Source organism: Pan paniscus, chromosome 18 (assembly GCF_029289425.2).
Source record: "Pan paniscus chromosome 18, NHGRI_mPanPan1-v2.0_pri, whole genome shotgun sequence".
In the NCBI taxonomy this organism is placed as follows: domain Eukaryota; kingdom Metazoa; phylum Chordata; class Mammalia; order Primates; family Hominidae; genus Pan; species Pan paniscus.
In genome coordinates, this window is record NC_073267.2 from 65,193,100 (window position 1) to 65,481,457 (window position 288,358).

Consider the following 288,358-nt stretch of genomic DNA (forward strand, 5'->3'; position numbering starts at 1 on the left):
GTGGCTCTAAAATTTTTAAACTTTTTCTGAGGACCTTAGACCAAAGTCTCCCTTTGCCTAAAAGGATCTGCCTGCTGGTGCAGGCCTTGGGGGGCCTTCACAGTGCACTGAGGTTAGAGTCCTGCAAGGGAGAAACCCTTATGCAACAAGTAGTTGGGCGAGTTTATTAGCTCTCTGTAATTTGAGAGTATAGACCAGACTGCTTTGATGAAACACGCCAAGAGGCTTTTATTGTGGCTTCCAAGGATAGAAGAGGAAAAGCAGGGCAGGCAGGCTGAGACCTGGCGAGTTGGGACTGTGGGTAGGCGTCGCCCAGGGAGATCTGGAGAAAGGGAGGGCTTTTCTGATCTCTCCCAATTAGAGGATTAGGCAATTGGCGGCGCAGGGCGGTAGCTCAGGGCGGGGCTGAGCTCCCAGCTGGACAGCGCAGTCCCTCTGAGATGCAAAAAGACCTTGCAGGCCCTGAGAGCTGTCGTCTTTCCAAGATGTGGCTCCGTGCTCTTGTCCTGGGCACTGTCGCCGCATCCACGGCTTGGGGTGAGTCCTTCCGAAATCAAATATGCGGGGCACTTTTTGAAATCCTTGTTCTGGGCCGAGGTGGGCGCAGATGCGTAGAAAGGCAAAGACACAACAGGTCCGGCTCCGCGGCGGTGCGCGCCCTCCCTACTTGCACTCGGACTTGGAGCAGCTGAGCCCGGCCAGCCTGGCCCGCGCGGAGACGCAGGGAGGGTGAACATCCTGAGACCGCCCTGCCCTGCTCGCCCCGATGCAGGCCGGCAGCCGGCCCACCTCACGCCGCACACACGAGAAATTTAGGCAGCTCAGTTTATTGTCCCATAATTCTTCCCGTTATGGCTGGATCACGGAGAGCGGCTCAGGAGAATATTAAGAGCATCGACTCTGGAGCCAGAGTGCCTGGGTTTGAGTTCCCGCTGGGCGCTTCCTCGCTGCGTGTCCTTAGGCAAGGGACTGCGCTATTCCGTGCTTGGGTTACCCCCTCTCTGAAATAGAGGTGGCACTGCTGCCTACCTCACTGGGCTTTGGTGAGGAGGAAATGGGTCGTTGTTTCTAAAGCACTCTTGGCAGCGCCTGGTATGTAGAAAGCACGAAAAAGGAGTGGATAAATAAAGGCGTTGTTTAAAAACGTAGTGTATGAGTAGAAAATTTGAGCTGTGGTCAGGCCACTATATCAGGACTTCTTGCCATTAAAAAGACAGTTTCTTACTCATGTTCTCAACAGGAAGGGGACACCAGTGCGCGGGGCACAAGGGGAAGTAGCAGAGCCTGGGGAGGGGACAGGGCGGATCTGAGGCCAAGGGGCTTTTACTGTGGCTTCCAAGGATAGAAGAGGAAAGGCAGGGCAGGCAGGCTGAGGACTGGCGAGTTGGGATACTTCAGGGGGCTCTGGGGCAGAGGGGCTGTTCCCAGTTGTCTGGTACCCAGACCTGGCATAATTAGGGCAGGTGGGTAGTGGCCAGGGCATGGCAACCTGATCAAAGACGCAGTTGGGGTGTGGGCTCCGGGTTGGCTGGACCCTGGGAGGGACAGTTTCTCCGATGTCAGCAAAGCCTCAGATGCCAGAGCATCAGAATACAGAAAGCGAAACAGATGGTACATAGAGGGGTGCAGCGAGAGGCCTTGAAATACCCCCGTGCCATTTTATAGACAGAGAAACTGAGACTCACACAGGGAAATGTACTTGCCCAAGGTCAACCCGAAAATCATGCCTAGGTCTGTCTCTGGGTCCTGAATCCTGACATCCCAGCCCCGTCTGCATCCTGTCTTCCTTCTGGCAGCCTGACACTGTGAGAGCTCTGGAACTGTGGGGAAGGGCAGAGGAAGAGAGGAAGCTTATTTGGAACTGAATGTTCCTTTACCTCTGGTTACTCCTGGCAATGCCATCCATTTCCTTCCTTAGGAAGACCATACAGGCTGCCTCCACTTCCTCAATTTCCTCTTCTGTAAATTGGGCATGTTGATGCCTACCCAGCAAGGCTTATTTGAAGATGAATTTAAACAAACTGGAATGCATGCCTGGCACATAGTAGGTGCCCACCATGTTCATGCTTCATATAACATCAGCGGCAACTGCTCTTTTTCCCATTCTTCTTTCTGCTTTCCCCCATTCACTCACTTTTTCACCCTTGGCAATCTGGCTGCCATCCACCTCATCCTGTTGAAGTGAATCCCTGAGCTGAAACGGACCAGCCCAGTGGTTTCTTCTCTGCCTTGACCCTCCTCCACCTCCCTGAAGTTCTCAGCAATCTTAGCCCGCATCTTGTCCTCTTCTCCCTGGGCTTCCAGGATGCTGGGACATTCTCTCCTTCCCACTCTGATGGATCTTCGATCTTGGCTGTAGTGGTCTCTGTGTTTGATCTTTGTTTTTTCCCTTCCCTCTCACACTGGCATCTTCAATGAAGCCATACACAACCATGGTATGTACCCTCACTGTCTAGAAGATTCTGCCCTGCTCCCCCACCAGGCTTCCTTCCAGTCTTGAAGTGCGCTCGTCCTGTGGCACCATCTTGCCAGGATATCCCACTGACATCTCCACTGAGCCTATGTAAACAGGGACCCAGCATCACAAGCCAGCTCTTTGGTCTTCTTTATCTTCCATGTCCCCAAAACTGGTCAGGGACCACATTTGTCTTTCTTTTCTTTTCTTTCTTTCTTTCTTTTTTTTTTTTTTTTTTTTTTTTGAGATAGAGTCTTACTCTGTCACCTAGGCTGGAGTGCAGTGGTGCAATCTCAGCTTACTCCAACCCCCGCCTCCTGGACTGAAGCGATTCTCCTGCCTCACCCTCCCAAATAGCCAAGATTACAGGCACACGCCATGACGCCTGGCTAATTTTTGTATTTTTAGTAGAGATGGGGTTTCGTCATGTTGGCCAGGCTGATTTCGAACTCCTGACCTCAAGTGATCTGCCCTCCTCAGCCTCCCAAAGTGCTGGGATTACAGATGTGAGCCCCTGTGCCCAGTCTCCAAGTCTTACAAAATACCTTTTAGACATCATCATATTTCTTCATAAATATTTTCTTTTTTATTTAAAATTTTAAAATAACGTGGGGGTGAGAAGGATTTCAGGTGAAGACTAGAAATCCCATACAGTGCAGAAAACATGGAAATCACCAAGAAAACAGGCCACCTGTAATGCCACCACCCATTGCTATGTTGATAAACATGCTTTCAAGGAAATTCATCTCAATGTTATTTGTAATTAGCAACAACAACAGAAGAAGTCAAGTTAAATATTCTCAGTATGGGGTTGGCTGTTGTTGAGACATGGATGCTGTTGTGTAACTGGGCTTTGCATAGGGAGTTTCCATTGCGATTGGATATTCCCCTGTAAGATCAAATCTGAATTGTTCTGTTCTGCTGTGGCCCCACATTGAGGGAGGTATTGACTTCTTCTCTGTATCCAAAGCAGAGCAGCTGGGAGGACAAGAGGCTGGAAATCATTTCCCAGGAGGGAAGCTCAGACAAATTGAGGTGACTGGAGCCAGACAGGACCTCAGGGTTGGGCGGCAAGATCAAGTGTCTGAAAGGCCACAGGCCACAGATCAGATCAGGCCAGTGTGGTCCCATGGCAGGTACTACCAAGGCTTATGCGGAGGCTGCGGGAAATGAATTTCAGCTCAGTGAGGAAGCATTATCTGTGCTGCAGGAATGGAGCAGACCTGCCCAGGGCCACCAGAAGAAATGTACCTCGACCTGATCATTTCCCTTAACTGGAACGGTTCCTGCTGCTTATTTGTCCATTAAAGAAAACTCAAGCGCTTAGCCTGGCATTCTAGGCCCTTCCTGACATGCGCTGTCTCATTCCAGGAATATTTTCCACTCCCCCCAGACTCCACCTGGTACATGTGGGCCATGTCCACATTCTGCATTCTGCTCTGCATTCTGCTGCTCGGAGCCTCAGCAAATTCCCTTCTCACTGCTGTGTACCGCTCCCTGCTTCTCATCTCCCCTCATTCAATCCTCCCCTACTGCAAGTCCCAGCTCCTCCATGATGCCTGCAATCAGAAGGCCTTGCCCCCTCTTCTAATTCCCGGACTGCCTTATGGGTACCTCTGCCAGGACATGGCCACTTCTTTCTCGGCTATAGCCCCAGGTGTATATGTGACCCTTCCCTACTAGGGTCAGTGCTTGTGAGAATACGGGGCACCTCTTGTTCATCCTCTCATCCAGTGTGCGGCTCAGTGCCAGGATTCTAATGGATAAATGTTTCCAGAGGCTTCTAAGGGGGAAGCTAAATGTCTTGTTCTTTCCTAGTAGCTGTCCTTCTTGCATTTATTTTTAGCTGGATGTTTTTATGCCTCCAATTCTAATTTGCTCCTTAAACCAGCTCAATGGGTTAGGAAGGACATTGATCCTCATCCCTATTGTACATCAAGAGAAACTGAGGCCTAGAGGGTTTAGGTGACTTATTTAAGGTCACTCACTTAGAAAGTGGCAAACTCCACCTGGAATCTGGGTCCAGTCTTTTGCCTCTGATTCATCCTGATTTCTTCTCCATGTCCAGCAGGGCATCCGTCCTCGCCACCTGTGGTGGACACCGTGCATGGCAAAGTGCTGGGGAAGTTCGTCAGCTTAGAAGGATTTGCACAGCCTGTGGCCGTTTTCCTGGGAATCCCTTTTGCCAAGCCCCCTCTTGGACCCCTGAGGTTTACTCCACCGCAGCCTGCAGAACCGTGGAGCTTTGTGAAGAATGCCACCTCGTACCCTCCTATGTAAGCTGTGGCGTGTGTCCTTGGGGATGTTCACCTCAAAGTGATGCAGGAAGGAATCAAGGCAGTCCCCTGATGGGCTGATCCTTTGCTCTGGAATCCTTAAGATCATTGTAGATCCTTAAAAACATTCCAGAACTCTCACAGCATTCTGGAGTCCATTATTTAACACATGTTTTTTGAGCACCTACTGCGTGCCAGGCGTGTTCTGGGTTCTTGGGATCCATTAGTGAAAAAGCAAAGATCCCTAGGTTCATGGAGCGTGCATTCTAGCAGGGGGAGACAGATAAGAACAATATGCAAATTACTCCGTGGATTATGTGATATGATAGAACAGGAAAAGTGCCTTGGAAACAAAGAAGCAGTTAAGCAGGTGAGGGAGATCAGAAGGAAGGATCCCATGAATTCCGCTGTCTTGAATTTTGACATAGTAGGGGAGAGGAGTGGGCCAGGAGGTGTGTGAGTGGCAAGTGTACTGAGGTGTCCACTCGGCAAGTGCTCAACTCTCAGGTGTGCCCACCTCCCTATTTCTGAGGAGAGCAATGGCAGGTTTGTCCATTCACCCTGGCCAAGCTGGGAAGAAAAGCCCAAAGTTTCTAATTGGCCTCACCACCTCTCCCCAGGGTACAAAGGACCCTACAGGCATCAGAGAAGACCCCATTCATCTCGGCAGCCAGGCATTTGGAGGGTTTCCAGCAGCCCACCTCTGGCTGCCTTCTTTTCTTTCCTTTTCTAAAAAATAATATTTACTGTTTTTATTTTCTGAGTGCAAATGTTATATATACTTATTACAGAAAATTTAGGAAACTCAGAGAAGGAAAAGTAAGAAAATTAAGATCACATACAATATTCCACCACTCAGAGCAGCTGTCAATATTTTAGATGGTGAAGTATTATGATCTAATATTTCGTTTGTATTCCAGTATTTTTGCCTGTTGCTATACTTTCTTCCTTTAAAATGGAGTGCTATGTTCAGATAACTTGGATGCTTGCTTTGCTCTTTAAGTATTTCTTGACCATCATTCTATGCCATTAAATAGCACAGCCTGATATTAGCAGCTGCATTACATTTGGTATTGCATCATAATTAATTTCCCCAAGCTTTTATTTGGTGTCATTAGGTTACATATGAAGTTTTTGATAATATAGAGAGCACTGTGATGAATATTTTGTAGTGAAACCTTTATGCCCATTCATGAATATTCTAGGATAAGTTCCCAGAAATGACATTTCTGAGTCAAAAAGTATATGTTTTGTTACAATTCCCTGCCAAAGTATTCCACCTACACTTCTCCCATTGATGGATGAAAATCTCCATTCATCAGATTTTTTACAGTGCTTGGGGTTATTAAAATTGTTTTTGGTTATTGGGTAGGCAAAGTGATAATAATAATAGCAATATTATTTTCCTCTTTAGTTTGCATTTATCCGAAGACCAGTGAGGTTGAGTTCTTTTTCCCTTTCTTCACATTGGAATGTATTTTTATTATGATGATGATTATTATTATTGTTATGCCACTTGTACTTCGTGATCTGTAGGAAAACCTCTCAGGATGGAATCAAGAAGTCATCTTTGCTGGCTCTGATTCTGTCACTTGACAGCTGTGTCATCCCAGACCCTGAGTGCCTCAGTTTCCTCATGTACCTAGTGGGGGCAGTGATGCCTGCCTTCGGGTACTTTGAGATCTGGGACTGTTGCTTATAATATACTTGTGTATAAGCACCACGTGGCTTGGATCTACCTGGCTATGTAACCTTGGGCAGGTTCTCTAACCTCTCTGGGTTTCAGTTTTCTCATTTGTAAAATGGAGATAATAGAACCTACCTAATGGGACTAGTCTGAGGCTTAAATGAATTAATACATAAAGTGTATTTAAAATAGTGCCTGGAACACTGGGAGGACTCAATATCTATTACCAATGTTCATCTATGTTGTATCCTTGAGATCTTTCATCAGGGCAACCAACAGCACTTGCCTGGGATAGGCGGATGGTAGATAATCTTGGCATGTCAGGGCTGCAAGACTCATGTAGAAATCAATCCTCTCACATAGACCTGGCAGATTGGGACCCAGAATGTGAAAGGAATTCACCCAAGGTCACCCCATAAATGCGTGGGAGAGACAAAACTAGAGCACGGTTCTCTTGATGTCGTCCCACAAAGATTTTACCCCTAAGATATTGCGAGAAATGTCACCTCCAAGGGAGGATCAGTGTATTGGTGCTCTCCCCTCCTTGATGCTGGGAGTTCCAAAGGCTCCGGGAAGGGAAGAGGTGTGAAGCCCTTCTCACTCTGCTTGGTCTTAGGAGACCTTAGTGAGTCCCAGCGCCCCTACCTGAAGCCCCTGATAGCCTCCTACCCACTACAATGACGTGAGTCTGTAAATATCAAGTCCATTTTCAGGCTTAAACCTCCCAGTCCAAGGCGCTGCCCTAGAAGACACCTCACTTAGATCTGGCTGAACTTCAGGGATTCTTCTTTCCCCCTCCCCAGGTGCACCCAAGATCCCAAGGCAGGGCAGTTTCTCTCAGAGCTATTGACTAACAGAAAGGAGAACATTCCTCTCAAGCTTTCTGAAGACTGTCTTTACCTCAATATTTACACTCCTGCTGACTTGACCAAGAAAAACAGGCTGCCGGTAAGCCGTGGGATCCCCTGGTCAAGGCGTGTCAGCGCCAGTACCCCGGATCTTCTGGGGCAGAATGGAAGGGGATGAAGGCAGCTTGAGGAGGGAGCTGCACAGGCCAGGATTGTTTCAGGACCCCAGGGCCTCCACAGGAAACACTGGTTTTCCACACGTCAGTTTCCCCTCATGACATAGGGACTCTGGGGGAGTTTGCTGTGCCTCTTTAATGAATATCTTAATGGTTCCAAGTTCCCTCATGATAATAGAAGGATGAGAATGATTACTTTTAGTTACTAGATTAAAAATCTGATACCCAGAGTGGGTAAGACATGATTTTCAGTAATGTTAGCAATGGAAAGAACTTAGAGAAAAGCCAACACCCCAACTCTTCCTTTTCAGATAGAGAAACCGAGGCCCAGACAGGGAAGGAGAGGTCACCCAGTAGGGTAGTTTTGGCTCAAGTCTTCTGATCTTCAAACCAGTGCTTTTGACAGAAAGTAGGGCATTGAGCTTGTATGTGGCCTTTCTCCAGCACAGCAACATTCATCTGGGGTAACTTTCACTGTCCAGGTACGGGTGTTGGGGGTGGAGCCTGGGACAATCCCAGAAGCTCTTCCTTTTGCCTTTGGCCAAATATCTGGGATTTTTTTGTACCTGATATCCCTCCCTAATTGTATTGGCAAAGACTGATGACCCAATGTGTCAGCATTTCCCAAATAAACAAAGGGCAGGAGATGGGGCTGGCTGCCAGCTGCAGGGTGGGGAGGGTCTCCTGGCAAGGAAGGCCACCCCAGGGTGGACGAGGAAGGGGTGCCACATCCAGCCAGTCTCGCAGGAGCACCATGGCATGGTGCCCAGGAGTTGGGGAGCAGATCTGTGAACATGGGACTAGAAGTTGGCCCTACATGTGCTTCGTGAGACACAGGAAGTGGGAGAAATGTTTACTCATTCATTCATTCATTCATTCATTCATTCTTCTATTGTGTACTCAGTGCCCCATATACACCATTAGACCTGGGGCTTCAGGGAAAGGAGGAACATGAACCCACTCCACACAGCCCCTGCCTTCAAGGATCTTGCCTTCTGGGCTGTAGAGACATACCCTCCCTTCAGCACATTACTGCAGGTCAGCCCTCGGGCTCAGCCTTCAAACAAATATGAATGCACACTCAGTCCGTCCACAGGAGGCAGGCAGGGATTAGCAGTTTGGGAGAAACAGGAGCTCTGGGAACCTGGAGGCAGGAGAACCACCAGGAATGGCCACAGGTTCTAGAACTACACGTGCTTAGAAAAGCACTTTGTACATAGTTTATATTATGAGTTCTTTTATATTTCATGAATAATATTATTACAATATTATTATTTTAGCCACTCTCACTTCTTCCCCACTATGTGGACTTTTAAAATGCAAGAACCTTGCGTTAGGAATTGTACCTACTCTCATCCTCGGGTATTAGCAGAGTCCCTGTCACATAGTAAGTTCTCAGACAGTGTTAGTCCATTGATTGAAGGCATCCTGAAGAGGGTGGGTTTTAGGCTGGGCTCTACAGGATGGATAGGATCTGGGGATGCAGAGGCATAAAGGAGGCATTTGAGGAAGAGACACCATCACAGGCATGTGTGCTTCTCAAGACAATCATTCATGCACAGAGAAGTTTACTTCACCATGAGAGAGTTAACTGATTTTAAGCTGAGATACAAGGGCTGCCCCATAGGTACACGGAGTGCATGAACTGTCCAGGCTTGAGGGTGATGGGAGTGAGGGGGAGAACATGACATCCTTAGCCTTTGCTGTGTCCATGATGAGGTTCTCAGCATGAAGAGCCTTGCAGGCAGGAGGCACTGGAGGCTGGGTGGAAAGGAAGGGGCAGCCAGGGTATGTGCAGTGGGGTGGTGGCTTGGGCCCCAGTTGGGAGAATTATGGAGGAAAGAGACTGCCTTTTGCAACCTTGCTGGGCACTTGTGAACTTTGGGTAACATCGTCCTTCAGTTGTGACCAACATGTAGGTCACCAAACAAGATGCCCTCTGAGTGCTCCCTGGCTCTGCGTCCTGTAACTGGTATGTTGCTTCCCCCTGCCCAGGTGATGGTGTGGATCTATGGAGGGGGGCTGATGGTGGGCGCAGCATCAACCTATGATGGGCGGGTCCTCGCTGCCCAAGAAAACGTGGTGGTGGTGACCATTCAGCACCGCCTGGGCATCTGGGGATTCTTCAGGTAAGAAATTGGACTCTCCTCACTGCACCTTTGGCCCCCAACATGAGGCTGCTAGGACCAGCTCCGGTCATGTCAGCCCTCAGGAGACCTTAGCTAGGTTCCTCATTGTAGCATGCAAGCACCTTCATAACTGGACACTACCTACCCTCTCACTCCCCAGCCACACTCATCCACTTGCCTCTGAGCTTTTGTATGTGGTGTTCCCTCTGCCTGGAATGCTTAGTCTACCTAAAGAACTCCTCTTCATCCTGCAAGACCCAGCCCCCAGTTACTTCCACTGAAAGACTCATCTCCTTTTCATCTGTGCTGCTCCCACACATTGCATTTCTCTGTCATGGTAGCTAGCAGGCAGCCCAGCTGTTGAAGGCTGACGCATCTGACTTCTCGTGGAAAGGAGGGAAGGGGCAGAGTCATAGAGGGAGCTCAGGGCATGTTGTGGGTGAAGGAATGGGAGCTGCAGATGGTGGGGTGTGGGAGCATCTGACCCCTTCCAGGAGGAGTGTTGGGGCCCACTCACCCCATTTTCTGCTTGAAATCTGGCAAGTGCGGGAAGTAAGGATGGAGTCCTCCTCATCAGGTCTCCATGGGGACAGGAGTCAGATCTCCTTCAAGGTGTAATTACTATAAGCCATGTCTTAGTGTGGCCATCCCAGCACCCCAATCCCGAGTGAGTGATGCGAGGGCTGTGGGAGGGATTCCACTCACTCATGAGACGGCCTAGGGAGATGGAAGATGGGTTCTGGTCTACCCATCAACAAGGCATCCCAGGCCAGTCTTGGCTGTATCACCTTCATCCCTTTCAGCCACAGCCTGTGACTCTGCTCCCCATTACAATAAAGCTGCCTCATGATCTCTCTCCACTTCCTCTCCTCCGTGTGTCTCCTCTACTCATGACAGCAGGTTTCTTCCTGAACACGCCACTCAGCTGGTCTTATCACGGCCATCAATGACCTCTCCCTGCTCTCCACCGAACCTCTCAGGACCTCCCAGCAGCAGCCAATGGCCGCTCAGCTTCTGTGACATGCTTCCTTCCCAGCCCCTTTCCTGGTCCCCCCTCTTCCCTGTCCACAGGCCTCTCTTGTCTCCCTCTCCCTCCCTAATTCCCAGTGATCCCAAGGAGCAGCCCAGAGCCCCTGTTTCCAGCCCACCTCACCTTTGAAGCCCACAGGCATCACTCACTACCTTCTCCCTGCCCCTGGCTGTCTAAAGGGTACCCTGCTCTTCCCAGGGACAAGCTGAATCCTTGACTCCTACTGCCCCTCCCCAACAGAGACCCCCTCCTCCTCACCATACCTCCACTCAGCTGCTGCTGCCACATCCTCCCGTGGGATCAGGAGAAGGCCTTGTGGGCAGCCTGGACTCTCTTTTCTCACAACCCTCTTGGCTCCACCTTCAGAATCCACTACTTCGCACCTTCTCCCTGGTTCCTACCCCAGCCAAAGCTCTCTGTCTCTCACCTTGATTATGATCTTAACACTTTCAGATCTCTGCCGCTTTTATACTGAGGCTGAGTCACACAGTACCGAGAGTGATCACTTAACACATGCATTGAATCATGTGATGCCTCTGCACAAAACCCTGCGGGGGCTTCCCATGCTCCTTAACATGACAGCCGAAGTTCTTGCCAGGCCCCAGGGCTCTCTCTAGCTGCACATCCTGACACATTTTCTTTCATTGGGCCCCAGGGCCTTCGCACTTGCTTTTTCTTCTGCCTGGAATTCCTTTCTTTGGGTATTTGCAAGGCTCACATGCTCGTTGTGCTTGTTTTATGAAGATCTTTACCTCCAAGACTTCAAATGCCACTGCCTCCAAAAGGCCTTCCCTGGTTGCAATCTGAAATGGCACCCCCTGTCCCACCCCTGTTTTTTCCTTACTCCATTTTATTTTCCTCAATGCACTTTCACTACCTGACATCATTATATTCTCTTTATATATCTGTTTATCTGCTTGTGATCTGTAGTGGGAGCTCAGTGTCGTCACAGGTTTTGCCCTTTTTGCTCTCAGATGTGCTGTAGCTCATAGGACAGTGTCAGGCATACAGTAGATGCTCAGTAAACAGTTGCCAGTTGAATGAATGCAGAACCATACATTACAACTGTAGCAAGGCAAGGCAGGGTCTCAGAGATGCTGAAGCCCAGCCTTATTCTGTTTTTTTTTTTATTATTATTCTTTAAGTTCTAAGGTACATGTGCACAACGTGCAGCTTCATTACATAGGTATACATGTGTCATATTGGTGTGCTGCAGCCGATAGCTGGGCATTTACATTAGGTATATCTCCTAATGCTATCCCTCCCCGCTTCCCCACCCCACGACAGGCCCCAGTGTGTAATGTTCCCCACCCTGTGTCCAAGTGTTCTCATTGTTCAATTCCCACCTATAAGCGAGAACATGTGGTGTTTGGTTTTCTGTCCTTGCAATAGTTTGCTCAGAATGATGGTTTCCAGCTTCATCCATGTTCCCACAAAGGACAAGAACTCATCCTTTTTTATGGGTGCATAGTATTCCATGGTGTATATGTGCCACACTTTCTTAATCCAGTCTATCATTGATGGACATTTGGGTTGGTTCCAAGTCTTTGACATTGTGAATAGTGCCACAATAAACATATGTGTGCATGTGTCTTTATAGCAGCATATTTTATAATCCTTTGGGTATATACCAAGTAATGGAAAGAAGCCCAGCCTTATTCTGTTTTTTGTTTGTTTGTTTTTTTTTTGAGATGGAGTCTTGCTCTGTCACCCAGGCTGGAGTGCAGTGGCACCATCTTGCCTCACTGCAAGCTCTGCCTCCCAGGTTCATGCCATTCTCCTGCCTCAGCCTCCCAAGTAGCTGAGACTACAGGCACCCGCCACCACGCCCGGCTAATTTTTTGTATTTTTAGTAGAGACGGGGTTTCACTGTGTTAGCCAGGATGGTCTCGATCTCCTGACCTCATGATCCACCCACCTTGGCGCTTGTTGAGAGCCGCCAGCCGCATCTGTTGTCCTGAAGGTCCTGCCATGACATCTCTGCTCCCCACTCTCAACCTGTTCTCTTCCTCACAGCACAGGGGATGAACACAGCCGGGGGAACTGGGGTCACCTGGACCAGCTGGCTGCCCTGCACTGGGTCCAGGACAACATTGCCAGCTTCGGAGGAAACCCAGGCTCTGTGACCATCTTTGGAGAGTCATCGGGAGCAGAAAGTGTCTCTGTTCTTGTGAGTCTTCCTTGCACCGGGCCCAACCCCACTGTTGATGTGATGCTGATGAGACCTCTTGGACACCTGTCAATCCAGCTATGCACACCTCTGCTTACAATGCCTGGATTCAGGACTGACCCTACTCACTGTCCAGCATCAGGAAAGCTAAAGACCAAGCTCTTCTTGGCCCCCAGGAAGCTCAGGGCTCAGCTTAGCGTCCCGAATCTCCAGTTGCAGCCTGCAATGGTGGCATTCCCCTCTTCTAGCTTGGTTGAGCTCTCTCTGTCTCTCTCTCTCTCCCACTCATTTTAATATGAAGATTCACTTCCCTTCTCTTGGAAAGTAGGGATAGGCATAAATTATGAGTAAGGGCAGGCAAAGACAAGAGGTGGGTGGAGGTATTGTTTGGCTCAAATCCAGATCTACATGTGGAGGGGACATGGACACTGAGCATGCTGGGGATTCCTCTGGGGTGGTCTGATGGCTGGTTCATGCCCAAGAAGGAGGCAACAGCCTCTGCGACTGAGAGGCCAGCTGAGCTAGGGCAGGCAGGTGAGAGGAAGGAGGGATGGACCCGGGGATAAGGAGGGATGGGGCAGGGGTTGTGGGACACAGACACAACCTGGGGGTGTGAGGAGTCCTGCTAGGGTGGGGGATTGGGTGCAGGAGACACTGGGGGAGCTGGGATCAAAAACCAGATGAGAAGTGCCAGGAGCTGTAGGAAGCCTTCCGCCTGCCTGGAGGTGGGCAGAGGGTCAGCCCCCTACTGGAGTCTTCAATCCTGTGTTGGTTTTGTAGTTGAATACGCAGAGGAAAACATTTTTATACTTTTTAAAGCAGAGAAAAAGGAAAAATACAGATAAGCCCAAGAAAAACAAAAGCCATCTACAATCCCACAACCCAGGGATAGACACTGTGCTCAGTTTGACATGGATTTTTCTAGTCTTCTTTTCCATGACTTTATAGCTATCTGTCCATCCATCTATCCATCCATCTACCTATCAATAGATCTATCATCTATTATCAATCTTTGTCTTTTTTATTTACGAAAGTACTTTCCTGAATATTATAATACAAAATGAATACTTTACTAAATATTAAATGTTTTCCCTAATAGTACATTTTAGAGTTGCACAGTATTCCACGATAAGAATGAAAAATCATTTATTTGCCCAATCTCATAATATTGGACCCTTGGTTTTATGTCCAGTGTGTACCACTGTAAACAGCAGAGGCATCCTTAGAAATCTTTGTGTGCCTCCAGGATCATTTTTTTGGATAAGCCCTGAGTAACAGAGATGCTGTATCGGAAGTTGTGGCTAGGAGATGCTAAGCTGCCTTTCCAATACCTTTGTTGGTTAGGCTGGGCTGCCACACACCTCCTGTTATATCCCTGCCCTGTGCCCTGTCCGGATCCCACTTAGGTTCTCTTGGGTGGGAGGTTCTCTTGGGTGGGAGGTGAGCCTGGCAAGCAGGCCAAGTGAGTTTAGTGGCCATTGTGTCTACTGAGCCCAGGATCTCAGGGGAATGGGCCAGGGCAGAGCTGAGGTGGATGTAGTCCGGAACAGCGAGGGAGTAACTGACCCCACCTCTGAACATGAACTCTCCTCCCCTCCATTCTGCTGCCAGATTTTCTCTCCATTGTCCAAGAATCTCTTCCACCGGGCCATTTCTGAGAGTGGTGTGGCCCTCACTCCTGCTCTGGTGAACGAGGGTGACATCAAGCCCCTGGCTGAGGTAAGTCTCCCCCTCGACGCCCCCACCCCTCGACTCTGTGCTTCTGAATCCTCAGGGGTCGCTCTTGCCGTGGGTTCTAGCTGATGTTCTCCTAGAACCACTGAAGCCCTACCAGTAGCTGAGCAGGAAGTGCGAGGAGACACCCAACCTCTCAGTTGCACAGCCGGGCAAACTGACACAGGGCTTGGAAGGGATTTTCCAAGGGCAGCAGGTGATCAGGTCAGAGCTGAGACTCCAGCTCATGGGCCTAGACAGCCAGTACAGTGCCCTGTCTGTGACCATACTCCTCCTATGTGCCAGGACCTGGTGCCATGTTGGGCAGTGATGGTGTCTTATGTCTCTCAGGGTCTGAGTTCTGTGGACCCACTTGTGGGCTGTAGGCCTGAAGCGGTTCCACACTGAGCACCTGATAACCAGGGGTGGTTCCTGGAGAATTCACTCACTGATTCATTTGTTCACACAACAAAACTAGGTGAGTAAGCGAAGGCAAAAAGAAGAGGTGTGCAGAGGTCATTTTTGGCTCAAAGCCAGATGTCCGTGTGGAGGGGACATGGACGCTACATGGCCCTATGTGGCTCTGCATTCTAGCCAGACACCTAACACCCTCCCCAAGCTTCTGCTATAATGTAGGGAATAGATGAATAGTTACAGAATCACACAACTAGAAAGTGTCACCTATGACAAGAGCAGTGAAGGTGAGGTACTTGCTGCCACAGCAGAATCTAAAGAAAGCATTGAGTCCTGGGGCAGGAAGAGGTTACCAGGGAAGGCTTGCTGGAAAAGTGACTAATGAGTCAGGAGCAAGGAACGTCCAGGGAGTAGGAGCAGCATGTGCACGTGTCCTGTGGCAGGAGGACGCATCCCAATCACGAGGGAGAGACAGAGACAGGGCCGACGTGGCCAGAGCAGGGAGAGCAGGGGGAGCGTGGTGAGTACTGAGAGCAGGGACATTGGGAGGGGCCACCCTGCACAGGACCCTGGCAAGGATTTTGTCATCATCTGGAGAGTGGTTGGAAGCCAAAGGAAGAGGTGATCGATAGGAATCCAGACCTAGGCTGAGGATCGCCCACTGGAGCCAGTGGCGTGGAGGAATTTGGTGGCTTTGAGAGCTTGTTTGGGGAAAGCATTCAAACTTAAAGGGCTGGTACATTGGAGGAGAGAAAATGGGGATGCCAAGAATTTTTAGAATTTTTGAGAATATTTTTAGAATTCATTGGTTATAAGGAACAGTTGCCCATTGACCAGACTTAAGTCAAGAAGGAGGATTGGCTAGATGTGGTGGCTCATGCCTGTAATTTCTGAGAGTGATGTGGCCCTCATTCCTGCTCTGGTGGAGAAGGGTGACGTCAAGCCCCTGGCTGAGGTACGTCTCCCGCTGGATGCCCCCAACCCCTTGGCTCTGTACTTCTGAATTCTCAGGGGTCATTCTTGCCATGGGTTCTAGCTGATGTTCTCCTAGAATCACTGAAGCGATTGGGAGTTAGGGGCGGAAGGCTTGCTTGAGCCCAGGAGTTAGAGACCAGCCAGGGCAACAAAGTGAGACCCTGTCTCTACAAAAAGCAAAAAACTAAGCTGGGCATGGTGGTGCAAGACTGTGGGCCCATCTACATGGGAGGCTGAAGTGGGAGGATCACCTGAGCCCAGGAGGTCTACGCTGCAGTGAGCTGTGTTTGCACCACTGCACTCCAGCCTGGGCAACAAAGCAAGACCTTGTCCCAAAATCTTCTTTTTAAAAGGAGAATTTATTTTTTCAAGGAAATAGAGATCTGGGAGGATGGGCTTTGTGCAAAAACAGGAAGCAGAAATTACAAAATGATAGGAATCCTAGACTCTGTTACTCTTGTTCTCTCTCTCTCTCTTTCTCTCTGTCTATCTTTCTCTCTCTCTCTCACCCTCTACTTCTCCCTGTCCCTGTTTATTTATTCGAGAAACACCCTGGGCATTGATTCTGTCCGAGATCCTGCACGGGGCTCTGGGGGCATGTGCACTTGCCCTGACTCCCCGACCGTGGAGCCTGCCTGCTCTCCCTCTGTGCCCTTCTTTCTGGCTGCACTTTGATTCCAGTCTGCATGAGCACCCTATCTGCCCCTGAGCTTAAGGACTCTCCATTGGTTCCAGAAAGTAGTCAGGCTGTCTTTTCTGTTGTGAAAAATGAGTGTTTTTTACATTAGCAGCTCTCCACCCCGATTCCAGTTCACTTAGGAGAGAGGCTCACTGTCCCGTCTTTGCTTCGATGTCCCTAACTCTTAGAAAAGTAGGAAACCACAGTATGCTGGGCAGACTGACCCCAATGCCTAGGTCAGGCAGAAGGGAGCCCCTACCTCGGGAGGGCTTTTTAAATTTTTATATTTTTTACATTTTTTTAAAGATGAAAAGAGGTTCTTGGTGTATTAATTATTGTTACTCTGTGGCTTGACTTAGGACAAAGGTGCAGAGACAATCGCCCATGGCCAAATCTGGATCTATGCCTGCATGGCCCTTGAGCTAAGGATGACTTTTTTTAATCATATGAAATTCAAATTTCATTGTCCATAAAGGAAGTTTTCCTCGAACACAGTGACACCCTTTCATTTACCTTGTGTCTCTGGCTGCGTTTCATGCCAACAGCAGTCTTGAAGTTGCAGCAGAGACCACGTGGTCCGCAAAGCCTCAAATATTTACTATTTGGCCTTTGGTGGGCACATTGCTGACCTGTGGCCTAAAGAGTCATGTTTGATTACTGCTTGGGACTCTAGTACACAAATGTGCAGGTGGAAACTCCTGGCTGTGCCACAGATGCCTCACTCAGCTGAGAAACCCTATCTATGTCTTGCAAGGGACAAGACCCTGTTTTTCTTTAGAACTCATCTTTAAAGCACATTCGCTACTCTCTGAAGCGCCTCTGTGTGAATCATCTTATCTAGGCCTCCTGCAATTCTGCACATGTTTATTGCATGGGAGACATGGCACTCTCCCACAAGTATTAACTCATGAGGTAGGTGCAGTCATTATTCCCATCCATGGGTGGAGAAACCAAGGCCCAAAGAAATCAGGTGGACTGCCTGTGGCCTAATGCCTGGTAAGTGGAACAGACAGGATTTGAAAGCAGACAAGGAAATTCAGGATTCCATGCTCTCTACCCCCGCTCCACTTCGCCTTTCTTGACACATTCAGCTTGAGATGATTATGTCCATTTCAATGGAGATAAGGTAGCAGAGATGAGAGATTACATAATTGACCCATGTTACAATTGAGATTAGCAACAGAGGCAATGCTCCTTGGGACCTGGAACCCACACTTGTGGGTCTACGGTATCTTCTGCTGCCCCCTGCCGCTAGTACAAGTTGGGCTTGGGATAGAATGCCACTTTCCATGTTGATGGAAGGAAGGGACTTTGCTCTTGAACTCTGTTGTTGCTTGTGATCTTTGCAGCAAATTGCTAACACTGCTGGGTGTGAAACCACCAACTCAGCTGTGATGGTTCACTGCCTGCGACAGAAGACGGAAGAGGAGCTCTTGGAGACGACACTGAAAATGGTAGGTTGCCTGTTCCCGTAGCCCAAACCCTGTAAACTTGGTCCCAGACTTCTTCATTTCAGCGGTCCTCTTGCCCTGGGACAGTTACCTGGGACAATTTCTCAAGTCTCAGGAGTCTCAGTATCTGAATGGGCAATCTAATTTGTCCTTTTTTATTGAAAAATGACACAAATGTAAAAAAAAAAGTCCAAAAATAACACGATAAAAAACTGACCAAATTTACTATTTGACCAAAATTTAATATTTTGCCATTCTTGTTTTCAGATGTGTTTTTGAGGAACTAAACATTACACATTCCCAGGGGACACCATCATCCTGAATTTGGGGGATGGAAATATTAAGCTTAAAGATTTTCAGAAAGATGTCACAAGTTATCTTGGTTGACTTAGAAACTGTCTGTATTAGACCTAGTGGTGGTCCAGTTTTCTAGATTTTCTGAGACTCTGACTCAGTTGTCATCCTAGGATAGTCATCCATCCACTCAATCATTAATCCATCTACAATGAACTTCTTATCCATCTACGTGTTCACTAATTCATCCAATTCACTGATATCTTTTTGTCAGTCTAATATCAATCTGTTCATAACTTTTTATTTACCTATTTTCAATCAATCCACCACTCATGCACCATCCAGCCACCATATATCTTAACTCTGTCACCCATTCCTCTAAAACCAACAATCCAATTATCACCTATCTGTTAGTTTTCACCCATCTATTCATGTATCCATCCAATTCAACTGTACTCCAGCTATTGGCGAAGCCATCCATCCCTCCATTTATCCACCCATCCATCCATGCTAAGTATGTAGGGGTGTGTGTTAGAGGTAGTGAAACAGGCATGAAGTGGACATAGTCCCTGCTCACAAGGAACTATCCAAAGAGAAACACATTCACATACTTCGCAGGTTGACTATAGTGGCAGCACAGAGGGGAAGCATTCATTGTAGTCATGAGGGATGCTTCACAGAGAAGGTGGAGGAGCCAAATTTGAGACCAGACAGTGGACTTTGGGAGTTCATGCCCTTAACCCTGACTCCACCTTATCTTTCCTGAGAAATTCAGCTTTCAGATCATTGTGCCCATTTTAATAGAGGTAACAGAGACAGAGAAATTTTGTAATTGGCTCATGTCACAATTCCAATTAGTTAGAAGCAACACTGTGGGACCCAGAACCCACACTTGTGGGTCTAGAATATCTTCTGCCATTCCTGCTGTCCTCACAAACTAGGACTTGGGGACCTTTAGAATTGGTAGACAGCCGTGGCAGTCTCTCATCACAGGGAAGCCCAGCAGGACAAACATCCAGATGACACAGCACCCAGGGCCATTGGGAACTATTGCCTTTGAGGGAGAAGGGTGTGAATTCCAAGCTCGGGAGTAGCCTGATCCCTGGACTCTCTCCTTGGACCCGAGGCTACTCCTGGATCCCAGGGTCGGCCTCTACCACTGGACTCTGCTTGTGTTTCCATGGGTTGAGTCCAATGTGGTCTTGGGGCTTAGGTCTTGGTTTAGGCTCTAAGTGACCAAAGTATTCAAGGAATTAAAACACAACTGTTTTCTAATGCCTAGAAGGAGGCAAATATTCCAGCAATTCTGCATGTGGCATCAGAGGACCCAGCTTAAAAGGAAAAAGTTGGTGACTTTGGGAAAATCCAGCCCTAAGATCCTGGGACATCCTTCTGAGATTTTCTGAAATCTTGTGGAAGCGCCTCCATGATTACGCACTGCCTCCAGTACACACACATACAGACACACAGAGAAACACACACACATAGACACACACACAGAAACACACAGAGACACACACAAACACACACAACAAACACACAGAGAAGCACACAGAGACACAGACACACAGAGACACACACACACACCCAGACACACACACAAAAAAAACCACACACACACACACACTCCTGGCTAGTGGGACTACAATCCTTAATGGAGAGAACTGCACTAATTACTTCTTGTGAACAGGTCAGACATGTGAGCTACACTGCAACGCTACAATCACTGCAATCTTCGTGAACACACACCAAAGAGAAGCATGGGGTAGGATGAGTTTCAGTGAGTTGTATGAGTCAGAGCTGTGTAATGGGAGATGCGAAAACTCCCCCAAGGTGCCTTGAACGGAAAAAGGAATGCGTGGGAATAGCATCCTCGTGTTAAGTGAAAAACTCAGGAATTGAGGGCTTCAGGCATGGCTGGATCCAGATGCCTATGGGATGTTATTGAGAATCTACCATTCTCTATCCTTCAGCTTTGCACAACTCTGTGTTGACTTCACTCTTAGGCAGATATGTCTCCTGGGAAGGTTAAAGACAACAACGCTCTAGAGTTACATCCTATCTGCTTCGAAACCCTCTTTCTAAACAATTTCTGCAAAAGCTCTGGGGAAACTCTATTGGATTGACATGGGTGTATGCCCATCCCTGAACTAATATCCCCAATCAGGGAGAGGGAGCACCCACGGTCACATATAGATGCCTGAATTCATGAAGTGATAGGGGAAGAAAGAGTTCCCTGAAAAAGAATGGGGGTGTTCTTCCCTGGGGAACAGAAAGGGGAGAGGGATGGGGGACAGGGCAGGCTCCAAAAGCAGGTGTTCTATCCAGAGCTCTACCAACCCTGGCTAAGAGTCCCCAGCCCATCCTTCCCATACCAGTGCCCACTCCTCCATTATATGCCTTCACCCTGTGCTCAGGCCCAGCAGAGCCAGAGTCCTGCCCACTTCCTCTGGGCCCAGCCAGCTCGGCACCAGGAGGGAGAACCTGACACCTCTGTTGCCCGCTCACCCATCTCAGTGTTCTCCTGGGAAGCCTCTCACCCACATCCTCTGCCTTTGTCTTCACAGAATTTCTTAACTCTGGACTTACATGGAGACCCCAGAGAGGTAAGGACATTTTGTTTCTCGATTGTGGGTTTTGAGTCTTAGCACCTTTAAGCTCCAATTAACTATGAGTGAAAGAATCCTCTCTCGGGTAATTATAGGAACTCCTGTGTGCTTGATGCTGAGGCCCAGAGAGGGGCAGTGACTCACCTGGGTAACACAGCCAGGAAGACTAGTGGCTGGCCTGGCTAACTAGTGGAAAATGGAAAACCCATTTTCCTGACTCCCAGTCCAGTGCTCCCAGGCATCACCTCTGTGTGCCCTGGGCTCTGCCCACTACCCTGCTTTTTTACATTTTCTGCTCCCCAAAATGGCACTATAGGAGGAGGCTGAACCAGAACCTTCCACTCTCAGGAGGCAGAGATAACAGCGATGATTAGCCACGGAGGGAGGAAGCCTAAATCTCAGTCCAAGGACACTCGTCTCCTCCCAGCACACAGGAAACTCCAACCGTATCCTCCCGATCTCCTCACCCCCACCCCCACCTCCCAATGGGTTGACAGTTCCTGATGACATCACCTCTGCAGCATCTTACAATCCTGTCCTCTCTGCTGCCTTCCTGGAGGTCACAGCACTCTCCTAAATGGTCATGGGCAGAGTACATGAGATTCATTCAGCAAAGACTTAATAAGCACTTCCTATGTGCCAGGACTTGTTTAGGAGCTGGTGATATAGGAGTAAAACAAGAAAGACTCCCTGCCCTCGTGGGACCTTCCATTACAGTGCAGGGGGAGTGCAATAACAAAGCAAATCAAGTATGTATTCCATTTGATGGTGTGCAGCATTAGGGGATAGAGTTTGCGGGTGGTTTCAATTTAAGTAGCAGGATCAGGGAATGGCTCAATGAGAAGGTGGCATTTGAGCCAAGCTCTAGAGGAGGCAGGAAGCCAGCTGTCAGGAAACCTGGGGAATCCTATTCCAGGCAGAGGGAACAGCCACTGCAAAGACCCTGACGGATGTGGCAGGTCGAGCTGGAGAAGACCAAGTGTAGGGAAAGACTGGCATGAGGCTAAAAAGGTAATGGGAAGTGGGAGAGGGATCATTTAAAGTAGTTGAATTTGGACTCAGAGCAAGAGGGGAAGCTTTTGGAGGTTTTGAACAGAGGAGTCACATGATCTTAGATTTCACAAAGGTCTCTGCCCCTGGTGTTCAAATAGACTGTAGGAAACAGGCAAAGTGGATGCAGCTGACCAGCTGGGGGGCCGCTGCATTGCCATAATCCAGGCAAGGGCTCCTGACTGCTTAGGGCTGTAGTAGTGGGGATGGGAGGAATGGTTGCAGTCTGGATGTCTTTGAAGGAATAGCTGAGAGGATTCGCTGATGGATAGGATGCAAGGGGTAGGAAAGGGGGAAGAATGGAGGATGCCCTGAGTTTTCTGACACAAGCCTGGTCATGCCCACACAGGACAGCTACTTGAAACCTCTGAGTGAACAGCAATCACTTGTCATTGTTGCTGATGGCAGTCTTCCCACTTTGCCGCCACTGAACTAGGGCAATCCTGTCTCTCTCCTCAACTTTGATCCTTTTCTACTTCACATCCTCTCCCCAATTCCATGTCTCATGGTACAGCTAGACTGGCCTTCCTTAACAGAGTTAGAGCACGTCACCCCCACTTCTTAAAAGCCTGACCTTCCTTATGAGACAAATCCCCTTCCCTCCATGGAGTTAGTCCTTCAAAACACACCTGCGTGCGCACTATGTGCCAGACTGTACAGAAAGTAGGCTCTGCACCTGTCCCTCTCTCTAGAACCTGCCCCATGGCATTTTTCCAAGCCCAGAACTCTTGGGTGTTTCTGGAATTTACCCTGCATAGTGACATCTGTGTCCTTTTGCTAATGTGGTTCCCACTCTTTAGAAATTCTCACTCCTTTCCTCACGTGTCAATACCATTCGCTGCCCAGAGCCCACTGCAGGCGGGCAGCACCTCCTCCACGTAGTCTGCCCTGCATCTTCCTTCCAGAGGGGCTGCTTCTCTTGCTGGCCTCCCACGGCAGCCCTGCCTGAACTGCACAGCCTCTCAAGGCACCCAGACTTGCACCCCAATCCTGTTCCGTATTGTCAGCCGTATTGGATTAGGATCTGCGCCTTGTCCAGCTGGGTCTGGTCTACTTTTCAGAACATCTCCCACAGGCAGCCCAAACTAGCTTGTCATTCACTGGCTTTTGTAGAGCAGATCAAAGGTCCCAGAAGCCATAGGGTCTCAAAAAGGCTAGGAATTTTCCAGTTCCATCTGACATCCAGGAGGGAAATACGGCCCATAGGGCATGGAGCTGGGAAGATGGCACAGAGGACTGGTGTCTATGAGAGGGACCCACAGCAACCTTGCTAACAAGTAATACCTAACAGTTATTCAGCCCTTCCAGACACCAAGTGCTGCGCTAAGTATTTTGCATGTATTCGGCCATTTAATCCTCACAGTAACTCACCTCTTAGATGAGAAAACTGAGGCCCAAACAGGTGAAACTCGCAGCCAGTAAGTAGCAGAGCCAGGCTTCAGATCCAATTAATCCGGTTTCAAAGTCCATGCTCTGTTTTGAACACCACTGTGACTAAATATGAAATATAACCACACCAAGAACCAGCTGCCCTGATGACAACACGTGAGTCGGGCTCTCTCTAATCTGTGACCATATAAAAAATTATTCATCAAAGGTAAAACCTAAAATTAGGACATGGATCAATATACTGTGAGTTCATCACTGATTCTTTTATTCATGATTTTCTCTCTAATAGGGAATCAAGTCCTAGTATAGGCTCCTTGAGTGATGAGGGTTCAGTACTTCCTCAAAGCCACCAATGGATCAACAACAGCTCTTGTTTAAATGCAGATAGATAGCGTAATCTCTTCCTCATTAATCATGGATTCTGTGTTTATAAATTCACCTGCTTCCTAAAATGTCCTTATAACCCACAAATCGATACTGGTGGCACTTTCGTGGTCACACACAGGCAGGCACAGAGAAGCGGAAGCTGGATTTGCATGATGGGCATGTTCCATCTGAGATCCGGCGAGGCAACCTTATCTTCTTGTTTCATCTCTCATGCTAACAAGTGTCCTCTTCGTGGTCTATTTGGTGCCAAGTGTTCTGCATTTTTGTGCTTTTGTGGTGATGTCACTGTTTAGAGTGCCCCCAAGAGTAGTACTGCAGTCTGGCATTCCTCAGCTAAGCAGGCTGTGCTGTGCCTTACCGGGAAGGCGCCTGTGTGAGACAAGCTTGGGTAGTACCACTGGTCATGCATTTGCTGTTGAGAAATCCACAAAACTGCACATCCAGGAAAAGGAGGAGGAAATTGGCCAATTCATACATGAGGCTGTGATGGGAAGTGCTAAAGTAACACCTACTGTGTGATGCAGCTGTGGAAAGATGGAAAAGCAACTACATTGGGAGATTCATGAGATGATGAAGGAATTTTTAAAAAGCAGGATGGACAGCACTGTTGTGAGGTTGAAAACTAAGGACATTTGCAGTCATGTTCCCCATGGTCACAAAAATGGGAAGGCCTTTCCAGCTGGTGTTTTATTAAAAATAATCCTACTTATAATTAATTCTTTGTAAGACTTATGTACTATATAAAGTGTCTTTCAACAGAAACCCACACATAAAAGAAGGTTGATGAAAATGTTGTGGCCAGAGGTTTGCAAGGACCTAACCCAGTGTTTCCCCTTTGAGTGATGACTCTGTATTCTCTAATTCAGCACTCGTGGGAGCTTTATCGGAAGCAACTGCTGGAACTACCAAAAATCAACTGTGGACAGAGAGAGGGAAATGCATGCACTTCAAATTTAAATATATAGACATGCAATTTTATATAGATAATACATGTATTTCAATCTGAGTGAAGATTTCATCCTCTCCTCGTCACCTGACCAGTGTCAGCCTCTGCCTGAAGTTCTGCCCCTGAGTCACACATCTATCCTCCTTAGTTAGGACCCTGTGTGTGCACAGCCATGGCCCAAAGTCATGCCGGTCTAGGGTGCTGGTCTCACCCTCAGACAGGCAGAGTTGGGGACATGGTTGTGACTTAGGGTGGGAATCACAGGCGCTGTGCTGTTCTCTCCCCCAGAATTACCCCCACACACCTACGGTGATTGATGGAGTGGTGCTGCCAAAAACACCCGAGGAGCTTCAAGCTGAAAGGAAGTTCCACACTGTCCCCTACATCGTCGGATTTAACAGGAAGGAATTTGGCTGGTTGCTTCCAACGGTGAGAAGGCACAGGCCTCTTGGAGGGACTCACCCACCCCCATCAGCCCTCCCATCTCTGGTCCCAAGAGTGCTTCCCTCTCCAAGCACCGCTCTGAGTCCTGGGCAGCTGTTCCCTTCAGCAGGAGTTAACATTTCCATGGAAACCTTCTCCAGGAGGGCACAGTTGTCACCGGGATATCAGGGCCCTGGGATCCCCTCTCCCCAGACTCTCTGATTGTCTTCTTATTGAAGAATCCTGAAGTGTCTGTGTTGGGAGGGCCAGTAGAGAAAATAACTGTGCAGATGGGAAAACTGAGGGGGCCTAGGAGGGGAAAGGAGTTGAGGAGTCCGCAGAGGCAGTCGGGGGCTTCCTGGCTACCCACTTTGGGCTGGGTATGTGTAGTTCCCCCATAAATCACTCATGCTCTTCATCACCTCATTGAAAAGATCCAAAAAAAGTGGCTTCTTTTGATTTCCCATTGACTTCTAGGGAACAGTAGACACCAGGGTCTACTTGAGGGATGACGGTCAGAGGAGGGTGAGGATGGACAAGTTACCTAATCGGGTGCTATGCTCAATACCTGGTGACAAAATAATCCATACAGCAAACTCCAGAGACACAATTTACCCATGTAACAAACCTGCACATTTACCCCCAACCTAAAACAAAAGCTGGGAAGAAAAAAGGGGAAGAAAAAAAGATTGACTTCTGAAAGTGAAAAAGTGTTCTCCTTCCAGTCGAGGACACACAAAGCTGACCATTATTAAAGCAGTAGGACAGAATTTATTCAGTAACACAACTGGACTGAGGAAAGAAGAGTCCAGTATGGATTGGACTCAAATCCCCGAAACTAACGCCTAGTGTTGTTTCAAAGGCTGAGCGTGCAAGGGGAAAGGAACTGTGGGCTGTGGAGAGGGGCTTGGTCCATGTGGCTAGACCACCTGGATGTCTTCATCCTGGCTTACCTGGGGCAGAAACAAACTCCTCTTATCTTCAGGATTGGAAGCCATGCGTTAGACTGCAGGAAGAACACACTGAACTTAGGCTCTACTCTCCACAGGGACTGGGAAGATCAGGAGTGAGCTCCCTAAATGTTTGCATTGCAAAGAGAAGTCTCTCAGGTCCTCAAGGAAATGGGGTTGGGTGGTAGATTCACATCCCAAAGGGCAGAGAAAGTGTTTATCATTGCAGGCTTCTAAAGTAACTTCTCTAGTTGGGTTCAGGGGCCTGTCTGCTTCTCTCTAGGTTTTGGCTGGAGCAGAGTAAATTGTCCTGGTAAGGTTGAGCCTTCCCAGGCAGGTATGTTAAGGATACTGGGGTCATTCTAGGGACACAGCCTTAAGCTGCTAGAAGCGATGCTAGAGTTTGGTCGAGTCTCTGAGTGCAGAGGTTTGGGCAGAGTTGTTTTGTGAGAAGAGATATGAAGTTCGCCCCTCAGAAGGATTTCAGAGGTTATACCAAAGACCAAAGCCATGAAGGCAGGCTCTAAGGCTTTCAGTGTCATCTGTGACAGGTGGGGGTACTAGGGAGGTCTACATCCTCTTCCCCAGAGCCCTCTATTCCACACTGGCCTGGCAGACACCTTCCCTCGCCATGTCACTGACCACTGTAGGGATCCCAGCCTGACACACACACAAAACACACACACACACACACACACACACACTGCAAAACACTGCCACAGCTTCTCCACATTTTTTTTTTTTTTTGTAATCTTTGCAATGCTTGAGTTTCTGGATATAAGCCCATTTGATTCATTGATTTTGCCCATTTCAGTAAAAACCCATGCCCTTAAAAGCCCAAAATATTGGAGGACTTTCAGTCTGCATTGGTTTGGTTGGTTCGTCAGTTTGTTTCTTCTCGTTAATTCTCAATGATTCATAAATGCTTAACTTTTTTTTTTTAACAGTTGATGAGCTATCCACTCTCCGAAGGGAAACTGGACCAGAAGACAGCCATGTCACTCTTGTGGAAGTCCTATCCCTTTGTTGTAAGGGTCTAGGAATCATGGGAATTGGCTAGGACCCACAGAGGGACAAGGATTGCCCAAATTATAGAGCAATTAAATGGCAGAATGAAGACTGGGGCCTCAGGGTTTCTCCCATCTTTCCACCTTTCCCACTTCACTTTCCACCCTAGCAGGGAGTTGCACATGGCTTTTGAGGTTCACCATTGAGGCAGCCCTTCCTGGTGGGCTGGAGAAGCTACATCGCTCACCAGGGGGTGGTTGTCACTTTATTGATCTATTTTAGCGCATTCCTAAGGAATTGATTCCAGAAGCCATTGAGGAGTACTTAGGAGGAACAGACGACCCTGTCAAAAAGAAAGACCTGTTCCTGGACTTAATGGGGGACGTGCTGTTCGGTGTCCCATCTGTGACTGTGGCCCGGAACCACAGAGGTGAGTCCTAGAGTTCGAAAAGGTGAGGGATATGGACCCCAACAGCTTCTGTATCTGACTCACCTACCTCCCAGCATAGACAGATGTGGAAACAGCCGAGAGTCAGGCCTCAAAAGCTGATTCCATATGGCGTAGAGTGAGATGCTGTCTTATTTTGGCTTATGCCAGTAGCAGACTGTGAGAAAAAACATCCAGAGGCAAGTGGTTTTTTAAGGTGATGATCCCAGATAACAGCAGTAGGGAGGTGGGGAAGTGAGAGAGGAAAGAGATGGAATCCAATCCATGATGTGTTGCCAAGGGAGTATCCTCTGTGGACAACTGGAGCTGGGAAACTCATGGAAACACGGAGAATAAAACACTCATGGGCATCCCATCTGAGTGGCAAGCAGCCGGGTATATATCCACCAGCTTCCACTGGTCATTGTTTGAAGGTTCTTGCAAGGAGTTGTTTATTCCCTGTGACTTTGTCCTGCTGCACACAAGGGCAGAGTACTCTCTTGTGAACAGACAAAGGCCTCAGGCTGGGAGCTGCAGATGCTGGAGGTGGAAGTCAGGCTGGCATGCCCAGGAAGAGGGGATATAGGTGAGACACTGACAGCATCTGCTTCAAGGGCTCCATGCCTGGAGTTATCATGGGACATAGGGCTGCTGTAGGACAAATGTTGAAAGATGAGTCTTGGAAGGTTTTTAAGGTCCAAGTTGGCTGCAAACAAGTTTGCTAAGTGTTGGAGCTGGGAAAAGAATGGGAGCACTGCACAGGATCCAGAGGATTGTCCAGGACCAAGAAGGCCAAAAGTAAGAGCTTTGTTGGGTGTGGGGGAGGTGATCTGGAGAATGGCAAGGTCTGAGGCTGGCTTTTGTCTATCTCGGTGTGTGCAGGAACATGCGAGCACAGGGCAAGGATAGGGTCTATGCAGGACCTTCTACCACTGACCCAAGGCTGTGTGGGTGGGGTGTGAGGTTAGGGATGCGTGGGCTTACCTCTAGAGGAGTGTCCTTTCCTGGGTGCCAACTAGGGGAGGCTCACAGGACTCCTCTTTTTCTTCCAGCTCTCATTCGCCTAGTCTGCAAGCCAGGAAATGTCCTCTCTCTAACCATGCTGGAAGAATTTTTATATTTAGAATTTCATAAGCATGATAAAAACTAGCTAAAGCTGATCTAGCAGGTGCCCAGACACTCCTTTGCACAGGAAGGGGCAGGTGCTCATAACTCTCACTTCTTCACAGGCTTCTGATGAAACCCTATAACCAGGACCACTGGAGTTGGATCAGTTCTGTCTTAAACTTGGCTTTGCCCCATGCATTGCATCTGATCTATATATAGTATTTCCATCTCCATCTTCTGATGGTTTGAGCAATGCTGAACCTCTGTTTTTCATCTAATTTCCCATGACTTTGAGGTCAGGGTTGTGTTTTGTTTTTGCTTTTGTTTTTTCGTTTTTTTGTTTTTTTGCCAGGACTACACAGATCTTATCAACTTTCACTTATTATTGTGTCTCATTCTTTTTGATAAAAACACATTTCTGAATATAAAGTTAATATGTTAAAGTTAATATGCAAAAGTTTCAAAAATATGGAAACACGTAAAGAAACTACATATCACTCCTAATTCCCCTACCTGGAAGCAAGTGGTATAAATTTTTTTGTGCTTTCTTCTAAAGATTTTTCATGTCGTATAGTTTGAAGTCAGGTAGCGTGATGCCTCCAGCTTTGTTCTTTTGGCTTAGGATTGACTTGGCGATGCGGGCTCTTTTTTGGTTCCATATGAACTTTAAAGTAGTTTTTTCCAATTCTGTGAAGAAAGTCATTGGTAGCTTGATGGGGATGGCATTGAATCTGTAAATTACCTTGGGCAGTATGGCCATTTTCACTATATTGATTCTTCCTACCCATGAGCATGGAATGTTCTTCCATTTGTTTGTATCCTCTTTTATTTCATTGAGCAGTGGTTTGTAGTTCTTCTTGAAGAGGTCCTTCACATCGCTTATAAGTTGGATTCCAAAGTATTTTATTCTCTTTGAAGCAATTGTGAATGGGAGTTCACTCGTGATTTGGCTCTCTGTTTGTCTGTTATTGGTGTATAAGAATGCTTGTGATTTTTGTACATTGATTTTGTATCCTGAGACTTTGCTGAAGTTGCTTATGAGCTTAAGGAGATTTTGGGCTGAGACAATGGGGTTTTCTAGATATACAATCATGTCATCTGCAAACAGGGACAATTTGACTTCCTCTTTTCCTAATTGAATACCCTTTATTTCCTTCTCCTGCCTAATTGCCCTGGCCAGAACTTCCAACACTATGTTGAATAGGAGTGGTGAGAGAGGGCATCCCTGTCTTGTGCCAGTTTTCGAAGAGAATGCTTCTAGTTTTTGCCCATTCAGTATGATATTGGCTGTGGGTTTGTCATAGATAGCTCTTACTATTTTGAGATACGTCCCATCAATACCTAATTTATTGAGAGTTTTTTAGCATGAAGTGTTGTTGAATGTTGTCAAAGGCCTTTTCTGCATCTATTGGGAGGCATCACGCTACCTGACTTCAAACTATACTACAAGGCTACGGTAAACAATACAGCATGGTACTTGTACGAAAACAGAGATATAGATCAATGGAGCAGAACAGAGCCCTCAGAAATAACGCCGCATATCTACAACTATCTGATCTTTGACAAACCTGAGAAAAACAAGCAATGGGGAAAGGATTCCCTATTTAATAAATGGTGCTGGGAAAACTGGCTAGCCATATGTAGAAAGCTGAAACTGGATCCCTTCCTTACACCTTATACAAAAATTAATTCAAGATGGATTAAAGACTTAATCGTTAGACCTAAAACCATAAAAACCCTAGAAGAAAACCTAGGCATTACCATTCAGGACATAGGCATGGGCAAGGACTTCATGTCTGAAACACCAAAAGCAATGGCAACCAAAGCCAAAATTGACAAATGGGATCTAATTAAACTAAAGAGCTTCTGCACAGCAAAAGAAACTACCATCAGAGTGAACAGGCAACCTACAAAATGGGAGAAAATTTTCACAACCTACTCATCTGACAAAGGGCTAATATCCAGAATCTACAATGAACTCAAACAAATTTACAAGACAAAAACAAACAACCCCATCAAAAACTGGGTGAAGGATATGAACAGACACTTCTCAAAAGAAGACATTTATGCAGACAAAAGACACGTGAAAAAATGCTCATCATCACTGGCCATCAGAGAAATGCAAATCAAAACCACAATGAGATACCATCTCACACCAGTTAGAATGGCAGTCATTAAAAAGTCAGGAAACAACAGGTGCTGGAGAGGATGTGGAGAAATAGGAACACTTTTATACTGTTGGTGGGACTGTAAACTAGTTCAACCATTGTGGAAGTCAGTGTGGCGATTCCTCAGGGATCTAGAACTAGAAATACCATTTGACCCAGCCATTCCCATTACTGGGTATATACCCAAAGGACTATAAATCATGCTGCTGTAAAGACACATGCACATGTATGTTTATTGTGGCACTATTCACAATATCAAAGACTTGGAACCAACCCAAATGTCCAACAAGGATAGACTGGATTAAGAAAATGTGGCACATGTACACCATGAAATACTATGCAGCCATAAAAAATGATGAGTTCATGTCCTTTGTAGGGACATGGATGAAATTGGAAACCAGCATTCTCAGTAAACTGTCGCAGGGACAAAAAACCAAACGCCACATGTTCTCACTCACAGATGGGAATTGAACAATGAGAACACATGGACACAGGAAGGGGAACATCACACCCTGGGGACTGTTGTGGGATGGGGGGAAGGGGGAGGGATAGCATTAGGAGATAAACCTAATGCTAAATGACGAGTTAATGGGTGCAGCACACCAGCATGGCACATGTATACATATGTAACTAACCTGCACATTATGCACATGTACCGTAAAACTTAAAGTATAATAATAATAATAATAACAGAAAAAAAATTTTTTCATGTCCTATATACTTTAAAAATCAATTTCATATTTTGTTTTTGTTCACAGAACACTATGTTGTGAAGGTTTTCTGAATGTTGATACAAACTCATCAAAGCATTCCTTATGCCATGAAATGGCTTCATTAAATAGGCTTTAATATTCCTATCCTATTAGACATTTAGCCTGGCTGCTCATATTCTGATGCTACAATAACACTGAGCTCAGCCTAATGTTTATAAGTCTCTAACCACATGTCTAATAATTTTCTTAGGATTCTTTTTAGAAGTGAATAACTAGGTTGGACCATAGAAATATTTTTGAACTCTTGGCAAATAATGCAAATTTGCATTCCAGTGCATAAGAATGTGGATTTCTTAATTCCCTTTCTCATTTGGGATATTAAGATTAAAAGTTAATGTGCCAATTTGCCCCACCAGAAAGAAGCACATCACCCTGTTTTCATTTGCATGTCTTTCATGACATGTCTTTCGTTGTCTCTGCTTCTCTTCTTGTGCCCATTTGTCATTGCCCAAACCTGTGCCCTAATTTCCTCTGAAGACTTGTGTTGTGACTGTAGGAATTGTATAAATATCAATGGCTTTAGCCAAAAAGATTTTACAAAGTACATTTTGGGCAGCATGCTGCCTATTATTAGTTCTCTCATTCACAGAAGCTCTTTCTGCTATAGTTGGCTCTGAGTTCCTCTGTTCGAATGGCAAAGGCAAGGTCAAACCCTCCTTTTAGCAAGTTTTGCCTGACCTTGAAGCAGCCATTTAACAGGTGGATTACAGAGCCACAGAAGGATGGCATCTTCCCAAGCACGCTTCCTGCTGAGCCGAGGGTGCAGTGCAGGAGGCTGACAAAGATGAGTGAATAGATCATTCTTCATTCTGACATTGAAATGACATGTGCGGGTGCAGCATGAGGTTAGGGATGCGGGAGCTCCCGTTGTTAAATCCTTTTGTGGGTGAATATTTAAGGATGTTAAGAAATGATGGCTGGAGGTGGTGGCTCATACTTACACCCTCAGCATTTTGGGAGACTGAAGTGGGAGGATTGTGAGAGCCTAGGATTTCAAGATCAGCCTGGGCAACATAGTGAGATCCTGTCTCTACAAAAAAATCATTTTTATAAAGTGATGATAGTATATTACAAAATAACATATATAATATCATCCCAAGTTTATATACATAAAAGAGATATGCTAAAATAAAAAACAAGCATTCTCTGTGGTAGAGTTATGAGTGATGTTTTAAATTTGATTTTTTAAATGGAATTTCAAAATGATTTTTAAATTATATAGGAGGTGGAAAATTCAAAGTGCTGAGGCACAGGACCAGGCGGCCCACAAGGTAGCCCAGAAGGGGCAGTGATTTGTGCTTCCAATGAGCCAATCATTGGGAAACTGGCATCTTCTTGGGGCTGGGACAGGAGAGCTTTGTTGATGGGAGAGGAGGGCAGAGCAGAAGGAGAGAGGGCAAGGAAGAGGCAAGGTCACCCTTGCTCAGCGCCTTCTTTTCTCTGCCAGGACTTTACTGGCTTAACACCCTAACACTCCCAGGCCAGGCAGGTAGCAAGACACATGGAGACAGTGAGATATAAAGCAGTGAGTGCCGCAGATTCCTGAGACACAAGAGGCAGATTGTTCCCTCTCTGCATATGTTTGTATTTAAGTAGCCTCATGTTCAGACAAGCAACTTGGATTTGCTTCAGTCTTCTCAGGATGGGTGAGAAAAACACTGGAAATGCTCAAAACGAGGCAGAACAGAAGACACCTGTCAGGGTGGAGATGGGGTCCAAGTGAATGAAGTCTGTTATCAATGAATTACATCCGGTGTAACTAGATGTAGAGAGATTGTCTTGTGTGAGAATGTACCAGCAGGCAAAGGGGTTTACGAGGCAGAGTCAGTGTCCCTGCACCGGCAGTCATTTTAAATGAATTGACCCAGGGTTTCCACATTCATTCATTAAACATTTGTTCATTGAACAAATATCTGGCTCTAATTCCAGTTCCACCTCAACCACCTATGCAGCCCGGAGCATGTCGCTGAGCTTTCCTGTGACTCTGTTTCTCTACTGTGCTGACAGCCAGAGGTTTCCTGCAGAGCTGGAGACCTTGGTAGCCTCCAGGTGTGTGTCTGGCAACATGAACTGTGCATGAATCCTTGTCTTCTCAGATGCTGGAGCACCCACCTACATGTATGAGTTTCAGTACCGTCCAAGCTTCTCATCAGACATGAAACCCAAGACGGTGATAGGAGACCACGGGGATGAGCTCTTCTCTGTCTTTGGGGCCCCATTTTTAAAAGGTAATGGCTCCTTGCTCTCCATGAGCTTGGAGTTAGGAGATCTGGGTTTCAGTCTTGGTGTGGTGGCTTTCAGCAAGTTTCTTCTCTCCTGGTCTTAGTTTACTGATTCTCTATAACAGGGTTGAATGTCATTGGGTTGTCCCCCAGCTTCCTCCCACTCTAACACATGTGAGGTGGGATGTGTATTCATGTGCCCTCTGCACAGCCACTCAGAATCCTGCTCTGTGACATCAACAAGACGGGTGTGTGTGGGGGTCTCCTGCAGGATTCACTATACAGGGTTGAATGTCATTGGGTTGTCCCCCAGCTTCCTCTTCCTCCTGCTCTAATACACATGACAGGGGATGTGTATCCATGTACCCTCTGCACAGAAACTCAGAATCCTGGCCTGTGACATCAACAAGACAGGTGGGGGGGGGTGTCTCCTGCAGGATTCAGTATGACAGAGTTGAATGTTATCGGGTTGTCCCCCCGCCTCCTCCCGCTCTAACATACCTGAGGGAGGATGTGTATTCGTGTGCCCTCTGCACAGGTATTCAGAATCCTGTTCTGTGACATCAACAAGACAGGTGGTTGGGGGGTCTCCTGCACGATACACTATGACAGGGTTGAATGTCATTGGCTTGTCCCCCAGTTTCCTCCGGCTCTAACACACATGAGGGAGGATGTGTGTCCATGTACCCTCTGCCACAGACACTCAGAATCCTGGGCTACGTCATCAACAAGACAGGTGGTGGGACACATGCAGGGGTGCTCTAGGTTGAGAAGCCACCAATCAATTTCCCTCTCCCAGGAGCACTGAGAATGTGAGTGAGGGTGAGATTAGAGTTGGTGTTAACCCTGAGTCAGGTCTAATGTGTGTCAGTTTGTCTTTCTGTCTGTCTCTAACAAAAACTCATAAACCTTTACATTTAATATATTTAATAATTGTTAGTTTAGAAATCACGGGATTATGAATTTGGAATAGGAGAAGAGACTTTATTTTTGATATGGTTTATAGTCAGCAGGATTCACTGTGACAGGATTGAATGTCATTGGCTTGTCCCCCAGTTTCCTCCTGCTCTAACACACATGAGGGAGGATGTATATCATGTGCCCTCTGCCACCGACACTCAGAATCCTGGGCTGTGTCATCAACAAGATAGGCGGAGGGACACATGCAGGGCCCTGCTCTAGGTTGAGAAACCACCAATCAATTTCCTTCTCCCAGAAGTGCTGAGAATGTGAGTGAGGGTGAGATTAGAATTGGTGTTAACCCTGAGTCAGGTCTAATGTGTGTCGGTTTGTGTTTCTGCCTTTATGTCTCTAACAAAACCTCATAAACCTTTAAATTTAATATAATTAATAATTGTTAATTTAGAAATCACAGGATGTATGAATTTGGAATGGGAGAGGAGACTTTATTTTTGATACGGTTTATAGTCAGCAAAGTTGCTATCCCTCAAGCTGGGAAGGTGCCTCTGGCCAAGCCCAGAAACAGACTCATCGAACGAGGAGGGGTTGGATAGAAGCCTTATATGAACACATTGGCTAAACATACATGTTCAACACGTTACAGGGAGAGCAATGGATATTCATGAAGACAGTCCTGACACATGTGTATTATACAAACATGCATGTAACATTGCCCATGTTCACCTGGTGGTGGAGACCTAATATTTAAATGTATTACAATTAGGGCTTATAAATCCAAAGGTCTTCTCCGGACACAAAGCCCAGTAAGTGAGCAGCCTCTGTACACCGGCCAGGTCCAGTCCATGGCTGGTGATGTTCTTATCTGGAGAAAATAACTGAAATCAGTCTCTTATGCAATCAAAGCCGTAGTTAAGGCTGGTGGGCAGGATTCTGTTCTTCCGAGTCTCCAAGCTGCAGCCATTTTAATTGTTTTCATTTTGCTTAACTCCAGGCCAGTACTGCTTTAGCTGCTAGAGAAAAAGAAGCACCTTGCAGCAGGGAGAACAGAGTGGATTCTTTAAGGGTAGAGATGCAGGCCTGAACCCTTGCCTGGCATGGCCTTCTATCTTTTTTTAATTTGGTGTCTTATTGCCACAAGGGGTGTGTTCTGTCAGAATGATCACCTTTATTTTATTGCTGATACTGGTCCGGTGGTGTCTAAACCACAAAAAGGGGGGAGTATTATGAGGCGTGTCTGACTTCCTGTCTGTTTCCAGGCAGGAACTCAGTTTAGGGTTTTTCTGGGGTCCCCTTAGCCCAGAGAGGATCTGTTCAGTGAGTTGGGGGTGTTAGGATTTTATTTTTAGTTTACATTATACAATATTTTTAAAAATCCTTTCACGATGTCTTCTAAGCCTTAACTCTCAGCTGTTACAGATCACATGGGACTCACCCCATTGCTGCTTAGGACGCACCATCGCCACTGGGCATGTCCCAATTATGCACCCTTAGGAGGCTTGAGTTCTGTTATATTTCAGAATGTGAATTGTGGGTGTGTACAAGAGACAGAGAAAAGACCCAAGAGAGAGCAACCCTGGGAGGTGGGGCAAGCACAAGGAATGATGCATCCCCATTGCTCAGCCCTAGGTCAGCCATGCTCAAAGGTAGAGTACACACAAATTCACCAGGATCTTCTAAATGTGCAGACCTCAGCTCAGTGGGTGTGGAGCATGCGCCAAGGCTATGTTTCTAGCAGGTTTGCACGTGAAGTTGACAATGCAGGTCCGCAGACCACACTTTGAGTAACAAAGGTTTTTTTTCTTCTTCCCCACAGAGGGTGCCTCAGAAGAGGAGATCAGACTTAGCAAGATGGTGATGAAATTCTGGGCCAACTTTGCTCGCACTGGGTGAGGCTCTTGGCAAAGACACAGCACAGCTGGTGAGGGTGAGGGGCGGGGCATGCCTATTGGGAAGGGGCAGCTTCTAAGGTTCTAGCGATCAAACTTCTGACCCTGTGACCATAGCACTCTGACAATGAGAGCTCTCTACAAATGGAGAGGCCGCCCCTGGAGATAGTGAACTCCCCGTCTCTGGAGATATACAAGCCTCTTGACGGAGATAACTTGGGCGTCCTCACACATCTCTGAAGATTGTTGGGAACACACAGCAGCTTTGGGGCAATTCTATTTGATTTTGTTTCCAGAAACCCCAATGGAGAAGGGCTGCCGCACTGGCCAGAGTACAACCAGGAGGAAGGGTACCTGCAGATTGGTGCTAACACCCAGGCAGCCCAGAAGCTGAAGGACAAGGAAGTAGCTTTCTGGACCAACCTCTTGGCCAAGAAGGCAGTGGAGAAGCCACCCCAGATAGAACACATTGCGCTGTGAACGGAAGAGCCTCGGGAACCTGGAGGAGCAAAGACTGGGGTCTTTTGCCAAAGGGATTGCCGGTTCAGAAGGCATCTTACCATGGCTGGGGAATTGTCTGGTGGTGGGGGGTAGGGGGCAGGGGGCAGGGGGCAGAGGTCATGAAGGAGCAAGTTTTTTATTTGTGACCTCAGCTTTGTCAATAAAAGATCTTTTGAAAGCCAAATCACTGCTTGTGTCTTGTATTAGAGATTAATCCATCCTCCTCAGAGACAGAACGATGATGGAAGAGGCAATGTGAGAAGGAAGCTGGCTTTGCTGGGGATGGCCTGGCCTCAGGACAAGTACAGTCCAGAGGGCTGGGTCATGGACAGTGCTCAGGGGAGCTCTGGGCCTACTGCATGTTTCTGAGCCCCCAAGAATTTCCAACAATAGGATTTAGGATTGCCAGAGTGCAGCATCCCTATCCTCCATTTGGATCTGCCTGTGGAAATGGAAATGACCCAGGCTGAGAATTTGCCTGGATCAGGGAAGAGAGAGAGGTGCCGAGGTGATCCCATGGCACTGTTGGATGGCCTTTATTGACTCTTGCACAGGTCTGCCACACCTTCCTCAGTATGTACACTAGCCTCCTAGACCCCTCCCTGAGGCTGTCTCTTTCAACAGCTGGTCTAAACTCCCTCTGTAACCTGGACCACTTCTGTTGCGGGCACTGACCACCTTAGAGCAAGTCTCCAGAGGGTCATCCTAATACTGTGTCTTTCAGAATCTCAGGGGTGATTTCTGGATTCTGCTAGAATGTGGAAAACTCTAAAGAGTATCACTCCTGCCTTATCAGCAAGAGAAAGCTGGATTGTCCTCAAAATCATAACTTTTCCTGTTGCCCAGGAGAAAGACTGGGGTAGATAGTCAGACTGGAGAGGGCCAGGCATGGTGGCTCATGCCTGTAATCCAGCACTTTGGGAGGCCGAGGCAGGCAGATGATAAGGTGAGAAGATCGAGACCATCATGGCTAACACAATGAAACCCCGTCTCTACTAAAAATACAAAAAATTATCTGGGTGTGGTGGTGGGCGCCTGTAGTCCCAGCTACTCGGGAGGCTGAGGCAAGAGAATTGCATGAACCCGGGAGGCAGAGCTTGCAGTGAGCCGAGATCATGCCACTGCACTCCAGCCTAGGTGACAGAGCAAGACTCCACCTAAAAAAAAAAAAAATTCGCCCTGGGCAGAGCTGCAGGGGAGGGTGGGAAGCTGGCTCAGGCCCTGCACCTGGGTAGCTGCCCCACCTGGTGCTGCCCCAGGTAACGCATGTACAGGATGAGCCTCCCTTCCCCCAGCAGGGACAGATCCCACTCAGTCCTGCCCCGCATGCTCTCGTAAAAGTTTCTATCGAGAATGTGCCTCATTATTCCCTGCGATGGGAAGGGCTGGGGAGAAAAAAACCTATCTTACCACTTGATTGTGTCAAAATACAAAGGAATTCATTGCAAAGAGCTTGCTGTGCTCCATGAACGGGGTGGAGCTCAAGTCTGAAATTAAAGGATGGATAGGAAGGGGGATGGCCAGCCACAACGTGGTGGAAGTGTGACCCTCAGCAGTGGGGGCAAGGGGGCCAGCCCACGGGCAGCAGGGCTGGTGTTGGCAAGGTTGCTGGAGCACACCGTGGGTGCCTGGAGGACAGCTTTTCTACCTTGACATGTAGGAAACAGACTTCTCTCTTTATAGGAAGATAATGCCATGAAATGTCTGTCTACCTATCTGTCTATCTATTATCTATCTACCATCTATCAATTATCTATCTATCATCTATTATCTATCTAATCTATTTATTTCATTAATTACATTTATTTATGTAATTGTATTTCAAGCTCTATTTACCTCCTGAACTTTTCATGTGAGACACTACATTTATTCAATATATGCTTTAGGTAAGTTTCATTTGGATTTCTCTTAGTACATATGACAGAGTCCTGATTAAAATCATTGCTGCATTTGATCATTTATATTCTATCCTGTAACTATAATTTATGTGATCACCAGTAATTTTATCTGTATCAATCTTGTCTCCTGTATTAGATAACAGGTTCTTAAGGTCTGGTACAAACATTTCAGTTTTTTATTGAATATAACATACACATAAGAAATATATAAATATACACATACACACATACACACAAACACACACATGCTATGTATATATTATGACTTGATAACTTCACTAACTGATCACACTGTGTAATTAGGACCCAGATCAAGACACAATATTACCAGCATCCCAGAAGCCACATAGAGCTCAATTCCAGGCCCTGCTCACTTCCCCCTCCTTGCCTATCTACCCAAAATGGTCACCACAGTCCTGACGTCTAGCAGCAATATTTCTTTTTCCAGGTTTTGTGCTTTATATGAACAGAATGACATACTCTTGCATCTGGTTTCTTTCCCTCAATATTATGTTTATGAGATTCACGTGTATTGTTGTATATGGCTGTAGTTTGTCATCATTGCTGTATAGTCATTCATTGTATGGATATGTCATAATTTACTGGTGTAGGGCACTTAGAGAATGTATTAGTCTGCTCGGGCTTCTGTAACAAAATACCACAGACTGGGTGGCTTAATTAACTGAAATTCGCATTTGCATAGTTCTCAAGGCTAGAAGTTCCAGAACAGGACACAGTGAGAAGGCAGCAGTCTGCAAACAAGGAATAGAGCCCTCACCAGGAAATGAGTCAGCTTAATCAACTAAAATTTGTGTTTGCATAGTTCTCTAGGCTATAAGTTCCAGAACAGGACACAGTGAGAAGGCAGCAGTCTGCAAACAAGGAATAGAGCCCTCACCAGGAAATGAGTCAGCTTAATCAACTGAAATTTGCATTTGCAAACAAGGAAGAGAGCCCTCACCGGGAAATGAGTCAGCTTAATCAACTAAAATTTGCGTTTGCATAGTTCTCTAGACTAGAAGTTCCAGACCAGGACACAGTTAGGAGGCAGCAGTCTGCAAACAAGGAAGAGAGCCCTCACCAGGAAATGAGTCAGCTTAATCAACTAAAATTTGCGTTTGCATAGTTCTCTAGGCTATAAGTTCCAGAACAGGACACAGTGAGAAGGCAGCAGTCTGCAAACAAGGAAGAGAGGCCTCACCAGGAAATGAGTCAGCTTAATCAACTGAAATTTGCATTTGCATAGTTCTCTAGGTTAGAAGTTCCAGACCAGGACACAGTGAGGAGGCAGCAGTCTGCAAACAAGGAAGAGAGCCCTCACCAGGAAATGAGTCAGCTTAATCAACTGAAATTCGCATTTGCATAGTTCTCGAGGCTAGAAGTTCCAGACCAGGACACAGTGAGGAGGCAGCAGTCTGCAAACAAGGAAGAGAGCCCCCACCAGGAAATGAGTCAGTTTAATCAACTAAAATTTGCATTTGCATAGTTCTCTAGGCTATAAGTTCCAGACCAGGACACAGTGAGAAAGCAGCAGTCTGCAAACAAGGAAGAGAACCCTCACCAGGAAATGAGTCAGCTGTTCTCATTTAATGTTCTCACTTTAGAAGATCATGCAAGGGACAAAATCTCCAGAATCTTTCCTGGGCTGGGTCACAGCTGGGGTGGGAAAGTTGTAGCCCCTCTGAAACTTCCCGCATAGCTGTCCTTCTATGGAGGCCAGGAGCGCATCGGGGAAAGTACAGTCCACAGTCCCCCTCCATCCCACCAGTCAGGCTCCAAGGGGTCTTCACATCCACAAAATACCATTTTCATAGATCAATAGCACACACACCAAGACGCGCAAATTCAAACCAGATACCCAAATGGCACTCACTTATTGAATTTGCAAGGATTTTTACCACTACTCTTTTGGTGGTAGTGCCTAGTGGCAAGAATATAGAAAACTAGGAAGTATTCAGCACTGATGTGAGAGATCAGTAGCTCCTGGGATTTGGGCAGAATTTTGTGCAGTCCAGCTTTTTGGAGAAGCTTATGTCATTTATGCTTGCTGAGTCCTATGTAAGCCCCAAAGCCAAGCTTTCACAAGCTAGGACTTAGGCAGCTTTGAAAAGGAGAAGTTTATCTTCTACCTTCTCAAAGAGGGTGTAGGAGGTTCCCCTTGAGAGTAACCACTGGTCCCTCCAGATGGCTTGGCTGCTTCTGCCAGGCTCTACTTTCAGAAATGCCCTTCATTGTGCAATTCTCAGAATTAAAGCCTTTCAGTGTCTCCTCATTGTCCAGGGATGAAGTCTGTTCTCCTGGGCTTGGCATTGAAGCTCTCTGTCCTCCATTCCCCCTTCCATTGCAACTGGCCTCCCCAAGAAGCCCCTGAATCTGCCTTGTTCCAATGCTAATTTCTTCTCTGCCTCTCCAAATTTTGCCCATCTCTCAATACCTGGTACCATCAAGAGTCATCACAGTCTTGGGCATTAACATATATGAATATTGATAGTTCTCAGGGCAAGAAAACACACAGAACATGCCTCTCCATGGAGGCCACTCTATTCACCTGGATGCTTATAATGTAATCTGTAGTTTGAGTTTACAGGGCTCTTTCCAGATTATAATTCAATCTTCACTTTTCTGTGTCTAAATTTTTACATTGCTTTCTGAATCATCTTTTTTCCCATTTTATTCTTAACAGGCTAAAGGAAGGCTTAATAGAGTAGCCCTAATGAATAGGATCTGGGTTTATAATCAGGCTTTTGTGATTTGAATCAAAGAAATGCAAAAACTTAGTGTTTATCAGAGTGTGGTGCAATTATTCCTGGAGTTATGCAAGATCATTTTAGATGGCGCACAAACTAGAAACCACTTATAGAATGGTTGTTTATTTATTTTGCTGTGTATTAGGGAAAAAACCCTTACTATCAAGTCCATGGTTTAATGGATATTACCTGTGACAAGGATTGCTGGCAGTCTGTTAAAATCTGTCCCACCTTCCTTGGTACACAGCCAGATTACATTTTCCAGCCTTGGTTGCAATTAGATTGAACATGTGAATAAGTTCTCACCAACGTCCTCTGAGTGGGAGTGGAGAGTGCCACAGCCAGGCCTGGCCCATACAAATGCTCCATGGTCACACTTCTGCTCCTGCCTCTTCCAGGTGACAGGCAATTGACACCTATGGCAACTTTAGAAACCATGAGTGAAGGAAGGCAAAGCCACCATAGCCTAGATGAGGACTGAGTAAACTACAGCCTGAGGGCCAAATCTGGCCTACTATCTTTTTAAAAATAAAGTTTTATTGAAGCACAGTCATGCCCATTGGCGTAGGTATTGTTTATGGGCCGCCTTACTACCACAGCAGTCACCACAGACAGCCCATGGCCTGCAAAGTCCAAAGTCCTTACTCTCTGGCCCTTTATAGAGAAAGTTTGCTGATATCCTAATTTTGATCTCTGAATGACCATATGGACAAGAGCCACCTTGTTGACCTGAACAACGTTCTAGTCCTTTACCTATGCGAAAAATAAGCTATTGAAATTCTGGGCCTATTTGCTACCATAGTTTACCCTACTCTCACTAATATTTCTTGCTCAGCAGTCACAGGGTGATTGACTGATGAATGTACATGGCCCGATTTCCGGTTGTTTGCGCCATTGAGGGTGACTAGTTATGCCCATGGGAGTACAGCTCTCTCCTCTAAGACCCACCACCAGCCCAAAATTTCCTCCAGATGCTCTGACCAGTTAGTCCTAGGAGCTGACTGACCCCAGGTAGTCTGACCCCCTAAGTATAACATAGCATCATGGGCCTGGGAAGGTGTAAACATAATACAATTTCTGCCCATTGAACTGAATGTTAACAGGAAGACATTCCCTGAAGCAGAAGAAAGTGACCTTGGTGATGATGACCCTTGCCAAAGGTAGGTGACCCTTGCCAAAGGTAGTTAACCCTTGCCCTGTCACCTACCTGGTGGTCCTGATGGTGATCAGTTCTTTCATGTAACTAACTGGCCTTCAATGGTTCACTTTTCCCATTGAGTGACTTTTTGCAATTATACGCTTTTGTAAATTAGAAGTGTTTTTACTGGCATTTCTTTACGCACGTTTTTATTTTTACCATCATTTTAATTTAAAAAATGCAGTTACACATTTTCCATGCATACCTCTAATTTATGGCAGGTTATACAGGTCTTGCACTTACGGAAATGGTATAAAGTCTCCTTTTTGAGTGAGCATGTTAAAGTAAAAAGAGTGCTTCATTTAAAGAAAACTGCTCATGGAAGTACAGATGATATGCTGATGAGGTAAAAAACCATGATATTAGTATGAGACTGAGGTTCCAGAAACACTGCATATGCCCAGGCTGCAGTGGAGAATGTCGTAGAATCCTGGATTCATAGAGTGTGGAGCCATGGTGAAGGGTGCATCAGAGAGCCCCTCCCCCAGAGCCACCCCCTGCCTTTCCACAAGGAATTCCCAAATGTCACCCAGTGGATTCTCAGACTTCTGTCTCCCAGTTCAGTGTTCTCCACCACAAAATCTACACCTGATCAATCCCACAGTTCAGAGACAAAGCTGAGTGAGGGGCTCAGCAGGACATGGGCTTGCTGTGCCCAATGCCTGCTCTAATACGAGCTTTCCATATATCTGCTGAGTAAACTGATGGAGGTGGAGAGGTTTGGGGGAGTTCATTTGAAGCCCCCAGATATGCCCCCTCTCCCAAGTCCTACCCCCTGCTTAGAAGTTAAGGCCAGTTCCTCAGATTTTACTTTCCACATCATATAGCTCCACATGGGAAACCAGAGGGATTCCCCAGGGAAAAGCAATGACCCAAATCAACTGCCGCTTAAACAAGAGACGTACTGCTTACAGCTGAAGTGATGCAGGGGAGTTATATGTATTCAGCAAAAATGAGATCTACTGGAAGGCTTGGTAGGCTCCAGCTTCACCCATCACAATCTGCAGAATCATCATGAACCAGAAATGGGCAGTCCCAGGAGTGGCCAAAAAATTCTCTGTTTGCACAATTGGCTGGTGTCACAAGCAGGCGTGTGATTGTGCAGTGGTTCAGGAGAAGAACTAATCCTTACCTCTTGTATTTTGTGAATACAGCACCACAAAATCTTCATAGGCGAAGAGCGAGGGCTGTTTCCCAGGTTGCAAAGGTCAGCTGACTAGGGCAACAGGGCAGGATGGTTAACAGGCACGCGCATGCGTGCACATGTGTGTGCGTGTGTGTGTTGTGCTGAGTGAGTGGGACTAGCCTTGCTTTCTACTTAGGAGGACCACCCAGATTGTCCCTTGTGGATAGAGATAGGGATGCTTTTTATTAGCATGCAGTTTATCAACCAGGTTTCTGTCCTGGATAAAAGTAAGGGAGGAACCCTAAAGCTCAGGTCAACTTTTGTAGAGTCAGTTAGCTCTGGGGACTGATTCTCATGCTGTCAGAGCATCCTCATTCCCATCACAGAATGCCCCTCACCAGCCTGCACGTGGCTAGAATGAGTGCTAATGAGCATGCCTTTTTGAATTTGGGTCTCCAGAAGCTTCATTTCAGATACAACTCACGGCCTTGGGCAAGAATCCATCAGCAGGTCTGGGACTGTCATGTGCTTTATGGCTGCTGGTTGCCCAATCTTTCCTGATGTCAATCGTGGTCTGGACTGGACAAGGGCAGGCTTGCCAAGTGACATTGGGAAAGTAGAACATGGTTCCCCAAGTACCTGGTACCTGGCTCTCATCTTCCTCTCTTTTTCTTTCTTTTCTTTTCTTTCTTTCTTTTTCTTTTTCTTTCTTTCCCTTTCTCCTCTTCCTCGTCCTCCTTCTTAGTCTTCTTCTTCCTTCTTTCTTCTTCTTTCTTCCATCTTTCTTTCTTTCCTCTTCTTCTTCTTTCTTCCTCCTTCTCCTCCTCTTCTTCTTCTTTTTCTTCTTCCTCTTTTTCTTCTTCTCCTTCCTCTTTTTCTTCTTCTTCCTTTCTCCTTATTCTTGTAGAGATAGGGTCTTACTATGTTTCCCAGGTTGGTCTTGAACTCCTCTCTCAAGCAATCCCCCCACCTTGGCCTCCCAAAGTGCTAGGATTACCGAGCGGGAATGGTTGCCACAGTGCCCAGCCTCCCCTGGCTATTTCTATCCCTTCAGCCCTACCATGCTCAGCCTGGGTCAATGAACTGACAAGGCAATTTGCCTTAGGTAAGGCTACCGATTAGAATATCTCCCTGATGTATAAAAGCAAGAGAAATGGCTGCCAGCCACACTGTGCTGGAAGGCAGAAACCTCAAGTACTGGTTCTGACTTTGCCACTGAGTCGCTGTGTGGCCTTAGGCAAACCCTCCCCATCTCTGGGCCTTAGTTCCTTTTGGGAATAAATAACGGAATTGAGTTTAGCCTATGTATTAGTCTACTTACGCTGCCAGAAGAAAATATCACAGACTGGGTGGCTTAAACAACAGAAATCAATTTAAGATTGTGAGACAGCATTAATCTCACGGGGTTATTTTGAGAACTGAGACTGAGTTCCTGCATACAAAACTCTCGGCATAGTGTTTGCCACACAGTAAGCTCTCAGTAAATATTTGTCAATGAATGTACGAAGAAATAAAAGTGGAAAATGCAAATAAGTAAAAACACTGACAAGATTACAGCCAGGAAATGGCTGTTGTAATTCTAATTAGCTATATAGCCTTCCAATATTTTCCCATGCAAATAAAGACATATGTTACTACTAAAACGGGACCATATTATACCTACCTAGATTCTCAAAAATATTTCATTTTATTGAAATATAAGTCACATACCACAAAGTTTACCTTTTTAAAGTGTACAATCTAGTGGTTTTTAGTATATTCCCAAAGTTGCACTAACATCATCACAATTTAATCCCAGGACATTTTTACCACCCCCAAGATAAAATTCATACCCATTAGCAGTTATTCCTCATTCTCATCCCTTTCCCCTTCCCCAGACCCTGTCAAACACTTTCTGTCTCCATGGATTTGACTATTCTGGAAATTACACATAAAAAGCATCATACGACATGTGGCCTTTTGTGGCTGGCTTCTTTCCTTTACCATAATGATTTCCAGCTTCATCCACATTGTAGCATGTTCTTCTTATGGCTGGATGATATGCCTCTGCACGAATACACCACACTTCATTTACACATTCATCAGGTCATGGACATGTGGGTTGTGCCCACTTTTTGACTAGGATGAATGACGCTGCTCTTTGTGTACACGTTTTTTATGGACATGCTTTCAATTCTGTTCGGTAGACACCTAGGAGGGGAATTGCTGGGTCATATGGAAACTCTATGTTGAATTTTTCGAGGAACTGCCTACACCGCGCAACAGTTTATAACCTGTTATTTTTTCCTTTCACGATGCATCCTGTCTTCATTGTTAATAAATAGCTGTGCACATCACTATTTTGAGTGAATACATCGTATTTCCTTAGCCAGCCGTACCACAGTGTGTTTAGTGAATTCCCTATTGTTGGACATTTAATAATCCCGTGAAAGAGGTTTGAGTGACTTCCTTGTGTCCCCAGCAGCTTGTAAAGGACAGCTTTCCAGGTGTGCCCAGAGCACTCTGTATCCCCTTAATTTGGTGATTTCACATGGCCTTGACATCACCCCTACTGCTCCTCCACCATATCTGTGTTGTCTACAATGGTGAGCCCCTTGAGAAGCTGAACCATGTCTTGAATTGGCCTTTGTATCCATTATACATGGCCAGGTGCCAGGCATTTTGGTAAATGTTCACAGAATGGATGGGCACATGAATGTATGGATGATTAAAGCCAGGAGCTATTGAGAGGTAGAATCATTTTTACATTCTGTCCAAAAATTCCTGCTTTGGAAGGTAGTGATTTACCTGAGATTGGAGGTGTGTGACAGAAGGCTTGGCTAGTTGGCAGGATACTGTGAAGCTAATTCAGGCATCAGAAAGTGGACTGGATAAAATTTAGGATCGCTTCCAAGCTTGAAAGCCTGGAACGCTATGAAACACAAGCCCTGGGAGCTGAGATATGTCCTAACTTACCCAGCTGAGCTGTGAGGTGTGAGTGGCTCTAACATTTTCCAGTTTTTTCTGAGGACCGCAGATCAAAGCTTCCCTTTGCCTAAAAGCATCTGCCTACAGGTGCGGGCCTTTGGGGGCCCTCAGAGAGCACTAAGGTTAGAGTCCTGCAAGGGAAAAACCGTTATGCCACAAGCAGTTGGGCGAGTTTACAGTTCTCTGTAATCTGAGAGTAGAATCCAGATTGGTTTGATGAAAGAGGGTAAACTGTGAGTGGGCGTGGCTTGAGGCCCCACTGCAAGCCCAGGGAGATCTGGGGAAAGGGAGGGCTTTTCTGATCTCTCCCAATTAGAGGATTAGGCAATTGGCAGCGCAGGGCGGTAACTGGGGGCCAGGGTGGCGCCGGGGCTGGACAGCACAGTCCCTCTGAGCTGCACGGAGACCTCGCAGGCCCCGGGAACTGTCGCCCTTCCAGGATGTGGCTCCCTGCTCTTGTCCTGGCCACTCTCGCTGCTTCCGCGGCTTGGGGTGAGTCCTTCTGAAGTCAAATATGCGGGGCACTTTTTGAAATCCTTGTTCTGGGCCGAATTGGGCGCAGATGCGTAGAAAGGCAAAGACACAACAGGTCCGGCTCCTTGGCGGTGCGCGACCTCCATACTTGGAATTGTACTTGGAGCAGCTGAGCCCAGCCAGCCTGGCCCGCGCGGAGACGCAGGGAGGGTGAACATCCTGAGACCGCCCTGCATTGCTTGCCCCAAGAAGGCCGGCAGCCGGCCCACCTCACTCCGCACACAAGAGAAATTTAGGCAGCTCAGTTTATTGTCCCATAATTCGTCCCGTTATGGCTCGACAACGGATAGCGGCTCAGGAGAATATTAAGAGCATCGACTCTGGAGCCAGAGTGCGTGGGTTCAAGTCCCCGCTGGGCGCTTCCTCGCTGTGTGTACTTAGGCAAGGGTCTGAGCTATTCCGTGCTTGGGTTACCCCCTCTCTGAAATAGAGGTGGCAGTGCTACCTACCTCACTGGGTTTTGGTGGGGAGGAAATGGGTGGTTGTTTCCAAAGCACTCTTGGCAGCGCCTGGTATGTAGAAAGCATGAAAAAGGGGTGGATAAATTTAAAGGCGCTGTTTAAAAATGTAGCGTATGAATAGAAAATTTGAGCTGTGGTCAGGCCACTATATCAGGACCTCTTGCCATTAAAAAGACAGTTTCTTACTCATGTTCTCAACAGGAGGGGGACACCAGTGCGCGGGGCACAAGGGGAAGCAGCAGAGCCTGGGGAGGGGACAGGGTGGATCTGAGGCCAAGGGGCTTTTACTGTGGCTTCCAAGGATAGAAGAGGAAAGGCAGGGCAGGCAGGCTGAGGACTGGTGAGTTGGGATACTTTAGGGGCTCTGGGGCACAGGGGCTGTTCCTAATTGTTTTGTACCTAGCCCTGGCATGATTAGGGCAGGTGGGTAGTGGCCAGGGCATGGCAACCCGATCAAAGAGGCGGTTGGGGTGTGGGCTCCAGGTTGGCTGGACCCTGGGAGGGAGTTTCTCCAAGGTCAACAAGGCCTCAGATGCCAGAGCATCAGAATACAGAAAACAAAACAGATGGTACATAGAGGGGTGCAGCGAGAGGCCTCGAAATACCCCCGTGCCATTTTATAGACATAGAAACTGAAACTCACACAGGGAAATGTACTTGCCCAAGGTCAACCCGAAAATCATGCCTAGGTCAGTCTCTGGGTCCTGAATCCTGACAGCCCAGCCCCGTCTGCATCCTGTCTTCCTTCAGGCAGCCTGACACTGCGAGAGCTCTGGAACTGTGGGGAAGGGCAGAGGAAGAGAGGAAGCCTATTTGGAACTGAATGTTCCTTTACCTCTGGTTACTCCTGGCAATGCCATCCATTTCCTTCCTTAGGAAGACCGTACAGGCTGCCTCCACTTCCTCAGTTTCCTCCTCTGTAAAATGGGCATGTTGATGCCTACCCAGCAAGGCTTATTTGAAGATGGATTTAAACAAACTGGAATGCATGCCTGGCACATAGTAGATGCCCACCATGTTCATGTTTCATATAACATCAGTGACAACTGCTCTTATTCTCATACTTGTTTCTGCCTCCCCCCATTCACCCACTTTTTCACCCTTGGCAATCTGGCTGCCATCCACCTCATCCTGTTGAAGTGAATCCCTGAGCTGAGAATGACCAGGCCAGTGGTTTCTTCTCTGACTTGACTCTCCTCCACCTCCCTGAAGCCCTCAGCACTCTTAGTTGGTTCCTTGCCCTCTTCCTCCCTGGGCTTCCAGGACGTGGGAACGTTCTCTCCCCGCTACTCTGTTGGATCTTCCGTCTTGGCTGTAGTGGTCCCTGTGTTTGATCTTTTTTTTTTTTCTCATCCCTCTCACACTGGCATCTCCAATGAAGCCATAGAAATCCATGGTGTGTACGCTCACTGTCTAGGAGAACGTTCTGCCCTGCTCCCCCACCAGTCTTCCTTCCAGCCTTGAAGTGAGCTCGTCCTGTGGCGTCATCTTGCCACGATATCCCACTGACATCTCCACCGAGCCTATGTAAACAGGGATCCAGCATCACAAGCCAGGTCTTTGATCTTCTTTCCCTTCCATTTCCCCCCACTTCTAGTCAGGGACAGAGTCTTTTTCTTTTCTTTTCTTTCCCTTCCTCCCTCACTCCTGCTTGCATGCCTGCCTGCCTGCCTGCCTTCCTTCCTTCCTTCCTTCCTTCCTTCTTTCCTTTCCTTCTTTCCTTTCCTTCTTTCCTTCTTCTCTGTCTCCAGAGGAGCCAGGATTACAGGCACATGCTACCACGCCCAGCTAATATTTGTATTTTCAGTAGAGAGGGGTTTTTACCATGTTGGCCAGGCTGGCCTTGAACTCCTAACCTCAAATGATCTGCCTGCCTTGGCCTTCCAAAGTGCTGGGATTAAAGGTGAGCCACTGTGCCTGGTCTCCAAGTCTTTCAAAATACCTTTTAGACATCATCATATTTCTACATATTTTTTTCTGTTTTTATTTAAAATTTTAAAATAGTTAAGATCGGTTGGGAGGATTTCAGGTGAAGACCAGAAATCCCATACAGTGCTGAAAAGGTGGAAATCACCAAGAAAACAGGCCACATGTAATGCCACCACCCATTGCTATGTCGATAAACATGCTTCCAAGGAAGTTCATCACAGTATTGTTTGTAATTAGCAACAACAAAAGAAAAGAAGCTAAATATTGACATTGCAGGGTTGGCTATTAATAAGATGAGACATGGATGCTGTTGTGTAACTGGGCTTTGCATAAGGAGTTTCCATTGTGATTGGATATTCCCCTCTAAGACCAAATCTGAATTGTTCTGTTCTCTTCTGGCCCCACACTTTGAGGGAGGTGTTAACATCTTGTCTTTATCCAAAGCAGAGCAGCTGGGAGGAAAAGAGGCTGGAAATCATTTCCTAGGAGGGAAGCTCAGACAAACTGAGGTGACTGGAGCCAGATAGGACCTGAGGGGTGGGCAGCAAGATCAAGTGTCTGAAAGGCCACAGGCTGCAGATCAGATCAGGCCAGTATAGTCCCATGACAGGTAGAACCAGAATTGATGCGGAGGCTGTGGGAAATGAATTTCAGCTCAGTGAGGAAACATTGTCTGTGCTGCAAGAAAGGAGCAGACCTGCCCAGGGCCACCAGAAGAATCTTCCTTGACCTGATCACATCCTTTATCTGGAACGGTTCCTGCTGCTTATTTGTCTCTTAAGAAAACTCAAGCGATTAGCTTGGCATTCTAAGCCCTCCCTGACATGCGCGGTCTCATTCCAGGAATATTTTCACTCCCCCCAGACTCCACCTGGTGCATGTGGGCCATGCCCCCTTCCCCAGGCAGGTTCTGCATTCTGCTGCTCTGAGCCTCAGCAAATTCCCTTCTCTCTGCTGTGTACCACTCCCTGCTTCTCATTTCCCCTCATTCAATCCTCCCCTACCGCAAGTCCCAGCTCCTCCATGATGCCTGCAATCAGAAGGCCTTGCCCCCTCTTCTAATTCCTAGACTGCGTTATGGGTACCTCTCCCAGGACATGGCCACTTCCTTCCCAGCTGTAGACCCAGGTGTATATGTGACCCTTCCCTATAATGGTCAGTGCTTGTGAGAATATGGGTCACCCCTTGTTCATCCTCTCATCCAGCATGCGGCTCAGTGCCAGGATTCTAATGGATAAATGTTTCCAGAGACTTCTAAGGGGGAAGCTAAATGTCTTGTTCTTTCCTAGTAGCTCTCCTTCTTGCATTTATTTTTGGCTGGATGTTTTTTTGCCTCCAATTCTAATTTGCTCCTTAAACCAGCTTGATGAGTTAGGAAGGACATTGATCCCTCATCCCTATTGTACATCAAGAGAAACTGAGGCCTAGAGGGTTTAGGTGACTTATTTAAGGTCACTCACTTAGAGAGTGGGAAACCCCACCTGGAATCTGGGTCCAGCCTTTTGCCTCTGATGCATCCTGATTTCTTCTCCATGTCCAGCAGGGCATCCGTCCTCGCCACCTGTGGTGGACACCGTGCATGGCAAAGTGCTGGGGAAGTTCATCAGCTTAGAAGGATTTGCACAGCCTGTGGCCATTTTCCTGGGAATCCCTTTTGCCAAGCCGCCTCTTGGACCCCTGAGGTTTACTCCCCCACAGTCTGCAGAGCCATGGAACTTTGTGAAGAATGCCACCTCGTACCCTCCTATGTAAGCCAGGGGTGGCTGTGGCATGTGTCCCTGGGGATGTTCACCTCAAAGTGATGCAGGAAGGAGTCAAGGCAGTCCCCTGATGGGCTGATCCTTTGCTCTGGAATCCTTAAGATCATTGTAGATCCTTAAGAACATTCCAGAACTCTCACAGCATTCTGGAGTCCGTTATTTAACACATGTTTATTGAGCACCTACTGTGTGCCAGGCATGTTCTGGGTTCTTGGGATCCATTAGTGAAAAAGCAAAGATCCCTAGGTTCATGGAGCGTGCATTCTAGCAGCTGGACAGATAAGAACAGCATGCAAATTACTCCATGGATCATGTGATATGTTAGAACGGGATAAGTGCCTTGGAAACAGAGAAGCAGTTGAGCAGGTGAGAGAGTTCAAAAGGAAGGATCCCATGCATTCCGCTGTCTTGAACTTTCACATAGTTGGGGAGAGGGCTGGGCCAGGAAGTACTGAGGGGTCCACTCGGCAAGTGCTCAACTCTCAGGTGTGCCAATTCCTGAGGTGAACAATGGCAGGTGTGCCCATTCACCCTGGCCAATCTGGGAAGAAAAGCCCAAAGGTTCTAATTGGCCTCATCACCACTCCCTAGGGTACCAAGGTCCCTACAGGCATCACAGCAGACCCTGCTCATCTTGGCAGCCAGGTGTTCGGAGGCTTTCCAGCAGCCCGCATCTGGCTGCCTTCTTTTCTTTGCTATTTTTTAAAAAATAATGTTTACTGTTTTTATTTTCTGATTGCAAATGTAATATATACTTATTACAGAAAATTCAGGAAATACAGAGAAGGAAAAGTAAGAAAATTAAAATCACATACAATATCCCACCACCCAAAGAGAACAACTATCAATATTTTAGATAGTAATGTTTTATGATATAATATTTTGTTTGTATTCCAGTTTTTTTGCCTGTTGCTATACTTTCTTCCTTTAAAAGGGAATGCTATATTGAGATAATTTGGATGCCTGCTTTGTTCATTATAAGTAATCATGAGCATCATTCCATGCCATTAAATAGCACAGATTGGCATTAACAGCTGCTTTACATTGTATTGAACCATAATTAATCTCCACAAGCTTTTACTTGGGGTCATTAAGTTACATATGATGTTTTCAATAATATAACATCATGAATGTGAAGCCTTATGCACATATATGAATATTTTAGGATAGCTGCTCAGAAACGACATTTCTGAGTCAAAGAGTATATACCTCTTGTTTGATTTCCCTCCCCAAATATTCCAACTACACTCCTCCCATTGATGTACAAACATCTCCATTTGGCAGACTCTTGGCAATGCTTGGGATTATTAAAAAATGTTTTTCGCTATTGGATAGGCAAAATAATAATAACAATAACAGCAATATTATTTTCCTCTTTAATTTGCATTTATCTGAAGACTAGTGAAGTTGAGTTCTTTTCCCTTTCTTCACATTGGAATGTCTTTTTTTTATTATTATTATTGTTATGCCTCTTGCACTTGGTGATCTGTAGGAAAATTTCCCAGGTTGGAAATCAAGAAGTCATCTTTGCTGGCTCTGATTCTGTCACTTGACAGCTGTGTCATCCCAGAGTCTGAGTGCCTCAGTTTCCTCATGTACCTAGTGGGGGTGGTGATGACTGCCTTTTGGTACATTGAGGTCTGGGACTGTTGCTTATAATATACTTGTGTATAAGCACCACATGGCATGGATCTTCTTGGCTATGTGATGTTGGTCAGGTTCTCTAACCTGTCTAGGCTTCAGTTTTCTCATCTGTAAAATGGAGATAATAGAACCTACCTAATGGGACTGTTCTGAGGCTTAAATGAGTTAATATACAAAAGGTACTTAAAACAGTGCCTGGAACACTGGGAGGACTCAATAACTGTTACCAATGTTCATCTATGTTGTATCCTCAAGATCTTTCATCAGGGCAACCACAGCAGCACTTGCCTGGGATAGGCAAATGGTAGAATCTTGGCATGTCAGGGCTGCAAGACCCATGAAGAAATCACTGCTCTCACTTAGATCTGGCAGATTTGGGACCCAGAATGTGAAAGGAATTCACCCAAGGTCATCCCGTAAATGTATGGGAGAGACAAAACTAGAGCACAGTTCTCCTGATGTTGTCCCAAAAAGATTTTACCCCTAAGACATTGCAAGAAATGTCACCTCCCAGGGAAGATCGTTGTATTGGTTTTCTTCCCTCCTTGATGCTGGGAGTCCCGAAGGCTCCAGGAAGGGAAGAGGTGTGAAGCCCTTCTCACTCTGCTTGGTCTTAGGAGACCTTAGTGAGTCCCGGCACCCCCACCTGAAGCCACTGATAGCCTCCTACCCACTACAATGTCGTGAGTCTGTAAATATCAAGTCCATTTCCAGGCTTAAACCTCCCAGTCTAAGGCACTGCCCTAGAACACACCTCGCTTAGATCTGGCTGAACTTCAGGGGTTCTTCTTTCCCCCTCCCCAGGTGCACCCAAGATCCCAAGGCGGGGCAGTTACTCTCAGAGCTATTTACAAACCGAAAAGAGAACATTCCTCTCAAGCTTTCTGAAGACTGTCTTTACCTCAATATTTACACTCCTGCTGACTTGACCAAGAAAAACAGGCTGCCGGTAAGCCATGGGATCCCCTGGTCAAGGCGTGTCAGCGCCAGTACCCCAGATCTTCTGGGGCAGACCGGAAGGGGGTGAAGGCAGCTTGGGGAGGGAGCTGCACAGGCCAGGATTGTTTCAGAGACCCCAGGGCCTCCACAGGAAACACTGGTTTTCCACACCTCAGTTTCCCCTCATGACACAGGGACTCTGGGGGAGTTTGCTGTGCATCTTTAATGAACATTTTAATTGTTCCAAGTTCCTTCATGCTAATAGAAGGATGATAATGATTACTTTTAGTTACTAGATTAAAAATCTGATATCCACAGTGGGTAAGACATGATTTTCAGTAATGTTAGCAGTGGAAGGAACTTAGAGAAAAGCCAACACACCAACTCTTCTTTTTCAAATAGAGAAACTGAGGCCCAGACAGGGAAGGAGAGGTCACCCAGTAGGGTGGTTTTGGCTCAAGTCTTCTGATCTTCAAATCAGTGATTTCGACAGGGATTAGGGCATTGAGCTTTTATGTGGCCTTCTCCAGCACATCAACATTCATCTGGGGTAACTTTCACTGTCCGGGTACAGGTGTTGAGGGAAGAACATGGGACAATCCCAGAAGCATTTCCTTTTGCCTTTGGCCAAATATCTGGGATTTTTTTTACCTAATTTCCCTCCTTAATTGTCTTGGCAGTGGCTGATGACCCAGTGAGTCAGCATTTCCCAAATAAATGAAGGGCAGGAGATGGGGCAGGCTGCCAGCTGCAGGTTGGAGGGTGGGGAGGGTCTGCTGGCAAAGGAGGCCACTCCAGGGTGTAAAAAGAAGGGGTGTTGTGTCCAGCCAGTCTCCCAGGGGCACCGTGGCATGGTGCCTAGGAGTGGGGGAGCAGGTCTGCAAACATGGGACTAGAAGTTGGCCCTACATGTGCTTTGTAAGACAGAGGAAGTGGGAGAAACGTTTACTCATTCATTCATTCATTCATTCACTCTTCTGTTGTGTACTCAGTGCCCCATATACACAGTTAGACCCAGGGCTTCAGGGAAAGGAGGAACATGAATCCACTCCACACAGCCCCTGCCTTCAAGGATCTTGCCTTCTGGGCTGTAGAGACATATCCTCCCTTCAGCACTTTATTGCAGGCCAGCCTTCAGGCTCAGTCTTCACACAAAGATGAATGCACACTCAATCCCTCCCCAGGAGGCAGGCAGGGATTAGAGTTGTGGGAGAAACAAGGGTTCTGGGAACCTGGAGGCAGGAGAACCTCCAGGAATGGCCACAGGCTCTAGAACTACACGGTCTGGGTTTAAATCCTGGTTCTGCTTTTGACTAGCTGAGAGACTTGGGAGTTTCTTAACTTCTCTAAGCCTCTGTTTCCTCAAAATGGGAATCATCACATATGATCAGTCAAGGGTGATCTCAGTCCCTGGCTAAAAAGGCAGAGGCAGGCTCATACCCCTGCCCTAACAGTGGAGTCATTGCACTGTGGCCGGCGCCTGCAGTGTGCTGGGCAGCTCAACATGTGGACTCTGGAGGCAGACTGCCTGGGTTAAAGTCCTGCTGCTACCACTTTTGAGTTGTAGGACCTTGGGCAGGTTAAGTGCCTCCATTTTCCCACCTGGATAATGGGACATTATTAGTACCTACCCAATGTATAGTTTATTTTACTGTGCTTAGAACAGCACTTGGGACATAGTTTATGTTACAAGTTCTTTTCTATTTCATGAATAATATTATTACAATATTATTATTTTAGCCACTCTCACTTCTTCCCCACTATGTGGACTTTTAAAATGCAAGAATCATGCATGAGGAATTGTATCCACTCTCATCCTCCGGTATTAGCAGAGTCCCTGACACATGCTAAGTTCTCGACAGTGTTAGTCCATTGACTGAAGGCATCCTGAAGTGGGTGGGTTTTAGGCTGGGTTCTGCAGGGTGGATAGGATTTGGGGATGCAGAGGCATAAGGAGGCATTTGAGGAAGAGACACCATCACAGGCACGTGTGCTTCTCGAGACAATCATTTATGCACAGAGAAGTTTACTTCACCATGAGAGAGTTAACTGAGATGAAGCTGAGATACAAGGGCTGCCCCATGGGTACGCTGAGTGCATGAATAGTCCAGGCTTGAGGGTGATGGGAGTGAGGGGGAGAAGAGGACATCCTTAGCCTTTGCTATGCCCATGATGATGTTCTCAGCATCAGGAGCCTTTTGGGGAGGAGGCACTGGAGGCCTGGTAGAAAGGAAGGGACAGCCAGGGTATGTGCAGTAGGGTGGGGGCTTGGGCCCCAGTTGGGAGAATTATGCAGGAGAGAGATTGCCTTTTGCAAAGTGGCTGGGAGCTTGTGAAATTTGGATAGCATCCTCCTTCTGTTGTAACCAACAGGTAGGTCACCAAACAAGACATCTTCTGAGTGCTCCCTGGTTCTGTGTCCTGTAACTGGTATGTTGCTTCCTCTCTGCCCAGGTGATGGTGTGGATCCACGGAGGGGGGCTGATGGTGGGTGCGGCATCAACCTATGATGGGCTGGCCCTTGCTGCCCATGAAAACGTGGTGGTGGTGACCATTCAATATCGCCTGGGCATCTGGGGATTCTTCAGGTAAGAAATTGGACTCTCCTCACTGCACTTTGGCCCCCAGAACAAGGATGCTAGCTAGGACCCAGCTCTGGTCATGCCAGCCCTCAGGGGTGCTTAGCTAGGTTCCACAGTAAGGCATCCAAGCCCCTTCATAATTGGACACTACCTACCCTCTCACTACCCAGCTACTCATCCACTTGCCTCTGAGCTTTTGTATGTGCTGTTCCCTCTGCCTGGAATGCTTATTCTACCCGAAGAACACCTCTTCATCCTGCAAGACCCAGCCCCCAGTTACCTCCACTGAAAGACTCATCTCCTCTTCACCTATGTTTCTCCAGCACATTGCATTTCTCTGTCATGACACTTAGCAGGCAGCCCAGCAGGTGAAGGTTGACACATCTGACTTCTCATAGAAAGGAGGGAAGGGGCAGAGTCACAGAGGGAGCTCAGGGCATGTTGTGGGTGAAGGAATGGGGGCTGCAGATGGTGGGGTGTGGGAGCATCTGACCCCTTCCTGTAGGAGTGTTGGGACCCACTCACCCCGTTTTCTGCTTGAAATTTGGCAAGTGCGGGAAGCAAGGATGGAGTCTTCCCATCAGGTCTCCATGGGGACAGGAGTCAGATCTCCTTCAAGGCGCAACTGCTATGAACCTTTTCTAAGGTTCTCCTCCTTCCATGCCAGTCAGGTTTCTTCCTGAACACGCCACTCGGTTGGTCTCATTGCGATCATCAATGACCTCCCCCTGCTGTCCACCCAACCTCTCAGGACCTCCCAGCAGCAGCAGATGGCCGCTCAGCCTCTGTGACATGCTTCCTTCCCAGCCCCTTTCCTGGTCCCCCCTCTTCCCTGTCCACAGGCCTCTCTTGTCTCCCTCTCCCTCCTTACTAATTCCCAGTGATCCCAGGGAGCAGCCAGAGCCCCTGTTTCCAGCCCACCTCACCTTTGAAGCCCACAGGCATCACTCACTGCCTCCTCCCCACCCCTGGCTGTCTAAAGGGCGCCCCACTCTTCCCAGGGACAAGTTGAATCCTTGACTCCCACTGCCCCTCCCCAACAGAGACCCCCTTCTCCTCCCACCACGCCTCCATTCAGCTGCTGCTGCCACATCCTCCCTTGGGCTCAGGAGAAGGCCTTGTGGGCAGCCCGGACTGTCTCTTTTCTCACAACTCTCTTGGCTCCGCCTTCAGAATCCACTCAGAGTCCACTACTTTGCACCTCCTCCCTGGCTCCTAGCCCAGCCAAAGCTCTCTGTCTGTCACCTTGATTATGATCTTTAACACTTTCAGATCCCTGCCACTTTGATACTGAAGCTGATTTGCACAGTACCGAGAGTGATCACTTAACATGTGCGTTGAATCATGTGATGCCTCTGCACAAAACCCTGCGGGGGCTTCCCATGTTCCTTACCATGACAGCCGAAATTCTTGCCAGGCCCCAGGTCCCTCTCTAGCTGCACCTCCTGACTCACACTTTCTTTCACTGGGCCCCAGGCCCTTTGCACTTGCTTTTTCTTCTGCCTGGAATGCCTTTCTTTGGATATTTACAAGGTTCATGTGCTCATTGTGCTTGTTTTATGAAGGTCTTTGCCTCCAAAACCTCAAATGTCACTGCCTCCAAAAGGCCTTCCCTGATTGGGATCTGAAATGGCACCCCCTGTCCCACTCCTGTTTTTTTCCTTACTCCATTGTATTTACCTCAGTGCACTTTGACTACCTGACATCATTATATTCTCTCTATGTATCTGTTTATCTGCTTGTGATCTGTAGTGGGAATTCAGTGTCATCACAGGTTTTGCCTGTTTTGCTCTCAGATGTGCTCTAGCTCATAAGACAGCGTCAGGCATACAGTAGATGCTCAGTAAATAGTTGCCAGTTGAGTGAATGTAGAACCATACATCACCACAATGCTGTACTAATGAAAGCAGGGTCTCAGAGATGCTGAAGCCCAGCCTTATTCTTAAGGGTTCACTGAGAACCCCTAGCCCCATCTGTGGTCCTGAAGGTCCTGCATGACATCTCTTCTCCCCACCCTCAACCTGTTCTCTTCCTCACAGCACAGGGGATGAACACAGCCCGGGGAACTGGGGTCACCTGGACCAGCTGGCTGCCCTGCGCTGGGTCCAGGACAACATTGCCAGCTTTGGAGGGAACCCAGGCTCTGTGACCATCTTTGGAGAGTCAGCGGGAGGAGAAAGTGTCTCTGTTCTTGTGAGTTTTCCTGGCACCGGGCCCAACCCCACGCTTGATGTGATGCAGATGAGACCTCTTGGACACCTGTCAATCCAGCTATGGATACCTCTGATTGCAATACCTGGATTCAGGACTGGCCCTACTCACAGCCCAGCATCAGGGGGTAGAAAGCTAAAGACCAGCTCTCCTTGGCCCCCAGGAAGCTCAGAGCTCAGCTTAGTGTCCCGGGGCCATACGAATCTCCAGTTGCAGCCTGCAATGGAGGCATTCTCCTCTTCCAGCTTGGTTGAGCTCTTTCTCTCTCTCTCTCTCTTTCTCTCTCTCCTTCCCACTCATTTTAACATAAGGACTCACATCCCTTCTCTTGGGAAGTAGGAATAGGCATAAATTATGAGTAAGGGCAGGCAGAGAGAAGAGGTGGACAGAGGTCATTGTTTGGCTAAACCAGACCTACATGTGGAGGGGACATGGACACTGAGCAGGCTGGGAATTCCTCGGGGGTGGTATGATGGCTGGTCCATGCCCAAGAAGGAGGCAACAGCCTTTGTGACTGTGTGGTCCAGTGGGCTAGGGGAGGCAGGCAGAAGAAGGAGGGATGGAGCCGAGGATAGGGAGGGATGGGGCAGGGGTTGTGGGTCATAGACACAACCTCAGGTGTGAGGGGTCCTGCTGGGATTGGGGATTGGGTCCAGGAGACACTGGGGGATCTGGGATGCAAACCCAGATGAGAGGTTCTGGGAGCTGTAGGAAGACTTCCGCCTGCCTGGAGGTGGGCAGAGGGTCAGCCCACTACTGGATTCCTCAGTCCTGTGTTGGTTTTATAGTGGAGTAGATCTAGCCTGGAAGAGCGAGTGAGTCACTGACCCCACTCCTGAGCATGAACTCTCCTCCCCTCCACTCTGCTGTCAGGTTTTGTCTCCATTGGCCAAGAACCTCTTCCACCGGGCCATTTCTGAGAGTGGCATGGCCCTCACTTCTGTTCTGGTGAAGAAAGGTGATGTCAAGCCCTTGGCTAAGGTAGGTCTCCGGCTGGTACGTCTCCGGCTGGACACCCGCACCCCCTTGGTTCTATGCTCCTGAATCCTCAGGGGTCTCTCTTGCGGTCGGTTGTAGCTAATGTTCTCCTAGAATCACTGAGGCACCAATGGCTGAGCAGGAAGGGCAAGGAGACACCTTGATCAGCATCCCAGTTTCACAGCCCAGCAAACCAACACAGGGCTTGGAAGGGATTTGCCAAGGGCAGCAGGTGATCAGGGCAGAGCTGGGACTCCAGCTCATGGCCCTAGCAGCCAGTACAGTGCCCTGTCAGTGACCACACTCCTCCTATGTACCAGGGCCTGGTGCCTTGTTGGGCAGTGATGGTGTCTTGTGTCTCTCAGGGTCTGCCTAATGGCTGGTAAGTGGAACAACCAGGATTTGAAAGCAGAAAAGGAAATTCAGGATTCCATGTTCTCTATCCCAGCTCCACCTCACGTTTCTTGACACATTCAGCTTGAGATGATTATGTCCATTTCAATGGAGATAAGGTAGCAGAGATGAGAGATTACATAATTGACCCATGTTACAATTGAGATTAGTAACAGAGGCAACGCTCCATGGAACCTGGAACCCACACCCGCGGGTCTACAGTATCTTCTGCTGCTCCCTGCCGCTAGTACAAGTTGGGCTTGGTACAGAATGCCACTTTCCTCTTTGATGGAGGGAAGGGATGTCGCTCTTGAACTCTGTTGTTGCCTGTGATCTTTGAAGAAAATTGCTATCACTGCTGGGTGCAAAACCACCACCTCAGCTGTCATGGTTCACTGCCTGCGACAGAAGACGGAAGAGGAGCTCTTGGAGACGACATTGAAAATGGTAGTTTGACTGTTCCCATAGCCCAAACCCTGTAAGCTTGGTCCCAGACTTCTTCATTTCAGCTGTCCTCTTGCCCAGGGACAGTTACCTGGGACAATGTCTCAACTCTCAGGAGTCTCAGTATCTGAATAGGGAATCTGATTTGTCCTTTCTTATTGTAAAATGCCACAAATGTAAAAAAAGAAAGTCAAAAAATAACATGATAAGAAATTGTGTAACAATCCCCAATCCTGACCAAAATTTAATATTTTGCCATTCTTGTTTTCAGATGTATTTTTAAGAAATGAAATGTTACATATTCCCAGGGGACACCATCATCCTGAATTTGGAGGATGGAGATATTAAGCTCAAAGATTTTCAGAAAGATGTCACAATTTATCTTGGTTGACTTAGGAACTGTCTGTATTAGACCTAGTGGGTGGTCTAGTTTTCTAGATTTTCTGAGACTCTGACTCAATTGTCATCCTAGGATAGTCATCCATCCACCCATTCGTTAATCCGTCTATGATTGTCTTATCCATCTATCTGTTCACTAATTCATCCAATTCACTCATATCTTTTTATCAATGTAATGTCAACCTATTCATAACTTTGTATTTATCTATTTTCAATCCATCCACCATTCATGGATCATCCAGCCACCTTATATCTCAACTCCATCACCGATTCCTCCAAAATCAACAATCCAGTTATCGCCTGTCTGCTAGTTTTCACCCATCTATTCACGTATCCATTCAATTCAACTGTACTCCATGTATTGACCAACTCCATCCATCCCTCCATTGATCCATCCATCCATCCATGCTAAATATGTAGGGGTGGGTGTTAGAGGTAGCAAAACAGACATGAAGTGGACATAGTCCCTGCTCTCAAGGAACTATCCAAAGAGAAACACATTCATATACTTCGCAGGTTGAGTATGGTGGCAGCACAGAGGGGAAGCATTCATTGTAGTCATTAGGAATGCTTCACAGAGAAGGTGGAGGAGCCAGATTTGAGACCAGACAGTGGAATTCAGGAGTTCATGCCCTTAACCCTGACTCCACCTTATCTTTCTTGAGAAATTCAGCTTTGAGATCATTGTGCCCGTTTTAACAGAGGTAACAGAGACAGAGAAATTTTGTAATTGGCCCATGTTACAGTTCAAATTAGTCACAGAGGCAACACTGTGGGACACAGAACTGACACCTGCGGGTCTAGAGTATCTTCTGCCATCCCTGCTCCCTGCCATCCTCACATATTAGGACTTGGGGACCTTTAGGATTGTTGGATGGCCATGGCAGTCTCTCATCACAGGGAAGCCCAGGAGGACAAACACCCAGATGACACAGCACCCAGGGCCATTGGGAACTATTCCCTTTGAGGGGGAAGAGTGTGAATTCCAAGCTCAGGAGTAGCCTGGACTCTCTCTTTGGACCTGAGGCTACTCCTGGGTCCCAGGGCTGGCCTCTACCACTGGACTCTGCTTGTGTTTCCATGAGTTGAGTCCAATTGGTCTTGGTGCTTAGGTCTTGGCTCAGGCTCTAAGTGACCAAAGTGTTCAAAGAATTAAAACACAACTGTTTTCTAACGCCTGGAAGGAGGCAAATATTCCAGCAATTCTGCATGTGGCATCAGAGGACCCAGCTTAAAAGGGAAGAGTTGAGTCTTTGGGAAAACCCATCCCTAAGATCCTGGAGCATTCTTTTGAGTTTTTCTGAGATCTTGTGGAAGCACCTCCATGATTACGCACTGCCTCCAGTACACACATAGGCAGACACACAGACAAACACACACACACACAGATACACACACAGAGAAACACATACAGACACACACACACAGAGACACACACAGACACCCACACACAAAGAGCCACACACAGACACACTCACACACACACACACACACACACACACTCCTGGCTAGTGGGACTTCAATCCTTAATGGAGGGACCTGCACTGGTTACATCCTGAGCACAGGTCAAATCTGGGAACTACAGTGCAACACTACAGTCACTGCAATCTTGGTGAACACACACCAAAGAGAAGCGTGGGGTAGGATGAGACTCAGTGAGCTTGCATGAGTCAGGGCTTTCTAATGGAGATGAGGAAACTCTCCCAAGTGCCTTGAACAGAAAAAGAAATGTGTTGCAATAGCATCCTCGTGTAAACTGAAAATCTCAGGAGTTGATGGCTTCAGGCATGGCTGGATCCAGATGATCATAGGATATTATTGAGAATCTACCATTCTCTATCCTTCAGCTTTGCACATCTCTGTGTTGGCTTCACTCTTAGGCAGATATATCTCCTGGGAAGGTTAAAGACAACAGCACTCTAGACTTCTGTCCTATCTGCTTAAAAACCCTCTTTCTAAACAATTCCTGCAAAAGTTTTGGGGTAAACTCTATTGGATTGACATGAGTGTATGCCCATCCCTGAACTAATATTCATGTTCAGGGAGATGGAGCACCGCAGGTCGCATATAGATATACGAATTCACGGAGTGATGCGGGAAGAACCTGACACCTCTGTTGCCCCACTCACCCAGCTCAGTGTTCTCCTGGGAAGCCTCTCTCACCCACATCCTCTGCCTTTGTCTTCACAGAAATTCTTATCTCTGGACTTACAGGGAGACCCCAGAGAGGTAAGGACCTTTTGTTTCTGGATTACAGGTTTTGAGTCTTAGCACCTTTAAGCTCCAATTAACTGTGAGTGAAAGAATCATCTCTTGGGTAATTATAGTAACTCCTGTGTGTTTGCTGCTGAGGCCCAGAGAGGGATAGTGACTCACCGGGGTAACACAGCCGGGAAGACTAGTGGCTGGCCTGGAACCCATTTTCCTGACTCCCAGTCCAGTGCTCCCAGGGATCACCTCTGTGTGCCCTGGGCTCTGCCCACTCCCCTGCTTTTTTACATTTTCTGCTCCCCAAAATGGCACTGTAAGAGGAGGCTGAACCAGAACCTTCCACAATCCGGAGGCAGAGGTAACAGCGATGATTAGCCAAGGAGAGGGGAAGCCTAAATCTCAGTCCAAGGACACTCGCCTCCTCCCAGCACACAGGAAACTCCAACAGTATTCTCCCAATCTCCTCAACTCCACCCTCATCCCCACCTCCCAGTGGGTTGACAGTTTCTGGTGACATCACCTCTGCAGAATCTTACAATCCTGTCCTCTCTGCTGCCTCCCTGGAGATCACAGCACTCTCCTAAATGGTCATGGGCGGAGTACATAAGATTCATTCAGCAAAGATAATAAACACTTCCTATGTGCCAGGACTTTTTTAGGAGCTGGGGATATAGCAGTGAAAAAAGAAAGACTCCCTGCCCTCTTGGGACCTTCCATTACAGTACAAGGACAGTGCAATAAAAAAGCAAATCAAGTATGTATTGTTTGATGGTGTGCAGCATTAGGGTGTAGAGTTTGTGGGTGGCTTCAATTTAAGTAGCAGGATCAGGGAATGGTTCAATGAGAAGGTGGCATATGAGCCAAGCTCTGGAGGAGGCAGGAAGCCAGCTGTCAGGAAACTGGAGAAGCCTATTCCAGGTGGAGGGAACAGTCACTGCAAAGACCCTGACGGAAGGGGCCAGTCTGGCTGGAGAGGACTGAGAGTGGTGACAGACTGGCTTGAGGCTACAGAGGTAATGGGCAGTGGGAGAGAGATCAATTAAAGTACTTGGATTTGGATTCAGAGCAAGATGGGAAGCCTTTGGAGGTTTTGAACAGAGGAGTCACATGATGTTAGATCTCACAAAGGTCTCTGTCTCTGGTGTTCAAATAGACTGTAGGAAAGGGGCAGAGTGGATGCAGTTGACCAGCTGGACAGCCACTGCCTTGCCATAATCCAGGCAAGGGCTCCTGGCTGCTTAGACAGGGCTGTGGCAGTGGGGATGGGAGGAGTGGTTGGAGTCTGGATATCTTTGAAGGAATAGCTGACAGGATTTGCTGATGGACAGGATTCAAGGGGTAAGAAAGGGGGAGAAGTGGAGGACGCCCTGAGTTTTCTGACACAACAAGGTTGTGCCCACACAGGGCAGCCACTTGCAAACTCTAAGTGGACAACAATCACTTGTCATTGTTGCTGATGGCAGTCTTCCAGCATGGCTGTCACCCAACTGAGGTGCTCCCGTCTCTTGCCTCAACTTTTATCCTCTTCTACTTCACCTTCTCTCCCCATTTCCATGTCTCATGGTGCAGCCAGACTGGCCTTCCTTAACAGAATTAGAGCACGTCACCCCCACTTTTTAAAAGCCTGACCTTCCTTATGAGACAAATCCCCTTCCCTCCATGGAGTTAGTCCTTCAAAACACACCTGTGTGCACACTGTGTGCCAGACTGTGCAGAAGGTAGGCTCTGCACCTGTCCCTCCCTCTAGACCCTGCCCCACAGCATTTCTCCAAGCCCAGAACTCTTGGTTGTTTCTGGAATTTACCCTGCACAGTGACACCTATGTCCTTTTGCTCATGCAGTTCCCACTGTTTAGAAATTCTCACTCCTTTCCTCACCTGTCAATACCATTCACTGCCCAGAGCCCACCGCAGGCGGGCGGCACCTCCTCCACGTAGTCTGCCCTGTGTCTTCCTTCCAGAGGGGCTGCTCCTCTTGCTGGCCCCTCACGGCAGCCCTGCCGGAACTGCACAGCCTCTCAAGGCACCCAGACTTGCACCCCAATCCTGTTCTGTGTCATCAGCCATATTGGATTAGGATCTGATCTTGTCCAGCTAGGTCTGGTCCACTTTTCAGAACATCTCCCCCAAGGCAGTCCGAACTAGCTTGTAATTCATTGGCTTTTGTAGGCAGACCAAAGGTCCCGGAAGCCATAGGGTCTCAAAGTCTAGGAATTTTCCAGTTCCATCTGATATCCAGGAGGGAAACAGAGCCCTTGGGGCGTGAAACTGGGAAGATGGCACAGAGGACTGGTGTCTGTGAGAGGGACCCACAGCAACCTTGCTAACAAGTAATATCTAACAGTTATTCAGCCTTTCCAGACACCAGGTGCTGTGCTAAGTATTTTACATGTGTTCAGCTATTTAATCCTCACAATAAATCACCTCTTAGATGAGAAAACTGAGGCCCAAACAGGTGAAATTCCCAGCCAGTAAGTAACAGAGCCAGGCTTCAGATCCAGTTAATCTGGTTTCAAAGTCCATGCTCTATCTTAGCAACTACACCATTGTGACTAAATATGAAATATAACTGTACCCAGAACCAGCTGCCGTGATGGCAACGCGTGAGTCAGACTCTATCTAATCTGTGACCACATAAAAATTATTCATTAAAGGTAAAACATAAAATTAAGACATGGATCAATATACTGTGAGTTAATCACTGATTCTTTTACGCTTGATTTTCTCTCTAATAGGGAATCTCGTCCTAGTCTAGGCTCCTTGAGTGACCAGGGTTCGGTACCTCCTCAAAGCCACCCGTGGATCAATAACAGCTCTTGTTTAAATAGATAGATAGCATAATCTCTTCCTCATTAATCATGGATTTTGCGTTTATAAATTCACCTGCTTGCTAAAATGTCCTCATAACCCCAAATCGATACTGGTGGCGCTTTCATGGTCACACAGGCAGGTACAGAGCAGGGGAAGCTGGATTTGCATGATGGGCATGTTCCTCCATCTGAGATCTGGTGAGGCAACCTCTGTCTTCTTGTTTCATCTCTGACGTTTACAAGTGTCCTCTTCGCGGTCTATTTAGTGCCGTGTGTTCTACGTTTTTGTGCTTTTTGTGGTGATGTCACTGTTTAGAGTGGCCCCAAGAGTAGCGCTGCTGTCTGGCGTTCTTGAGCTAAACAGGCTGTGCTGTGCCTTACGGGGAAGGCGCCTGTGTGAGACAAGCTTGGATGAGGCAGGAGCTGCAGTGCTGCTGGCCGTGCATTTGGTGGTGAAAAATCCACATAATAGCATGTTCAGAAAAAGGAGAAGGAAATTGGCCGATTCATACATGAGGCTGTGATGGAAAGGGCTAAAGTAACACCTATTGTGTGGGATGGAGCCGTGGAAGTCTCTTTCAACAGAAACCCACACATAAAAGAAGGTTGATGAAAATGTTGTGGCCAGAGGTTTGCAAGAACCTAACCCAGTATTTCCCCCTTGAGTGATGACCCTGTATTCTCTAATTCAGCACTCATGGGGGCTTTATCGAAAACAACTGCTGGGACTACCGAAAATCAACTGTGGACACACAGAGGGAAATGCATGCACTTCAAATTGAAATATATAGACATGTAATTTTATATAGATAATATATGTATTTCAATCTGAGTGAAGATTTCTTCCTCTCCTCATCATCTGACCAGTGTCAGCCTCTGCCTGAAGTTCTACCCCTGAGTCACAGAGACCTACCCCCTTAAGTTAGGACCCTGAGTATGTGCAGCCGTGGCCCATAGCCATGCCGGTCTGTGGTACTGGTCTCACCCTCAGACAGGAAGAGTTGGGGACATGGGTGTGACTAGGGAGGGAATCACAGGCGCTGCACTTCTCTCTCCCCCAGAGTCACCACTTTTTGGCCACCGTGATTGATGGGGTGGTGCTGCTGAAAACACCTGAAGAGCTTCAAGCTGAAAGGAAGTTCCACACTGTCCCCTACATGGTCGGAATTAACAAGCAGGAGTTTGGCTGGATGCTTCCAATGGTGAGAAGGCACACGTCTCTTGGAGGGACTCACCCACCCCCATCAGCCCTCCTGTCTCTAGTCCCAGAAGTGCTTCCCTCTGCGAGCCACACTCTGAGTCCTGGGCAGCTGTTCCCTTCAGCAGGAGTTACCATTTCCATGGAAATCTTCTCCAGGAGGGCACAGTTGTCACCGGGATATCAGTGCCCTGGGATCCCCTCTCCCCAGACTCTCTGATTATCTTCCTGTTGAAGAATCCTGAAGTGTCTGTGCTGGGAGGACCAGTAGAGAAAATAACTGTGCAGATGGGAAAACTGAGGGGGCCTACATGGGGGAAGGAGTTGAGGAGTCTGGAGAGGCAGTCGGGGGCTTCCCGGCTTCCTACCTCGGGCTGGGTGTGCGTAGTTCCCCTGAAAATCACTCATGCTCTTCATCACCTCATTGAAAATATCCAAAGAAAGTGGCTTCTTCTTGAGTTACCATTGACTTCTAGGGAACAGTAGACATCACGTTCTACTAAGAGAGTGGAGGGTCAGAGGAAGATGAGGATGGAAAAGCTACCTAATCGGGTGCTATGCTCAATACCTGGTAACAAAATAATCTATACAGCAAACTCCAGAGACCCAAATTACCCATGATCAAACCTGCACAGGTACCCCCAAACCTAAAATAAAAGTTGGATACAGATAAATGGAAAAAGTAATTGAGTTCTAGAAGTAAAGAAGTGTTCTCCTTCCAGTTGAAGATAAACAAAACTGACCCTTGTTAAAGCAGTAGGACAGGTTTATTCAGTAATATGATTGCAATAGGGGAAATAGTCCAGCGTGGACTGGACTCACATCCCCAAAACAAAAGCCTGGTGATGTTTCATAAGCCAGGAGCGCCAAGGGAAACACACTGTGGTCTATGGGGAGAGGCTTGGTCCATGTGACTAGACCACCTGGATCTCTTCATCCTGGCTCACCTGGGGCAGAAACAAACTCCTCTTATCTTTAGGACAGGAAGCCATGTGTTAGACTGCAGGAAGAACCCACTGAAGTCAGGCTCTATTCTTTCCACAGGGACTGGGAAGATCAAGAGTGAGCTCCTTGAATGTTTGCACTGCAAAGAGAAGGCTCTCACGTCCCCCAGGAAACAGGGTTGGGTGATAGATTCACATCCCAAACGACAGAGAAAGGGTTTATTATTGCAGGCTTTCTAAAGTAACTGCTCTATTTGGGTCCAGGGGACATCTGCTTTTCTCTAGGTTTTCGCTGGAGCAAGAGTAAATCATCCTGGCAGAGTTGAGCCTTCACAGGCAGGCATGTTAAGGATGCTGCGGTCATTCTAGGGACACAGCCTTAAGCTGCTAGAAGTGAGGCTAGAGTTTGATTGAGTCTGTAAGTGCAGAGGTTCTGGAAGAGTTGTTATGTGCGTAGAGATGTGCAGTTCACCCCTCAGAAGGATTTCAGAGGTTATACCAAAGACCAAAGCCATGAAGGCAGGATCTAAGGCTTTCTGTGTCATCTGTGCCAGGTGGGGGTACATGGGAGGTCTGTGTCCTCTTCCCCAGAGCCCTCTATTCCACACTGGCCTGGCAGAAACTTTCCCTCTGTGTGTCACTGACCACTGTAGGGATCCCAACCACACACACATACACACACACACACACTGCAAAACACTGTCACAGCTTCTCCAATTTTTTTTTGTAATCTTTGTAATGCTTGAATTTCTGGATATAAGCCCGTTTGATTCATTAATTTTGCCCATTTCAGTAAAAACCCATGCCCCTGAAAGCCCAACAAAATTTGAGGACCTTCAGACTGTATTGATTTGGTTGGGTGGTAAGTTTGTTTCTTCTCATTAATTCCCAATCACTCATAAATGCTTAACTTTTTTTTTTAAACAGTTGATCAGCTATCCACTCTCCAAAGGGAAACTGGACCAGAAGACAGCCATGTCACTCTTATTGAAGTCCTATCCCCTTCTTGTAAGAATCTAGGAATCACGGGAATTGGCTGAGACCCAGAGAGGGACAAGGACTTGCCCAAATCATAGAGCAATTAAATTGCAGAATGAAGACTGGGGCCTGAGGGTTTCCCCCATCTTTCCACCTTTCCCACTTCACTTTCCACCCTAGCGGGGAGTTGCACAGGGCTTGTGAGTTTCACCACTGAGGTAGGCCTTCCTGGTGGGCTGGAGAAGCTACATCACTCACCAGGGGGTGGTGGTCACTTTATTGATCTATTTTAGCACATTCCTAAGGAACTGATTCCAGAAGCCATTGCAAAGTACTTAGGAGGAACAGACGACCCTGTCAAAAAGAAAGACCTGTTCCTGGACTTAATGGGGGACGTGCTGTTCGGTGTCCCATCTGTGACTGTGGCCCGGAACCACAGAGGTGAGTCCTAGAGGTCGAACAGGGGAGGGATATGGACCCCACCAGCTTCTGTATCTGACCCACTTACCTCCCAACATAGACAGACATGGAAACAGCCGAGGGTCAGGCCTCAAAAGCTGATTCCATATGGCATGGGATGAGGTGCTGTCTTATTTTGGTTTATGCCAGCAGAAGACTGTGAGAAAAAGAATCCAGAGGCAAGTGGATTTTTAAGGTGATGTTCCCAGATAACAGCAGTAGGGAGGTGGGGAAGTGAGAGAGGAAAGAGATGGAATCCAATCCATGATGTGTTGCCAAGGGAGTATCCTCTGTGGACAACTGGAGCTGGGAAACTCATGGAAACACGGAGAATACAGGGCTCAGGGGCATCCCATCTGAGTGGCAAGGGAGCCGGGTATTTATCCACCAGCTTCCACTGGTCATTGTTTGAAGGTTCTTGCAAGGAGTTGTTTATTCCCTATGACTTTGTCCTGCTGCACACAAGGGCAGAGTAGTCTCTTGTGAACAGACAAAGGCCTCAGGCTGGGAGCTGCAGATGCTGGAGGTGGAAGTCAGGCTGGCATGCCCAGGAAAAGGGGATATAGGTGAGACACTGAAAGCATCTGCTGCAAGGGCTCCATGCCTGGAGTTATCATGGGACATAGGGCTGCTGTAGGACAAATATTGAAAGATGAGTCGTGGAAGGGTTTTAAGGTCTGAGCCGGCTGCAAACAAGTTTGTTAAGTATTGGAGCTGGATAAAAAGTGGGAGCCCTGCATGGGATCCAGAGGATTGTCCAGGACCAAGAAGGCCAGAGAGAGGAGCCAGGGCGGGTGTGGGGGAGGTGGTCTGTAGAATGGCAATGTCTGAGGCTGGCTTTTATGCATCTCAGTGCGTGCAGTAGCATGCAAGCACAGGGCAAGGGCAGGGTCTATACAGGACCTTCTACCACTGACCCAAGGCTGTGTGGGTGGGGCATGACGTTAGGGATGTGTGTGCTCACCTAGAGAGGAGTGTCTGTTCCTGCGTGCCAGCTAGAGGAGGTTCACAGGATTCTTTTTCTTCCAGCTCTCATTCGCCTAGTCTGCAAGCTAGGAAATGTCCTCTCTCTAACCATGCTGGAAGGGTTTTTAAATTTAGAACTTCATAAGCATGATAAAAACTAGCTAACGCTTAACTAGCAGGTGCCCTGACACACCTTTGCACAGGAAGGGGCAGGTGCTCATAACCCTCATTTCTTCACAGGGTCCTGATAAAAACCTTTAACCAAGACCACTGGAGTTGAATCTGTTCTTTCTTAAACTTGCCGTTGCCCTATGCTCTGCGTCTGATCTATATATAGAGTTCCCATCTCCATTTTCTGATGGTTTGAGCAATACTGAACTTATGTTTATCATCTGGTTTCCCATGACTTTAAGTTCAGGGTTTTTTTTTTTTTTTTTTTTTTTGCCAGGACTACACAGATTTTATCTACTTTCACTTATTGTTGTCTCACTCTTTTTGATAAAATAACATTTCTGAATATAAAATTAATATGTTAAATTATAGAAACTTTCAAAAATATGGAAGCACAAAAAGAAGAAACTATGTATCACTCATATTTCCACTACCTGGAGGCAAGTGCTATAAATTTTTTGTGTTTTCGTCTAAAGATTTTCCATGTCCTATATACTTTAAAAATCAATTTTATATTTTACTTTTGTTCATAGAACACTATGTTGTGAGGATTTTCTCAATGTTGACACAAACTCATCAAAGCATTCCTTATTCCATGAAATGGCTGTGTTAAATAGACTTTAATATTCATATCCTATTAGATGTTTAGCCTGGCTACTCACATTCTGATGCTACAATAACATTGAGCTCAGCCTAATGTTCATAAGTCTCTAAACACATGTCTAATAATTTTCTTAGGATTATTTTTAGAAGTAAATAACTAGGTTGGACAATGCAAATGTTTTAGAACTTTGGGCAAATATTGTAAAATTGCATTCCACTGCATAAGAATGTGGATTTCTTAATTCTCTTTCTCATTTGGGATGCTAAGGTTAAAAATTAGCATAACACTTCCAGTTTCATAAGCCTTCCCCACCAACAAGAAGCACATCAGCCTGTTTTAATCTGCATGTCCTCCATGACTAGCCCTCTCATTGTCTCTGCTTCTCTTATTATGTCTAATTGTCATTACCCAAATCTGTGCGCTACTTTCCTCTGAAGACTTGTGTTGTGATTGTAAGAATTGTATAAATATCAATGGCTTTAGCCAAAGAGTTTTACAAAGTATGTTTTCGGCAGCTTGCTGCCTATAATAAGTTCTATCATTCACAAAAGCTCTTTCTTCTATGGTTGGCTCTGAGTTTCTTTGGAAAATGTTTGAGGGGCAAAGGCAAGGTCAAACCCTCCTTTTAGCAAGTTTTGTTTGACCTTGAAGCAGCCATTTAACAGGTGGATTACAGAGCCACAGAAGGATGGCATCTTCCCAGGTGCGCTTCCTGCTGAGCCGAGGGTGCAGTGCAGGAGGCTGACAAAGATGAGTGAATAGATTATTCTTCATTCTCACATTGAAATGACATGTGCGGGTGGGGCATGAGGTTAGGGATGCGTGAGCTTCCATTGTTAAATCCTTTTGTGAACGAATTTTTAATGATGTTAAGAAATGATGGCTGGAGGTGGTGGCTCTTGCCAACACTCTCAGCATTTTGGGAGGCTGAGGTGGGAGGATTATGAGAGCCTAGGATTTCAAGATCAGCCTGGGCAACATAGTGAGACCCTGTCTCTACAAAACAATTTAAAAGGGAAATGATTACAGTGTACTAAAAAATACCATATATAATATCATCCCAAGTTAAATACATAAAAGAGAGATATGCTAAAATAAAAAAGAAGCATTCTCTGAGTGGAAGAGTTATGAGTGATACTTTAAATTTGATTGTTAAAATTGATTTTTAAATTATATAGGATATGGAAAAATTTTAGAAGGAAATACAAAAAATGCATGGCCCTTGCCTCAGGTAGTGGAATTATGAGTGATACCTAGTTTTGCTTTATGCGTTTCCATATTTTTGTTTCTTCTAATTATTCCTAATTGTTTTTATTTTCCAAATTTGTTACTGTACCCAAAGGGGAGGACATTGTAAATTTTCTCCACCAGCCTGGCATTGCCCTGACTCTTTCCGTCTTAGTGTCACTTCTCAGTGGGTATCATGACCAGTGCAAAGTGCTGAGGCACAGGGCCAGGCGGCCCACGAGGTAGCCCTGAAGGGGCAGCGATCTGTGGCTCCAATGAGCCAATCATTGGGAAACTGGCATCTTCTTGGGGCTGGGACAGGAGAGCTTTGTTGGTGGGAGAGGAGGGCAGAGCCGAAGGAGAGAGGGCAGGGGAGAGGCAAGGTCACCCTTGCTCAGCGCCTTCTTTTCTCTGCCAGGGCTTTACTGCCTTAACACCCTAACACTCCCAGGCCAGGCAGGCAGCAAGACACATGGGGACAGTGAGCTATAAAGCAGTGAGTGCCGCAGGTTCCTGAGACACAAGAGGCAGATTGTTCCCTCTCTGCATATGTTTGTATTTAAATAGCCTCATGTTCAGACAAGCAACTTGGATTTGCTTCAGTCTTCTCAGGATGGGTGAGAAAAACACTGGAAATGCTCAAAACGAGGCAGAACAGAAGACACCTGTCATGGTGGAGATGGCATCCAAGTGAATGAACGCGAGTCTGTTATCAATGAATTATATCCGGTGTAACCAGATGTAGAGAGATTGTCTTGTGTGAGAATGCACCAGCAGGCAAAGGGGTTTACGAGGCAGAGTCAGGGTCCCTGCACCGGCAGCTGTTTTAAACGAATTGACCCAGGGTTTCCACATTCATTCATTAAACATTTGTTCATTGAACAAATATTTGGCTCTAATTCCGCTTCCACCTCAGACAGCTATGCAGCCCGGAGCACATCACTGAGCTTTCCTGAGACTCTGTTTCTCTACTGTGCTGACAGCCAGAGGTTTGCTGCAGAGCTGGAGACCTTGGTAGCCTCCAGGTGTGTGTCTGGCAACATGAACTGTGCATGAATCCTTGTCTTCTCAGATGCTGGAGCACCCACCTACATGTATGAGTTTCAGTACCGTCCAAGCTTCTCATCAGACATGAAACCCAAGACGGTGATAGGAGACCATGGGGATGAGCTCTTCTCCGTCTTTGGGGCCCCATTTTTAAAAGGTAATGCTCCTTCCTGTCTGTGAGCTAGGAGTCAGAGACTTGGGTTCCAGTCTTGGTGTGGTGGCCTTCAGCAATTTTGTCCTCTCCTGGTCTTAGTTTCCTGATTCTGTATAACAGGGTTGAATGTCATTGGGTTGTCCGCCGGCTTCCTCCCACTCTAACACATGTGAGGAGGGATGTGTATTCATGTGCCCTCTGCACAGACACTCAGAATCCTGCTGTGTGACATCAAGACAGGTGGTGGTGGGGGTCTCCTGCAGGATTCACTCTGACAGGGTTGAATGTCACTGGGTTGTTCCCCGGCTTCCTCCCGCTCAAACACACCTGAGGGAGGATGTGTATCATGTACCCTCTGCCACAGACACTCAGAATCCTGGGCTGTGTCATCAACAAGATAGGCGGTGGGACACATGCGGGGCCCTGCTCTAGGCTGAGAAGCCACCAATCAATTTCCCTCTCCCAGGAGCGCTGAGACAGTGAGTGAGGGTGAGGTTAGAATTGGTGTTAACCCTAAGTCAGGTCTAATGTGTGCCTGTTTGTCTTTCTGTCTGTCTCTAACAAAAACTCATAAACCTTTACATTTAGTACATTTAATAATTGTTGATTTAGAATTCACAGGATGTATGAATTTGGAACAGGAGAAGAGAATATTTTTTATATGGTTTATAGTCAGCAAGGTGGCCATCCCACAGGCTGGGAAGGTGCCTCCGGCCAAGCCCAGAAACGGGCTCATTGGAGGAGGGGTTGGGTAGGAGCTTTATGTGAACGGATTGGCTAAACATACATGTTCAACAGGTTACAGGGGGAGCAATGGATATTCATGAAGACAGTCCTGACACATGTGTATTAAACAAACATGTATGTAACATGGCCCATGTTCACCTGGTGGTGGAGACCTAATATTTAAATGTATTACAATTAGGGCCTGTAAGTCCAAAGGTCTTCTCAGGACACGAAGCTCAGCAAGTGAGGAGCTTCTGTACACCGGCCAGGTCCAGTCCATGGCTGGTGATGTTCTTATCTGGAGAAAGTTCCTGAAATCAGTCTCTTATGCAATCAAAGCCGTAGTTAAGTCTGGCAAGTCAGGGTTCTGTTTGTCTGCGTATCCCAGGTGCAGCCGTTGTTATTGTTTTCATTTTGCTTAACTCCAGGCCAGTGCTGGTTTAGCTGCTAGAGAAAGAGAAGCACCTCGTGGCAGTGAGAACAAAGTGGATTCTTTAAGGGTAGAGATGCAGGCCTGAACCCTTGCCCGACGTGGCCTTAGGTCTCGTTTTTAATTTGGTGTCTTGTTGCCACAAAGAGTGTGTTCTGTCAGAATGATGACCTTTATTTTATTGCTGATGCTGGTCCGGTGGTGTCTAAATCACAAAAGGGAGGGAGTATTATGAGGCGTGTCTGACCTCCTGTCCGTTCCCAGGCAGGAACAGAGTTGAAGGTTTTTCGAGGCTCCCCTTAGCCCAGAGAGGGTCTGTTCAGTCAGTTGGGGGTGTCAGGATTTTATTTTTAGTTTACATTATACAATAGTTTAAAAAATCCTTTCACAGTGTCTTCTAAGTCTTAACTCTCAGCAGTTACAGATCAGATGGGACTCACCCCATGGCTGCTCAGAACGCACCAGCGCCTCTGGGCATCTCACTGTGCCTGCTTAGGTGCCTTGCGGCTCTGTTGTTTTTCAGAATGTGAATTGTGGGTGTGTGCTGGGGAGGGAGAAAAGACCCAAGAGAGAGCAACCCTGGAAAGTGGGGTTGCTGTAGAGGAAACCCTGGGGTGGGGCATTTCCTGTGACCCTGAGCGGGGAGGAGGCAGGCGAGGGTCACAGGAGACAAAGGCAGCCAGCCAATGGAATGATGCATGCCCATTGCTGAGCCCTAGGTCAGATATGCTGAAAGGTAAAGTACACACAAATCCACCACGATCTTCTAAAAGTGCAGACCTCAGCTCAGTGGGTGTGGGGCATGCGCCAAGACTATGTTTCCAGCAGACTCGCATGTGATGTTGACGCTGCAGGTTCACGGACCACACTTCGAGTAACAAAGGCTTTTTTTCTTCTTCCCCACAGAGGGTGCCTCAGAAGAGGAGATCAGACTTAGCAAGATGGTGATGAAATTCTGGGCCAACTTTGCTCGCAATGGGTGAGGCTGGTGGCAAAGACAGAGCACGGCTGGTGAGGGTGGGGGGCGGGCCATGCCTATTGGGAAGGGGCAGCTTCTAAGGTTCTAGTGATCAAACTTCTGACCCCGTGACCATAGCACTCTGATAATGAGAGCTCTCTGCAAACGGAGAGGCCGCCCCTGGAGATAGTGAGCTCTCCATCTCTGGAGGTATACAAGCCTCTTGACAGAGATAACTTGGGCATCCTCGCACATCTCTGAAGATTGTTGGGAACACACAGCAGCTTTGGGGCAATTCTAATTGATTCTGTTTCCAGAAACCCCAATGGGGAAGGGCTGCCCCACTGGCCAGAGTACAACCAGAAGGAAGGGTATCTGCAGATTGGTGCCAACACCCAGGCGGCCCAGAAGCTGAAGGACAAAGAAGTAGCTTTCTGGACCAACCTCTTTGCCAAGAAGGCAGTGGAGAAGCCACCCCAGACAGAACACATAGAGCTGTGAATGAAGATCCAGCCGGCCTTGGGAGCCTGGAGGAGCAAAGACTGGGGTCTTTTGCGAAAGGGATTGCAGGTTCAGAAGGCATCTTACCATGGCTGGGGAATTGTCTGGTGGTGGGGAGCAGGGGACAGAGGCCATGAAGGAGCAAGTTTTGTATTTGTGACCTCAGCTTTGGGAATAAAGGATCTTTTGAAGGCCAAATTGGTGCTTGTGTCTTGTACTGGAGATTAATACTTTGTCCTCAGAGACAGAACGATGATGAAAGAGGCAATGTGAGAAGGAAGGTGGCTTTGCTGGGGAAGTCCTGGTCTCAGGATGAGCAGAGTCCAGAGGGCTGGGTCATGGACGGTGCTCAGGGGAGCTCTGGGCCTGATGCACCTTTCTGGGTCCCCAACAATTTCCAACAATACGAGTTGGGATGGCCAGAGTGCAGGATCCCTACCCTCTATTTGGAGTTGCCCATGGAAATGGAAGTGGCCCAGGCTGAGAATGAGTCTGGATCAGGGAAGAGGGAGACGTGCTGAGGTGATCCCGTGGCACTGTTGCATGGCACTTACTGACCGTTGCACAGGCCTGCAACACCTTTCTGAGTACGTACACTAGCCTCCCATACCCCTCCATGAGGTTGTCTCTTCCAACAACTGGTCGAAACTCCTTCTGTAGCCTGGACCACTTCTGGTGTGGGCAGTGACCACCTTGGAGGTGGTCCATTCTTCTCCAGAGGGTCATCCTAAACTGTGTCTTTCAGAATCCCATGGGTGATTTCTGGATTCTGTTAGTATGTAGAAAGCTCTAAAGCATGTCATTCCCGCCTTATCAGCAAGAGGAAGCCGGATTGTCCTCAAAATCATAACTTTTCCTGCACCAAAGAGCTGAAGTTGCAAGGCACATGGTTCCCTCGAAATCGAAGGGAAGACAAGCACCTGGGGGAGTGGTGGGATGTGAACACTGGCTTACTTCTCACCTGCAGGCAGGAGACGGCGTGACCATAATGAGCAGAAATACTCTATGAATTTTATTCAGTGCTGAAGGCCAAGGGTGGGCCACTGTGAGAGTATAAAACCTCTGGGAACCATGGACCCATGGGGAGTTGACTCCCATCACAGACTCTACTCCATGGGTATTTATCAGGGCCCATGAGAAAGATTGGGGTAGACAGTGAGACTGGAGAAAGTCTGCCTTCAGGAATGCAGGCATGAGCCCTGCTGACACCCTTCACCCCTGAAGAACAAAATCCTTCAATCATTGCGGAATGGCCAGGAAATCTTGTCCTCCTCAAGGTACTGGTAGAGACATATTGAGGTTGAAGATAAGGAACCTTTTAAAACTCTATACCCCTTGGAGAGGGACAGGGAGTCATCTTGGGCCCAGATTGTCGGTCTTTTACTGCTGGGGATGGTCAGTATCTCTGACAAACCTCCATCTCCAACAGCAAGAAATGAAGGTCCTGCCTAAGGTTGAGGCTGGACCACGACAAGAGCAGGCACTCCTGGCTGCTACCATGGAGTTAGCAAGTCCCAGGTAACAGAAATCTGCTGCTGGGAGAGAGAGCAAAGCATGCAGATCAACCCTCTTGTAAAAGCAGGTGCACAGGACAGGCCTAAAGCTGAGAGTGGAACAAGACATTAGGAAAATCGTTCAGAAAACCGGCCTTTACACAAGCACACCAGAACCAGCACAAGGTAGCACTGGAAGCATTTGAAGCAGATGGTGCATTGATGATAGCCATAGCAACAACAAAACTATTCCCCGATCACCACACTCGAAATACACACACACACACACACACACACACACACACACACGCATGTACACACAAAATCAGTCTAGCAGCAGAAGAAAAGATATGTCCATTTCCTGTCACGGATATTACTTACTTCAGTTTCAACTCACTTACCCATGATGTCAAGTATTGAATTCAAAATTGCAAACCTCATAAAGGAAGCAACACCTATGAACAAGAGACAAAGCAGTTGGGCACAGTGGTGCATGCCTGTAGTCCCAGCTACTTAGGAGGCTGATGCAGGAGGATTGCTTGAACCTGTGAGTTCAAGGCTGTAGTGCACTGTAATTGCACCTATGAATAACCACCTGCACTCTAGTCACGGTATTATGGTGAAATAGCATCACTTAGAGTGAGAGAGAGACAGACAGACAGACAAATCAATCAACAGAACCAGATTCAGAGATAACCTAGGTGTTAGACTAACAGACTGAGAATTTAAAATAACTATATGGAATACTTCCATGAACAGATGGCTAGTTTCAGCAGAGAGGTAGAAACTATGAGAAAGAAGCAAATAGAAATGTTAGAAATGAAAAAAAAATAGTAACAGAAATTAGAAATGCCTCTAATGGATTCATCAGTAGATCTGACACAGCTGACGAATGAATGAGTGTAGCAGAAGACAGGCCAATATAAATTACCCAACTTAAAATGAAGAAAATCAGTGAAAAAAAAAAACAAAACAGGGAATCAAAGAACTGTCAGATAATATCTAATGGTCCAACATATGCATAACTGGAATCCCAGAAAGAGAAGACAAAGCAGGCAGAAGAAAATATTTGAAGAGATAATGGCTGAGAATTTTCCAAAAGTAATGAAAAACATCAAGGCATAGGTCCAAGAGCCTGGAAAACCCCAAGCAGGATTCAACAACAACAGCAACAACAGCAACAACAACATACACATTTAGACACACACTGAGAAAATATTGAAGGCAGCCAGAGGAAAAAGACATTGCATACAAAGAAAGGGATTAGAGCAGATTTTTCACTGGAAACTATGCAAGCCAAAAAATAATGGAGTGACACCTTTAAAGTATTCAAACGAAAAAAATCTTTGCAGAATTCTATATCCAGCAAAAACACTGTTCAAAAAATACAGGGAAAAATGTTTTCAGATGAACAATAGAGAGAATTTATAATTACATACTTGTGCTACCAAAAATGTAAAAGGAAATTCTCTACGCAGAAGGTATATGATACAGGATAAAGACTTTGATATTTATCAAAGAAGTGAAGCTCTACATATAGCTTTAAAATAAAGGTAATGTAGGCTATTTTTCCTATATTTAATTACTGTTTAAAACAAAAATAGCACCAATGAACTGTGGATTTAGAGCATACGTAAGAATAAAATATACAACAAAAATAATATGAAAGATGAGAGACAGGTATTTGAAGCACACTTTTGTAAGATTCTTACACTCTGTGTAATTGGTATTGTCTGAAGGTATAAGGTGATTAATGTATATTGTATGTATATTGTATACCCAGGAAAACCAATAAATAATTTTAAAAGGAGACATGAATAATAACACAATAGAGGAGATAACATGAAATCATAAATACTCGCTACACGAGCAAGCAGACAGAAGAAGAAGAGCAAAGACACAGGAACAAATGAAAAAGTACTGCAGAAGTGACAGATTTTAATCCAACCGTATCAATAATTATACTACACAAAAATGATGTAAACACACCAATTAAAAATGATTTTCAGATTGGATTAAAGAAAACACAAAACGCAACCTAATGCTGCGTGGTAGTTAGTCCAAATTCACGTTTCAGTGTTTGACTCCTGGTGGCTTTTAAGCCTCAGCCTTCCCTTGTCCCCTCTTGCTGACACCTGGAAAGCTGATAAGAAAGCCTGGGTGCTTCCTCCTTTGTTGCTGGAGGAAAATTCAAAGCTTACCGTGAGAAAGCTGACCACGGCCCCAGTGCGGAATCCTCATACCACACCTGGTCGTCCTGTCCAAGACAGCATCCCAGAGCTCCTTGAGCCTCAGCGGGGGGAAGAAACAGCATATTTTTTCCTTCTGGTCCAGAGAGAGGGGAGACGCTACAGAGCAGGGGTCGGTAAGCTGCAGCCCACAGGCCAAACCTGTCAGACCGTGGGATCCTTGGGTCAGGACCAAGGTCAAACTCGTTTTGGGGCTCCCCAAGAAGTGCTGGGCAATGCAACCTGGTGGATGGACTGAGAGCTGCCCAGCAGATGGATCTGTACCCAGGGAGGTGCACATTGGCCTTTGGTGAACAGTCCATGGTACCCTTGAACTCTATAATAATAGCAGTAATAGGCCGGGCGCGGTGACTCGCACCTGTAATCCCAGCACTTTGGGAGGCCGAGGTGGGCGGATCACCTGAGGTTAGGAGTTCGAGACCAGCCTGGCCAACACGGTGAAATCCCACGTCTACAAAAAATACAAAAATTAGCTGGACGTGGTGGCGGGTGCCTGTAATCCCAGCTAGTCGGGAGGCTGAGGCAGGAGAATCGCTTGAACCCGGGAGGTGGAGGTGGCAGTGAGCCAAGATCTTGCTACTGCACTCCAGCCTGGGCAACAAGAGTGAAACCCCATCACAAAAGAAAGAAGAAAGAAAGAAGGAAAGAAGAAAAAGAAAAAGAAAGAAAGAAAGAAGGAAAGAAGGAAGGAAGGAAAGAAAGAAAGAAGGAGGGAAGGAAGGAAGGAAGAAAGAATAATAGCAGTAATAGAAATAAGTAAAACTCACTACATAGTTATTATGTGTTTAATTATAAAATACTCTTCATATTAACTCAGAGAGTCTTCACAGAAACTCTATGAGCAGTTCACTTGGTATCAACCACGTGAACATCACCATGAGGCCCAAGAAAACTGGGCTTTCTCTCTCTTTCTTTCTTTCTTTCCTTCCTTCCTTCTTTCTTTCTTCTTTCTTTTGTGACGGGGTTTCACTCTTGTTGCCCAGGCTGGAGTGCAGTAGCAAGATCTTGGCTCACTGCCACCTCCACCTCCCGGGTTCAAGCGATTCTCCTGCCTCAGCCTCCCGACTAGCTGGGATTACAGGCACCCGCCACCACGTCCAGCTAATTTTTGTATTTTTTGTAGACGTGGGATTTCACCGTGTTGGCCAGGCTGGTCTCGAACTCCTAACCTCAGGTGATCCGCCCACCTCGGCCTCCCAAAGTGCTGGGATTACAGGTGCGAGTCACCGCGCCCGGCCTATTACTGCTATTATTATAGAGTTCAAGGGTACCATGGACTGTTCACCAAAGGCCAATGTGCACCTCCCTGGGTACAGATCCATCTGCTGGGCAGCTCTCAGTCCATCCACCAGGTTGCATTGCCCAGCACTTCTTGGGGAGCCCCAAAACGAGTTTGACCTTGGTCCTGACCCAAGGATCCCACGGTCTGACAGGTTTGGCCTGTGGGCTGCAGCTTACCGACCCCTGCTCTGTAGCGTCTCCCCTCTCTCTGGACCAGAAGGAAAAAATATGCTGTTTCTTCCCCCCGCTGAGGCTCAAGGAGCTCTGGGATGCTGTCTTGGACAGGACGACCAGGTGTGGTATGAGGATTCCGCACTGGGGCCGTGGTCAGCTTTCTCACGGTAAGCTTTGAATTTTCCTCCAGCAACAAAGGAGGAAGCACCCAGGCTTTCTTATCAGCTTTCCAGGTGTCAGCAAGAGGGGACAAGGGAAGGCTGAGGCTTAAAAGCCACCAGGAGTCAAACACTGAAACGTGAATTTGGACTAACTACCACGCAGCATTAGGTTGCGTTTTGTGTTTTCTTTAATCCAATCTGAAAATCATTTCTAATTGGTGTGTTTACATCATTTTTGTGTAGTATAATTATTGATACGGTTGGATTAAAATCTGTCACTTCTGCAGTACTTTTTCATTTGTTCCTGTGTCTTTGCTCTTCTTCTTCTGTCTGCTTGCTCGTGTAGCGAGTATTTATGATTTCATGTTATCTCCTCTATTGTGTTATTATTCATGTCTCCTTTTAAAATTATTTATTGGTTTTCCTGGGTATACAATATACATACAATATACATTAATCACCTTATACCTTCAGACAATACCAATTACACAGAGTGTAAGAATCTTACAAAAGTGTGCTTCAAATACCTGTCTCTCATCTTTCATATTATTTTTGTTGTATATTTTATTCTTACGTATGCTCTAAATCCACAGTTCATTGGTGCTATTTTTGTTTTAAACAGTAATTAAATATAGGAAAAATAGCCTACATTACCTTTATTTTAAAGCTATATGTAGAGCTTCACTTCTTTGATAAATATCAAAGTCTTTATCCTGTATCATATACCTTCTGCGTAGAGAATTTCCTTTTACATTTTTGGTAGCACAAGTATGTAATTATAAATTCTCTCTATTGTTCATCTGAAAACATTTTTCCCTGTATTTTTTGAACAGTGTTTTTGCTGGATATAGAATTCTGCAAAGATTTTTTTCGTTTGAATACTTTAAAGGTGTCACTCCATTATTTTTTGGCTTGCATAGTTTCCAGTGAAAAATCTGCTCTAATCCCTTTCTTTGTATGCAATGTCTTTTTCCTCTGGCTGCCTTCAATATTTTCTCAGTGTGTGTCTAAATGTGTATGTTGTTGTTGCTGTTGTTGCTGTTGTTGTTGAATCCTGCTTGGGGTTTTCCAGGCTCTTGGACCTATGCCTTGATGTTTTTCATTACTTTTGGAAAATTCTCAGCCATTATCTCTTCAAATATTTTCTTCTGCCTGCTTTGTCTTCTCTTTCTGGGATTCCAGTTATGCATATGTTGGACCATTAGATATTATCTGACAGTTCTTTGATTCCCTGTTTTGTTTTTTTTTCACTGATTTTCTTCATTTTAAGTTGGGTAATTTATATTGGCCTGTCTTCTGCTACACTCATTCATTCGTCAGCTGTGTCAGATCTACTGATGAATCCATTAGAGGCATTTCTAATTTCTGTTACTATTTTTTTTTCATTTCTAACATTTCTATTTGCTTCTTTCTCATAGTTTCTACCTCTCTGCTGAAACTAGCCATCTGTTCATGGAAGTATTCCATATAGTTATTTTAAATTCTCAGTCTGTTAGTCTAACACCTAGGTTATCTCTGAATCTGGTTCTGTTGATTGATTTGTCTGTCTGTCTGTCTCTCTCTCTCTCTCACTCTAAGTGATGCTATTTCACCATAATACCGTGACTAGAGTGCAGGTGGTTATTCATAGGTGCAATTACAGTGCACTACAGCCTTGAACTCACAGGTTCAAGCAATCCTCCTGCATCAGCCTCCTAAGTAGCTGGGACTACAGGCATGCACCACTGTGCCCAACTGCTTTGTCTCTTGTTCATAGGTGTTGCTTCCTTTATAAGGTTTGCAATTTTGAATTCAATACTTGACATCATGGGTAAGTGAGTTGAAACTGAAGTAAGTAATATCCGTGACAGGAAATGGACATATCTTTTCTTCTGCTGCTAGACTGATTTTGTGTGTACATGCGTGTGTGTGTGTGTGTGTGTGTGTGTGTGTGTGTGTATTTCGAGTGTGGTGATCGGGGAATAGTTTTGTTGTTGCTATGGCTATCATCAATGCACCATCTGCTTCAAATGCTTCCAGTGCTACCTTGTGCTGGTTCTGGTGTGCTTGTGTAAAGGCCGGTTTTCTGAACGATTTTCCTAATGTCTTGTTCCACTCTCAGCTTTAGGCCTGTCCTGTGCACCTGCTTTTACAAGAGGGTTGATCTGCATGCTTTGCTCTCTCTCCCAGCAGCAGATTTCTGTTACCTGGGACTTGCTAACTCCATGGTAGCAGCCAGGAGTGCCTGCTCTTGTCGTGGTCCAGCCTCAACCTTAGGCAGGACCTTCATTTCTTGCTGTTGGAGATGGAGGTTTGTCAGAGATACTGACCATCCCCAGCAGTAAAAGACCGACAATCTGGGCCCAAGATGACTCCCTGTCCCTCTCCAAGGGGTATAGAGTTTTAAAAGGTTCCTTATCTTCAACCTCAATATGTCTCTACCAGTACCTTGAGGAGGACAAGATTTCCTGGCCATTCCGCAATGATTGAAGGATTTTGTTCTTCAGGGGTGAAGGGTGTCAGCAGGGCTCATGCCTGCATTCCTGAAGGCAGACTTTCTCCAGTCTCACTGTCTACCCCAATCTTTCTCATGGGCCCTGATAAATACCCATGGAGTAGAGTCTGTGATGGGAGTCAACTCCCCATGGGTCCATGGTTCCCAGAGGTTTTATACTCTCACAGTGGCCCACCCTTGGCCTTCAGCACTGAATAAAATTCATAGAGTATTTCTGCTCATTATGGTCACGCCGTCTCCTGCCTGCAGGTGAGAAGTAAGCCAGTGTTCACATCCCACCACTCCCCCAGGTGCTTGTCTTCCCTTCGATTTCGAGGGAACCATGTGCCTTGCAACTTCAGCTCTTTGGTGCAGGAAAAGTTATGATTTTGAGGACAATCCGGCTTCCTCTTGCTGATAAGGCGGGAATGACATGCTTTAGAGCTTTCTACATACTAACAGAATCCAGAAATCACCCATGGGATTCTGAAAGACACAGTTTAGGATGACCCTCTGGAGAAGAATGGACCACCTCCAAGGTGGTCACTGCCCACACCAGAAGTGGTCCAGGCTACAGAAGGAGTTTCGACCAGTTGTTGGAAGAGACAACCTCATGGAGGGGTATGGGAGGCTAGTGTACGTACTCAGAAAGGTGTTGCAGGCCTGTGCAACGGTCAGTAAGTGCCATGCAACAGTGCCACGGGATCACCTCAGCACGTCTCCCTCTTCCCTGATCCAGACTCATTCTCAGCCTGGGCCACTTCCATTTCCATGGGCAACTCCAAATAGAGGGTAGGGATCCTGCACTCTGGCCATCCCAACTCGTATTGTTGGAAATTGTTGGGGACCCAGAAAGGTGCATCAGGCCCAGAGCTCCCCTGAGCACCGTCCATGACCCAGCCCTCTGGACTCTGCTCATCCTGAGACCAGGACTTCCCCAGCAAAGCCACCTTCCTTCTCACATTGCCTCTTTCATCATCGTTCTGTCTCTGAGGACAAAGTATTAATCTCCAGTACAAGACACAAGCACCAATTTGGCCTTCAAAAGATCCTTTATTCCCAAAGCTGAGGTCACAAATACAAAACTTGCTCCTTCATGGCCTCTGTCCCCTGCTCCCCACCACCAGACAATTCCCCAGCCATGGTAAGATGCCTTCTGAACCTGCAATCCCTTTCGCAAAAGACCCCAGTCTTTGCTCCTCCAGGCTCCCAAGGCCGGCTGGATCTTCATTCACAGCTCTATGTGTTCTGTCTGGGGTGGCTTCTCCACTGCCTTCTTGGCAAAGAGGTTGGTCCAGAAAGCTACTTCTTTGTCCTTCAGCTTCTGGGCCGCCTGGGTGTTGGCACCAATCTGCAGATACCCTTCCTTCTGGTTGTACTCTGGCCAGTGGGGCAGCCCTTCCCCATTGGGGTTTCTGGAAACAGAATCAATTAGAATTGCCCCAAAGCTGCTGTGTGTTCCCAACAATCTTCAGAGATGTGCGAGGATGCCCAAGTTATCTCTGTCAAGAGGCTTGTATACCTCCAGAGATGGAGAGCTCACTATCTCCAGGGGCGGCCTCTCCGTTTGCAGAGAGCTCTCATTATCAGAGTGCTATGGTCACGGGGTCAGAAGTTTGATCACTAGAACCTTAGAAGCTGCCCCTTCCCAATAGGCATGGCCCGCCCCCCACCCTCACCAGCCGTGCTCTGTCTTTGCCACCAGCCTCACCCATTGCGAGCAAAGTTGGCCCAGAATTTCATCACCATCTTGCTAAGTCTGATCTCCTCTTCTGAGGCACCCTCTGTGGGGAAGAAGAAAAAAAGCCTTTGTTACTCGAAGTGTGGTCCGTGAACCTGCAGCGTCAACATCACATGCGAGTCTGCTGGAAACATAGTCTTGGCGCATGCCCCACACCCACTGAGCTGAGGTCTGCACTTTTAGAAGATCGTGGTGGATTTGTGTGTACTTTACCTTTCAGCATATCTGACCTAGGGCTCAGCAATGGGCATGCATCATTCCATTGGCTGGCTGCCTTTGTCTCCTGTGACCCTCGCCTGCCTCCTCCCCGCTCAGGGTCACAGGAAATGCCCCACCCCAGGGTTTCCTCTACAGCAACCCCACTTTCCAGGGTTGCTCTCTCTTGGGTCTTTTCTCCCTCCCCAGCACACACCCACAATTCACATTCTGAAAAACAACAGAGCCGCAAGGCACCTAAGCAGGCACAGTGAGATGCCCAGAGGCGCTGGTGCGTTCTGAGCAGCCATGGGGTGAGTCCCATCTGATCTGTAACTGCTGAGAGTTAAGACTTAGAAGACACTGTGAAAGGATTTTTTAAACTATTGTATAATGTAAACTAAAAATAAAATCCTGACACCCCCAACTGACTGAACAGACCCTCTCTGGGCTAAGGGGAGCCTCGAAAAACCTTCAACTCTGTTCCTGCCTGGGAACGGACAGGAGGTCAGACACGCCTCATAATACTCCCTCCCTTTTGTGATTTAGACACCACCGGACCAGCATCAGCAATAAAATAAAGGTCATCATTCTGACAGAACACACTCTTTGTGGCAACAAGACACCAAATTAAAAACGAGACCTAAGGCCACGTCGGGCAAGGGTTCAGGCCTGCATCTCTACCCTTAAAGAATCCACTTTGTTCTCACTGCCACGAGGTGCTTCTCTTTCTCTAGCAGCTAAACCAGCACTGGCCTGGAGTTAAGCAAAATGAAAACAATAACAACGGCTGCACCTGGGATACGCAGACAAACAGAACCCTGACTTGCCAGACTTAACTACGGCTTTGATTGCATAAGAGACTGATTTCAGGAACTTTCTCCAGATAAGAACATCACCAGCCATGGACTGGACCTGGCCGGTGTACAGAAGCTCCTCACTTGCTGAGCTTCGTGTCCTGAGAAGACCTTTGGACTTACAGGCCCTAATTGTAATACATTTAAATATTAGGTCTCCACCACCAGGTGAACATGGGCCATGTTACATACATGTTTGTTTAATACACATGTGTCAGGACTGTCTTCATGAATATCCATTGCTCCCCCTGTAACCTGTTGAACATGTATGTTTAGCCAATCCGTTCACATAAAGCTCCTACCCAACCCCTCCTCCAATGAGCCCGTTTCTGGGCTTGGCCGGAGGCACCTTCCCAGCCTGTGGGATGGCCACCTTGCTGACTATAAACCATATAAAAAATATTCTCTTCTCCTGTTCCAAATTCATACATCCTGTGAATTCTAAATCAACAATTATTAAATGTACTAAATGTAAAGGTTTATGAGTTTTTGTTAGAGACAGACAGAAAGACAAACAGGCACACATTAGACCTGACTTAGGGTTAACACCAATTCTAACCTCACCCTCACTCACTGTCTCAGCGCTCCTGGGAGAGGGAAATTGATTGGTGGCTTCTCAGCCTAGAGCAGGGCCCCGCATGTGTCCCACCGCCTATCTTGTTGATGACACAGCCCAGGATTCTGAGTGTCTGTGGCAGAGGGTACATGATACACATCCTCCCTCAGGTGTGTTTGAGCGGGAGGAAGCCGGGGAACAACCCAGTGACATTCAACCCTGTCAGAGTGAATCCTGCAGGAGACCCCCACCACCACCTGTCTTGATGTCACACAGCAGGATTCTGAGTGTCTGTGCAGAGGGCACATGAATACACATCCCTCCTCACATGTGTTAGAGTGGGAGGAAGCCGGCGGACAACCCAATGACATTCAACCCTGTTATACAGAATCAGGAAACTAAGACCAGGAGAGGACAAAATTGCTGAAGGCCACCACACCAAGACTGGAACCCAAGTCTCTGACTCCTAGCTCACAGACAGGAAGGAGCATTACCTTTTAAAAATGGGGCCCCAAAGACGGAGAAGAGCTCATCCCCATGGTCTCCTATCACCGTCTTGGGTTTCATGTCTGATGAGAAGCTTGGACGGTACTGAAACTCATACATGTAGGTGGGTGCTCCAGCATCTGAGAAGACAAGGATTCATGCACAGTTCATGTTGCCAGACACACACCTGGAGGCTACCAAGGTCTCCAGCTCTGCAGCAAACCTCTGGCTGTCAGCACAGTAGAGAAACAGAGTCTCAGGAAAGCTCAGTGATGTGCTCCGGGCTGCATAGCTGTCTGAGGTGGAAGCGGAATTAGAGCCAAATATTTGTTCAATGAACAAATGTTTAATGAATGAATGTGGAAACCCTGGGTCAATTCGTTTAAAACAGCTGCCGGTGCAGGGACCCTGACTCTGCCTCGTAAACCCCTTTGCCTGCTGGTGCATTCTCACACAAGACAATCTCTCTACATCTGGTTACACCGGATATAATTCATTGATAACAGACTCGCGTTCATTCACTTGGATGCCATCTCCACCATGACAGGTGTCTTCTGTTCTGCCTCGTTTTGAGCATTTCCAGTGTTTTTCTCACCCATCCTGAGAAGACTGAAGCAAATCCAAGTTGCTTGTCTGAACATGAGGCTATTTAAATACAAACATATGCAGAGAGGGAACAATCTGCCTCTTGTGTCTCAGGAACCTGCGGCACTCACTGCTTTATAGCTCACTGTCCCCATGTGTCTTGCTGCCTGCCTGGCCTGGGAGTGTTAGGGTGTTAAGGCAGTAAAGCCCTGGCAGAGAAAAGAAGGCGCTGAGCAAGGGTGACCTTGCCTCTCCCCTGCCCTCTCTCCTTCGGCTCTGCCCTCCTCTCCCACCAACAAAGCTCTCCTGTCCCAGCCCCAAGAAGATGCCAGTTTCCCAATGATTGGCTCATTGGAGCCACAGATCGCTGCCCCTTCAGGGCTACCTCGTGGGCCGCCTGGCCCTGTGCCTCAGCACTTTGCACTGGTCATGATACCCACTGAGAAGTGACACTAAGACGGAAAGAGTCAGGGCAATGCCAGGCTGGTGGAGAAAATTTACAATGTCCTCCCCTTTGGGTACAGTAACAAATTTGGAAAATAAAAACAATTAGGAATAATTAGAAGAAACAAAAATATGGAAACGCATAAAGCAAAACTAGGTATCACTCATAATTCCACTACCTGAGGCAAGGGCCATGCATTTTTTGTATTTCCTTCTAAAATTTTTCCATATCCTATATAATTTAAAAATCAATTTTAACAATCAAATTTAAAGTATCACTCATAACTCTTCCACTCAGAGAATGCTTCTTTTTTATTTTAGCATATCTCTCTTTTATGTATTTAACTTGGGATGATATTATATATGGTATTTTTTAGTACACTGTAATCATTTCCCTTTTAAATTGTTTTGTAGAGACAGGGTCTCACTATGTTGCCCAGGCTGATCTTGAAATCCTAGGCTCTCATAATCCTCCCACCTCAGCCTCCCAAAATGCTGAGAGTGTTGGCAAGAGCCACCACCTCCAGCCATCATTTCTTAACATCATTAAAAATTCGTTCACAAAAGGATTTAACAATGGAAGCTCACGCATCCCTAACCTCATGCCCCACCCGCACATGTCATTTCAATGTGAGAATGAAGAATAATCTATTCACTCATCTTTGTCAGCCTCCTGCACTGCACCCTCGGCTCAGCAGGAAGCGCACCTGGGAAGATGCCATCCTTCTGTGGCTCTGTAATCCACCTGTTAAATGGCTGCTTCAAGGTCAAACAAAACTTGCTAAAAGGAGGGTTTGACCTTGCCTTTGCCCCTCAAACATTTTCCAAAGAAACTCAGAGCCAACCATAGAAGAAAGAGCTTTTGTGAATGATAGAACTTATTATAGGCAGCAAGCTGCCGAAAACATACTTTGTAAAACTCTTTGGCTAAAGCCATTGATATTTATACAATTCTTACAATCACAACACAAGTCTTCAGAGGAAAGTAGCGCACAGATTTGGGTAATGACAATTAGACATAATAAGAGAAGCAGAGACAATGAGAGGGCTAGTCATGGAGGACATGCAGATTAAAACAGGCTGATGTGCTTCTTGTTGGTGGGGAAGGCTTATGAAACTGGAAGTGTTATGCTAATTTTTAACCTTAGCATCCCAAATGAGAAAGAGAATTAAGAAATCCACATTCTTATGCAGTGGAATGCAATTTTACAATATTTGCCCAAAGTTCTAAAACATTTGCATTGTCCAACCTAGTTATTTACTTCTAAAAATAATCCTAAGAAAATTATTAGACATGTGTTTAGAGACTTATGAACATTAGGCTGAGCTCAATGTTATTGTAGCATCAGAATGTGAGTAGCCAGGCTAAACATCTAATAGGATATGAATATTAAAGTCTATTTAACACAGCCATTTCATGGAATAAGGAATGCTTTGATGAGTTTGTGTCAACATTGAGAAAATCCTCACAACATAGTGTTCTATGAACAAAAGTAAAATATAAAATTGATTTTTAAAGTATATAGGACATGGAAAATCTTTAGACGAAAACACAAAAAATTTATAGCACTTGCCTCCAGGTAGTGGAAATATGAGTGATACATAGTTTCTTCTTTTTGTGCTTCCATATTTTTGAAAGTTTCTATAATTTAACATATTAATTTTATATTCAGAAATGTTATTTTATCAAAAAGAGTGAGACAACAATAAGTGAAAGTAGATAAAATCTGTGTAGTCCTGGCAAAAAAAAAAAAAAAAAAAAAAACCCTGAACTTAAAGTCATGGGAAACCAGATGATAAACATAAGTTCAGTATTGCTCAAACCATCAGAAAATGGAGATGGGAACTCTATATATAGATCAGACGCAGAGCATAGGGCAACGGCAAGTTTAAGAAAGAACAGATTCAACTCCAGTGGTCTTGGTTAAAGGTTTTTATCAGGACCCTGTGAAGAAATGAGGGTTATGAGCACCTGCCCCTTCCTGTGCAAAGGTGTGTCAGGGCACCTGCTAGTTAAGCGTTAGCTAGTTTTTATCATGCTTATGAAGTTCTAAATTTAAAAACCCTTCCAGCATGGTTAGAGAGAGGACATTTCCTAGCTTGCAGACTAGGCGAATGAGAGCTGGAAGAAAAAGAATCCTGTGAACCTCCTCTAGCTGGCACGCAGGAACAGACACTCCTCTCTAGGTGAGCACACACATCCCTAACGTCATGCCCCACCCACACAGCCTTGGGTCAGTGGTAGAAGGTCCTGTATAGACCCTGCCCTTGCCCTGTGCTTGCATGCTACTGCACGCACTGAGATGCATAAAAGCCAGCCTCAGACATTGCCATTCTACAGACCACCTCCCCCACACCCGCCCTGGCTCCTCTCTCTGGCCTTCTTGGTCCTGGACAATCCTCTGGATCCCATGCAGGGCTCCCACTTTTTATCCAGCTCCAATACTTAACAAACTTGTTTGCAGCCGGCTCAGACCTTAAAACCCTTCCACGACTCATCTTTCAATATTTGTCCTACAGCAGCCCTATGTCCCATGATAACTCCAGGCATGGAGCCCTTGCAGCAGATGCTGTCAGGATCTCACCTATATCCCCTCTTCCTGGGCATGCCAGCCTGACTTCCACCTCCAGCATCTGCAGCTCCCAGCCTGAGGCCTTTGTCTGGTCACAAGAGACTACTCTGCCCTTGTGTGCAGCAGGTCGAAGTCACAGGGAATAAACAACTCCTTGCAAGAGCCTTCAACCAATGACAAGTAGAAGCTGGTGAATAAATACCCGGCTCCCTTGCCACTCAGATGGGATGCCCCTGAGCCCTGTATTCTCGGTGTTTCCTTGAGTTTCCCCGCTCCAGTTGTCCACAGTGGATACTCCCTTGACAACGCATCTTGGATTGGATTCCATCTCTTTCCTCTCTCACTTCCCCACCTCCCTACTGCTGTTATCTGGGATCATTACCTTAAAAAAACCACTTGCCTCTGGATTTTTTTTTCTCACAGTCTTCTGCTGGCATAAACCAAAATGAGACAGCACCTCATCCCATGCCATATGGAATCAGCCTTTGAGGCCTGACCCTCAGCTGTTTCCATGTCTGTCTATGCTGGGAGGTAGGTGGGTCAGATACAGAAGCTCGTGGGGTTTGTGTCCCTCCCGTTCGACCTCTGGGACTCACCTCTGTGGTTCCGGGCCACAGTCACAGATGGGACACCGAACATTACATCTGCTATCAAGTCCAGGAACAGGTCTTTCTTTTTGACAGGGTCGTCTGTTCCTCCTAAGTATTTCTCAGTGGCTTCTGGAATCAGTTCCTTAGCAATGCACTGAAATAGATCAAAAGGTGACCACCAGCCCCTGGTGAGCGATGCAGCTTCTCCAGCCCACCAGAAAGTCCTGCCTCAATGGTGAACCCCATAAGCCCTGTGCAACTCCCCGCTAGGGTGGAAAGTGAAGTGGGAAAGGTGGAAAGATGGGGGAAACCCTCAGGCCCCAGTCTTCATTCTGCCATTTATTTGCTCTATGATTTGGGCAAGTCCTTGTCCCTCTCTGGGTCTCAGCCAATTCCCATGATTCCTAGACTCTTACAACAAGGGGATAGGACTTCCACAGGAGTGACATGGCTGTCTTCTGGTCCAGTTTCTCTTCGGAGAGTGGATAGCTCATCAACTGCTAAAAAAAAAAAAAAAAAGTTCAGCATTTATGAATCATTGGGAATTAATGATAAGAAACAAACTGACCAACCAACCAAACCAATGCAGTCTGAAAGTCCTCTAATTATGGGGGCTTTTAAGGGCATGGGTCTTTACTGAAATGGGTGAAATCAATGAATCAAATGGGCTTATATCCAGAAAGTCAAGCATTGCAAAGTTTACAAAAAAAAAAAAAAAAAAACAAAATTTCAGAGAAGCTGTGGCAGTGTTTTGCAGTGTGTGTGTGTGCGCGTGTGTGTGTGTGTGTCTGTGGCTGGGATCCCTACAGTGGTCAGTGACATGGAGACGCAAGGTGTCTGCCAGGCCAGTGTGGAATAGAGGGCTCTGGGGAAGAGGATGTAGACCTCCCTAGTACCCCCACCTGTCACAGATGACACTGAAAGCCTTAGATCCTGTCTTCGTGGCTTTGGTCTTTGGTATAACCTCTGAAATCCTTCAGAGGGGCAAACTGCACATCTCTACTCACATAACAACTCTTCCCAAACCTCTGCACTCAGGGACTCGACCAATCTCTAGCATTGCTTCTAGCAGCTTAAGGCTGTGTCCCTAGAATGACCCCAGTATCCTTAACATAACTGCCTGGGAAGGCTCAACCCTGCCAGGACAATTTACTCTGCTCCAGCCAAAACCTGGAGAGAAGCAGCCAGATCCCCGAACCCAACTAGAGCAGTTACTTTAGAAGCCTGCAATGATAAACACTTTCTCTGCCCTTTGGGATGTGAATCTACCACCCAACCCCATTTCCTTGAGGACCTGAGAGCCTTCTCTTTGCAATGCAAACATTCAGGGAGCTCACTCCTGATCTTCCCAGTCCCTGTGGAAAGAGTAGAGCCTGACTTCAGTGGGTTCTTCCTGCGGTCTAATGCATGGCTTCCTGTCCTAAAGATAAGAGGAGTTTGTTTCTGCCCCAGGTGAGCCAAGATGAAGACATCCAGGCGGTCTAGTCACATGAACCAAGCCTCTCCCCATAGACCACAGTGTGTTTACCTTGGCACACCTGGCCTATGAAACATCATCAGGCTTTTGTTTCGGGGATGTGAGTCCAGTCCACGCTGGACTATTTCCCCTATTGCAATCATATTACTGAATAAATCTGTCCTACTGCTTTAACCAGGGTCAGTTTTGTTTATCTTCAACTGGAAGGAGAACACTTCTTTACTTTTAGAACTCGATTACTTTTTCCATTTATCTGTTTCCAACTTTTATTTTAGGTTTGGGGGTACCTGTGCAGGTTTGATCATGGGTAATTTGGGTCTCTGGAGTTTGCTGTATAGATTATTTTGTTACCAGGTATTGAGCATAGCACCCGATTAGGTAGCTTTTCCATCCTCATCTTCCTCTGACCCTCCACTCTCTTAGTAGAACCTGATTTCTGCTGTTCCCTAGAAGTCAATGGTAACTCAAGAAGAAGCCACTTTCTTTGGATATTTTCAATGAGGTGATGAAGAGCATGAGTGATTTTCAAGGGAACTACGCACACCCAGCCTGAGGTGGGAAGCCAGGAAGCCCCCGACTGCTTCTCCGGACTCCTCAACTCCTTCCCCCTTCTAGGCCCCCTCAGTTTTCCCATCTGCACAGTTATTTTCTCTACTGGCCCTCCCAGCACACACACTTCAGGATTCTTCAATAGGAAGACAATAAGAGAGTCTGGGGAGAGGGAATCCCAGGACCCTGATACCCCGGTGAAAACTGTGCCCTCCTGGAGAAGATTTCCGTGGAAATGTTAACTCCTGCTGAAGGGAACAGCTGCCCAGGACTCAGAGTGCAGCTCGGAGAGGGAAGCATTCCTGGGACCAGAGACAGGAGGGCTGATGGTGGTGGTTGAGTCCCTCCAAGAGACGTGTGCCTTCTCACCATTGGAATCAACCAGCCAAACTCCTGCTTGTTAATTCCGACCATGTAGGGGACAGTGTGGAAATTCCTTTCAGCTTGAAGCTCTTCAGGTGTTTTCAGCAGCAGCATCCCATCAATCACAGTGCCCAGAAGGAGTTGACTCTGGGGAGAGAGCAGTGCAGCGCCTGTGATTCCCTCCCTAGTCACACCCATGTCCCCAACTCTGCCTGTCTGAGGGTGAGACCAGTACCATAGACCGGCATGGCCATGGGCCATGGCTGCACATGCTCAGGATCCTAACTTAGGGGGGTAGGTCTCCGTGACTCAGGGGCAGAACTTCAGGCAGAGGCTGACACTGCTCAGGTGATGAGGAGAGGAAGAAATCTTCACTCAGATTGGAATACATGTATTACCTATGTAAAATTACATGTCTATATATTTCAATTTGAAGTGCATGCATTTCCCTCTGTGTGTCCACAGTTGATTTTTGGTAGTCCTGGCAGTTGCTTCTGATAAAGCCCCCATGAGTGCTGAATTAGAGAATACAGGGTCATCACTCAAGGGGGAAATACTGGGTTAGGTTCTTGCAAACCTCTGGCCACAACATTTTCATCAACCTTCTTTTATGTGTGGGTTTCTGTTGAAAGAGACTTCCACGGCTCTATCCCACACAATAGGTGTTACTTTAGCCCTTTCCATCACAGCCTCATGTATGAATCAGCCAATTTCCTTCTCCTTTTTCTGAACATGCTATTATGTGGATTTTTCAACACCAAATGCACGGCCAGCAGCACTGCAGCTCCTGCCTCATCCAAGCTTGTCTCACACAGGCGCCTTCCCCGTAAGGCACAGCACAGCCTGTTTAGCTCAGGAACGCCAGACAGCAGCGCTACTCTTGGGATCGCTCTAAACAGTGACATCACTACAAAAAGCACAAAAATGCAGAACACATGGCACTAAATAGACCACAAAGAGGACACCTGTAAACATCAGAGATGAAACAAGAAGAGAGAGGTTGCCTCGCCGGATCTCAGATGGAACGTGCCCATCATGCAAATCCAGCTTCCCCTGCTCTGTACCTGCCTGTGTGTGACCATGAAAGTGCCACCAGTATTGATTTGGGGTTTATAAGGACATTTTAGCAAGCAGGTGAATTTATAAACACAGAATCCATGATTAATGAGGAAGAGATTATGCTATCTATCTGTATTTAAACAAGAGCTCTTATTGATCCACGGGTGGCTTTGAGGAGGTACCGAACCCTGGTCACTCAAGGAGCCTAGACTAGGACATGATTCCCTACTAGAGACAAAATCATGAGTAAAAGAATCAGTGATTAACTCACAGTATATTGATCCATGTCTTAATTTTAGGTTTTACCTTTGATGAATAATTTTTATATGGTCACAGATTAGAGAGAGCCCGACTCATGTGTTGCCATCAGGGTAGCTGGTTCTGGATACAGTTATATTTCATATTTAGTCACAATGGTGTAGTTGCTAAAATAGAGCGTGGACTTTGAAACCAGATCAACTGCATCTGAAGCCTGGCTCTACTACTTACTGGCTGGGAGTTTCATCTTTTTGGGCCTCAGTTTTCTCATCGAAGAGGTGAGTTATTGTGAGGATTAAATGGCTGAACACATGTCAAATACTTAGCACAGCACCTGGTGTCTGGAAAGGCTGAATAACTGTTAGGTATTACTTGTTAGCAAGGTTGCTGTGGGTCCCTCTCATAGACACCAGTCCTCTGTGGAATCTTCCCAGTTCCATGCCCCATGGGCTATATTTCCCTTCTGGATATCAGATGGAACTGGACAATTCCTAGCCTTTGAGACCCTATGGCTTCTGGACCTTTGGTCTGCCTACAAAAGCCAATGAATGACGAGCTAGTTCGGACTGCCTGGGGGAGATGTTCTGAAAAGTGGACCAGACCCAGCTGGACAAGATCAGATCCTAATCCAATATGGCTGACAATGAAGAACAGGATTGGGGTGCAAGTCCAGCCTCCTTGAGAGGATGTGCAGCTCAGGCAGGGCTGCTGTGGGAGGCCAGCAAGAGGAGCAGCCCCTCTGGAAGGAAGATGCAAGGCAGACTACGTGGAGGAGACGCTGCCTACCTGCGGTGGGCTCTGGGCAGTGAATGGTATTGACAGGTGAGGAAAGGAGTGAGAATTTCTAAACAGTGGGAACTGCATGAGCAAAAGGACATAGGTGTCACTGTGCAGGGTAAATTCCAGAAACAACCAAGAGTTCTGGGCTTGGAGAAATGCTGTGGGGCAGGGTCTAGAGGGAGGGACAGGTGCAGAGCCTACCTTCTGCACAGTCTGGCACACAGTGTGCACGCAGGTGTGTTTTGAAGGACTAACTCCATGGAGGGAAGGGGATTTGTCTCATAAGGAAGGTCAGGCTTTTAAGAAGTGGGGGTGATGTGCTCTAATTCTGTTAAGGAAGGCCAGTCTGGCTGCACCATGAGACATGGAAATGGGGAGAGAAGGTGAAGTAGAAGAGGATAAAAGTTGAGGCAAGAGACGGGAGCACCTCAGTTGGGTGACAGCCATGCTGGAAGACTGCCATCAGCAACAATGACAAGTGATTGTTGTCCACTTAGAGTTTGCAAGTGGCTGCCCTGTGTGGGCACAACCTTGTTGTGTCAGAAAACTCAGGGCGTCCTCCACTCCTCCCCCTTTCTTACCCCTTGCATCCTGTCCATCAGCAAATCCTGTCAGCTATTCCTTCAAAGATATCCAGACTCCGACCACTCCCATCCCCACTGCCACAGCCCTGTCTAAGCAGCCAGGAGCCCTTGCCTGGATTATGGCAATGCAGTGGCTGCCCAGCTGGTCAACTGCATCCACTCTGCCCCTTTCCTACAGTCTATTTGAACACCAGAGACAGAGACCTTTGTGAGATCTAACATCATGTGACTCCTCTGTTCAAAGCCTCCAAAGGCTTCCCATCTTGCTCTGAATTCAAATCCAAGTACTTTAATTAATCTCTCTCCCACTGCCCATTACCTCTTTAGCCTCAAGCCAGTCTGTCCCCACTCTCAGTCCTCTCCAGCCAGACTGGCCCCTTCCGTCAGGGTCTTTGCAGTGACTGTTCCCTCTGCCTGGAATAGGCTTCTCCAGGTTCCCTGACAGCTGGCTTCCTGCCTCCTCCAGAGTTTGGCTCAAATGCCACCTTCTCATTGAACCATTCCCTGATCCTGCTACTTAAATTGAAGCCACCCACAAACTCTACACCCTAATGCTGCACACCATCAAACAGAATACATACTTGATTTGCTTTTTTATTGCACTGTCCTTGCACTGTAATGGAAGGTCCCAAGAGGGCAGGGAGTCTTTCTTTTTTCACTGCTATATCCCCAGCTCCTAAAAAAGTCCTGGCACATAGGAAGTGTTTATTATCTTTGCTGAATGAATCTTATGTACTCCGCCCATGACCATTTAGGAGAGTGCTGTGATCTCCAGGGAGGCAGCAGAGAGGACAGGATTGTAAGATTCTGCAGAGGTGATGTCACCAGAAACTGTCAACCCACTGGGAGGTGGGGGTGAGGAGATTGGGAGAATACCGTTGGAGTTTCCTGTGTGCTGGGAGGAGGCAAGTGTCCTTGGACTGAGATTTAGGCTTCCCCTCTCCTTGGCTAATCATCGCTGTTACCTCTGCCTCCTGATTGTGGAAGGTTCTGGTTCAGCCTCCTCCTACAGTGCCATTTTGGGGAGCAGAAAATGTAAAAAAGCAGGGGAGTGGGCAGAGCCCAGGGCACACAGAGGTGATGCCTGGGAGCACTGGACTGGGAGTCAGGAAAATGGGTTCCAGGCCAGCCACTAGTCTTCCCGGCTGTGTTACCCAGGTGAGTCACTACCCCTCTCTGGGCCTCAGCAACAAACACGCAGGAGTTACTGTAATTACCCAAGAGATGATTCTTTCATTCATAGTTAATTGGAGCTTAAAGGTGCTAAGACTCAAAACCCGTAATCCAGAAACAAAAGGTCCTTACCTCTCTGGGGTCTCCCTGTAAGTCCAGAGATAAGAATTTCTGTGAAGACAAAGGCAGAGGATGTCGGTGAGAGAGGCTTCCCAGGAGAACACTGAGCTGGGTGAGTGGGGCAACAGAGGTGTCAGGTTCTTCCCGCATCACTCCGTGAATTCGTATATCTATATGCGACCTGCGGTGCTCCATCTCCCTGAACATGAATATTAGTTCAGGGATGGGCATACACTCATGTCAATCCAATAGAGTTTACCCCAAAACTTTTGCAGGAATTGTTTAGAAAGAGGGTTTTTAAGCAGATAGGACAGAAGACTAGAGTGCTGTTGTCTTTAACCTTCCCAGGAGATATATCTGCCTAAGAGTGAAGTCAACACAGAGATGTGCAAAGCTGAAGGATAGAGAATGGTAGATTCTCAATAATATCCTATGATCATCTGGATCCAGCCATGCCTGAAGCCATCAACTCCTGAGATTTTCAGTTTACACGAGGATGTTATTGCAACACATTTCTTTTTCTGTTCAAGGCACTTGGGAGAGTTTCCTCATCTCCCATTAGAAAGCCCTGACTCATGCAAGCTCACTGAGTCTCATCCTACCCCACGCTTCTCTTTGGTGTGTGTTCACCAAGATTGCAGTGACTGTAGTGTTGCACTGTAGTTCCCAGACCTGACCTGTGCTCAGGATGTAACCAGTGCAGGTCCCTCCATTAAGGATTGAAGTCCCACTAGCCAGGAGTGTGTGTGTGTGTGTGTGTGTGTGAGTGTGTCTGTGTGTGGCTCTTTGTGTGTGGGTGTCTGTGTGTGTCTCTGTGTGTGTCTGTATGTGTTTCTCTGTGTGTGTATCTGTGTGTGTGTGTGTTTGTCTGTGTGTCTGCATGTGTGTGTACTGGAGGCAGTGCGTAATCATGGAGGTGCTTCCACAAGATCTCAGAAAAACTCAAAAGAATGTTCCAGGATCTTAGGGATGGGTTTTCCCAAAGACTCAACTCTTCCCTTTTAAGCTGGGTCCTCTGATGCCACATGCAGAATTGCTGGAATATTTGCCTCCTTCCAGGCGTTAGATTTTAATTCCTTGAACACTTTGGTCACTTAGAGCCTGAGCCAAGACCTAAGCACCAAGACCACATTGGACTCAACTCATGGAAACACAAGCAGAGTCCAGTGGTAGAGGCCAGCCCTGGGACCCAGGAGTAGCCTCAGGTCCAAAGAGAGAGTCCAGGCTACTCCTGAGCTTGGAATTCACACTCTTCCCCCTCAAAGGGAATAGTTCCCAATGGCCCTGGGTGCTGTGTCATCTGGGTGTTTGTCCTCCTGGGCTTCCCTGTGATGAGAGACTGCCATGGCCATCCAACAATCCTAAAGGTCCCCAAGTCCTAATATGTGAGGATGGCAGGGAGCAGGGACGGCAGAAGATACTCTAGACCCACAGGTGTGGGTTCTGCGTCCCACAGTGTTGCCTCTGTGACTAATTTGAACTGTAACATGGGCCAATTACAAAATTTCTCTGTCTCTGTTACCTCTGTTAAAATGGGCACAATGATCTGAAAGCTGAATTTCTCAAGAAAGATAAGGTGGAGTCAGGGTTAAGTGCATGAACTTCCGAATTCCACTGTCTGGTCTCAAATCTGGCTCCTCCGCCTTCTCTGTGAAGCATCCCTGATGACTACAATGAATGCTTCCCCTCTGTGCTGCCACCATACTCAACCTGCGAAGTATATGAATGTGTTTCTCTTTGGATAGTTCCTTGAGAGCAGGGACTGTGTACATGCCATGTCTGTTTCTCTACCTCTAACACCCACCCCTACATACTTAGCATGGATAGATGGATGGATCAATGGAGGGATGGATGGAGTTGGTCAATACATGGAGTACAGTTGAATTGAATGGATACGTGAATAGATGGGTGAAAACTAGCAGACAGGCGATAACTGGATTGTTGATTTGGAGGAATGGGTGATGGAGTTGAGATATAAGGTGGCTGGATGATCCATGAATGGTGGATGGATTGAAAATAGATAAATACAAAGTTATGAATAGGTTGACATTAGATTGATAAAAAGATATGAGTGAATTGCATGAATTAGCGAACAGATAGATGGATAAGACAATCATAGATAGACGGATTAACGAATGGGTGGATGGATGACTATCCTAGGATGACAACTGAGTCAGAGTCTCAGAAAATCTAGAAAACTGGACCACCACTAGGTCTAATACAGACAGTTTCTAAGTCAACCAAGATAAATTGTGACATCTTTCTGAAAATCTTTGAGCTTAATATCTCCATCCCCCAAATTCAGGATGATGGTGTCCCCTGGGAATATGTAACATTTAATTTCTTAAAAATACATCTGAAAACAAGAATGGCAAAATATTAAATTTTGGTCAGGATTGGGGATTGTTACACAATTTCTTATCATGTAATTTTTTGACTTTCTTTTTTTACATTTGTGGCATTTTACAATAAAAAAGGACAAATCAGATTCCCCATTCAGATACTGAGACTCCTGAGAGTTGAGAAATTGTCCCAGGTAACTGTCCCTGGACAAGAGGACAGCTGAAATGAAGAAGTCTGGGACCAAGTTTACAGGGTTTGGGCTATGGGAACAGTCAAACTACCATTTTCAATGTCGTCTCCAAGAGCTCCTCTTCCGTCTTCTGTCGCAGGCAGTGAACCATGACAGCTGAGGTGGTGGTTTTGCACCCAGCAGTGGTAGCAATTTTCTGCAAAGATCACAGGCAACAACAGAGTTCAAGAGCGACATCCCTTCCCTCCATCAAAGAGGAAAGTGGCATTCTATACCAAGCCCAACTTGTACTAGTGGCAGGGAGCAGCAGAAGATACTGTAGACCCGTGGGTGTGAGTTCCAGGTCCCACGGAGTGTTGCCTCTGTTACTAATCTCAATTGTAACATGGATCAATTATGTAATCTCTTATCTCTGCTACCTTATCTCCATTGAAATGGACATAATCATCTCAAGCTGAATGTGTCAAGAAACGTGAGGTGGAGCTGGGATAGAGAGCATGGAATCCTGAATTTCCTTGTCTGCTTTCAAATCCTGATTGTTCCACTTACCAGCCATTAGGCAGACCCTGAGAGACACAAGACACCATCACTGCCCAACAAGGCACCAGGCCCTGGCACATAGGAGGAGTGTGGTCACTGACAGGGCACTGTACTGGCTGCTAGGGCCATGAGCTGGAGTCCCAGCTCTGCCCTGATCACCTGCTGCCCTTGGCAAATCCCTTCCAAGCCCTGTGTCGGTTTGCCGGGCTGTGAAACTGGGACGCTGATCAAGGTGTCTCCTTGCCCTTCCTGCTCAGCCATTGGTGCCTCAGTGATTCTAGGAGAACATTAGCTACAACCGACCGCAAGAGAGACCCCTGAGGATTCAGGAGCATAGAACCAAGGGGGTGTGGGTGTCCAGCCGGAGAGGTACCAGCCGGAGACCTACCTTAGCCAAGGGCTTGACATCACCTTTCTTCACCAGAACAGAAGTGAGGGCCACGCCACTCTCAGAAATGGCCCGGTGGAAGAGGTTCTTGGCCAATGGAGACAAAACCTGACAGCAGAGTGGAGGGGAGGAGAGTTCATGCTCAGGAGTGGGGTCAGTGACTCACTCGCTCTTCCAGGCTAGATCTACTCCACTATAAAACCAACACAGGACTGAGGAATCCAGTAGTGGGCTGACCCTCTGCCCACCTCCAGGCAGGCGGAAGTCTTCCTACAGCTCCCAGCACCTCTCATCTGGGTTTTCATCCCAGATCCCCCAGTGTCTCCTGGACCCAATCCCCAATCCCGGCAGGACCCCTCACACCCGAGGTTGTGTCTATGACCCACAACCCCTGCCCCATCCCTCCCTATCCTCGGCTCCATCCCTCCTTCCTCTGCTTGCCTCCTCTAGCCCACTGGACCACACAGTCACAAAGACTGTTGCCTCCTTCTTGGGCATGGACCAGCCATCAGACCACCCCAGAGGAATTCCCAGCCTGCTCAGTGTCCATGTCCCCTCCACATGTAGGTCTGGTTTAGCCAAACAATGACCTCTGTCCACCTCTTCTCTCTGCCTGCCCTTACTCATAATTTATGCCTATTCCTACTTCCCAAGAGAAGGGATGTGAGTCCTTATGTTAAAATGAGTGGGAAGGAGGGAGAGAAAGAGAGAGAGAGAGAAAGAGCTCAACCAAGCTGGAAGAGGAGAATGCCTCCATTGCAGGCTTCAACTGGAGATTCGTATGGCCCTGGGACACTAAGCTGAGCTCTGAGCTTCCTGGGGGCCAAGGAGAGCTGGTTTTTAGCTTTCTACCCCCTGATGCTGGGCTGTGAGTAGGGCCAGTCCTGAATCCAGGTATTGTAATCAGAGGTATCCATAGCTGGATTGACAGGTGTCCAAGAGGTCTCATCTGCATCACATCAAGCGTGGGGTTGGGCCCGGTGCCAGGAAAACTCACAAGAACAGAGACACTTTCTCCTCCCGCTGACTCTCCAAAGATGGTCACAGAGCCCGGGTTCCCTCCAAAGCTGGCAATGTTGTCCTGGACCCAGCGCAGGGCAGCCAGCTGGTCCAGGTGACCCCAGTTCCCCGGGCTGTGTTCATCCCCTGTGCTGTGAGGAAGAGAACAGGTTGAGGGTGGGGAGCAGAGATGTCATGCAGGACCTTCAGGACCACAGATGGGGCTAGGGGTTCTCAGTGAACCCTTAAGAATAAGGCTGGGCTTCAGCATCTCTGAGACCCTGCTTTCATTAGTACAGCATTGTGGTGATGTATGGTTCTACATTCACTCAACTGGCAACTATTTACTGAGCATCTACTGTATGCCTGATGCTGTCTTATGAGCTAGAGCACATCTGAGAGCAAAACAGACAAAACCTGTGATGACACTGAATTCCCACTACAGATCACAAGCAGATAAACAGATACATAGAGAGAATATAATGATGTCAGGTAGTCAAAGTGCACTGAGGTAAATACAATGGAGTAAGGAAAAAAACAGGAGTGGGACAGGGGGTGCCATTTCAGATCCCAATCAGGGAAGGCCTTTTGGAGGCAGTGACATTTGAGGTTTTGGAGGCAAAGACCTTCATAAAACAAGCACAATGAGCACATGAACCTTGTAAATATCCAAAGAAAGGCATTCCAGGCAGAAGAAAAAGCAAGTGCAAAGGGCCTGGGGCCCAGTGAAAGAAAGCGTAGGTCAGGAGGAGCAGCTAGAGAGGGCCCTGGGGCCTGGCAAGAACTTCGGCTGTCATGGTAAGGAGCATGGGAAGCCCCCGCAGGGTTTTGTGCAGAGGCATTGCATGATTCAATGCATGTGTTAAGTGATCACTCTCGGTACTGTGCGACTCAGCCTCGTATAATAGTGGCAGAGATCTGAAAGTGTTAAAGATCATAATCAAGGTGACAGACAGAGAGCTTTGGCTGGGCTAGGAGCCAGGGAGGAGGTGCAAAGTAGTGGACTCTGAGTGGATTCTGAAGGCAGAGCCAAGAGAGTTGTGAGAAAAGAGACAGTCCGGGCTGCCCACAAGGCCTTCTCCTGAGCCCAAGGTAGGATGTGGCAGCAGCAGCTGAGTGGAGGCGTGGTGGGAGGAGAAGGGGGTCTCTGTTGGGGAGGGGCAGTGGGAGTCAAGGATTCAACTTGTCCCTGGGAAGAGTGGGGCGCCCTTTAGACAGCCAGGGGTGGGGAGGAGGCAGTGAGTGATGCCTGTGGGCTTCAAAGGTGAGGTGGGCTGGAAACAGGGGCTCTGGCTGCTCCCTGGGATCACTGGGAATTAGTAAGGAGGGAGAGGGAGACAAGAGAGGCCTGTGGACAGGGAAGAGGGGGGACCAGGAAAGGGGCTGGGAAGGAAGCATGTCACAGAGGCTGAGCGGCCATCTGCTGCTGCTGGGAGGTCCTGAGAGGTTGGGTGGACAGCAGGGGGAGGTCATTGATGATCGCAATGAGACTGACTGAGTGGCGTGTTCAGGAAGAAACCTGACTGGCATGGAAGGAGGAGAACCTTAGAAAAGGTTCATAGCAGTTGCGCCTTGAAGGAGATCTGACTCCTGTCCCCATGGAGACCTGATGGGAAGACTCCATCCTTGCTTCCCGCACTTGCCAAATTTCAAGCAGAAAATGGGGTGAGTGGGTCCCAACACTCCTACAGGAAGGGGTCAGATGCTCCCACACCCCACCATCTGCAGCCCCCATTCCTTCACCCACAACATGCCCTGAGCTCCCTCTGTGACTCTACCCCTTCCCTCCTTTCCATGAGAAGTCAGATGTGTCAACCTTCACCTGCTGGGCTGCCTGCTAAGTGTCATGACAGAGAAATGCAATGTGCTGGAGAAACATAGGTGAAGAGGAGATGAGTCTTTCAGTGGAGGTAACTGGGGGCTGGGTCTTGCAGGATGAAGAGGTGTTCTTCGGATAGAATAAGCATTCCAGGCAGAGGGAACAGCACATACAAAAGCTCAGAGGCAAGTGGATGAGTGGCTGGGTAGTGAGAGGGTAGGTAGTGTCCAATTATGAAGGGGCTTGGATGCCTTACTGTGGAACCTAGCTAAGCACCCCTGAGGGCTGGCATGACCAGAGCTGGGTCCTAGCATCCTCGTTCTGGGGGCCAAAGGTGCAGTGAGGAGAGTCCAATTTCTTACCTGAAGAATCCCCAGATGCCCAGGCGATATTGAATGGTCACCACCACCACGTTTTCATGGGCAGCAAGGGCCAGCCCATCATAGGTTGATGCCGCACCCACCATCAGCCCCCCTCCGTGGATCCACACCATCACCTGGGCAGAGAGGAAGCAACATACCAGTTACAGGACACAGAGCCAGGGAGCACTCAGAAGATGTCTTGTTTGGTGACCTACCTGTTGGTTACAGCTGAAGGAGGATGCTATCCAAAGTTCACCAGCTCCCAGCAACTTTGCAAAAGGCAATCTCTCTCCTGCATAATTCTCCCAACTGGGACCCAAGCCACCACCCTACTGCACATACCCTGGCTGTCCCTTCCTTTCTACCCAGCCTCCAGTGCCTCCTCCCCAAAAGGCTCTTGATGCTGAGAACATCATCATGGGCATAGCAAAGGCTAAGGATGTCCTCTTCTCCCCCTCACTCCCATCACCCTCAAGCCTGGACTATTCATGCACTCAGCGTACCCATGGGGCAGCCCTTGTATCTCAGCTTCATCTCAGTTAACTCTCTCATGGTGAAGTAAACTTCTCTGTGAATGAATGATTGTCTCGAGAAGCACATGTGCCTGTGATGGTGTCTCTTCCTCAAATGCCTCCTTATGCCTCTGCATCCCCAAATCCTATCCACCCTGCAGAACCCAGCCTAAAACCCACCCACTTCAGGATGCCTTCAGTCAATGGACTAACACTGTCGAGAACTTAGCATGTGCCAGGGACTCTGCTAATACCGGAGGATGAGAGTGGATACAATTCCTCATGCATGATTCTTGCATTTTAAAAGTCCACATAGTGGGGAAGAAGTGAGAGTGGCTAAAATAATAATATTGTAATAATATTATTCATGAAATATAAAAGAACTCGTAACATAAACTATGTCCCAAGTGCTGTTCTAAGCACAGTAAAATAAACTATACATTGGGTAGGTACTAATAATGTCCCATTATCCAGGTGGGAAAATGGAGGCACTTAACCTGCCCAAGGTCCTACAACTCAAAAGTGGTAGCAGCAGGACTTTAACCCAGGCAGTCTTCCTCCAGAGTCCACATGTTGAGCTGCCCAGCACACTGCAGGCGCCGGCCACAGTGCAATGACTCCACTGTTAGGGCAGGGGTATGAGCCTGCCTCTGCCTTTTTAGCCAGGGACTGAGATCACACTTAGTAGTCACCCTTGACTGATCATATGTGATGATTCCCATTTTGAGGAAACAGAGGCTTAGAGAAGTTAAGAAACTCCCAAGTCTCTCAGCTAGTCAAAAGCAGAACCAGGATTTAAACCCAGACCGTGTAGTTCTAGAGCCTGTGGCCATTCCTGGAGGTTCTCCTGCCTCCAGGTTCCCAGAGCCCTTGTTTCTCCCACAACTCTAATCCCTGCCTGCCTCCTGGGGAGGGATTGAATGTGCATTCATCTTTGTGTGAAGACTGAGCCTGAGGGCTGGCCTGCAATAAAGTGCTGAAGGGAGGATATGTCTCTACAGCCCAGAAGGCAAGATCCTTGAAGGCAGGGGCTGTGTGGAGTGGATTCATGTTCCGCCTTTCCCTGAAGCCCCAGGTCTAACTGTGTATATGGGGCACTGAGTACACAATAGAAGAATGAATGAATGAATGAATGAATGAATGAGTAAACCTTTCTCCCACTTCCTGTGTCTCACAAAGCACATGTAGGGCCAACTTCTAGTCCCACGTTCGCAGACCTGCTCCCCCACTCCTAGGCACCATGCCACGGTGCCCCTGGGAGACTGGCTAGACACAACACCCCTTGTTTTTTCACCCTGGGTGCCTCCTTTGCCAGCAGACCCTCCCCACCCTCCAACCTGCAGCTGGCGGGCTGCCCCATGTCCTGCCCTTCATTTATTTGGGAAATTCTGACTCACTGGGTCATCAGCCTTTGCCAAGACAATTAGGGAGGGAAATTAGGTACAAAAAGAAATCCCAGCTATTTGGCCAAAGGCAAAAGGAAGAGCTTCTGGGATTGTCCAGGCTCCGCCCCCAACATCCGTACCTGGACAGTGAAAGTTACCCCAGATGAATGTTGGTGTGCTGGAGAAAGGCCACATACAAGCTCAATGCCCTACTCCATGTCAAAAGCACTGATGTGAAGATCAGAAGACTTGAGCCAAAACTACCCTACTGGGTGACCTCCCCTTCCCTGTCTGGGCCTCAGTTTCTCTATCTGAAAAGGAAGAGTTGGGGTGTTGGCTTTTCTCTAAGTTCCTTCCACCACTAACATTGAAAATCATGTCTTACCCAATCTTGGTATCAGATTTTTAATCTAGTAACTAAAAGTAATCATTCTCATCCTTCTATTAGCATGAGGGAACTTGGAACAATTAAGATGTTCATTAAACATGCAAAACAAACTCCCCCAGAGTGCCTATGTCACGAGGGTAAACTGATGTGTGGAAAACCAGTGTTTCCTGTGGAGGCCCTGGGGTCTCTGAAACAATCCTGGCCTGTGCAGCTCCCTCCCCAAGCTGCCTTCACCCCCTTCCATTCTGCCCCAGAAGATGCGGGATACTGGCGCTGACACGCCTTGACCAGGGGGTCCCACAACTTACCGGCAGCCTGTTTTTCTTGGTCAAGTCAGCAGGAGTGTAAATATTGAGGTAAAGACAGTCTTCAGAAAGCTTGAGAGGAATGTTCTCCTTTCGGTTTGTAAATAGCTCTGACAGTAACTGCCCCGCCTTGGGATCTTGGGTGCACCTGGGGAGGGGGAAAGAAGAACCCCTGAAGTTCAGCCAGATCTAAGCGAGGTGTGTTCTAGGGCAGTGCCTTAGACTGGGAGGTTTAAGCCTGGAAATGGACTTGATATTTACAGACTCACGACATTGTAGTGGGTAGGAGGCTATCAGGGGCTTCAGGTGGGGGCGCTGGGACTCACTAAGGTCTCCTAAGACCAAGCAGAGTGAGAAGGGCTTCACACCTCTTCCCTTTCCAGAGCCTTTGGAACTCCCAGCATCAAGGAGGGGAGACCACCAATACACTGATCCTCCCTGGGAGGTGACATTTCTCACAATAGCTCAGGGGTGAAATCTTTGTGGGACAACATCAGGAGAATTATGCTCTAGTTTTGTCTCTCCCATGCATTTATGGGGTGACCTTGGGTGAATTCCTTTTACACTCTGGGTCCTAATCTGCCAGGTCTAAGTGAGCAGAGTGATTTCTACGAGTCTTGCAGCCCTGACATGCCAAGATTCTACCATCTGCCTCTCCCAGGCAGTTGCTGTTGTGTTGCCCTGATGAAAGATCTCAAGGATACAACATAGATGAACACTGGTAATAGTTATTTAGTTCTCCCAGTGTTCCAGGCACTGTTTTAAGTACCTTTTGTATATTAACTCATTTAAGCCTCAGACTAGTCCCATTAGGTAGGTTCTATTATCTCCATTTTACAGATGAGAAAACTGAAGCCTAAGCAGGTTAGAGAACCTGACCAAGTTTACATAGCCAGGTAGATCCATGCCATGTGGTGCTTATACACAAGTATATTATAAGCAACAGTCCCAGATCTCAATGTACCAAAAGGCAGTCATCACCGCCCCCACTAGGTACATGAGGAAACTGAGTCACTCAGGCTCTGGGATGACACAGCTCTCAAGTGACAGAATCAGAGCCAGCAAAGATGACTTCTTGATTCCATCCTGGGAGATTTTCCTAAGATCACCAAGTGCAAGAGGAATAACAATAATAATAATAATAATAATAATAATAATAAGACATTCCAATGTGAAGAAAGGAAAAAAGAACTCACTGGTCTTCAGATAAATGCAAATCAAAGAGGAAAATAATATTGCTGGTATTGTTATTATTATTTTGCCTATACAATAGCCAAAAATATTTTTAATAATCCCAAGCATTGCCAAGAGTCTGCCAAATGGAGATGTTCATACATCAATGGGAGGAGTGTAGTTGGAATATTTCGGGAGGGAAATCAAACAAGAGATATATACTCTTTGACTCAGAAATGTCATTTCTGAGAAGTTATCCTAAACTATTCATGAATGTGCATAAATGTTTCACATTCATGATGTTATATTATTAAAAACATCATATATAACTTAATGACCCCAAATAAAAGCTTGGGGAAATTAATTATGGTTCAATACCCAATGTAATGCAGCTTTTTTTTTTTTTTTTTTTTTTGAGACGGAGTCTCGCTCTAATGCAGCTTTTAATACCAGACTGTGCTATTTAATGGCATGGAATTATGCTCATGATATACTTATAAATGAGCAAAGCAGGCATCCAAATTATCTCAATATAGCATTCCCTTTTAAAGAAAGAAAGTATAGCAACAGGCAAAAAAACTGGAATACAAACAATATATTACATCATAATACTTTACCATCTAAAATATTGATAGTTGTTCTCTCTGGGTGGTGGAATATTGTATGTGATCTTAATTTTCTTACTTTTCTTTCTCTGTATTCCCTGAATTTTCTGTAATAAGTATATATTACATTTGCACTCAGAAAATAAAAACAGTAAACATTATTTTTTAAAAAAGGGAAGAAAAGAAGGCGGCCAGTGGTGGGCTGCTGGAAAGCCTCCGAACACCTGGCTGCCGAGATGAGCAGGGTCTGCTCTGATGTCTGTAGGGTCCTTCCTACCCTGGGGAGTGATGGTGAGGCCAATTAGAACCTTTGGGCTCTTCTTCCCAGCTTGGCCAGGGTGAATGTACACACCTTCCATTGTTCTCCTCAGGAATAGGCACACCTGAGAGTTGAGCACTTGCCACCCACACACCTCCTGGCCCACTTCTCTACCCTACTATGTCAAAATTCAAGACAGCAGAATTCATGGGATCCTTCCTTCTGATCTCCCTCACCTGCTTAACTGCTTCTTTGTTTCCAAGGCACTTTTCCTGTTCTATCATATCACATAATCCACGGAGTAATTTGCATATTGTTCTTATCTGTCTCCCCCTGCTAGAATGCACGCTCCATGAACCTAGGGATCTTTGCTTTTTCACTAATGGATCCCAAAAACCCAAAACACGCCTGGCACACAGCAGGTGCTCAATAAACATGTGTTAAATAATGGACTCCAGAATGCTGTGAGAGTTCTGGAATGTTCTTAAGGATCTACAATGATCTTAAGGATTCCAGAGCAAAGGATCAGCCCATCAGGGGACTGCCTTGACTCCTTCCTGCATCACTTTGAGGTGAACATCCCCAAGGACACATGCCGCAGCTTACATAGGAGGGTACGAGGTGGCATTCTTCACAAAGCTCCACGGTTCTGCAGGCTGCGGTGGAGTAAACCTCAGGGGTCCAAGAGGGGGCTTGGCAAAAGGGATTCCCAGGAAAACGGCCACAGGCTGTGCAAATCCTTCTAAGCTGACGAACTTCCCCAGCACTTTGCCATGCACGGTGTCCACCACAGGTGGCGAGGACGGATGCCCTGCTGGACATGGAGAAAAAGTCAGGATGCATCAGAGGCAAAAGGCTGGACCCGGATTCCAGGTGGAGTTTGCCGCTTTCTAAGTGAGTGACCTTAAATAAGTCACCTAAACCCTCTAGGCCTCAGTTTCTCTTGATGTACAATAGGGATGAGGATCAATGTCCTTCCTAACCCATTGAGCTGGTTTAAGGGGCAAATTAGAATTGGAGGCATAAAAACATCCAGCTAAAAATAAATGCAAGAAGGAGAGCTACTAGGAAAGAACAAGACATTTAGCTTCCCCCTTAGAAGCCTCTGGAAACATTTATCCATTAGAATCCTGGCACTGAGCCGCATGCTGGATGAGAGGATGAAAAAGGGGTGTCCCATATTCTCACAAGCACTGACCATTATAGGTAAGGGTCACATATACACCTGGAGCTACAGCTGGGAAGGAAGTGGCCATGTCCTGGGAGAGGTACCCATAACGCAGTCTAGGAATTAGAAGAGGGGGCAAGGCCTTCTGATTGCGGGCATCATGGAGGAGCTGGGACTTCGGCAGGGGAGGATTGAATGAGGGGAGATGAGAAGCAGGGAGTGGTACACAGCAGAGAGAAGGGAATTTGCTGAGGCTCAGAGCAGCAGAATGCAGAACCTGCCTGGGGAAGGGGGCATGGCCCACATGCACCAGGTGGAGTCTGGGGGGAGTGGAAAATATTCCTGGAATGAGACCGCACATGTCAGGGAGGTCTTAGAATGCCAGGCTAAGCGCTTGAGTTTTCTTTAATGGACAAATAAGCAGCAGGAACCGCTCCAGATAAAGGATGTGATCAGGTCAAGGAAGATTCTTCTGGTGGCCCTGGGCAGGTCTGCTCCATTCTTGCAGCACAGACAATGTTTCCTCACTGAGCTGAAATTCATTTCCCACAGCCTCCGCATCAGTTCTGGTTCTACCTGTCATGGGACTATACTGGCCTGATCTGATCTGCAGCCTGTGGCCTTTCAGACACTTGATCTTGCTGCCCACCCCTCAGGTCCTATCTGGCTCCAGTCACCTCAGTTTGTCTGAGCTTCCCTCCTAGGAAATGATTTCCAGCCTCTTTTCCTCCCAGCTGCTCTGCTTTGGATACAGACAAGACGTCAACACCTCCCTCAAAGTGTGGGGCTAGAACAGAACAGAACAATTCAGATTTGGTCTTAAAGGGGAATATCCAATCACAATGGAAACCCGTTATGGAAAGCCCAGTTACACAACAGCATCCATGTCTCATCTTATTAATAGCCAACCCTGCAATGTCAATATTTAGCTTCTTTTCTTTTGTTGTTGTTGCTAATTACAAATAATACTGAGATGAACTTCCTTGGAAGCATGTTTATCGACATAGCAATGGGTGGTGGCATTACATGTGGCCTGTTTTCTTGGTGATTTCCACCTTTTCAGCACTGTATGGGATTTCCGGTCTTCACCTGAAATCCTCCCCCCCATCTTAATTATTTTAAAATTTTAAATAAAAAAAGAAAAAATATGTAGAAACATGATGATGTCTAAAAGGTATTTTGAAAGACTTGGAGACCAGGCACAGTGGCTCACCTGTAATCCCAGCACTTTGGGAGGCCAAGGCAGGCAGATCATTTGAGGTCAGGAGTTCAAGACCAGCCTGGCCAACATGGTGAAACCCCCTCTCTACTGAAAATCCAAAAATTAGCTGGGTGTGGTAGCATGTGCCTGTAATCCTGGCTCCTCCAGAGAGAGAAGAAGGAAAGAAGGAAAGGAAAGATGGAAGGACGGAAGGAAGGAAGGAAGGAAGGAAGGAAGGAAGGAAGGAAGGAAGGCAGGCAGGCAGGCAGGCAGGCAGGCAAGTGGGAGTGAGGGAGGGAGGGAAAGAAAAGAAAGGAAAAGAAAAGACTTGGTCCCTGACCAGAGGTGGGGGAAATGGAAGGGAAAGAAGACCAAAGAGCTGGCTTGTAATGCTGGATCCCTGTTTACACAGGCTCGGTGGAGATGTCAGTGGGATATCCAGGCAAGATGATGCCACAGGATGAGCGCACTTCAAAGCTGGAAGGAAGCCTGGTGAGGGAGCAGGGCAGAATCTTCTCCTGGACTGTGAGGGTACATACGGTGGATGTGTATGGCTTCATTGAAGATGCCAGTGTGAGAGGGAAGAGAAGAAAAACAAAGGTCAAACACAGGGACCACTACGGCCAAGACCAAAGATCCATCAGAGTAGGGGAGAGAGAACGTTCCCAAGTCTTTGAAGCCCAGGGAGCAAGAGGGCGAGGAACCAGCTAAGATTGCTGAGGACTTCAGGGAGGTGGAGGATGGTCGAGGCAGAGAAGAAACCACTAGGCTGGTCATGCTTAGCTCAGGGATTCCCTTCAACAGGATGAGGTGGATGGCAGCCAGATTGCCAAGGGTGAAAAAGTGGGTGAATGGGGGGAGGCAGAAACAAGTGTGAGAACAAGACCAGTTGCTGCTGATGTTATATGAAGCATGAACATGGTGGGCACCTACTATGTGCCAGGCATACATTCCAGTTTTTTAAATTAATCTTCAAATAAGCCTTGCTGGGTAGGCATCAACATGCCCATTTTACAGAGGAGGAAACTGAGGAAGTGGAGGCAGCCTGTACGGTCTTCGTAAGGAAGGAAATGGATGGCATTGCCAGGAGTAACCAGAGGTAAAGGAACATTCAGTTCCAAATAGGCTTCCTCTCTTCCTCTGCCCTTCCCCACAGTTCCAGAGCTCTCGCAGTGTCAGGCTGCCAGAAGGAAGACAGGATGCAGACGGGGCTGGGCTGTCAGGATTCAGGACCCAGAGACAGACCTAGGCATGATTTTCGGGTTGACCCTGAGCAAGTACATTTCCCTGTGTGAGTCTCAGTTTCTCTGTCTATAAAATGGCCCAGGGGTATTTCGAGGCCCCTCGCTGCACCCCTCTATGTACCATCTGTTTTGTTTTCTGTATTCTGATACTCTGGCATCTGAGGCTTTGCTGACCTTGGAGAAACTGTCCCTCCCAGGGTCCAGCCAACCTGGAGCCCACACCCCAACCGCCTCTTTGATCGGGTTGCCATGCCCTGGCCACTACCCACCTGCCCTAATCATGCCAGGGCTAGGTACAAAACAATTAGGAACAGCCCCTGTGCCCCAGAGCCCCTGAAGTATCCCAACTTGCCAGTCCTCAGCCTGCCTGCCCTGCCTTTCCTCTTCTATCCTTGGAAGCCACAGTAAAAGCCCCTTGGCTTCAGATCCGCCCTGTCCCCTCCCCAGGCTCTGCTGCTTCCCCTTGTGCCCCGCGCACTGGTGTCCCCCTCCTGTTAAGAACATGAGTAAGAAACTGTCTTTTTAATGGCAAGAGGTCCTGATACAGTGGCCTGACCACAGCTCAAATTTTCTATTCATACACTACGTTTTTAAACAACGCCTTTATTTATCCACCCCTTTTTCGTGCTTTCTACATACCAGGCGCTGCCAAGAGTGCTTTAGAAACAACCACCCATTTCCTCCTCACCAAAGCCCAGTGAGGTAGGCAGCACTGCCACCTCTGTTTCAGAGAGGGGGTAACCCAAGCACGGAATAGCGCAGTCCCTTGCCTAAGGACACACAGCGAGGAAGCGCCCAGCGGGGACTCGAACCCACGCACTCTGGCTCCAGAGTCGATGCTCTTAATATTATGTTGAGCCGCTCTCCGTGATCCAGCCGTAAGGGGACTAATTAAGGGACAGCAAACTGAGCTGCCTAAATTTCTCGTGTGTGCGGCCTGAGGTGGGCCGGCTGTCGGCCTGCATTTGGGCGAGCAGTACAGGGCGATCTCAGGATGTTCACCCTCCCTGCGTCTCCGCGCAGGCCAGGCTGGCCGAGCTCAGCTGCTCCAAGTCCAAGTCCTAATATGGAAGTCGCGCCCCGCCGCAGAGCCGGACCTGTTGTGTCTTTGCCTTTCTACGCATCTGCGCCCACCTCGGCCCAGTACAGGGATTTCAAAAAGTGCCCCGCATATTTGATTTCAGAAGGACTCACCCCAAGCCGCGGAAGCAGAGAGAGTGGCCAGGATAAAGGCACGGAGCCACATCGTGGAAGGGCGACAGTTCCCGGGGCCTGCGAGGTCTCGGTGCAGCTCAGAGGGACTGTGCTGTCCAGCCCTGGAGCCCAGCCCCGCCCAGAGTTACCGCCCTGCGCTGCCAATTGCCTAATCCTCTAATTGGGAGAGATCAGAAAAGCCCTCCCTTTCCTCAGATCTCCCTGGGCTTCTAGTGGGGCCTCAAGCCACGCCCACCCACAGTTTACCCTCTTTCATCAAACCAGTCTGGACTCTATTCTCAGATGACAGAGAGCTGTAAACTTGCCCAACTACTTGTTACATAAGGGTTCACCCTTGCAGGACTCTAACCTCAGTGCACTGTGACGGCCCCCAAGGGCCCACACCAGCAGGCAGATGCTTTTAGGCAAAGGGAAGCTTTGATCTGAGGTCCTCAGAAACAACTGGAAAATGTTAGAGCCACTCACACCTCACAGCTCAGCTGGGTAAGTTAGGACATATCTCAGCTCCCAGGGCTTGTGTTTTCATAGCTTTCCAGGCTCTCAAGCTTGGAAGCGATCTTAAATTTCATCGAGTCCCCTTTCTGAGGCCTGAATTAGCTTCACAATATCCTGCCAACTGGCCCAGCCTCCTGTCACACACCATCGGTGTCAGAGAACTCACTACTTTCCAAAGCAGGGATTTTTGGACAGAATGTAAAAATGAACTCCGTCCCCCCATAGTCCCTGGCTGTAATCATCCATCCATCCAAGTACCCATCCATTTTGTGAAATTTACCAAAATGCTTGGCACCTGGCCATGTATAATGGATACAAAGTCCAATTCAAGACATGGTTCAGCTTCTCAAGGGGCTCACCATTGTAGACAAGACAGATGGGGTGGAGGAGCAGTAGGGGTGATGTCAAGGCAATGTGAAATCACCAAATTAAGGGGATACAGAGTGCTCTGGGCACACCTGGAAAACTGTCATTTACAAGCTGCTGGGGACACAAGGAAGTCACTCAAAGCCTCTTTCATGGGATTATAAATGTCCAACAATAGGGAATTCACTAAACACACTGTGGTACCGCTGGCTAAGGAAATACGATGTATTCACTCAAAATAGTGATGTGCACAGCTATTTATTAACAATGAAGACAGGATGCATTGTGAAAGGAGAAAATAACAGGTTATAAACTGTTGCGCAGTGTAGGCAGTTCCTCAAAAAGTTCAACACAGAGTTTCCATATGACCCAGCAATTCCCCTCCTAGGTGTCTACCGAAGAGAACTGAAAGCATGTCCACACAAAACTTGTACACAAAGAGCAGTGTCATTCATCCTAGTCAAAAAGTGGGCACAACCCGCATGTCCATGACCTGATGAATGTGTAAATGAAGTGTGGTGTATTCGTGCAGAGGCATATCATCCAGCCATAAGAAGAACATGCTACAACATGGAGGAAGCTGGAAAACATCATGGTAAAGGAAAGAAGCCAGCCACAAAAGGCCATATGTCATATGATGCTTTTTATATGTAATTTCCAAAATAGTCAAATCCATGGAGACAGAAAGTGTTTGACAGGGTCTGGGGAAGGGGAAAGAGACGGGGTTGAGGAGTGACTGCTAATGGGCATGAGTTTTATCTGAGGGGTGGTAAAAATGTCCTGGGATTAAATAGTGATGATGTTAGCACAACTTTGGGAATATACTAAAAACCACTAGATTGTACACTTTAAAAAGGTAAACTTTATGACATGTGACTTATATTTCAATGAAATAATGAAATATTTTTGAAAATCTAGATAGGTATAATATGGTTCCGTTTTGGTAGTAACATATGTCTTTATTTGCATAGGAAAATACTGGAAGTCTATATCTCTAATTAGAATTACAACAGCCATTTCCTGGCTGTAATCTTGTCAGTGTTTTACTTATTTGCATTTTCCACTTTTATTTCTTCATACATTCATTGACAAATATTTACTGAGAGCTTACTGTGTGGCAAACACTATGCCGAGAGTTTTGTATGCAGGATCTCAGTTCTCAAAATAACCCCGTGAGATTAATGCTGTCTCACGATCTTAAATTGATTTCTGTTGTTTAAGCCACCCAGTCTGTGATATTTTCTTCTGGCAGCCTACGTAGACTAATACATAGGCTCAACTCAATTCCGTTATTTATTCCCAAAAGAAACTAAGGCCCAGAGATGGGGAGGGATTGCCTAAGGTCACACAGCGACTGAATGGCAAAGTCAGAACCAGAACTTGAGGCTTCTGCCTTCCAGCCCAGGGTGGCTGGCAGCCATTTCTCTTGCTTTTATACATCAGGAAGATATTCTAATCAGTAGCCTTATCTAAGGCAAATTGCCTTGTCAGCTCATTGACGCAGGCTTAGCATGGTAGGGCTGAAGGGATAGAAATAGCCAGGGGAGGCTGGGCACTGTGGCAACCCTTCCCGCTCGGTAATCCTAGCACTTTGGCAGGCCAAGGTGGGAAGATTGCTTGAGAGAGGAGTTCAAGACCAACCTGGGAAACATAGTAAGACCCTATCTCTACAAGAATAAGGAGAAAGGAAGAAGAAGAAAAAGAGGAAGGAGAAAAAGGAGAAGGAGGGAAGAAAGAAGAAGAGGAAGAAGAAGAAGAAAGAAAGAGAGAGACAAAGAAAGAAAGAGAGAGAGGAAGGAAGGAAGGAAGAAAGGAAGGAAGGGACAAAGATGGGAGCCATGTACCAGGTACCTGGGGAGCTATGTTCTATTTTCCCAATGTCACTTGGCAAGCCTGCCCTTGTCCAGGCCAGACCACTATTGACATCAGGAAAGATTGGGCAACCAGCAGCCATAAATCACATGACAGTCCCAGAGCTGCTGATGGATTCTTGCCCAAGGCCATGAGTTGTAGCTGAAATGAAGCTTCTGGAGACCCAAATTCAAAAAGGCATGCTCATTAGCACTCATTCTAGCCACATGCAGGCTGGTGAGGGGCATTCTGTGATGGGAATGAGGATGCTCTGACAGCATGAGAATCAGTCCCCAGAGCTAACTGACTCTATAAAGGTTGACCTGAGCTTTAGGGTTCCTCCCTTACTTTTATCCAGGACAGAAATCTGGCTGATAAACTGCATGCTAATAAAAAGCATCCCTATCTCTATCCACAAGGGACAATCTGGGTGGTCCTCCTAAGTAGAAAGCAAGGCTAGTCCCACTCACTCAGCACAACACACACACGCACACACATGTGCACGCATGCGCATGCCTGTTAACCATCCTGCCCTGTTGCCCTAGTCAGCTGACCTTTGCAACCTGGGAAACAGCCCTGGTTCTTGGCCTATGAAGATTTTGTGGTGCTGTGTTCACAAAATATAAAAGATAAGGATTAGTTCTTCTCCTGAACCACTGCTCAATCACATGCCCGCTTGTGACACCAGCCAATTGTGCAAACAGAATTTTTTGGCCACTCCTAGGTTTTGCCTGGGTCTGGCTGCAGCCTCTGACACCTTTTTCTGCTTCATGATGACTCTGCAGATTGTGACGGGTGAGGCTGGGGCCTACCAAGCCTTACAATAGATCTAATTTTTGCTTAATACATATAACTCCCCTGCAACACTTCAGCTGTAAGCAATACGTCTCTTGTTTAAGTGGCAGTTGGGTGGTGGGGGGCGGGGGGGGATATTATTGTTTTCCCTGGGGAACACCCTCTGGTTACCCATGTGGAACTATATGATGTGGAAAGTAAAATCAGAGGAACTGGCCTTAACTTCTAAGCAGGGGGTAGGACTTGGGAGAGTGAGCATATCTGGGGGCTTCAAATGAACTCCCCCAAACCTCTCCACCTCCATCAGTTTACTCAGCAGATATATGGAAAGCTCGTATTAGAGCAGGCATTGGGCGCACCAAGCCCATGTCCTGCTGGGCCCCTCACTCAGCTTTGTCTTTGAACCATGGGATTGATCAGGTGCAGATTTTGTGGTGGAGAACACTGAACTGGGAGACACAAGTCTGAGAATCCACTGGTTGACATTTGGGAATTCCTTGTGGAAAGGCAGGGGGTGGCTATGGGGGAGGGGCTCTCTCACGCACCCTTCACCGTGGCTCCACACTCTATGAATCCAGGATTCTACGACATTCTCCACTGCAGCCTGGGCATATGCAGTGTTTCTGGAACCTCACTTATTCTCACACTAATATAATGGTTTTTTGCCTCATCAGCATATCGTCTGTACTTCTATGAACAGTTTTCTTTAAATGAAGCACTCTTTTTACTTTAACATGCTCACTCAAAAAGGAGACTTTATACCATTTCTATAACTGCAAGACCTGTATAACCTGCCATAAATTAGAGGTATTCATGGAAAATGTGTGACTGCATTTTTTAAATTAAAACGACGGTAAAAATAAAAACTTACATAAAGAAAAGCCAGTAAAAACACTTCTAGTTTACAGAAGTGTATAACTGAAAAAAGTCACTCAATGGGAAAAGTGAACCATTGAAGGCCAGTTAGTTACATGAAAGCAGGGCCAGCCTTGATCGCCGTCATAACCACCAGGTAGGTGACAAGGCAAGGGTTACCTACCTTTGGCAAGGATCATCGTCACCAAGGTCATTTTCTTCTGCTTCAGGGAACATCTTCCTGTTAACACATTCGGTTCAATGGGCAGAAATTGTACTATGTTTACACCTTCCCAGGACCACGATGCTGTGTTATACTTAGGGGGTCAGACTCCCTGGGGTCAATCAGATCCTAGGACTAACTGGTCAGAGCATCTGGAAGAAATTTTGGCCTGGTCGTGGGTCATAGAGGAAGGAGCTGTACTCCCATGGGCATAACTAGTCACCCTCAATGGCACAAACAACCGGAAATCGGGCCATGTACATTCATCAGGCAATCACCCTGTGACTGCTGAGCAAGAATTATTAGTGAGAGTAGGGTAAACTATGGTAGCAAATAGGCCCAGAATTTCAACGGCTTATTTTTCAATTAGGTAAAGGACTAGAGTGTTGTTCAGGTCCACAAGGTGGCTGTCCTCCATATGGTCATTCAGAGATCGAAATTAGGGTATTGGCAAACTTTCTCTATAAAGGGCCAGATAGTAAGTACTTTGGGCTTTGCAGGCCATGGGCTGTCTGTGGCAACTGCTGTGGTAGTAAGGCGGCCCATAAACAATACCTATGCAAATGGGCATGGCTGTGCTTCAATAAAACTTTATTTTTAAAAAGACAGTAAGCCAGATTTGGCCCTCAGGCTGTAGTTTACTCAGTCCTCATCTAGGCTATGGTGGCTTTGCCTTCCTTCACTTATGGTTTCTAAAGTTGCCATAGGTGTCAATTGCCTGTCACCTGGAAGAGGCAGGAGCAGAAGTGTGACCATGGAGCATTTGTATGGGCCAGGCCTGGCTGTGGCACTCTCCATCCCCACTCAGAGGACATTGGTGAGAACTTATTCACAAGATCAATCTAATTGCAACCAAGGCTGGAAAATGTAATCTGGCTGTGTACCAAGGAAGGTGGGACAGATTTTAACAGACTGCCAGCAATCCTTGTCACAGGTAATATCCATTAAACCATGGACTTGATAGTAAGGGGTTTTTTTTGCTAATACCAGCAAAATAAATAAACAACCATTCTATAAGTGGTTTCTAGTTTGTGCGCCATCTAAAATGATCTTGCATAACTCCAGGAATAAGTGCACCACACTCTGATAAACACTAAGTTTTTGCATTTCTTTGATTCAAATCACAAAATCCTGATTATAAATCCAGATCCTATTCATTAGGGCTACTCTATTAAGCCTTCCTTTAGCCTGTTAAGAATAAAATGGGAAAAAAGATGATTCAGAAAGCAATGTAAAAATTTAGACACAGAAAAGTGAAGGTTGAATTATAATCTGGAAAGAGCCCTGTAAACTCAAACTATAGATTACATTATAAACATCCAGGTGAATAGAGTGGCCTCCATGGAGAGGCATGTTCTGTGTGTTTTCTTGCCCTGAGAACTATCAATATTCATATATGTTAATGCCCAAAACTGTGATGACTCTTGATGGTAGCGGGTATTGAGAGATGGGCAAAATTTGGGGAGGCAGAGAAGAAACTAGCATTGGAAGAAGGCAGATTCAGGGGCTTCTTGGGGAGGCCAGTTGCAATGGAAGGGGGAATGGAGGACAGAGAGCTTCAATGCCAAGCCAAGGAGAACAGACTTCATCCCTGGACAATGAAGAGACACTGAAAGGCTTTAATTCTGAGAATTACACAATGAAGGGCGTTTCTGAAAGTAGAGCCTGGCAGAAGCAGCCAAGCCATCTGGAGGGACCAGTGGTTACTCTCAAGGGGAACCTCCTACACACTCTTCGGGAAGGTGGAAGATAAAATTCTCCTTTTCAAAGGTGCCTAAGTCCTAGCTTGTGAAAGCTTGGCTTTGGGGCTTACATAGGACTCAGCAAGCATAAATGACATAAGCTTCTCCAAAAAGCTGGACTGCACAAAGGTCTGCCCAAATCTCAGGATCTACTGGTGTTGGCCCTGTGTTCTCACTTTAGAAGGTCATGCAAGGGGTAAAATCTCTAGAATCCTTCGTGGGCTGGGTCACAGCTGAGATGGGAAGGTTGTAGTCCTCTGAAACTTCCCACATAGCTGTACTTCTCTGGAGGCCAGGACCATATCGGGGTGGGTACAGTCCACAATCCCCCTCCATCCCACCAATCAGGTTCCAAGGGGTCTTCACATCCACAAAATACCATTTTCCCAGATGAATAGCACACACACCAAGACATGCAAATTCAAACCAGATACCCAAATGGCACTTATTGAATTTGCAAAGAGTTTTACCACTATTCTTTTGGCGGTAGTGCCTAGTGGCAACAATATAGAAAACAAGGAACTTTCACCACTGATGTGAGAGATCAATTAGTTCAAGCTTTCTTGGGGGCAATTTGGCAAAATCTATCCTAACATTTCAAAAAGGCATCCCTTCTGCCCCAGCTATTTTTTATTAACCATGTTCTTTATTTTCTCCATTCTGACACTTTGACATGCAGGGCTTTGCTCCTAGAGGGACTGCTCCTCCCATGGTTAGCCAATTGCTAGAGATATAAGCCACTTGTCTCTTAGTGTGCCTTCATACATAAACTCACCGATCCAGAGCCCACATCCCCAACCACCTCCTTTATGGGGCTCTCCCACTCTGAACTAATAACCTCGCACCCTAATCACCCCAGAGCTAGGTACCAGATGGAACAGCCCCAATGCTGCAGAGCCCCCTGAAATTGTTCAAACTAACCACTCCTAAACCTGCTCACCCTGCCTCACCTCTTCCTTCCCAGGGAAACCACAGGAACACCTTTTGCCACATCCCCATCACCACCACCTTCTGATGGACTCCAGCGTTGTCTGTGCAGCCTCCTGCTCCCATGGCATGGAGTGCCCCCTTGTCTTGTCTTGGGATCTGTGAGTAACAAGCTACTTATTCTTTCTTTCTTTTCTTTCTTTCTTTCTTTTCTTTTCTTTCTTTTTTTTTTTTTTTTGAGACAGAGTCTCGCTCTGTTGCCCAGCCTGGAGTGCAATGGCACAATCTCGGCTCACTGCAACCTCTGTCTCCCAGGTTCAAGTGATTCTCCTTCCTCAGGCTCCCGAGTAGCTGGGATTATAGGCACCCACCACCAGCTTTTTTTTTTTTTTTTTTTTTTTTTTTTGTATTTTTAGTAGAGACAGGGTTTCACCATGTTGGTCAGGCTGGTCTCGAACTCCTGACCTCAGGTAATCCATCCACCTTGGCCTCCCAAAGTGCTGGGATTATAGATGTGGGCCAGCATGCCCAGCCCAAATTACTTTTTCAATGGCTGACATCTGATCAGTGGGCCTGCCATATCTAAATAATGATAAAACCTTTATTTTAAAGCACTATTCTCTAGGAATAATTCTGAATGAGCTCAAAGATATATGTATCAGGTGGTCACCTCAGTGAAGTTGACAATGGTACAAAATAGGAAATCATTCGAATGGCTAACAATAGTAGACAGTTAAATAATTTATTGAGTATTATACTATGGGATGCAATGTAGCTGTCAGAAAGGTAGAAAAAATTGTTTTTAAATGTTTGTGTAAAGGAAAAACGGTTTACCACTTCCTGTGAAAGAAGAGGGATCCAAAATTTTTTATTTCCCCCCTCCAATTATCCTAAAAAAAACAGTGAAATAAAGTTTTTAAAGCTACAAACCCACATTGACAAACTGTGAAAAGAAATAACAGCATTTTGGACACTGAGAGGCCAACAGAATGACGATAACTAGTTTTAGAATAGAAAAAGGAGACGTTAACTCATGGAGAGAAAGACACCACCATGCACCTATGCAATCAGAATACAGACAGAAAAGACTCTCTGGGTTTAGGGGTATTGGATACCTGTAAAAGTTGGGGTGTAGGTAACCCCCACTTATGCCCATGGGGAGTGCACCTCTCCCCTTTGAGCTCCACCCCAAGGCCAAAGTTTCCTGGAGGCTCTTTGCCTCTGCCACTCCTAGAACTGGGCTGACCCCAGGAACTCCAACCACCTAATTACAACAGAATATCAGAAGGTCCTTGCCAGATGTCAACATAAGATGATTTCTGCCCAGAGATCTGAGTGTCAAAAGGAAGAAGTTTCCCAAAGCTCATGTAATGGCTGCAGTAATGATGACTCTTGATGAAGTCAATGCCTGGCCACCAGACAAGCTCTCATGATGGTGGGCAAGTTTGTCCCTGCCTTCATATTACTAATTGGCCATCAACAGTCCATTTTTCCCATTGAATAACTTATTTTCAGAAATGTGCTTCTATAACTCAATTGTTGCATGCAGTGAAACTAATGGAGGAATTATATAGTGATGAATAAGAATCAAAGTGTACCAATCCTTCTAAAAATACCGAAGGTATCAGCCAGAGTTCTGTTCTCTCACATGGAAAGTTCAGGAGGTAAATAGAGCTTGAAACACAATTACATAAATAAATGTAATAAATGAAATAAATAGATTAGATAGACAATAGATAGATGATAGATAATTGATAGATGATAGATAATAGATAGGTAGGTAGGTAGGTAGATAGGCAGATAGATAGACAGACAGACAGACAGATAGATAGATAGATATTTTATGGCATTATCTTCCTATAAAGAGAGAAGTCTGTTTCCTAAAGGTCAAGGTAGAAAAGCTGTCCTCCAGGCACCCACAGTGTGCTCCAGCAACCTTGCCAACACCAGCCCTGCTGCCCGTGGGCTGGCCCCCCTGCCATCACTGCTCAGGGTCACACTTCCACCATGCTGTGGCTGGCCATCCCCCTTCCTACCCATCCTTTAATTTCAGACTTGAGCTCCACCCCATTCATGGAGCACAGCGAGCTCTTTGCAATGAATTTCCTTGTATTTTGAGACAATCAAGCGGCAAGGTAGGTTTTTTTCTCCCCAGCCCTTCCCGTCCTTGGGAATAATGAGGCACACTCTCGATACAAACTTTTAGCAGAGCATATGGGGCAGGACTGAGTGAGATCTGTCCCTGCTGGGGGAAGGGAGGCTCATCTTGTACATGCATTACCTGGGGCAGCACCAGGTGGGGCAGCTACCCAGGTGCAGGGCCTGAGCCCGCTTCCCACCCTCCCCTGCAGCTCTGCCCTGGGGGAATCTGGACTGAGTTGGTCCAAGGAGAGGAAATCCCTTATGTCCCTCTGAGGTAGGCTCCTGGAGACTTAATGGGAAAGTCCAGGAAGTGGAAAAGTGAAAAACTGCTGGCTCCAACCTCTGTTCTGCTAGTGAGTTTAGTCTTTTCAGTCAGACTTTTCATGGAGTGGATTCTACCTTTTCCTCTTTCCAAATGTTACAGATGGAATGGATAACATTATATTGCATTGGCTTGTATATAATTTAACTATTTGGCATGGTCTTATTGTCAGTCCAAATTCTGCGATGTCACACCACCAGCATCTCAGGAGCCTCAGAATAGAGGGAAGTGTTTTTCCTTTGTGATAATGCTGCCCTCTACTGGACATCAGGAAATTCACAGGTGAAGACCGATGTAGTTTGTCCCTAAAGTTTTGCTTTGATTTAATTTAATGGATAGGGTTCAAGATTGTTTTAAAAAAGGGGGAGAGTGGGGAGGGGGAGGCAGTGGGTCCTGGAAAAGTAAATTGTTTATTTTACAATAAGAAAGTGGTTAAATATTTTATTTTTTTTACAATGGTGGAAAATTAGAAGTGATTGTGAAAATGATGTGTACCTGTCTTGCTGGTGAGTAGGATGTGATTTGGCACTTTAGGAAAGTGAATTTGTAGAACTCAAAAATATTGACTTATAAAGGGCATGGCCGTTGACCCAGTCCATCTTATGCAAATCTGGATGCCATAAATAATATTTAAAAGTAAAAATACTGGGGTGGAGGTTGCAGTGAGCAGAGATCGCGCCACTACACTCCAGCCTGGGTGAAAGAGTGAGACTCTGTCTCAAAACAAACAAAAAAAAGAAGTCATTCCCAATGTTGCTCATCAATTATGACCATAAATATCCAGGATAAGACTAATGGCTAAAGAAACTGTGACACATCAACACCAGGCAGAAAATAAAGCAGATTTTTTTGTTGTTTTGGAGAGCCTCTAGGAACTTGAAAAATACATATGCCACACTCTTAAGACCCAGTGGTTCTTAATCGGGATGTTCATTAAAATGCCAGAAAACTGAAAATACTTCTAGGTCCCATCCAAGGAGATTTTGCTTCCGATTGACTGGCTAGTGGTCTGGCCATTGGTATTTTGGAAAAACCCTCCAAGTGATTATTTTACTTACATTCCAGATAGAAAACTCTAAATTAAAGGGGAAAAAAACAAACACCAAGTGGCATTTAAATAAATGTCAACTTTAACTCCACAAAGCATCTGATTGCATGTGGACAGAAAAAGAAGGAAAGAGGGCCCTATATCTGGATAACTTAGAAATGTGCTCCCCCTAGCAAGATATCTACCGAAATTAGAAACACATTTGAGGATGCTGGCACTGCGAGCAATATATAAATGATGCGTGTAATGTCATTTAATATGATCGTATTTTTAAAAATGAGTTGAGTGGTGTTTTCTAGCTGTTAGTTTTTCCAAATATCAATATAGAAATTAGTCTTCTGCAGCTGCAGAGGCAATTCAGTTTCCAGCTTGCTTTCACGGCCTAGAGCCATAAAGTGGCCCAGAGCATCTCTGATCCACCCCTCCCACAACCACCTAATCCAGAGACAACCGAATGCTTTGGACCATCTGATGAGAGAGGTAGCTGCATGGCAGTAAGAGTCCTGCTCTGAGGTGACAAGAGCCTTAAGGCCTGGTTTTGACTTACTGCTAACTTGCTCACACTGCATACTTGCTGAGTGATCTTGGGTGAATCGTTTCACCTCTCTGAGGTTCACTATGAAATGAGAGGTCAAGGGTCCAAACTTAAACACCTTCAGAGGTTGGGTAATATCAGTGAGTAAAATAGACCAGGCACAGCACAAAGGGGTATGGTGTGGACTGTGGCACGTTGAGAACTTATGCCTCTGTAAAGGGGGCAGCCACCACTCAGTTCCTGCAGATTACTCTATCTTTGCTGAGGACAGTTGCACAGATAGTGCACTGCAGAAGGGTAACACTTTAGAGAAGGTGTCATTTGCATCATAAATGCAGATATTTATCCATGGCAGTTTCCTGGAAGATGTCTGTAGAAGGTTTTGAGGAAGGGGCACCTTGTAATTTGCATAAAAGGTTGTATGGACCGCCAGAAGTGCTGGTTATCATGTGGGAATGCAGCTCTGTAACAGTATCTTCTGGGTTTTCTTGTTATTGTTGTTTCCTGAAGAAGCTGGAAATATGGCATTTAATGTGAAATTTTCCTAATTTAAAATTTGCTGGCAACAAATTCCAAAACATGTTTAACGTTGTGTGGGCCAAACGAAACACTTCAGGGGGTCTGATTCGGGCACTGAGTTGGAGATATCTAACCCAGATGAGTTACTGGCATCTCAGAAACCCTCCTATTGTATGCATCTTATGTAATCTTGAAGCAATCACGAAGAAAAACTAATTACCCTGGTGAATTATATGGATATAATATGGATTATGTGGCTATACAAAGTAAGAGTGCATCCTTTGAATGATGGTATTTAACATTCTCCCTACCCTGTGACTAACTTTGATTTGTCCTTTCTTAATGTGAATGCTATTTCTCCAGAGAGAGCCTCCTAAGACTTTAATCTCACTTAGGTTCCCTCCGTTACACTTTCTTGAAAACACCTTATTCTCCTGAGTAACACCTATCAAAGTTACAGTATGAGATATCCACTGGCGTGAATGTTTGCTTAATGTCTGTTTGCTCACTCTTTGGTAGCAGCCATGTTTTGTTCACTGCTATATCCCTAGTGGGGATACGCCTGGTATATATCAGATGCTCAGTGTAGATTTATTTTTTATGTTTTTATTATTATTATCTTAACTTATTATTTTTTTTCTGAGAAGGATTCTCGCTCTGTCACCCAGTCTGGAGTACAATGGTGTGGCCTCTGCTCCCTGCAACCTCCACCTCCCGGGTTCAAGTGATTCTCCCACCTCAGCCTCCCGAGTAGCTGGGACTACAGGCACACGCCACCAAGACCGGCTAATTTTTGTATTTTTTAAGTAGAGACGGGGTTTCACCATGTTGGCCAAGCTGGTCTTGAACTCCTGACCTTAAGTGATCCACCTGCCTCAGCCTCCCAAACTGCTGGGATTACAGCCATGAGCCACCCTGCCCAGCCAGTGTAGATTTATTGAATGACAGATTCATCTCGACCCCACCAGGGAAGCTTCATTTCTTCTTGGCATTGCTGATCTGACCCTTGATGCCTAGAATTTTACTTCTAGGTTTTTTATTCGGGATGATGGCAGCTTTCCATGGCTGAGGATACCCTGTCACCCACACATCTCTCTGAGCCAGAGAAGAGACCCAGCTCAAACCCGTGACATCCAAGACATCCATACTTGGCTTGCAGCTGAAGCCCCAAAGGGTTGGGGTTAGGGGACTTGCATTTTGGGTAACATACACAGACACCTTCTCTGATAGAAAGTGGGTGCTGGGGGCATGGGGAGTGTTATCAGCACAGAATTAAATTCTGCCCCCTTATACCTATTTTACATTCTGATTTTATTTCATATGAGTTACAAAACCATTATTATGACAACTAATAGGCCAGCCCTCTTCCAAATTTATTGAAGAAATCTTGTTGCCTTCCAAGACAAATTGCACTTTTTGATGTTGAAAAGAATTCTGTAAGGATCATTCCTAAGTCCATAAAATATCAGCGAAAGCAGCTTGTTTTGCAAAGATCCCCATAGAAAGCAGCTGAGCTCAGAAAGAAGCTAATGATTGCGGGAGAAATTATAGGAGGAGAAGGGAAACCAAAATCACAGAAAGATAACTTCTCAAGGAGCACAAGAGAAAAAGAAAGGCTGGAGGAGAGAGAGGAAAGTTAAGGAAGAAAGAGGACTGTGGAGCGTGTCGGAGGCAGACAGGATCAGGGGATGGTTCTGGTCCAAAACTCCACCCGCGGTTCTTTGAGTCTCTGTCCGAGGCTCATGTTCAAGTCCAGCTGCAGGTACTGCTCAGTCAGATTATAAGCTGGCCACAGAGACAGGTCGTTCCCATTAGGATTCCTGGAAGGGAGAGCAGAAACAGGGGTGAGATTTTCCTCCTCACACCCCAGGCCTTGGCATGGGGGAGACCGGGAGGTTTACTTACCCGGTTCGAGCAAAGGTAGCCCAGTATTTCATCATCTTCCGGCTCAGTAACTTGTCCTCCTCCGTGGCTCCTTCTGAAGGAGATAATCACAAAATGCTGCTGCTCTGGGTGAGGCTCGGGAAGCCCCGGGTGCCTTGTATTTGATGAATCCTTTTCACACCCCTCCTCCCACTGGAAACTTACAAGCCTACCAAGTCACTGTACCCATTTTATACATGCAGATACTGAGGCTCAGAGCAACCGGGACCTGTCCAAGGAACTGTGGCTTCCGAATGGTGGAAGCTGAACACACATCTTCCCTGTCCACCCCATGTTCCTGCAGCCAGTCCCATGAGGCTGCAGGTTCCCTGGGGACACAGACCAGCTTGCTCCCATTCCCTGGGGACACAGACCAGCTTGCTCCCTCTCTCTGTCTCTTTCTGTTTTCTCCTCTGTCTCTCTTCCTTCTCTCCATCCTCTCTTCCTTCTCTCTCCCTTCCATCTCTCTTCCCTCTTTTTCTTCTCTCTCTCCCTCTCTCTCCCCTCTCTCTTCCTTCCCTCTCTCTCTTCCTTCTCTCTCCCCTCTCTCTCCCTTCTCTCTTTCTTCCCTCTCTCTGTTCCTTCTCTCCCTGTCTTCCCTCTCTCTTGCTTCTCTCTTTTCCTTCTCTCTCTCCCTCCACACACAATTTTACAATTAATTTTTGTATTTCTTTAATAAAAAGTAGAAAATCCAAAATGCAGAAAGAGATCTAATATCCAATGAAAATGTTTCCCTTTCATCTCTTCCCTGCAGATGCCCAGTGACGAGCCTCAGAGGCACTTTCCCAAAGACAGGCTCTGCAGGTACCAGGGTATAAGCAGACACCTTTCTACACATCTGGCAGGAGACTGGACACATATTCTACATATTGCTCTTTTTATTAAAATTGATCTCATATATAGGACTTGTCACTTATCAAACTGCCATTTGTTGTTCTATAAGCATGTAATATATAAAAACATTTATATGCAATTATATATAAATATATAATGTATATGTCATATTTCCGATCTTTTGCTGGTAAAAGCAATATTTTAGTGTGCATATATACTTTTGCACATGTGGAAGTATAATTACACAAAAACTCTAGAAGTAGAATTGCCAGGCTAAAAACTACATGCGTTTTAATCTATGTTATTTATTTTTATAAAGATGGAGTCTCACTCTGTCACCCAGGCTGGAGTGCAGTGGCACGAGCATAGCTCACAGCAGCTTCCAACTCCTGGGCTCAAGCAATTCTTCCTGCCTCAGCCTCCCAAAGTGATGGCATTGTAGGCATGAGCCACCACACCTGGCTAAGACTACATGCATTTTTTTTTTTATTTTGTAAAAATAAAAACAATTTTTGAGACAGGTGTCTCACTCTGTTGCCCAGACTGGAGTTCAGGGCCATGATCACAGCTCACCGCAGCCTCAAACTCGGGCTCAAGTGATCCTCCCACCTCAGCCTCCTGAGTAGCTGGGACTACAGGTGTGTGCCACCATGCTTGGCTAATTTTGTTTTTTATTATTATTATTATTTTGTAGAGAGGGGGTCTTACTATGTTGCCCAAACTGGTCTGGAACTCCTGGACTCAAGCAATCCTCCCGCCTCAGACTCCCGAAGTGCTGGGATTACAGGTGTGAGCCACCATGCCCGGCCTTACATGCATTTTAAATGTTGATAGACTTCTCTATTAATGTATAAAATTGTTTCTCACACCTGCTTGAATACATTATTTTAAGTGTTTTGTTTTTTTCAACCTTGATTGATGAAAAATAATTCCTTGCTAAGGATGGTCTGCAGTTTTCTTGTTATGAGGGAGGTTGAATGGATGTTCGTATGTTTAGAAGCCACTTGTGTTTTCTTTTCCATGAACTGTCTGTTTCTATCTGTTACCCAGTTTTCAATTAGGTTATTCTTTTCTTATTAATTTTAGGAGCTCTTTAGACATCAAGGAATTTAACCTTTTGATACATATGTTGTTGACTTTTTCCAGTTTAGGGAGTCCATGTGCCATTACATAGTATGGGCTCAGGAATGGTTGCTGAGAAATAACAGTGACGTTTATTAGGTATTCACTCTTACTTTATGGGGCTTATTTTATTTAATCCTTATGACAACCTAGGAGGAAGTTCTTTATTATCTGTGTTGTGAGGATGAAAAACTGAAATAATGAATAAACCACAGTGCACAAATACACTCTATATGGAACGTTCTGTCCTCTTTGTCAAGAGGCCAGTGTGAATAAGTTAAGAGCCTGCATTGTGTAATGTTTCTAACTAAACATTTTAGTGGTAACTCCTGTGTGTAATCTTCCCTGTAATTTTTTTCTATTGATAACCTCATCTGATTGGTTTATTTTAGGCACCAAATATGTCATAAACTTAAGAATAAATGAGCTAACATCACAAGTAACATTTCACAAGCATTTACAAAGCTCTTCTGGGTGCAGACCACTTTGAGCTGGAATTATGAAAAACATGGTCCTTGCCTCTTAAAGCCTCAGGTTGTGGCCTCATGGGATTTCTGGGAAGGGGAGGGAGGGTAAGACCAGTGGTCAAAGAAAAGGAAGAAAATGGTTCTAGTATATTTAAAAATATATATATTTAGATTGCTTGAGTGCCCTGAAGTGGCCAAACCTGTAGGTTTCAGTACAAAGAGAAGCCCTCATCAAGCAACTGTCATGGCACTTTTTCATCCTGGCTTCTAAAAATGGAAGGGAGGGCATTTTCCAGAGAAAGGTTGTGTCCACCTATAAACCACAGAGGTAATTAAATGCCAACCCCGAAGTCCTCCAGGCGCTTGCATCGTCGTGGGGTAAGCAAGGGGCTTCATGTGAACTCTGGGAAGTGACCAGTCCCTTACCGAACATAACAATGTCACCCTTCAGGAAGGCACCACCGAACGCAAAGCGGACTTCATCAGCGTGGTCAGCTTTGACAAAAGCTGGCTTCGTGTCTTCAAAGCACTGAGGCCGGTGCCGAAACTCATAGAAGTAGACAGGTGCACCAGCATCTGACAAAAGGTCAGGGAAGGTCAGGCATGCATGCAGCATGGAGCAGGGGGCTGGCTCTGTGTCCCCACCTATCAAGTCTTGGATGTATAGACCCAGGGGTGGGACAGCTCAGAGACAGCTCACTTCCCCCTTCCTCATTTGAGGCTGGAATTTCCTGCTACAGCAGTGCTCATATCCCTAGTGATGAAGAGCTCATGTCTGAGAAGGCAGTAGTTCTGCTTCTCAAAAGAAGTCCTCTATATTCAACCAAGATCTACTTTGTTGGGACTTTCTCTCAAAGTTCAAGTCTTTTACCCATTATTGGAAAATACTTTCTTTTCATTACTGAACTGTAAGGGTTCTTCTATTCTGGATATGATTATTTTGTCAAATAATTGTACTATGAATATTTTCTTTCAGTCTGTGGTCTGCCTTCTCATTTCCTTAACGATATTTTTAAAGCAAAATGTACATAAGTGAAATCTGCCACTTTAACCATTTTAAAGTATATAATTCAGCGGTTTTTAGTACATTTAGGATGTTGTGCAACTATCACCACTATTTAGGTCCAGAACATTTTCATCACCCCAAACAGAAACCTCAGACCCATTTAGCAGCCACTCCCCATTGGCCCCACTTCTCAGCTTCTGGAAAACACAATTCTACTTTCTGTGTCTATGGCTTTGCCTAATCTGAACATTTCGTATAAATGGGATCATACAACATGTGGCCCTTTGTGCCTGACTTCTTTCACTTAGCAAAATGTTTACAAGGCTCATCTGTGTTGTAGCATCCATCCGTATTTCATTTCTTTTTATGGCAAAATGATAATCCATTGTAAGTATATACTGAATTTTGTTTATGGATTCATCAGTTGATGAACATTTGGGTTTTAACCATTTTGGCCTATAATGAACAAGGGTGCTATGAACATTCATATACAATTTTTGTTTGAACATCAGTTTTCAGTTATCTTGAGTATATCCCTAGGACTGGATTTGCTAGGTTATATGGAAACTCTATGTTTACCTTTTTGAGGAACAGCCACAACTTTTTTCCACAGTGGCTGCACTGTTTTATGTCCCCAGCAGCAGTGTATGAGAGTTTTGGTTTCTCTATATCCTTCACACTTGTTCTTACTCCTTTTCTTTTTAAAAAAAATTATAGCCACCCTAGTATATGACACATGCAAAAGAATAAAGGTAGATTCTTCCCTCATAGTATATAGAAAAACTAACTCAAAATGGATCAAAGACCTAAATGTAAAACTAAAACTGTAAACCTCTTATAAGAAAATATAGTGGTAAATTTCCATACCCTTGAATTTGGCAGTGGATTCTTATATATGACACCAAAACCACAACCAACAAAAAAGTGGATGAATTCTATTTCATCAAAATTAAAAACTACTGTGCAACTTTTGTACATTATCAACAGAGTAAGAAGGCAACCCGGCAACCCACAGAATGGGAGAAAATATTTGCAAGTCATATATCTCATAAGGGATTAATTTCCACAATATATAAGGAACTCTTAAAACTCAGCAACAAAAAACAACTCAATTCAAAAATGGGCAAGGGTCTTAAACGTTTCTCCAAAAACATATATACAAATGTCCAATAAGCACATGAAAAGATGCTCAACATCTCTAATAATTAGGAAAATGGAAATGAAAACCATAATGAGATATTATTTCAAACCCATTAGAATAGTCATTATTTAAAAAACAACAACAACAGAAAATAACAAATGTTGGTCAAGATGTCAAGAAATTGCAACCCTTGTGCATTGCTGGTAGTAATGTGAAATGGTGCAGACACAGTGGAGAACAACATGGCAGTTCTTCAAAGAAATTAAACATAGAATTACAGATGATCCAGAAATTCTACCTCTGGCATATACCTCAAATAACTGAAAACAGGGACTTGAACAGATATTTCTACAACTATGTTCATTGCGGCATTATAGCCAATAGGCAAATGTAGCCAATAGTCAATTGTTCCTTGCACAATAGCTGAATGGTGGAAACAATGCAAATGTCCATTAATGAATAAATGGATAAACAAAATGTGATATATACATACAATGGAACATTAGTCAGCCTTAAGAAAGGAGGAAATTCTGATGTATAGTACAGCATATAGGAATCCTGAGACCTTATGCTATGTGAAATAAGCCAGACAAAAGGACAAATATTGAATGATTCAACTTACATTGAGTAACTAAAGTCACTAAAGTAACTAGAAAGTCAGTCATAGAGACAGAAAGTAGAATGGTGGTTATTAGGGTCTGGGGGAAGGAGGGGTGGGGAGTTATTTTTAATAGGTACTGATTTTCAGTTTGGGATGATAAAAACGTTCTGAAGATGTATAGCAGTGATGGTTGTACAACAATATGAATGTACTTGATACCATTGTACTATACACTTAAAATGGTTAAAATGGTAAATTTTTTATTAAGCATATTTAACTACAATTTTTAAAATGTAAAAAAGAGTATGCCATTTCATTTATAAATATTTGTGAATTTTCCAGATTTCCTTTTGTTATTGATTTCTAATTTCATTCCCTTGTGGTCGAAGAAGATACTCTGCATGATTTCCATCCTTTTACATTTATTGGGATTTGTTTGGTGATCTAACATATGGTTTATTCTGGAAGATGTTGCATGTGCACTTGAGAAGAATGTGGAATCTAATGTTATGGGGTGGAGTATTTGGCTGCATTTAAAATAGTTGATTTAAAGTCTATTACTTTAGGAGTTCCATTACTCCTTATAGCTGTAATGTTTGTTCCATTACTACGTATGGCTAAGATGTTGGGGAAGACATTTCTAGAAAGAAAAAATCCTTGGGGACGGCGCCCAGAAAATTATAGGGAGATGAGAATTTTCTACATGGTCCTGAAGAAGGGGAAGAAACAGAAACAACTGATCAACATCCCCAAACTCTGAAAGGCAGGTGAATGATGCAGGTCCCCATGGCATGTTTCCATCCAGACACACCTGGAAATGCCCTCTCCATGAGGGAACAGAGGCAGAGAAGGCAGCCGGTCAGTAGACAACATGGATTTCCGTGGCCACCAGCCTCACTGGGCTGTGGTCCTGGAGCGGGGTGCTCAGATACTCACCTCTGTGATATCGAGCTGTGATCAGTGCAGGGACCACAAAGAACACATCTCCAAGCAAGTCCAGAAGAGTGTCTCGGATTTCAGTCAGGGAGTGCTTGTCATGGAAGTATTCATCAGCCACAAGGTGCAAATACTGAGGCGGGATGTGCTGTGAAAATATCGTAGTCCTAGGAGATCCAGGTCAACCACAATGGCCAACACGTTAAACACTCACCTGTGCAGGTATGATTCTGAATGCTTTACCCACATTGCTTCATTTAACCCACACAGCAACCCTATGATGCAAGTATCAAAACTAGCCCTGTTTCACAGATTAAGAAACTGAGGCTTAGAGAGGTGAAGTGGTTGGGTCCAACTGGAAGAATCATGATTCTTTCACAAGTCTATTTGCATCCAAATCCCATGCTCCTGACCACAGGCTTCTCTCTCATGTCTCAGAATGAGTCACTTCTGGGCAGAACTGGCTGCATCATCGTGGAGCTCAGTGCAAAGTAAAAACATAAATTGCTTGTTCAAAAAATCATTAAGAATTTCAAAATGGTAACAGCGAAGCACTAAACCATATGTAGGACCCTTCTGAGCAACAAGGTCCTCTGTGACTACACAGGCAGAACATCCATGAAACCAGCCCTGCTCCTGGTACCAGTGCTGCCTCCAGCCCTTAGCTATTATCTTACCTAAGCTAGTTGGTCTCTTGGAGCCTCAGTTTCCTCCTCTGTAGGGATGTGGAGGATTATATGAGATGTGAAGAGAAAAGTATGCTGCTTGGTCCAGAGCAGTTCTTTAGTCCTGTTGTTTCCCTTGGGCCCCATTGCTGAGCGCCTTAATAGGACATTCGATGCTTCTCTGACCTGGCACCAACCTGCCTCCCAGGCTTCTCCCTCTCAACTTTCCCTAGGCACTAATGGCAGAGAGTGCATGGTAAATTCCATGAAGATTCAGGGATCTGGTGCTCTAGGAAATGCTGGAAAGGTGTTGCAGCTCAAACCCCTACCACTAAGACAGCAGCCCTTGATGGGTTTCTTTGGAATTTGGAGGCAAGGAAGTGTACACCACATTGGGGAATGCTGCTCAGACTCGTTTATTGGGTCCTCAGGAGGCTGGTGGTTTTTAATCAGGCCAGAGCAAGGGAGGCCTCTGCAGTAGGTCCAGTCTATTGTATAAGGGCCTGGCCTCTTTGGCCATATAGCCAGCAGACTCCATGGTGCTGGTGATGTCCAAGGTGGTTATAGATGCTGTGTGGAATCTCAGGTGAGTCCCCATAGGACAGTCAGCGTGCAAAATCCTAGGGTTCTGGGGTAAGACTATGACTTCTGCATCAGAGAACTACTTACTGTTTAAAAAGCAGCCCCTAGCATGCTACTGTGCCTAGGAGAAACACATGCCCTTCCATTCCTCTTGCACTTTCCCACACAGCCTACTTCCCACTCTACTTGAAATGTCCTTCTGCTCAGTTGTTCCCCTCCCCTAAGGCTTAGATCAATGAGCATCTTCTCCATGAGGCCATCTCCAATCCACCTGAGAATTCCACTGTATAACTTATATCATCAATATCTCTCAAACCTTAGTCCCAATTCATCATCAGACAGCTGCAACTCGTCAAACATCCCTCCACCAAGGGGGCCTGAGGGATATCTGCCTGTAGTGTTTCTTTCTGTTTTCTTTCTTTTTTTTTTTTTTTTTTTTTTTTTTGAGACAGAGTCTCTCGCTCTGTTGCCCAGGCTAGAGTACAGTGGCGAGATCCTGCAGCTTCAAATTCCCAGGCTCAACAATCCTCCTGCTTGGCCTCCCAAGTAGCTGGCACCACAAATGCACACCACCAGGCCTGGCTAATTTTTTTATTTTTTGTAGAGACAAGGTCTCCCTGTGTTGCCCAGGCTGTTCTTGAACTTCTGAGCTCAAGCAATCCTCCTGTCTTGGCCTCCCAAAGTGCTGGAATTGCAGATGTGAGCCACCATGCCCAGTTTCAGAGGGCTTTTTCTAAAATAGAAATCAAATAATGTCCTTCTTCCTTCTGTTCTCAGTCTTTAGGATGAAGTCTATGTTCATTACATAGCTTACAATAGCTGAAAGCATTCTCTCCTGCTGTAGCCAACCCTCAGCTGATCTCTTCACACCCCTCTGCTCCCAGTTGGTCCTCTTGGTTCTTCCCAGTTTCTCCACCCACCCCTTCCATCACCAGACAAGCTCCATTAATCCTCCAAATCCTTCTCCCCAAGAGAGCCGCCTGTCCCCTCCTGTGGGCACCACAGAGCCTTGGACATCCCTGTGCTTCCTGTGTACTGTATTGAAGTGTCTTGTCATCTCTGTCCACCCCACATTGCACCCCAATGCCCAGGGAAGTGCAGGGGCATGTGGACTCTCACTACACGTGTTCCATGGACAAGTGAACAAAATGAACATCGGCACTGAGTCCATACTGAATAAACGTTTATGGAAAAAGAGGAAGATGGAAAAAGGAGAAAAGAAAGGAAGGAAAACAATCCATCTCTATATCCTAGTGTCTAGAGTAAGATCAGATACTGCTAAGTTTGTGCAGTGAATGAATGAATTAGTGATGGAACAATAAATGAGTGAATGAACGAGTAAATGACTGGTCTTGCAGAACCTGGCCTGATATCTGGCTGGTGTGTAGTGAATACAGATCCCCAGTCCCATGTGTGTTTCAGCATTCAGAGCTTTTCAGACTGTAGGTAGATAATGTAGCACCTATGCTGCGTGTTATGACACAGGCTCAGGGTGGGGGAAACACCCCAACACCCACATTAATGCATCCACAGAGAAACATCTGAATAGTGGGATAAATAAAATGAATAAATGTGTGGGAACAAAAATGACTGATAGCCACAAATCAGTCAAGGTCTGGTTCGGCTGCTGGGTGGGTTACAAAAATTCTCTGGGTTTTTGGAGCTCTTCCAGGTCGGGGATTGTGGATTGGGTTTGTGGGCCTATTGATATAGTTTCGACCTGTGTCCCCCACCAAATCTCATGTTGAATTGTAATCTCTAATGTTGGAGGCAGGGCCTGATGGGAGGTGATTGGATCGTAGGGGCAGTTTCTCATGAATGGTTAGCACCACCCCTTTGGTGCTGTTCTCATGATAGAGTTCTCACGAGATTTGGTTGTTTAAAAGTGTGTGGCACCTCCTCCCTCTCTCTCTTCCTCCTGCTCTGGCCATGTAAGACGTGCCTTCTTCCCCTTCACCTTCCACCATGATTGTAAGTTTCCTGAGACCTCCCGAGAAGCTGAGCAGATGCCAGCATCATGCTTCCTGTACAGCCTGCAGCATCATGAGCCAATTAAGCCCCTTTTCTTTATAAATTACCCAGTCTCAGGTATTTCTTAATAGCAGTGCAAGAGTGGACTAATACACCTATGCTTAGTAAAGGTCTATTGAATGACTGAGTAAGTGAGGAGTGTCTGTGCCCTTGGCTTCTCCTGCTGAGTGTGTCCTAGGGCTATCTGTTAAGTGCATGTGTCTCTGGAGTACTGCAGCCTCCCAAGCTACTCACCAGGATGTTTTGTATCAGATGGAGGGCAAGGGACTTGTTGGAGCCACTGAGGATCTCAGGAGCCTCCTTCTGTGGAGAGAAGTGTGCCCTCTGTAAGCCATCTGGTCATCAGAAGGTAAACCCATCTCCCCAAGGGCCTGGGCAGCTGACTTTCACAGGGGAAGTTGGATAAGGAGCCCTCAAGCCCAAGCAGCCACGTGTGGAAGTGGCCTCAGTGTGCTTGTCAGATAGTTAATTTCTTCTCACTTTTGATAAAAGGCAGCTGTTCCTTGTCATTCCACCTGCAGCCTTGTGGGGCCCAAGTGGCCACCTTGTGGGAAGGCTCCCATTATGGGCTTAATTGTGGCCCCCTCAAAATTTACACGTTGAAGCCTTAACCCCTGCAATTCAGAATGTGACTATTTGGAGTTAGTACTTTTAAAGGGGTGATTATGTTAAAATGTGGCTGTTAGAGTGGGTCCTAATCCAATCTGGCTGATGTCCTTATGAGAAAAGAAAGTTTAGACACACAAAGCAGTATCAGCACCTTGATCTCGGACTTCCAGTCCCTAGAACTGTGAGAACATGAATGTCTGTGGTGTAAGCCTCCCAGTCTATGGTATTTTATTATGGCAGCGCTGACTGCCTGAGAGGCCCCAGCTTGGTTTGACACCAAGTTCAAAGAGAAGCCAGAAAATTTCCAAACTGGTGTTTGTTGTTCTCCTTCTAAAGACCTTTGTGGGTGGAGCCACAAAGAAGAGAAGCCACAGTGGGAGGTCAGGCAGTGGCTGAAAACACAGGCTTCCTGAGCTGCCCTCACCAGCTGAGAACTTGGCAAGGGACTCAACTCTTCCTGCCTCAGGCTCCTCATCTGTAAGATGGAGTTTGCAACAAGTACCTCCCGCGAGGGTGGTGATGAGAACTGAGCGAGTTGATATTTGTAAAGCTCTTACAATGGTACTTGGTATGTAGTAAGCGCTTCATGTGATTATTTGTTAAATTACCACTTTCTGGCAAAATTACCGCTTTAAAATGTGAGGCGGCAGAAACGCTATCCACTTGACAAATGAATTTTCTTGGTATGTTTTCTGCTGAAAATCTTGGGGTAATGATTCACTAGGGCTGATATCTAAATGAATACTAGGGCAGTATCTGCCTCCTGGAATCTCAGGGAATCCTCAGAGTCATTTAAATTATCCACAAGCATATTTTAACTACTAAAAACCTTATCTGTACATTAAGGAGCTGGGATTTGTTTCTTGGGGATTTCCTGTGGCCTCTAACAGCTGGCAAGGGGTTTAACTGCAAATTCACATGGAATTTCAGCACCCACACAGGCTTTTGAACTCTGCAAATTCTGTCACTTGAATAACTCCAATATCTAGCATTTACTGAGCACTGACTATATGCCAGGCTGTTTGATGTATACCTGTGAGGCAGGTGCTAAGATTAGCCTTATTTCACAGATGAAGGAATGGAAGCTCAGAGAGGGTGGGCAACTCCCCTAATATCACACAGCAGGTAAACAGAGAACTCGATATTTAAAGGGAGAGCCTAGGCTGGGTACCAGCCCATGCCTGTAATTCCGGCACTTTGGGAGGCCAAAGCAGGTGGATCACTTGAGGTCAGGAGTTGGAAACCAGCCTGGCCAACATGGTGAAACACTGTCTCCACTAAAAATACAAAAAAAAATTAGCTGGGCATGGTGGTGGGTGCCTGTAATCCCAGCTACTCGATAGGCTGAGCCAGGAGAATCACTTGGACCCAGGAGGTGGAGGTTGCAGTGAGCCAAGATCCACCACTGCACTCCAGCCTCAGCAACAGAGAGAGACTCCAACTCAAAAATTAAATTAGATTAAATTAAATTTAAAAGGCAGAGCCTAAATGCATAAAAATTATACACCCCTGTCTCCTTACTAGCCAGGAGATGTTAGAAAGCCACTTTAGCTGCTCTGAGCCTCAGTTTCTTTAAAACAGGGAAAATCATGCCTGTTTTCAAGTTGTTGCTTGGATGGCCTGTGCTTGGCACTGGAAGGCACTGGGGAACTGGTTACAGTAGTTACAGTGGTGATTGTCATCACTAGCACCTGCCTTCTTCTTTCTAACACACACCCAGAAATCACTGAAAGGCCTTACTTAAGCCATGAACTGTGATTCAGTGGCCTCGTCTGCAACATGAGGACAAAAATCCCTAGTCCCACTTCAAAACATTGCCCTGGAGGTCAAATTAATAATGGCAGAACATGCTTTCACAACTCAATGAACTTGAGACTCTGGTTCTAGACAGCCAACAACTAGCTTTGTAATTTGACAAACCTCTTTATTTCTTAACCCTATTTCCTCCAGCTTAAAATAAGGAGGCCAATCTATATAAATGAGCTTCAACGGTATTAGGAATTTGAAATCTCCACTCCTCTGAGGACAGATGAAAAGTTTATTTCCAATGAAGAGAGTCTTCCTATGCCATGGAATCAAAAAATCATGGGTCTTTCCCAGCACCTGGGCCTCAGCTCAACAATCACTCCCTAGAAGAGCGTTTCCTGACCACCTGTTATCCTCCCTAAAGATACCTTCTCTCCTCACTTGTGTCCTTCATACATCCATCACTCTCTGAAGTCATCTTCTCAATCTCGTGTCTTATCTGTCTCTCCCCACCAGAGTGTAAGCTCCCAGAAAGCTCATATGCTCAGTTTTTATAAGCCTCTAATAAATGCTCAGTACATACTTGTTGAAAAAATAAAATGATTTAACAATTTTGCAGCTTATACAACCTTAGCATTCAGGGATGTCAAAATGCCAGAACCAAGGCTGGATGTGAAAAATTTGAAGGACTGAAGTTTTTCAAACCTATCTGAATGTCAGCTCTGAAGTGGTAACTGCATTTTTTGGAAACAATCATTTATAATACTGTTTGAACAAAGACCAAATGGACCCATCCCCTCTTTCCTTTTTATACAGTTGTTTCTTCCACCCTAAACCTCATTACATGAGAAGCAAGGCAGACACTTGCTGTGACTGTCCCGGTCCTCACTTGCCCTCTTTCAGAGAGAGTAAAGGTGATCACTGTGTGCTTGGCTGGTGGGCTCCAGCACTTACAACACCTGATGTCTTCTGTGGAAATGCCCAGCTGTTGAAGCCAAAGCTGCATCACGGTTTGAGGGAGTGGCAGTATGGACAGCCAGAATTCTTACCATAGGCAGCAGGAAGCCACACTCGTGGTTATTGACTCCGATGATGGAAGGAATTGCTTTAAATGCTTTCTGAGACAATAGATCTAGAGGCTCATTAGGAAAGAAAGCACCATCAACCACTCGAGTGAAAGACTTTGTTTTCTGTAATAAGGAAGAAAAAAAAATCATCAGCTATCATCAGCTATTTCTGTTCACAAAATCTGCTGCCCCAAATCCTGGCCAAGAAAAGCCAACCCAGTCTAGCACTGGCTTAAATGCACTTAAAAAGTAAAAACAAACACTAGGGGCCCAGCTCAATATATCAGTCCCTGGAAGCTCTGCCATGTACTTGGGTGAGGGGGATAAACTTGTCTGTGCCTTATTTTCTCATCTGCTAAATGGGAATAATAATAATATCTACCAAGAAAAACAGTGGCCTGTTATATGGTTTGGCTGTGTCCCCACCCAAATCTCAAATTATAGCTCCCATAATTCCCACATGTTGTGGCAGGGACCTGGTGAGAGGTAATTGAATCATGGGTGCAGGTCTTTCCCATGCTATTTGCATGATAGTGAATAAATCTCATGAGATCTGATGGTTTTATAAAGGGGAGCTCCCCTGAACAAGCTTTTTTTTTGCCCACCACCATGTAAGATGTGCCTTTGCTCTTCCTTCACCCTCTACCATGATTGTGAGACCTCCCCAGCCATGTGGAACTGTGAGTTTATTAAACCTCTTTCCTTTATAAATTACCCAGTCTCAGGTATGTCTTTATTAGCAGCATGAGAAGAGACTAATACAGCCTAGCCCAGAGATTCTCAAAGTGTGGTTCCTAGACCAGCAGCATCAGCATCATCTGGGAACTTGTTATAAATGCACATTCCAGGCCCACTTCAGGCTCCTCAATAAGAAACTCTGGGGTTGGGGTGTAGCCCAGGAACCTTCTTGTAGCTGGTCCTCCAGGTGATCTTGATGCATGTTCAAGTTTGAGAACCACTGGCCAAATGCAAAGGGAAAAATGGTGGTAGATGAAGTGGTCAGGACTGTAGGGGTTGTAGGAGACTGTAGGTGTCTCCCTGAGACACAGTGCCTTGGACATGCCTGGATATTTTTTGGGTCTCAGAAAGCAACACTCAGCCCTAATCATGGTTTCTTTAGGTTTCTGTTTTGAGATTTGGGTAGAAAGGAGCACATGGAAGAGTTCGACACATCAGGTCCAGGACTTATTATCCATTTCACTGAGTCTAGCATGGCTCAGAGTGGACATTCAGTACACACCACATAACTAGCAAATATTGAAATCTGAAAGATAATGATCTTGTCCATTCAAAGACTGTCATCAAAGGCTCTCAAGATTGGAAGGGACATAAAAGATCACCCGGTCCAATTAACTGTCACTGATTGAAAGTTTGTCAGCAGTCAGCTAGATTTTGCTTGAATACCTGGAGAGGTGGGCATCTCACTGCCTTCTAAAGGATCCCAGTCCTTTTCCAGACAACTGAGGTCTTGGAAGGTTTTCAGTTACACAAAACTAAAATGACTTCCTAATAGAACTTCCAGCTCCTGATTTTGACTTCAGCTTCTGGAAGCATGCATAACAAGTGTGGTCCTTCTCTCCAGTGAGATGCTTTCAGGGACTTAGAGACAAGCCTTGTACTTTGCTGAATCTTCTCCAGGCTAAGTTGAACCCCTGCCCCAACAATTTTCTTAAATTACCTACAAGGGTTCTATATCCCTACTTATTTTTTTACAGCTGTTACCAAGTACCTCAATCCTCCTCTTTTCTATGTTCCAAATTCAAATAAATAACAGAGGGGTAGGATTTGTTCATCTGTCCATTTGAAGGGCAAGCCTGCCCCCAAAACTGCCCCCTCTGTCCTCACCTGGCTGAGGGTCAGCAGCTCCTTGGAGGGTTTTGTCCTCAGGCACCTCAGCAGGGCCTCAGAGTCTGACGCATTGTTACCACAGAAATGTGCAACCACCTGCAGCTATTTTGTAGAGAAGGACCGGGTTAGAGCATGATATTGAAAGCATCTAGGAAAATGAAAGCTTGAAAATGCCCTCCAATCAGCCACAGGCTGGCCCTCCATATATGAGTCCATCCTGCTAACACTGCCTAGACCCACGCCCCTATAATTGAAGGTGCACATGGTGGACAGTTTCCCACTGCATCACCCTCAGTCTCTTGCCTGGCTCTCCTTGTCATCTTTAGTAAACACCACAGCTGGAGATGGGAGTTTGTCAGTCTGTGGCTGTGGAATGGAATCAAGATTCCTGGTCACAAAGAGATCAGTCCTGTGAGCTTGGCTGCATTGGTATTTTGCCCCTCTGGAGTCTAGAAGCCCAACCTTGAGGTGCTGAATGAAGACAAACACCAAGAGCGAGGAGCAGCTTTGGAAGCTCCTTCATTGTCAGTACAGGCAGGACTCCAGATCAGATTCTCAGCTTGTCAGCCCTGCCCAAGCCCCAGGCCCACTCACAGCCTGGAATGTCCTACCTGTCTTTTTCCCTGCCTCTATACCAATCCTTTTCATTCTTTAAGGCCCAACTCCTTCCCTCCACGATGTCCTTTCAGGGCATTGCAGCCCCCAGAAACCCCTTCCTCATCCAATCTCCTATAAGCTCGATGTTCCCCACCTTCCATGCCTGGCCCATTGCTGAACATCTGCTTTCCTTGTCACTGAACCTCCATATTTGTAGAACTCACTCCCTGAAAGTGGTGGTTCTTAATCTTCTGGGAGTCATGGATACTCTGAGAATCCAGTCAAAGTTACAGACCCTCTCCCTGGGAAAACGTGCAAGCATGTGGAGTCTGGTACAATTGTGGAACCGCTTCCCAAACCTATCCATGGATTCCAGGATTTAATCCTATCCATGGATAGGTGATAAAAAGATTATATTGCCCTCAAATTTAGGATGTGCTTTCTCCACTGATAAATCCCAAAGTTCTAACAGAGCAGGGAAAATAGTGGGCACTCAGTGATGTGTGTCAAATGAATAAATATATGCCCAAACTGAAAATAGCTTTATGGAGAATGTTACCAAAATCAATATTTCTGTGTATTGAGGGAATTTTTTTAAATTGAATAACTCTATGTTTCTGCTCTTGATATATACTGTTATTTTCTGTAAGATGTTTAAGAAAATTTACCACAAAAATGATTAATACTCAAGAGATGGCTGCACAGCCCAGTGCTTAATTAATATGCATTGAATGAAACAGCTCATTCATTAACTCATTCATCCGGAACATTTATGGCTGCCTGATATATACCAGGTATTATGCTGGGGGCCTGAAGGACAGAGAGATCCTGGTCTCTAGGGCATCACTATCTAGTAGATAATTAAGACAAGAGACAGATGACAAATATCGTGGGATAGATGCCCCTTATAATCCCATGCCAGACAACATGAATCAGTCACAGCATTATTTCCCACTGAGCTGGAAACAGCCTCTGAATCTTTCTTAACATAATGCCCTGGATATTCATTCCCAGTAGAGTAGCATAGGCATAGAAGAACTGTATAGGATACAGGGGACTGACTTATCTATCACAAGCAAAGAATAACGGGTAAGACATAAGAACCATAACGCACATACACACACACTTGTGCACACCAGTGGTGTGGCATTGTGTAGCTAGACCCATTTCCTGTTGAACCAGACCTTTCACGGAGGAACAAGGTTCACCTTGGGCTAGCATGAGGTGCCTTGGGCATGGTCACTAAGGAAAGCCAAACACATGGTGAGAAGGTGCCTGACCACATTCTCTGCTAACTGAGGAGAGGAAGCTGGCAAGGTGTTAACAGTATACGTACGTCCTCACTCTTCTCATAATCATGGGCCTTCAGGTAAGGGATGATGGCCACCCCACTCTCCATGATGGCTTTGTGGAATAAGCCTTTGGCCATGGGAGACAGTATCTGGAGAGAGAACACAGAAGACCCAGGAAAGGTTACTCCCCACCAACACACATACCATTCATCCCTCTTCAAAGAAACCTTCCCAGGAAGCCTCCTTAAAAGCTCTAAGCTGAGAGGGGAAAAAAGCCCTGGTTTAGGGGTTAAAGGACTAGCTGTGAAGGTTTGGGCAAGTTACTCAACCTCTCTGAGCCCCTGGTTCTTCATGGACTTTGATGTCAAATGTTCAGGCATGTGATTTCTAGCTCCTTCACTTTCTACCTAGGTAACCTTGGACAAGTTGTTTAATATTTATTTTTTTTTCTTTTTTTTTTTTTTGAGATGGAGTCTCACTCTGTGGCCAGGCTGGAGTGCAGTGGCGTGATCTCAGCTCACTGCAACCTCCGACTCCCAGGTTCAAGTGATTCTCCTGCCTCAGCCTCCAGAGTAGCTGAGATTACAAGTGCGCACCACCACGCCCAGCTAATTTTTGTATTTTTAGCAGAGACGGGATTTCACCATGTTGGCCAGGATAGTCTCAATCTCCTGACCACTCACCTCGGCCTCCCAAAGTGCTGGGATGACAGGTGTGAGCCACCGCACCCAGCCAAGTTGCTTAATATTTCTAAGTATTGGTTCACTCCCCTGTAAAACTGGAGTAAAAATTGAGCCCGTATCACAAAACTGTTGTGAGGAGCAGGGGAGGTAATAAACATAGAACTCTTCACAGAGGTTCTGGTCAAATTTTGCTCATGAAATAATGGTTGTTATAATATATGAAAAGTTAGGTTAATATAATCCACCTTAGAAGGTAATTTTGAAGATGTAAAAAGACCACATATATTGTCAAGTGCTATTCAGCAGAAGCTCTCTTAACTCACCACCATGTTACTGATTTCTGCAATTAACCTGCCAACTGATGCCAAGGAAATGCTGACCATTCTGAGCCAGTGGACCATTTTCTAACACCTCTGTACATTTCTCTTCTCACCAGTTTCTTGCCAAGAATCAGGTGTGTTTGCTTCCAAACCTGTTTTGTCAATTTCACTTGTTATTGTAATTACATAATCAATGAAATATCATGAGAACAAATGAACTGTATGTGTACAAAGACAATCAAATTATGTCTGGAAAAAAAATTCTTGATAAAGGATGGATAAAAAAATATTGCTGTCAGGCCAGGCATAGTGGCTCACGCCTATAATCCCAGCACTTTGGGAAGCCAAAGCAAGAGGATCACTTGAGCCCAGAAGTTCAAGACCATCCTGGGCAATATAGCTAGACCCCATCTCTAAAAAAATTTAAAAAAATAAAAAAAAAGAATTAGCTGGGCATGGTGGCGCATGCCTGTAGTCCTAGCTCCTTGGGAGGCTGAGGCAGGATGATTGCCTGTGACCAGGAGTTTGGGCTGCAATGAACTATGATCGCCCCACTGCTTGCCAGCCTGGGCAACAGAGTGAGAACTTGTCTCAAAAAAAATATTGCTGTCACCGGACATGGTGGCTCACGCCTGTAATCCCAGCACTTTGGGAACCCAAGGTGGGCGGATCACCTGAAGTCGGGAGTTTGAGACCAGCCTGACCAACATGGCGAAACCCCATCTCTACTAAAAATACAAAATTAGCTGGCCATGGTGGCACATGCCTGTAATCCCAGCTACTCAGGAGGCTGAGGCAAGAGAATTGGTTGAACCCAGGAGGCGGAGGTTCTGGTGAGCCTAGATTGCACCATTGCACTCCAGCCTGGGCAACAAAAGCGAAACTCCATCTCAAAACAAAACAAAACAAAAAAACCATATATGTGTGTGTATGTATATATATAAAATACACTATACAAATATATAGATATAGATATAGATATATAGATAAACATCTCTCTATTTATATTGCTGTCAAATTGTGTGTGGACAAGAAAGAAGTAAAATATTTGCAGGAAAAGTATACAAATCCCAAATGCGCTAAAGTCAGACTGCTTTGCAGGCATCTTTAAGTTTGCGCCCACTGTAAAGAAACTGAAACTGCAATTTGAGGACAGTGAATTTTGCAGGTGGTTTATGCAAGACAATCCATGTTGGAAATCGAGTCAGCAGACCAACTCTGCAAACATAAGGCCCTGTATCAAACTGTTGGTGAGGGAATATACACTTTATGGTTTAAATTAAAATAAAATATTTACATGTATCTTTTAGCATTTCATGTCTTAGCTGAGTTTCCTATTAAACAAGTAATTACCACTCTGGCAATTGAATACTAGGGTTTCTCCTCTACAAATATAAGGGATTTTTCCTCAAATTATTACTCACTATGTGACCTTAGGTGATTTATTTAAACTTTCCCAGTGACAGCTGTCCTGTATGTGAAATGAGACTGAGCCCCTAACTCATAATGTGTTGTGAGGCTTGAAAAAGACAATGTGTATTAAAGGGTTTGTTCAACATGAAGGCACCAATCAAATGTTAGTGACTCATCATCATTTTTGGAACCTCCGGCACTGAGATTCATTCAAACCACAAAGCAGAGAACTCACAAGACTAGAAACACTTATGGCTCCCGCGGACTCGCCAAAGATGGTCACAGAGCTGGGGTCCCCACCGAAGAACTCGATGTTCTTCTGGACCCAGGACAGAGCAGCCACCTGGTCCTTGAAGGCCCAGTTCCCCGGAGCGTGCTGATCCCATGTGCTGAGGACAAGAGGCAGGGTGAGAATTCTTAGTCAGCCGTGGTGTGTTTCCCACAGCCCTGGAAGTTCTCAGCAGAGGCTGTGGGCAGGTGTCAGTGGGGAGGGGACTGAGAGTCAGAGGCCTGGAGGAGCTGGGGAAACCAGACTCAGTTCTCACACTTTGCTGACATTTGGATTTCTTTGAGAATTTGATGAAAGCTATGCACCTAAGAAAAATGCACATTCAATATTGTAGCTGCAATTTCAAGTATTCACAGGTTCCTCAGAATCCATTAATCCCAATCCATGAATCCTGTGTTGCCCAGGCTTGTCTGGAATCCATGAATCCATTCCTGAGAGTTGATCTGTACTAGAAAGCAAGAAGTTTCCTGAGCACAGAATTTTCCATGAAACTAAATTAATAGTAGTCACAATAACAATTAACAGGCCAGGCACGGTGGCTCATGCCTGTAATCCCAGCACTTTGGGAGGCCGAGGCGGGCAGATCATGATGTCAGGAGATTGAGACCATCCTGACTAATATGGTGAAACTCCGTCTCTGCTAAAAAAAAAAAAAAAAAAAAAATACAAAAAAATTAGCTGGACACGGTGGCAGGCACCTGTAGTCCCAGTTATTCGGGAGGCTGAGGCAGGAGAATGGCTTGACCCCAGGAGGCGGAGCTTGCAGTGAGCTGAGATCATGCCACTGCACCCCAGCCTGGGCAATAGAGTGAGGCTCTGTCTCAAAAAAAATAAAAATAAAAAAATAAACAAACAAACAAAAAACAATAACAGCAGCTGCAGCATGTACCAGACACTGTTCTAAGGGCTTTAAGGCTAATACTCCTGCAACCCTCACACCTATGAGGTAGGTGGTGCTGGGTTTTCTCCTTTTGCTTTTTTGGGTCTTCTCCACCCTTCTCTGCTCTGCCCCTCAAAAGCTGACCTCTAGGAATGACATCACCCAGGCCTCAGCTGTGTGCCATGAGGGTGGGCTAGAGAAAGACTGCGATGTTTATCCCCCAACCCCGTGCTCCCTCTCTGCTGGGAAGTGTTTGGGCAGAGGCTGCTTTTCTCCACAGCAGCAGCTCATGCCAGCTCCCTTCCACTAAACCTGTGAGCCTGCTGTCAGGAAACCAACGGATACATCAACTCTTTAATTCAGGCACAGAGAGGTTAAACCCCCTTGCCCAAGAGCTAGAAAGCTGCAGTTTTGGGACCCCACACCCCCATGCTGCTGCCCCTGCACAATTGCATGTTTCCCGGGATGGGATTAATGGGAGAACAAATGAAACAAGTGGAAATGCCATAGAACCAAAGAAATTTCTAGACCGAAAGCATGCATGCAGTGCACGTCACCCTGGGGCACATTCTACTCCCCTCCATTTTCCAGTTCTCCAGACTGCTCCTTCCCCTGGGTCCCCTCCACTGTCTATGACCACTGAGCTGGCTCTCACTCCACCTGCTCTCTCCCAGGCCCCTGCTCAAGAGTCAAGCCCTGCCAATTTTACCTCCATTCTACTGTGGCTCCCACCCTGGTCCCCGTTTCTCCATCTCTGTTTATCCTGAGAAGCATTATACCTTAGTGGTTACTATCTCAGCCTCGGGCACAGGATTCACAGCCTGGCCACTTATTATCTGGGTGAACTTGGGCAAATCACTTAACCTGCTTTGCCTCAATGCTTCTCATGTCTAAAATGGGGATAATGATAGTGCCCATTCCACATGGTTGTGAAGATTGACAGTGCCAGGCAGAAAATAAGCATGTCATATTCATGTTATATACATGTTAGCTATTGCTTTTGTGGTTGAATGACCCCATGGCCTGCATCAAGACAGTGCCTCCCAGTGGGGCTCCCTATCTGCAGCTGGGCACCCCTGGCTCAGCCTCCACTCTGCTCCAGAGTGAGGTTCCTGGTACACTACTCTGTGAAAGGTACTCCTGGTCCTCAATCTGTGTTGGATAAAGCCCAAACTCCATGTATGGCCTGGCATTCAAGGCCTTTCCCTATCAGGCCTGTCCTTGCCTTCCCGCATCCATCTCCTGCTGTAGCTTCGTCTACCTATGATCAAAACCAGATACGATAAGCAATTATTGAAAGCTCTTCTACCCCAGGAATCTTATGCAGAATCCTAATATATAGAGCAGCTAGAAGTGTAATTACCCTGGTCAGGGCACCCCGTCAGCCTCTCCTGCCTGCAAAGCACTCCCAGAGCTACATTCCAGGGCTACAGGCCCAGTGCAGTTTGCAAAAGTATTGCTTCATCCCCATGTGTTGCTACCTCCCTCCCAACTTCCTAGTTTTTGCACAGGTAGCACCCTTTGCCAAGCACATGTTCTCTGAACCCCTTCTCCTCAAACCCAACCACATCCTTCTGGTGCAACTCCAATGCCACCCCTCTCTGAAGCCTCCCTGATCCCTTGCAACTCCCTCCTCTGTTTCCACAGCTCCATGGCCTCTCACTCTTGGAGAATTAACCATGTCCTTCTTGGTAATGTGGATATTTTTGTCCCCGCATTATCTCTCCCATAGTCAGGAGCCTCTGTAAGGCAGGATTCATATTTGAATCATTGCTGCCTTTACCATAGTATGTGACAGTGACCCGCAAGCATAATCCTGGCCCCACCTCTCACTTCTCCTCTTTGTTTACACTGGACCCTCATCAGGACTTCTCCTGCCATGTCTTAGACAGGATAATAGAAGCAGTCAAGAGACCTAGCTCTGTTTTGTGACCCCTGGGAAGTTGTTTGGCCTCTCTGGGCCTCCATTTTCCAGCTGTGAAATGAGAATAACAACAGAGAACCTTCCTTGAAGGATTATTTTGAGGGTGAGTTGAAATAATGCATGGCAAGTGCACAGCCCCATGGCTGGTTCAGTGAAAGCCCAGTACATGTTAGGCGTGATTGGAGGAGGTAAGCCACTGTGATGGAGTGATGATTCTCAGGTGAGCATTCGAGAAGCCCTGGGGTGAGGCTCAGGTAGACACCACCGACTGCTCACACAAACAGTGTCCTGTTCTTCCAGGGCACACAGTGGGGCTACATGGCCCCAGCTCGCTTGCAGCTGGATGTGGCCATGTGACTGAGTTCTGCCAATGGCGAGTGAACAGAAGTGACAAGTGCCACCTGCAGGCTGGGCCAGGAGACCCTCCATTGCATGATCCTCCATGCTGTTTCGGTCCACCCACCAAATGCAGAAGATCGAGGCCCTAAAGAATCCACATCAGAGCTCAAGATGTGAGGAGCCAGATCCCTGGTTGACCATGAGGAAGAATGTCTGTCGATCAGGGATGCTCAATTAAACTTTACCCAAGTGAGAAAGAGATTTTTATTGTTTCAAGCCACCAACATTTTGGGATTTATCTGCTACAGCTGCAAAAATTACCTAAGAAATTAGGGCCAGTTTTGTTCATTGTCCCTGAAGGCTCGCTCCTTCTTAGGTTGCTGGGCACTGTCTATGGCTACTGCACTGCTGCCCTTTGGGGATCTGGGATGTCCATCATTTGGAGAGACTCACGTGAAGAAACCAAATATTCCTAGCCGGTACTGGACGACCACAACCAGCACGTCCTCATAGGCAGCCAGGGCGGACCCATCAAAGATGGAGGCTGAGCCAGTCTTGAAGGCACCTCCTGGGAACCACACCAAGACCTGAGGAGGGGAGAAGAGCGTCCAGTCAGCCCACCAGGCACCACCTCCCCTCCCCATGCAGTTTGAGGCACACGTTCTTAAGGTGAAATATAAATGTCCCACTTGCTAAGCAGGGTGCGAGGTTTTGTCATTTGAAGAAGGCTCAGGGTTAAGCATGTGGGCTCTGGCACCTGAGTGCCTCGATTTGACTCCCAGCTCTGCCACTGACTAGCTGTGTGACCTTGGAAAGATTACTTAGCCTAAGGCTCATTTTTCTCATCTGTAAAATGTGAAGAAGGAAAGTATCTCACTTATGAAGTTATCATGAGGTTTAAACAAAATTCTGCATCTAAAGCTCATAGAACAATGAGCAATAGCACATTTCAAGTTTCAAGTGCTCAGAAATTGTTCACTAAATACCAGTGAGCCTGTGACCCACGGGAAGATGGAAACCATTGTAAGCCATGTATAAGAGCAAAAGCAGCCCAAGGTGTTTCAGAGAAAACCTCTCTACCTTCAGAAAGAAGAGAGGAGGGGAGGGGAGAAAAGAGGAATGGAGGAGGTGAGAGGAGGAGGGGGAAGAAAAAGAGGAGAAGGAGAAGAAGAAAGAGGAAGAGGAAGGGAGAAGGAGGAAGGAGGAAGAGGAGGAGGAGAAAGGATGAAAAATGAAGAAAGAAAGAAGAGAAAGAGGAAGGGTCAGGCACAGTGGCTCACACCTGTAATCCCAACACTTTTGGGAGGTTGACGTGGGTGGATTGCCTGAGCTCAGGAGTTCAAGACCACCCTGGGCAATATGGTGAAAGCCTGTCTCTACTAAACAAAAAATTAGCCAGGTATGGTGGCAGGCACCTGTAATCCCAGCTACTTGGGAGGCTGAGGCACAGGAATCCCTTGAGCCCGGATGGCAAAGGTTGCAGTGAGCCAAGTTTGCACAACTGCACTCCAGCCTGGGCAACAGAGAAAGACTCTGTCCCAAAAAAAAACAGGGAAGAGTAAAATGTTTATTGATTAGAAAAACTGGGATCAGGGAACATAAAACATTCAAATGCCATTATCTCTATTTATATATTTAATAACAAATCCCTTCCATTCTCTTTCTTAAGGTCATATTAGAGATTACAGCCTTTGGGGCAGGTAAAGAGAAGAAAGCCACTGAGGAAAGGGGAGGTGGACAAACCTCTGACTTTGGTGCCAGAATCTAGTGCCTACTGTGTGTACAACATGGAGCAAGTCACTTATGCCCTTCCTGTGCCTCGTCTTCTCCATCTGTGGAATGGGTCCAAATCGTCCTTACCCACTGGGTTAGCATGGGAGTTAAATCAGATCATGTACTGTGCCTGGCACACAGCAAGCATTTAATAGACATTACTGTTATGATACAAGACAGCCAGTTTCCCCTGGCAGAGGCATGAGGAAGAGAAGAGGATGAGAGGGTGTGGCTAAAAAATAGAACATGCCTTTCCCCCACTTACTGACACAGGGATATTTTATATTCTTAAATGAAACACTTAACATGATTACATGACTCTCTTCATTATAAACAGAAAAGTTGGAGGATAAAATTATTCTTTTTGAAAAAAGATACCTCAAATTTAAGAAAAAAGTCAGATTCCTTTTAAGCAGTGTCTTTTCTGAAAGCTTACAGGTCACTAAATACGCAACAGAGGGGAAAACAAAACAAAATAAAAATTAAAAGTTAAGGCACTGCCAATAAAGAATCAATCAGAAAAACTGATCATGTGAATCTATCATTCGAATGATTTTTTAAAATTGTTGATGTGATTACATTTCCCTTTTACCCAACAGGGGATAGTTCCAATTCCAGACATGTAGCTGCACTGCCTGGATCCCAGGCCAAGGTCTTGCTAGCTGGAGCCCGAAGCACACAGCAGGCAGCCTTACGGGGAGCTTGGAGCCTGCATCGGCGTGGGCAGGCGCATAGATGTTCAGATAGAGGCAGTCTTCTGACACGCCGAATTTGGGGTAATGCACCTTGAGCATGTGCTGATCTAAGAGCAGCCACTCTGAGTTCTGGAAGCACCTTGGAGAAGGAGAGGAGAAAACCCTCAGAAAAAGTTATCAGCAAACTTGCCTGGGAAGGGCCAGTTCTTCTGACAGCGGGGAGGCCTGGCCATCTCCTCTGCCTGAGCAGAAGAGGCAGCTACCGGTACAAAGTCCAATCATGCCCAAACCCCCATGGTTTCCAAAACAAACAAGCAAGCAAATTATAATTCTCATTGATCTGGTTACTGGGTAGGAAAGCACATGGTGTAGAATAATTGCACCATTACCCCCACCACCCTCCCATGCCTACACCACCCTCCTATGCCACCACCATAATATAGACACACATAATGACCCAAGCTGGCCCAACAATTCCCCAAACTGTAGAGGGCAGGACATAGTCGAATAACAAGGGCTTTGCCCCTGCGGCTCCCTATTCTGTCCCCAGACGAGCAAAGGAACATTTCCAGGCCTCTCTACCTGGAACCACCCAGGATAGACTGGCAGGGAGACTCCTGCACCCAGGCTTTGCTCAAGCCGGGCCCTTGCCTCGACTGCTCTCTCCCTGTATCTGCGTGCTCACATTCTTCCCTTTGTTTTAGAGTCACTCCAGCTTGCCACCTCCTCCGAGAAGCCTTCTGAGATTTCTCCAGTTCTACCATACCTCTTCTTCGGAAACACCCACCTACTTTGCATTCTTTTCCAGAACTTGTCCTGAGCTTGTGCATGTGCATTATCATCATCCCCAGCTCAACTGTGAGCAGCTAAAAGCCTAAGACTCTATTTTAGTCACCTCTGTACCTCAGAGCACCAGCACAGAGCATGATACACCGTAAGATTAAGCAAGGCTGTAAATGTGAATGCTTCTACCATACTGTGTACGCAATCAATTCTTAATAGAATAGTGTGCAATATTGCTGTACGTCTTCTCCTGACAGGTGTTTATGCCTCCTTGCCCCCTTTGTATGTTGTTGATCAGGCCTCAGCGCTTTCAGCAAAGCCGTCTCTGACCTCCCATCAAAGCTAGTCCAGGTGGGTCTTTGTATCCCCTCAGCACCCTTCCCTGACACCCTAATGGTTGCCCTTGCCATCTTATATTTTAGCTGTCAATTACTGTTTACGTTCCTGCCACCATCACCCCTCTGCATGCTCCCTGACGACAGCTGTGACTCAACCCCTGCGGCGTCCCCAAGCCTAATGGAGAGCCAGTTATCAAGTTGGTTCACAATGAATATTAGTTGGATGAATGAATGAACGCACAAACAAATGAGTTTCAGCTTGATGTCCTCAGTCCTTGGACCACATGGGGTCATCTTCTGTGGCTTAGGGAATATCCTGGCACCAGAATTTCTTCTGCCAGGAACCCATGTGGCCCAACCTGAGAGCTTGACAGAATCTAAAGAGTTGGAAGATTCTAGGGGATTTTCAAGTCTCACTGCCCACCCAGTAAGTCTCACCTCACCCCTCCACAATTAACCTGGTAACTGGTTACCTAACCGAGCTTGGAAATCTGCAGTGACCAGGAGCTCCTCACCTCCCAGAGTCCCTGCGTCACAGAGACACATCCACATGTTCATTCCACGGGTATTTACGGAGTTCACCACAGACTAGGTATTGCATCAGGCACCGTTTTGACAGCTGGAGCTAACACCCTTCTAGTGTGGTTCTTCTCAATAAAACCCTCACCCAGTCTGACCATAGAGGCCAGGCTTGGGTGAGAGGTCACAAGAAGATACCTAGACAGTCCCTTCTGACCAAAGGACTCAGTATGCCTATTTCAGCACTTCTAAAAAAACTGGCTGGTGATCAGAGTCTCTAAAAAGCATTCAGATAATAGTTTCCTGGGCTCAGCTCGGGATATTCTGATTCAGAAAGTTCAGAAGGGAGCTTGGAGAATCTGTATATTTTTAAAGATGCCTCCAGTGACCTGGCCATCAGCCAGTTTAGGAGTCAGGGGATTACCAAACCAATCGCCCGAGTCTCAAGCCCTCTCTCTCCCTCCTCCCCCATCCACGCCAATCCCTCTTCTTTCACACTGGGCTGCATGACCTGAATTCCTGCCACTCCCAGAGTCACAAACCACCCGTGGGCCCGAACCTGGTCTTACAAATTAGGGTAGGAGGTGGCTTCTCGCAAGTTATCCCAGGGCGATGCAGGCTGCGGGTTCATAAATCGCAGGGATCCCAGCGGGGGAGCAGCAAAGGGGACTCCGAGGAACACGTTCACAGGCACAGGGCTTCCCAGCACGGTGACTTGCTTGCCCTGAATCCATCCCAGCCTGGTGTTCCTCTGTGGCCCTTCAGCAGAAGGCCCTGCGGGAACACATGGGAGGAATCAGGAGCAGGCTGGGGACAGGCAGGGCAATGGCCCACCCAGTCTGGAGCTCCCCAGTGGGGATGTGCTTCCTTCACTCAGAAGCTGTGCAGCTGGTGGTATCCAGGTTCCCTCTCCATGAATCCAGTTCCATGGCTTTTTCCAAGATTGCTGTAGAAGTCACCCCCATGAAACCACTGACTTAGTTTCTCCTAGGAGCCCAGCAGTACCTAGCAACAAAATTTTCCCCCATTCACTCAGAAACCCATCTCCCTTCTGCTGAGAGCGCTTTCTTTCTACAGGATTGACACATACCGAACTCTGTAGATCCTGGGATGCCACAAACTCATCTTCCCAGGGGTTCCTACACTTCTGTCACTCCACACCCTCCAGCACCACTGCTGGCATATCTGTGCAGCACCTGCATGATTGCTGGCTTCTTTTTTTTTCTTAAAATTTAATTCCAATAAACTCCTTTTAAAATTTTACCTAGAAGAATTCCAAGTAATGACATTTATGGAATTGTGATTTTGGTGAGTTAGGTATATGCTTTTGAATACACATGAATATTCATGGGTGAAAATTTAAAATTCTCATGCAGATACTTCCTGAAATCAACTCGTCTACTTCCAGGAGCATAAAGATGGCACTTTGGGAGACTGGGCATTCAGGGGTCTCAGTCACCACACAGAACGTGGAGCCTTGGGAAGGAAACTGCCCAGCTACTTACTTAGCAAAACCTGGGTGTCTTAGCACTATTTCTAATGTCATTTCATTACTGAAAGTCCTGTCGCCGCAGCCAGGAGTACAGAAGCACAGGCTCTGCTCCTCACGCTTCCCCAGTGCTCAGGATGGAGCCCCTCTAAACCCCTTGCAGGGTGTGAGCAACCCAAAGGCAGAACCAGGATCTTCTGTGTGCTACCCACTCCCAAGAAGGAAGCTCTGGTCCTAGGTTCTCGGCAACAGCAGAACACTGATGCCATCAAAGTACTACATAGCTCTCCACTGGCCCTCAGAGACCTCTGAAGAAAAACTTCATTTCTACCAGTGGAAAATCCTCACCCACCCCATCTTCTGAGAGCCCTCCTTTCCCATTGGATATCTCACCTTTGGTGGGGGCTGCAAGGACCCAGATAGCCCAAATTAGGATCTGGCCTGGGTGCACCCAATTCCCGCTCATTTGGCTGCCTGCCTGCACTCTGTGAACATTGATGGCGGCTGCTGGCCTCAGAGAGCTTCAGTTGGGAGCCAGAAAGAGCTTCCTGTTAACAGGCAAATGCTGAATAGGCAGGCAGAGGCAGCAGAGTTACTGAAGAACAGCATCAGAACAATATTCTCAAAGGAATTGACCAAGCAAGACTTTCCTGTTCTGATTTACATAAGAAGCTGATGATTAACTATTGAGCTGGGGAAAGATAATTTGATAGGCTTTGGACTTCCGGGATGGGGGAAACAGAAAAGACATTCCAGACCAGGCAAGACATTTTAAGATTATGAGTTCTAGAGACCCAAGGATGAATGAGGTTTCCAGACCTGCCTGTGATGCCAGAAAGACACAGTGCAGGTCAGAGAAGCTGAGAAGTTTCTGAGAAGAGGAAGAAGGTTGCTGCTGGGACAAGCGAGTGGCTCTGAAGGCACAAGCACTGCCAGCCCAGACTAGCAGCCCGGCTGGCCCTGCCAACAAGAGTCTTCAATGGCCATTTGGTCTACAGCCTCCTTGGCAACCTTGAGGCTTCTTCGATTATATTATTTCCCCTCCGGCCCTTCATAGTTGCCACCGAAAAGATTCTCGCTGGCCTTCAAATCTGTCCCTTCATCTGACCAGAAATATTATCAATTCTGTACACCACTGCTCACCCAACTCTTTTAAAGCACTTCACACAAACTAGCTTGTTGCCAACACCACCACCCCCATTTTGGATGTCTTTCTTCTCCAGCTTCTTCTTTAAAATCCAATTTAACTGCCACCTCTTCCGAGAACCTTCCCCTGATTCTCCTGAACTTTTTAGTGCTTTGCTTTTCCAACCTCTCTTATTTTCTAACAAATTGTAGCCATGACTGTCTTCCACCTTGGAGTACACCTAGGACTTTTCCATGTACATATTCATCACAGCTTCGTACGTGTGCCCTGTGGCTTCCCAAAGCTCAGCCCTAGACCTTCTGTCTTCACAATTTGTACCATTCCCACTACCAAACTGACTATCAATTTACTTGATTTTTTTTCTTTAAATTGACATTTTTTAAAAGCTGTTATTAAAGAAAATTGTATCTACCTAGTGCAATAAGAAAGAGCTTTTGGGAAGAGCAAGCCAATATATGTTGCATTTCTATACCAAAAAACCATTCCCTTTGCCTCTAGCAACCATTACAACGAAAGGGTGGTGTATGGTGGAGAAGATCCCCAAAGTAAGACAAACAGGAAAATCCGGCCTTTCTGTACAGTGGATTTTGGAAAGGAGAAGGGAACAGAGGTAGGGAAAGCATGTGTGATGCAAAGTGCCCTGACTCCCCCTCTTAGACGTAGGTCCTAAAGGGGTACAGCAATGAGGTAAAGTGATGGGGTGCAGTGATGGGCTGAAATGTGTGCTAAGGATGAAGTGTGTGCTAAGTAGTGAAGGGTTCTCCAGGAGGATAGTGACAGAAGGGTTCCACATCTCAACCAACCTGGGGCAGCCACAGCAGAGCAGAAGTGGTTGGACTAAGAGAGATCTCAGGGGGTGCTCCTATTTCCCTTGGATCCCAAATTCCTTGAAATTGATCCAGACATCACCGTGTGGCTTCGAAGAAAACTTGGAGGTGACTACCAACCTGGCTGGGAGCTAGAGGAGGAGGAAGGCAGGGGGCTACAGAGGTGCTTCATGGACTCGAGAACAGAGTGAAACCACAACCTGGCCTGTGCTGGAGCACAGTGTTGAGCACTGGGCAGGGTGAGGTAGGGCACTGAGTCAGTCAGGGGGAATCAGTGGGCTTTGATCAAGATGAGAGGACAGACCATGAGCTCACCACTTAAGAATTCATCCTCCTCCCAGGAGCCCTGGCAGTGGGACATTGCTGTGGAGACCACAACAACGCAAGGACTTCTGCAAGTGGGTCCAAGCTCCCTCTGCCCTCCCACTCATGTGGTCCTATTAGCATCCCATAACTCACACAGCCAGACACCATCTTGGCAAGGAGTGCGGGTGGGGTGGGGAGCAAATATGAGAGGCTATGGATTTATTTGAAGTGATTATGCTATCTAAAGAAACTGTTTAAATTACTGAATGGGACTTTACCAGATTGAGTTAGATGTAATTGTCTATCATTAACCAGAGAGGTGAAGAATTCTCCTTGCTAAAAATGGAAATTAACAAGCATTACATGTATACATATGTGTGTGTGTGTGTGTATATATGTGTGTGTGTATATATGTATGTGTGTGTGTATATATATATATATATGACATGCTATAATACCACCAAAGTCTTACTCTTCCACAAAATCAGAATGCAAAGAGAACTATAGAGGAAATGGTTTCCTAATGAAATGTCTTCTATTTGCTGTTCTCTCTAGGTACCACTTCTGTCGCAGGCATCCCCTAATGCACAGGACCTACTCTGTGGGGAACACTGATAATGTAAGGAATCAATGCCACTAGACTTCATTTATAGAATGCCTTACAGGTACCAGACCCTGGGCTAAATGCTTTATTTGCATCTATTACCTAATTTAATGTGATTAGTCTCATTTTGTAGATTAGGAAACTGATATTTTGCAAGGTAGGATTACTGGTCCAATATCACAAAGCTGAGAAGCAGAACAGCTGGGACTAAAGCCCAGGTTTCCTGCCCTCGAGCTGCAGGCTTTGCAATTTGGGGAGGAGGGAGTAGGAAAGGAGCGGCAATAGAAAGATCTGGGAGGATGGGCTGGCTTCTGCAGTTATTGGGCCATGAAAAATTACTCAATCTTCTAGAAAGCTGAATAACCACTTGACATCACCTCCTTGGACCTTGATGTCCCCATTAGTAGCACAGGCCAGTGGCCTGGATGGCCCCTGGGAGACACAGACCTTTGATAGGCTCTCCCTGTTCTCCCAGATTGCTCTGCTGAAACCCTGAGGGAGAAAACCAAGATGAGGGTTAAGGGCTTGTTCTTTAAGCAGCTTGGCTTAAAACATAGGTTAATCTACCCCTGCTGATAGGTGGTAAAGATCAAAGCCCACTTTTGAATTCTCATAAAGGGAGGCTAAAGGAACCTTGAAGGTACAAGAGCAATGGCAGCTGCCTCAGGGTGGAAACCAGCCTGTAGGTGGACAAAACAAAGGAGTGGTGCTCTGGTGCTGGAATCAGGTCACCGGGCAAGGCCCCACACACCACACGTGGACCCACAGCTGGGAAGCCTTAGAGCTTCCATCTCATAACCTGTTTCTCCAGACACCTCACACTTTCATATTAAACCCAAACATTTTAACTTGACCTTCAAATCTTTTCTCATCTGGCTCCATTCTACAATTCCAAACTAATGCCTCATTGCAACCCCACTGCTACCCCATCACTGTACCCCCACTACTACCCCCACCACTGCACCCCATCACTGCACTCTACCACTGCACCCCCACACTGCATTCACCACTACCCCCACCACTGCACCCCATCACTGCACCCCACCACTGCACCTCATTTCTACAGCCCATTGCTGCACCTCATCTCTGCATCCCACCACTGCACCCATCACTACACCCCATTGCAACACCCCATGACTGCACCCCCACCACTGCACACCACTGCTGCATCTCACCACTGAACCCCATCACTGCACCTCCACCATTAACCCATCGCTGTACCCTACCACTGCACTCCATCACTACACCCATCACTGCACCCCCACCACTACCTCCATCACTGCATCCCACCACCGCACCCCCACCATTTAACCACCATCACTGCACCCTACCACTGCACCCCATCACTGCACCTCCCACTGCACTCCATCACTGCACCCCACCACTGCACCCCATTTCTACAGCCCATTGCTGCACCCCATCACTGTATCCCACCACTTCACCCCATCACTGCACTCCATTGCTGCACCCCATCACTGCACCCACATCACTGTACCCCATCACTCCACCTCCATCATTATCCCATCGCTGTACCCTACCACTGCACCCCACCACTGCACCCCACCATTGCACCTCCACTGCTACCCCATCACTGCACCCCACCACTGCACTCCACCAGTGCTCCCCATTTCTATAGTCCATTGCTGCACTCCATCACTGCACCCCATCACTGCACCCTACCACTGTACCCCTAACAGTGCACCTCACCACTGCACCCCACCACTGCACTGCATCACTGCACTCCATCACTGCAACCCCACCATTGTACTACATCACTGTACCCCCATTACTGCGCCCTACCACTGAACTCTCACCAATATACTTCATCACTGTACCCCACCTCTGCAGGCCACTATCTCCCATCCCTGCAAGCCCATGACTGCACCCTATCACTGCATCCCATCTCTATACCTCATCACTGCACCCCATCACTGTACCTCCACTCCTGCATCTCATCACTGCACCCCCATCACTATATCCAGTGTTTGTTATGTTTTCCTCCCCTGGAGTGTTTTGCCTTGAATTCTTTTCTTTTCTTTTTTCTTTTTGAGACAGTGTCTCTCTGTCACCCAGGCTTGAGCACAGTGGCATGACAAACTCCTGGGCTCAAGCGATCCTCCCACTTCAGTCTCCCAAGTAGCTAGGACTACAGGTGCACACCACCACACCTGGCTAATTTTTTAAAAATTTTTGTAGAGATGGAGTCTCACTATGTTTCCCAGGCTGGTCTCCAACTCCTGGTCTCAAGTGATCCACCAGCTTCTGCCTCCCAAAGCTCTGGGATTACAGGGGTGTGGCCGGGCATGGGCCACCACACTTAGGTGACTTCTTTACCCAATGAAATCCTAAAGATTGTCTTAAAGATTCCATGAAAAACCACTTCTTCCATGCAGACCTCCTCTCTAGAATCATTCTCCTCTTCCTGCCCATGCACTTTTTGATGACTCTATTATTTACAGTACCCTGCCCTTGTTCTATAGGTGGTATACCCAATGATAATGATGACGATGACTAAGACAAGGACCATGTGATCTCTCATGCAGGTCACAAAACTTCAGCCCACCTCGGATTTAAGCCATGGCTGCAGTGGACAGTAGTGTGCAGGCCCAGCCACCCCTTGCACTGACAGCATACCACCTGAAGCATGGTTGGGCCCTGGCTTTCTATTTTCTGCCCCAGGGCAGAAATGTCCCTTCTGTCTTTGCTCAAGTGAGACCAGAATTACAGGACAGATGGAGTCCCCCAGGAGGAACCCTCAACAGAAGGGTCATGAGAGCTGAGGGAGCTCTGAGGTATTCTGTGTGCTGCATGAAAGTCCTAGGAAGTGGGGCTCCCATTGCTCACAGCATCAGTTTCAGGAACACCCCCTTGTCTCACCTTCCCTCCTCCCCTCCACCCTTGCTCCTGAGTAATCTACTTTTTACCCAAATCCCTGCCTCAGGCTCTGCTTTCAGGCACACAAACCAAGTCAGTCAGTATGAGAAGGAGACCTAGACAGCAGACCCTCAGTGAGATTCTGAAACTGGATCTCCCCCCTAGTCAGACAGCATCCTGTTACTAAGACTGTCAGTGGTGGACTGGGATGTGGTTCAGAGGAGTGGGCTGCGCTGAGGCATGCATTAACACTAGCACCTCTAGGTATAGAGGCAAGGGTAATTACAAGTATTGTGGTGTTGGCTGCCTTTTGTTAACTGCCTTGGAAACCTTGAAGAAAATGGCAGTCTCTGTTAATCAGCTATCAATACAGAGTACACTGTGAAAATCAGAAGGCCTCCTAGCAGCTTTTAAAGATAGCTGTGTCTCCTGGAACCATAGTTTGACTATGCTGAAAATTAGACCCAGAGTCTAAGGGTCTCTGAGACTATAGGAGTAAAGGTAAGGTTGAGCCTATAGCCTTGAAAAATGTCCTAAGTTAAAGTTAGATCACCAACAGGGAATGATTGAGACCCTGAGACGTGGAATTGGGACATCTGGATGGATGCATTTGAGAACTATGAATACCTGGCTTCTCCTAAACTCTCCAGCCTGGCAGAAGGAAGCCTCTCCTTACTAGGAGACACCAGACACTTGTACTCTGGTAACAATGCATAGACTTGACCTGTGATAGATGCTTCCCAAGATAAAGCTTTTCCTCATCAAGATCACCCAATCCACTCATTCTTCCAAGCCAGTAACCAGGGCCAGGCTTAAGCACAGCTTAAACAAGAACATGAGTCCCTTCCCCAGGAGAAAAGGGATTTCCTAGTGAATGAATCACGTGATGTGGCTATTATGTCCTGGTAGGAACAGAGAAAAACATGCGTGGAGGTTGGTCTTGAGGGTGGTAAGCCTGAGGGGTGGAGCAGAAGGTAATACTGGGTAGGAGAGAATTTATTAGCACAAGAGCACATTCTCATGATGCAGGACTTACTGTACTCAAGAATGCCTCGGGCAGATGCTAATATGCTATGAGAGTGGACCCATGAAGCAGGGACATGATGACAGCCTACAGCAAATGCAATGGAGATGTTAGAATTAGCCAATTAGAATGGCCAAGTATTGATGAAGAGATGAGAAGGTTCAGGGATGCGGAACTGTTAAAATAAATACATCTCCTAGAATGAGGGACCCACTACCTGATAATGCTTCCTGAGAGTGACAGAGGATCCCTTCACTAAGGCAGTAAAGAATTTGCTAGGCAGGAAGGAATTATTTGAGAAGCTCAGTGGTGATAATCCTTGTTAGCTACCATAGAAATGGGATCCCTAGTATCGGTGTGAATGAAGGGTCTGGAATAGCAGAGGCCAGGTTGTGCTGCATAACCAGAGGTAAGGTGGAAATAATTACCTTAATGGGCAAAAAAACCAGAGTGGCAACCAGGATGCCTTGTCCCACAGAGATCTATGACAATGGCTAATAGGTCATGGTATTCCTAGAAGTAAAGTAGACAGGCAGCCAACTTGAATGTTGTTTAACTTGTAAAATCAGAGAAAGTCAAGAGGTGATGATTAGAAGTTTATGTCGGCCATAACAATGAAAAATCACAATCCCTTACTAGATCTTTCCAGATCTGAACCACTTGTCAAACCTACTGAGCTCATTGTTTTAAGGAGTCTGGGTCCTTCAAGAGAGGACTATGCAATGTCACTATAAATATATAACTATAAACATACCCCCAGTCCTTCCTAAAAGAGATTTATAGCCAGGACTTATCTCCTAATGGAATGTTCTGGATGCATGGTCACTTGGTGTCCATGGTCCAGCATTTTTTTGATACCAGGACCCACTAATGCACAGAGGCGATTCTCAAAGGGGTTTAATTCCCTACTGTAGTAGGCATGGACTTACACCAGAATTGCAGAGACCACATCATGATCTTCCCACTGGAGCTTGCTATGAGCTCCACCTGCACCTTCTCCTATCCCTGACGTTTCCACCGTCACAGGCCTGCCAAATCATATCACCCAGGCAACAGGACTGATTGATCCACAGCCTGGACTTGCCAGTGCCATTTCTTCTTCAGACCCTATCCCACTCAAACCTGGTGGTCTTTCACGTGATCTGGAATTTGGGCTAGAGCCACATGTCTAGGTGTGGAATGTGCTGCCTTCACATACCAAGGAGACTTTGCCTCCTTCTTTTTAGCAAGAGTTGCAAGACAGTTAGATTTTTCTTCTACTTTAGTGGAGAAATCCTAGCATGTTCTGCCCATGGGATTCCTAAAACCTTCACTGAAATGTCCCTTCCTTGAGTTTCCAAAGGGCTTATCTCCCACCCTCTGGAGCACAAAGCCTCCAGAGGGCTGGCCACCTCTTGCTCATCCTGTCCATTGAGCATGAAGTTGTAAATGTAACATGTGAGCGTGATGTTCTTGGGACATCCAGGCAGTGAAATGGACTATATTGTGAGAGGCAGCTATCCCTGTAACTGAATATTTTTCATCCCATGTAGATGCGAATTGTTCTAGTTGGAATGGATAAGATTGAGTTCACCAAATCTACAGCTGCAGCATACTTTATAGTAGAAGCCTTATTCACCTGCTCAAGCAGGGATGCCACACCTAGCACAGCAGCTATGATCAGAGTTACCGCTTGGTTGAGTGTGTGGTAGTCTACAGTCATTCTCCAGGGGCTGTTCAACTTCTGCAGCAGCCAGACTGATGAATTGAATGGAATTGTGAAAGGCACCACCACCATTGCATCTTTTTTTTGTTTTTTGTTTTGTTTTGTTTTGTTTTGTTTCGTTTTAGATGGAGTCTCGCTCTGTCACCAGGCTGGAGTGCAGTGGCAGGATGGCTCACTGCAACCTCCACCTCCTGGGTTCAAGTGATTCTCCTGCCTCAGCCTCCCAAGTAGCTGGGATTACAGGCATGCACCACCACACCCAGCTAATTTTTGTATTTTTTTTAATAGAGACAAGGTTTCACCATGTTGGCCAGGATGGTCTCGGTGTCTTGACCTCATGATCCTCCCATCTCGGCCTCACAGAGTGCTGGGATTACAGGTGTGGGCCACTGCACCCGGCCCACCGTTGCATCTTTTAGGTCTTTAACAGTGGTGCTAATCTCTGCTATATCCCTCTCTGAGGATACAATATTGTTTTTTCTTTACTAACTTGGCCATGAAGTGGGAGCCTATTGGCTTCTAGCAGTTTCAGAGGTTTCTATTTCCGCTTCCCCAATGTGATAGCTCTTACCTCACAGACCATGGATTCCTTATTCATTCTCCAGGGAATCCTGGGAATCCTTGGAGGATTACTCCAAATATATCACTCCCAACTGATGCACCTGGGCACTAGAGAAATGACCACTATTGGTGGGGTCTATTGACACAGCGAGCCCACTGTAAGCCAGTCTTTAGCTAAAGTTCCATTCACTACCTGGCTCTCGTAGGTCCCCACTCTAACAGGGGGGTCATGGTGACACTTTAGGTCTCTACATAGCAATGTCACTTCAGACTCTGTGTCCATTAGTCCTGGAAATATTTGCTCAGTACACAGTCACCCAAACAAACAACCATACATCCCTTCGGAAAAGAACTAGGAAAATTATCATGGTATATACTTGCTGCAATTGTGTGAAGTCCTTCTTTCTAAGGATCTGGCCACCTTTTCATTCAGCGGTTTCAAGATCTGACAATTGCCACAGATCTGGGAACTGAGCAAAGATTTGTGGCATTTTACTGGAACAGCTTCCCTCAGCCTTGTGCTACTCCTCCATGCTTGCTTTATCCTTTATCATGCATGTGAAGCAGCACCTCTGTCGACAGTCTGTTTGTGTTCCGCTATAGACATCACACTCCCTTAACCATCTCCACCACTCCTTACAGGTCAAGCCCTCTTGTCTGATCCTCTGGCCTTGGTGATCATTAAAGTAATTGCAGCCTCCTGCCTTCTGGCACTTAAGTGCCACTACCCAGCCTCAGGATGAGTCACTCTGAGACTCCCTCTTCTTCATCAATGTTAATGAACCCAGTTCTACGGCCACCTCTCCTGCCATGTCCCCTGGCCTGCAGAAGAGGGCCACCCCACCACCACCACTAAACTTCTTCCTTTTTTTTTTTGAGACAGGGTCTCGCTGTGTTGCCCAGACTGGAGTGCAATAGCATGATCACAGTTCACATCAGCCTCAACCTCCTGTGCTCAAGTGATTCTCCTTCCTCAGCCTCCCAAGTAGCTTTGACTACAGGCATGTGCCACCATGCCTGGCTAATTTTTAAATTTTGTGTAGAGACAGTGCCTCCTTATGTTGCCCAGGTTGGTCTTGAACTCCTTGGCTTAAGTGATCCGCCCACCTAGGCCTTCCAAAGTGCTGGGATTACAGGAGGGAGCCACTGTGCCCGGCCTTACCACTAAACTTCTTAGTGATACTGGTGCTCCTTTCGCCAGCACATTTGTGGTGAAGTCTTCAGACTATAGTCCAACAGTGTCTGCCCTCCCACTACTGCTGAGAAGGGCCTTTTCTTAATCTTTCCCCAAAGCTGCCTTGATCTCACACTTAGCCATTATCTGCTCATTAACAGCTCTCTGTCTCTCATTATCCTTCTGCAGTGTGCAGCTTAGCCATACCTGGCCTACTCTACTGCCTTTGTAGGCTTTGTTCTCCATGTATTTTTCAAATACTTACCTCATTGCACCTCCTACAGCATTCCCCCTAATGTGGGACATTTTTTTCAGTTCGCCGCCAGCAAAATCTAGCAATTGAGCCATCACCTTGTGCCTCGTCAATCACCCAAGATGATATCCTCCACTCCTGCTAGGAGATCCAGTCCCAGACCCCCATCTTACCACCTGTCTTCCGAGACCACTTTCGTTGGTCTGAGAAGGATTAAACATGCAAAGGAGCTGACATCAAAACAGGATTAAACATGCAAAGATTTTATTAGGGGAGATGCCTATGGATGGGAATTGGGGAGGGAGCCGGGAAAGTCCAGGAGAGCTGCCAGACTGTGATAGAATCTGCAAAGGAGAGATAACAAGAAGGTTGGGTAAAAGCATCCTAGGCTACCATGAAGACTAAAGAAGGTCCAGCAAGTGTGTCAGGGAGCCGGGAAGCCTATGTCAATCACTAGAGGAGTCTTGAGTCTCCCAGAAATGGGTCTGCCCTTGTATCTCTGCTACACTCGTTTGTTAGCTAGGAGCAGCCTGTGGGAAGCATGGCCTTGATGTAAATGTTGTGACAGACTTCAGCAGCAAATAGCTGGTGCCCTGGTTCAATGATTGGAAGCCATAGTTGGAAGCCCGCCAAGTTCATTCTCATGGCCACTACCTACTATGGGATATCAAGTGAATAGGCAACCAGAGCCGCCCATTATGAGCTGAGTATTTTCAGATCCAGCAACAAGATGAGGCAAGCACATTTGGTACATTAGAAATTGTGACTGAGCAAGTCTGGCTAGCACAAGAAAGTTACACACACATGGCTGACCCCACGTTGTCTCCCTCTACTGCACCAATGCTTCCCCTCAATCACATCCGTCCACTGCCTCATGGCAGGTTCCCCACGGCTAGCTGGTGGAAGAGGCAAACAGGCCTGGTTTACATATGGACTGCCCTAAGAAGATGAGGTAAAATTCAACTGTTACATACCAGCCACTCTCAGGAGTGACCTCAAAAGATAGTGATGAGAAAAACATCCTCCTGGTGTCCAGTTTTAAGCAATATACTTGGTTGCCACTTTAAATAGTCACAAAAGCGAGCTGAGGTAAAGACATACATGATGACTTCTGAACAGTGGTGAATGGCTTGGCCAATTACTCAGGGGCCTGGGAAGTGACAGATAGGATCCTAAATCAGTGACAAAGAGATGTGAGAAAGAATCATGAGGATTCATCTATGGGAGTGGGACAGTGTGTAGATCTTTGTGTTTCATGTTAATGCCCAATAAGAAACTCTACAAACAGAGGGACAAAACTCATCCAAGTCATGTCAACCAGCCTCCCTCCTCAGCCATGCAGTTCTTGCACAACGAACCCATGAACAGAATAGCTATGGTGGCTAAGCATGGGCTGTGATTCACCAAGGCTGATCTTGGCAATACTGCTCCGAACGCCCACTGGCCAGCAGCAGAAACTAATATGAGCCCTCACCATAGCACTATCCTAAGTGGGAATCAAACTCTCTTTGGTAACAAGTTGGTTATGTCAGACTCCTAACTCTGGGACATGGGGAGATGTGGTGACTCATCCTTACCAGAATTGACACCTACTCAGGGTATGGATTTATGGGTTTGCCTTCCCTGCTCACAGCATCCTTTGTCAACAATACCACCTGAGGGCTCTTGCCTAATCTGTATCATGGGATCCTATGTAATCCCGTGATTACATAGGATGTAATCACATCAACAAAATGGAGCTATTTTGTGGTTAAGGATGGGTCTGTGAACAAATGGCCCCAGGACCCACTGGTCCTACCATATGCTGCATCCACTGGAAACAGCATAATAGAACAATGGAAGGTCTATTAGGAGATCTGCTAAGGAATGAACTTGGTATCAACACGCTGCAGGGTTGGAATGTTGTACTACAGGTTGCAGTATATGCTCTATAATACTTGAAATGTGATGCTGTGCCTCAAAGGCTAGAACAGACCAGTCTGAGAATCAAGAGGTGAAAGAAATATTGACCCCTGTCACCATCACTCTGCATCACTTGCAGAATTTGTGTTTCATGTTCCCCAGAGCCTAGGCTCTGTGGAATATCAGGTCATTTTCTGAGGGTGGAGGGATGCTTTCACGGGTCAACAGTTGACCGGTTGACCCAGCAAAGAGTCCACTGAACTTGAAACTAGAACTGCTGCCTGATGACTTCAGACTCTTGTTACCAGTGGACCAGAGGCAAAAAAAAAAAAAAAAAAAAAAAAAAGTTACTACACTGATTATCATTAAAAACTAGGGCTGCTGCTATATATAAGGGTGCTTCTATGTTCAGTTAAACAAAATTCAATGTGGCAAGCCAGGTCATCCAAGGTCTCAGATTCATCAGGGGTAAGAGTCTGGAGCATTTCACCAGGTAGACTTAGACTCAGGCCCTGTTGCAGCAATGGATACTGAACTTGTTCTTCTAACTCTGCTGCCTTAGGTCTTTTATGGAGATTGAAGCTGCAACCAGCATGAAGACTATGTGACAGTGTAAACTTAATGTGGGTATGAGCAGATCTAAGTGGAGCAAGGAGTGGACGGTAAAAGACATTGTCATGGGTGAAAGGTGACTATCTGAGGCAGTGACTATCTGAGGCCAAATTTACCAGTTGTGGGTTAAAAAAGGCAGATTTATTAGAGAATGTATGAAAATATGTTGCAAGGGAGCAATGGGCAGAATCAGCAAGAAAGGAGCTGACTCCAGGGAAACAAAGGCTTGCTGGAAATTTTATAGGATGGTTCTTGAGCGGCCGAGTACTGCATGCAGTACTGATTATGGCAAGGTTACAGGGCGCTAACTTGCAATTTTTCTATCAGCCAAGGGTCTGGTGATACCTGGACATAGGAATATTGTGAGTTATTTGCACAGAAGGGCTGTGTCCTGGACCATGAAGAAAGACAAACTTGTAGCTTACCTGCTTTTTCTTTTTGCTTGCTTTCAGTCCTGCCAGCCCGACTCCTTTTTTCTAATTAGGACTCCACAGGTATCTCTGGTGTTCCACATCTCGTCCTCTCTGCCCACCACTGATTTCAGCTGCAGTTGTTGTAGACTGTACCATGGGAGTACAGATTCCCTTCATGTTGACAAATTTCACCTCAATTACGGGCCATGCAGCTTTCCGTTTACTGTCCCCAGGCTCCTTCTGATGTTGGAAAGTCTACCTGGCCCATGCACAAGTTAGCACAGAAGGAGCAACCTTTAACCAATGGGGCAAGAACCAGTGGATAAAGGCTCCAGCTTCCTGTTATTCAAGCGAACAATTCTAGTAGATATTCTGTTAATTGTCCAATAGGTCTCTGGAACTAAGACCCAAGTTGACAATAGCAAAAATCTCAACTAAAGACCCTTACATTCACTTTTCATCCACTACCCTGTCTCATGTTCCCTTATTCCCTTATTCCTGGGATTGTCTGCTAAATAAACTACCTGAACCTTAGTCTTTGTCTCAGGCTCTGCTTTTCGGGGAACCCAGACTAAGATTTCCATTTTCATTTATTGGTTGTGTCAGTCACTGTGCTAAGCACTTTGCAAGCATGTCACATTGAATCTTCACAAAATGCTATGGAGTTGATTCTATTGTTATTCTAATTATAGATGACAAGGCTAAGACACAGAAAGGTTAAGTGAAGGTCACAGAGCTGGTCTTCAAATCTAGATCTCTGTCTGACTCTAGCTTTAACCATCATGCTATTCGGCCTTTCCCACCAAGGTATGAACTGCATGAGGGCAGGGACATTTTGGGTTCACTTTGCACCCTCAGTGACCAGATCAGAACCTGAGAGAAGCACTTCAACAAATGTTACATTTAAAATTATAATGTGCTTCTCTCTCTAATTTGATAGTTAAAGGGGAGCTTTACTCAAAAGTAGCCTAGAATGACCTAAACCCAGGAAAATATTCAACCCTGAAACCTGCTAGGACTCAAAATGGGCCAAACTGGATATGGGCCTAAGACATAGAAAAAAAAAAAAAGAGGTATTTTTTCCTCTCCATTCTCATACACCATTCAACGCAATGCTTCTGACACCAAATGTGTGTATTTCCCCATACACCAAGATATTCTCCAAGAAATGCCAGCTGGGTATCTTCTAATGCAATTCAGTTCTGACACTATCTACCTGGAGACAGCAGCAATTCCCACAGGTTGGGGGCTCAGTCCCATAAGCCTGCTCCCCACTTCAGATGCCAGTTGCAAGTAGTAGGTTGTGACTCTTACCAGCTATAAATTGGGATTCCCATGACCCCTTCTTAGATTCAATTAATTTGCTAGAATGGCTCACAGAACTCAAGTCAACACTTTACTCACTTATTGGAAAGGATATTACAAAGGATACAAGTGAACAGCCAGATGAAAGAGATGCACAGAGCAAGGTATCTGGGAAGGGGCATAGAGCATCTATGCCCTCTCTGGTAGGCCACCTGCCCCACCCCTGACCCTAAACCTCCACATGTTCAGCTATCCAGAAGCTCTCCCAACCCAGTCCTTTTTTTTTTTAATGGAGGCTTTATTTTGTAGGCATGATTGATTACGTCATTGGCCATTGATAATTAACCCAACTTTCAATGTCTCTCCCTTACCCTCTAATCACATGGTTGTTTCCCTTGGTGACCAGCTCCCATCCTCTGGCTATCTGGGAGCCCCCAGCCATCAGTCATCTCATTAGAATACAAAAGACACTCTTATTGCTCTAAGTATGTAAGAGGTTTTAGGAGCTTTATGTTAGGAAATGAAGGATGAAGATCACTTATATATTTCACAATATCACAGTGGGCTAGTCTTAAAATAGAAGCTTCTTAGAGCCTCTCACTCAGCTGGATTTCAGAACCAAGTCATAGTGACCTTCCAGCCAGGAAAGCATCAGAGTCACACTCACTAAAAGAAATTTTGAGTGCCCTTGATAGTAGCATAAGCTGAGTCTGTAGGAATCTTGCAAGCACCGAAGAAGGATGGACTCCATATTTTCCATCAGGCTGAGAAGGGAGAAAAGGTATGGGAAGGTAGAGAAAGGCAAAAGAAAGGCAGAAAGCTTAAGAAGAATTCCAAGACGACTTGAAAAAAAAATGAAAGAACCTGAAATTTTTGAGTGTAAGAAATACCCAGTTAAGAAAAAGAAAATCACATTACTTAATCTCAAATTTCAATGAATATTCAGACATGATTGAGGGAGCTTAATGTTCCAGATGTGGGCTTGAATTATTTTTTTTTTAATTTTACTGTTTTGTTTGTGAATTTGTGGAGGTAAATATAGAAGAGAATTCTGTGCAAGCATTTTAGGTTCAATCAATGAAAATCTTGCAGGAACTCTTCCAGAGAATAAAAAAGTAGGGAATACTTCCAAACTACTTTAATGACACCTGCATAACCTTGATTCCAAAACCCACAAAGGACCTTATGAAAAAATAAAAATTAAATAGTGATATATCTTATAAACCTATGTGAAAAAAAATCCTTTAAAATACTAGCAATTCAAATCTAGTGATATATAAAAACATGTATCACAACAAACTGAGGCTTACTCCTGGTGAGGACTAAGCTCTGTTTTTTTCTTATCTTGCCCAAATATCCAAGGGGTCTGGGGAGTCATGCTCTTGTGAACTCCAAAAATCTGAGACAAGTCTCAGTTAATTTAGAGAGTTTATTTCACCAAGGTTGAGGATGGACACCTGTGACACAGCCTCAGGATGTCCTTGTTAGACATGAGTTCTAAGTTTCTCTTCAAAGAATCAATATGTCAATATGTTCAATTCTTTGCCTTCTACTTTTAAACTTAACTTCCTCCTAAAGCAACCTTTTTCAATTACCTGCTCCACCCTGACTCATTCCGATTACCTGCTCCACCCTGACTCATTCCGATTATCTGCTCCACCCTGACTCATTCCAATTACCTGCTCATTCTCCACCCTGACTCATTCCAATTTCCTGTTATGCCATAACCATTTTTCCCACCAAACCACTCACCTCATCACTCTCTTTAAATTAGCCAATCAGAAATGGTTTAGCCTGTGTGGTCTAACCCTAGCCAACAGGGGAACGACACAGCAGCAGGAGCCACATGTCCAGAATAAGAACCCCTTCCCCTCCCTTGTCCAGGTGTGTGCTCACCATTGCTCCATCTGTGAGGGCACACCCTTCTATAGAAATAAATTGCCTTGCTGAGAAGAAATAAGAAAGAAAATCTTACATTCGAGTGCTATTTCTTTTGCAGCACCAAAACTTTATTTCTAACATCCTGGTGACATGTGCCCAAGGTGATTAGAACACAGCTTGGTTTTATACATTTTAGGGAGACAAGAGATGTCAATAACATATGTAAAATGAACATTGGTTCAGTCCAGAAAGGCAGAACAACTCGAAGCAAAAGCAGGACAACTCAAAGTGGGGAGGGGGCTTCCAGGTCACAGGTAGGTGACAGACAAACAGTTGCATTCTTTTGAGTTTCTGATTAGCCTTTCCAAAGAAGGCAATCATATATGCATTTATCTCAGTGAGCAGAGGGATGACTTTGAATAGAATGGGAGGCAGGTTTGCCTAAACAGTTCCCAGCTTGAATTTCTCTTTAGCTTAGTGGTTTTGGGGGCCCATGATATTTCCCTTTCACATCCTACAAACCATAAATTCTCATCAGATGGGTTTTATTTAACCCTCTATATCATGACTTCCTTTCTAATCTGACTCTAGCGTAACATACGTGACAAAGAAGAAAACAAAATATTTTACCCCAAAACATGTTTCTTTGCCATATTTTGAAATGGCCCTGCAAAGCCATCCTCTGTGGGGGGAAATTTACATCTGTAAAGAATCTCTATTAACATAGCTAGATTTTTTTCTTCCAGGAACTCCCCATCCTGAAGAGATTAACTGAAAGTCTAGCACCTTTTAAAGGCCTGAATAGAAAACATTTGCCATCTATTGTCTCTAAGGGCAGCCACTATGAGACTTCAAAAGAAACTTGGTCTCCACAATCTTTTATTTTAACTTGAACATTTCCATTCTATTGATCCCAGGTCTTTAGACAAACTCAACCAATTGTGAACCAGAAAATGTTTAAATTTACCTATAGCCTGGAAGCCCCCACACACCCCCACACCACCATCTCTGCTTCAAATTGTCCCACCTTTCTGGACCAAACCAATCTATTTCTCAAATGTGTTTGATCAGTGTCTCATGCCTCCCAGTGTTTTATGCCAAGCATAAAACCAAGCTGCACCCCAACCACCTTGGGCACATGTTCTCTTGACTTCCTGAGGGCTGTGTCACAGGCCATGGTCACTCATTTTTGGCTCAAAATAAATCTCTTTGAATATTTTACAGAGTTTGACTCTTTTTGTCAACACTGGTATGCAAGGTTTGTTTAATATTTGAAAATCAATCAGTGTGGTTTACCACATAAAAAATGCCTAGCTTAATACAAAAAACTTAAGCAATTATAATTTTGGCTTTTTTTAATTAAATTTTTTTCAAAATATAAGTGCTTATAAGAGCACTAATGGAATTTTGCTTCCAGTTAGGACATAGAAGCTTTTAAAAGCTCACACTCTAACAACAACAACAACAAAAAATAGTGGATAGACTTCTAAAAATTATATATATATAAAGCTATCAAAGAACTATGGACACAGAGAAACCTAACTGAGCTAAATTCCACAGAGGGAACAAGTTATTCCTAAATGAGTACAGATAAATATATATGAGTGCAGTTATATCTTTGGGAGAAGTTGCCAAGTTAAGGTCAAAAATAGGTAAAAGGATTAGCCTATCAGAGGCAGAGGAGTTGTGCAGGGACAAGGAAAAATCACCTAAACTTCTAAAGTCAAATGTGGTTTAGCCTGGCAGGTCGAAATCCGGAAAAATGCCAAATACAGACTTCTGGTCCCTGCCTGCCAATTCTCTACCACAGGAGTTTTTCTGAGTAAGTAGTAGCACTGAGAAGCTGAGGGAAGGGCTAGAAAACAGAAAGAAATTTTGTATATTCACAATGCTCATCTATCAAAGCCCCAGAGAAGTGAGGGACTTGTTTCTACACCTTTGAGACATTTGAAACCAGAGGTCAATCATAACTAACCGAAGGCTCAACCCTTCCTCAGCTTAATTTCTGCTTAAATTGATCAGATCAGACCTGTTTTCAATATCGGTATGAAATAGAAAAAAAAAATTGGAATCATAAAGAAACAAGAAAATGTGACCCATAATCAAAAGACAAGTAAGGTCAATAGAATCAGTTCCCATAAATGACAAAAATATTGGTATAACAGAGAAGAACTTTAAGGTGATTACTATGAGCACATTTAAAAATTTAGAGGGGAAATTGGACGAAATAAATGGAAATATGAAGAATTTCAGTAGAGAAATGAAAACTCTACAAGAAACCAAATAAAAATTCTAAAGCTAAAAAATACAACACATGAAATAAGAAATAATTATTTAAATGTGCTTAACAGCAAACTAGACAAAGTCGAAAATAATTATTAGTGAACTTGAAAACAAGGTAATATCAAATAGTCAAACAGGAGCACAAAGTGAAAAGAAGAAAATAAGAAAAATAAAAGCATCAATAACCTAAAGTATAATATAAGATGATCTAACATATGTGTAATTGAAATCCAAAAGAGCAAAGAAAGAGAACAATGTTGCACAACTATTTGAGGAGGTATTGGCTGAAAAACTGATAAAAGACATCCAACTGCATATCTGAGAATCTCAACATATCTCAAGCAAGATGAATACCAATTTAAATACAAATTTAAAAATCACTCCTTAGTATATTATAATCAAATGCTAAAACTAAGGCTTAAAAAATTTTGCCAAAAGCCAAAGAATAAAAGACACATTGGATTGCAGAAAAAAAGCAGTAAGAATGGTAGCTATTTTTGTTAGAAAAAATAGAAACCAAAAGATGAAAAACTGATGAAAGAAAAATAAATGTTTTTCAAAATGTTAGAGAAAGAATATTTTCAGAAAATATTCTTCAAAAATGAAGACAAAAATAATAAAATATGCAGAGAAAAGAAAGCTGGGAGAATGTTTTACCAGCAGACCCACACTGTAAGGAATAATAGGCTGGGCGTGGTGGCTCACACCTGTAATCCCAGCACTTTGGGAGGCCAAGGCAGGCAGATCATGAGGTCAGGAGTCCAAGACCAGCCTGGCCAACATAGTGAAACCCCATCTCTACTAAAAGTACAAAAAATTAGCCAGGCATGGTGGCAGGTGCCTGTAGTCCCAGCTACTTGGGAGGCTGAAGCATGAGAATCACTTGAACCTGGGAAGCAGAGGTTGCAGATTCCACTACTGTACTCCAGCCTGGGTGACAGTGCAAAACTCTGTCTCAAAAAAAAAAAAAAAAAAAAAAAGGAAAAGAAATAATAAATGATGTTTTTAGAGGATGTGGGTGACATCGAAGAAAATGATGGAGTAGGGAACTCCAAGGCCCCATTTCTCCACAAAAACAGTAAATATACTGGCAAAAATGTCAGAATAAACTTTATCTGAACACTGGAAAGTAATAAAATCTTTACAATAATCAAACATTTACTGCAGAAAAAAGTTGCTGAACCTCAACAGAAGAGTTTAGTGGCATTTTTGGCACCCTCTTCCACTCTTTAGTTCCATGGCAGTTTTGAAAGTGGTAGCCTACAATGCAAGACAAATGCATTAGCTACTGCCTCCTGGGACAAAGAATAGATCCCAGTGGAAAACAAGAGTCCCTTGTTGTGAATCCTTGGGGGAAACAATAAACATACCAAAAAGCTTGGGAGGAAAGATGAGAAGTGAGTTACTTTAAGGGATAAGGGCTTTGAAAGCTCTCACATATTCCTGCGAATCTAGAAGACCATGTGCTTGCCAAAAGTAGAGAGCACACTCAGAAAAAACCTGTAAGAGCCCTAAGCTCTCACATCTGGCTGACCTTCAGACTCTGCCCAAACAGAAAGTTAAGGCTAAGGCAGAGATGTAAATTGTCCAGCTCAGTGTTGAAGGCTTGCCTTAAGACACACACAGAGTATATTTGCAAAGATTGGACGAATTTGGTTGTTTTTTTTTTTCCCCCAGGAATTCAAAGAAATCTCTGTCAAATTACTACGTGACTACTAAGCTAACCAAAGACTTAAATGTCCACAATAACAAATAACAAAGTTTCCAAAAGTGTGTTTATGAACTCCAACCTATGAGAGGAGCTGCATGGGCTGTGTCCAGCAAATCCACGGGGGGCAGTACTGCCCAAAGCGTGGGAGCCCAGCCCTCACACCAGTGTGTTTTGGATGTGGCACACGGAGTCAAAGGAGATTATTCCGGAGCTTTCAGATGTAACATCTCCCCTGCCAGACTTTTGACTTGTATGGAGCCTGTTACTACTTTATTTTCTCAGTCTTTTGCAGTGAAAATGTCTACCATTATATCTTGGAAGTGCCTGTTCTACCATTGTTATCTTGGAAGCAAATAACCTGTTGCTTTTTTTGTTTGTTTGTTATTTTACAAGCTCATAGCTGGACTTTGGATTTAAAATTTTGCGCTAGAACAAGTTAAGATATTTAGGACTATTTGGATAGAATGATTGTATTTTACACGTGAGAAGAACGTGAGTTTGGGGGATCCAGAAGTGGAATGCTATGGTTTGGATGTAGTTTGCTTCCACCAAAACTCATGTTGAAATTTGATCCCCAATATGGCAGCATTTGAAGGGGGGCCTGGTGGGAGATATTTAGGTCATGGGTCCCTTATGAACAAATTAATGCCCTCCTGAGAGGATGAGTGAGACCTCACTCTGATGGGAATGGATTAGTTCCTGAGAGAGAGGAGAACCTGACGTTCAAGACGAGTTTAGTTTCCTCAGTTTCTGTATTAGTCTGTTCTCATGCTGCTAATAAAGACATACCTGAGACTAGGTAATTTATAAAGGAAAGAGGTTTAATTGACTCACAGCTCCACATAGCTTGGGAGGCCTCACAATCATGGTAAAAGGTGAATGAGGAGCAAAGTCACATCTTACATGGTGGCAGGCAAGAGAGAGAGCATGTGCAGGGGAACTCTCTTTTATATAACCATCAGCTCTCTGAGACTTGTTCACTATCATGAGAACAGCCTGGGAAAGACCTACCCTCATGATTCAATTACTTCCCACTGGGTCCCTCCCATGACATGTGGGTAGTATGGGAGCTACAGTTCAAGATTTGGGTAGGGACACAGCCAAACCATATCATTTCTCTCTTGCTTCCTCTCACCATGTCATCTCTTTGTACATGCCTGCTCCTTTTCCACCTTCTCCGTGAGTGGAAGCAGCCAGAGGTCCTCATCAGATGCAGCTGCTCAATCTTGAGCCTTCAAGCCACCAGAATCATGAGCCAACTAAACTTCTTTTCTTTATAAATTGTGCAGTATTAAGTATTCTGTTACAGCAACACTAAATGGACTAAGACATCATCAGAGGGATGGGGACACTGAGTGTTAGGGTGGGGTAAGGCTGGGGCTAGAACCCAGGTTCCTGACTCTTGGCCAGTGTCTTTCTCCATATAAATGGTAGAGGTTTCTCACTTTCCTCTGCCAGGGTGGAGAGCTTCACAATCTGACAGGCACTGTAGACTAAAGGGTACATCCATTATCTCATTTAATCCTCATGACAACACTGCAAGGAGGGTTTAGCCTCATTTTAAATATCACAAAACTGCTTTAGAAAAGTTATTATCTCGTGTAAGGCCCTGAACACTGAATGGCAGAGTCAGCATTTGAAAGTAAAACTTTATAAGGAAGTCCATGCCTTTAACTCCTATTTTACCTACCTGAGGAGAGTAGTGCTTGTCCTAAGGAATGGATTCACAAATGTAGATTTTCTGTCATTTGGGAACCACAGGAGTATTTCTGCACCCCTAAACGAACCCTCATTCCCCCATCCCTGCATCCCCCCATCCTCTACCTCAGGGCCTGCTCACTGCTGTGGAAAGAGCTTGCCTTCTGCTCCTCTCCAGCTTGTGTCTCCAGGGACGGCTAAGTATTCTATTTGCTACATCCAAGCCAAGAGCATCCAATCCCAGGGTACCACTCCCTGCTGTCCTGACAGAGAACCATTCCCTGCTGTCCTATGTAGGAAACAAAGCACTTTGCCTAGGGTTAGTGGGAGAGCCAGCAGGAAGCCAGGGGCAGGGGGAGTGATCTATTCATTAGTCTCACCAAAATGCCAAGATGCTCCCAGGGGTAGAAGACAAGAGTACTTAGAGAAGGGGAAAAAAGGGTTCTAGGGCCTTCTAAGTGGCCCAGGCTCCAGGAAGGGGACCAAGATGAAGGTTTGCCTTGCTTTTCTTGAGGAATACTTGGCCTTTCTTGTCAGTCAACACCCAAACCAAAGGGATCAGTCCTATGGAAGCCAGCCTTGGACTAGAGATCACCAGGCAAAAGCCTGGATCAGAGACGCACCCCCAGAATACCCAAATTTTCTGGATGGAAGGACTTTGAGACAGCATCTCCTCCAAAGCTCTCAATGTACAATGGGGAAACTAAGATCCCACATGGGACAGATAGTTTCATGTTTCCATTTTCCTTAAGAAATACTGACAGTGGACACATGTCTTTACCATCAGATTTTAAAAGTTAATTTGCCATCCATAACACATTATTTGTAATAGTAAAAAACTGGAGCCAACTCAAATATCCAGCATTGGTAGAATAAAGAAATGTAGTAGTAGGATAAATAAATTGTGGTATATACATATAGTGGAACACTATACAGCAATGAAAAAGAATGAACTGCTACTTTATGCCATGAAATGAATGAATTTCCCAGATAAAGTCAAACTAAAAAAGCCAAGCATGAAAGCATATATACTGAATAAGTCCCAGAATGTAAAGTTGAAAAACAGTCAAGCTAATCTATAGGGATAGAAGTCAGAATAGTGCTTGCCCTGGTGGTATGGACAATGACCATGAGGATCAGGAATGCTCTCAGTTTTGATCTGTGTCATGTGGCTACAAGTGTAAAAATTGGTAAAAATTGATTTATGCACTAAGGATTTGTGTGCTTTCCTATATGCATGCTACACATTATACTTCAATTAAAAAGTAAAAGCAATAGTGGGTAATTCTCTAGTTCACACATGTAAAATCACATGTAGATGCATCAAGAAACTCTGAAACGTGGCCATGAGGTGTCTAGGGTGGGTAGATCTGCAAGACAGGAGTTTGAGTGATTTTTATTTTTTTCATAATTTTCTGCATTGTTAGAAACTTTGCTTACAAGAAGTAAGCACTATTTTTAAAATCAGGAAAAAAAGCTAGTTCTGCTTATTTTCAGGAAAAATATAATTGAAGTAAAATAAAAGCAAATAACCCCTGAAGAGACCTTTAAAAAGGAAGACTCCAAGTGAAGTATAATGGCACATCATAGACAATCAATAAATATCTGTGGAATGAATGAACAGCCCCATGAAGTCATTCCGACAGACCAGGAAACTCAGACTCAGGGAGAAATGCTTTAAAGTCTCATCTCCAATTACGGAAAAAAGGTTTCATCCTCATAAAGGGATGCATCCCTAGGAGGCATATGGGGCCCAGGGGCCACTGCCTTAGTCAATCCAGGTCTCCAGCACCATGGGAGAGGCTGAGGGCCTTCTTGGAAGATCATCTGACCAGGAAGACTAGGGCATGCTGGTCCCAACCCTGAGATCATCACAGGCATGGTCACCCTCATGACCACTTTCCCAGAGACCACTGTGTGTCTGGCACTGGGTTGGCAGCCAAATTGACTCTTCTCAACCACCTCATAATGGAAGTCTTGGTGGTTACATTCTGTAGATGAGGAAGGAGAGGTTTTCTTAAGTTCCTACTGCTGGTGTAGTAGTACCTGGTGGAGGCTGAGACAGAGGTGCTAAGGTAAGCATTAAAAACCCCATACAACGTAACTCAGAATGAATCCAAATACACCACAGGTTTGTTTACCACCAGCAAAGCATGCACCTGGCCTACCTATCTGGAGACCTTTCTGTTTAAGTGCCTGCCCTAGGTCCTGATGCTAACATCTCATAGGTCCTGAATGCCCGAGCCTACAGATGAATGGGGAGAGAAGCTCCGATTGGTAGCACAGAATGGATGGACAGGTCCCTTTCAGGATAGATACAGGAGTCAAGAGCTTGCACTCTCGTTGCCATTATAATGGAAGGCTTCCTGGATAAGGTTTCCAAATGAGAATGGCTAGAAAAGCACCTTGCCCTGCTGCATATCCTTCTGAGCTGGGAGCCAGCAACACTGAGGAAGCTGCTGAAATTCCCTCAAGAGGCCCCATGAAAAATCCAACTTGGAAAGAGGATCCTGGATTCACATGGTAGTGTTGAGCTGAGAAGCTTCAGGATTCTGGGTCTATCTGTTTTCAAACTGTCTCCTGCAACACTGGTTCATCAGAAGAGCCTCTGGTGCCACAGAGCGTGGATCTAGGTAACATTCCTTCCATGGACCTTCAAAGGAGAATCTCACCTTCTAAGTTTTACTAGGTTAAAGCAGTGGTTCCCAACCAAGGTGCTTTTGTCCCCCAGGGGACATTTGGCAATGTCTGAAGATATTCGATAGTCACAGCTAGTGGAGAGGTACTGATATCTATTGGGTGGAGGCCAGGAATGCCACCAAACATCCTACAGGGATGTCCACTATTAACTGGACCACAAGCTCAATAGTGCTAAGGCTGAGAAACCCTTGGCTAAACATATGATATTGTCTATATTTGAAAATTCTGACCTACAAAAACACCCAGTGATTTCCCATGACTCATACTGAGTTTCAATAGATTTCAACTAAAGAGAGGGTTCTGAAGAATTTTTAAAATTTGCAAGCTATTAATCAAATCCAAACCCCTCCTTGCACAGATGGCAGCCACGTGGCCCAGAGAGGGTAAGGGGATTTCCCAAGGTCACAGGGCAGCAAGTGCAGATCCAGACCTGAATGCAGACCCCCCTTCATCCCTAGTGACCCTCTCTGTCAACACAGAAGCCTGACCTCCATCGCAGGCTCATTTCTCCAACCACGGGAAATGGCTTCTTTCTCGCTTACTGCTGTCATGCCCTGCCCCAGGAGAAGTTTCCCAGAGAGTTGTTTCCCGTCACAAACTTGGGATGATATTCATTCAGACTCAAAAGAAAATCTGTTTGCTTGAAAAGAAAGAACATGGGAAAAAAAGAACCTTATCTTCAAACAGCCATGCAAAGTAAGGCCAGCTGTAGGGAACTAAGACACACAACATTGATCAAGACAGAAGAGGCATGTGAGGAGTACATTGGGAATGACAAGGCTTTCCTCTCGAGGAATAATAGCTCTGACAATGGATAAGGAGCCTTTCACTCTAAAAGAATGAGCCCAGGGAATCCCATAATAAAGCTTGTGCAGGGACCTAAAAGAAAGGAGGGGAACTTGTCTTCCAGGAAAAATGAAATTGCAATGCCACAGCCACTTTCAGGGGCTGAAGACCCACAGCCTGCAGCAAAATTCTGCTTGTCAGGGCTGAGAAGGCCCCTGGTGATTGTCCAGAGGGAAAAAAGCAAGTGTGCCAAGCAGATTTGGGGTGAGGAACAAGAGTCGAGCTTGCTCTCACTCTGCAGCCAAAAGCCAGGGAAAGGTAGGCAGTTGGACCTGCCAACTTATACAGTATTCAACTCATTCACACTCCTTTTAGTATCAGGACACTTAAATCTCATCCACTCAGTACCTTGCCCAAGTTTTGTTCAAACACTTGTCTTTAAAGTGCACGTGGGAAGTGCTTATTCCATCCCGCATCCTCACTGTGTGATAGGGAAACTGAAGCACAAAGAGGAAGGGGTTTGTGTGAGTCAGGGGGAGAGCTGCCCACCTCTCTCATACCTAGGCCAGGGGCCTCATATGGTTTGGCTGTGTCCCCACCCAAATCTCATCTTGAATTGTAGCCTCCCATAATTCCCACGTGTCATGGGAGGGGCCTGGGGGAAGGTAATTGAATCATGTGGGTGGGTCTTTCCCATGCTGTTCTCCTGATAGTGACTAAGTCTCACAAGATCTCATGGTTTTATAAAGGGGAGTTCCCCTGCACACTCTCTCACCTGCTGCCATGTAAGACATGACTTTGCCATTTATTCGCCTTCTATCATGATAGTGAGGCCTCCCCAGCCATGCAGAACTGTGAGTCAATTAAACCTCTTTCCTTTATAAATTACCCAGGCTTGGGTATGTCTTCATTAGCAGTGTGAAAACAGACTAATACAGGCCCTTTCCCAGAAAGGAAGGGAAATAAAGCCAGCAAGCACATACCTTGGAGGCATCTTATTAAAAGATGTTTGTTTTGTTTTTAAAGCTTCACACTATAAAGTTAAAATAAAGCCCCTCAGCAAAAAATACACAAGGCTGCCCAACCATACAGTTTGGGAAGCAAATTCCCCATCCTGGCAAGAAAGCCTTCCCCTTACAAAATGCATCCAATCCTTGGCTCGGGCCTCTCCAGATTTTCTATTTATCGAGGGCGGCATTTATATTCCCTGGTGCACTGAGCACCAGCCATAGTGGAGGACTGGAATCACCTGCCAAGGCCTGAATTTCCCCAGCTTCCCCCTGACAGTTTCCATGGCAAACACTTACACCTCTCATTTTATATGTAGGATTTAGGCCAACCCAAGGGCTCTTGCAAATGTTTTTTCTGACCCCACTGGTGTTGTTCCTCTTTTCCTCTTATATATCAGTGGGCTTTATTTTCATTTCGAGGCTTACAATTACATTGCAGCTGTGCTGGGATTGTCTGTCTGTTAGCACGTGGTTTAGCAGCCAGCAGCAGCCAAAATTCCTCATCCTTGTTCCTTTCAACAGGGAAGGATCACAGCCTTGGTGAGGACTGTAATGAGGAACAGGAGAATTTACCCTCAAACCAAATCCTTCCTCTTTGATCTCAGCCTTTTCGACTGTGCATTTGGCTGCTGAATACTGCTTTGATCCTTCTGCAGAAAGCCACCAAAGATTTTCCATGTCCTCTGCTCTGTTTATAGAATGAAACAAACTTCATCCTCTGGCAGGCCAGGGCAGCCAGCAGCAGGGGATGAGAAATGCGAACATTTACTCTAATGATGACTGCATTTGAGGAGGCTGTGATCCATGGAGCATGGAATGGGTAGCAGAAATTTTCTTATGTGACATCTTCTGTCCAGTTTGGTCAAGTCCCAAGGATGTCCATCCCCACTCTCCCCCCACAAGTTATTACAATCCCCACAAGTTATTACTCATCCCCACAAGTTATTACAATCATTAACTTGTAGGCACCTAATAACATAGCTCCGGTGGGAAGAGATGGTGCAGTGTCTTCACTGTTTACCACTTCCTAACCATCAGGACTGACATCCTAAGGACCTGCCCGTGGGAGGGATGTGGGAGAGGAGACCACTTTGGATTCTTCTCCATGTCCTGACCTACATCCTGTGAAATCATTGTTTATTTAAATTCTTCCCCAGAAGATACTCAGGATGGAGTAGTTATTCACGGCATCATTTGCAGCTGTCAGAGTCCTGAACCCAGGGAATTTTGAAGGAAACTCAGAAGACACAAAAGTGCAGTCCCTGTCAGATATAATCTTATGCCTCTTGATTTATATATAGGAAGACATGGGGGAGCATCATCCGAATTTCTGTCTCACAGCTGTTGCTTGAGATGCCACCATTGGTGACTCCTTCCTTACAACACATGTGCCTGGAGAAGGATGTGGAGTAGTGAAGCTCAAGACCCTTAGATGAGGGGATGAGTTTGCCAGACTGGAGAAGCCAGGTCAATATGGAAATAGGAGAGATCAGAAGAAAGATAGGAGAGAGAGAGGAAAGAAAGACAGACAGTATAACGAAGAAGGGCAACAAAAACAAACTGCACACTTTATAATTCTGATGAGGGAATGGCCATTTCACCTCTACTAGGCATCAGTCTGAACTGAGATCCTTTTGGTCACAGAGTTCTAGACCAGGACTCGTTAGTCTAAAGGGATGCAGAGAAAAAAAAAAGACACAGCTCATACATCCAAAGATACTGCCTTTGAGTTGGTGAGAAACAGGGCACTCCTGGTATGATGCTCACCAGTGCACCTGTGTGCAGGTGTCAACATGCTTTCTACACCAGACTATGAGATCCAAGGGGGCAGGAGCCATAACTGCCTCATAAAAGGACATGCCTAGCACAGTGCATGAAACCAGAAAGAGGTTCAAACAATATTTGTTTTTAACAAACTAGTTAATGAAGAAAAAAAGAAACAAAGGAATTGAGTACAGAATATTGTCACTGTGCAGCGATTTGGGGCAAGATATATGAGTTCTGGTCTTGTTTCTGCCATTATGAGTATTTTTGAGTGAGGAGACCTAGGCAAGTCACACCAACCTCTCTGGTCTTCAGTTTTCTCACTTATAAAAAGGGGATTATCATTTTCCCAATCCACAGGGATATAATGGCAGTCCAACTGCTTAGTAAGCTCTCAGAGACTAATAAGGAAGAAATAAGAGAAATAGTAAAAATAAAAGACAGTGAGGGAGAAGCACTGCTGAGCAGGGTTATCAGGTGGGCTTCTCTGCAATTTTACTCTCTCAGCAGTTTGAGATCTTACTGGAGTCTTTCTAGCTCAGATCCTCTTTACAGACCTTTTACATCAGAAATTGCAAGACCTGGAAAATTAACTGGCTTAAAGCCATCAAAGAAATTGTCTAGTTGAGAGGGATTTAGATTGCAACTCTTCCCCTATGGTACAAAGCCCTGTGTTGTAAGGGGGGAAAAGGGAAATATTTACAACCAGATGGGGAAAACGTTGCAAGAAGTTATTACAATCATTAACTTGTAGGCACCTAATAACATAGCTTCAAAATACATAAAGCAAAGACTAACAGAAAAATAAGGAGAAATAGAAAACCATATACTCACAGTGAGATGATTTTAACAACACAGCCCCTGCTAAATAGGGAAATCAGACTACACTTGGATGCTCCAGAGAAAGATTTTTCATGTCTGGGACTGAGGAAAATAAAAATAAAATGAGGAAAAGGAGATTCCTGGAATTTAATTTATCTGTAGAGATGAAGAATTGGCATGATCACGAAAGAGATCCAGTTCAACTCACTGTGGTTTCACCAGGATTTGGGGCCAAAGCCAAGGCTAGAAATGAAATATAATTGTGCTTGTGTTCTTTCTCTGTGAATCTCTTTCTACCTGCCCCTGTCAGGGAGGAGTACCAGGATGGGGGCAGAACTGAACTTAAGTGTAGAAATAGCCAGGATTTGATAGCAGAGGGAAAGAGAATTTGTGACTTCATAGAAAGTCTGAGAAGGCCAAAGGAAGGCAGATCATAAGCCACCAACTATAGATTCACTCTGAGATCCTAATTCCTCCACTCCTGGACCCCTCGGGGTCAAATCTCTACTACTATTACCACCACCTGACCAGTGATTACACAGGTACTGCATAAATATGTTATACTCGTTGTCTCTCTTAATCTTCACAAAACCTATTTCAAATGGGAAGTTTTTAATACTAGTTCCATTATAGAAAAAAGGAAACAAGCTCAGAAAAATTCAGTGATTTACCTATAGTAGCACAGCTAATAAGTGACGAAGTAAATCGTAAGTGGAGGAAATAGACCCACCTGGCACAGCATAATGGCACCAGACACTCATCTTTCTAGTCTCAGGTCGGGCCTCCCCTTACCACAAGCCAGGGGTCAGCACCCCATGTTTCTAATCCATACCTCCCCCTACATCAGTCTAGAAGACTGCAAGCAACACAGAGTGTCAACTTCTCTTGTTCTGTCCTGGATGCCCAACTCCTAGCGCTATGTCTCACCCAAAGAGAGTATCAGGATATTTTTATTAAATTGAATTGAATAGATTGACAAAAATCATCCAAAATCTACCACACCCAAGCTCTAACCATGCAAGTGGAGGCACATGGCTACTTGAGTCTCAAGTTTTATAAATTTTCTTTCCAAACAGGTTGCTAAATGTGCCAGCAGCCCAGGGCAAGAAGTTCTTCTCCCCAGACTTCTTACAGCAGCAAAGTCCTGCCCTCCCTATCCATTATGTTTCCCAGGCTCTGCATCCAGGCTTTATCACACAGACAACTTCCTATGCAGACTAAGCATGGATGGTTTCCACAGTGGGGGGAGTTTCATGGCTAGGGGTCCCCTGCTTCCCAGTTGCTTTTCTCCTTTTATCCACGTTATCCTGGCACTCCCCAGAATATCTTTAAATCTGATTTTTTTTTTTTTTTTTTGAGATGGAGTCTCGCTCTGTCACCCAGGCTGGAGTTCAGTGGCACAATCTCGGCTCACTGCAACCTCCGCCCCCCAAGTTCAAACAATTATCCTGCCTCAGCCTCCTGAGTAGCTGGGATTACAGGCATGTGCCACCATGCCCGGCTAACTTTTGTATTTTTAGTAGAAATGGGGTTTTACCATGTTGGTCAGGCTCGAAGTCCTGACCTCGTGATCCGCCTGCCTCAGCCTCCCAAAGTGCTAGAATTACAGGCATGAGCCACCGTGCCTGGCCCTAAATCTGATTTTTAACGTGACTCTTCCTCCCACGCCCAGAGCAAGCCCCAGTTTCTCCAGGAAAACTCTGTCCTGGTTCCTCTGAGCTCTGCAAAGCACATAGATAAAGTTGGGCCTTAGCATCAAGCTGCTGACGCAAAGTCCTCGTGATTACAAAACTATACCCGCAATGGAGAACAAAGAATACAATGATTAATTGAGAAGTGGGAGGAAAAGGATGCTTTTATTTTTTTTAATCGCCTAGGAAATCTTTGGACACTTTAGACAAGCCATGTCATTTAATCATCACAACAACACTCCCAGGAAGTATTACTGTCCCCACATCACCTATAAGAACAATAAGAATCAGAGAAGTTAAGCTCCTTGTGCAAATCCACAGAGAGAGAAGGTGACAGACAGGATTTGAATTCAGGTCTGTCCATCCCCAGGGACCTGCAGCCTCAAACTGGACAAGCAGTGCGTCCTACGGAGTCTGTTACAGACGATCAAAGCTGGTGTCCCTCCAAGGTGCACACATTCCCTGGTAACCTGAAAGACACTTAGGCTTAAACAAGACAACGTCTGACTGAGATCGTCCCTGTTTCCTGGTGAGAGCATTTGAGGAGACGGGTGTTGATTGATGCGGTTTGTAATAATACTCATTTTTCTGCAATTACTCCTTGAATTCCAGCCAAAGTGGGCCACACGGAGCTGCAGCTGTACGAGATGTCTGGATTCTCCCAGTCAGCAAAGAGTTGGGAACAGGGTGGTCACAGAGGAGCCAAGCCAGGGCAGAAAGATGTCTCCATTCAGTGAATACTTATTGAATCCTTGCTCTGCACCAGACCTTGGAGGGAGGGAGAAAAAAGCCTTGAAGCTGACAATGTAGTTCCTTCATGTCAATTAAATGTTTATTTAAAAGAGTGCAAAAATAGAAAAAGGGTGGTTTCCTCCTTTGAGGGAAGCCACGGGCATGTGAATGAACACCAGCAGTATGATGTGCTGGGTACCAGAATTGGAGTGTGCTGGGGAGTCCCAAGAGAGGGGCTTCCCAGGGGAGCTGGAGAAGACTTTTCAGAAGAGATATTTTTAAGACAGACCTTGCAGGCAGGTCTTATGCACCTGCTTAGAAGGTAGGTAAGAAGCTGAGAGGTAGACAGGAGGACCACCTTGGCTAAAAGCTGCGAGTCCTGAGCCAGCATGGTGTGCTTGAGGCACAGCAAGAAGTTCTGGGTCAGATGAATCGACAGTCCCACCTCGTGCTAGCTGAGAGACCTCAGGCAAGTTTGTTTCTCTGTGCCTCAGTTTCCTCTTTCATGAAATGGAGAGGAATAGTCTCTGCCCATAGGGTTGTTGTAAAGATTAAAAAGTTATTACACATCTTATGCTCAAAACAGTTCCTGGCATAGATAGGTGCTTAATTAAGCTAGTTAATTTTATTTGGTGATGATGATGATGACGATGATAAGATACTAATGAGAAATAAGAACAGGACTTTAGGCCAAGGCCAAGTGATTGAGAGCTTCAAGTGCTATGGGAAGGAATGAGAAACTTCATCCCATGGGCAATAAGGGACTCTCTGCTTCTGAACGAAACTCCAGCAGACAGAAGAGCACTGGACTTGATGCAAAGGAGCCAGCTCCTCAGCATCAGCCATGTTTTGTCAGAAGGGACAAAGGATCCAGCTCCTGCATCATCTGCCACGCTTTGTCAGAAAGGGAAATAGACTTCCACGTTCATGAAGCCACTGTATATTGAGGATTCTCTGCAGCTTAGCTTTCTCCCTAACTAATTTAGTTGCCAAGTGCTATGCATATGAAAGGTTTTGGGTTTATTCGGTGCCTCCAAGCTCCCAGACTCCGTGTGATACTCATAGAGGTTATGTTGTGGTTGAGGAGACAAAGTTAATGCTAAGAAACAGAAGTGTCTCAAAAAAGCATGCAATCAAATGGTTCATCGTGGTTCTGGGGCTCAGGGAGCACGTGACATAGGCCCTCAGGGAAGGGGCAGATAAGTGTGGACCAGCATAGTCAGAGAGGGCACCCTCATTATTCTCAGGTGAGCCCCGTACAGCAGGTGGCAAAGCCAACTCATTCATCCCAGGCTTCTTGGGGGAGGGTGCGGAGAGATGAGCTCGACCTGACAGGACAAGTCTCCTCACCACCAAGCCCCTGTCACTGTCCCTTCTTGTGACTGATGAGCGGGTCTGTGGAATTAATGAGGAAATCTCCAGGGCTCCTGGGAATTGAGATGCACGGCAGGTCTGCTCCACAGGAAACTGCCCATCTTCCCTCTTTCTGTCCCACTCACTGGATCCCTCCATTCCTAATCATCCCTCTCAAAACTGTTAGAAAATGGATATGGATATGCCACTGTCCCCAGAAGCCCTCCTAGGCTATCAGAGTATGCGCTGACTTACTATTCTCTTGTCTGGCCTCGGTATTGAAGAACCATCTCCTCCTTCCCCTGCCCTGTCTGATTCTTTATCAATTTGCTCCCCACTAGCCCCCATCCATGCAGCCCTTAAATCAGCCTAACTCTCCAGCTTCATTTCTACTCCTTCACATCTTGAGGCCTCTGATTTCTTCACTCTTCCCCCTTGAACACCACAGCCTCCTCTTCCTGTTCCTCTTATCCTGCCCAATCCCATCTGTCAGCATCCCACTGCAGGCTTCTTGTCCTATAGTGTCTTCTCAGTTTTTTTGTTGTTGTTGTTTGTTTGTTTGTTTTTGAGATGGAGTTTTACTCTTGTTGCCCAGGCTGGAGTGCAATGGTGCAATCTTGGCTCACCGCAACCTCCACCTCCTGGGTTCAAGGGATTCTCCTGCCTCAGCCTCCCAAGTAGCTGGGATTAGAGGCATGAGCCACCATGCCCGGCTAATTTTGTATTTTTCGTAGAGACAGGGTTTCCCCATGTTGGTCAAACTGGTCTCGAACTCCTGACCTCACGTGATCCGCCCACCTTGGCCTCCCTAAGTGCTGGGATTACAAGCGTGAGCCACCGTGCCTGTCCCCCATAGTTCTTCTCTAACTGTGATAGTCCACACTAATCTTTCCCTTCTTGCTACCTGTATGTTTGAGGTGACCTGCAATTCCCGCAGTTTAGTTCATCTTATGTCTTGTATTGGCCATAAGTACCTTGACTTGTAGGCCTGATTCCCCAAATAGGTTGGGTGCCCTGTGGAGGCCTCTCTACTTTTCCACCTGCAGTGGACATGGTCACTTAGTACCAGCTCCAGAGTGGCTCCCCTTCTCAGGGGCTGAGGGCTGAACCCTTCTTCCTCCTTTTTCTCCATTCCAGACAAAAATTCCCCAAAAAGAACAAAGGAAGTTGTTCATATTTTCTCAAAAAGAATAAAATGCAGAGAGAATCTACAACAGGGAACGAATGCTCCACACTTGTAGACATGAGGAGTGGAGAGAAGTGATGGGATTTGTAACAAGCCCACAAAAGGGCAATTTTCATTTGCCTTCGTTTGGGTCAAGGCTGTACAGCCTCCTTACCTCTGAGAGACACTGCCCTCCACTTTCCCTCCAGAGCTGGGAGGACTGGGAACTTGGGAAGCCAGGGTGAATTTTCTCATTCCTTTCCACTTGTCCTCAATTCATTGTTGAGGAAATGGAGGGCTAGAGTCTTTCCTGCACCCTCTTTCCCACTGAAATTGGACACAGAATAAGGATAAAAGTTAATCTGCTAACTTCAACCCACTCCTCACATTCATCAGCAAAACCAGACTGTGCCTAGATGTCAAAACAAATCAAACCAAAAGCAAAGCAGGAATGACTGCAGTTAGACACCAAGGAGAACTGTGTTCTACATTGGGGTAGAACACAGAGAGGTGGCAGAGAGGAGCCATAGGCATTTGAAGGAAAGGGAAAGGCTTTAATTACCATGGATTGAGCACGTGTGTGCATGCGCACGTGCACACACACACACACACACACACACATGTCTGGAGGCAGAGGAACCTGATCTCACCCTCTCTTGAGTTCTGAGCTACCATGAATAAGAAAAAGGGGCCAGTGGCCAAAGTGAATGGCCCACAGGTGAACGGCAGAGGATCTGAGGTCCGCGGCCCCACCTAGCTCTATGTCCGCTGCACTGGCTGCCTGGGAAAGTTAGGAAATCTGAATTTTGGTTACCTCTGCTGGCCTTGGACAAGTTCATTCCCTTCTCTGGGCTCCATGCCTCCATCCTCAAAATGAGGGATCTGGACCAGATGGTCCCTAAGGAGCCCCCAGCCCTGCCTTCCAAGACGGTGTGAGTGCTTACTGTCTGCTGAGCCTGTTAGACACATTGCCTGCATGAGTGCCCAGCCTGAGTTGGTCATCCAGCCCCAGAGTTCACTCCAGGACATTCACCTCTGCTCCCTGAGTGCTGGGCAGGCCTCAGCCTCAGTGAGCCTGACATGCCATCTGGACACTGGCAATATCAGATGTGTGACAAGGGGCACCTGCCATTAGACTCCCTATCTCAGGACACAGAGAGCAATGGCGATGTGCCCTGTGGCCACACCCCCTCCTCCAGGTCACTCCCAGCTAAGGGGCATCCTGCAGCCCACTCTTCTAAATGCACCATGCAGCCACCTCCAACAGCCACTGGCCTGAGTCCACTCTGCCATCAAAGAAGCCAAGGTACCTGCTTACCTCACACCTGACAGAAGGCGCTATTCCATGGTTCATCAAGGATGCCCTTCACCCCAGCTCTCCCAGTCCTCTCCAGCAGATAAAGAACAGCTTCAGTCCACCTCTTCCAGGAAGCCTTCTCTGATTATGCTGGTCCACACTCATCTATTCCTTTCCTGAGGGCCTGTGCCACTTGCTCCCTGAGCCCCAGAAACACCATTAACCATTTGATTGCACACTCTTTTGAGACACTGCTGCTTCTTAGCATTAACCTCATCTCCTCAATCACAACGTAAACTCCGTGAGTACCACATAGAGCCCAGGACCTTGGAGGGACTGAATAAAACCGAAACCTTCCATATGCACGCACTTGGCAATTAAATTAATTAGGGGGAAAGCTAAGCTGCAGAAAATCCTCAATGTACAGATTTTCAAGAGCATGGAAGTCTATTTCTCTTTCTGGTAAAGCATGGCTGATGCTGCAGGAGCTATGCCTACATCCCCTCGGTGCCCCATACCATTTCTGTACCCTCTGGCCCAGCTGCCCATGGCCAGCACTTGCATCTTTGCCCTTGGGCTGCCAACATTCACTCTGCTCACAGCACGTGGAAGACTGGAGGTACCAGGGTCTGATGGGTGTCAGGATAAAACTGCCCCTGCTTCCTCACTCCCTGGCCTGCCCTAAAGCCTGTCTCACACGATTTCCCAGATCCTCCCTATGGGATTAAGCTCTTGTCATCCACACTGTGGCTGCTTTTCCATCTCTTTGTCCCCTCCCCACTCATCTGCCAGTGCTCCTGCCTCCCAAGCAAACTAATTCACTCAGTCCTCTTTTTAGTGCATGAACTGTACTAAGACAAGAGTGGCCCCAGGTCCCTTCCATCTCGTTGCTCCCCAGCCCCCACATGTCCTCCTGCTCTGCATGATGAAACTGTGTCCCAGGTATATCTATGCTCCCGCTTACAGACAGGAAAACAGAAGATACTCAGGGAAGCAATTTTCCAGTAAGTGAGTGAAGTAGAAGCTGCCCCCATCCCTTCCTTTCATATGCCTTTGGTGAGAATTTAGCTACAAGGGAGGCTGGAAACACGCCCAGTTTAAAATCTATTAATAAGGACAAGGAGAAACGATCGCGGTGGACAACATACAGTCTCTGCTACAGAACTTGAATAATACTCACCCATTTATTGTGCTCCAAAATATGCCAAAACAAAGGTGCATGTCTTTCATGTGCTGCTTTGTTTAATTCTCACAACACAACAGAAGTGTTACTACTACTGTTTGCAGATAAAGAGATGAAGGCACTGAGAATTTCAGTATCCTACCTGAAGTATCATATGAGCAAACCCAGATCTGGCTTATGGGTTTTCTATTCTGCGCTTATTCTGTTTTTTATTCCCATAAATGTATTTTATCTGGTGCAGTATCCCTACTTGGAAGGTGACAGAAAGGGGGGGCCAGGAAAGGGAAGAGACTAACCCAACTCACATAGAGAGCAAAACGCAGAACTGAGCCAGAATCCAGGGTCCTGGCCACTGACCTGCTGCTTTGTCTATGAAGCCTCCTCTGAGCCAGCTACCTCCAAACAGCTCCTGCCCAGACCCAGACCAGTGCCTATGGGGCTGCCAGGGAGAGGGATGTGTATTCTTTGGTCTAGTTGAATTCAGAGCCCCCATCTTAGACCACAGTTGCATCTGAAGTTTCTAAATAGAAAATCTACCAAGCAAGGTGACAGTGATGGCCCAGTGTCCCTTGTTACCTGTGCAGCATCCAATGCTGTCAGCTCACAGGCCTTGTATCAACTCCCCGCCCCTCCCAGAAGTAGAGGAACATGTATTCTCATGGGCCTGACTGTCGGCATGCAGGCATCAGACAGGGAAGCAGGATTGGGCCACCAGGGTCCCCAGATCCTCCATGAAGTCATCTTCTCGCTGTCGTCAGTGTCAGTTGCCTAGCAACTGCCTTTGGCAGATGGTGGCACTGAGTGCATGCCAGTCTCTCCCATGGCTAAAAATACATTCCGACGACAACAGGTCTATTTTAAAAGATACAATGCGCTCCCAACGTCTTTCCTTGTCTGTGAGGAGCTGTGCTGTGCCGGGTCTCTCTGGGCTTCTGATTTTGTCTGCTAGGGTGGAAGGGAGCATTCGAGGAAAAAAACAAAGGCCAGGCACCAAGGGGGTGCTCAGAAAGTTGTCAGGGAGGAGAAGGAGGAGGAGGACGAGGAGGAGGAATAGGAAAAGGAGGCAGAGGAGGAAGAGAAAGAGGAGAAGGAGAATGAGATGGATGAGGACATGGAGGAGGAGGAGAAGGAGGAAGACAAGGAGGAGGAGGAAGAGGAGGAAGAGAAGGAGCAGGGGAAAGACCAGGAGGAGGGAGAAGAAATAGCGACCTGGGAAGTAAATGTGTAGTGTTCAACAGCAAATCCTCTACTTTGGCTATATTCTTTACCTGCTGGAGTGTGGGGTTAAGGAAGAAAAAGCACAGACTCACAGAAGCCTAGAACTGGAAGAGACACAATCCCATTTCACCGTTGAGAAAACAGAGGCCCTGAGAGGTGAAGACAAAAAGGGCTCTTTGCCATTGTTCAGTGTGCAAGAACTGAGCCCCCAGGTGTGGGCATGAGGCCACAGACCTCCAGCTCCTCTTGCCTACCCAGCACCTTGTAACTGCCCTGGGTTCACCTTGCCCGCTGCCTAGACAGAGCAGATTTATCAAGACAGGGGAATTGCAATGGAGAAAGAGTAATTCATGCAGAGCTGGTTGTGCGGGAGACCGGAATTTTGTTATTACTCAAATCAGTTTCCCCGAGCATTCAGGGATCAGAGTTTTTCAGATAATTTGGCAGGTAGAAGCTTGGGAAGTGGGGAGTGCTGATTGGTCAGGCTGGAAATTGAATCATAGGGGGGTCGAAGTGAGTTTTTCTTGCTGTCTGAAGTGAGTTTTTCTTGCTGTCTTCTGTTCCTGGGTGCAATGGCAGAACTGGTTGAGCCAGATTGCCGGTCTGGGTGGTGTCAGCTGATCCATGGAGTGCAGGGTCTGCAAAATACCTCAAGCACTGATCTTAGGGTTTACAGTAGTGATGTCATCCCCAGGAGCAATTTGGGGAGGTTCAGACTCTTGGAGCCAGAGGCCGCATGACCCCTAAACTGTAATTTGTAATCTGTAGCTGATTTGTTAGTCCTGCAAAAGCAGACTGGTCCCCAGGCAAGAAGAGGGTCTTTTCGGGAAAGGGCTATTATCTATTTTGTTTCAGAGTCAAACCATGAACTGAATCCCTTCCCAAAGTTAGTTCAGCCTATGCCCAGGAATGAACAAGGACAGCTTAAAGGTTAGAAGCAAGATGGAGTCGGTTAGATCTGATTTCTTTCACTGTTATAATTTCCTCAGTTATAAATTTGCAAAGGCAGTTTCAACCTCGCCAACTCAGTCTTTCTGTTTAATCACCATCATCTGCAGCCTTCCCTGGTACAAAGAGAGTATCAAGTCCCTTCATGAATGCATTTAGTCATTCATTTATTTAACAAACATTTATTAAGCATCTACTGCCATATGGTGCCAGGCCTTGGAGATACAGCAGGAAACAAATCCACACTGTTCCCACGTCATGTTGCCTGCAGCTCACTAGGTGAGGCAGGCAGTGAGCTGGCAAGCACAGGGTGCCCTGTGCTGCAGAAATCAGAGTCAGATCCACATCCGGGCCTACTTACTAGCTCTGCAGCCACAGACTTACCACTTAATCAGGGCTGCAAGATAAAATACAGGAGGTCCAGTTAAATGTGAATTTCTAGTAAATTACAATATTTAAAAATATAAGTATGTCTCCAGTATTGCATTACCTAAAGTTCAACTTTTACAGGGCCTCCTATATTTTTATTTGCAAAATCTGGCAACTCTACCCTTAATATCACTTTTGTTCAGTTTCCTCACCTATAAAATGGGGAAAATAGTATCTACTTACAGATAATCTCTTTGCATTAAATGAAAATATGTATATATCTGTGACTGGCAGGTAAATGTCACTTTCTCCCCTCTTCAAGAAGGACTTAATCAGGGGGGTTGGCGTGGCAAATGATGTGTCTGACCCAGTGGTTCAAAAATCAGGATTTTGTGTTAGCCCAGCCATCTCCCCAGGGTCTGGTAGTAGGTGGTGGGTGGGGGTAACTCTGCTGTATCCTGAGGCTACGCCAGGGGATGAAGGAAATCTAAAGTTGACACCTGACTTAGAAAGAAACCGGGAACCAACCAGTTCTCTGGGAGTATGTGTCTGGCTGGGGATGCTTGCTAAGGACACCCAGGGTTCTATCTAAGACTCACTGCATCAGAATGTCTAGGGAAGGACATGCCCTTTAAACGAAATCCCTGATAACTTTCTGCACTCTAACGTTTGAGAATTGCTGGTCTGGGGAGCAGGGAGGAACTGCTGTCCCTGGAGAGGCGCAATCCCAAAGGGCTGCTTTAGAATGTGGGATCCTGGCCTGGATCCTGGAACAGAAAAAGGACACTAGTGGGAAACTGGGTGAAATTGGAAAAACGTCAGCAGTTTAGTTAATGGTATTGTACCCTCTTTAATTTCTTAGTTTTGACCCTTGTGCTGTGGTTACATAAGATGTTAACATTAGGGAAAGCTCAGTGACGGGCATATGGGAACTCTGTGCTATTATCACTACTCTTGTGTAAATCTCAAATTAGTTCTAAATAAAAAGTTGTTTTTTTTTTTTTCTTTTAAGCTTCCTTTGGCTCAAAGCCTGCATTGGGCCTTTCCCCAGTCCCATTGTGCATCAGAGACCAGTCTGTGTGTTGATATTACTCCAGGCTGGAATTAGTTAAGCAAGTGCAGGTAGCCACCCCCACCCCCAAACACACACCAGGTACCGGGAGAGCATTTGCTTCTCCTCATTGCCATTCACACTGGGGCTTAAATGTCAGCCCCAATGAATTACATTTTAATCTGTCTAAGTGATCAACCTGGCCAAGGCCCTAATTGGATGCCAGGCACACCCGCTGAATGACATGCATAATTCATCAGCTGGGAGGCTGCAGAAGGGCTTTTATCCTGGGCCAGGGAAGCGGGAGGAAAAGAAGGAGGGAAAGGAGAGAAAAGAGCAGTGGAAGGGGGTGGAGAAGGGAGGAGGGAGAAAAGAAAGGGGGAGGGCAAGGGAGATAACTGGAAGGAGAAAGGTGAGATGTTTGGGGAGGGGAAAAGCTGGACACTGGGAAACTTGGAAGGGAAGAGTTGGAGGAGAAATAGCAGGTGGGGTTGGAGGGGAGGGCAGGAAGAGGCCTGGAATATCTGATCATTGTGCTAACAACAAGGTCTTTAAGCTCCGCTAGAGGCCACCTCCTCCAGGAAGTCTTCGTTCACTCCCCCAGGCGACCTTGGGCCCTCCTTCTCTCTCTCCCTTAATGTCAGGATGTACCTCTGTTTCACTTTGACTACTCACAGGTCCTATAATGTTTATGAAATCATCTGTCCCTCTCCAGACCCTGGATTCTCTCCCGTTTGCATGATGTCTGACTTGATGATGGATCACCATGGCCTGGCAGAGTCCCTGTGCAGAGCATTGAATGGCTGAAGGATAGATCTCTAGTTCAGACAATACAAAGAAACTATCTTAACATCACTATCCAATGGGTTCTTCTTGCTCACCACACAGACAAAACCAGACAGTGGCATTGCAATAAAGAAACAGTTTAATAGACACAAGACCAGCCACACCATATGGCAGACAGAAGTATTACTCAAATCAGTCTCCGAAAACTCAGAGGCTAGGGTTTTTCAATGGTTGTTTGGCAAGCCAGGGATTCTACTTCTGGGTGGGGGCCACAGGACCAGTTGGGTCAGGGCAGGTCCAGGTACAGCCATTGGTACTCAGAAATGCAAACACCTGAAAAGACATATCAAATGGCCAATCTTAGGATCTAAGATAGCGATGTTATCTGCAGGAGTAATTGGGAAAGCTACATATCTTGTGACTCCTGGAATAATGACTGGTAATGGTTTATGTCTACACCCTAGCAGAATTCAGCCTCCTCACATCCTCTTAACCTGGTGGCCTTTCATTAGCTTTACAAAGGTGGTTGAGTTTTGGAGAAGGCCTATTATCATTTATACTATAAACTATTTCCCAAAGTTAGCTTGGACTAAGCCCAGGAATGAGTGAAGACAGCCAGCCTATGAGGCTAGAAGCAAGATGGAGTCAGCCATGTCAGATTTATCTTATTATCATAATTTTGCAAAAGCGATTTCATTAACTAATTAACCCAAATAGGATTTAAACCACATGAGCCCCCTGGCTCTGCCATCAAACTTGCTTCAGCTATGGCAGTCAAGTTCCCTAACACCACCCTCTACTCAGCCCTAACCTCTGTCTTCCTCTCCTGCCTCCCATCTCCAGAGACCAAGAACCACACAGGAAAGTAAACACAGCTTTAGTGGAAATGAAAGGGAAAGTCCATATTTCTTTGGACACACCTCCTGCTGCCTAGTCAGGAACACAATCACTTCCCTGCTCCCTGCTTTCCCCAGTCCTCTCCAACAGGCCTTCTCTTCCACTCCAGCTGCTGGTCCAGGTTGCCAATCAACTCCCTGTGGTCAAAGTCAGTAACATCTTCTCAGAGGTATTCACCTTAACTGAATTCACAGCAGCATAGACTTCTCTCCTTGACACAATTTTCTCCTGACTCCTGACACCACACCCTTCTGCTCTTCCTCCTTCCACCTTGGCATCTTTATGCCCATTCACTCTGCTAAATTTCCCTTGTTTGGCCAAACCTTGAAGGCAGGCAACCCCCAAGGCTCACTCCTCAGAGCTCTGCTCTCCTCTGATCACTGTTCTTACTTTAATCATCTTATCCAGTTCCATGGTTTTAAGTGCCATCAAATACTAATGGTTCCTAAACACTTATTCCACCTTTGACCTCTCCCTTAAGCTCCAAGCACAAATATTCATTTGAATGTCTTTACTAGTTACCTATTGCTGCCTCACAAATTACCCCCTAAATTTAGTGGTTTAAAACAATGAATACTTTTTATGTCACATTTTCTGTAAGTGAGAAATCTAGTGCCACTTACCTGGGTGCTTCTAACTGAGGTTCTGTCATAAGATTATGGTCAAGCTGTTGGCTGGAGCTGCAGTCTCATCTGAAGGTGTAACCAAGGGAAACTTTGCTTCCAAACTCACCCATGTGGTTGTTGGCAGGGTTCTGTTCCTGGTAGGTCATTGGACCAGGGGTCTCAGTTCCTCACTGGCCATTGGCCAAATGCCTTCTACAGATCCTTGCCATGTAGGCATGTCAGGCAGCTAACAGAGGGGCAATTGGCTTGCGTCGGGGCAAGGGAATGAGAGAACAAGAAAGAGTACCCAAAACAGAAGCCATGGTTGTAAGCTCATCTCAGGTTCCATCACCTCTGCCAAATTCTGCTTCCTAGAAGTGAGTCATTAAATCCAGCCCACACTCAAGGATAGCGAATTACAGAGGGCATGAACAGCAGGACACAGGGGTCACTGAGGCCATCTTAAACATACATATAAAATGAAGTATGTCCACAACCGAATTGATTTTCCCCATCCCAAACTTCTCCCTCAAGTTTTTCCTATCTTAAGAAATAATGTAGCAGCATTGTCATAATTGTGCTGTCAACTGGATAAGTTGAAACTGTAGCTCTCGGAATCCCCCTATTGCATGGTTCTGGGAGAGAATTGGCCAAAATAGGAACTTGCACAAGATTTGGAAAGTAGGAAGTGAAGCAGCAGTCAGCATCCTTGAAAGATCATCATAGTCAGATATGCTGATGGGCAGGCACAGAGGTACCTGGAGTATCTCTGCTTGACCCCATGCTCTTCTATTTTGTGTCCAGCTTGTCTTTCTAATGGTAGGTCTGGCTGACCAACATCTACCCAAGGCTCACCTCCAGAGGCATGGCTGCAGGCCCAGAGAGGTACAAACTGCACAGAGGCAGCAGTATCCCATCACCGTCTACATGAGCTCTTCTCATGGCCTCCCCTTGGTGGCTGGATGTGCTGGGTTTCTTGAATATGTCCAACTACTGTTCCAACTATAATAAATCCCTCATTCCATAATAATCATAATGCTGGCTCCCTCTTATCTCAATTGAAATATCTCTTCCCCAGAGAGGCCTTTCCTGGATTTACCTCCCTGTCTATGTTCTATTCCTCCCATACCATTAGATTCTGAAAGAAATAATCATCAGTAATCCTTACCAACTTCTTATCATTTCCCACATATGGCACTATATACTTTAACTATGCCATCGCAGATCATTGTAACATCATTCTTGTAATAAAGGGTGTGACTATTCCTATTTTCAATGGTGAAATGAAGGCAAAAAGAGGTGAAGTTATTTGCCCAGGAGCTTACAGATAAGCAAGCAAATTGATGGTAAGAAGGGGATCTGAAACCACTTCTGCCTGACTTCTAACACATTCTCTCCATCACATTATAATGCTTCCCCATGTCTGAAGCTGGAGCTGGGAGTTTCTTAGCCTCTCAATCTCAAGGTCTTCATTTGTAAACTACAGGCACCTCATAGAATGATCATGAGCATTCATGGTTCTTAGCAAACTTTTATCACTTCCCACTTCCCCACCCCTAAAAATCTCAAAATCCAGGGTGAGTATCTCTACCAGGGTGGGTCTCAGAGTGTAATCAAGGTCTGAGCAGAGGATCTATGGGCCTATCCCATCTTATGGGGCAGATTTCATCCTGGAGCCTTGGAAGCATCCTACAGGACCCCCTATCTACCCCACTCCATCTCTAATCGGCTGAGACCCAACTCTCAGCCACATAGAGTCAGTCACAGAAGGCTGAGGGCTGGGCACCAAGCCTTCTGCTGGGCAATGAGTCCCTGAACAGGCTGAGTTGCCCCAGGGCACAGGCCTCCCTTCCTTCGTGGCCTTCACCAGCTTTTTGTGTCAGGCCCTCAAGGCCTACGTGAAACTCTTCTGAGCTTTGTGCAACATGTGAAGACATATAGTCAGAGAAACAGACTCATAATTTGTCAGGTCAAAGGGCTATGGAGAAGCTAGAGTCACTTGGGGGCCACTGTGATTAGTTTCATGTCCATTGCCTGCTGGTTAAAGCCTGAGGTCTTCACCTACCACCCAGGGCCCTCTGGAATCTGTCTTTAGCCAGGATTCCCTACCCAAATGATTTTATCTGCGCTTTCCTCGGGAAGTATGGACTCTTTTGCTCCTACGACTCTCAGCTCAGAACCCTGTACCCTCCTGGTGACCTCTCTTTGTCTCTTTACCTGCTTTCTACCCTTGTTCAAAGGTACATGTCAAAGCCACTAGCCACATACTGATGAAACAACCTTTGTGAATGATTTTCTTTTAAGGTTTAGAAAAATCTAGAAAAATCACTACTTTTAAAAAATCAATTTATACATTCCAAAAATGTTTTCCCATCTGTTGTCTCATTTTATCTACCAAAAATTATTAGGTGAGTTGGACATAAACCAACCCAACTGTAGAATTGTGGAAATAATCATAGCTGGCACATTTGAGCTCCTTCTTTTTGCCCAGCAGTGTGCCAGGCACTTTCCATGAGTTAAATACAGTGTGTCCTTCCAGGAGTCCTGAAAGGCAGCTATAGTTATTATCCTTAGTCTCCAGAAGAGAAAACTGAGGTTCAGAAATATTTAAGAATGCCTGAGTCTTCCAGTTCCCAAATGGTAGCATAGAAGCAAGCTAGTTTCACATACTTCCACCACCCTTCCCCCACCAGCACGATACAAAAAACAAATATAAGTGCCAAGATTATCATCAGAAATAACCCAGCAGTCAAAGATGAGGATGAGATAGTTTTGGGGGCTGCAGAGACGTGAAAAAACTCCAAGAAGGCAGTAAAAGAATTGGACTCTCACATCCACGATGCCCCTCCCCTCATTCTGCCCAGCACCAAGTATGCAGAAAATTGTTCTCCAACTCACTGTTTCTACACTGCAAAAGGTGAGAATGAGAAGAGCAACCAACTTCTCCACCATCTTCGGTTCTCTGATAGGAGACCTCTCCTTACCTTAACTCACAGAAAGCATCACAAGTGACTGAAAGGAGAACCATCCCTGATGTGAGGCAGACAAAAAGGGGAGGCAAGACCTACAGCAGCATCACACTGCAGGAGGTTTGTCCCACAGGTCTTCTGGGAATGAATCCCTAGCCAGCTGTCTCACACTGCTGAGGTATCCCCTTTGAGACCCCCCCATTCAGAAAGGGCACTGCTTAGATCATTTATTAGAAGGACGGCGAACCTGGGCTTAAAGCGCTACCTAGAGTTGAAAATGAGTCAATTACCTAGTGGTGAAGAATCTCTAAACAAATACATCCAATAAAAAACAAAAGAAGCCAGCCAGGGAAGACAGAAATAAATAATCCTTCAATGCAAAGACATAAACATACATCCATTAGAAGCAACTGCAAACAGGGAACCATGATCTCCTCAAATGGACAAAGCAAGGAACCAGTGACTGACCCTAACGAGATGGTGGTATGTTATCTCTTTCACCAAGAATTCAAAATAGTAGTTTTAAGGAAACTCAGTGATCTCCAAGATAAAACAGAAAAACAATTCAGAAATTTACCACAGAAACTTAACAAAGACTGAAATAATTTTAAAAATCAAACCAAAATCTTGGAACTGAGAAATATTTTTACTGAACTGAAAAATTCATTAGAAGCTCTTCTCAGCAACAGAATGGATCAAGCAAAGGAAAGATCAGTGAGCTTGAAGATAGGCTTTTGAAAATACACACTCAGAGGAGAAAAAAAGAATGAAAAGCAATGAAGATTATCTACAAGATGTAAAAAGTTACCTCAAAAGGCCAAATCTGAGAATTGTTGGTGTTCAAAGAGAGTTCAACAAGAATGAGAGATAAAAAGCTTTACTCAAAGAGAAAAAACTTCCCCAAATTTGAGAAAGAGATAAATATCTAGGTATAGGAAGGTCAGAGAATTCCAAAAAGATCTGACCCGAGTGAGACTAGTCCACAGCATATAATAATCAAACTCTCAAAGGTCAAGGACAAAGAGAAGATCCTAAAAGCAACAAGAGAAAAGAAGTAAATATTATACAAAGGAGCCTCAATTTGTCTAGCAACAGACTTCTCAATGGAAATCATACAGGCCAGGAGGAAATGGAATTATACTTTCAAAGTGCTGAAAGAAAAAAAACTGTCACTCAAAATTACTACATTCAGCAAAGCTATTCTTCAAATATGAAGGAGAGATAAAGTCTTTCCCAGACAACCAAAAGCTGAGAGAATTCACTACCACCAGAAGTGCTAAGAGAAGTTCTTCAATCTGAAAGAAAAAAAAAAAAAACCATTGAAGTGCAAAAAAAAAAATTGAAGGCATAAAACTTACTGGTAAAATTAAGTATACAAACCCAGGATACTCTAATACTGTAATTATGGTGTGCAATCCACTCATAACTCTAGTATGGAGGCCAAAAGACAAATATATCAAAACAATAATAGCTACAGCAAACTGTTAAGAAATGGGTAATATAAAAATATGTAAGTTGAGACAAATAAAAGTCAAAATGGGAGAGGAAGTGGAGTTAAAGTGTAGGTTTTTAAAATTATTTTTGTTTCTATTCTTTTCTTTGTGATCTAAGATAAGTTGTCATGTCCTTATAATAACTTGTTATATCTATAAGATATTTTTTGTAAGCCTCATGGTAACCACAATGTAAAAACTTATAATAGATTCACTAAAAATAAAAAGCAATGAATTAAAACATACTACCAGAGAAAATCACTTAACCACAAAGAAAGACAGGAAGAAAGGAAGAGAAGAGTTACAAAGCAACCAGAAAACAAACAACAAAATGTCAATAGTAAGCCCTTACTTAATAATAACACTGAATGTTATCACTGAATGTAAGTGAACTCAATTCCCCAATTAAAAGACATAGTACCTGAATGAATAAAGAAACAAGACTCAACTATTTGCTGCCTATAAGAAACCCACCTTACCTATAAAGACACAGAGACTGAAAGTGAAAGGGTGGAAAATGATATTCCATGCAAACAGAAACCAAAAAGGAGCAGAAGTAGCTATACTTATATGAGAAAAAATAGACTACAAATCAAAGGCTGTGAAAAGGACATAAAAGGCCACTACGTGATGATAAAGGGGTCAATTCAGCAAAACGATATAACAATTATAAATACTTATGTATCCAGTACCAGAGCTCCCAAAGTATACAAAGCAAACATTAATAGATCTAAAGGAAGAAGTAGACTGCAATACAATAATAGTAGGAAATTTTAACACCCCACTCTTGGTAATGAGACAGATCATGCAGACAGAAAATCAACAAACACTGGAGTTAAACTACACACTACATAATAAGCCTAACTGACATTTATAAAACATTTCACTTAACTGCTGCAGAATACACATTCTTTTCACCAGCATATAGAATATTCTCCAGAATAGACTATATATCAGGTGATAAAACAAGTCTCAATACATTTTAAAAAGTAGAAATGATATCAAGTACCTTTTTTGATGACATGGAGTAAAATTAGAAATGAATAACAACAAGAACATTGGAAACTTTACAAACATGTGGAAATTAAACAACATGCTCCTGAATTACCAATAGGTCAATGAAGAAGTTAAGAAGGAATTTAAAAATTTATTGAAAAAAATGAAAATGGAAATACAACATAACTATATATGGGATACAGCAAAAGTAGTAATAAGAGAGGAGTTTATAGCAGTAAACACTTATATTTAAAAAGTAGAAAGACTTTAAAGAAACAACCTAATGCACTTCAAGCAATTAGAAAAGCAAGAAAAAAAAACAAAATTAATAGAAGAAAGAAATAATAAAGATCAGAGCAGAAATAAATGAAATTCAGACGAAATAAAATTACAGATTAACAAAATGAAAAGTTACTTTTTTAAGAAGATAAAATAACAGATCTTTAGCTAAACTAAGAAAAAAAGAGAGACAACTCACATAAATAAAATCAGAAATGAAAAAGGAGACATAACAACTGAGACTACAGAAATACAAAAAGATTATAAGAAACTAGTATGAACAACTATACTCCAACAAATTGGAAAACCTAGAAGAAATGGATAAATGTCTGGACACATACAACCTATCAAGATTGAACTATGAAGAAATACAGAATCTCAATAAACCAATAATAAATAATGAGATCAAAGCCATAATAAAATGTCTCCCAACAAAGTAAAGCCCAGGACCTGATAGCTTCACTGATGAATTCTATCAAACATTTGAAGAAGTAATAAGAATTTTTCTCAAACTCTTCAAAAAAATTGAAGAGGACAGGACACTTCCAAACTCATTCTATGAGGCCAGCATTATCCAGATATGAAAATCAAATACGGACACAATGAAAAAAGAAAACTACAGGCCATATCACTGAAGAACTTAGATGCACAAATCCTCAACAAAATACTAGCACAAAATACATCACATTAAAAGAAACAAGAACTAAAACCACTTGCTTATCTCAATAGATGTCAAAAAAGCATTTGATAAAATTCAACATCCCTTTATGATAAAAACCCTCATCAAACTGGGTATAGAAGGAACATGCTCAAAATAATACATGCCTTATATGACGAACTCACAGTTAAGTTCATACTGAATGGGAAACATAAGGTCTTTTCCCTAAGATCTGGAATAAGACAAGTATGCCCACTTTCACCGCTTTTATTCAGTATAGTACTGAAAGCCCTGGCCGGAGTAATTAGGCAAGAGAAAGAAATAAAGGGCATTCCAACTGGAAAGAAAGAAGTCAAATTATCCTTATTCACAGATGACATGGTCTTATACTCAGGAAAACCTAAAGAATACACACACAAAAAAAAACTGTTAGAATTGATAAACAAATTCAATAAATTTGCAGGATACAAAATCAACATACAAAAATCAGTAGCAATTAAATATGCCAATAGCAAACAATATGAAAAAGAGATCAAGAAAGCAATCCCATTTACATTAGCTACAAAGAATATAAAATACCTAGTAATCAATTTAACCAAATAAGTGAAAAATCTATACAGAAAACTATAAAACACTAATGAAAGAAATTGAAGCAGACACACACACACAAAGAAATATATTCCATACTCATGGATTTAAAAAATTAATATTGTTAAAATGACCGTACTACCCAAAGCAATTTATAGATTCAATGCAATCCCTATCAAAATACCAATGATATTCTTTACAGAAATAGAAAAAAAATTCTGAAATGTATATGGAATCACAAAAGACCCTTAATAGCCAAAGCAATCCTGAGCAAAAAGAACAAAGCTGGAGGCATCATACTACCTGACTTCAAAATTTATTTCAAAGCAATTGTAACTAAATCAGCATGCTACTGGCATAAGAATAGACACATAGACCAATGAAACAGAGTAGAGAACACAGATATAAATTAAACACATTTAAAGGACAATAAATGATGCTGGGAAAACTGGATATCTACATGCAGAAGAATGAAACTAGACCCCTATCTCTTACCATACACAAAAATCTAAACAAAATGGATTAAAGACTTAAATCTAAGACCTGAAACTTTGAAACTACTAGAAGAAAACATTGGATAAACGCCACAGGACATTGGTCTGGGCAAAGATTTTTTGTATAAGACCTCAAAAGCACAGGCAACCAAAGCAAAGATAGACAAATAGGATTACATTAAGTTAAAAAGCTTCTGCACAGCAAAAGAAATGATCAACAAAGTGAAGAGACAACCCACAGAATGAGAAAATATTTGTAAACTCTCAACCGACAACAGATTAATAATCAGAATATATAAGGAACTCAAACAACTCAATAGCAAATAAACAATCCAAATAAAAATGGGCAAATGATCTGAGTAGACATTTCCAAAAGAAGACATACAAATGGCCAACAAGTATATGAAAAACAATGTTCAACATCACTAATCATCAGAGAAATGCAAATCAAAACAACAATGAGATACCATCTCACCCCAGTTAAAGTGGTTTTTATCAAAAAGACAGGAAAAAACGGATGCTGGCAAGAGTGCAGAAAACGGAGAACCCTCGTACACTGTTGATGGAAATGTAAATTAGCACAGCCATTATGGAGAACAGTTTGGAGTTTCCTCAGAAAACTAAAAATAGAAGCACCATATGATTCAGCAATTCAGCTACTGGGTATATATCCAAAACAAAGCAAATCAATATGTCAAAAAAAATCTCTGCATTCCCATATTTATTGCAGCACTACTCACAATAGTCAAAATATGGAATCAACCTAACTGCTCAACAGTGGATAAATGGATAAAGAAAATGTGATATATACACACAATGAAATATCTTTCAGCCATAAGAATGAAATCTTCTCATTTGCAGCAACATGGACAGAACTGGAGGTCATGATGTCAAGTGAAATAATCCAAGCACAGAAAGACCAATATCACATGTTAAATGGGACTTAATCAAACTAAAAAGCTTCTGCACAGCAGAAGAAATAATCAACAGAGTAAATAGACAACCTACAGAATTGGACAAAATATTTCCAAACTATACACCTGACAAGGGACTAATATCTAGAACCTACAAGGAACTTAAACAAATAACTCTTCTGTGGGAGATAAAAAAGACAGGTAAGGGTAGAGAGGAGGGGAAGAATGAAGAGAAGTTGATTAATGAGTACAAATATATGGTTTCATGGAAGAAATGAGACCTAGTGTTAGCTAGATCTGTAGAGTGACTATAGTTTATAACATTCTATCATACATTTTTAAAAAGCAAGAAGAGATGAATTAACATGGTTCTAGAATGAAGAAAAAATATCTAAGGTTATGGACACACCAAGTACAATGATTTGATCCTTACAAATTATGTGAATATATCAAATTAGCACAAGTACCCCAAAACTATGTACATCTATTATGTATAAATTTTTTAAAAAGAATAGAAAAAAGGCAATAAATCTGTTCATTGTCCTTCAACTAATAACTATGAAGGGACTTCAACAAAAGTTGTGGAAAATGGAATTAAAAGATAACAAGAATATAAACTTTATCAGCAGAAGCTGCATCAAGTTCAAGATACTTTTGTAAGCATTAATGTCAGCCATTTAGTCCATCCCTAAAGAACTGAGGGTTCTTGCAATTTAACCATGTCAGTGAAGTCATTTTTATATTTTTAACTGAAGAAAAATGAGTGCCCTTTACAAATTTTTTAAGATTAGGAAATAAAAATAAGTCAGAAGAGGCCAAAGCAGAACTTTAAGGTGAATGCCTAATGGTTTCTCACCAAAACTCTGGCAAAATTACCGTTGTTTAATGAGAGAAATGAGCAGGAATATTGTCATGCTGGAGAAGGACTCTCTGGTGAAGCTTTTCTGAGCATTTTTGCTAAAGCTGTAGCTTTCTCTAAATATTATCATAATAAGTAGATGTTATTATTCTTTGGCTTTCAAGAACGTCAACATGCAAACTTCTGTGAGCAGCCCAAAAAACTGTTGCTAAGACCTTTGCTCTTGCCCAGTCTGCTTTTGCTTTGACTGAACCACATCCACCTCTTAGTAGCCATCGCTTTGATTGTGCATTGTCTTTAGAATTGTACTGGTAAAGCCATGTTTCCTCTTCTGTTACAATTCTTCAAAGAAATGCTTCAGGATCTTGATCTCACTTATTTAAAATTTCCATTGATGCTGGGAAAACTAGATAGCCACATGTAGAAGAATGAAACTGAATCCCTGTCTCTCACCATATACAAAAATTAACTCAAGATGAATTAAATACCTAAATAGAAAAAAAATAAAGACTTAAATGTAAGACTTGAAACCAGAAAAATCTGAGAAGAAAACCTAGGAAAAACTCTTCTGGACATTGACCCAGGCAAAGAATTTATGACTAAGACTCCAAAAGCAAATGCAATATAATCAAAAATAATAAATGGAGCTTAATTAAATGAAAAGGCTTCTGCACAGCAGAAGAAATAATCAACAAAGTAAATAGACAACCTACAGAATTGGACAAAATATTCACAAACTATACATCTGACAAAGGACTAAGATCTAGAATCTGCAAGGAACTCAACAAATCAGCAAGGAAAAAAACAAGTAATCTCATTAAAAAGTGGGCAAACTACATGAATAGACAATTCTCAAAAGAGGATATACAAATGGCCAACAATAGTATGAAAACAAATTCTTAACACCACTAATCATCAGGAAAATGCAAATTAAAACCACAGTAAGATATCACCTTGCCCCGGTCAAAATGGCCAATTTTTACAAGTCAAAAATCAATAGATGTTGGTGTGGATGCAGTACCAAGGGGATGCTTATACACTGTTGGTGGGAATGATGTAAATTAGTACAACCTTTATGGAAAACAGTATGGAGCTTTCTTAAAGAACTAGAAGTAGATCTACCATTTGATCCAGCAATCCCATTACTGGATATTTACCCAAAGGAAAAGAGGTTACTATATTTTAAAAAGTTACCTGCATTCATATGTTTACCACAGCACAATTCACAATTGCAAAGATATGGAATTAACCTAAGTTCCCATCAACTGACAAGTGGATAAAAAAATATGGTATACATATACCATGGAATACTACTCAGCCATAAAAAAGAATCATCTTTGAGGCTGGGCGCGGTGGCTCATGCCTGTAATCCCAGCACTTTGGGAGGCCAAGGCGGATGGATGACGAGGTCAGGAGATCGAGACCATCCTGGCTAGCACGGTGAAACCCCGTCTCTACTAAAAATAGAAAAAATTAGCTGGGCGTGGTGGCAGGTGCCTATAGTCCCAGCTACTCGGGAGGCTGAGGCAGGAGAATGGCATGAACCCAGGAGATGGAGCTTGCAGTGAGCCAAGATCGAGCCACTGCACTCCAGCCTGGGCAACAGAGTGAGACTCTGTCTCAAAAAAAAAAAAAATCATCTTTTCCAGCAATTTGGCTGGAACTGAAGGCCATTATCCTATGTGAAGTAACTCAGGTAGGGAAAACCAAATACTGCGTGTTCTCACTTATAAGTGGGAGCTAAGCTATGGCTTTGCAAAGGCATACAAAGTGGTATAATGGACACTGGAGACTCAGAAGGTGGAAGGGTGGGAGGGGGATAAGGGACAAAAAAATCCCCTATTTTGTACAATGTACACAGTTCAGGTGACAGGTACACTAAAAACCCAGACTTCGTCACTATACAGTTCATTTATGTAACCAAAACCCACTTGTACCCTAAAGCTATTGGAATTTGTTTAAAAGATACTCAACCTTAATCTTAACAAGAAGTAAACGTCATTTTTAAGAAATAAAATAAAATTTCCACTGAGACTGTGCTCTTGTCTATAGCTGATCTGGGTGCAACAGTTTTGACACCCATCAAATATAAAATTTGCTCAACTTTTTCAGTCAGAATTTGGTAAGCTAAACCAATTGAGATGTCTATGGTGTTGGCCGTTGATTCTGCTGTTAATTGTTAGTCCTCTTCAATGCCTTTCCCCCATCCCCTGCTGTCCCACATGCTCCTGACCTGTCCTTGTCTTGACAATCCTACCTGTGTCCCCAGGACTCAGAGGTCCCAGGTGACTCTGACCTCACATCATGGGAAGGTCTTCTAGCATGCGTCCAAGGCCCTAGATGGATGTCGCTTGCTTCCCAGCCACAGCCTGCAGGACCATAGAAGCAGGTTAAGTTCAGGGGTGGAGCACAATCTGCAACATTAAAGACACAGGCAGGTCCACAGACCCAGAAGGTCTAGAAGCACATGGCCAGTGGGCTCTAAGACTCCACAAGCTGGAACCAGGGCTCACCTGGAGGTGAGCGGGTCACATACGCAATAGAAGGGAACAGATTAGAGTTTACCAAGGGAGCACATCAGAGTAGCCCCAAGGCATGGCCGAGTCAGACCATGAGATGCTTCCCACTCTCCTGGTAAAATGGCTTCCCAACAGCCTCGCCAAGGGAGGTGGGCGCTTGGCTCACAAGCCTGGCTGGCAGTCACATAGTGCAGATGGGCTGCTGACAGCATCCCCCTCATACCCCCTCCTCAGAATCCCCAGAAGAGGGGGCGAGCAGCATGCCTGCCCGTACATCCCCTCCTGTCGCATTCAGACAATCTGGCTGCATCTCTCATGTGCACCCCACCCCCATGACTCCCCACATCCACACTGGCCCCTCTGCGCCTCCACATCCACAGACCCAAGTCATCACTTCAAAATCAGAGTGCTTCAAAATTAGGGCCAGGCCCAACATTTATGGAGACACCCTAAATACTCAGCAATCAAGATAAATACTATTTTCATGCAATATTTTTAAATGAGTGCAAAATATGTCCATGGTGAACAAACTAGCAAAAATTTACATGAAGACAGCATCCGACAGGGCATAGATTGTATTGAAGAAAGTGAGGTCGAATCATGAAAGTGTAGGATTAAATGCTGTCTTTATTGAAAATGTTGATGTTTTGCTCACGATGGAATGTTTTTTGCATTACTTTGAAATTTTTTTAAATATTTTTAAATATTGCAGAAATCTATCTTAAGTACTGATTTTTGGCCCCCACTTCAGTTCTGAGGCTGAAGTGAGAACCTTGCTCCCCTCAGCTTAATCTCAGTTCTGTAAAACCCAATTGTGGCCCCCTCACCACCTTCCTTGGCCCCAGCAGTGGCTCCCCAATATTGTCAGGGCAAACTCTATGTCCTCTAGGTCCTCATGGTTAATTGGATCCCTGCCCACCTCTTTGTCCCAATCACTAATGGTCAGATGGAACACACCCACGTGGCCATAAAGATTGTTAGAACATTGAAAATACTTCCTTATCCCAAGCACACCTACACCAAATGTTCCCTGACATCCTCCCTCCTCCCCCAGCACCCTGTCAGAACCCCCCACAATTCAGCAACCAAAGGACCAATGTCTGACCAACTGGATCCCCTAGGCTCTGCATAAGCAAAATTTTAAATAGTCCCCTGTCCAGCATCATCCTTTGCCAGGCTTCTCTCCCTGCTCCAGCCACACCAGCCTTTGCCCTGTCTCTCTGAATATGCTGTTCCCTCTGCCTGGTACTTGATACCTTCCACTCCCTGCCCAGTTATCTCTGACTTATCCTTCAGATCTCCCCCAAGTGTCACTACTACAAGGAGTTATCATAAGAGAGGGTCTATTATAAAAGCCAGTTTGGTTCTGGTTTTTGCACCCCTTAGCCATGTGATGCCTTGTGCCACCTTGGGACTCTGCAGAGAGTCCCCACCAGCAAGAAGGCCCTTGTCAGATGCAGCCCCTCGATTTTGGACTTCCCAGTCTTCAGAACTGTCCCAGGCTTTTCTGACTCCCTTTTGAATGGTTCTCTTCATGCTATGTGTTACTTCTGTGGTTCTAATCACGGTTGTAATTTTACATTGTTTGTGTGATTTTTTAAAAATCAGTTTTCCAGTGCGAAACTGTAGGCTTCATGAAAACAGAGAGATTGGGCCTGTATGTTTTATCTCCAATGCCTATCAAAATACTGACACATAGACACATAGTATTCCTTCTCCCTTGAGAAGGGGAATGGAGGAGATGCATAAGAGCCATTTATAGGAATGTCTTAAGTCATAGACAAAAAAACAAAAAAAATTACATCCTACTTCAAGATCATGGTGCCTGAAATCCCACCACCAGTATGATTCTGTAAGGTTGGACATTTTTGGTGGATTACCAATTAAGCCCAAAACCCCATTTTCCATATGGAGAAATCAAGGCCCCGGTAGATAAAATGAGTTTTCCAAGGCCATACAGTAATTAGTGACAGAACCAGGGTTCTTGACTCCTAGTCCAGTGCTTTTTCCACTCCATCCTCTGCTATTCTTTCTTCATCCCAGGAATTACTTCCAATGTCCAAACTTCTCTACTGTAAATATTCTTCCTTCTCATTCCCTTCCTGCAGTCTATTTTCTACACAACATGTATTAGACAGAATGGAGTTGGGAGCCATGGAGAAGAGAAATCTATGCAGCCAATGAGGAACAGAGGCAAGATCCTTTAACCAAAGGTCCTCCACCTCACCATGATGCCCAAAAGGAATTAGCCTAAGTTTGTTCTGCCACAAAACACGTGGACTCAGTCAATGACAGCCTACTGATGCAAGGTCAAGTGCAATCTTCTTAGCCTGACATGTCAGGCCTTAGATGATCTGGCCCTTGCTCTGTCTCCACCCTATCTCTTGCTATTGCAACTCATATCCCACATTGCAGTCATTCTGGACTGGCCTTAACCCTATTCTCACCCCTCTGATCCTTTATGCATGCCACTTCTCCTTTCTAAAAGGCCCTTCTCTTAATCTATCAGGCCAAATAATAGCGCTCTGTCCTTTGGGGCCTGCCTCAGGAATCCCCTTATCCAGGAAGTTCTTCCAACCTTCCCCCAAATTAGGTTAGATTGGGTTGCAAACCCACTGCACCCTGACTCCTGGCCTCTCACTACTCAACCATGAGATTTCTGAGGACAGGAACCTTGCCTTGGGCATGCTGTGTCTCTGATGCTGAATCATGTGATGCTTATGAAGCATCTACCACATGTTAAATGCATATCAGACATGGGCTGCCATGGAGTCAATGTTTGGCCCCTCTGAAACTCATGTTGAAACCCAATCACCAATGTCACATTATGAAGAGGTGGGACTTTTAAGACCCTCATTGGGTCATGAGGGCTATGCCTTCATAAATGGATTAATTCACTCAAGGATTAATGGATAAATGGATTGATGGGTTATCAGAGGACTGGGTTGGTTATCACAAGAGTGTGTCTATTATAAAAGCCAGTTTTGTTTTGACCAGGAAGTGCCATGTGTCACTTCTCTTCACAGCTCATTGGCCAGAACCAGTCACACATGCAATTGCTATCCATGTGATGCCCTGTGCCACCTCAGGACTCTGCAGAGAGTCTCCACCAGCAAGAAGGCCCTCACCAGATGCAACCCCTTGATTTTGAACTTCCCAACCTCCAAAACTGAAGGAAATAAATTTGTTTTCTTTATAAATTGCCCAGTCTCAGGTATTCAGTTGTAGCAACAGAAAACAGACTAAGACACTGGTAGTACAATGATGAATACAGGTCTCTGTTCTTGTGGAGTTTACTGTCAGTGGATGAGACAAAGAGTAAATATGTTAGTTAGTTAGTTAGTTGCTTACTTCATTTGTTCATTCATTAAATGATAGATTGTTATTAGTGTTTAAAATAAATAGTGTGTGATGACAGAAAATAATGGGGGGGGGAGGGTGGGCAACTCTGGATAGAGTCATCAGGGAGGCCTCTCTGAGAAGGGTGAGATCTAACCTGAGACCTGAAGGATAGGAAGGAGCCAGCCATGAGACCAACCAGGCAGAGGAAATGCACAGGCAAAGACCCTGCAAAAAGAAAGAGCTTGTTGAGTCTGAGGCAGAGTAAGCAGCTCAGTGAGCTAGGGGCTGATGAGATGAGGTTCAAGAGGGAGGCAGGAGCCAGATTACACAGCAACTCAGTGATAAGTGCAACAGGAAGCCATTGAAGAACTCTGATCTGGCTGCTTTGTAAAGAATGAATTTGGGGGATACAAAGGTAGGAGTAGGGACATTAATTAGGTGACTATTCCACAAAATTTGGCAATGATGATGGAAGTTCAGACTAGGGTAGCAGGAGGGAGAAGAAAAATTGTGTGAGGATAAATCTGATATCTCAGTAGTTAAGTAACACTCAATACATACAGAGTTTATTTTTTGCCCACATGAGAGTCCAGTGTGAATTGGGAAGTCCTTCATCTTGCAGCTCTACCATTTGGAATACATGGCCTTCAAGGCCTATCAGGGAAAGAGAGAGATGAAGGAGGCACGTCATGGGTTCTTAACTGTTTTGACCAGGAAGTGCCATGTGTCACTTCTCTTCATAGCTCATTGGCCAGAACCAGTCACATGACTCCATTCTAACTGCAAAGGAGAATGGGAAATGGTGGGGAGGACATGGGATATCTCATAAGCACTTTCTGATGGAAATGGACTTACTCAAGATACCCTTTGGAGGTAGAAGTGATCTGACTTGTTGATAGATCAGATGTAGGGATTTGGGATAGTAGTGATAAAGAAATGGGAAGAGTAAGGGATAATTCCCAGATTTCCCTCATTAGCAATTGGGTGTAGATTTAACATATCCCAAACTAAACTATTGCCCTTCCCTTCCAACGAATCTGCTCTCTTCCTCCATCTTAGTTGATGAAAATTCCATGTTTCTGGTTTCTCAGTTCAAAAGCCTTAGAGTCTTACTTGAATTGTATACTTTAAGTGGGTGAATTATCTCACTAAAGCTGTTACTATATGTATATACATATACATGACACATATGTATATACATATATACACATATCTAGAATCTGTTCACCTATTTTACCTCCACTGCTACTACCCTGGTTCCAGCCACCACCATCTCTCACCTGGACCACTGAAACACAGCAGCCAGAGTGATTCTGTTATAATGTAAAACAGAATAGGTCATCATCTGCAAAATACACAGCAAAGACTAAAACCACATTCTTTGCAATGGTCTACAAAGGCCTACATACTATGACCTCTCTTTCGTCACCCTTGACCCCACCTCCTCCTATCATCTCCTCTTATTCATTCTCATCCACCCACACCAGCCTTCTTGCTGTTCCTCCAATGTACCAAGGGTTCTTGTCTCGGGGCCCTTGCACTTGTTGTTCCTGCTCTCTGATTTGCTCACTCATACATCTCCTTCTCAATACTTTGCTCAAATTTTACCTTTATAGTGGGGTTTCCTTGACTGTCCTATTTAAAATTGCAATCCAACCCCAACCTCAACGTGTTTAATCCCCTTTACTCTATCAACACTTTTAGAGTATTTATCACCTTCTAATGTATTGTATAATTAATTATTTGTTATAGCTAGCATTATTGTTCTGCCTTTCCTCACTAAAATGTAAATTTCAAGAGAATATATATTATTGTTTTGTTCACTGATGCATTCCAAGCATTCAGTAGACATTCAGTTAGTATTTGTTGATTAAATAAATAAATAAATATGTGAAATGTGACATCACGTGGAATGGAGAAGTCTCTGGCCCATAGTAGGTGCTCAGTAAATATCTATTAATTTAATATCAGTACAATATTGATCCACGGACTGGACTTAGAAATGTTTCCCACTGCATGGGGATAGGGATTAAATGAGATTATGCATAAAGTGCTTGACCCATAGTAGATTCTCAGTAAGGGTTAATTTACTATGACTTTGCCTCAAAAGTTATATTCTTCATTCTATTAGTCAGGATTATCCAGAGAAATAGAACCAATAGAAACCAAGAAATTGTGTGGGGTGTGTGTGTGTGTGTGTGCATGTGCATGTGCACATGCATGCATGTGTGTCAAGAGAGGAAGAGAGAGAAATTATAAGATACTGCCTTGTGTGACTATGGAAGCTGTGAAGTCCCAAGGTCTGCAGTCAGCAATCTGGGGGCCCAAGAGAGCCCATGTGTAGCTCCAGTCTAAGTGCAGGGCCTGAGACAGGAGAGTTACTGGTGTAAGTTTTAGTTTGAAAGTTGGCAGCCTAGAGACCCAAGAAGAACCCGTGTTTTTTGTTTTGGGTTTTTTTGTTTTGTTTTGTTTTGTCTTGTTTTTTTGAGACAGAGTCTCACTCTGTCACTCAGGCTAGAGTACAGTGGTGTGATCTCGGCTCACTGCAACCTCCACCTCCTGAGTTCAAGCCATTCTTGTGCCTCAGGCACCTGAGTAGCTGGGATTACAGGTGTGCATCACCACGCTTGGCTAATTTTTGTATTTTTAGTAGAGATGGAGTTTCACAGTGTTGGCCAGGCTGGTGTTGAACTCCCAACCTTAGGTGATCCACCTGCCTTGGCCTCCCAATGTGCTGGGATTACAGGCATGAGCCACTCACTGCGCCTGGTCTAATGTTTCAATTTGAGTCCAAAAGGTGGAATAAAAAAAGATATCCCAGCTCAAAACAGGCAGAAAGAGTTTCTTCTTATCTGTGGGAGAGTCAGCCTTTCTGTTCTATTTCAGCTTTCAACTGATTGGATGAGGGCCACCCACATTAGGAAGGGCAATCTGCTTTACTCAGGCTATTGATTCAAGTGTTAATCTCATCTAAAAACAGCCTCACTGACACAGCCAGAATAATATTTGGCCAAATATCTGGGCACCCCATGGCCCAGTCAAGTTGACATGTAAAATTAATCATCACATCCATCTTAGAATATGATTTCTTCTCCTTCCCTATATCCAAAGTCCAACCATCCTTCAAGTCCCAGTAAAGAACCACCTCTTCCTACAAGCCTTCCACCACACTCCTTTTCACTGAGTTCTATACCATTTTTAAACTTTATTTATAGTCAACCTCAGATTCTCTCTGGGTAGATGTCTGTGTGTAACTTCTTTGCCAGTGCATTCTTCTATGAACTCTCCTGGTGATGTTTCATTCACTAATGCTTTTTTTTTCGTCATATTCTTTCTTCCATACACACTCCACCTAGTCCTCCTGGCAATGTATACAGTATGAGAGACAGGCATGCCTTCCAACTGTCTCATCACAAAGTTATAAGAAATAGAAGTTAATAAACAGGAAGCAACATATAAAAACATTGAGTCAAAGAGATGGCACACAAAAGCTGAAATTTCCATTGCTGCCAATATTCCAATCTGTAGATGGGTCTTTAACAGTCACCAAAGTAGGGAGCCCATGAGCCCATGTTCTCAGGCCTTTCTTCCTCCTGACTTCAGTTCGGCATTCTCTGATGTGGTGCTTCAACTCTCACTCCTCCTTGGATCCTCTGTCACCTCCAATCTTCCCAACACTCCAGTAGCCATGCTGTTATTTCTGGACCATCCTCAGCAGCATGCCTAACTTCCCATGATACTTGGAAATCTACTTTCCATGCCTCAAAGAATTAATGGAAGAGAAAGAATTCATAAAGAGACCTGGGGTTTGCCTTGCACAATGCCATCTTTGCAGCTCTGCAATCCCACGTCTTCTCCTCCCGTGTGTGTTCGTATGGAGCACTTACTGGAAATTCCATTTGAGAATCCTCTAAGATCTCTGCCCAGTCAGATACTTCTCCTCCCACACCCTTCTGGCCATGATGCTCTTTATATCAAAGCATCTACATGCTGCAAAGTGGGATCATCCTATGGTGTATCTTTTCTGTTGGACCCAAGCATACACCGGGTTTCTCCAGCTGGCCACTAAGTCTGAGGGCCAGTTCTTAGTCCTATCTTTTTTTGTATCTCCCTGACTTTTAGTAGTAGGTGCTCCTCTAATCCCTGCTAATCACTGAGTGATACCAATACAGATCAGAGGATTAGCTAACTCAGTGGAGGGATGCTTTTTGAGAGTAGACATTAGGCTGCTAGTAGCTTCCACCAGCCAAAATAGTTTTTATTTTAGGTGACAGGGGTCACATGAAGTTGAGGAGCACTTCAATGAGGAAAACATTTTTTGAGTATCTATTAAATATAAAGTATTGTACTGTAGCATTTACCAAGTGTTTACCATGTGTAAGGCATCATCTCATATGCTTCATATATATCCATACACCTTAAACAATTTAATCCTGAAAACAACTCTAGTGAGGGAGCATTATAATTATACTCCCTTGACAGATGAGGAAACTGAGGCACACAGATGTTAAGTACAACAGCAAATGGGCTACAAGAGACCAGGCAGATACATGATACTATCACGAAGAGCAGAGTAAGACAAATACCACAAGAAAAGAAAGCAGAGAGGGTAGTTCTCTCACCTGGGATTTCCGTATGTGCTTTGCCTACCTGGAGAACTTAACATGTCCTTCAAGACCCACCTCAAGATCTGTGCATTTTAGTAAAGCCTTCTCTAACCCCTTCCCCCAGCAGAGCTGTCTCCACCCTTTGTTGGCCCCTCCTGCTGAGACATAGCATTGGTCCAACCCCAATCACCTTGCATGATGACTGCTTCCATATCTGCCTCCCTCGCTGGGCCATGAACTCTCCTGGAGGGCAGGGACAGATTGTGCTTCAAGGCCTTCTCAGCACCAACCCTTGTTGATGATACAGCAGTGAGGCAGGCTTACCTAAAGGCCTCCATCCTGAAGTGACATGTGACTTCCACTCACATTCCATTGCCCGCAGCAAGTGGCATGCTTCTGGTTGCGTTCTACACCTCATACTTTGCCTGGTGAAATTCAGCTATGCCAAAACAAAACAAAAAAAAACATGGGGATGGGGACTGCCAGTTGGCTGAGTGACAAACAGGTGGCGGACGGCCAAGCCGAGTGGGCATATCATACTCACACCTGGGACACCTGCAAAGAGGCACTTCTGGAAATGTAGGAAAGTTGTGAGTCTGGATGGTGTGGGCTATGGTGGAAGCCTTTGGGACACAGAAGGAGCCCACGCACCTTCTTCATAATTCTTCTTTTTATGTTAATTATCAGCCTGACCTTGGACAGGGCCCTTTCCCAAAAGGGTCCTCTTTCTCTCCATTGGCAAAATATTGGGCTACAAGCTTACTGTCTTGTGGTTGTAAGATTCCATGCTCTTGACAACCATGCCAGGCACCTGCCTCATGTATGTGCCAAAAATGTTATCTACCCCCTAGTTTGGGATCCTGAGAAATTTTAGCAAAATTTGCCAAATACTGTAGAGAAATAGATACTTTTCCTTTCCCATTTTTAAAAATCATCTTTTTTTCTACCCACAACAATTTTCTCCTCCTCGAATACTGAGTTCCACGAGTGAATAAGCTATGTCATCTCTAAGTTTCCAGAAATGTAGATTCCATGGAGCGAGGGAAAGAAAGGATGAACCATCTTTTCCCTTTCGTCACAGGAAGCTGCAGCACATTTCCAAAGTAAGATGGGCTTCTAATTATTAAAAATAAACTCTAGCCCACAGCCTGATTTGCACATTAATGTAGCCAGCAGATGCAGACTTGCAAACATGCTCTCTGGCTCCGTACTGAGACCCAGCTTCTCTGCCCATTTTTCATGCTGAGATTCTCTAAGGACAACCATTTCTGTTTGGAGAACCATGAAATCAGCTAATTGCTCTCTCAAGGAAGGGGATGCTGCCCTAGGGCTTAAGGGGGCAATGGGTCCCTAGAATCTGACTGAGGAACTTAAGGAAGATGAAAGGAAACTTAAGATATGAAGATATGTTGGGAGGCCGAGGTGGGTGGATCACAAGGTCAGGAGATCAAGACCATCCTGGCTAACACGGTGAAACCCCGTCTCTACTAAAAATACAAAAAATTAGCTGGGCATGGTGGCGGGCGCCTATAGTCCCAGCTACTTGGAAGGCTGAGGCAGGAGAATGGTGTGAACCCGGGGGCAGAGCTTGCAGTGAGCCAAGACCATGCCACTGCACTCCAGCCTGGGGGAGAGAGTGAGACTCCATCTCAAAAAAAAAAAAAAATATATATATATATATATGTAGATATGTATTAAGACTCTTTTAATATTAAGTGGCAGAAACACCAACTGATACTGGCTAATGCAGAGGAAGTGGGGTGGGGGGTTGTTGCTAATTTGTTTTGTTTTGTTTTGTTCATGTACCTGAAAAGTCTAGAATGTGAGAGACGATTACTAGTTTCAGGAATGGCTGGATCTATGTACTTAAGCAAGCTCATTAGGAGTTTGTCTTTCTCTTTTCTAGCTCACTTTCCTCAATGTGCCCTTTTACTCTCAGGCAAACTCTTCTCAAGCTGTAACAAGATTTCATCCCCATAGGTAAATAACCCCAGTGAAGAGAAATTCTGTTTCCTACTAGTTCCCACAAAAGTATCAGAAATGACCCTTTTACAATTTGAATCACATGCTCAGTCCTCAACCAATCATTGCAGCTTTGGGATAGAATACATTAACTGATCAGATCAGAGCACATGGAAGTAGGGTTGGGGTCCACCCCACTCACATCTCATGAACTAAGAGTACAAAGGGGTAGTTCCCCAAAGAAAAATCAACTTTAAAACCTGGACTAAATATGTGCACTGTTCTGAGGACTCTGTATAGTAAATACTAACAGGTAGATAGGGAAGTAAGACCAGAACTCAAAGTACTATTGAAGTTATGAATTATTTTGTCCCCTCTGTTATTCTAGGACCAGAAGATGACATGGCCCCCTGACACCCTGATGTGGTCATTAACATAAATAGAGAGCTCTAGGAGACACTGTATAGTTCTGGGTCAAGAAGTAGGAAAGGGAACTCCTATTCTTAGATAGGAATGAACTGAAAAACACCATCAACAAATAAGACCTTACTGACATTTATGGAATACCCTCATCCAACAAAAGCAACATTCAATTTTTTTCAAGTGCATATTAAATATTCACCAAGATAGAGCATGATCCTGGATCATAAAACAAGCTTTAACCAATTTAAAATAATGGAAATTATACAAAGTATGTTCTCAAACTATAATAGAATTAAACTGGAAATCAGTAAGAGAAAAACAAGAGGAAAATATCTAAATGCTAACATATTAAACAACACACTTCTAAATAATTCATAGGTCAAGAAAGAAGCCCCAAGAAATATGAGAAAATATTTGAACTGAATGAAAATAAAAATACAGCCTATCAAAATTTGTGAAGTGCCTCTAAAATAGTGCTTAGATGAAAATTTATAGTATTGGTTAAAAAAGAAAGAAAAACAAAACTGAAAAAAAGAAAAATAAAGATCTCAAATCAGCCATCTAGGCTTCCACCACAAGAAACTAGAAAAAGAAGAGTAAAACAAAACCAAAGTAACCAGGAGAAAGAAAGCAATAAAAGTAATGCAGAATCAATGAAATTGAACCTGAGAGGCTATGGAGAAAGTTAATCAAGTCAAAGGTGTTTTTTCAATAATTGGAAAAATCAAAATGTGTCTAGCAAGACTGACAGAGAAAGAAGAGATAAGATACAAATTAATATCAGGAATGAAAGAGAAGATATCACTACAGTTCCTGTGGCCATTAAAAATAATAAGGAAATACTACAAACATAATACATATAAATTCAAAAACTTAGATAAAATTGAACAATTCTTGGAAAACCACAAAAAACAAAACTCATCCAAGATGAAATGAATAACCTAAATAGTCCTATACTTATTTTAAAAATTGAATCTATCTTTTAAAACCTTTCAAAAAAGTCATTTCCAGGCCTGATACCTTTACTAGAAATTCTACAAAATATTTAAAGAAGAAAAAAAAATAATTCTACACAATTTCTTTCAGAAAATAGAAGTGAAGGAAACATATACCCAACTCATTTCATGAAGCCCGTATACCAAAAACATACAAAAATAGTGACAAATAGAAAACTGCAGACTAATATCCTTCATAAATACAGAAGCAAAATTTCTCAGCAAAATAATAGCAACCAAATTAAAAAAACACATACACAACCAAGTGGAATTTATAGCAGGAATATAAGGCTGATCCAATATTTAAAAATCAATCAATGTAATCTACTATATTAAAATTTTAAAAGGCAAAATACATCATCATACGTAATCCAGAAAATGCATTTGACAAAATGCAACAATTCATGATAAAAAAAAAACCTCTGCATAAACTTGAAATAGAAGAAAACATCCTCAATCTGATAAAGAACAAATGTAAAAAGCCTACAGCTAACATTCTACTTAATGGCAAATTATGAATGTTTTTCTTATCAGATTGGGAGAAAGGCATGGATGAATTCTCACTGCTCCTTTTTAATATTGTACAGGAAGTCCTAGCTATTTGAAATAAGCAGAGAAAAGAATCAAAAGGCATACAGACTAGAAAAGAAGAAATAAAATCTTCTATTTGTAGATGACATAGCGTTCTATACAGAAAATCCCAAGGAATCTATAAAAGCTTCTAAAACTAATACCTGAGTTTAGCAAGATTGCAAGGCAACACACAAAATCAATCATATTGCTATATATTAGCAATGTATAATTGGAAAACAAAATTTTAAAACAATGTCATTCACAATACCCCTCCAAAAAATGAAATACATATAGAAGACCTGTATGCTGAAAACTATAAAAAATGCTTATGAAAGAGGTTAAAGAAGACCTCAATAAATGGAAAGATACACCATGTTCATGGATTGCAAAACTCAGCATAGTTACAATGTCAGTTCTTCCCAAAATGATCTACATATTTAACACAATTCCAATAAAAATCCCAGGAGGATTTTTTTTTAAATATTGACAAGTGGACTTTCGAATTTATATGAACATGGAAAACAACTAGAATAGCCAAAACAATTTTGAAAAAGGAATTACAAAGTTGGAGCACTTACACTACCTGATTGTATGATTTCCTATAAAGCTTCGGTAGTCCAGATAGTGTGGTGTCAGCGAAAGGACAGGCACATAGATAGCATGAGAGAGTTTCTTGGGGTGATCAAATCGTTCTATATTCTGATTCTGGCAGTGGCTGCACAAACCTATACCTGAGTTAAAAGTCATAGAACAGTACATCCTTCCAAAAGTCAATGGTACTATCTTATACTTTTAAAATAAAATTTCTTTTTAGACCTTTTAATTGAAAAATAAACTTCCAAGGCGTTAAGTCAGTTCACTGGCGAAAAGAAAATGTTTTTAACAGAAGCGCTGAAACAATCCATATGGAAATGAATGAACTTCAACTCTATCTTCATTCCATACACAAACATAAATTAAGACAGATCATAGACCTAAGCATAAAAGTGAAAACTGTAAAGCTTCTAGAATAAAACACAAAAGAATACTTTTGCATTCTTAGATTAGACAAAGATTTCTTCGGACATTAAAATCACGAAGCACAATGAAAACAATAGGTAACTTGAACTTAAATTTTAAAATCCCTACTTATGAAAAGACATCATTAAGAAAATGAATAGTAAAAAAAAAATGGGGAGAGGTTTTTGCCACATTTATATCTGACAAATGACTTGTGTATAACACATAAAGAATTCCTACAAATCAACAATAAAATGGCAAGCTACCTTTTTTAAACTGGGCAAATAACTTAAAAGATACTTCACAGGGGAAGATACACATATAGCTAATAAGAAATGGTATTTAACATCAATGCAAATTTTAACTACAGTGAGACACCGTTTTATGCTCACCAGAATGGCTATTCTAACAATACAAAATGTGGAACCTATGAACCATCTGGAACTCTGGTGTGTCACTGTTGGGAATGTAAAATGGTACAACCATTTGGATATCTGTTCAGCAGCTTCTACTAAATTTACTCATGTATCTATTGTATGCTTCAACATTCCACTCCTATTTCAACAGAAATGGGTTCATATGTGCACTTAAAATGTGGAAGAGGATGCTCATTGCAGTCTTAATCATAATATCCAAAATTGGAAATAACTCAAATGTTTTCCATAGTAAAATAGATAAACAAATAGTGGTATGTCCATACAATAAAATACTATTTTGCAGCAGTAAAGGAAAAAACAACCTGGATGAATTTCAAAAACATTACAGTGGGCAAAGGAAGCCAGGCACATAATAGCACATACTGGGCGATTTTGTCCATGTCAAGTTCTAGAACACACAAAACTAAGCTAAGGTGATAGGAATCAGAACAGTGGTTGCCTGCGGGCTTGGAAGGTTGGCTACAAATGAGCCCAAGAGAACTTCCTGGAGGGATGTAAATACTTTGTAGCTTGTTTTGGATAATGGTTTCACAGCTGATTACAATTTTCCAAACTCTTGAAATTGAACATTTTAGAGTTGCGCATTTCTATTGTATATAAATTTTACCTCAATTTAGTTAAAAAAGAAACCATTTATAAATGTAGCACTTTACTTTCTACAAACCATTTTCACATCCATTCCCCTATTCCCTCCATGTAATCTTCTCATCAACCCTAGGCAGTAGGAAGATCAGGATTATTGTACGAATGAGTAAACTGCGAGAGATCAGAATGAGGGAGCGACTCCCAAGGCCACACACAGAGCAAGCTTTTGCCAGAGCAGGGACTAAAGCCCAGGTGTTAGGACTCCACAGCCAGTGCTCCTTATGCAATGCCTTGTTTTTCAACGTGTTATCCCTTTCTCTCTGGCGTTACAGAGATCCCCAGGGGCACAGTAAATGTCAGCTTCCTCAATTCTCACCACATTAATCTCTTTTGCATACCCAAATTCTGCCTAAGATTCCATTGAAAAGTTTGTGAATTACTGATGTTACAGATGCTAAAACAAACATACATATCCAGTAGCTTCTCTTTTCCTTTGCATAGCTTTGTGGTATAATTTGGGAGACACTAGAGTCCAATTTTCACTCTGGGCCGAAAACAGTTATATCTGTTTGAAACAGTGCCGGCTCCAGGCACCAGCTATTATACCAGAGTACATAGAACAGAAAGACAGGCTGGAGAGGAAGGGCTTTAACCACAGTGTGATGTCAGCCTAGTCATTCTCCCTCTCTGAGACTCAGTTTCCCCATCTTTCATACAAGGAGCCTGGACCAGATAAGCTTTAACTGAGTATCCAGTTAGAGGGTCTAGAGCTGAAGGGGCAGTATTCATCTTCTTCTGAAACCTCCCATATGAGCATTATCAGCCCAGGTATCCCACCTGAGGATTCTCTTTCCAGGGAAAAATCGCAAGTCATTGAGGTGAAGGGGACTCACCTCCATGCAGAGAAGTGACCAAGACCTCCAGGATAAATCATCTTCCATTTCCTGTCCAAGGAGACTTCAAGGGATCTGACAACCTCTCTGTATTACTTATGGGCTAAGAAATTGTACTGTGAAGACTTGGGTCCCAGTCCTGGTTCCATCAATAGCTGACAGTACGACTCTGAACAAGACCCCTCTCCTCCAGGGACTTTTTGCCTCACCCATAAAATGGAGTTAATGGCCCCTGGTGACCTCCTGGATTGTTGAGAAGATCTAATGAAGTAAAAGGTAAGAACGTGCCTTGAACAGAATAAACTCTCTACCACCATTGGGGGCTCTCATTTTTGGAGAGAGGGAAGCCAGGGGCATCTTCTAGTCCCTGCAGTGCCGTCCAACCTTTTTTCCCCATCCCTGTGCAGTGCCACTCAGACCACTAGATGGCGGTAGCTGTCACTTGCCAATTCTGGAAAAAAGGGTGTGGGAGAGCCAGGGGGCCGTCTGCTTTAGGAAAACTAGGCCAAAGCCAGCCCGTTACATCACTTCTGATCCAAGCAGCCAGTTCAGTCTGGATTTTTCCTTATTGCAGGCGACAATGCAAAAAACTTCCAGGCTCTTGCGCATTTCAACGCTAACTGTTCGGCCTGAAAAATGTCCTTAACTCCCAGGGATTGGTCCTGCAGGCTCTGCCCCATCTTCCCCGGGTACAGCTTCTCTACTTAGGGCCTCCTACTGCCCTCTCCAGATACCCCATGCTAATACCCCACCCTCAGCCATACTTGAAGTGAATTTCTCGCCCTGCCTTTAAATCTCAATCTCATTCATCAGGCACTTACTGATATCTACTTGTGTGCAAAGGCCTACACCAGGGCCCATGCTGGAGTAAGTGGGACCCAGACCCTATCCTCAAGGGAAAGAAGGGGGGCTACAAACTACATGAGTTCAAATCCGCCTCTGCTTCTCACTTGCTATATGCGTGATTTGAACCAGTCACTCAAGTTTTCTCTTCTTCAACTTTCTCATTTTAAAATGGGGTTAATAATAGGCTTGTTTTATTTGTTAAATGAGCTCATACTGGCCAGTTCTTTGGCTTGGAATGGGGTCTAGCACTTCATAAGCAATAATCATTTATTGAGCACCTATTAGGGGTAGGTACATTATCTGATTTAATGCCCAAATTAATGGCTTGGAATGGGGTCTAGCACTTCATAAGCAATAATCATTTATTGAGCACCTATTAGGGGTAGGTACATTATCTGATTTAATGCCCATATTAATGGCTTGGAAAAGTTAAGCAATTTGCACAAGGTTGTTCAGTGAATCAGAAGCAAAGTTAGAATTTGAACCTGGTCTGTCTGACTCCAGGAGCACTGCCTTCAGCTGTTCTTACAGAAAGTGAGCAGCTAAACAAAGGTACCAAGGGACCAGCAGACCTGCAGACTACACGGCCAGTCCCAGCAGCACAGCTGCAAATCAGGCATCCGAAATCTGCCATTCGGGTCTCAGTGATCCTGTTCTGGATTTAGCTCTAGCACTAACTGGGGACTAACACTAACCTCTAGCACTAACCCCTCCTTAGGACTCAATTTATTCACCTATAAACAAGGCAGCTTGATAGATCAGTATTTTCCACACATGTCTAGTTGTCAAAATCACCTGCGGTCTTTCTTGAAAGTATGGAATTTTGGACTCCACGTCAGGTCTGCTAAAATACAATCTCCAGGGGAAGGGTCTGCAGATCTATTTTTAACAAGCGATTCAGAAAACTCTTAGGACCAGGAAAGATAGGAAAGCATCCTAGGCCCAGATGATCTTAGCAATTCTCCCAGCTCCTACTATCACTCAGTTGGGCTCTTGATCGGCCTCCCTACAGACCCATCATGAACACTACAGTCCCTCTCCCTATGCCCCAGGATTTGACCCTCCTGAGCAATTCCCCACCCTGCATGGATTTGATAGCTCCTTCCTTCCTGTAAGGCACTTAGGCTCTTAAGGGAGCTAAAGCTATTTAAATAATGAATGGAATTTACAGTAGCATTCGGAATTCACTTAAGCAATAGAAACATGATTGCAGTAAAGTCCCTTAAAAATCTTTTCATCGGGTTAGAAAGAAGATAAAGTAACTTCTCCCTTGACTTTCCTAATATGCAAACCAGGATGTTTTGACAAGACTCAATTCTAAATTTCTGCAATGTCCATTTGGAAGGTGTAATGTTCACTGTCAGAATAACAGTGACCTGCTGCCCCAGTCTGATATACCCAGAAGCTGTAGGTCAAACCACATTTCAGGCCAAGGGCAGGGTTACCAGCTCCTGTGTCCTGGTGGGGAGCCTTGTGAAAAAAAAAATGGGAAAGAAGCTGCAAGGCACAAAGCCAGCCCCAGCTCCATTCTATCAGTTTGTACTATAAATCCTGTCGATCCTTGTTCTTCCTGTTTGCAGAGTCATCAAATAGCAAAACTGAGCAATATTGGCTGCCCATTTTTCCTTCTTTCTGTTGCAGTCTCTCAGTTCCTATGAGCAGCTGACCTCACTAACCTGAAACAGACCTGAAATTCTCACTGTTAGGCTATGCCCTTGGGCTTAGGGAATGTTTTCTGGAAGAGTGTGTACCTTGGGTTGAGTTTTGGAAGATTGGTGTATCAGTCAGCTATTGCCATAAGAATGCCACATAACAAAGCACCCCAGTACTCAGTGCTTACAGCATTCAGTTATTCTCACTCACACATATGTGGGTTAACAGGGGCAGCTCTGCTGATCTCACTTGGGCTCAGCTGAGTTTGGCTCTGGCCTTTGGTTTGATCCAGGTACTCCAGGCATCCCTCAGTTCTTGGACCACCAGGTTAGCCAAGACGTGTTTCTCTTATTGTGATGGAAGAAGCCCAAGAGGACAAGCTCACCACTCAAGTCTATTTCAAGCTGCTGCTGACTTCACATCTGCTCACATCCCATTGACCAGAGCAAAGGGCAATGACATACAATCTGCCCAATGTGAGGCCAAAGCAAGTCACAGAACACAGGAGGGGCATGGGAAGGTTAAAATGGAAAGAGAGCCAAGTACTTGGGGCCACTCCCTGCAGGTGGGATGACACCTGGGAGGGATCCCGGGGAAGTTAGAGCTGGGCTTCATTTAGAATTCACTTAAGCAATAGAAAAACAGTTGCAGTAATGTCACACCAGGTTGTTTGCATCAAACAAATCACAATTTCAGCAAAAGATCAGATGGAGAAGAGACACTGAGTGATCATCTTGTCCCACCCCCTCAGCTTCCTGATAGCCTGATAGGAAAAGGGGCTTATGGAAGGTCATTAGGCAAGTAAGAAGCAGAATGAAGAATATTATCTGTCCTTAGGCAATTTTCCCATCTGAGATGCTCCTAAACAGTCCAGGGAATTAAAATTTCATTTATTGACAAACATTTATTTAGCACTCACTCTGTGCTAAGCACTGTTCTGGATGTTAGGAATAAAGTGAACAAAACACTTCCCATAAAGCTTCCATTCTGCTTGGGGGAGGAATAGACTAAATAAACAAGGAAATCCATTGCATGGTGATAAGTGTTATGAGAAAAAATAAACATGGCAAGGGAGATGGTTAGTGCCAAAGTTGGGGTTGTAGGGAGAGGAAGTTAGTGTCATTGATTGGGTAGTGAAGGAAGGTCTCAGATAAGAGCACATTTGAAATGGAAGTTGAAGGAAGTGAGGGGAGGAGCCATGAAGATATCTGGGCATTTTCAGCAGGGAGAACTTCAAGTAGGTCAGGAACAAGCTTGGCATGGACTGGAGTGAGCGAAGAGGACATAGTGGTAGGGAAGGTCAGCAGGACAGCAGGGGAGGGCCAGGTCATAAACAGCCTTGGGGGCCATGGAAGGGCAGGGAGTTTTGATTAAAATGGGATGGAAAATATTGGAGAGCGCTGAGCCAAGGAGACACATGAATGGCCTTTGGTTTTAAAAGATCCTTTTGACTGCTGTGTTCAGAATGGATTGTAGGAGCTAAGAGTTTGGAACCTGAGAGCCTGATTAGGTGGTATAAACAAAAAAAGAAAAAGAAAAAGAAAATGAAAAAGAAAAAGTGATGTCGATCAATTTAGAGGTTGATTTTGCCCAGGTTGAGGACGTGCCTGGGATAAAGAGACACAAGCCACAATAGGATCTGTGGCTCATACTTTTTCCAAGGATGATTTTAAGGGCTTCAATATTTAACAGGGAAAAGATAGGCAGGCCAAAAAAGGAGGGAAAAAAAAGAGGGAGGATATGGTCACATTTTTCTGAGGCTTTGATTAGCACTCACTGAATCCACATGTTTCATGTGAAAAGGAGGGGGCAGAGGAACAGTCAATTATGCATCCGTCTCGCGCTCAGTTAATCTGCACTTTACATAAGATAAAGTAAACACAGTACAGGAAGAAGTCGAATATAAATTCATCTCGGGGTAGGCGGTGGAAGGGGGGTACAATCTCTAGTCTCCTCTTGTCCTGTACCATAAAGATAAGCTGTTAATTTACATTGTCAGGGTGAGGGAGGCCCCCTGGGGAGATTTGTGGCCTTCTATCTTGTAGCTATCTATTTAGGAACAAAAGAAAAGGCAAGTTTTTTGCATGACTTGGTTTCCAAGCTTAACTTTTCCCTTGACATGCTGAGTTGAGGGTCCCCAGATTTTATTTTCTTTTCACAGTGACAATTGCTGTAATCCAAGCTAGGGATGGTGATGGTGGCTGGGACCTAGGGGTTGGCATTCCAGGTGGTGAGAAAGGGTCAAATTTAGGATCAATTTGGATGGTAAAGCTGAGCAGATTCCTTGATGAATTAGATTAATGTGGTGTTAGAGTTTGAGGTCAGAAATTACTCCAAGATTTTTGTCTTGACTGACTGAATAGATGTAGTTGCCGTTTTCTGAGTTGGGGACAGTTGCAGAAGGAGCGGATTTGGGTGGGCAAATCAAAATACATGTGTAAGGGGCCGTTGCCTCCCCATACTTTCTGGCTGGCCATATGCAGCTCCTTTCCCCAATCCCAGGGCAGGTTTAAGGGTTTCTGTAGCCAAATATAGCCACAATAGTGCTTTGCTCTGATACACATAGTAATTTTCAGTAAATGCTCGATCATAGGTTGGGATCCACAGGAAGCAGACCCTGAGATGAAGTTTAGCAGGCATGAGGTTAATTAGGGTGTTGATCTTGGGGTCACTGCCAGTGTAATGAAGGGGAGGAGGCAGACTGGGAAGAGGGAGACAGTGAGCTGCAATGCAGTGCCAGAGAAGCATGGGGAGTTCTGAAGATGAGGTGATCCTTCGGAACTGCCTGAGTTGGGGCAGAAGGCTGAGAAAGTGGGCTGCTGGCCACCAGGGGCAAAACCATTCTTTTATCTGAGGCAATCCCCAAAGGGGAGATAGCTGCAAGCTGTATTACCACTGCCAGCAGTTGGGGAAATATGTCCTTCATTCCTAGAAGCAGATCTAGGTGGCACATCACAATGCCCACCACATCCCCTCATGCCAGACACAAAGAAGCAGGCTGATTTCCTTATGTCCATCTCTTCTCCTGCACTAATAATTCAAGGCTGGTCAGCAAATGGCAAATCCATCTGAGTTCCCAAGCTTTCCAACCAGAGGAGAGGCAGGTAAGAACATCTTGACAATGAAAATAAACACAAAGGGAATTCCCGGTGGAAGTATGCCATCAATGGAACCATGGACTGTGAGTCAGCTGTTGGCCAGACTCAAGGGGCAGACCCAACCCTGGTAAATTCTAGTCAAACAACTCACCCTCATCTTTGGAAGTGTAGTTTAAGACATCAGTCTTCAATACATACAAAGTTCAGGAGGCTGGATAAAAATAGTAAACCAGGCACAATATCCACATTCCCCTTCTTATCCTAAACTCCTGGAAAAAAAGAAATAATAATAATAATAAACATTGATGATAACAATAATATAAATAAAATATAATATAACCAATACAGCATATAAGTAAGAATATAACAACATATAATAATAAAAATCCATAACAGTGTAGGAAAAAAAGAAGGGTACCCACAGTGGATGAAAAAGTTAGGAATACCTGAAAGGGGAAAGGCAGATGGAGAAGACTGAAGAAAGAAACCACATCCCAATAGCACAAAGGAGAGACCTGCTACAAGAAATGGAGGAGCACCAATGTCCAAGGCAGCAGGAGCACCCAAAGATGATTGACAGGATGATTGGTTGGGGTTCTGAAGAAAATCAACCTCGTGAAAGAAAAGTCCTAAATTTAACCGTCTGAAGACTAAATTGGACATGAAGAACTAAATTTAACAAACTGAAGAACTACATCCCCATGGAAAGAATAGAATCAATAAGAAAATACTTTATAAAAGTCTAATTAGTATTCTCATGCAAGGGAATGTAGCACACATACAAAATTATCAGATGAAGATCTTGGAAATTACAAACTTGAGTACTGAAATTTTAAAAAATCAATATATGAACTGAATATCAGAATAGATAAAAACTAAGAGAAAATTACTGAACTGGAAGATTCAACCAAGGACTTTTTCCAGAAACAGAACACACAAGGAAACACAGATGGAAGTTAAGAAAAAAGGAAAGAGAAATGGAAAATAATTCCAACAGCACGAAAATCCATTTAATAGGAATTCCAGAAATTGGAAATAAGAGGAATGAAGGAGAAGAAATAATTAAGAGGCGAAGAAAAAAAAACCCAAAAAACGATGGAAGTCTTTAGATTGAAAAAAAAGATAGAAGTCTTTAGATTGAATGGATCTATCAACTGCCGAGTAAGTTAAATAAAAAGACCCACACTTGGCCGGGCACGGGTGGCTCACGCCTGTAATCCCAGCACTTTGGAAGGCCAAGGCAGATGGATCACGAGGACAGGAGATCAAGACCATCCTGGCTAACATGGTAAAACCCCATCTCTACTAAAAATACAAAAAATTAGCCAGGCGTGGTGGCGGGCGCCTGTAGTCCCAGCTACTCAGGAGGCTGAGGCAGGAGAATGGCATGAACCCGGGAGGTGGAGCTTGCAGTGAGCTGGGATTGCGCCACAACTACACTCCAGCCTGGGAGACAGCGAGACTCCGTGTCAAAAAAAAAAAAAAAAAAAGACCCACACTTAAGCTTTTTTTGGAAACATTTACAAGGAAGAAGAGAAAATTCTTCCAACGAACAAAGATTAATCAACTTTGCTGCCATAGCAAAATACCACAGACTGGGGAGTTTAAACAATGGAAATTTATGTCCTCACAGTTCTGGAGGCTGGGGAAGAAAGAGAGTAATAGGAGAAAGTAAGCAGTAAAGAAATAAAAGTTTTTAATATTTTTTGCTGGGAGGATTTAGGAAGTGATTGACTCTAAATATCAATATGTCTCTTAAAATGCATCAATGCATCAATCTATGCATTAGCAATAAAAAATAGGATGAATAATTTCAAACTATTATAGAAGAAAAAATGAAATGAGAAGTCATTTAAATGGAAGATCTTAGATTTAGAAACTAACATCCAGATACATGCTGCTTGTAAGATACACCTAAAGCAAAATGAGACAGAGAGGTTAAAAATAGAATAATGGAAATAGCTATGTTGTGCAAATTCTAAGAAAAAGAAAGCCAAGTTGTAATAATATCAAACAAAATAGAACTCAAGGCAAAGAACAATGAAAGAAAGTAGGGGGATGGAGTATCCATGTTGATAAAATATAACATCAATAGAGAAGATATCTCAGCCATGAACTTTTATGCACCCAATAACTTAGCTTCAATACAGAAAGCAAAAACTGAAGGATATACACAGAGAAAGTGTTAATCTACAATCATGGAAAGAGACCTTATTATTCACCTCTCAGAAATCACCGGATCAAGTAGCTGTGGATCAGGGACAGTTAGAGAGAGTCTGAAAAACATACATATTAAAATTTTACAGTGTGATCTAATAGACATAGATGTTAAGAAAAGGAGACTTCATTATTTTCAGTCACACATGGAACATTCAAAAAAAATTACTCACGTAGTAGGCCACAAAGGAAACCTCAACAAACTTCATTAGAAAGAAGTCAGACAGGTTACCATCTGGGACAAAATGTAATAAAATTAGAAATTAATAACAAAAAATGGCCAAATAATTCTATGCACCTGAGCATGCTAAATACTTTGAAAATAACTCTTAGGTTAGCAAAGAAAAAAGTATTACTATTTAGAAATGAATAACAAGGAGAGGCCATATATCAAAAACCTGAGATATATACCTAATTCATGAAAATTTATAGTCTCAAATAAAGTTCTTAGAAATGAGGAAAAAAGTGAAAGCAAAGTCAATAGGCTCTTCAATTCAAGAAGTTAGAAAGAGAAAAACAAAATAAGCTCAGTGAAATTAGAGGAAGATATTAATAAAGATAAAATGCAAAAATTAATTAACTAGAACACAAAAAAATCAATAGTATAGATCAATAAAACTAAAAGCTGTTTCTTTGAAACTATCAATAAATTTGAACAGCCTGTGGCAAGACCAAGTGTGAGAATAGAGTGAGTAATGGTCACAAAAATAACAACATTAAGACGTAATAGAGACATAGTATACAAAGCACATTTCAAATTAAAGAGAATTTAGACCAAAACATTTCAAAATCTAATGAATGAATAATTTCCTGGGAAACAATAAATCACAATAAACAATAAATAATAAATGTCAACAATTGGTTCAAGAAGAAAATCATGGAAGACCAATAATCATATAAAAATTAAAATAGTAATTTAAGATCTACCCCCACTAAAGTGCACCAGAGTAAGAAAGTTTATAGTCAAGTTCTAGCAAACATTCAAAAAATCCATAACCCCATGTGATATACTATGCAGGGCATGGAAGAAGATAAAAACTACTCTAACTCGTTCCATGTGGCTACCATAACCAAATACCAAAAGTGGGCAAGGAAAACATGGATGAGAGGAAAAAGCCAATATTGTTTATGAGCAAAGATACAAAAATTCTATCTAAAGTATTAGAAAGTCAAAACTAGTAAGGTATTAGGAGCAAAAAACGGAAGAATAGTCCAACATTAGAAAGCAATTGGTGTTCCTCACTAGAGTAAAATCATCTCAATAGATACTGTCAACTGATGCTAAAATTTAATATAATTTAACAACAATTTCTGATTAAAACAACAAATTCAACTTGTAATGTTTTTATACAATAGACCCACAGTGTACATCGTAGTTATGGTAAAATATCAGAAACAATCCTTTTAAAATCAGAAACCAGATAAAGAAGTCTATAATCACTATTACTTTTCAATATTGCTCTGAAAGCTTACGTAAAGACAAGAGAAGAAAATAAGAAATGTAACTCTGAAGAGAAAGAGACAAAACTGTTAGTATATGCAGTCAGTATAACCATCTGTCAGAAAAATCCACAAGAACCAAATGTGAGTTAAAGAAGTTGACTAGATATAAAATCAACACACAAAATTAATAATTTTAATGTACCACAGCAATGACTATGTAGAATATATATTTTATGACCCTATTCACAAGAGGAAAAAAAAAACCTGAAAAATACCTCAGACAAATTTCATAAGAAATGTCAGCAGAAGTGGTATAAAGAGTTAGGATGTGAAGGGAAACCTGGTTGTGATGTTACTAGGTGGAGTAGAGCTTAAATACCTGGTTTTGTTTGTTTTGCTTTTTAGTTTTTCTTATTATTTTGCTTCAAATGGTATTTTATTTTAAAATTTTTAATTATTATGGGACATAGTAGATGTATATGTTTATGGGGTACATGTAATGTTTTGATGTAGGCAAGCAATGTGTAATAATCACATCGGGGTAATTGGGGTGTCCATCACCTCAAGCATCTGTCAGTTATTTGTGTTAGAAACATTCCAATTCCACTATTTTAGTTATTTCTAAATACACAATAAATTATTGTTGACTATAGTCAGCCTGTTGTGCTATCAAATACTAGCACAAATTCATTCTATTTAACTATATTTTTGCACCCATTAATCATCCCCACTTTTTCCCCTGCTCCCCACTGCCCAAGCCAGCCTCTGGTAACCAACATTCTACTCTCTATCTCCATGAGTTCAATTGTTTTAATTTTTAGCTCCCACATGTGAGTGAGAACATTCAAAATGTGTCTTTCAATACCTGCTTTTTAGGTTCTATTTCCCTTCCAATAGAACCAAGCTCAGATAGCAAAGGCCAAAATCAAACACCTGCCTGTTGATCCAAATGTGCCAGGCTTTGCAGGTTCAGTATTTCATTAGCAATTAAGAAAATAACTTTTCCAGAAGCAGAATGCATTGCATGCATTGGAAGCAAAGGGAAGGGAGCAGAAAGAAAATTTGAGGAAAATGGAAAACAAAGCCTGGAGACACGCTAAAGCTTCTCATAGTCAGTCCTGACCGAGGTGAAGCTCAGGAGTGGGAGAAGAGAGGTCTCTCCCCCTACACATGCCCCAAAAAACCAGGGTGGCCAAACAGATGGTGAAGAACATTTTTAAACCACTTTTAACACAGTAACTTTTTTTTGCCTGCTTGCTCTTTATTCCTTTAGTCAAAAGTCTTACCAGCTGTCACCATCTCAAGGAAAATGTCAGAGGCTTGTGGCTGCCTGTGCCTCTCCTCAGCTTGGTGCGGGAGAGAGGTGTGGAACCTCAGCCAGCTACAGTCCTGGCTGCAGAACTGCCGAAGTGGCCAAGGATAGGGGGAAGGCCCCTCACAAAAATGAACCCACCATGGAGGCTCGCAGCCAATCTCTTCTACATACAATCCCTTCCAGGAACTAAGCATGTATACTTTCCAAAGTACTTTCCCTAGGTTCTTGTATCCTCCAGACACCCCTGAGACAAATAGTATTCCCATTGCATGGAGAGAGCAATGGCAAAGCCTGGCTTCTAGCTTTGCAATCTACCACCTGTGGATTCTTGGAAAAGTTCCTTTTCTTCTCTGGACCTTAGCTTCTCCGCATGCACAAGGAAATTGTCCAAATGTCCTCCAAAGTTGCTTCTAACTCTAAAGCTCTGATGCATTGTCTAATACCAGTTAGACATCCCTGATCCTCCTCTCTGAATGACAGTTCTGGCTGCTGCTTCCCTGACCCCTTCCTTCTGCCCCAGGGAGAGCTCAGTGTACACCAAAGAAATCAGAACATGAGAACCGCAAGAGGCTACCAGAGTCACTTCCTTAACTATTTTTTCCCTTCTTTTTCAAATATCAATAAGTAACTTCTTTAAAAGGAAGCCAAGTAGGGCTGTTAGTTTCCTGTTGTTGAGTCAAAAAAAATTTTTTTTTAATAAGTAATTTGCTGAAACTAATCACCCCCATCTTTTAAAAATCACACAGTTAAACTGATTTAAAGAAACCTTTAAAGATGCATTTAAATTTTCTTTCCTCCTTGTTTGACTATATAATTTTTTTCACTCACAGTAATATTCTCTTGGAGGCATATGCTTGACTTATTTAATAAATCTTTCTCCACATTTGAAATCATCCATTAGCAATAAGGAGCTTGACACTCCATTACCCACAATAAATTTCACTGCCATTAAATCGCCACATGCCGCATGGAGGAAAGGAGATACCAGGATGGCCTCTCTAAGACAGGGCAGAGTCAGAGCTCAGCATGGAGCCTGCTCTGAGCCTGCCTCTCAGTTCCTTAGCCCAGCCCTGGGTTCTCCTGGCAGTCAAGGTATCCATCTAGCCTACGGTGGGGGCTGACCCAGAGAGACAAAGTTGGGTGGGTAAATTTGCGTCTAATCTAAGGCTCATCTTTCTCATTCCAGTGGGTTTGGGGGTGGGGTCCAGGCAGTAGCACCCTGTGGCTAATACTCACCTTTAGGCCATGGCATGAAGCAGGGCAAACCAGAACAGCCATCAGACTCGCCCTAGGTCCTAACACAAAACCTCAGCATCCCAGCTGGCCTTGACACAGAGCCCCAGTCCTCTTGCACATCATGTACATGGTACAGCTGATAAAGAAAAGTCAAATGAGTTCACCACTTTCCTCTACCGTTGCCAGCTGGCTGCATTCTCAGGGGACACTGAAGCTCAGCTTGCAAGCTGATGACGTCTCTGCTTACCACCAACGGGCAGCTCCAGCGTGGAGAGAAAGAAAGAAATCATTGACTGGGAGGACCTCAGAATCAGAGCTGAAAGAGACCTCAGAGGCCATTGATTTCAGTTCTGAAGCTTTGGTATGTCAGCATCACCTTGGGAGCTTGTTAAACGTACTCATGTCCAGCCCCACCACACACCAAGGAAATTCTAACTCAGAAGATCTGGGTGGGTCTGGGTGTCTGAAGCCTCAAGAGCAGCAAATGCTGACGCATCCCGGATTTTTAAAAACCAGTGATTTGGCTTCCAGTTTCTCAACACTGGCTATAAAATGTAATGAGCTGGGGCCAGGCGTGGTGGCTCATGCCTGTAATCCCAGCACTTTGGGAGGCCAAGGGGGTGAGATCACTTGAGGTCAGGAGTTCGAGACCAGCCTGGCCAATATGGTGAAACCTTGTCTCTCCTAAAAATACAAAAATAAGCCGGGCATGGCGGCGCACACTTGTAGTCCCAACTACTTAGGAGGCTGAGGCAGGAGAATCGCTTGAACCCAGGAGGCGGAGGTTGCAGTGAACCGAGATTGTACAACTGCACTCCAGCCTGGGCAACAGAGTCTCGCTCTGTCTCAAAAAACAAACAAACAAAAAACCCAAAACCAATGTAACGAGCTGGGGAAGGTTTAAAAATACCAATTCCAGGGCCTCATGCTACCCTGACTAATCAGGATTTCTGGCTATAAGCCCCAGGCATCAGAATTATTTAAAAGCTCCCCAAGAGATAACTATAGGCCATGAGGATTGAAAACGACTATCTGGGCAGTTTTTTTCCCTTACAGAAGGGAACTAAGGCCCAGAGAGGGGTCGGAACATGCCCCAAGTCACACAGCAAGTGAGAAGGATTGCTGCATAGAACCCAGGTCTCCAGCAGTCTGATGAGAGCTCCTTGTGTGTGCCAAGGTACCTGTGGGGAAGGAACAAGTTGGGCTCAGGTCAGTTACTGGTGCCCAAGGAAGAGTGCCATGCCCTGGAAATAACTCACTCTTCAGGGAATCAAGCACCTAGGTTGGGTCAATGTTGCTGGTCTGGGACCACACTTCTAGCAGCAAGGGTCCAGATCCCTTTTATTTACCTCCTCCTCCCTTTGGAATCCCAGTGTCCAACTGTCAAGCAACAATTCCCAGTTTTCCACAGTCTCTGCACATAGTGAGGTCATGGAAATGAACGCACTTTGTCATCTGGACCTTAGGGAGGGATGCTAAGTGTTGTGAACGAATGGCATGTTGGGTAGATCCTGCCCAGATTTTAAGTGTTCTGAGGGCAGTTCTGAGCCCCCTTCTCTTGTCTCTCTTGGATTGGGCTGAACAGTCAAAATGTGAAGCATGCCCAAGACCCTGCATGGCCTTGGGCAAGTCACTTCCTTGCAAGAATCCTATCTGTAAAACTGGGATAACTAATATTCACCTCCTAGGGTGTCATTTGGATTAAATGAGACATTGGAAGGGAAGGGCCCAGCACAGGAGGGATGTGTAAAACGTAGCTGACTGTCTCAATTTCCTTACAGAGATGCCACAAACAAGGCAGAGACACTGAACTCAGGCTGCCTGGGTCCAATCTTGCTGTTTCACTTCTTAGACCTGGGGCAAGTGGTTAACCTTTCTGGCCTTGATTTTCTCTTCTGTATGAAAACAGCACATGCCACAAAGGGTTGCTGTGAAGTTTAAATTAGAAAGTGCATTTAATGTGCTTAGCACAGTGCCAGGCACACAACACCGTAAGCACACCATAAACATCAGCTATTATTTTGGCTACTGTTGTTGTTACTATTGGTGCTCCAGATCCCTGGCCTCCTTTGCAATCAGCAAGGCAAATGTTGGGAGTCCTATTCCTGGTAATGGTGGGGACTTGCATGGGACTTTCCACCTTAGGAAACAGACACATCATCATTGCAGTGAGGATTGCAAAGTATGGCCATAAGCCAGAGGGAGCTGGCTGGATTTTCAGCACCCCTAGCCTGGGACTCCAGTCCTCAGGGCAACTAGACAATGGTGCCCTTCACATGGCAGGAGGGTATCCCCTGTTTGTGCCTTATGGAGTCTTGTTTATGCCTCTATCAGGGTACTCGTAACATCTGAGTTCAATCATTGTCTTGCCCTCCAACCAAGACCCCAGAATCCAGGGCCAGGCCTTTTTCATCTGTGTGTCCCTTTTGAAGCCTGGGAAGCAGTAGGTTCTCTAGAATATTCACTGGATAAATGAATGAGTGAGCTAATGAATTCATATTGGAAATTTTTTTGAATTTAATAATCCTAAAAATCTTATTACCCTTTTTGGAGTTGAGCAGTGTGCTGGAGCCCCACTAACAAAGAGCAGGATCTACTACTTATCTCAGGACAGCCAGACCCATCCAGGATGGGGACAGTTTGGGAAGAAAAGGGAGCCCACAGGATAGAGATTTACTGCTGGCAAAATTCTCTAATTCCATGTCTGGACCAGGAAAATTTCTCTGATGCTTTTGGAAGTACAGTATGGAAACTGTGGAGGGGGTTCCTGGAAGGAAAGTCAGGAGGAAGCCTAGAAGGGTAGACTCTGTCCTAGACTGATGTCCTGAATCCAGAGCCTCCAGACCACAGAACATTGGTCTTATGAATCAGAGTGAATGCTAACATTTGACTTTGCTTCACCATCACACAAAAGCTTGAATTTCCACTAAAACTGCAATTTAATACTTTAACATAGGGACTCCTCTACCCTAGCAGTGGTGCTGAGTTCCAACCCATTTATTTCCCCAAAATGGGCAACATAAGCTCCTTAGAACCATTTCAGATGGTCCCAGCACCGCACAGATGGGGAAAGCAACCAAGAGGAGTTTTGCATTGCCAGGAGTATTGATGGTTGGAATGCAATTGCTTTTGCAGTGATTCAGGAGCATGCTATGTTGCAAATGAACAGAAACCTGTAACTCTTGCATGATTAGGTCACTTAACTTAGTAAAAGATAGTGTCATCTACCTCCTTGTCTTCTCCTTTAGAATAACAGAAGGTCACAGGACTTAAAATAGACCCATAAAAGCCAAAGGTAAGTAGATAATCAAAAGAAATGTGGTAAAGTTGGGTTTCTATTGCACTGTGCACTGAGCATGAGGCAAGAGCAAAATTAATGGGCTCAAGCAAAGTTTAAATGGAGGTAGACATCTCTCCAACCTTAAGGGCTATAGGGATTTGTGAAGGTGAGAGATGTCCTTGAAATTAGTTTCACCTCTGCCCAGGCTCCTTGGAGCAGAGACCATGTCACTGTCAGATTCATGTTACCATCGCCTGATACAGTATTGCTCCCCTGGCCCATAATAGGTGTTCGATATGTGTTTGATGAGTCTCCAGGATGGTGTAGAAATTACTCATAATTGAAAGAAGACTATGTTGAAAAAGAGAGAGAAACTTTGCCAGAGGTCAACAAACTATAGCCTGTGGGCCAAATCAGCCTCAAACCATTTTTGTGCAGCTCACAAGCTAAGAATGGTTTTGACATTTTTAAATAGTTGGAAAAAATCAAAAGAAGAATATTTTGTGACAAGCAAAAATCATCAGTGTCCATAAGGTTTTATCAGAACACAGCATATTATTGATAGCTGCTTTTGTGTGTTACACTGTGAGAGTTGAGTAGTTGATATAGAGACTACATGGCCCACAAGGCCCCAAAAACTTTACCACAGGGTCTAATCCTTTACAGGGTTAATCCTCCTGTTCTAAACCTTTAAAATTGGTGAAGAGTTGGGGGAGAGTGAGATACACACACACACACACACACACACACACACACACACACACAGAGAGAGAGAGAGAGAGGAAGGGAGAGAGAGAGAGAGTAACTTGGTAGCAGTGAAAACTGCTTAACAACCAGAATGCATTAGTCAGCTTGGGCTGCAACAACAAATTGCCATAGACTTGGTGGCTTAAACAACAGACATTTATATTCTCATGATTCTGGAGGCTGTGAAGTCCAAGATCAAGGCGCCAGCAAATTCAGCATGTGGTAAGGGCTTACTTCTTGGCTTACAGATGGCCATCTTGCCCAGATCTTCCTCAGATGTCAAACAGGAGAGAGAGAGAGCACAAACACAAACCCACTCTGGTGCCTCTTTGTGTAAGGACACCAACCCCATCATGAGGGCTCTACCCTGATGATCTCATCTAAACGTAATTACCTTTCAAAGACTCCATCTCCAAATACCATCACATTGGAGATTACAGTTTTAACATATGGATTTGGTGGGGATGGGGGGATACATTCAGTCCACAGCACAGAGTTATTAAAAAATGATATATGTAGCCTTGAAAAGAAGTGTTTTCTCTCACTGGAAGTGTCTGCAGATAGACACGCACTTCTCAGAGATGCTTTTAGAAGTTTCAAGAATTAGGACAGGGAGCAGGCAGATGATATTTAAACCCCTTCCAGCCCTGAGGTGTCCAGAGTTTATGATTCAGACACAATTGAGGCCAGAAGGTGCCAAGGTGACTCTCTGGTCTAGGGGTCTCTTATGCCTTTGGGTTTCACATCACGTTCTCCCTGCTCTGCCTGTCCTATGGGAAGCTTTTCTAATTACAATAAGCTGGAGGATCCACTGAAGATCATTCATCTATCCAACAGGTAGGCATAGCCAGAGATACTGGACTGTAAATTCTGAACCTATTTGTTAAACCTAAGTGATAGCAGTTGCTGACAAGGGGAAAGTTATTTCTTTATTCACCAAGTCTCAAAGCTTTTGGTATGAGTCAGTCTTCAAACATAAAGGTGACTTTGCAGTTGCAGATGGTTTTCTGTGGCTTTTTCTCTATGGGACCACTATTTCTCATTTGAAGCCAGAAGAGACTGATGTACTTGCAGTTCTGGCCTTCCATCTCAAAGGGCTCTATAAGCCATCTTAACTTCAAAATTTTCCTTTTGGTATCAACACAGGCTGGATTTGGGGTTAGGCATTGTATTAGAGATAGGCATGGAAGCTGTTCTTTTGTTTGTTTGTTTTTGGTTTGCGACAGCATCTCACTGTTGCCCAGGCTGGAGTGCAGTGGCATGATCTTGGCTCATTGAAACCTCTGTCTCCTGAGTTCAAGTGATTCTCCTGCCTCAGGCTCCCAAGTAGCTGGGATTATGGGCCTGTGCCACTACACTCAGCTAATTTTTTTGTATTTTTAGTAGAGATGGGGTTTCACCATGCTGGCCAGGCTGGTCTCAAACTCCTGACCTCAAATGATCCACCTGCCTTGGCGTCCCAAAATCCTGGAATTATAGGCATGATCCACCACACCTGGTGAGGCTGTTCTTTAATCCTCTTCTACCTAATGAATAGTCATTGATGTGGGCAAATGAGGGAAAGCCACAGAAGAGAGCAAAGAGCAGGCTGAGCAGCTCACCAGATAGCTCAGAGTAACCCTGGGGAATCCAAGTGGCTGGAGAAGAGGCTGATGTGGTTTAAAATTTTTTCTGTCATTTCAGATGGTGTAAGAGTCAGGATTTACTGTAATAATGCTGTGTAACAAATAATCCCAAAATCCTAATGGTTCACAATATTAAGCATTCATTTCATACTCATGGGTCAACTGTAGTTTGGCTGTTCTCAGCTAGGTTTAGCAGAGCTCCACAAACTAGACTAGACCCATGCTTTGGGATGTTTCAGATCTCTTCTCTGTGTCTTCCCTCAGGATGGCACATGTTCTCATAATGCAGAGCAGAAGCTACAAGGGAGCTGGAAGAAACTCACTTAAGGTCTCAGCTTGGAATTTGCACTATGTCACTTTTGCCCACATCCCATTGGCCAAAGCAAACCGTATGACCAAGCCCAAAATCAATGGTGCAGGGAGGTATACTAGAGCTATGGATAATCCATGGCTAGGACATAGAGGAAAGAAAGAATTATGGAGAAATAATACATCTAACACAGGGGGTGACCTCATGTCCCTTTACTTCACAAACTTTGCTGAAATGCTACAAGAAAACCAAGATCCTTTTCCAGACTCATTTAATAGGGCTCAAGGATTATAAAGAAATTTTGGTTTGAGATGGAAAGCATGAGGGTACAGACCATTATTCTGAATACCATTGGTCTCATGGATCCCAGGAGATACAGAAGTTTATGGGTGTTGGGGCTGAATCCTCTAGAACTTAAAGAAAAAACACCAAGCCCACATGAATGCAGTTTCTCCTATCTCCACATCCTTTAAAGACTCTATTTAACCAGTTAGTCTGCTTGCAGTTCACCAAGATTGTATCTTGTAAGTGTTTTCACCATCAGTTAACATGTGATAGATTATTTCTGAATACCCAGGATAATGATAAAATAAACAAAAAAGTATGGTCCTTTTTATGCGCTTGCTTCTTAACAGTTTACAAAATGTTTTTACCTACATGATCTCCTTTAACACTAACAACCATCCTTCCAGGTAAACAAAAGGAACACAACAAAAGGAAGATAACTCCATTTTAAGGAGGTCTTAAAAAGGTAAGTGATGTGCCCAACTTCACAGGCAGGTATTAAAGGTCTGGGACTGGAGATGAGATTTCCTAACCCCTGGCCCTCTCTCCCTGCTCCTCTCCAGCCACACCCACCTCTGTGATTTTCCTTGGGCACCACAATCGTGCTTCCCTCTCAAGGTATTTGCACCTTAAGCTCCCTCTGTCTAGAATGCCGTTCCTCCAAATAGACCAGGGTTGACTTTCTCACTGTGTTCTGTTCTCTGCTCGATTGTGCCAACTTCAGAGGTGTCTGAGCACCCTGCCTACAATTATGCATCTCACTACCCTCTATGCTTTTGCTGTCCTTTGCTTTTCTGCATAAGGTTCATCACTCTGTGACGATACATTCTACACGAAGATGTCTGCTTGTGTATTATCTGTCTCTCTTCTGAAATGGGAGCTTCACAAGGGCAGGAAGCTTGTCTATTCACTGCAGTACCTAGCAGCACCCTGAAATAGGAGTTGTATATGGCAAATGCTCAGTAAATATTTTTTGAATGAATGAATCAATGAATGGAATAAATGAGTAAATTAGCTTTAGTACTTTCTGTCTCCAGACATAACCCTCTCTGACGCCTCACCTATGGTAGGTGCCGAACTTTGCCAGAACTGTCTATGAGCTTCATTCAACCTTTAAGAAGAACTGAGCCCCAAGACACTATCAACGATGTTCCAACCCCACTTCAGGCCCTTCCAGTGGCTGTTCTGGCAACACTGTATGATCAGCAGCCTGGATCAGAGGTTTGAGGAGCCAAGCCAGAGTTCTGGAGGACCGGCATCTTGCATCCCTGGAGCAGAGGTCTTGAGACAAAGTCCTGGCAACTAGCATCTGCACCAGAAGCATGTGATAGGCTGGATTGATGCTCTAGGATCTCTTCATAAGCATGGCTTCCTTAAGCCAGTTTGCTACTTGGCTTCAGTCCCCAAAAGGCTCCTGCTAAGAGACCCCACTAACCCTGAGGATTTCCTTGATCACAGGAAGTACATAATCTTGTTTTGTCCCAGGCCCATCCTGTTGAAAGCAAATGAAGACCCACCTTGACCACCCCATGCAGTGGGAAGAAGACCCTCTCCCCTGCCAGTGTCAGCCTTGGTCCATTAAGGGTTATTATGCCACTACTCATCAACAGAAACCCAACTCCCACCACAGGATTTTAAAGTAGGAAAGAAACACGTGTTAAATTGTCTCTATCACTATGCAAACATCAAGATGCATAACTCACATTACAAGCACAGTACATCTCACATATGTGGAACTACCAGCCATGTGACCTTGGCCGGACATCAAAAGCTTTCACTTCTCAAGAGCTTCAGTATCCTTCAATATCCACAAAATGGGAGTCTGTCTAAACACATTGCTAGAAAGATGCCGAGAGATGATGTTTGATTCTCTAATGTATCTCTAGTGATTTATTTAACGGGTTAGTTTAGCTCTTTCCATTTCAGTTTCCTCTGTCATAAAAATGGGAAAGCTAAATAAATACTAAAGTTCCTGCCAGCTCTAAATGTCTATAAAATGTCATCAGATTGTTCAATGAATTTGGTAAGCTTGCCAAAGATTTTATTTCTGATATAATAAAATACATAGTACATTGTAAACATTTTAATTAGTAGAACAGATTGTATAATTTACATGATGTACATTGCATTATGTCAAATACATGTGTGGTAATACACCTCAAAATTATGACAATGTGTGACCCACATAATAAAAACAACTATTCCTTCCAGTTCACACGCGCAACACTTAATTTGATTTGGAGATAAATAAAGCACGGAAATTACCAATTGTCTCATGGTTACAGTGTTTTAAAATACCAATTGCCTTGTAAAATGGATCTGGGGACAATTTACAGCAACCCAGGCTCATCGGAGGGCAGGAAGATGCCATTTCAACAGTCTTATCCTTTCCTGATGCCTGCATCGGTCTAGATATGAGAGCAGGATGTGTCCAGCCTCCAAGGGAATGGTGTAGGATTTAGTACCACAATCTCCACCGACTTAGACCAAGAACAGCCTTGGATTTCATGGTTGGCAGATCACACGGCCAACAGAGGAAGAGCTTTCCAGCATCAAATTTCCACCAAAACATGAGCTCTGCAAGGCCAGGGACTGAGACTATTTGCTTACCACATAATGCTTGGCACACAACAGGTAGTCAACACTTATTTTTGGAAGGGAAGGAGCAACAAGACATTACAAAGATCCCAGAGGGGCCCAAGCCATAGGCAAGATGACCTCTTGGTGGGGATATCGCCAAGAGAAGCCTGGCATTCCTGGGGACCGGGGATCTAGGTCTTTATGAATCCTGAGTTTCCACCAAGACCTGCAAAGATGAACACAAAATGGGGAGCCGAGGAGAGAAAAGACCATCTCTCTTTCTCATTTAGGTCCAAAGAGTGATGAACGGATATGGTGTTGGCTGAGTTGTACTCAGCTGGGTGATTTCTCTTCTGGAACAGGGACTTTCAGAAGCAAATTTACATCTGAAGCTGGACTGCTGGTGAAATGAATAGAGTTCAGCCCAGGCTGGGAAAAGCATGGGCTAAACTATAAGCATGGTCTCAAGAAGAATCAAAGCTTGGCCTCTATATTAGCTTCCTAAGGCTGCCATAACAAAGCACCACACCCTGGGTGGCTCAGAACAACAGAACTGTATTCCCTCACAGTTCTGGAAGCCAGAAGTCTGAAATCAAAGTGACAGCTGGGCCTTGTTCCCTCTGAAAGGTCTAGGTAAGAATCCTTCCTTGCCTCTTTCAAGCTTCTGGTGGTTTTCATGGCATTCCTTGCCTTGCAGCTGCATCACTCCGATCTCTGCCTCCGTCTTCATAAGGCCTTCTTCCCTGTGTCTGTGTTCCTCTGTCCAAATTTCCCTCTCTTATACGGACAGCAGCCTTGGATTAGGATCTACCTTAACCCAGTATGACCTCATCTTAACTAAACTAGTTACATGTGCAAAGATCCTATTTTCAAATAAAGCCATATGCTAAGGATTCAGTGAACATGAAGTTTTAGGAGACAATATTCAACTCAGCACAGCCTCCAAGGGTTATAATGGGACACTCTCCCTGTGGGAGCTTGGCTGGGTCTCAGAGCCTAGGCACTCCAATGGCAATGTTTGCCCTTCTGGGGCTCTCAAACCCCTTCTGCCACTAATGTGCTGGCCTCAGGGGAGGGTGGCACTGTGTCTCCTTTAAACACACACACACACACACACACACACACACACACACACACACAGAGAGAGAGAGAGAGAGTTAGTTAGCAGACAATCTGAAGGTTCTTTTAAGTTCAGTGGGGAAGCCCTGCCATCTCCACAGAGCAGGGACCCTACAAGATCCTCACCTCCTAAAGTGACCACAAGGGTGTGGATATGGCTGAAGTCATATGAATCCAAGACGGGGAGACCACTGAAGCCAGCATCCCTGCTCCTGACCTCCCTGGATGCTCTAGCAGTCTCTGCAAGAGAGTCCTGGCCCCAGCTCCTCCCCACAGGGCTGTGGCTTGGTTCTTGTCTCCACAGACAAACCAGTAAGCCTCAGAAGGGATGCATGAGATGTGTGTGTGTGTGTGTGTGTGTGTGTGCGCGCGCGTGTGTACACGTGTGCATGTGCTCAGTGCTCTCCTGGAACTGCTTAGCCCTGAGACAGCAAGGGGTTAAGGGAAAAGAGTGAGTAGAATCACAACACAAGAGGACCTCTCCCTCCTTGCAGTAACCAGTGGAATGCTGCTCTGCCAGTTCCATGTGATTAACCTGAATTGCCTTTTCACTGAGGGATGAACAGACCTTTAAAAGCCAGCTAATGTGGCGGGTGCCTGTAGTTCCAGCTACTCGGGAGGCTGAGGCAGGAGAATCTCTTGAACCCGGGAGGCAGAGGTTGCAGTGAGCCAAGATCGCGCCACTTCACTGCAGCCTGGCGACACAGAGAGCCTCCGTCTCAAAAAATAATAATAATAAATAAATTAAAAAGCCAGCTAATGTAAGATAATTGTTCCAACAAAATACAGCCTATGAAAGAGATCAGAAAAGAAAGTGGGGTTAATGGTTAATAATTATGCTGCTGAAAATCTAGGCAGCAGCTCCCAACCCCAAATATTTAGCACTGAGGAAAACTCCCAAGCGCCCACTGCTGCCTGATCCCCATGCATCTCCCAGCAAGCCTGGAGGATGAACCTTCGGCAATCACCCTCCCCACTTTGTAGATGGGGATATGGATCCTTGGAGATCATAATATGGCTAGCAGGAAGTGGCTCCTTCAAGGACATCCAAAGAACCCCTTTCATTTACAGAAAATGAGGTACAGAGAAGGTGATGCATTGGAACAAGGTCACACAGCTGTTAAGAAGCCGAGTCAGAATTGAACCCAAGTTTGCCTGGCTCGAAATCCAGGGCTCTTTCCACAAAACTCCATGATGATGTGGTTTTGTGGCTTGCTCAGTTTCCCATGGCTAGTGGGTAACATCACGGGGTCTTAACTGAAATGAGGGTCTTCCCCCTTCTTGTCCAGCCTCCTATCCCACTTCATACTTTTAAGACTCAAAGAGAGGATCACCTGATCACCAGCTCAGCCTTCCCCTTCTTGTTTCACTCTCACTGATGGCCACTCCAGGACCCTCCCCAAGGAGACCTGGCAGGTCCACGTGGGAAGAATGGGAGACCCCATGACTAAGCATTTATTGGAAGGACAAGTCCTTGCCTTTACTACACCACCAGGCTGTGTTCTCAAACTGGGCCAGACATTTGTTATTTTGCATCAGCTCTAAATGCTGAATAGCAGAGAAAAAGTGGGACACTTTGGAACTGGCTTTCCTCAGTGCCAACAAAGTGCCATTATTTTAACTTCATTTGTGCGGTACAAATGAGAAGGAGATAAATGTCGTGTTCCAGCCAGAGTCTATTAGTGGGTATCAACTGTAACATGGAAAGATTGTACAATCTGGCCATGTTAGAGAAGCAGAAGGAAAACTGCACCCAAGATCTTAGCTCTTACATTCCTTCTACCTGGGATTTCTGAAATGTGAAGCAAGGTAAAAATGCAGACAGTGAATTACATACCTACAGCCAGTTGCCTATACTTTTTCCTCAAATTAAATACTAATTCTAGCTGGGTGATCTTGGATATGTCCCAGGTAACCTCTTGAGGTTACTAAAGTTTACCCAGTTAGAATTAGTATTTAATTTGAAGGAAAAGTATAGACAACTGGCTGGAGGTATGTAATTCACTGTGAGCATTTAATTTTAAATTTTCTCATCTGTAAATTTAAGACAATATCTGACCTGCCTGCTACACCATTTTTGTATGAGAATTAAAGAAGCAAATGCAAGGAAAATTGCAACTGTTCCATAAATGTTATTAATTATGCACTACACATAATATACACACAAAATAATTATGCAGCTAAGCAATTTGGAAGCATATTATAAGTGTGTAATTCAAAATATAATATATTGATGTTTTACATTCCTGACGTTACTTGTTTGTATAATAATCCTGTGAGATCCAATAGAAGAGAGGAAGGACTGTTTAAACCTCTATTCTTTTTGCTTCGTTTGAATACATTTTCGTTCAAATATAGAGCATGTCATATAGAGAAGTACTTGATGAATTTTTCCAAAGTGAATACATTCCTATCACCAGTAGCCAGAGTCATAATTAGGATATTATCAGCTCCTCAGAAGCTCCACACCCAACTGTTAAATTAAACTAAATTTGGCCTGAGGATATCTCCATACTTGAGTCTTTATATAATGAACTGCAAACCTATCTTAGCAGGTAAGCTCACTGAAAGCCTAACTCAGGAGTATACTTTTGTAACAAACAGCTGAGTCTCAGCCAATCACAGAAGCCAAGCTTCAGTCAATCACAGGCGCCCCACCGATCAGGCCACGTTCAAATAAGGCAAATGCTGAGCTGTAACCAATGGAACTGCCTCTGTATCTCACTTTCCTATTCTGTCCATAAATGCTGCCTGACCCCATTGCAGGCTGGAATTCTCTGAATCTGTTCTGGTTTTGAGGGCTGTCTGATCATTATCTTGTGTGCAAATTGTTCTTTGCTCGACAAAACTCTGTTAAGTTTTAACCCACTCCCTTCAGGCTGGACTGTTTCCCCACCAGAGGAAGCCCCCAAAGGCTTCATTCCCAGGACAATAATCTATTAATCTCCACCCCCCCAACCAAAAAATCATAATAATAATAATATTTCTTCATTAGGGATTTCAAACCAAGTCTGAAAGATCTCCATGTACAAACCTGTTTAATTGACACTTTTAGTTTGTCTAAAGTTTTTCTTTTAACAGATTGATGTCAGAGTGGTGTCCAGAGTAGAACTCCAATGACCCCCCAGGAGCCCTGAGTGAAGGCAAAGGTACCCACCTGGGCCCATTGTGCCCTTTGACTTCTCACAACAACTAGGATCATGGGTAAGTTCTCTCCCAGATTCCAAGCTCCATGAATTTGTATTTTGAGCTCTCCAAGTTTGAGTGTTTTTGATCTAGACTGGGTTAGGAAGTCACAAAAGAAACAGGACTGGGCTCTTAAGGAGGCCTCAAGTATCTGACTAGGTCAGACAGAAACCAGACTGGGTTCAGTAGGTAAGGTTCCCAGAAGACAGGGAATCATGAGTTCATCTGTATCCAAGGAATCTAGAACGCCTCCATCTGGAACTCCAGCCAATTTCATGTGTAAAAACTACAGGCCCAGGACCTGTGCTTTTCTAGAGAAATGGATGAACCTTACCAAAGGTATTATAGAGTTACAGTGGTCGCAGTAGGAAGTTTTAACCTGTAAAATTGTTCACTTGTAAGATGCATTAGAAAAGAAGGAACCAAAAATGCCTCAAAAGCAAAGAGATGTATTTTTTATTGGTACACAGAGACTTCCAAAAAACTAAATGAATCAAAAGTTGCATCTCTAAAAGACTCCTTACAAGAGGCAAACAGGTGCCCATCTTCACAGCTACAACAATTACAGGGACCACACACACACACAAGGCAAAGGTACATATATATACGTGTGTGTGTGTGTGTGTGTGTGTGTGTATAAATTATTTTTTTTTGAGACAGAGTCTCACTCTGTCACCCAGGCTGGAGTGCAGTGGTGCAATCTCAGCTCACTGCAACCTCCACCTCCCGGGTTCAAGCAATTTTCCCACTTCAGCCTCCTGAGTAGCTGGGATTACAGGCACCCGCCACCACACCTGGCTAGTTTTTGTATTTTTAGTAGAGACAGGGTTTCTCCATGTTGGCCAGGCTGGTCTCGAACTCCTGACCTCAAGTGATCTGCCCACCTCGGCCTCCCAATGTACTGGGATTACAGGCGTGAGCCACTGCACTAGGCCTTTTTTTGTATATGTTTTAAATCAAAACCAAGGGGTCTCAAACTGGAGAGTTCTGTATCCCCATATGTCTGCCTTTATTATAAACAGCCAGCCCCCTGGAAAATATATTGTCCATTTTTACACCAGCCATCTGATGGACCCACTCCCTTTGGGGTGAACTGTTTCCCCACCAGAGGAAGCCCGCAAAGTCTTTGCTCCCAGGACAATAATCTACTAATCTCCCAGAATAAAAAATAATATTTTTTCATTAGGGATTTTAAATGAAGTCTGAAATGTCTCCATGTCCAAACCTGTCTAATTGACACTTTGACCATTTTTTGGAAAATATTTGTAAGAATTAGTCCTCTTCGTTTTTCTATTTGATCCCACTTCTCCCATGGGAACCTCTCAGCCAGCTAATGCCCCTCTTCTAACCCACTGCTGACAAAGTATTCTAACAACTGTTCCCTTTTTTTTCTTGTCATGATCTTTGGTATGCCTCAGAAGTCTTTCCTGGAAAAAATAAATAAATAATCAACTGGTCTATCATTCAGTCTTAGAAACAGACAGAAAAGAATGGAAGCAGTCTCTGACTATAAGGCAAGATTAGAAGTATCCATGCTGAGTCCAGGCATGCAAAATGCTTGGCTTAGTCTTCAGTGGGAACCACTCACTTAGTATTCTAGTTAAAAGACACAGGCTGAGCTGGGAAACCGCCGATTTAGTCAAATTAGTCTACAAAATATGCCTTTCTGGCATAAGGACTATTTTCAGCTGGTTATTTTGAGACCCTTTTGTAAGAAAGTTTTACATCTATACAGAAAATTGTCATTTGAAAGAGTGTCTCCCTCCCTGCACTGGGAAGAGAGGGAGAACTAAGTCACTAGAAACCGTTACAATGGAGAAGGCATTGGCTTAGATTTACATAAGAAGACTTACCTTTGTTTAAGGTGCTTTTTCTGGCCATCTTGTCTTAACTGGGCCTTAACCTATGCGCTTCTTTCTTGGTTTAGGCAAATAATAATATTTAGGCCTGAAACCTAAATGCTATGCTTTTGAGATGAAAAATTCCTACCTTGTTTTACCTAAAAGCCATCCATTAGGAAATACAAATTTAGGATAGAAAAACTTTAGATGGTTATTACAAACAAGATGAGTAAAATGGACAGTTGTGGAGTTAAAAGAAAGTTTTAATACGACACTATTGAAGGTTGGATTGACCAAAGGGAGTCCCTGCTGGTCCCCTGACATAAGGCCCCAAATCAGCCTGATCCATTTATCCAAGTTTGGAGAAAGTTAAAAAGCCAAAAAGTAGAGATAACAATGAACAACGTTGCTAACAATGGCTAGAGAAGTAACCAGGCAGGTCAGTTTAGAAAAGGGCACAGGTTCTTTGCCTCAATCTCCTCACTGGAATGGGTAAAATGGTCAGGAGATTGTCAATCAAGAAAAATGTTGCAACAAGTCTCAATCATTTTAGGAGCTTTATTTGCCAAAGTTAAGGACATGCACCCAGGAGACAGGTCAATGCCTTTCTCCCAAGATGACTTTGAGGGCTCCAAATTTAAAGGGGAAAGGGCGAGATATTAAGATGTACACAATTTTCATGTAAGAGGCAGGTGGGAAAAATAATCGTCCATGCCTTTGTCTGGCTCAATGAATCTGCATTTTTTTACATGAGACGTCATAGACAAAGGGGGCAGAGCAAAAATGCAGGGAATCTGCATTTTTACATAAGCGAACATAGACAAAATGGGGCAGGGAAACAATCAGGTATGCATTTGTGCCAGGTGGGCGGGGGGGGGTGGTGGGTGACTGCACCTGTAAAGATAAGCTATCAATTTACATTGCCATGGTGAATTTTAACAGAAACACCTTAGGGTAAAGATCTTGGAACTTTCTAGGAAATTCTTTATGGGCAAAATATGGGGAAGGCATGTAGCTTTTCATTTTGTAGCCACCTTATTTAGGAACCAAAAGGAGGAGGCAGGTTTGCATAACCCAGTTCCCAGCTTAACTTTTCCCTTGGGCTTAATAAGTTTGGGGTCACAAGATTTATTTTGCTTTCACAAGTTAAAGAAGAGAGATATCCTCACAATAAGTGACTTTTGGGAAGGATGAAAGGGGTCTTGGAGGAAGAGATGATGGTTTGTGGCAAGGTCTGTCTGGATGGGATGAAGTCTCCTCTCCTCTGATAAAAGTTAAACTTCCCTGGTTGCTGAGACTCCCTGTGGGGAGGACTGATAACAATTAAGTTCCTCTAGGAGAATCTGTCCTTAGGCAGATAAAATGAATTCAGAAAGCCTCACCCTTCTTACCTATTGGTGATCAATACAGCAAAGCAACTTATTTTGGGGTGGTCTGAGCCCATTTTATGTTGCTATAACAGAATATCTGAGACTGGGTAATTTATAAAGAAAAGAGGTTTACTTACCTCACAGTTTTGCAGGATGGAAGTACGAGAAGCATGGCACCAGCATTCTTTCAGCTTCTGATGAGGGCCATGTGCGTGGTCAAAACATGGCAGAAAAAGTCAAAGGGAAAGCTGACACATGTGAAAAGGTAAAACCCAAGGGGTGTCCTTGCTTTATAACAACCTGCTCTCAAGAAACTAGTCTGTTCCTATGACAGCAAGAACTCACTGACCCCTACAGGAAGGCATTAATCTATTCATGAGGGATCTGCCCCCATGACCCGAACACCTTCCACCAGGCCCCATCTCCCAACCCTGCCACATTGGGGATCCAATTTCAATATAATTTTGCCAGGGATAAACCATAGCATTCCATCCCTGGTCCCCCAAAACTTAAGTCATTCTCACATACCAGATAGAATCACTTCACTCCAATAGTCCCAAAAGTCTTAATTCATTTCAGCATCAACTCAAAAGTCCAAAGTCTCATCTGAGACTCAAGGCAAGTTCCAACTTGAACCTATACAATCAAAAAGAAGTTATTTACTTCCAACATACAATGGTGGAATGACATTGGGTACACATTTCCATTGCAAAAGGGAGAAATTGGCCAAAAGAAGAAAGGAGTAACAGGCCCCATGCAGTTTTGAAATCTAGCAGGGCAGACATTAAATCTTGAAGCTCCAGAATAATCTCTTTTCACTCCACATCTCATTCAACTCCATCCTGGGTACATTGGTGCAAGAGGTGAGCTCCCAAGGCCTAAGACAGCTGACCCTCACGGCTTTGCTGAGTGCAGACCACATACCTACTCACTCACACAGGTTGGAGTCAAATGCCTGCAGCTTTTCCAGGCCAAAGTTGCATGTTGCCAGTGGCTCTATAATTCTGGAGTCCCAGTGGTGGCCCCACCCCTGCAGTACCATTAGGCATTGCCAGGTTGGGGCTTTCTGGGATGGCTGTGTCCCTACAGCAGGTTTCTGCCTGGTCTCCCAGGCTTTCCAATACATCCTCCAAAATCTAGGTGGAAGCAGCTAAGCCTCCACAGCTCTTGCATTCTGGGCACTTGCAGACTTAACAACACATAGAAGCCCTCAGGCTTATCCCTTGCGTCCTCCAGAGCAGTGACACAAGCTGCATATGGGGCTGCTTGAGCCACAGCTGGAATAACTGCTGAACACTGTGCTGGAATTTGGGGAGCAGAATCCTGAGGCAGTGCAGGACAGCAGTGCCCCAAACCTGTGCCCCCAAATCATTCTGCCCTCTCAGGCCTCTGAGATTGTGATGGAAGAGGCAGCCCGAAAGACTTCTGAAATGCCATTAGGATGTCTTTTCCATTGTCTTGACAATTAGGAACTGGCTTCCTTCTATCACTACTAATCTGTTTAGCAACCAGTTACTCAGCCACACCCTTGGATTCCATTCCTGAAAATATTCTTTCATTCTCTACCACATGGCCAGGCAACAAATTTTCCAAATTTTTATACTCTGCTTCCTATTTAATTATAAGCTCCTCCATTAGGTCATTCTTTGGCTGCCATAACTGAACATAAGCTGTTAAAAGTAATCACATCTCTTCTTTAGCACTTTGCTGCTTAGAAATTTCTTCCACCAAATATGCTATTCCATTGCTCTTAAGTTTGGCCTTCCACAAAACCCTAGGACATGAACACAGTGAAGTCAAGTTCTTTGCCACAATGTAACAAGAATGGCTTTTTCTCCAGTTCCCAATGTCTTGTTACTCATTTTCATCTGTGGCCCTATCAAAATGGCCTTTACTATCTATATTCCTATCAGCATTTTGGTCACAACCAGTTAACCAATCTCTAAAGAATTCCAAACTTTCCCTCCTCTTTTTGTCTTCTTCTGTGCCCTCACCAGAATTGTCCTTAATGCTGTATTCACTGCAATACAGTGTGTTTCTATCTTGCTCCTCCAAACACTTCCAACCTGTGTCCATCACCCAGCTCCATCCAGTTTTTATTGGTATAACAAAATATCTGAGAATGGATAATTTATAAAGAAAAAAGGATTTATTTAGCTCATAGTTCTGCAAGATGAAAGTACAAAAACATGTTTCCAGCATCTGCTTGGCTTCTGGTGAGGGCCATGTGCTGGGTCAAAACATGGCAGAAGGAGTCAAAGAGGAGGTGGACACATGCAAAGAGGCAAAACCCAAGGGGCGTCCTCACTTTATAGCAACCTGCTCTCATGGAAACCAATCCATTTCTGCATTAGTGAAAACTCACCCCTGAGGGAGGGCATTAATCTATGCATGAGAGATTTGCTCCCATGGCCCAAACACTCCTGTGTCTCCACCTCCCATCACTGCTACATTGGGGATCAATGTTTTTTAAGAGACAGGGTCTCACTTTTTTGCCCAGGCTGTTCTTGAACTCCCAGCTTCAAGCAATCCTTCTGTCTTGGTCTCCCAAAGTGCTGGGATTACAGGCATGAACTCCTATACCCCTCCTGGGGATAAAATTTTAACATGAGCTTTGATGGGGATAAACCACATTCAAACCAGTGTAGATGGCATTTCCTGAACTCCTTCAAAGGCTATCTTTGCCTAATGGGAAATTCAAACATAACTTTTATAAGTGAATAAACCAGGTGAATGTAGATGAGATAAAAGTTTATAAATAAATTTGTCATAGTTTCAAAAATCCTTCTCAGTAACTTGAAATTTTAAAGTTATGTTATGTTAAATTAAATAGCTGATATTTATGAAATATCTGAGTCATTTCTAAGTTAAAATACTGAAACATTAATTTCTAAACATAAGTTTAAAATACATATACTTCAGCTTCTTGTTTTTATGTGATATAGAGAAGCTAAATATATTTGGATCTGTTAGTGAACATAAGAAAATTGCTCTCTGAGGAAGCACATGTTTCTAGAAATTATGAACTATATATTCATAAAATGGCAGTACATGACAGTTAAAAATTGCTTGTTGGGTTTTCATTAGAATTAAGGCTACAAAGAGCTAAAATTCTAATCAATATATGGTCATTAAAAATGGAAGTAACAAGGGAAACAACACCATCATGAAATGAAAGTAAAATATGCCTTTGGTAAGGAAAATAGACAAGTATAAGGAAGTTTAGTTTTATTAAGAAAAAAATGATAGACTGGATAAAGAAAATGTGGCACATATATACCATAGAATACTATGCAGCCATAAAAACTGATGAGTTCATGTCCATTGAAGGGACGGATGAAGCTGGAAACCATCATTCTCAGCAAGCTAGCACAAGAATAGAAAACCAAACACTGCATGTTCTCGCTCATAAGTGGGAGTTGAACAATGAGAACACATGGACACAGGGAAGGCAACACCACACACCAGGGGGTGGGGGGCTAGGGGAGGGATAGCATTAGGAGAAATACCTAATGTAGATGGCGGGTTGATGAGTGCAGCAAACCACCATGGCACGTGTATACCTATGTAACAAACCTGCAAGTTCTGCACATGTACCCGAGAACTTAAAGTATACTAATAAAATAAATAAATAAATAAATGGTTGGAAAATTTAAAAAAAGAAAAAAGAGAGTAGTTTTGTTCTAAAGTAGAATGACTGGTTGTTCCAAAATGAGAAGAGGAGAAGTGTAGGACAAAAACTGAATGGACAAGAAAATTGTAGAAAGTTTGTGAAAGATGAATCTTGTGAAATAAATTTTATGTGTAATCAAACTAGCTAATATGAGAAAAAGTTATTTGTAAGCTTCTCTAAAAATTGAGCAATAATATACTGAGGCAAAACTAGAATTTAGTCCTTTCTGTTAAAACAACAAGGTTTTCTTGGAGTATTGGCCTCTGTTTTCAATAGGAAATTATGAACGGTTTTTCTTTACTTTTTAGGGTAACCGGCCTAGAAAATAAAGATTCTATGTTTTAACAAGATAATTTTCTGTGCTCCATGTTGTCTTTATTAGGGTTTTGATCACTTAAGAAAACTGAGTTCTCACTATGAAAAGAGCTAACATTATTCTACAACTTTGTAACTTTCTGTATTTGCCTTGAAGTCTTTTCATTATCACGTTAAATGAGTGACTGTTGTTTACAATAACCTGTGATTCCATTTTGATTAAGTGTTTTAACACACTTTGGATTTTTCCATACTTCCCAAAAATCAAATTCTAAATTAAGTCTTTTTGACCTTTTGAACTGTGGGGTTTTCCAAATGGGCCCTTGGAACTGATCAAAAGAAAATTGCTCTCTCTTATAAAAGAGATATTAAGCTAATTAGGCTTATTTGATATGGTAAATTATATGGGAAGCATTGTCAAATAAGAAATGATGTTTTATCTCCTTTGAGCATACTTGTATGAATGTATTATTAATATGTATTTTATAAATTATATAAAATTCATAGAAATCTAAGTCCTGGCATATGGCTATCAGTCAAAATTCTAGTTATCTTAAATTATTATATGCAAGAGAAATAACTGTATCTTTGTCAATTGTGTCATCATTGTAATGAACTCTCCTTGGATCTTTAACCATGACCACTTTTAAGTCTTATTATTCACAGTTAATTGTTTACTCTGGTACTTTCCTGAGCAACTATAAGCCTAAAGTGTTTCATCTTTAAGAATATTTATGGGAAGGACTCTGACAAGTTCAGGTTTCTGATAACTTTAAGGTCATACTATTGGCCTGGGTAAGGATTCCCAGAACTCTAAATGAAGAAACTGACTGGTTCACGAAACTGCTAACACAGCATCAAGCAGAACAAGAAGTAGTTAAATAAAAGGGAAATGATTTGGCAGATTTTCAGGCTAAGTTAGCCAGTACTGACGTTGTTAAGATAGTCCATTTAAGTGAACTCCTTATGATTGATCCTCAAATTACCTATGATAACCTATTTAATAAATAGTGCTATGCAGCTGAGATGGAGAAACAAAATTGGATTTAAGAATCTAGAGTTAAACTCATGAAGAGTTTAGACAGCTACCTGGTTGGCTACCTGGTTCTTTGTGAGTCCTTAAAGGGTCCGTTATTAAAAGTTCTGCACTCCATAACTCATCATGGACTAGACAAAATGAGACAAAGTATAGAAAAATATTGGTATGGTGATTTTTCTAAAGTTGCTAAACTGGTTTATAACCAATGTTTGGTTTGTCAAATCCTAATCTTAAGAAGATAATCAAAGCTTCAAATGGTACATTTCTGCTACCTGATGAGTCATTTGTACATTTACAGAGGTATTTTATTCAGTTGCCACCTTCAAAGGGATATGAATATGTTTTTGTAACAGTCTATGTTTTCTGGCTGAACAGAAGCTCTCCATGCAGGAAGACCAATACTACAACCGTAAGCAAAAGGTTATTCAAAAATGTGTTTCCTTTATGGGACATTTCCAGAGAAATCTACAGCAATAGAGAGACCCATTTTACTGGGAAAGCTATAAAGCAATTAAATCAGCTGTTGTTAACATAATGGCACTATCATTGTCCCTGTCATCTGCAGTATTCTGGGAAGGTTGAAAGAACAAATGGGAACTTAAAAACTGAAATTGGCAAAGTTACCTAAATTGATTAGATTGCCTTGGCTAAAGTTATTACCATTGGCCTTAATGGCAACCAGATCCAGCCCCAGTGGAAAAACATAAGTTGATCCCTTATGAAATAGTCACCAAAAGGCCTATGTTTCTAATAATAAAACCTCATGTATCTCCTGCTCTCCTGAGCTGACATGATTACATGCTGCAAGGCTTTAATGCATTATGCCAAAGTATATTTTCAACAGGTAAAGGAAGCTTTTCATTGGATATTTTGGAATCATCAGAGAATGACTGCCCTTGAACTCTGTTGGAAGGGACCATGCCAAATTCTTCTTTGCAGCCAAACTTTAGGGTCTCAAGTCTTAGATCCACATCTTTCAACTCAAAAGGGTCCCTCCAGACCCTGGGAACTACATACTTTTTAAAACATTACAGTAAAGCTGACCAGAGAAGGTTTTTCCCCAGAGGCAGACAGCATCTTTGATATGGACAGCTTTCCCAAGATCATGGATCAAGCCTTCTCTGTCATAAAACTCTTATCTTTTTCCTTTTCCCCCTATTTCCTGATGTCCAAATCTCTTCTTGCTCTCTTTTTTTTTTTACCAAAAAAAAATCCAGGGAACATAATTTGTAGATAGATATATGGTGTTTGTTAAGGCTTATGTTCTAGCAAAAAAAAAAAAAAAACAGAGTGACAGTTGGGTTTATGAAGATAAGCTAGTTATCACTGAGGAAAGATTCCAGTGGGATTCCTGGGAACTCACTCTCGGTGGTAGTGGAGTACCAGTAATATGAAATTTGAAGCTAATCCACACATTGAAAAAACAACCTTGGACTTTGTGACCAACCAGACCTCTTAAGGGCTCAAATGGGTAGAAGTCACTCTCCAAAAGGTGGATAATGACATCTAGGTTCAACAAAATTACTTAATGAGACATCATGATTCCTATCTCCTTTTTCCTCAAGCTGGGAGCTTGTGTATGGTACTGAACAAAATTGAATGTTGTACCTACCTCTCACCTGATTTTGCTACTACAGAAAGCTGAACTATAAAGGGGGCTGATACTGCTGTTTCTTTAGACACTGCTACCAAATGCATTAAGGGAATTTGTCAAGGGAAAGGAACACATGATGTATTTATAGGAGCAACTAACGGTTGGCAGACATCCTAAGTGGGGATGGCAAACTTGACTTTTCCAAGGTTTTCAAATCTTGATGTTCTTCTAGTAAGTCTCCAGTTTACTATGATTTGTACTAAAGGCTAGGAACAAAAGTGGATACCTCATTAAATCAGACCATTCTGCAGAGAAAAATGGCCCTGAATTGCCATCATACAATTTGACTATAGCCAAGTGAACTCAAATAATATTGAACTAACTATATTGGCCTGAACTTTGACTTGTGTGATTTAGATCAGTTCAGTTTGTAAGGACTCCTGTTAAGGTATACACTTCGGTCCTTTGGTATTTTCCTCCTGATAGTCATTATAATAGTCCCCCTGGTGTTCTCTATTCTGTAAAGTCTAAAGTGTTTGGATACAGCCATCCATCAAGCACTGAGTGATTTTACTTCAACTAAACAAGCAAAAACATAAATAATTATTTAGCTTATGTGATGTCTGACTTGTGAATTCTTACATGGAAACCAAAAGAATCCTTTTATAATGGTTACAGAGTGGCATCAATGCCCAAAGTTTTGGACAATCTCTCAGCATTGAGAATCTGACCAAAGGGGAGAATTGTTCAATGAAACTAAGTGGCCTGAGGATGCTTCTGTACTTGAGTCCTTATGTAACTTACATTAGTTACATAAATTAAAGTAGGCTACCTTATGTAACTGAACTGCAACCTACTTTAGTGGGTAAACTGACTGAACATTCTGCATAGCAGTAGCTCATTTATTCTTATCAGGATCCCACTGTATGAAAATACCTTTATTTATTTACTCTACTGTTAATGGACATGTAGGTTGTTCTCAGTTGGAGACTAACAAAAATAAGCTGCTCATAGCACCCCTGTATGTGTCCTTAAGGACATATATGTAGATTTTTTTGAATACATAACTGAAAAAGGAATGCCAAGTCATACCTAGAGTGGTGAATGTTCAGCTTTATCAGATATGGGCAAATTATTTTCCAAAGTGATTCTTTTAATTTATACTTAAGCAGAAGTGTATGAAAATTTTTATTGGTCTGTGTCCTCACCAGCACTTGACTTTGTAAGTCTTTTTTAAAATATTCAACCATGTTGATGGGTGACAATAGTATCTCATTATTATTATTACTTTTTCTTTTTTTGAGACGAGTCTCAGTCTGTCACCCAGGTTGGAGTGCAGTCGCATGATCTTGGCTCATTGCAACCTCCACCTCCCGGGTTCAAGAAATTCTCCTGCCTCAGCCTCCTGAGTAGCTGGGATTACAGATGTGCACCACCATGCCCAGCTAATTTTTTGTGTTTTTAGTAGAGCAGGGGTTTCACCATGCTGGCCAGGCTGGTTTTGAACTCCTGACCTCGTGATCTACCCACCTCGGCCTCCCAAAGTGCTGGGATTACAGGCGTGAGTCACCAAGCCGGTTGTCATTATATTTTAATTGCCCTTTCTTGATAACTGATGAAGCTGAGCACCTTGTCATGTGTTTTTTTGTTTATTTGTTTGTTTTGTTTTGTTTGACAGAGTCTCACTCTGTTACCCAAAAGGTACAATCTTGGCTCACTGCAACCTCCACTTCCCGGGCTCAAGCAATTCTCCTGCCTCAGCCTCCTGAGTAGCTGGGACTACAGGCGTGCACCACTGCACCCAGCTAATTTTTGTGTTTTTAGAGATGGGGTTTCACCATGTTGGCCAGGCTGGTCTCGAACTCCTGACCTAGTGATCCACCAGCCTCAGCCTCCCAAAGTGCTGGGATTACAGGTGTGAGCCACCGCGCCCGGCCTTGTCATGTGCTTATTGGCCATTTGGATATCCTCTTTCATGATGTGCCCCTTCAAGTCTTTCCCACTTATTTGTATTGTGTTGCTTGCCTATTTTTAATCTGTAGGAGTTCTTTATATGTCCTGATAATTGTATTATAAACATTTTCCCCCTGTGTTCTGCCTTTTCACTCTTTCAATCTTTTGCCTTTTTAAGAGGAGAGATATAAAGCCCAAAGGGAGGCAACTTGACCAAGATGTCCCAAAACGCCAGTGGTACAAAATGGGAGGAAAAGCTCATATGATTCAGGTCCCAAGATACAGCTCTGTGCAGTAAGAAATGATTTTCAAAGAAAACTTGAAAAAATTAGTGGTAATCAACTTATAATTTTCTTCAGAAAATAATAAAAAATAGTAAAATTGTGTTATGAAAAGTGAAATGCTCATACAAAGAGAAGTGAACTAAGTATTGGGACAATCGTGTAAATTATTCAAGCCAAAGGCCTTCAATTATTTATTTTTTAATGATTCAATTTCTTTTAATTTTTTCCAAGTTTCTATTTTGAAAAATGTCAAAACTACAGAAAGATGAAAGAATATCATAGTGAAAACATGACTTTTGCTTTATACACACGTGTGTGTGTGTGTGTGTATGTAGCTAAACCACTTTAAAATAAGTGTCAGACACCATGACACTTTGTTCTCTAATATTTAAGTGTATTTCTATTAACAACAAGGGCATTCTCCTATATATCACTAACACCATTATCATATCTAAGGAGTTTAACAGCTAATATTATACAACATTCAGTCATTTTCAAATTTTCTCAGTTTTCCCAAATATATCGTTATGGCTTCTTCTTTTTTTCTTTTATCTAGGATCCACTAAAGATCTTACATTTAATTTAGTTGTCACATCTATTTTATCTCTTTTAATCCAGAGCAGTAGCCTTGCCTTTTTGTGGTCACTGATGACATTGATGTTTCTGAAGAATCCAGGCCTGTTGTCTCATAGAATGCCCCATGTTCTGGATTTCTCTGATTGCATCATCGTGATTAGATGAAGTTTAAACCGTTTTTCTAGGAATAACCCATGCTACTTTTACTTGAGTCATCAGTGCTTTTCAGACTTGGAATGTACATTACTGGTGATATGTGGGATGGTTTAAGTAGCACCAGGATGATTTTAAGTGATACCATGGATAAGACTTTTTTTTAAATTTGGTAACATAACAGTTTTATTTTTTATATAACAGTTTTATTTAGATATAACTCACAACCATATAATTCACCCATGTAAAATACACAATTCCATGGTTTTTAGTATATTCAGAGTTGTACAATCATAACCACAATTGATTTTAGAACATTTTCATCCCAATGAGAAACCTTGTATACTTTAGCCATCACCTCCTAACTACGCTTCATTCCCCTAAAAACATCCCCCGCTCCATCCCTTCCCCCACCTTCACTCCCCACCTCTTCATCCAACCTCACTCCCCCTTTCCCACTCCCAACCCTAGGCAGCCATTAAGCTACTGTGTCTGGACATTTGCCGTTTGGGGACGGTTCGTATAAACAGACTACACCATATGCAATCTTTTGTGACTAGCTTCTTTTTTTTCTCTTTATACCACCTGTGGGAGTGACTGGCTTCTTTAACTTAGCATAATGTTTTCAAGGCTCATTCATGGGTAGCGTGTATTAGTACTTCATATCCTTTTATTGTTGAATAATGCTGCATTGTATGAATATACCACATTTTATTTATCTGTTTATTAGTTGATGGGCATTTTGGTTGTTTCACCTTTTGCCTATCATAAATAATACTGCTATAAACATTTGCATAGAAATTTTTTGCATAGAAGTATGTTTTCAATTTTCTTGGATATTTACCCAGGAGAAGAATTTCTGAGTCATACAGTACTCTGTGTTTAACATTTTGAGGAACAACCAGGCTATTTTCCAAAGTGGCTAAGCCATTTTACATTGCCATTAGCACTGTATGAAAGTTCACATTTTTCCACAACCTCACAAACACTTGTTATTGTCTGCCTTTTTTATTATAGTCATCCTAGTTGACATAAGATGGTATCTCATTGCGGTTTTCCTTTTCATTTCCCTGATAGCCAATAATGCTGAGCATCTTTTCATGTGCTTATTGACCACTTCTAAGTCTTCTTTGGAGAAATGTCTACTCAGATTCTTTGTCCCTGTTTTAATTGTGTTATTTGTCTTTTTATTATTGAGTTGTAAGAAGGGTACTTTTTTTTAATAACAAAACTTACTGCTGTTTCTTTGTTAAGATTTGCAAATACTTCTTCCCAGTTGGTTGTTTCCTTATTTTTCCCTCATGCAGAATTTTTATGAGGTTTTTCTTTTTTTTTTTTTTTTTTGGTCTTTATTTCTTAGAGTGGTTTTAGGTTCACAGCAAAATTGAGAGGAAGGTACAGGATTTCCCTTATACCCTCTGCCCCCACAAATGCATAGTCTCCCCATTACCAACATTCCCCAACATAGTGGTATATTTCTTAAAATTTATGAATCTATATTGACACATCTTTATCACTCAAAGTCCACAGTTTACCTAGAGTTTACTCTTGGTGTTGCACATTCTATTGGTTTGTACAAATGTTTTATAACATATATCCACCGCGATGCTAGCATACTGGTTATTTTCATTGCGTTAAAAATCTTCTGTGCTTTGTCTATTCATCCCTTTCCCCAACCCCTAGCAACCAATGATCTTTTCAGTGATCTAGCAACCACTGTCTTATAGTTTTGCCTTTCAAAATGTCATATAGTTGGAGTCATACAGTATAAAAGCTTTCCACATTGCCTTCTTTCACTCAGTGATATGCATTTACGTTTCTTCTATGCTTTTTCATAGTTTGATAGCTCATTTCCTTTTTCATTTGTTCGTTTGGCCCACTTTTATAAAAACGGAAACCAACTTTTTTAGCATTGATTAATATTTATTGTCTGGATGTACTACAGCTTATTTATCCACTCACCTACAGAAAGACATCTTGGTTGCTTTCAAATTTTGGCAATTATGATGCTATAAACATTCATGTGCAGGCTTTGATGTGAGCATAAGTTTTCAACTGCTTTTGGTAAATATCAAGGGGTGCAATGGCTGGATTGTATTGTTAGAGTATGTTTAGTTTTATAAGAAATCACCAAACTGTCTTCCAAAGTGGCTGCATCATTTTGAAATTCCACCAGCAATGAATAAAAGTTCTTTTTCTTTTTAACTTTTATTTTAAGTTCAGGGGTAGATGTGCAGGTCTGTTATATAGGTAAACTTGGATCACAGGGATTTGTTTACAGATTATTTCATCACCCGGGTATTATGCCTAGTATCCATTAATTGTTTTTCCTCATCCTCTCCCTCCTCCTACCCCCCGCCATCTGATAGGCCCAGTGTCTGTTGTTCCTTTTTATGTGTCCATGTGTTCTCATCACTTAGCTCCCATTTATAAGTGAGAACATGCAGTATTTGGTTTTCTGTTCCTGCATTAGTTTGCTAAGGATAACGGCTTCCAGCTTCATCTGTGTTCCTGTAAAGGACATTATCTTGTTCTTTTCTACAGTGCAGAGTATTCCATGGTATACATGTACCACATTTTCCTTATCTAGTCTAATATTGATGGTCATTTAGGTTGATTTCATGTCTTTGCTATTGTGAACAGTGCTGCAATGAACATACGCATGTATATGTCTTTATCATAGAACGATTTATATTACTTTAGGTATATACCCAGGAACAGAATTTCTGAGTTTAATGATATTTCTGTCTTTAGGTCTTTGAGGAATTGCACACTATCTTCCAAAATGGTTGAACTAATTTACACTCCCACCAACAGTGTATAAGCTTTCCTTTTTCTCCAGAACCTTGCTAGCATCTGTTTTGTTTTGTTTTTTGTTTTTGGGGGGTTTTGTTTGTTTGTTTTGTTTCGTTTTATGAGACGGAGTCTCGCTCTGTCACCCAGGCTGGAGTGCAGTGGTGTAATCTTGGCTCACTGCAACATCTGCCTCCCAGGTTCAAGCGACTCTCTTGCTTCAGCCTCATTAGTAGCTAGGACCATAGGCACACGCCACCACTCCTGGCTAATTTTTGTATTTTTAGTAGAGATGGGGTTTCACCATATTGGCCAGGATAGTTTCGATCTCCTGACCTCGTAATCCACCCGCCTCAGCCTCGCAAAGTGTTGGGATTACAGGCGTGAGCCACCGTGCCCAGACGCATCTGTTATTTTTTGACTTATTAATACCATTCTGACCGGTGTAAGATGGTATCTCATTGTGGTTTTGATTTGCATTTCTGTAATGATCAGTGATGTTGAGCTTTTTTTTTCATATACTTCTTGGCCACATGTATGTCTCCTTTTGAGAAATGTCTGTTCATGTCTTTTGCCCCCTTTTTAATGGAGTTGTTTGGTTTTTTCTTGTAAATTTAAGTTTCTTATAGGTGCTGGATAGTAGACCTTTGTCAGATGCATAGTTTGCAAAAATTTTCTCTCATTCTGTAGGTTACCTGTTCACTCTGTTGATAGTTTATTTTGATGTGCAGAAGCTCTTTAATTAGATCCTATTTGTCAATTTTTGCTTCATTGCAATTGCTTTTGGCTTCCTTGTCATAAAATCTTTGCCTGTTCCTATGTCCTGAATGGTGTTGTCTAGATTGTCTTCCAGGGTTTTTATAGTTTTGGGTTTTACATTTAAGTCTTTAATCTGTCTTTGGTTGATTTTTGTGTAGGGTGTGAAGAGAGGAGTCCAGTTTCAATCTTCTGCATATGGCTAGCCATTTATCCCAGCCCCTTTCATTGAATAGGGAGTCCTTTCCCCATTGCTTGTTTTTGTCAGCTTTGTCAAAGATCAGATGGTTGTAGGTATGCAGCCTTATTTCTGGGCCCGCTATGGTGCTGCATTGGTCTAGGTGTGTGTTTTTGTACCAATACTATGCTGTTTTGCTTATGTAGCCCTGTAGTATAGTTTGAAGTTATGTAGCATGATGCCTCCACATGCCAGCATTTGGTGTTGTCTGTGATCTGGATTTTGGCCATTCTAATAGATATGTAGTGGTATCTCACTGTTGTTTTAATTTTCATTCCCTGATAACATATGATGTGAAACATTTTTTATAAGCTTATTTGCCATCTATATATCTTCTCTGAAGGGGTGTTTCCTAAGACATGTGGCCCATTTTTAAATTGGATTGTTTGTTTTCTTACTGTTGAGGTTGAGAGGTTTTTACATATCTTATAACAGTTTTTTATCTGATACATATTTTGCAAATATTTAATCTCATTCTGGCTTGTCTATTTATTCTCTTGATCATGATTTTTGCATAGGTAAAATTTTAGATTTTATTGGTCCAGCTTGTCAATTCCTTCTTTCATGGATCATGCCTTTGGTATGATGTCTAAAAAGTCATTGCCAAAACCCAGGTCATCGCTTGTTATCTTCCAGGAATATTATAGTTTCGTACTTTACATTTAGGTCTGTGATCAGTTTTGAGGGGTTTTTTTGTGTGTGAAAGATGTAAGGTCTGTGTCTAGATTCATTTCTTTGCATGTGACGTCCAGTTGTTCCAGAACCACTTGTTGAAAAGACTATTTTCTCCATTGCATTGCCTTTGCTCATATGTATTGCAATGCCTTTCCTACATTATATTACCTTTGCTCAACGATCAATTTACCAAATGTATGTGGGTCTGTTTCTGGGCTGTCTATTCTGTCCCATTGATCTATTTGTCTGTTCTTTCACCACATTGCTTAATCACTGTAGCTTTATAGTAAGTCTTTAAGTTGGGTAACGTCAGTCATCTGATGTTGTTCTTCTCTTTAATGTTGTGTTGACTATTCTGGGTCTTTGCCTTTCCATATAAAAACTCACATTACAATCAGTTTCTTCCTAACTACAAAATAACTTGCTGAGATTTTGATTGGAATTGCATTGAATTCATAGATCCAGTTGGGAAGAACTGATATCTTAAAAATGCTGTCTTCCTATGTATGAACACTAAATATTCTGCTGTATTTCCATTGTATACTTTTATGGTTTTGTATTTCGCATTTAAATATTTGACACTTTTGAAATGTTTCCAAATGGCTATGCAGTTATTCCAACATCATTTACTGAACTGTCCTATAATTTGGGTTATCTTCTTTATCATATTCTGAATTACCATAGTAGTTGGACCTATTTCTGGATTTTCTATTTTGTTTCATGGGCAGCGCTATTCATTCACCACAACTACCTTGCTTTAGTTATTGAGGCTTTATAGTACGTTTTTATACCTGGTTAGGCTAGCCATTTATTTTATTTGCAAGTATCCTTCTTACCATTCTAGTTTATTTTTTCAAGTGAACTTTGGATAAGCATATCTAATTAAAAACAAAACCCTGTGTATACTATTATAATTATATTAATTGTAAAAACAAGTCAGTAAGAACTGACATTTTATTATTATGAGTTTGTCTCTCCAAGTGCATAGTTATTCCATTTTTTGAAGTCTTCTTTTGTATCTTATGGGACTTAAATTTTTTGTTCCTATATGTAGTGCACATTTTTTATTAAGTTTATTCCTAGGTGTTATGTCTTTATATATGCATGGCCACTGTAATAGGGTGACCTCCCATTATATTTTCTAACCGGCTGCTATTTGCATACATAAAAGTATTGATTTCTATAGTTTTAAATCCTGCCACCATACTAAATTATCTTATTGTTTGTAATTTTTTTTAGTTAATTCTCTTGAGTTTTCCAGATACACAGTCATAAGATCTGCAAATAGTAATAGTTTTACTCCCTGCTGTTTGATTTTTTTACTGTCAATTTCTTTTTCTCATCTGTTTAAATTGGATAATTCCTCCAGTACAATTTTCAACAACAGTGAGAATTTTTGCCTTGCCCTTGTTTCTAATTAGAATGTTACAAATTCCTGAGTAATGACGATTTTGGCTTTTAGGCTGAGAGAGATATATTTTATCATGTTAAGAAAGTAACCATCTATATCCATTTTATTAAGTGTCTTTTTTTTAAATCAAAGCTAGAACTATCTGCTCTTTGAAAGCTTTATGGAGTTTTTCCTTGTTCCCTTCAAAACTCATGTTAAAATTCATGACCCAGTGTAACACTACTAAGTGATGGGGTCTTTAAGAGGCGAGTGGGTCATGAGGGCTCTGCCCTCAGAAATAGATTAATCTACTCATGGATTAATGGGTTAATGAATTAATGGATTATTTCTGGAATGCATTAGTCATAATGAGGGTGGGTCTGTTATAAAAGCCAGTTTGGCTTTTGTGTCCCTCTCATCCTGCAATGCCTTCTGCCCTGTTATGACACAGCATAAGGCCCTCATCAGAAGCTGATCAGGAGCAGCCTCCCAGTCTTGGACTTCCCAGACTCCAGAACAGTAAGAAATAAACCTGTTTTCTTACTCAATTGCCCGGCCTCAGGTATTCAGTTATAGCAACAAAAAATAAAGTATGACATCATCAATACCTGGTGCTTTTTTGGAAAGTAGCTCTTTATTTTTTTCAATTTTGTTTATTTAGGTAATTTACCTCTTCTAAAGTTAGTATTGATAGATTATATTTTTCTAGAAAAATATCTATGTCATCTAGATTTTTACATTTATCTGCTTAAAGTAGAACCAAGTGGTTTCTTTTAATTTTTTAAAAATTTTCTCCCCCTCCCCCTCCCCCTCCTCCTCTCCCTCTTGCTCTCTGTCTCCCTCTTTCTATGGTCTCCCTCTCTTGCGGAGCCTGGACTGTACTGCCATGATCTCCGCTCGCTGCAACCTTCCTGCCTCGGACTCTGGTGATTCTCCTGCCTGTGCCTGGGATGCCAGGCACGCGCTGCCACTCCTGACTGGTTTTTGTATTTTTGGTGGAGACAGGGTTTCGCCCTGTTGACCGGGCTGGTCTCCAGCTCCTGGCCTCAGGTGATCTGCCTGCCTCGGCCTCCCGAGGTGCTGGGATTGCAGACGGAGTCTCGCTCACTCAATGCTCAATGTTGCCCAGGCTGGAGTGCAGTGGCGTGATCTCGGCTCGCTACAACCTCCACCTCCCAGCCGCCTGCCTTGGCCTCCCAAAGTGCTAAGATTACAGCCGCTGCCCGCCCGCCACCCCATCTAGGAAGTGAGCAGCATCTCTGCCTGGCCGCCCATCATCTGGGATGTGAGGAGCCCCTCTCCCCGGCCGCCCTGTCTGGGAAGTGAGGAGCGCCTCTGCCCAGCTGCTACCCCGTCTAGGAAGTGAGGAACGTCTCTGCCTGGCCGCCCATCATCTGGGATGTGAGGAGCCCCTCTGCCCGGCTGCCCCGAATGGGAAGTGAGGAACGTCTCTGCCTGGCCGCCCATCATCTGGGATGTGAGGAGCCCCTCTCCCCGGCCGCCCTGTCTGGGAAGTGAGGAGCGCCTCTGCCCAGCTGCTACCCCGTCTAGGAAGTGAGGAGCGTCTCTGCCTGGCCGCCCATCATCATCTGGGATGTGAGGAGCCCCTCTGCCTGGCCGCCCCGACTGGGAAGTGAGGAGCACCTCTGCCCGGCTGCCCCGAATGGGAAGTGAGGAGCGCCTCTGCCTGGCTGCCCCGCTCTGGGAAGTGAGTAGCGCCTCTGCCCGGCCGCCACCCCATCTAGGAAGTGAGGAGGGTCTCTGCCTGGCCGCCCATTGTCTGGGATGTGAGGAGCCCCTCTGCCTGGCCGCCCCGTCTGGGAAGTGAGGAATGCCTCTGCCCGGCTGCCCCGTCTGGGGTGTGAGGAGCGCCTCTGCCCGGCCGCCCCGTTTGGGAAGCGAGGAGCGCCTCTGCTCGGCCGCCCCGTCTGGGAGGAAGTGAGGAGTGCCTCTACCCCGTTGCCCCAAATGGGAAGAGAGGAACGCCTCTGCCCAGCCGCCCCATCTGGGAAGTGAGGAGCGCCTCTGCCCGGAAGCCCCGTCTGGGAGGAGAGAAGCGCCCCTGCCCGGCCGCGCCATCTGGGAGGTGAGGGGCATCTCTGCCCCGCCACCACCCCATCTGGGAAGTGAGGAGCGCCTCAGCCCAGCCGCCACCCCATCTGAGAGGTGAGGGGCGTCTCTGCCCTGCCGCCCCGCATGGGAAGTGAGGGGCGCCTCTGCCCGGCCACCCTTCATCTGGGAGGCGGGGAGCGCCTCTACCTGGCCACTCTTCGTCTGGGATGTGAGGAGCACCTCTGTCTGGCCGCCACCCCGTCTGGGAGGTGAGGAGCGCCTCTGCCTGGCCGCCACCCCATCTGGGAAGTGAGGAGTGCCTCTGCCCGGCCGCCCCGTCTGGGAAGTGAGTAGCACCTCTGCCAGGCCACCCTGTCTCGGAAGTGTACCCAACAGCTCCGAAGAGACAGCGACCATCAAGAACGGGCCATGATGACAATGGCAGTTTTGTCAAAAAGAAAAGGGGGAAATGTGGGGAAAAGAAAGAGAGATCAGATTGTTACTGTGTCTGTGTAGAAAGAAGTAGACATAGGAGACTCCATTTTGTTCTGTACTAAGAAAAATTCTTCTGCCTTGGGATGCTGTTAATCTATAACCTCACCCCCAACCCCGTGCTCTCTGAAACATGTGCTGTGTCAACTCAGGGTTAAATGGATTAAGGGCGGTGCAAGATGTGCTTTGTTAAACAGATGCTTGAAGACAAAAAAAAAAAAAATTTCTCTATTTCTTTGTTATTTCGCCCTTTCAAGTTCTCATTTGTGTGTTTACATTTTGACCATTATTTCTTAATTATGTTATCTAATGATTTATGTATTTCATTGGTTCAAAGAACTAGAGCTGGAATTTATTTATTAGTACTTTTAATCTGTTTTCTAATTTGTTAATTCCCACTTTTATCACTACTGATACTTTCCTTCTAGAGTCCTTCAATATATTTTGGTATTCTGTTTCTAACTTTTTGAGCATAATGCTTGATTCATTTTATTCTTTCTTTTGCTATTTAAGGCTATGTTTTTTTTCTCTGTACACTGCTTTATCTGTGTAGTAGTTTTCTAATGCTGCCATAACAAAGTACCACAAACTGGGTATCTTAAACCCAGTTCAAGACTCGCAGTTTTCTGAAAGCTGGAAGTACAGTGTCAAGGCATCATTAGGGTTGGTTCCCTCTGAGGGCTGTGAAGGAGAATCTGCCCCATGCCTCTTCCCCAGCTTCTGGTGGTTTGCTGGCAATCTTTGGCAGTCCTTGGCTTGTAGAAGCATCACCCTGATCTTGCCTTCTCTTCACATAGTGTTCTCCCTATATGTGTGTATCTGTGTCCAAATTTCCCCTTTTTTATGAGGATACCAGTCATATTTGGTGAGGACACCCCTTCTAATGACTTCATTTTAACTCGATTACCTCTGTAAAGACCTTATCTCCAAATAAGATTACAGTTTGAGATAATGAGGGTTAGGACTTCAACATATGAATTTGGGTACACAACTCAACCCATATTATCCCACAAATTCTGATAAAGAGTACTTGCATTACTGTTTTTTCCTAAAACAATCTTCCATTTTGATTTGTATTTCCTCTCTGAGCATTAAGAGATCCTTTATAATTTCCAGATGGAAGGAGTTTTTGCTTTCTCTTTTGTTATCAGTGTTTAGTTTTAATGAATTATAGTTACACAATGTTATCCATACTATGTCTACTTTTTGGAATTTATTAAATATTTCTTTATGAGTTAATATATGATCACTTTCTATGAATATTTTCACAGCTTTTGAAAAAACAAAAAACTTATTCTGTGTTCTTTAGTTACATGGATTAATCATGTCTGTCTCATTAATTACTTAGGTATTCTATATCCCTGTTTATTATTGTCCTCTTGGTATAAAATAGACAGAGAAAAGTTAATTAAATTCCCTTTCTATTAGTGTATCCGCTTATTTCTTCTGTCTAATTTCTGCTTTATGAAGGTGGATGCTATATTATTTGGCATATAGTTATTTATATATATTATCTTAAACTGATTTATATCCTTTATGTAAAAAGGTACCCTTCCTTCCCTATTTAATGATATTTGTCTTGAATTCTATGTTGTGTGATATTAAGATATCCATCACTGCTTTCTTTGCGTTTGTATTTCTCTGGTGTATATTTAACTCTTAAACTTTGTGAATATCTTTGTTTACATGTATTTCTTACATATAACAAAGTTGGATTTGCTTTGTGATCCATTCTGAAAATTATCTTAATGAATATTTACTTTTATTAACAGATAAAATATATTTTGTCTTTGTCCTATCATATTATTTGTACTGTGTTCCTGTTGAATAATTTCATTTTTTAAATCTTTTTATTATGTAGTTATTATGGACTGAATGCTTGTACTCCTCTCCCACTCCCCACCAAAATTTACATGTTGAAATCCATACCCCAGTGTGATGGTATTAGGAGGTGGGGACTTTGGAAGATAATTAGGTCATGAGAGAGGAGGCATCATGAATGAAATTAGTGTTCTTCTAAAGGAGACCGCAGAAAGTTATCTTGCTCTTTCCACCATGTGAGGATACAATGAGAAGTCTGCAGTCTGCAACCCTGAAGACAGTCCTCAGCAGAGGCTGACCATGCTGTCACTCTGATCTCAGACTTCCGGCTTTCAGATCTGTAAGATATAAATTACTGCTGTTTATAAACCACTCAGTCTGTGGTATTCTGTTATAGCAACCTGAACTAAGACACTATAGCTTTTACATGTAATTATTCCAATATTAAGAAAGTCTGTATTTGTGTTCTAACAGTTGCCTTTATAAGTGTAGTATTTTTTAATTTTCTTAGCTATCTATTTCCTTAGTTAGCTCTTTATTATAAGCAATAGTGAAATAATTATATTTTCTCTTTCTTTCCCTGTCATGTTTCTTCGTTCTCCCACATAGCTCAGAGATGAGGACACCTCTGATAATCAATAAACATTGATTAGCTGTTACTACTTTCTAAAAACAAAACACAACAAAATGCACACACAATGTCAAGAAAAGAAGTTTCATTCTCTTTCCTCTTCTGCATGGATATCCCACACTGGTTTGTCTAGAATCGTCTCCCACTCCTGTTTGAAAACATTCTCTCTGACCTAAAGACAGGAAATTTAATGCCTTGGAGATAAAGAAGGGTTGAGTCAATGCAAGAATACATGACACATTCATATTTCCCTGTTATATCCTGATTTGTTTATTGCTCAGGCTCTGAATATGGCCTAAAACCAGAGATTAGTGGGAGAAATCTGAACTGAATCTCTACAGGGCCAGCATTCATCAAATGCTGACATTCTAAGGTGCTGGGTCCACAGGAATGGCAACACAAGTCAGGAAATAGAAGCAAGTTTTAGGGACATACCTGATTATCAGAATGAGTCACATGGCCTATGGCATCTGCCTACCCTGCTTATAGCATGGCCATAGGTCTCAGAGAACAAGGTTGCTTTATGCCTGATGAACCAAGGTATTTCAGTTTGGATAACAAATTATAGAATCATCCCACCTATAGCCCACACACATTAAATGTGACAATTATGTCATATCTAATTAGGCCAGTGATAAGGTAGCCTTGGCCATCATCATCATTGTAAATGGAAAGCCCACACCTTGATGTTGCCATTGATTGGCTGCCTTTCTGGCTAAGGCTCAATTTCCTCCTCGGTAAAATAAAGACAAAAAGGGGATGAGTTCATTGGTCTCAAAAGTTTATTTCATCGGTGTATCAGAATTGGATTTTTACATAGTTCAACCATTTTTCATTATGATCACATTATGTAGGTCATGGTTATTTTAAGGCTCAGAACAAAAATGCCCAGAAAAGTGCTTTCTAAGTCATGTGACAGTGGGTGAATGACAAGCACTGTTACTATGGAAGATTTCCTGGCGCTTACTTTCTTTCGGAAAGAAAAAAAAAATTAAACAGTTCTCTTGATTTTTACAAGAGTTGGGTTCATGGAAAGAAATCTTCCACCATCCCAGGGATGTGCACAAGGTCTATGGGATCCATGAGGACAACAGTACCTGCTTTATAGGAATCAGGATCTGAGCAGGGTGTCTTGTGTGCTCACAGAAATTCCAAGCACACAGTAGTTTCAGGTGACAGCCAATTCGTGGGAGACTCTGGGGACCTTAATTAAAAGGTCAGTAAATTTTTTTGAAAGTAAAATTATTCAACTCAGGATTTTTACCGTGTGCATTAGAAGTATTCATGATCTGTTCTCCCTGGGTGGAGCTCAAACTGACTGAAGCACACACTCCTGCCTCTAAGGAATGAGTAACAAAAGACATTCATTAGGCAAAGGTAATTACACCTAATAAATATCCCAGATTACCCTTCCCTTGTCCAACTTCACCTCTTGTATAGAATCTATCTGTAAAGGAAAAATGTCTACAGATAAGACTCAGAGCTTTGGATCCACCTGCTATTTTGGGAAAATTTTCTAAGTATCTTAGTTAGACTACATCCTTTCTTTCTCTACCTAGAATGACGTATTCATTTGCCTAATCCATAAATTCCACCCCTTTTAGATGAGAAGTCAGCACACTTTTTCTTAAAGGGCCAGGTAGCGCTTTGTAGACCATATGATCTCTGTTGCAACTACTCAGTTCTATGATTGTAGTGCAAGAGTTGCTGTAGACAACAAGTAAACAAATCGGTGAGGCTTTATTCCATCATAATTGTATTTATGGACACTGAAACTTGAATTTCATATCATTTTACTGGTCATAAAATATTCTTCTTTGGATTTTCTTTCAACCACTTGAATATGTGAAAACCATTCTTAGCTTATGGGTCATGCAAAAATGGCGGCAGGCCAACATACTTTGCCAACCCCTCCTCTATATCATGAGCAACTTGAGAGCAGGGCTGAATGATAATCATCTCACTATCTCCTAAGGCTGGGCTTCACTGCTTGACACCTAGAAGACATCCAAAACTGTGGAGGAAGAAGTGAGAGACAAAAGCCATGGAAAACACAGCAGGTGAATCCATCACACACAACAAGAAAGCCCTTTATGTTGTTCAGAGTGGGTACTAGAAGGGAGAACATGTGGTAGCAGGGTTCTTCTTTTCTCCTGACATTTTTTACACCAAATGTGTGGGGAATTTTCCACACCAGTTCTCCAACTCTCTGACACCAACTCTCTGTATCCAACAATTCAATTCAATTCTGACACTATCTAGCTGAAGTTAGCATCAAATCCTACATGTTAAATGGCTCAGTCCCACAAGAGTGGCCCCACTTCAGGTACCAATCGCAAGTCCCAGGCCCCCTATACTTCTGACAACCAAGCGTAAACTTGGAGTTCCCAAATTCGCTAATTCATGTTGGATCATTTGCTAGAATGACTCACAAAACTCAGGAAAGGACTCTACTTACATTTACCAGTTCATGATAAAGGATACAAATGAACAGCCAGATGAAGAGGTACATAGGGTGAGGTCTGGAAGGGCTCCAAGTATGGGAGCTTTTGTCCTCATGAAGTTGGAGTGTGCCCCTCTCCCAGCATGTGGATGTGTTCACCAACTCAGAAGCTTCCCAACCCCATCATTTAATTTTTAAGGAGGCATCATTATGTAGGCACAATTGATTAAATCATTGGCCATTGGTGACTGATCCAGTCTTCACCCCTTTTGCCCTCCCTGTTGGGTGGGTGGGGAAGAGGGGCGGGGGTTGGAAGCTCCAAGCTTCTAACCAAGGCTTGGTCTTTCTGGTGACAAGCCTTCTAGGGTCCCACTAAGAATCAGCTCATTAGAACAAAGATGATTCTATCACCCTTATTATTCAGGAAATTCCAAGGGTTTTAAGAGCCTTGTACCAGGAACCAGGAGCAAAGACCAAATATCTTTCTAATTATATGTTAAAAAGCTAATAACATCACTTTGGAGTCAGAAAGACACCTGTTTCTGCATCCCAGCCCCACCATTTCCTGGTTTGGCCCTGAGCAAATAACTGCACTTCAGAGTTCATTTTTCTGCAAGTAACAGAAAAAAAAAACAACTAAAGGTGGCTTGAACACTTATCAAGAAACATGAGCATAGGGGTTCCAAGGCTGGTTCAGTCACCCAGCACTGTCACTGAGATCACAGCTCACACACTCTTTCTTTCTCGTGCTCATTGGCTTTTCACCTCTGTGTTTGTCATCTGTGGTTGCCAATGGCTGCCAGAACTTTAAGCATCACATCCACCATGTTCAAGCCAGGAAGAAGGAACAGAGTAAGTATACCAGCTGTCTGCTCTTATGCTAGTCCCTTTATAAGGAAACCAATGACTTACCTAGAACTCTCTAAACAGATGTCATTTATATTCTCATTGTCCAGACCTGGGTTCTATGGCCACCCTTGCTGCAAACGAGGTCAGTCTTTATGGTGGTTAGCAAGGGAGAAGGGAGTTGGGAATTGTTTGGGAATGCGGCAAGGGGAGTGGGGCCTTAACGGTGTCCATCTCACAGATTGTTGTGAGGATAAGTGAAGCAATGTGTGTAAAGCATTGCACATAAGCACTCAGTCAATGGAAGCTACTATTATCAATATGGCTAGCTTAAATATTTTCAAAATCATAAAACATAGTCTGTACACTGCCAGTATAAAAACTGCAATTTCTCAAAGTTAGAAAGCCTCACATCCTCATTTCACAATGCCAATAATTACATACATTTAAGGTGAATGAAGACTGAAATAGAAGAGAGAAAGACTGTGTGTGTGTGAGAGAGATATTCAGTTATTGATGTAGAGCATTCCATATGTACATAGAACTACACACACACACACACACACACACACACACACATTAAGAGTAAATGAATAAAGCCAGGTGTTGATAGATAGGCTCTGCATTCTGAATGCTAAATTAGATAACTCAGGCAATTTCCTCAGGCTAAAATCCTGAGTCATCCTTCTCCGTCTCTCTTTGCCTTTCCCTAGTCAGTCAAAAAGTTCTGTAGATTTTGCACTGCAATATGCTTTCTATTTGTTTGCTCTTTTCCACTGCCCAAGTGCAACCTTTATCACCTTTTGTCCAGACAATTGCAATAGACTTCCTAAGTATTCCCCTGTCTCTAGTTGTTCTGCCCCCTACCAAAGCAATCCATTCTCACCTTCTTGCCAGTTATCTTCTTAAAGCAAAGCTCTGACGATGCCGCTTTCTGCTTGAAAAACTTTAATGGTTCCCGGCTGCCTACAAAGTCCCAATGCCTCAAATATTATTCAAGGATGTTCTTACCTGCCCTCAACCTCCTTTTCTCACCTTCTCATTTCCTTACACACTCATAGTCCAGCTTACTTAGAAACTGTTCCCTGTTCTCCCAGCAAATGCCTCCCCTATGCTTCATGCACGTATCTTAATGCACACTAATCCTTCTTTGCTCTTCTAGATCCTACCTAGAGGGATGATGGTAGCTTCTGTTTTAAGCTACACTGAAACTCTGTCTCATGGAAGACTACAAAGCACCCAGAATTTTGTGGACCATAATTTGTGCAAAATTATCTGATTAAATCAATAAAGCTTTCAATAATTCCTTCTGGTGTTTTTCTAGTCCTGGGACATTTAAATGTGCTGATGACTGACAATTTAAAATTGTAATGTTCCATCAAATGAGCTGGGAAGGAGACAGTTGATTCAGGACTGCAGGGTCAGGATCAGGACTGGACAAGGAAGAGGCCTGGTTGGAGCTTGGCTTGGTTCTCTCCCTCCCTCTAAATAGAGATGTCAGATGAGCTTTCACATAGCAGAGAATCATGTACTCTGTGCCGTCCCAAAGTGGGAAGGAAGCTATTATTGTTGGTGCCAGGCACTATACCGGATATGCCATTTTGCTGCCCAGTTAACCATCCTAATATCTGTTAAGGTAGGGATTCTCATTGTCTCTATTTTCTATCAGAAATGAGAGATGCAGAAGTGAGTAAATTCTTAAAGTCACAGTGTTGGGATTCAAAAACAAGTGTGTCTGACTTCAAAATCCCACTCTGCTCTTATCCAAGATCATACAGCAGAACAACTAAATTTATTTTTTACTAATTTTTAAAATTGACCCATAATAATTGAACATATCCCCTGGGGTACATAGTGCTGTTGCATCTATTCTCAGCCTTTTGGGTATGATCATGTATAGCACAGTGATGTTGCAATACATATAATGTAATGATCAGATCAGGGAAATCAGCATATACATTATCTCCAACAGTTATGACTTCTATGTGTTGAGAACCTTCAATATCCTCCTTATAGCTATTTGTATATTCTAACTATGTACTATATTATTGTTAACTAAAGTCATCCTACAGTGCTATAGAACACTAGAGCTTATTCCTCCTACCCAGTTATACTTTTATATCCTTTAACAAATCTCTCCCCGTTCCCCACTTCCCTTACCTTCCCCCACCTCTGGTATCCTCTGTTCTACTTTTTACTTCCATGTGATCAACTTTTTTTTTTTAGCTTCTACATATGAGTAAGAACATGCAGTGTTTAACTTTCTGTTGCTGGCTTATTTTACTTAACAAAATGTCCTCCAGTTCCATCCGCATTGCTTCAAATGATAGGCTTTCATTCTTTTTTATGGCTGAATAGTATTCCATTGTGTATATATACCACAATTTCCTTATCCACTTATCTGTTGTGGGACACCTAGGCTGATTCCATTTCTTGGCTATTGTGAATATTCCTGCAATAAACATAGGGGTGCAGATGCTTCTTTGGTATACTGATTTTCTTTCTTTTGGATAAATATCCAGTAGTAAGGTTGCTGGATCATGTGGTAGTTCTAATTTTAGTGTTTTAAGGAACCTCTGTATTGTTCTCCATAGTGACTCTACTAGTTTATGTTCCCACCAAAAGCATATAAGAGCACCCTTTTCTCCACATCCTCACCAACATTTGTTATTTTTTGTCTTTGATAATAGCCCTTCTAACTGGGATGAGATAATACTTCATTGTGGTTTTGATTTGCAATTCCCTGATGATTAGTGATACTGAGGATTTTTTCATATACCTGTTGGCCATCTGTGTGTTTTCTTTTGAGAAATGTCTGCTCAAATTATTTGCCTATTTTTTAATTGGATTGTTTGGATTTTTGCTGTTGAGATGTTTGAGTTCATTACATATTCTGGATATTAATCCCCTATTGGATGGAGAGTTTCCAAATATTTCCTCCCACTCTGTAGGTTGTCTTTTCACTTTATTGATTGTTTCCTTTGTTGTGCAGAAACTTTAGTTTGATATAATCCCATTTGTTTATTTTTTCTTTTGTTGTCTATGCTTTTAAAGTTTTATTCATAAAATCTTTCCCCAGATCAAAACTCTGAAGCATTTCTCCTATGTTTTATTCTAGTAGTTTTATAGTTTTAGGTCTTCCATTTAGGTTTTTGATCCATTTTCAGTTGATTTTTGTACAGGGGAGAAGTGAAAGTCTAGTTTTATTCTTCTGCATGTGGATATCCAATTTTTCCAGCACCATTTATGGAAAAGACTGCACTTTCCCCAACATGTGTTCTTGGTGCCTTTGTCAAAATTAGTTGGCTATAGATGTGTGGATTAATTTCTGAGTTATCTATTCTGTTCTATTGGTCTATGCTTCCGTTTTTATGTTAGTACCATGCTGTTTTGGTTACTACAACCTTGTAGTATATTTTGAAGTCTAAAATAGTGTAATGCTAGTGTAATGCAGCCATCTTTTTTTTCTGAGAATTGCTTTGGTTTTGGCTATTTGCTATTTGGAAGATTCTGTGGTTCCATAAATATTTTAGATTTTTGTTTATCTCTGTAAAGAATGTCACCGGCATTTTGATAGGGATTGCACTGAATCTGTAGATTACTTGGGTAGTGTGGTCATTTTAATAATATTAATTATTCTAATCCATGAGCATGGTCTGTTTTTCCATTTTTTTGTATCCTGTTCAATTTCTTTCATCAGTATTTTGCAATTCTCCTTACAGAGATCTTTCACCTCTTTGGTGAAATTTATTCCTATGTATTTTTTATGTAGATTTTGCAAATGAGATTGCCTTCTTGGTTTCTTTTTCAGCTAGTTTGTTGTTTGTGTATAGAAACAATACTGGTTTTGTATGTTTATTTTGTATTTTATAACTTCATTGAATCTGTTTATCAGTTCTAGAAGTTTTTTGTCAGAGTCTTTGGGTTGTTACAATTATTAAATGGAAAGCTTTCAGCTTTTCCCCAATCTATATGATAACTGTGAATTTGTCATAGATGGCCTTTATTCTGTTGAGGTACTTTCCTTCTATACCCAATATATTGAGAATTATTATCATGAAGAGATGTTGAATTTTATTAAATGCTTTTCCTGCATCTATTGAGATGATCATATGGTTTTTGTCCTTCAATCTACTGATATGATGCACCACATTTATTGATTTGCATATGTTGAACCATCCTTGCATTTCTGGGACAAATCCCACATGATCATTGTGTATTATCTTTTTTTGTGTGTTATTAGATTTAAATTGCTAGTATTTTGAGGATTTTTATGTCTAGGTTCATCAGGGATATTGGCCTGTAGTTTTCCTTTTTTGTTGTTGCCTTGTCTGGTTTAGTATCCTGATCATGCTGGCCTCAAAAAATGAATTAAGAAAAACTCCCTCCATTTCAATTTATTGAATAGTTTGAGAAGAAATTGGTATTAATTATTCTTTAAAGGTTTGGTAGAATTGAGTGGTAAAGCTATCTAGTCTTGGACTTTTCTTTATTGAGAGACTTCTTATTACTGATTCAATCTCATTACATGTTATTGGCTTGTTCAGGTGTTCTATTTCTTCTTGGTTCAATCTTGGTAGGTTGTATGTGCCCAGGAATTTATCCATTTCCTCCAGATTTTCAAACTTATTAGCATATAGCCATTCATAGTAGTCTCTAATGATCCTTTGTATTTCCATGGTATCTGTTGTGATGTCTCCTTTTTTGTTTCTGATTTTACATATTTGGGTCTTTTCTCCTTTTTCTTGGTTAATATAGCTAATGATTTCTCAATTTTGTTTGTCTTTTCAAAAAAATTCTTGTTTTGTTGATCTTTTGTATTTTTGTCTCATTTCATTTATTTCTGCTACAATCTTTGTTATTTATTTCTTTCCACTAATTTTGGGTTTGGCTTATTCTTTCTTTTCTAGTTCCTTGAGATGCATCATTAGGTTGTTTATTTAAAGTCTTTCTAATTTTTTTATGTAGACATTCATTGCTATAAATTTGTCTCTTAATAATGCTTTTTCTGTGTCTCATACATTTTGAGATGTTGTGTCTTATTTTCATTTGTTTCAAGGATTTTTAAAATTTTATCCTTAATTTTCTCCTTCACCCATTGGTCATTCAGGAGCATGTTTAATTTCTATGTATTAGTATAGTTTAAAATGTTCCTCTATTGTTGATTTCCAGTTTTAGTCCATTGTGTTCAGATTAGATACTTGGTATGATTTTGATTTTTTAAAAAAATTTGTGATACTTGGATTGTGTCCTAACATATAGTCAATCCTGGGAAATATTCATTCCTACTTTTCATTGGAGTGTGTTTTTATTAGCAACATAAAATTGGAAGCAGCCATACTGTAGTAGCAAATCAAGGCATTTTATTTACCAAGATATTTGAGTTATATCCCTAAGTTTTATAAACTCAAGGTGAAGTGGAGAAGAAAAGTTATAATTTATTGAATACTTACTATATACTAGGCACTGTGCTAAGTAAGCCTATGAGTACACATAACTGCATTGAGACCTCCCAGCACCCCTATGAGTAGTTCTTCTTAACATCCACATTTTACAGATTGTAAGATTGAGGCCCAAAGAAGTTAAAATAACTTGACAAAAGCCACACAGATAAAAAGCAGAAGAGCTAAGATTCAGTCAAGATAGAACCCCAAAGTCATACCCAAATAATTTTAATAAAGTAATAAGTGGCATACCACAGAAACAGCAGAAGACGTGAGAAAGGGAGTGGAGATCAGGTAAGCTTTCACACAGAAGGTAGCAAATAGGCTGGGCTTTAAAGCATGGGTAGACATCCACCAGGTATTTGAGTTGGTGGAAAATGCATGTGCCGTGCCCTAATGAAAGAAAAGGGTTCTGTCCAGAAGAATCAGAGGGTTGAATGTCATGGGATTATAGGGCATGCAGCAGAAAGTGATGAGAAATCACTGCCCTTAAGAAGGAGGAGGCTGTGGCAGGTGACGGAAAGCCCTGTTACCATAAAAGAAAGCTTAGGCTTTCCTTTTAGGGACTGGGGAGCCCTAAGCAAGATGTGGTCTGATTGAACTTGAGATCTAGAAAGAACAGTTTGGTGGCAAAGTGGAGAAGACAGGCTTGATCATGGAGGCCAAGGGACTAAACAAAAAAGTCTCAGGACAAGCAGGTACTGCCAACCCAAAAAGTAGGCCAGGAGGGCCCATGTGAATGGAAGAGTGTAAGTTGAGTCTGAAGTGGTCTCAGCTACCACTGATCAATTCTGGCAGGCACTACCATGTTGGAGAATGGGCCTAGAAATAGAGACTTTAAAATCTTTAAATTTTTTAATATCTTGATTTTTTAAAATCAAGTATTCCTTTCAATTCTTGCTATCCAAATACTACCTAGACTCAGGAACCAAATACAGACTCACTTGTTCTCTTGTGCTTACTCTGTATCTGAACTCTCACTGCCCTAAAAAAGAGATGAGACAGATTTGGATGGTGTGGGACCTGTCAGCAACCAATATAAGCATTAAAAAATTACTTGTTAGGGCCAGGTGTGGTGGCTCACGCCTGTAATCCCAGCACTTTGGGAGGCCGACGCAGGCAGATCACGAGGTCAAGAGATCGAGACCATCCCGGCCAATATGGTAAAACCCCATCTCTACTAAAAATACAAAAATTAGCTGGGCGTGGTGGTGCATGCCTGTAGTCCCAGCTACTCGGGAGGCTGAGGCAGGAGAATCACTTGAACCTAGGAGGCAGAGGTTGCAGAGAGCTGAGATCATGCCACTGCACTCCAGCCTGGTGACAGAGCGGGACTCATCTAAAAAAAAAAATTTCTTGTTCACTGGGCATGGTGACTCACACCTGTAATCCCAGCAATTTGTGAGGCTGAGGTGGGAGGATCACTTGGAGCCAGGAGTTCAAAACCATCCTGGGTAACTAAGCGAGACCCCTGTCTCTACAAAAAAAATTTAAAAATTAGCTGGGCATGGTAGTGTGTACCTGTAGTCCCAATTACTCAGGAGGCTGAGGCAGAAGGATCACTTGAGCCCAGAAGTTCATGCTTGCAGTGAGCTATGACTGTGCCACTGCACTCTAGCCTGGGCAACAAAGCAAGACCCTGTCTTTAAAAAAAAGAAAAAAAGAAACTTGTCAGTATACATAATACGAATACAGATACATATGTATAAACACACACATACAAATACACATATGCATGTATACACACATATATACATATATACACACATGTAAACATGTGTGCATGTTTATGTATGTTTATATGTGCATATACAGTCATGTGTCACTTAACGATGGGGACACAAACTGAGAAATGTGTCAATAGGTGATTTCGTCATTGCACAAATGTTGTACAGTCCACCTACACAAACCTGGATTGTATACTATACACCTAGGCTTTATAGTATAGCCTACTGCTCCTAAGCTACAAACCTGTACAGCGTGTTACTGTACTGAATACTGTAAGCACCTGTAATACAATGGTAACTATTGTGTATCTAAATATGACTAAACAGAGAAAAGGTATAGTAAAAATAGAGTATACAAGATTTAAAATGGCCCAACTGTATAGGGCACTTGCCATGAGTAGAGCTTGCAGGATTGGAAGTGGCAATGGGTGAGTCAGTGAGTGAGTGGTGACAGAATGTGAAGGCATAGATCATTACTACTTGTAGACTTTATAAACAATGTACACTTAGGTTACACTAAATTTATTTACATTTTTTCTTTCCTTAATAATAAATTAGCCTTAGCTAACTGTAACTTTTTTACTGTATAAACTTAAAACTTTTTTGTGACTTTTTGACATCTGTAACTTAGCTTAAAATACGAACACGTTATACAGCTATACAAAAATATTTTCTTTCAAATATTTCTTTCTTTACAAAAATATTTTTCTTAAATCCTTATTCTATAAGCGCTTTTTTCTATTTAAATTTTTAAAAATTATTTTGTTAAAAACTAAGACACAAACACACACGTTAGTCTAGGCCTATGCAGGGTCAGGATCATCAAGATGTCACTAGGCAATAGCAATTTTTCAGCTCCATTAGAATCTTATGAAACCACCACCATCTATGTCATTAACATAAACATAATTTTACGGCACATGACACAGCTACTACCATTACTGGAACTACAAACACTCAGTATCTCGGAGTTACACAGCCTGCCCAGGAACCCTGGGCTTCATCAAGCTCTTAAGACACATACTTTTTGCAGCCTTCAGTAAAACATGAGCCTCTTCTCTAGGTTTTCTCCCATTGCTTGATGTCCAAGACCCTGGAATTTTCCCCAGGAAGGTGACCAAAGAATTGAGATGTACAGTTCAGACTTCAAAAGCAAAACAGAGACTTGGGTGGTTTGATCTACCAACCAAAAGTATAAGACAAGAAGGAATGTGAACCGTCCTCAGGGTGGTTCACCTGAGCTACTACTAAGTTTAATTTAGCAGCTGAAACCCTCAGCTCTTGTGTCGACTCAACTCTTTTAATAACTTCTACTCATAATCCGCTGTATTACTCTATTGTTTATGAGGAAGCCTCTCTCTCTCTCTCTCTCTCTCTCTCTGTCATTTTCTATGACTAGAAATGAGTGAAAAATGCCCACTCCCTCACACGGCTTCTACTCCTCTTCTAGTGCTGATTTTCTCCCATTTCTTCCCATCACCACTTCTTTGCAATGGAAGCTCCAATACTTGTGGGCAGTTTCTTAATTATTTAATGTATTTGCAGTTGATTTCCTGGACATAACAAGAGTGCCATTCAAGGTCCCTGAGGGCTCTAAGAGTGCACTTCTGGAAGCCAAGGCTTCTCACCTTGCCCACCAGCATCGGCCCTCAGGAGGTTTAAAATCAAATGGTTCTCACATCACCTGGCCCTGCAATTCACCCGTCTGATTTATCACACTTGGCTGAGGGCCTAGGACTTGGTTCAGAAAAGGTTTCTGGCTGGATACTTCACAACCCAACAGTATGTCTGTAATTCATGGTGGTTTGTTTTATGTATAGCAGCAGAAATCCAAACACTCTCTCCCTTACCTGTTTTTGTGGCTGTTTTCATGTGTCATTAACAAAACTTTGAGCACCTAGGAATTTAATTTTTTTTTTAAATCTGCCTGAACTTGAGACAATTTCTGGAGCTAGTGGATAAATCCAACAAATATTTATCCTATACCTGCAATGTGTAAGATGCTGATCAGGAGTAGGGTAGGTGTAGACTAACTCTTTATCTGTTTTGTAAGTAAAGTTTTATCGGAACACAGACACACCCGTTCATTTACATATGGTCTATGGTTACTTTCAAACCAGTGACACAGTTGAGTACTTGCAACAGAGATTGCATAGCCCATAAAGCCTGAAATATTTACTCTCTGTCACTGGATCAGCCATTTGACATTTTGTGGCAAATTGTCTGAAGGATCCTACTGGTTCTCATGGAGTTCACTGCAAATATTAGTGACTCTTAAAATCTATAGCTTTATTTGCACCTCTTTCCAAAGCTTCAAAATCATAATTTCAACATTCTGGGGGCATCTCCACCTGCTGTCCCAATATTCTGCAGGATTTCCAAGCTCAATATCCCCATAGGAACCTCTCTTCCTATGGCGTCCCTTGTCTCATTTATGATATCATCACCCACAGATCTTGAGCCTTGGTCCCCTGGGTGACATCCCTGGATCTTCCCTTTCCCTCAGCTCCACATGTAACTGCCATGAGTTCCTCCTATAGATCTCCCTTATCCTTCTCTATTCCATCCTTGCTGCCACATCTACCTTCATCTCCTGCGTGGACACTGCAGAAGTTAACCCTTTCCACTGTATAGGAATAAGAATCAACCAAGCTAAGGCACAAATGAAACATGAGATACTCAGCTTTGCATACAATTTAGGGGAATGGCTCCCATAGCTCTAAAATAATAATAGCTAATACTTGCATAGCTCTTACTATATTTCAGGCACAGTTCTAGGTAACTTAACTTATGATAGTGCCTTGGAGCCTCATAATTAACCTACGAAGTAGGCATTCTTTCTATCATTCCCATCTTACAGATAAGGAAGCTGAGGTTCAATGAAACTGAATAACATGTCCAAGGTTACAAGAAAGCAAAGGATGGAACTAGGATGCAAATTCAGGCAGTCTGACTCGAGTCTGTGCTCTTAACCACAAGTCTGTTCTATGCTGCCTCTGTTGATCTGAGCTTTTTTGTATCTTGCCAGGGTTACCAACATTCAACCCATAGTCAGATCAGGTCACAACTTCCTCATCGGCTGGACCACTCCTCAGCAGAATGTAGAGAATTCTTGCACAATGGATCTCAACTTGGCATGCCAAGAAAGGGGCTGCTCATCCACCAGGTTTCTCCCTCCTAGTGGTGGGGAGTGAAAAGTGAGGCCCAGGGGCTTATCACAGAAAGGATCCCAGAGCTGCATTGGTGAGGGGAGAATAGGATTGCAGGATGGGGCTGGAGTAGTTGGGGCAATTATAGCCTTTAAGCAGGCTTTCTCCTGCATTTGTCTGAGATAAAATCCATTACCAAGTTGCCTTTCTGCTCC

The 288,358-nt window shown here is 44.3% G+C and overlaps 5 protein-coding genes across 17 annotated transcripts in view; 2 read left to right on the forward strand and 3 right to left on the reverse strand.

Annotated features, from left to right (window-relative positions):
• The first annotated feature begins 359 nt into the window (after positions 1-359).
• On the forward strand, positions 360-37,245 carry LOC100984384 (liver carboxylesterase 1-like). 3 transcript variants are annotated; one of them, XM_034940193.3, is made up of 14 exons: positions 360-537; positions 4,527-4,731; positions 7,222-7,366; positions 9,438-9,571; positions 12,618-12,771; positions 14,383-14,490; positions 17,902-18,006; positions 20,865-20,903; positions 24,967-25,107; positions 26,999-27,079; positions 27,342-27,489; positions 33,631-33,762; positions 36,491-36,563; positions 36,860-37,245. In XM_034940193.3, the coding sequence occupies exons 1-14, from the start codon at positions 441-443 to the stop codon at positions 37,041-37,043; spliced, it is 1,746 nt and encodes a 581-aa protein (XP_034796084.2). In that variant the 5' UTR covers positions 360-440; the 3' UTR covers positions 37,044-37,245. The 3 variants fall into 3 exon arrangements, with proteins under 3 accessions (XP_034796084.2, XP_034796083.2, XP_054955180.1); XM_034940192.3 differs by having other exon boundaries at positions 361-537; positions 4,524-4,731; XM_055099205.2 differs by lacking the exon at positions 4,527-4,731 and having other exon boundaries at positions 436-537; positions 36,860-37,143.
• A 10,110-nt stretch (positions 37,246-47,355) lies between these two features.
• Positions 47,356-76,855, forward strand: LOC100990164 (liver carboxylesterase 1-like). 2 transcript variants are annotated; one of them, XM_055099206.2, is made up of 14 exons: positions 47,356-47,492; positions 51,465-51,672; positions 54,133-54,277; positions 56,722-56,855; positions 58,889-59,042; positions 59,934-60,041; positions 60,774-60,878; positions 63,465-63,503; positions 67,356-67,496; positions 69,364-69,444; positions 69,708-69,855; positions 73,914-74,045; positions 76,105-76,177; positions 76,474-76,855. In XM_055099206.2, exons 1-14 carry the CDS (start codon positions 47,441-47,443, stop codon positions 76,655-76,657), a joined length of 1,704 nt encoding a protein of 567 aa, XP_054955181.2. In that variant the 5' UTR covers positions 47,356-47,440; the 3' UTR covers positions 76,658-76,855. The 2 variants fall into 2 exon arrangements, with proteins under 2 accessions (XP_054955181.2, XP_034796085.3); XM_034940194.3 differs by having other exon boundaries at positions 51,468-51,672.
• Positions 76,856-85,521: 8,666 nt separating this feature from the next.
• On the reverse strand, positions 85,522-115,234 carry LOC100993746 (liver carboxylesterase 1). Of its 4 annotated transcripts, none has more exons than XM_055099194.2 (14): positions 114,954-115,234; positions 110,753-110,960; positions 108,113-108,257; positions 105,520-105,653; positions 103,337-103,490; positions 102,340-102,447; positions 101,503-101,607; positions 98,891-98,929; positions 94,911-95,051; positions 92,932-93,015; positions 92,522-92,669; positions 88,332-88,463; positions 86,200-86,272; positions 85,522-85,903 (listed from the first exon to the last, which is right to left on the reverse strand). In XM_055099194.2, the coding sequence occupies exons 1-14, from the start codon at positions 115,003-115,005 to the stop codon at positions 85,720-85,722; spliced, it is 1,707 nt and encodes a 568-aa protein (XP_054955169.1). In that variant the 5' UTR covers positions 115,006-115,234; the 3' UTR covers positions 85,522-85,719. The 4 variants fall into 4 exon arrangements, with proteins under 4 accessions (XP_054955169.1, XP_034795458.2, XP_054955171.1 ...); XM_034939567.2 differs by having other exon boundaries at positions 110,753-110,957; positions 114,954-115,183; XM_055099196.2 differs by having other exon boundaries at positions 92,932-93,012; positions 110,753-110,957; positions 114,954-115,135.
• Positions 115,235-126,911: 11,677 nt separating this feature from the next.
• CES5A (carboxylesterase 5A) lies at positions 126,912-226,557 on the reverse strand. The gene is made up of 13 exons (XM_063598088.1): positions 226,472-226,557; positions 214,629-214,699; positions 155,787-155,991; positions 153,578-153,716; positions 151,563-151,696; positions 147,913-148,066; positions 145,306-145,410; positions 143,370-143,474; positions 141,507-141,647; positions 138,337-138,405; positions 134,825-134,972; positions 128,700-128,772; positions 126,912-128,614 (listed from the first exon to the last, which is right to left on the reverse strand). The coding sequence occupies exons 1-13, from the start codon at positions 226,555-226,557 to the stop codon at positions 128,476-128,478; spliced, it is 1,569 nt and encodes a 522-aa protein (XP_063454158.1). The 3' UTR covers positions 126,912-128,475.
• Positions 226,558-263,150: 36,593 nt separating this feature from the next.
• LOC100992578 (uncharacterized) overlaps positions 263,151-288,358 on the reverse strand; it is a 214,537-nt gene continuing 189,329 nt past the window's right edge. For 6 of the 7 annotated variants that reach the window (XM_063597592.1, XM_055100606.2, XM_055100605.2 and 3 more), the window contains one exon: positions 263,151-274,241. In XM_063597592.1, the coding sequence (XP_063453662.1) occupies positions 270,778-272,007 (1,230 nt within the window). In that variant the 5' untranslated portion in view covers positions 272,008-274,241 and the 3' untranslated portion in view covers positions 263,151-270,777. Of the gene's footprint in view, positions 274,242-275,798; positions 275,874-288,358 lie in introns of all 7 variants that reach the window. The other variant, XM_055100608.2, reaches the window with a different exon arrangement.

What these genes read in the sequence shown, in the direction of transcription:
- LOC100984384 (XM_034940192.3), top strand. Translation starts at nt 441, where the DNA reads ATGCAAAAAGACCTTGCAGGCCCTGAGAGCTGTCGTCTTTCCAAGATG. An exon ending in CCAAGAAAAACAGGCTGCCG is followed by an intron (nt 7,367 to 9,437) that starts GTAAGCCGTGGG and finishes CCCCCTGCCCAG; the next exon opens with GTGATGGTGTGGATCTATGG. An exon ending in CAGAAAGTGTCTCTGTTCTT is followed by an intron (nt 12,772 to 14,382) that starts GTGAGTCTTCCT and finishes TTCTGCTGCCAG; the next exon opens with ATTTTCTCTCCATTGTCCAA.
- LOC100990164 (XM_055099206.2), top strand. Translation starts at nt 47,441, where the DNA reads ATGTGGCTCCCTGCTCTTGTCCTGGCCACTCTCGCTGCTTCCGCGGCT. An exon ending in GCCACCTCGTACCCTCCTAT is followed by an intron (nt 51,673 to 54,132) that starts GTAAGCCAGGGG and finishes CCCCCTCCCCAG; the next exon opens with GTGCACCCAAGATCCCAAGG. An exon ending in TGGAGACGACATTGAAAATG is followed by an intron (nt 60,879 to 63,464) that starts GTAGTTTGACTG and finishes TTGTCTTCACAG; the next exon opens with AAATTCTTATCTCTGGACTT.
- LOC100993746 (XM_055099194.2), bottom strand. Translation starts at nt 115,005, where the DNA reads ATGTGGCTCCGTGCCTTTATCCTGGCCACTCTCTCTGCTTCCGCGGCT. An exon ending in TGGAGACGACATTGAAAATG is followed by an intron (nt 98,930 to 101,502) that starts GTAGTTTGACTG and finishes TTGTCTTCACAG; the next exon opens with AAATTCTTATCTCTGGACTT. An exon ending in TGGGGCCCCATTTTTAAAAG is followed by an intron (nt 86,273 to 88,331) that starts GTAATGCTCCTT and finishes TCTTCCCCACAG; the next exon opens with AGGGTGCCTCAGAAGAGGAG.
- CES5A (XM_063598088.1), bottom strand. Translation starts at nt 226,557, where the DNA reads ATGCGCAAGAGCCTGGAAGTTTTTTGCATTGTCGCCTGCAATAAGGAA. An exon ending in GCCACCTCCTACCCTAATTT is followed by an intron (nt 153,717 to 155,786) that starts GTAAGACCAGGT and finishes TCCTTCTCCAAG; the next exon opens with GTGCTTCCAGAACTCAGAGT. An exon ending in CACAGCTCGATATCACAGAG is followed by an intron (nt 128,773 to 134,824) that starts GTGAGTATCTGA and finishes TATCTCCTTCAG; the next exon opens with AAGGAGCCACGGAGGAGGAC.